Raw genomic sequence first — 288,358 nt, forward strand, 5'->3', positions numbered from 1 at the left:
TTTGTAGCCTTCAGTGGAGGCCTTGGCTGGCCAGGGTGTGTGGAAAGCTTGGCTTCCTCTATTGCCAGGGAAACCCAATCCTCTCAACTGATCTATGTGGCTGCAGCCATCTTGGTTGGGGTTAATTTGCATACTTGCTCTGATTGGCTGGTGGGCATGGCTAGTGGGCATGGCTTGAGCAGAGTGATGGTTAATTTGCATACTACTCTTTTATTATGTAGGATTATTGACTATATTTCCTATGCTAAACTTTACATCCCCATGACTATTTTGTAATTCAAATTTATACTTTTTAATCTCTTCACCTCTTTCACCCAGCCCTCAATCTCCCTCCCATCTGGCAACCCTCAGTTTGTTCTCTGTATCTTTGAGTCAGTTTCTATTGGTTTGCTCATTTAAATTTATCTTTAGATTCCACATATAAGCAAAATCATATGATATTTGTCTCTCTCTGTCTGACTTATTTTACATAGGATAATACCCTCTACGTCCATCCACGTTGTCACAGAAGACAAGATTTCATTCGTTTTTATAGTGGAATCATTCCATTGCATACATGTACCATGTCCTTATCCACTGTCTATTGATGGGCACTTGTGTTGCTTCTATATCATAACAATTGTAAATAATGCTGCAATTAACATAGGGATGCATATATCTTTTTGAATTAGTGTTTTTTATGTCATCAGATATATACCCAAAAGTGGAGTTGCTGGGTCATAAGGTACTTCTATATTCAATTTTTGAGGAACCTCTCTCCTCCACAATGGCTGTGCTAGTCTGCATCCCCACCAACAGTGTATGAGGGTTGCCTTTTCTCCACATTAGGGGTGTCGAACTCAATCAGAGAAGGGGCCAAAATCTAAAATCCAGCCTAAATCGCGAGCCGAATGGTTTACTGAACAGTCATAAACTGTCATTGTGATGGAAACGCAGCGGAGTGCAGTGATGACAGCGTGGTGCGGGCCACATTGCAAGGCCTGGCGGGACGGATTTGGCCCGCGGGCCTTGTGTTTGACACATGTGCTCCACATCCTCAGCAGAACTTGTAGTTTGTTGATTTATTGATGATAGCCATTCTAACAGGTGTGAGTTGATATCTCATTGTGATTTTAATTTGTATTTCATTGATCATTAATTATATTGAGCATCTTTTCATATGTCTATTGGAGATCTGTATGTCTTCTTTGAAGAAATTTCTATTCATGTCTTCAGCCAATTTTTTAATTAGATTGTTTCCATTTTATTTTATCATTCTCTGTGTTAATTTGTATGAGTTCTTTATAAATCTTGGATATGAACACCTTATGGGATGTATCATTGCTGAATATATTCTTTAATTCAGTAGGTTGACCTTCTATTTTGTTGATGGTTTACTTTGCTGTGCAAAAACATTTTCATTTTATGTAGTGCCATTTGTTTATTTTTTATTTTGTTTCCCTTGCTCAAGGAGATACATCAGAAAAAAATATTACTAAAAAGCAATGTCAAAGTTTATTGCCCATGTTTTCTTCTAGAAGGTTTACAGTTTTAGATCTTACATTTAATTTTTAAGCCTTTTTGAGTTTATTCTTGTATATGGTATAAAAAGTGGTCTAGTTTCTTTTTTTTTGCATCTGTCTGTTCAAATTTCTCTACACTGTTTACTGAACAGACTGTCTTTACCACATTGTATATTTTTGCATCATTTATCATAGATTAATTTGCCATACAGGTGTGGGTTTATTTCTGGGATCTCTACTCTGTTCCATTGATCTATGTATCTGTTTTAAATAATGCTGTGTTGTTTTGATTACCATAGCCTTGTAGTATATTTTGACATCAGGTAGCATGATAGCTCCACCTTTGTTCTTCTTTCTAAAGATTGCTATGGCTAATCTGATTCTTTTGTGGTTCCATATAAATTTTAGAATTATTTGTTTTAATTCTGTGGGAAAAAATGCCCTTGGTATTTTGATAGGGAATGCATTTAACGTACAAATTGCTTTGGATAGTATGAGCATATTAACAATGTTAATTCTACCTATCGATGAGTACAAAAAATGCTGCCATTTGTTTGTATCTTTTACAATTTCTTTTTTCAATGTCTTAAAAATTTCTGTGTACAGGTGGTTTAACTCCTTAGTTATATTTATTCTCAAGTTGTTGTTTTGTTTTTTGATACAATTGTAAATAGGATTATTTTCTTGATTTCTCTTTTTAATTATGCATTCTTTGTGTATAAAAATGCAACTGAATTCTGAATATTAACTTTGTATACTATTACTTAACTGAATTCATTTATTAGTGCTAGTAGCTTTATTTTGGGGAATATAATCTTTGGGGTTCTGTATATATAATATCATCTCATTACAACTAATGATAGTTTTACTTTTCCAATTTGGATGCCTTGTATTTGTTTTTTTTCTCTGATAGCTGTGGCTAGGACTTTTAACACTACTTTGAATAAAAGTAGTGAAAGTAGCTCTAGGTGATTTGGCTCAGTGGATAGAGCATTGGTCTTCAGATCAAAGGGACCTGGGTTTGATTCTGGTCAATGGCCTATACCTTGGTTGCAGGCTCCTCCCTGACCTGAACCCTGGTCGGGGCTCATGCAGGAGGAAACCAACTGATGTGTTTCTCTCACTTTGATGTTTCTCTCTGCCTTTCCCTTTCTCTTCTACTCATCCTAACAACGAATGAAAAAATATCCTCAGGTGAGGATTAATCAAATCAAAACAAAACAAAACAAACAAAACAAAACAAAACAAAAAAAGTAGTGAAAGTAGAAAACCTTGTCTTATTTTTAATAAAAGGAATATGCTTTCTGCTTTTCCCTTTGTGTGTGATGTTAGCTGAGGGTTTATTATATACCATTGCATTAATTCTTGCATGGGTGGGGTCCAGATGGCCTGCTCCAACCTGGGCTGATGTTGGGCCAGGCGGGCTGGGGGGAGGAGACATGGAAAGTTGGTGGTCAAGTCCTGTCTCTGATCAGGGTGGAGGAGCCGATTCAGAGTGGGGCCAGCCAGGAGACAGACTAAGGGGAGAGGCCATGGGTGGCTGGCTGGCTGTACCCACACATTACTCAAACTCCAGGTCAAACTCCTGGTAGAGGGGACAATTTGCATATTAGCCTTTTATTATAGAGGACTAGAGGCCAAGTGCATGAAATTTGTGCAGGGGTGGGGGGAGAAGGGAGGGTGTCCCTCAGCCCAGCCTGAACCCTCTCCAATCTGGGACCCCTCGAAGGATGTCCAACTTCTGGCAGTCGCACATCCCTCTCACAGTCCAGGACTGCTGGCTCCCAACTGCTCACCTGCTTGTCTTCCTGATTGCCCCTAACCGCTTTTGCATTGAGTCTGATCACCTCCTAACCACTCCCATGCCAGCCTGATTGATGTTTAACTGATCCCCTGCCAGCCTGTTTGCCCACAACTTCCCTCCTCTGCCAGCCTGGTCACCCTTAACTGCCCTCCCATGCAGGGTTGATCGCCTCCAGCAGCCCTTCCTTGCAGGCCTGATCCCTCTCAACTGCCCTCCCTTGTAGGCCTGGTGCCTCCCAACTGCCCTCCCTGCTGGCCATCTGTGGTGGTCATCTTGTGTCCACATAGGGGCAGCTATTGTGTGTTGGAGTGATGGTCAATCTGCATATTACTCTTTTATTCGATAGGATAGAGGCCTGGTGCATGGGTGGGGGCCAGCTGGTTTGCCCTGAAGGGTGTCTTGGATCAGGGTGGGGGTTCCCTTGGGGCATGGGGCTGCCTAAGCAAGGGCCTGTGGTGGTTTGCAGGCTGGCCATGCCCCCTGGTGACCCAACCAGAGGCCCTGGTATCTGGAATTCGTTTACCTTCTACAATTTAAACTTTGTAGCCTGGAGTGGAGGCTTAGGCCAGCAAGGGCAGGTGGAAAGCTTGGCTTCCTCCATTGCCTGGGGAACCCAAGCCTCCCTCCTGCTTTCTGTGGCTGTAGCCATTTGGTTGGGTTTATTTGCATACTCGCTCTGATTGGCTGGTGGGCACTCTGCATCCTTGTGGGGATAGCAGAGTGGTGGTTAATTTGCATATTACTCTTTTATTAGGTAGGGTAGCCTTTATTTATTTATTTTAAATATATTTTATTGACTTTCCACAGAGAGGAAGGAAGAGGGATAGAGAGCTAGAAACATCAATGAGAGAGAAACATCGACGTGTTGTCTCCTGCACACCCACTACAGGGGTTGTGCCGGCAACCAATGTACATGCCCTGTACTGGAATCAAACCTGGGACCTTTCATTCCATAGACCTATGCTCAATCCACTGAGCCAAACCTGTTTGGCAAGGGTAGCCTTTATTATGTTGAGGTCTGTTCCCTCTATTCCCACTTTGCTGTTAGTTTTTCTCATAAATAGATCCTGGATATTGTTGAATGCTTTTCTGCCTCTTGATATAATCATATGATTTTTGTCCTTTATCTTGTTTATGTAGTATATCACTGATTGATTTGTGGATAATAAACTAGCCTTGCATCTCAGGAATAAATCCTACTTGATCATGGGGTATTATTTTTTTAATGTATTGCTGAATTTGGTTACCTAATATTTTCTTGAGGATTTTTGCATCTATGTTCATCAAGGTTATTGGTCTATATTTTCTTTTATGTAATATATTTGTCTGGTTTTGGAATCCTGATAATGGTGGCTTTGGAAAATAAATTTGTGAGTCTTGCCACCTCTTGAATTTTTTGGAATAGTTTAAAAAGGATGTGCTAGTTCTTTGAATGTTTTGTAAAATTTACCTGTTTATTGGGAGGTTTTTTATTAGTGGTTTAATTTGATGGGTAGTAATAGGTCTGTTCATTTTCCATTTTTTTTCAATTCAGTCTTGGAATACTGTATGTTCCTAGGAATTTATTTCTTGCAGATTATCTGATTTGTGGACATATATTTGTTCCTAGTATTTTCTTTTTATAAATACATTTTTATTGCTTTTACAGTAGAGTGGGATGGAGAGGGAGAAAGAACAAGAGATAGATCAATGATGAAAGAGAATAATTGATTGACTGCCTCCTGCATGCCTCACAATGGGGTTTGAGCCTGGAACCTGGGTTTGTGCTCTGATGGTGAATTGAAATGTGACCTTACTATGATTGTGTTACTGTCAGTCTCTCCCTTTATGTCCACAAATATTTGCTTTATATATTTTGGTGTTCCCATGTTGAGTGCATAAATATTTAAAAGAGTTATATCCTTTTGTTAGATTAATCCATTTATCATTATATAATGTCCTTCTTTGTTTCTTATGATAGCCTTTGTTTTAAAATCTATTTTTGTCCCATATAAGTATTGCTATCCCAGCTATTTTTCATTCCCATTTGCATGATATAATCTTTTCTATCCCTCTACTTTCTGTCTTTGTGTATCTTTCAATCTGAAGTGAGTCTCTTGTAGACAACATATGTATGGGTCTTTTTTTTTTTTTTTTTTTTTTTGTCCTTTCAGTGAGCCTCTGTCTTTGACTGGAACATTTGATCCACTTACATGCAAAGTGATTATTCATAAATATGTAGTTATTGCCATTTTATTATTCATATTTATGTTTTTTGTCCTTCTCCATAAAGTCATATCTTTGTTATTTCTTATAATACTGGTTTGGTGATGATTAATTCTTTAGCTTTTAGGGAGGGGGTCTGGGAAGCTCCTTATCTCTCTTGCAATTTTAAATGATAACCTTTCTTTGTTCAGTAGTCTTGGTTGTAGCCCCTTACCTTTCATCACTTCAAATATTTTGTGCCAATCCATCTGGTCTGAAAATTTTCTGTTGGGAAATCAACTGACAGTCTTATGGGAGTTCTCTTGTAGGTAACTAACTTTTTCTCTTGCTGCTTTTAAGATTCTCTCTTTCCGATTAATAGATAGAGAGCAGGCAGACAGCTATGGTGTGGGGGTGATGTTTGGGGGGTGAAGAGATTGAGAAAAAAATATATGGACCATACTGTGGTGTTTGTGGGCGAGAAAAGTGTGGGTGGAGGTGGAAGAGGGTATAGAGGGAATAAATCGTGATGGGGAAAAAATAAAATAAAAAGATTGTGTGCTGTTACAAGAAACTTACTTCAAGTGTAATGATATAGGCAGGTTGAAAATACAAGAATGAAAAAGGTATACCATGTAAACATTAATTAAAGCAGAAATAGGTAAATCCATATAGACTAAAAGTAGATTAATGGTGGTTGCCAGGGGCTGCATGGAGCAAGAAATGACTGCTACTGGTTTCTTTTCTAGGGTGTGATGAGAATGTTTTAGAAATAGTAGTGATGGGCACACAACTTTGTGATATATTAAAAAAAACACACACACACTGAAATGGCATGTGAATTATATCTTAAAGAGAGAGAGAGAAAGAGAGAGAGAGAGAGAGAGAGAGAGAGAGAGAGAGAGAGAGAGAGAGAGAGAGAGAGAGAGAGAGAGAAATACCTCAATAAATTTGTGGGTTTCTTTAAGTACCTCAAAAAATATTCTTTCTTTATATTTAACATTTGCCATTGACATTATGATGCATTTTGGTGTAAGCTTCTTTGGGTTCATGTTGTTCATTACTCTAACTTCCTATTCTTGTATGTCTATTTCCTTCATCAGGTTAAGGAAGTTTTCTGTCATTTCTTCAAATAGATTCTCAATCCCATCTTCTCTCCTCCTTTTGTTACACTTATGTTGCAAATGTTGTTATGCTTGATAAGGTCCCAGAGGCATTTTAAGCTGTCATCAGTTTTTCTATTCTTTTTTTTTCTGTTCTGATTGTAGTGTTTCCTGCTACCTTCTCTTATAAATCCCTGATTTGATTCTCTGCTAACCTAATCTACTGTTGATTGCTTCTAATTCTTTCTTCACTTCTATTGTTTTTTTATGGTTTCTATGACCTATTTTAATGCTTACTATTTTTTATTTAGGTTCTCACTAAGTTCCTTGAGCATCCTTATAACCACTTTTTTTGAACTCTTTATCTGGTAGATTGCTTACATCCATTTCATTTAGTTCTTTTTCTGGGGATTTTTCCTGTTCATTCATTTGAGAGATGTTTCTTTGTCTCCTTATTTTGGCCTCCTCTCTGTTTTTGTTTCTATGTATTATATAGAACTCTTAGTTTTGGCAAGAAGGTTTTATGTAGTTGATGTCCTATGGGGCCCATTGGCACAGTCTTGTTTGTTACCTGATCCAAGTGCTCTAGGAGTGTCTCTTGTGTGGGTTGTGTTTTCCCTCCTGTTTTAGTTTAGTTTTGATTGCTGTTAGCACTTCAGTGGGTGGGATTGACCCTCAGACTGACTGGCTTTGAGGACTTGCCAGGACTACAACTATGAGCTGCTGTATGGAGGATTACCCTGAGGAGAGCGATTTATCCCATCAGAGTCGGGTGCCTGCCAAGACTACCCTTTGTTTGTGCTACTTGTGGAGCTAATCGGGTACTACTCTATTGTGTACTGAAGCTGGACACTGGGTGTGATGGTTGAGATGGGCTCTGGAACAAGCCAAGGTCAGATGCTGTCTGTGACCAGCCCAGGGATATCTGTTTGCTTTAAACCAATCCACAATTGGTAACTTTCTCTGCTGGGCTTGATTCCACGTAGCAGAGGCCATTCTGTGAACTGAGGCTCACTACCATGAGTACTGGACCTGGGGAAGGTCAGCATAAGGCACAAGGCACCTTGAGACCTGCTGCCACCTACCACCTGCGTATAAAGCTCTCAGCTAAAAGAGTCTCATGTTGTCTTTGAGTTGTGTGAGGCAATAACTCAGGGAGGGGCATGTAGTGTTCACCAGGTTAATTCAGATTCAGATTTGTGCTAGTGCTGAGCTTGAGGCCATTCAACAGAAGTCAGGGTACACCAAAACCAGCTGCCACCGATGTGGGGCCTGTAGACCAAACAATATCAAACTCATGGCCTGCAGGCCACAACAAATATTTTTGCAGCTCAGCCAATATAATGGCATGTAAGAAATATTTCAATAAAAATTTTGTAACTTAATATCCTGTTATACATAGTAATTATTAATAACAAACTATAACATTCACTAATGAGTGATTACTATAATCATGTTGCATTCATTTCCCTTACTCACCTTATGTGCAGGCACAACATTTCTCTCCACTAATACTAGCAGTGAAGATTTTAGCAGCCAATTGCCACATTATTAGTTTTAGGCTGACTTGTTTGGTGTGTGCAACAGGAAATAGTTCACTTTCGGAGAACAAGAAAAATAGGTTTATTGGAGTTATGCTTATTATTTTGTGCAGTTATTCAGTGTCTGCTAAGTTAATGTTCAAGAAAAAATGTTAATTTTTATTAGAATGTTCTATAATTTTATGTTAACTATTACTCATTTATTTCAGCCCTTTGTATTCAGCATGTCTCTTTCAAAATAAACCTACATTTTTATGAAAATTGAAGCTGTTGTGTTTTTTATTGCTGCCCACTTAAACTTAAATCTTGTTTATTTGGCCAATGTTAGCCTTTGAGTTTGACATGCTTGCTGTAGACCTTGGGAGTGGGGTGGGGCCTCCAGGTGTCATCAGGGTGGAGCTAGTGGAGTTTATCAGACTAACACAAATTCAGATTTGGCCATGAAAGGAGAGGGTTCAACAAAAGGAAAATGTTGGCCACCCTACCAGATTTCACCTTAAAGCCAAATTAGTTTCCTGTATTTACTGGAATTCATAGAGAGGTGTTTTGTTTTGTTTTGTCTTTTTTTGTGTGTGCTTGTTTGTTTGATTTTTAAAGACTGCAAGGCAAGCCCAGGCTAGCTGCCACCAAAATAGCTTAGAGTGCCCTGGTCAGTGTGGTTCAGTTGGTTTGGGCATCATCCCATACACAGAACAGTCATGAGTTTGATCCTCAGTCCAGCACATGCCTAGATTGGAAGTATGGTACCCAATTGGGACACCTGAAGGAGGCAACCAATCGATGCTACTCTCTCACATAGATCTCCTCTTTCTCTTTCTCCCTTCCTCTCTCTAAAATCAATATACATTCTGGAGGATTTAAAAAATAGTTTAGGGTGATGGGTGAGCTGGTTGGGGAAAGGTCTCAGAGAATTATCAGTGGAGTGAGTGAAGTTCATTCATCAGATTTAGATTTGACTGTGCTGGAGAAGGAGGGGATAGAGGAGTGCTCTACACAGGAAAGATGGAACTTGTGGGACATGTGGGAAGAGGGCTCAACATATGGACAATGACAGTCTCTTTCCAATACTCATCCTAAAGCCATACATCTCAGTTTCACCCTTTATGTTGCTGGCATCCCCTGAGCCAATGTCCTTCAGCCTAAGCCCAGGGTAAATGCCTTTGAGCAAGAGTTTTTGCATGGGCTCTTTAAGGAGATGCCTGGGTTTCCAGCAGCCTTCCACCTCACCCTGATGGTTAGAATCCCCTCTGCTTTTCATAGCCAGATGTTATGTGATATCCTCCCCTGGCACTGGTGTTCTGGGCTGCAAAGCCCTGCATGGGGCTGAGTCCCCTCACCCCACCACCTCGGAGACCTCTACAGCTGAGATATCCTGCCAGATTCTCAATTGCCACATGTAAGTGTGGTGCCAGATGTTTTCACATCTCCACCAGTCTCTATGTGGTTTCTTCTTTATAACCTTAGTTATAGTACCTCTGTTCATGTAGTCTTCCAGTGGCAATCACATTTATTGTTCTATTAGAGGCCCGGAACACAAAATTCATGCATGGGGGTATGAAGAGTCCCTCAGCCCGGCCTGCAACATGCAAGCATTTTACACACTGCCTGGCCAAAAGCTCTCTGTGCTGGGTGCAGAACCATTGCCTCATTGCTGGGGTGATGACACAAGCATTCACCTCCTTCCACAGCCACTCTATGCCTGCTGCACAGAAGCTCTCCATGGCTGGGGAGGAACACTTGCCTTATTGCCATGGGGGCAAAGCAAGTATTCTTCCAGGACATTCACACTGCCAACTCTCAGTGGCCACGCCCCCGGGGACAGGGGGACTGCAGCAAGGCTGAGCGGACTGGACGCTGCCATTTTGTGGCTATGGGTGCAGCCATCTTTGTGGCAGAGTGGTGGTCAATTTTCATATCCCCTTTATTAGATAGGATTATTTAATTGTATTTTGTTGTTGTTGTTGTTAATCCTCACCTGATGATGTTTTTCCATTGATCTTTTAGAGAAAGTGGAGAGAGTGGAAGAAAGAGGGTAAGACAGAGAGAAATATTGATGTGAGAGAAACACATCAAGTGTTTGCCTCCTGCACGTTCCTTGATCAGAGCCAGGCCAGGGAGGATCCAGCAACCAAAGTAGTGCTCTGGACAGGAATCAAACCTGGGACTCTTTGGTCCACAGGCCAACGTTCTATCCACTGAGCCAAAGCAGCTAGGGCTAGTTGTAATTTTGATGTGGTCATAGAAGAGGTGACTATAATGTCCACATACTCTGTGATTTGAATCAGAACCTATTTTTAATTTTTTTTAATTAGAGTTGACATGCAATGTTACTTTATGTGTATAGTATAGTGGGTAGACATTTATATAATTTAAGAAGTGATCCCTCCAGATAAGTCTACTACCCACCAGGCTTCATACATAGTTATTAAAATATTATTGACTATTTTTCCTATGGTATACTTTATTCTGAAATGGCAAAATTATAGACATGGGGAACACTTTAGCAATTGCCATGGAGTGAGAAGAGAGAGAGAAAAGATAGATATAAAAATAAGAATTAAGAGGTGGAAAACCAAGATGGTGGCCTAGTTAAGCACCTACGCGACCACTTTGCACAACAATTTCAAAACAACAACTAAAAAACAGAACAGACATTATCCAAAACCACAGGAAAGCAGGCTGAGTGAAAAAATCTACAACTATAAAGGAGAGAGGTTCACGGATCAGGGGAGCCACAGAGCGCCAAGGTAGGGAGACACTCGTGTGCAGAGAGGAAGGGCGGCTGAGTGCCTGGCTGGCAGGAGGGGAAAGGAAGCCTCTGACTACACTAAACTCCAGTTCTGGCTGCACTAAACCCCAACCCCTTCAGAAACCCCTTGGACCCAGGCTTATGCAGGTGGAGTCTGAACTGTAGAGAAAGGCACCTGGAGACTCAGAGACTGGGAGACTCGGGGGAGCTGGGAGCCGCAGCGGGCAGGGTCTACAGTTGCACGTGAGTGAGTGCACACAGAGAGGTCTGAACAAAGATTGCCTCAGCCACTCCATAGCTGAAGGAGTCAGAAGCTCCAGACTACAGAGACCCAACCCAATTCTGGGTGAGCCCCTGGGGCACCTATGCTCTTGCAGGGGGAATCTGGACTGTCAGGTGGAAACTCAGGGGAGCCATGGAAGGCAGAGGTCTGAGGCACATGCATACGGGCAGGACTGACTGGAAGCCAATACTGTCGGCTCAGCCCTGAGACTCCACCCAATCCAAGCTGAGCACTTTTACAATTTGGCAAGTCTGATCCTATAAGACTATCTCCTATACAGAAGGTATCCTGGAGTAGACACAGCTGATACTCACATCTAATTGGCCTGCAGGTCAATTCCTCCCAGTGATACCAACAACAATCAAGACTTAACTACAACAAGGCTGTACACACAGTACACAAAGGGGAACACCAAGAGTGTCTACCTCAGGTAACTGGGGAGGCTGACCCACCAGGCCATATAGGTCACCAAACACACAAAACCATCCTACCAACTCAGGGAAGCAGCGAAAATTCTGAGACAAAGGAAAAGATCTCAAACGAAAAAAATGGAGAACAAAAGACTGGATATAGTGTTCAAAACCACAGTTATAAGGTTTTTCAAGAATTTCCTAGAAAAGGCTGATAAATTTAATGAGACCCTCAAGGATATGAAAAAGGAAAAAGTAGAAATTAAACATACACTGACTGAAATTAATATATATATATATATATATATATATATATATATATATATATATATATATATATTATGTAGAGACCCTACAGCAGACTATAGGAACACAAGAATCAAGTCAAAGATTTGGAATACAAAGAGGCAAAGGACACTCCTCTGGAGAAACAAGAAGAGAAGAGAATCCAGAAAGTTTAAGATAGTGTAAGGAGCCTCTGGGACAACTTCAAGCGTACCAACATCAGAATTATGGGGGTGCCAGAAGAAGAGAGAAAGCAATATATTGAAAACCTATTTGAAGAAATAATGTCAGAAAAATTCCCCTACCTGGTGAAAGAAATAGATTTGCAAGTACAGGAAACACACAGAACTCCAAACAAAAGGAATCCAAAGAGGACCACACCAAGACACATCATAATTAAAATGCCAAGGGCAAAAGATAAAAAGAGACTCTTACAAGCAGCAAGAGGAAACAGTTAGGGAACACACATAAGACTATCAGCTGATTTCTCAACAGAAACTATGCAGGCCAGACCAGACGGGAGTGGCAAGAAATATTCAAAGTGATGAATAGCAAGAACCTACAACCAAAATTATTCTACCCAGCAAAGTTATCATTCAGAATTGAAGGGCAGATAAAGAGCTTCACAGATAAGAAAAAGCTAAAAGAACTCATCACCACCACACCAATATTATATGAAATGCTGAAAGGTATTCTTTAAGAAGTGGAAGAAGAAAAAAAGATAAAAATTATGATCAACAAATACATATACATCAACAAGTGAATCTAAAAATCAAGTGAATAAAAAATCTGAGGAACAGAATATACTGGTTAATATAATAGAATCAGGGGCAAAGAAAGGGAGTGGATTGATAATTATCAGAGGGAAAGGGATGTGGGGGATGCAGGAAGGGACTAGATTAAAATTGTACACCTATGAATGAGGATAGTTAGGGGGGGAGGTAAGGTCAGAGGGTGGGTTGGGAACCACGTGGAAGGGAGCTATTGGGGGAAAGGAGAAACAATTGTAATAATCTGAGCAATAAAGATTTATTAAATTTAACAAAAAATGAGAATTAAAGATTAACATTGTAAATCCTTAAGATGTTGGCATTGTTAAATACTTTGACTATAGTGGTCACATAAACCTACACATGTGATAAAATTTCATAGAATGATATACACAAGTAAATGGGTGTATGTAAAACTGGTGACATTGGAATAGGGTGGATAGATTGTATCTATGTCAGTTTTCTGTTTGTGATGTTGTACTATAGTTATGCATGATGTTACCATTGAGGGTGAAGGATATTTGGGATCCCTCTTAATTTTTCTTAATGGCATGTAAATACACAATTATCTTAATGCTAGGGGCCCATTGCATGAAATTCATGCAAGGGAGGGGTGCCCCTCAGCCCAGCTTTCCTGCTCTCACAGAGTGGGAACCTTCAGGGGATGTCCTACTGATGGCAGGCAACTTTCCCTCTGCGGGGGGCAAATTGGCTGATCAGGGGAAGGCGCCAGCCCCATCACCCCACTGCTGCAGCCACTGCCAGTCAGCATAGCCACCAAGGTGTTTTCATCAACATGGACTCTAGTTCCTTCACCATGAAAAAATGTCAACTTTCTTTAGGCATTTTCAAGATGTGTCTTTCATATGATATGACATTTCGTTATTTCTTTTTTTTTTTTTATCCTCACCTGAGGATATGTTTTCATTGACTTTTAGAAATTGTAGAAAAGAGAAGGAAAGCAGAGAGAAACATCAATGTGAGAAATATACTTTGATGGGTTGCCTCCTGCATGAGCCCTGACCTGAGCCCCAGCCAGGGAGGAGCCTGCAACCTAGGTACATGTCCAGAATTGAACCTGGACCCTGTGTTTGGCAGACCAAGTCATTATCCACTGAGTCAAACCAGCTAGAACAAGATATAACATTTCTTAGCCCTCCAGCAGTGGACCTTTTTTCCTCCATGAGTGTGGGAGAAAAACCCTAGATTACCTTTTTGGATTCTTATTACCCAATTTACCAAGAACATTACCAGTGGCTTGCAGGGAGCTTGGCCAATGAGTGGTCAGAAAAGGTGTTTCCTCTGCTGCTCATGTGCAAAGGCAGGACTGCTGGCAAGCCGAGGCTGGCACACCCTCCATCTCCAGGACTGCTCAACCCTTTGACACAGCTTGAGCAGGGACCCCGCTACACTCAAGCCTCCACCGTGGCTTGGGCAGGTCTCCCCGGCTCCACTCAGGCCCTCCTGAAGCCTCTGCTGTGGCTTGGGCAGAGCACCCTGGCTCTGCTCAGGCTCCACTCAAGCCTCCTCTGCAGCTTGGGCAGGGCCCCCACTCCACTAAAGCTTCTATTGCAGCTTGGGAAGGGCTCGCTGACTCTGATCAAGCCTCTGCCATGGCTTTGGCAGCCCCCCCCCCCCAGCTCTGCTCAGGCTCTGCTCAAGCCTCCGCTGTGGCTTAGGCAGAGCATCTCTGGCTCTCCTCAGGTCCTGCTCAAATCTCTGCGGCAGCTTGGGCAGGGCCCCCAGCTCCACTCCAGCCCTGCTCAAGCATCTGGCACCTTGCCACTGGCTGCTCAGCACCAAGGCCTATAGGCCAGGAGTGGACAGGGGCATTCTGGGACCCCAGCTGCTCAGGGCCTACACACGGGTCTACAGGCTCTGAGTGGCCTGGGTCCCCAGGATGTTCCTGGGACCAGGCCTGCTTATGCAAATTAAACCCCCATCTTTGTCAGGCTTATTTACATACTCACTCCTGATGGGCTGGCGGTGTCAGGGAGGTATGGTCAATTTGCATATTTGTTTTTTATTAATGTAGATATACAAAGCCAGGGGCCATCACAACCAAAACAACCAGGTGGACTACCAAACAGCAGGCTGCATAGAGTGACCAGGCCAGTGGGGAGGGGTAGTGAGGGATGACCAAACAACTATACAGCAGGCTGCGTGGGACAACCAGGTCAGCAGGGGTGTTAGTGAGAGATGACCAAATGACTAAACAGAAGGCTGCATGGGGCAACCAGGCTGGCAGAGGGGGCAGTTGAAAGTTACCAGAGGCAACCAGTTGGAGTCAACCAGGCTAGAAGTTGGGCAGTTGGAAGTTACCAGGCTAGTGGAGGGGGCTGTTGGGGGTGACCAGGCCAGCAGGGGTCAGTTAGAGGTGATCAAGCTGGCAGGCAGAAGAGGTTAGGGGTGATCAGGCTGGCAGAAGGGAAAGTTAGGGGAGATCAGGCAGGCAGGCAGCTGAGCAGTTAGGAGGCAGCAGTCCTGAATTGTGAGAGGGATGTCTGACTGCCAGTTTAGGCTCAGTTCCCAGGATTGGGCCCAAACTGGCTGTTGGACATCCCCCAAGTGGTTCTAGATTGGAGAGGGTGCAGGCTGGGCTGAGAGGATCCCCCACTACATGCACAAATTTTGTGCACTGGGCCTCTAGTCTTGAAATAAAAGCTTTTAAAATGAGTATGAAGTATATGCTCTAATGCCCATTAATAAATAGAATAAGGCATGGAGATAATTATCAGTTTAGTTTGAATAAGACCTAGTATGAAGTCGAGGTTAGGACTCACCCAAATTGGAGTTTCCAATTCAGAAATTAAGACTGGAACTAATACAAGGACCACCAGCACTTACACTAATGAAGAATGTTTCAGAGAATTCCAGCAGCCTCCTTACACAGTTGCCAAGTATATAAGAGATCCTGAGCAAAAACTGCCTGGTTGAAAAGAACCATTATTTGATCATCATAAGTAACTTTAAACTTTTAAGCAACTAGCTTTTGGGATGGTTTGCTATGCTATAATCAGAATACTACATTAAGCAAGAAAAGTGAGTGGTTGTAGCCAAATAGATGAGTCTACAGATTTCAAATAATAGGATCCATGTTTGTCCCAGGCTGGCCACTGAAACCCATTTTCCTGAATACTCGCTAAGCATGTCAGGAGTGATAACAAGGGTTGGGGGATGCAAACAAAAAGGACATTGAACAACCAGTCCTTGCCCTTGAAGAACTGTAGTGAGACGAAGCATCAGTGCATTAAATGGCATATGAACAGTTATAAGGCAAAAAATCAGCAAGCTCAAACTAATATACTACAGCACAAATTGAATGCATGTGGCAATGTATGGCTACCCAAGCAGCAGAATGAAGCTAGACATTTTCTGCCCTGAAGGCAACATTTCAGAAAGGGCCCCACTTTCTTTGTTAACAGTGAAATAAACATCTCCAGCAATGCAGGGGCTAGTTGGATGATAGTAACACTTTTGTAGAAAGAAAAAGGGAGGTTATTTCCTGGGACAATTATTCTTGCTTTAATTTTCCTTTGTTCTCTTTTCTTGATATGTGTATTTTTGGCAAGCCATAATTTCACTGAGCATCAATTTCCTTACCTATAGATTGGAAATAACAAACCAGAGAGTAGTGGGTTGAAAGTCAGGAAATATGTGTTGGAATCTCAAATTTATCATTTATCAGCTATATGACTTTGGATACATCACCTCCCCTGCCGCCCTCTCCCCCAACAATTTCCTCTACTGTGACATGAAAAGGTTAGGCTGAATGGGCCAGATGGTCCCCACTAACTCTAATATTTGAGGCCACAGGTAATCCATAGTTTGTTGTGAGAGTATAAAAAGTAAGGTGATCTATATGAAAGTATTCTATAAGTCATAAAATGGTACACCAATATTAGGGATATCAATATTATCCAGTTCCATGTTATAGAAAAAAGCCATGCAGCTCTCCTCCAAGTTTAGGGACTTAAAATATAAATGGATACTGTCATGGCAGCGCTTTTGGGGCTGGCTTAGAAGTTTCTAATTCTTTATAAATATTGCTTGCAGAATAAACAAATTTGGAATACTTTGTCTCAAGCTCACTAAGGCATCAGCAGTGCTATTGTAATTTCAGGGTTGAGTTCTTGGTCCAACTCAGAATCATAGGGATTACTAAAACAGTGGAGACAATGGGCCACTCCAAGTTTGCCTCAAGACCCTTAATGTTTATAGAGTTCCTTTCCTTGGGGATTTGGGAGCTCTCTTTGTGGGAGAAAACACATTTCTAAGTCATCCCCTCTCCCTCCACCTGCACCCCCATCTCCACTCTGCCTTTAACTACACCAATGCTTTATCACTTGATTAACTGCAATGGGGATTTGGGAAAGGCCCCAAAATGATAAGCATCTTGTTAGGGCATAATTCAGGAGGCCACTTCATCCTGTGCCTGGTGCAAAGGCTCAGGATCAGACCAGGTACATGCATCCAGAGAGGCTCTTGTGCCTGAGAAGATAAATGCAGGCTTCCAGTCAGGAAAAGTCAGAGGGTAGCTGGGATCTTCAAGGCTGGTGCAAGAGGTAGTGAGCTCCTTAGTGCATCCTGCTCTGAGGGGAAGAAGGGGAGGGAGGAGATGCGCGGTCCCTTTAAGACCCCAAAGCTTGCTTAGCCAGATGAGGGGGGGGGCGCGTGCAGGGGGGCGCTGCGTGATGGGGGAAAGTCGCCGGCTGAGCCTCACATTTTCTCCTACTTTCCTAACTTTCTAGTGTGGGGAGCAAGAATAAAGCCATAGTGCGGAGTGGAGAAGGGGTGCCTGCTGGCAGTGGCTGCACGCTTGCAGATTTCCCGCCTGCGCCTAGCGGCGGCCTCACATGCCAAGTGGGGAGCGGGAAGTGGGGAGCAGGGAGCAGGCGGCGGGCGGCGGTGGAGGGCGGGCGGGCGGACGGGCAGGTGGCCCCGAGCCGCTGGCGCCCGCGCCTTGGCTCAACCCCCAGAAGCCAAGTGAACCGCTGCTCCCTCGTGGTGTGAGGGCGGTGATGTTTTTTCTCCCACCCACTTTTGGGTCCCCCCGCCCTACTCGCGCGCACTCTAGCTCTCGCCACAACCTGAGAGCCACAGATCTCAGAGGAGCGCCAGGGAGAGCTTGGAGAGCCTGCACCAGTGGAAGACAGAGAAAGCCAGTGAACAGGTCAGTGAGCAGTGCCTGGAGTCTGCTTCCCTTACCGTCCTTTCCAGCCTTTGCACAGGTGGAGTATCTTCTGCTGGCCTGAGCCACTCCTGAAAGTTCCCAGAGGGCGCCCCAAACTCTCTTGATCTGTCACCCCCAACTCGAATTAGGTTCCAGCTGCCAGAGACCAGGGTGGAGGTGGGGCCCTGGGGCGCCTGACTGGAGGCAGGTTGGGGACTCTGAATTCGAACTCACCACTCTCCACTCCCTACTCAGCCTGCATATTTCCATGCTCTGGTGCTTCCGGAGAGGCCAAATGAGAGGCTACCCCTTAATTATCCCTTTGCCCAGAGCCTTTTTTCTCACTTGCTTCAAGTGCCCTGGACCAGTGGGAGATTAATACGTGCTAAAGTTAGTGAAACTAGGAAGGATAGGGGAGAGGCTCCTCTAGCCTCTGGACAGTTGCCTCATTTTCCAATCCAAACAACTGGGGTCAGAGTTTGAGAAGCTAGGATCAGGAAGCAATTCAGTATTGCCAGGGCCTGGAAAGCCTTCCTTCTAGTCCCTCTGGCCCTGCCACTACCTCTATGAAAATGGGCAATTGAGTTCTGTAGACTCAAATGTGCCTGAGATTATTGTGGGGAATAAAATGAAATTATAACAAGATGTTTTGCAAGCCGTGTTGTTTGTCAATAGTAAATAGCAATGAAGGCATTGACTTTGAAAAGAGTCACCTGGGCTAGAACTGACATTTTTCAGTGAACTGAGCTTTTCTTTTTGAGGTAGAGTGGGGAGAGGAGGTTAGTCATCGCAGTCTGAGACTGCAGTGTCTTCCTATTGTCAGGAAGAGAATTGCTTCCCCCCAGGGTGGTCCCACAGATGATAGTGAATGTGAGATTATAAGGTCTGTCAAACCTCTCAGTGAGGATTAAAGAAATGATGTGGGATGGGGCCTGAAGAACTGGCTGACATGTGCTCAGCCCTTTCTTCCTCTGAAAATGTCGCTGGTTCTGTTCTACACAGGAGACTTCTTTTGAAAATGGACAGACTCCTGACAACTTGATGGCTCAGACTGCCTTGCAGTTGTAGCTGGGCAAGGATATTTTGGGCCTTTTTCTTGATGCAAATGAACAATGCAAATGCTTGTTTCATGGCACCTTAATCTACACATTTCATTAGGTTCTGACATGTTTCTTTTTGTGTTATGAAGCCCAGTCTCCCTCTCCTCTCCCCCGTGTCAGTTGCAGGGTTTCATTTTCTTTGTTGTTTTCTTGCTGTGGCTTGGATCTCCCCAAAACATGTCAATGGCTACATTTCTAAGTAACCTGTAAAAGAACCAGTGCAAGTTCAATGGCATAGCCTGTGTAAAGCAGAGAGTTAATGTAGAAATAACTCCAGTTAACTGGGTCAAAGTATAATTTGAAAAATTAAGGACAGTTTGGCTCTTTGCAAGTGTAAGACTCAGCATGTTTGCTGAGCAATACTTACTTGTGTTTATTGCTACAGTCCCAACAAATTTCTTGCACCACCCTGCTCCCACAAAAGGAAAAAAAACAAAAAAACAAAATGGATAGAGAAATTGAATGGTGAGGAGGCCTGGGAGGAAACTCTTCTTAGTTTATATTTCTGCACAGAATACAAAGGCAGGACTGCAGGATCTTATAAATTAAAAGTTAAGATTTATAAAGCGATTAGTTTTATGATGTTTTACATCACAGCCTGGGAGGCCACACCGATGACAGGAACAGCAAAAGAGATTAATTGCTCTCTCGTCACCAGCTTTTCTATTTGCTCATAACATTAGTTGGGACCCAAGAAAAGCAAAAAAATTCTAAGAGCCGTTTTCTTGCCAGCATGAGTTATGAAGCAATGCTACTGTTCACTGAATCGCCCAACCATTGTACAAGAAAAATAACCCTGTTGGTTCTTGCATGGGGAGACCTGAAAACTGTGGTTTGAGAAACACTTCTGAGATCCATATGTGATTGTGATAAATTGGATTTCAGTGGTTTAAAATATATTTCTCATTTGGATATTTGGGGGATAAGCTTATTGAAGTAGACTCAGGAAAAATGTCCCAACTATTCATGCAAAAGATTTGCTTGAAGGGAACCTGGTAGCTCTTAAAAGACAGACATTCTGAATGATTGAAGGTGGACCACAAACTCACAAAGAGGACCAAGACATCAGAACCTATACCTTTGACATGCTAGGAATGTGTCCGAAGACAATTTAGTTCTTGTTTAAGGAGGTAGAGAAGGCAGAATGGTATGGGAAATCCTGGCTGATGGCACAAGTTATTCTCTATGATTAGTTATCCTTTCGTTATTATATGCATAAATGGATTTCCAAATATCTGGACAATTTCAGAGCATTTAAAGTAGGAGCTGTGGTATACAGATCACAGCCCAAAGACAGTTTACTTCTCCAGAATGATCATCTTGCATTTCTTCCAGCTCTTTATGCTAGGTATTTAGGTTAGATTTTCTGAAAAGATCAATAAGTTAAATTACCATGGATTAAGCCCAGATTGAAATATGGTGTTTTTAAGTATTTAAATATTTTCAAATAACCAATTGGAAGAGTTTTTCAAATTCTAAAGCCTATGGAAACGACCTGTGACTGGAAATGAGCTGTGTTTGAAGGCTAAAAAATTTAAGATTTCTACCCCTTAGATTGGAAATGTAAGTCTCCCATTTTTAAGAATTGTAGTTGCTTTATAATGTTCTTTTTGCTTGATGGTGTACTGTAACACATTACCTATTTAATTTTACCTAAATTCCCTGAAAAGTGGCCCATTTTAAATTTCCATTTCACAATATGCCTAAGCCTTTCAGGTATTTAATTGCATCCATTTGCTAATTACATCTATGTTTTCCAACATAAGTAAGCCAAACTGAAGAGCCTTATGGATCCAATGGAAGACATAGGAGAAACACTGATCTTTGTGCCTCATCCCTGAAGTATTAATAAAACAGAAATCTTGAACATAAGATTAGTTAATTTTTAAATCGTTTGGGTATCATGCCTATTATTTTTATCTAGTTTTCCAAAGTAGCTGTTTTGCAAACCCCAGTTTCTCTTTTCCCCCAAAGATAATCTCTTGAGAAATCAACTTTAATTCCCTTAAAAAGGAGGATTTTAAACTTTATTTTTATTGCTCTACAACTTGGCTTAGCATTGGATAGAGATACATGTTCATTGTCTTTGCAAGACAGGAGAGGCAGTTTCTATTTCTTACATAGGAAAACAATGCTTGCATTTATGTAAATTCTCCAAATTTATTTTTCCTAGCACATTAGAAACACTAAGCATCAGTGATCTCCATCACTTTGAGGATCTTTTTAAAGTCTTATTTCTGTTTTCTTCCCAACAGCTTGACTACACCAGACCCTGGAGGTTTTGAGTTGCCTTTCACAGTGGCCAAAATGAGAAATAAGTGGAAAATGGGAGGAATAACATACATCTTTACCTTGTTGCTATTCTTTCTTTTCCTAGAAGGAAGCAAAGCAGAGCAAGTAAAACGTAAGTGTCTTAAGTTTTAAAAACAGGATGCTTTCTTATAATTTCTTTGAAAATGTGGTTATAATTTGTGTTGAATGTGATGTAGCCCAAATGTGGCCATGACATTATTCTAACAGAAGTGAATGGTACTGGTTTATGCATGAATTGATAAAATAATAAGAGTTTTGAATCAGGCCAACTAAATTTGGGGCTGTTTTTCTGATTATCATATAGTTTTCATCTCATAGTACATGTGACACATTAGCCTATTTTCCTTTTCCTGTTTTAAACTGTACAAATCTCATTCCATTTTACGTAACTCTAGAAATATCTGACAGTTGAGCTGAATTTTTCTCAAGTTTCAGACTCTTCAGCACAGGTTTTCAGTTTATAAAAAAGAATAACAGGGGTAAAAAGAAAAAGTAAATCGGGCTCTGCCTATTCCCTTATGCAGAAAATAAAGAAGGAAAATGCCTTCACATGAGCTGGATTCAGATGAAAAATCCTTTGAGGAAATTGAGATTCCAGGGACCGTGAGCAAATTGGATGCCATTTATTGAAAGAATAATTCCCTGCAAAGCCAGGGAATATTTCTAGAAAGTCAGCGATCCGTGTGATGGGCTAACATGTTGGAGAGAGCAGAGTGGCAGGGAGTGGAGCTAATTAACCCTCATTGCCACCACATTTAGGAGACTTACGAGTAACCATTGACTTCTCTGCTCTTGTTAGGAGCTTTCTCCTGTCTTCACACAGTATGAGCCTCAGCTTCTTTGGACCAATTGCAACCACCTCTGAGCTGGATACTTGCTCCAAATTTGAGAGAAAAGCCATAGCTGTAGTTCCCTTTTTTGGCTACATCAAAAGAAGCACAAAGTGGAACTGGTCCAAGAAAGGCATTCTCTGCTCCACTGAACTTATTCATAAGAGGGAACTGTGAAAATATTATTGGTAGGCGCTAAAGTAGTATTCAAAGCCCATCATTTAAACATTTATCTCCTTTATTAGTATAAGTTTACATATATTAGGCATGTAGTTTGTTGACAAGGGGAACAGTGTCAAGCTTATTCCATTGTTTTTCCATGTTTCGGTACTGCTATAATTTTCAGAGTAAATTTAGCCCTCTTATTCGGAAAAATAGTGATTTGATTTGGTTTTTAAATATGAATGATGTATGGAGATATCTAATATATTGGGCCATCAGAGGAAATTTAGCAGGGCACGATCTTAATAAGGAAGCTTGGATCAACCTCTCCCCATGTATTCCTTAAAACTCCTTCCTCTTTCACTTCGATATACTCCATCAGATCCCTCCTTTTCTAGAATTTGTCCCCTTGATTTAAGGGAACTTAATAGAAAAGTTTTCTATCCGTTCTCAGCTCAGCCCACAATCAGCTGGGCTTAAAATCCTTTCTCTCTTAAGAAGAAACTTCCCTTATTGCCTGTTACTGATGGCATCATGGGGAAAACGAGCAATTCTTAGAAGACAATCTCTTCTGGGAAGCCTTCCATATTTATGAAGGATTGAGGAATATTGCCCATGTGATGGAGAGCTTAATTGACAAACCAAGGAAAAATGCAACTTAAAAACTATTTACAGACCAAAAACTATAACTTTTTAACGTTTCCTGCCACCTATGAATTTGTCCCAAGCCCTTTTGATATTCAGTTGGTGTCAAAATGATTATGTAACACATGGCCTAGGGCACCAGTTTTGGCCTGATGTTTGAGCCTTTTAATTAGAGAACGAAGGCAAGGTCATGGTCATTTCCTGAATGAGCCATTCAGCATCATTCTTTGTGGCCACATCAAGCTATCTCAAAGACATATGCAAAGTTATCTCTACTAAAGGGAAAATCTCAAAGCATATGCCTTATGTATGTTGCCCCCCCTCTTCACACACACACTGAATGCACAGAGCTTTACACCGCAGCTCTAACAGTGGAAATATCAATCCATCTATGAATGGACATTTTAATTAGTATCATGCATCCATTAAAATGTGTTTATTGAAAATTTGATAGTCATGGAAAATACTTATATTAACTTATTTTAATATTATAAAATTAGTAATACTTTACAAAACACTATGAAAGTATCTGAGCTTTGTAGAGAACATGTATCTCATAACTCCCATCCCAAGTCCCAGGGTTAGCCATTACTAATAGTTTGAGATCTGTTTTTCCAAACTCTTTTCTCTGTGTTATGAAAATAATCTTATATGTTTATAGACTGTTTTCTTTTACAAAAATGGGACATGCGTCTTTTTCTGTAACTTGCTTTTATTCAGCAATGTATCTAGGACATCCTTGCATGTCAGAACATTGTAATATAAAAGTACCATATTCATTCTAATGCCTTCAGTTTCCAGTTGTGTAAGTGTGCCATGGTTTATTTAACCAGTCCTTATTTGTAGATACTTAGGTTGTTTTCAGTTTGTTTGTTTTTTGTTTGTTTGTTTGTTTTGTATTACAAATAGGGCATTAATGAACATCTTCAGGCACTTAGGTAAGTACTTGTGAGGAATTATTAAGTCAAAGTGTATATGTTCAATTTTAATCTTCTAAGGACTGTCAAATTATCCTCCAAAATAGTTGTATTAATTTATACTCCCACAATCTTTATATGAGTTCCCATTTCTAATTATTTCACCAAAGTATTATTAATTTTGGATTTTAGGACAATTTTAATAGGGAAAACCACATTTCAGTTTTGCTGTGATATTTTTCTCTTACTGGAGCATCTTTTCAGTTATTTTTAATCCAATTGTATTTCTCCAGTGAATTGCATATTTTTCAGTTGGGTTGCTTGTCTTACTGGTTTGTAAAAGCTTACTTATTACCATTTTGTTATTTCAAATTTTGTGACTCACTTTTTGCATTTCAAATATAATTTTCCCCATCTGCCATTGGCTTTAAACTTTAACTTGTATTTTCTCACAAAAAATTTTAATTTTTGTGAAGCCAGAGCTGTCATTAATTTCCTATGGCTTCTGGATTCCTTTTTATTCCTAGGACTGTATTTTCAACTCCATATTCTTTTATATTCTTCTATAGCTTATATAAATTGAGGTTTATCCATAGTTCTTTATTCCATCTGAAATTTATATTCATGTATGGTGTATAATAGGGAACCTATTTTCTTTTATCTCTGGTAGTAGATTCATGAATATTATTTTTGTTCAACCTTGTGCTTCTAGTTGTTCCAAAGTTTTCATAATTGGCAAGAATTAGTTTTATATAGGAGAAAAACCCTTTAAAAGAATATCTCATTTCCCATGTATTCTATAGAAGGGTAGGTATGAGAGTGGAAGAAGGAAAAGGAGGTTTTTGTTGTTGTTGTTGTTTGTTTGTTTGTTTGTTTGTTTTTAACTTAGAAAAACTTCAGGAAACATGTGTGAGTGTAGCTCCTTGTCGCCAGGTAACCATTTTATGGAAGAAAGCCAAGGATTTTTACTGTTCACAGGATGGTTAGAATATAAGCTTCTACATCAAAGAAGGTGCTCTGTAGGATGTTTGCACTCTTATTTTGATTATCAAAATGGAATGAAGGGGGGGCACCATTGTGGCTAAAGATACTCATTCAGTTGGTGTAAAATCTGAAGAGGTCTGAAAAAAATGCTATATTTGAGGAAAACTATTTTCACAAGGAAATGTTGAAGTGGGTGCTGCCACTTGCTAGTAGTTAAGTAGACATCATTACAGTTGTGCTCATAGGAGGGAAGACGGGCTCAGGAACCCAGGAAATATTGATGGTGCATTGCAGTAGATGAATGAGCCATTTGTGGCTTATATAAAAGTTTGTTACTGTCCAGAATCAGCAAGGTTTGAAGTCTTTAACTGGGAAAATGTCTTTCTGTAGCTCCATTATTCTGTGTTGTTAAACTTCTAGTGACAGAGGCCAAGAATTCTTTTGAAGTTCAGAGGAGTGTAACATTTAGTGCATAATATTCATGCAAATATGGGACAAACAGGATGAAGAGTTTGCTATGAACTATTGATCAAAGTGATGTGGAAGAATTGAGTTGTTAGGAATATTCAATTATTTTGAATTGACCATCCTGTACCACATCTGGCACGTTTTAGGGAGAGGAATTTCTCATCTTCACAGAGTCCATTTTTATTTATTCTTTATTGTTGAAAGTATTATGTATGTCCCCTTTCCTTCTCATTGTCCTCTCCCAGTCTGACCCTGCCCCCCAACCCCAGCTTTCACCCCCCCATTGTCTGTGTCCATTGGCTATGCTTATATGCATACAAGTTCTTTAGTTGAACTCTTATCTCCCCTCCACCTCCCACCCTCTACAGCCTTCCCTCTGAAGTTAGACTTTCTGTTTGATGAGTCTGTGTCTCTGGATCTATTTTTGTTCATAAGTTTATGTTGTTCATAATATTCCACAAGTGAGTGCAATCATGTGATACTTATCTTTATCTGACTGGCTTATTTTGTTTAGCATAATACTCTACAGGTCCATCCATGCTGTTGCAAATGGTAAGAGTTCTTGCTATTTTGTAGCAGTGTAGTATTCCATCATGCAGATGTACCACAGTTTTTTAATCTACTCATCTGCTGATGGGCACTTAACTGTTTCCAAATCTTACCTATTGTAAATTGCACTGCTATGAACATGGCGGAGATGCATATATTCATCCTGAATGGTATTTCTGATTTCTTGGAATATATTCCTGGAAATGGGATTACTGGCTCAAGTGGGAGTTCCATTTTTTTATTTTTGAGGAAAGTCCATACTGTTTTTCATAGAGGCTGCACCAGTTTGCATTCCCACAACCAATGCACTAGGGTTCCTTTTCCTCCACATCCTCAAAAACACTTGTTGTTTGTTAATTTTGCACCTCATTTTTGTTTTGATTTGCATATCTCTAATGATTAGTTACTTTGAGCATTTTTTTCATATGTCTCCTGGCCTTCTGTATGTCCCTTTCCAAAAGTGTCTATATAGGTACTTTGTCCATTTTTTATTGGATTGTTTATCTTCTTTTTTGTTAAGTTGTATGAGTTTCCTATAAATTTCGGAGATTAAACCCTTATCATATGTCACATTCGAAAATATGTTCTCCCATGCAGTGGGTTTCCCTATTGTTTTGTTGATAGTTTCTTTTGGTGTGCAGAAGCTTTTATTTTGATGTCGTCCCATTTGTTTATTTTTCTCCTTCATTTCCACTATCCTAGGAGATGTGTCAGTAAACATATTGCTACAAGCTATATCTGATATTTTTCTGCCATTCTAGTCTAAGATTTATATGGTTTCCTCTCTTATGTTTAAGTATTTTGTCCATTTTGAGTGTATTTTTGTGTATGGTGTATGTTGGTGGTCAAGTTTTATTTTTATGCAACTATCTGTCCAATTTTCCCAACACCATTTATTGAAGATATTGTCTTAACTCCATTGCATGCTCTTGCATCCTTTGTCAAATATTAATCGAACATAATGGTTTGGGTCCATTTCAGTGTTCTGTGTTCTGTCTCATTGGTCTATGTGTCTGTTCTTGCACCAGTACCATGGTGTTTTGAGAACAGTGGCTTTGTAATATAACTTTATGTCTGGTATTATAATACCTCCAACTTTGAACTTTTTTCTCTGGATTGCTGTGGCTATTTTGGGTCTTTATGATTCTGTATAAATTTTTGGAGAATTTGTTCTATGTCTGTGAAATATGCCATTGGTATTTTAATGGGGATTGTGTTAAATCTATAGTTTTCTTTGGGTAGTGTGAACATTTTAATGATGTTGAGTCAACAATTCATGAACATGGTATATTCTCCCACTAGTTTATATCTTCCTCTATCTCTTTTTTCAATGTCCTATAGTTTTCTGAGTACAAGTCTTATACCTACTTAATTAAGTTTGTTCCTAGGTATCTTAACATTTTTTCTTGCAATGGTAAATGGGATTGTTTTTTTAGTTTCTTTTTCTGTGAGTTCATTATGGGTGTATAAAAATCCCATAAATTTCTGGGTGTTAATTTTCTATCCTGCTATGTTGCCAAATTCATTTATTAAATCAAGTAGTTTTTTTTCGTTGTTGTTTTTTTTTTTTTTTATGGAGTCTTTAGGGTTCTCTATATACAGTATCATATCATCAGCAAATAATGAAAGTTTTACTTCCTTTCCAGTTTGTATTTCTTTTATTCTTTCTTCTTGTCTGATCACTATGGCTAGCACTTCTAGTACTGTGTAGAATAGGAGTGGTAAAACTGGGCATCCCTGTTTGTTCCAGTTCTTAGAAGAAATTATTTCCGTTTTTGCCCATTGAGTATGATGTTGGCTGTAGGTTTGTCATATATGGCTTTTATTATTTTGAGGTATGTCCCTCTATTTCCACTTTGCTGAGAGTTTTTATCAAAAAAGGGTGGTGGAGCCTGAGCCAGTTTGGCTTAGTAGATAGAGAGTTGCCCTGTGGACTTAATGGTCCTGGGTTAGATTCTGGTCAAGGGCACATGCCTGGGTTGCAGGCTCGATCCCTAGTGGCATGCATGCAACAGGCAACTGACCAATCATTCTCTCTCTCTTTCTCCATTCCTCCCTGAAAGCATTATTATTATTTTTTTTTTTAAGAAAGGATGTTGGAATTTGTGAAATGCGTTTTCTGCATCAGTTTATATGATTGTGTGATTTTTGTCTCTTAATTTGTTTATGTGATGTATAATGTTTATTGATTTGTGGATATTGTATCAGCCTTGCATCCCCAGAATAAATCCCATTTGATCATGGTGTATGATCTTTCTAATGTAATGCTGGGTCCATTTTGCTAGAATTTTGTTGAGGATTTTAGTATCTATGTTCATCAGGGATATTGGCCTGTAATTCTCTTTCTTTTTTGTGTCTTTATCTGTTTTTTGGATTAAGGTAATGCTGGCTTCATAGAAAGAGTTTGGAAGTGTGCCTTCTTCTTGAGTTTTTTAGAATAGTTTGAGAACGATTGGTTTTAGTTTTTCTTTGAATGTTCGGTAAAATACTCATTTGAAGCTACCTGACCAGAGCTTTTGTTTCCTGGGAGTTTTATTATTATTATTATTATTATTATTATTACTGCTTCAATTTCCTCCATAGTTATTAGCCTATTCAGATTTTTTTATTCTTCCTGATTGAATTTTGGAAGATTGTATTTTTCTAAGTATATGTCCATTTCGTATAGGCTGTCCAATTTGTTGCAAAACAGTTGTTTGTAGTTTTTCTTTACAATTCTTTGTATGTTTGTAGTGTTGGTTGTTATTTCACCTCTTTCATTTCGGATTTTGTTTATTTGGGTCATCTCTCTTTGCTTCTTGATGTGCCTAGCTAGAAGCTCATTGATCTTATTTATCCTTTCAATGAATCAGTTCTTGGTTCTATTTATCTTTTGTGTTGTTTTGTTGTTGTTGTTTTTTTGTCTTTATGTCATTTATTAATAGCATGCTATTTAACCTGCAAGTGTTTGATTTTTTAATTGTAGTTGATTTCTAATTTTATGTCATTGTCATCTGAGAAGATGCTTTTTATGATTTCAATCTTCTTGAATTTGAAGAGACTTTGTCTGTCATAATATGTGGTTTATCTTTGAAAATATCCTATGTGCACTTGAGAAGAATGTGTATTGCATAGCTTTGGGATTTAATGTTCTGAAGATGTCAATTAGTTCCATCTGATCTAGTGAGTCATTTAGGATTGCTGTTTCTTTCTTTCTTTTTTTTTAAATATATTTTATTGATTTTGTACAGAGAGGAAGGGAGAGAGATAGAGAGTTAGAAACATCGATGAGAGAGAGTCATCGATCAGCTGCCTCTTGCACACCCCCTACTGGGGATATGCCCGCAACTAAGGTTCATGCCCTTGACCGGAATCGAACCCGGGACCTTTCAGTCCCCAAGCCGACGCTCTATCCATTGAGCCAAACCGGTTTTGGCTAGGATTGCTGTTTCTTTCTTGATTTTTTTTTTTTTTTTTTTTTTTGTCTGGAAGATTTATCCAGTGATGCCAGTAGTGTATTGAAGTACCCTACAGTGATTGTATTGCTTTCAATCTCACCCTTGATATCTTCTAGAAGATTTTTTTTTTTTTTTTTATGTATTTGGGTGTTCCTGCATTGGGTTCATAAATGTTTACCAGAGTTGTATCCTCTTGTTTTATCAACACCTTTAGAATTATGAAGTGGCCTTCCTTATCTCTTATTATGACCTTCACTTTAAGGTCTACTTTGTCAGATATAAGTATTGCTACCCCTGCTTTTATTTCATTTCCGTTTGCCTGAAAATTTGTTTCCATCCCTTCATTTTCAGTCTGCATGAGTTCTTTGTCCTGAGATGGGTATCTTGTAGACAACATATAGTAGTATATGGGTCATGTTTTCTTATTCATTCATCCCCCCTATGTCTTTTGATTAGAGCATATAATCCATTTATAATTGTCTATCATTGATAATTACACATTTGTAGACATTTTTATTCTTTATGCCTGCATTCCTTCTTTCCTTTCTTTTACTTCTTTTTACAATAGTTCCTTTAACATTTATTGCATTGCTGGATTGGTAGTAATAAACTGTTAGCCTTTTTTTTTGTCTCTGAAGTTTCTGATTTCCCCCTCAATTTTGAATGATAGCCTTGCTAAATAGAGTATTCTTGGAATCATTCACTTGCTTTAAATTACTTTGTATACCTTATTTCATTCTCTAATGGTATGATATGTTTCTATTGAGAAATAACTTGATAGTCTAATGCACATGTGTCAAACACAAGGCCCGCGGGCCAAATTCGTCCCGCCAGGCCTTGCAATGTGGCCCGCACCGCGCTGTCATCACTGCACTCCACTGCGTTTCCATCACAATGACAGTTTATGACTGTTCAGTAAACCATTCGGCCCACGATTTAGGCTGGATTTTAGATTTTGGCCCCTTCTCTGATTGAGTTCGACACCCCTAGTCTAATGGGAGATCCCTTGTAGGTAACGCTCTGTCTGTCTCTTGCAGCCCTTAAGATTCTCTCTTGTTAATGTTTGCCATTGTTATATGGCGTGTCTTAGTGAGGATATTTTTGGATTCATCCTTTTGGGACTCTCTGTGCTTGTGTCACTTTTTTCTTCACTAAGTCAGGGAAATTTCCTGCCATTATTTTTTCAAATAGCTTTTCTAATCCTTGCTCTTCCTCTTGTCCTTCTTGCCTTCTTGCACCCCTATTATATGGATGTTGCTTCATTTCTTGTTGTCTCCAAGTTCCCTGAAACTCTCCCTGTGCATTCCAAATTTTTTTATCTTGTGCTGATTTGGTCCTCAGCTTTTTTTATTCTACTTTTGAAACCTTCCGTAGTGTTCTTTATTGCAGCTATATCATTATTAATTCTCTCTTGATTTTTACCTATGCTGGTGAATTTATCATCCAGAAGGTTTAGCATCTTTATGACCATTATTGTAAATTGTTTCTCTGCACTATTGCTTGCCTCCATTTCATTTAGTTCATTTTATGGTGCTTCCTCCTTTTGTTTCCTTTGGGGGTTTTTTCTTTGTCTCCCCATTTACCTGTTTCTTTCTGGCTCAGGCACCCTACTTGGGGTCTGATAGATTGGATCCATGGTACAGGACTCACTAGCCCAAAGGCTGTGTCTCTTTTGAATTTCACACCTTTATTGTTTCTGCTCTGAGTTGTACCCCTTCTTCAACAGCTCTGGTTCCTCACTTGTCCACTTCAGATACTTGGTGTCAGCAGGGGCACATGCACAGTTTCTCTGGTATGAGTCTCCCAGTAAGGGCCCAGAACATGCAATTCACTGTGCAGCCCTGGCACCTAAGGCAGGATGACACCCTACATACCTTTGACAGAGCACTTGAAGTATGGTTCTGTGATTTGTGGCTGGGCACACTGGGTTGCACCAGCATCTCTGTCTTTGGGCCAGGGATGAAGTGTGTGCTGGACAACAACTCTGTTCTGGGGATGGAAAATGGGGTACCCCTGTCTTTCACTCACAGCATGGGGACCTGAAGTGCAGGACCGTGGAACACTGGGTCCAGGCTCTGGTGAGGAGGCACAGCTCAGGAGATCTCTCTGGCAGGTGCTCACTTCAAAAGTCTGAGAGCCCACAAGGTACTGAACCACCCACTGCTGGAGCATTGTGGTGGTCCCACATGAGTTATAGCTGTCAAGCATCTTCATGCACAGGTTTAGGGGTGGTGTCCAAGGTCAGTCTGAGTATTTGGTGTCACCGAAATCCTGGCCTCTGCTGTTCCCCTCTACAAGACAGAATGGACTCCTCACCAAAACCACAGCAGCCTGGGAGTGCCTGCCACAGTAGAAGGGGAACTCTGTCTAGGAGAGCCCGATCTGCCAGTCCCTTTGACACCTGTAATATCTAACTGTCCCTCACTCACCCATACACTCACCACACATGTCCACACATGAGCCTCTGACTCCTTTACTCTGTCACACTCTCACCCTCCCTACTATCCTGTTGTTTGTTATGTTTGTCTTCCCAGGGTTCATTTTTTATTTATAAGGTGAGTTAGCTGGATCTGTCAAGGGACTAGATTCTCATTCATTTAGCTCCTTGGGAGAAAATTTTTCAAAATTCACATTTAGCTGAAAATAAGCTTCTGGAGTTTTCAGGAAGGACCAGCCACCAAAAGATGTAAAGGAAGGGGAAATATACTTAGAAAATTTTCAGACATGTAAAACATGCCTTATGGAACCTACCAAAAGTCTCTCTGTCTATTGTTAAACCAATAAAACAGAGTTGATTTTTCTGTATCCATATTCTAACTTTGACATTTGAGGTGATTATTGGATAATAGCATAGACCTATGCCTGTCTCAGAAATTTAAATAGGTGGAAGTAGCATAAAGGAATAATACCTTAAACTTATAAAGCTTAATGCTTTTCAAAGTACATTCTTATTATTTTTATGTGTGTTGGAGAGCCATTGGGGTTGGGTATAGAGATAGGCTCTGAAGGTCACTTAGATCAAAAGCCCAACTCCATGGCCTTTTTGTTTTGGAAATGTCCCTTAATGTCTCCAGCTTCAATTTTCTTATCACTACAATGGGATAAATAATAGCATAATGACCATCAGCATGGACATTTGAAAAGTAAATGAGATTGTGGACACTAAGTTCCTTGGCACAGTGATTGACACATAGTTAGTTTTTAGTAAGTGTACTCTTTTTAAAGTCAAGTAATATAATCCCATTAATTTAGATGAGAACCTTGATAACCAATTAGGGCAGGTGACTTTGTACAAGGAAAGAAAACAAGTCTAAACTGTGACCAGAACTAAAACCCAGGTCTCCAAATTCAGTGTTCTGTTGACTAAAATTTTCCTCTAGCAATTATGTGAGGAAGCCAGTTTATTTTCTGAAATAGAAGTCTAGTATGTTGCACGTGGTAACCAGTTAACACATAAGAGATGATCCAAATTAATGAATAAAGAACTTTGTAACCAGAATTCCCAAAAAGGACAATATACCATGTGGGAATTAAATGACAGAGACTACAACTAAATATACTCATAAACTTATATAAGCTAAGTCAAAGGAAATTTGTGAGGAAGGTGTAAAATATGTGCCTTTATGTCCATGCTTCTTATATTTCCCTTACTTCTCGGTACGATTGGAATGTCCTCAGAGTTTAATGGAAAGAAGACTGTACTTTTAAGTCAGGAGACCTAGTTTTTTGTCAGTTCTCTTGCTTATTGTGAGGTATTGGTTGAGTCATGTATGATACCTGAACTAAAGATTCTCTACATATAAATGGAAAGGAATTCTTACTTTCTGGACAGCAAACTAAAGGATGCAAGAATAGGGGTTGGAGAGGTGAAACGAGGGAAGTGAAGGCTCTGACTTTAGGTACTTGGAGAACATCCGTACTTTGTCACAAGATCATTGCAATGAGTATTTTATTCATTTAAGATTTATAACCTAGCATGGTTCAGTGGTTAAGTGTCGACCTACGAACCAGGAAGTCATGATTCAATGCATGGTCAGGGCACATGCCTGGGTTGTGAGCTCTATCTCCAGGATGGGGCGGGTGGGAGGCAACCAATTGATAATTCGCTCTCATCATTGATGTTTCTATCTCCCTCTCCCTTCCTCTCTGAAATAAATAAAATATTCAAAAAATAATTATAACCTGTTTGCTTATACAAAGTTTTAGTTACAGGTTATATGTGAAATAATAATTGTAAGATAATGTTTTTTAAGATGACATAAAATAGAGGCCATCTGAAGAAAAGAGAAAGAGTAGATATTTTTTAACACCTGATTTGGTGCTTTATAGTATTAGCACTCTAATTTGACTTGTGCTTCCTGGAAGGGTAAAAAAAATCTCATACATCTATCATAGCAATAAGTTATAGATACATCTCCTAAGTTAAAGGATGAAAAAAGAAACTTTGTTGGAAAGAGAAAAGTGAAGTTTCACGCACAGAGATCTATTTCCTATTGCCCACCTACTCAATCTATATTGATCATGGAATGTTGGAATGAAGCACATTCTTGGCAGTATAAAGGCATAATCTGTAACCTTGTTTTCATAGAAGAAAAAATAATTTTAACTCAGTAAAGGTCTTTCTACAAATGCTAAGGAAATGTGGTCCAGGTACTTTACCTTTACATGATCTATGTTAATAAAAGGCTAGAACATGGAAAGGTTCAAGAACTGATGTTTAATATGTCTAGTACCCTGTTTCCCCAAAAATAAGACAGTGTCTTATATTAATTTTTGCTCCCAAAGATGTGCTAGGTCTTATTTTCAGGGGATGTCTTATTTTTCCATGAAGAAGAATATGGTAGTACACATTTATTGTTAAATGAAAATAAAGGAAATTTATTACCTGTATACGGTACAGTAGTACGGTAGTTGTCAACACAAACCAGACAAACTGTGAATCCTACAGTATCAAGAATTTACTCATTTATTCAATGACAATCATGTCATCATCCTCTGGAACATCATCATAACAATCCAATTCCTGAATTTCCCGGTGAATTTCTTGTGACTCCATTTCTTTCAGAATCAGTGGACCAAATCTCTCATGTTTAGCAATAGCACTGTCTTTAAATGAGTACTTCTTGTCAAGGTAGCCTGCTCACAGTGCATTTGCAATGCAACTGTCAGTGATATTCTCCCATGAATTATTCACCCAAGTCACAACTTCTTGCAGTTTAGGTTTCACAAAGTTTCCACGCTGATTTCTCTCCATTCTATTTTCAATGTAGCCATTAATTTCCATGCGCAAATTGCCTTTGAATGGCTTGTTCACTGCAATATCAAGAGTCTGGAGATAGGCCATCATTCCTGTGGGAATCATTATCTGATCTATTTTTCTTTCGTGAAGAAATGTCTTCATATCTTTAGCGCAATGAGTGCTGGCTGCATCCCAGACTAGCAGACCTCTTTGTCTCCCTCGCATAACAAGTGGCAGCATTAAACTTACCCACTTCCTTATAACTGCTTGTGTGGCCCAGGCTTTTTCAGTTTCAAGAATAAAAACACCCAAAACACGTTCAATCTTTTCCTTCTTGCCCTTAGAAATGATTAAAGGTGGGATTTTAGTGCCTTCCAGATGAATTACCAAAATACAGGAAACACGTGTACTTTTGTAAGCAGTGGAGGGAATGTACACTAAGGAGGCACCCCACTGTTCAATTGTTTGAGATGATTGACCCATAAACACTGCAGTTTCATCCATAGCAATCATGTTGGAAAGATTGTATTTAGAGAAGTCAGCATCATCAATAAAGGACTTGAATGCAAGTGCTCACTTAATAACTTGAGTATTTTCCAACCTAAACAACGTTGTACTGGTAGATCTTCTTAAAGACAGTTCACTTCGCTGAAGGAAATTATGCAGCCAGTGCTGTGATGGTTTGAAGTCTTCGGGGGCTATGTCAAACTGTGGTGCCATTGCAAGGGCAAATTCTTGAATCTGAGCCCTATTCACAAGCAAAGCCTTTGCTCTCCTGTCAACAACCCATTCACAGATCAGGTCTTTCAGCTCAGAAAATAATGGTTGCCGACCTGATCCACACTTGCACTTTTTAGCATTTCCCTGTCCACTTGTTCAATGAGGTTACCATACTCTGCTCACCATTTTCAGCCCAATCAGATACTCAACATCTTCTCTTTGCAGAAAGCAGTAAGATTTTGGCCCCAAGAGTCTTCCACGATTCCTTTCTTGTACTCCACAGAGTAGCATTTTCTTTTTGTGTTCATTTCTAGGGGTAAAAAAAAGGAATTGGGGTATCAAGGTGGGGAGAGGGGAATCACTCAAAATGGCACAGGAGAATCAGAGGGAAGATTACCATTTTAGTAACCCCTTTTGATCCTCCTGTGTCATTTTGATTTCCCCCTCTGATCTTCTGTGTCATTTTAAGTGATCCCCCTTCCCCCACCCCTGTGCCACTGAACACCTTCACAAGACATCCCCCCTACCCCTTTATCAGACATTTACCCCCTGGGGCCTGCCTGGGGACTGTCACTGGGCTTGCTGGGGCCTGGATCTGGGCTGGAGCAGGGTCTTCCACTGACTGAGAACCTTCAGTCATCATGAGGGCAGCCTCGAGCATCAGGTAGTGTCACCAGAGACAGACCAGCACTCACTATGTTCGCCAAGTCCAGTCCGCTCTAATCCTCCTTTTCTACAAGCATCTGCAAAAGTCTCCTCCTCTCTCCCGCCCTGGGCTCACCACTCACTTGGACCTCCACTCTGCCTCCACACAGCAGTGATGTCAGGACTCCGCGTAAAGTCACTGGTTTCTAGATGCCAGTTGGGGTGGCCCTAGCGACCAGTTTATGGTAAATTAATTTTCATTCTGAGACAGAGCCTAGGGGGGGCCTTATTTTCGGGGGGGATGCCTTATATTTCACTCAGAAGGAAACCTGTAAGTAGGACTTATTTTCAAAGGATGTTTTATTTTTGGGGAAACACAGTAGTAGAATGGATTTTCAATTATCAGATGCCTTAAACAAGCTTTATATTAACATATTTTTTACTGATTTTTAAAATAGATGTTCATTGTTAAACATTAAAAAGGTACATATCAGTATAAGAAAATAAAATTTATTTATAACTGCAACATGCAAGGATTTTGCACAAAATACTATGCCAGATGACTTGTAAGAGATGATTTTAGCCAGGGATATATTCAAGTGAGGTATTATCAGCCAAGCAGTTTTTCTGTAAAAGGATTCATGGACTCATACTAAAGACTAATAAGAATACCATCAGCTCCCAGTTATCCATGCTAATGGAAATAGGACAGTGCAAAGAATTGCAACTTAATGGAAATTCTTATCTTTGCCAATGGTGTCACCTTGTTTGACTGTCAAAGATCTTGGAAATATGCATTTTTTTTTTTCTCATTGAGTTTACCCACCTGCTAATAGAAAAATAAAATAGCCACAAGGCAGTAGTGGGATGGCCATGTTGTGCACAGGTGACTCAATATTTATATGAAGTTCAATTAATTTGGGGCAAATGATCCCAAAGAAAATTAACTCTTGGATAAAGAGGAATAAGCTCTATGGATATTTTGGCTTCTTGGCTTGCCTCATTCACTGGCTTCCACAGCCTGGAAATGAAGTCTTAAAGCCAGAGAAAATTTGACTTAAGAATAATTATTTATTGTTGAAAGCATTACATATGATCTCTTTCCCCCCATTCACCCCCTCCAGCTCACCCTCTTTCCTCTGCTCCCCGCCCCAGACCTTCAGCACCCTATTGTCTATGTCCATGGGTTATGCATTTAAAGCATTTGGTTGATTGCCTCCTACCCATGCACCTTCCTCAGCCTTCCCTCTGAGGTTCTTCACTGTGCTCCAGACTTCCATATCTCTGGATCTATTCCATTCATCAGTTTATTTTGTTAGTTAGATTCCACATAAGAGTCCAATCGTATGATACTTATCTTTCTTTGACTTATTTCACTTAATATGATACTCTCCAAGTCCCTCCATGCCATCTCAAAGAGTAAGAGCTTATTCTTTTTACTGCTACATAGTATTCCATGGTTTAAATATACCACAGCATTTTAATCCACTCATCTATTGATGGGGCACTTGGGCTGTTTCCAGATATTAGCTACTGTAAATTGTGCTGCTATGGACATATGGGTGCATACATTATTTCTCTTTGGTACTTCAGGTTTCTTAGGATATATTCCTAGAAATGAGATCACTGGTTCAAATGGCAGATCCATATTTAATTTTTTTGAGGAAAAAACATTCTGTTTTCCATAATGGTTGCACAAATCTGCATTCCACCACCAGTGCACTAGGGTTCCCTTTTCTCCACGTCCTTGCCAGCACTTGTCATCTGTTGTTTTGTTGATGGCAGCCATTCTGACAGCTGTGAGATGGTACCTCATTTTTGTTTTGATTTGCATCTCTCAGATGATTGGCGATTTTGAGCATTTTTTTATATGTCTCTTAGCCATCTATATGTCCTTTTATGGAGAAATGTCTATTTAGGTCCTTTGCACATTTTTTAATTGGGTTGTCTTCCTTTTGTTAAGTTGTATGAGTTACTTATATATTTTGGACACTAACCCTTTATCAGATGTATCATTGCCCAATATGTTCTCCCATACAGTGGACTCTCTTTTCATTTTGTTGATGGTTTCTTTTGCAATGCAGAATATTTTTATTTTGATGTAGTCCCATTTGTTTATTTTCTCCTTAGTTTCCTTTGACTTAGGAGATGTATCTATAACTTATTGCTGTGATAGATGTCTGAGATTTTGTTGCCTATGGTTTATTCTAGGAATTTTATGGTTTCCTGACTTACATTTAAGTCTTTTATTCATTTTGAGTTTATTCTTATGGTATAAGTTGGTGGTCTAGTTTCATTTTTCCCATGTATCTGTCCAATTTTTCCAACACCTTTTATTGAAGAGACTGTCTTGACTCCATTGTGTTCTCTTGCATCCTTTGTCAAATATTAATTGAACATAATTGTTTGGTTTGATATCTAGATTCTATATTCTGTTCCATTGATCTATATGCCTATTCTTGTGCCAGTATCAGGCTGTTTTGATTATATGGTCACTTTGTAGTATAACTTGAAATCTGGTATTGTGATTCCTCCAACTTTCTTTTTATTTCTCAAAATTGCTGCAGCGATTCCGAGGTGTTTTTTTTTTATTCCATATGAATTTTTTGAGTAGTAGTTCTAGCTCTGCAAAATATGCCATTGGTATTTTAATAGGAATTGCACTGAATCTGTAGATTGGCTTGTGTAGTATGGACATTTTAATGATGTTGATTCTAACAATCCATGAGCACAGTATATTCTTCCACTTGTATATATCTTCTCTCTCTTTTTTCAATGTCCTTTAGTTTTCTGAGTACAAGTCTACGATCTCCTTGTTTAGGTTTATTCCTAAGTATCTTAATTATTTTTTTTTTTTTTTGCAATGGTAAATGGGATTGTTTGTTTAGTTTCTTTTCATGAAAATTCATTATTGATGTATAAGAAAGCCATCAATTTTGGAGTGTTGGTTTTGTATCCTGTTGCATTGCCAAATTTATTTATTAAATCTAGTAGATTTATGGTGGAGTCTTTATGGTTTTTTATGTGCAATATTATGTTATCTGCAAATAATGAGAGTTTTACTTCCTCCTTTCCAATTTGGATGCCTTTTATCCTCTTCTTGACTGATTACTGTGGCTAGGACTTCCAGTACTATGTTGAATAACACATCCCTCTCTTATTCCTATTTTTAGTGGAAATGCTTTTAGTTTTTGCCCATTGAGTATGATGTTTACTATAAGTTCGTCATATATGTCCTTTATCATGTAGGCTTATCATATATGTCCTTTAGTTTTTGCCCATTGAGTATGATGTTGGCTGTAGGTTAGTCTTACATGTCCTTTGTCACGCCCTTTATTCTGACCTTGCTGAGAGTTTTTATCAAAAATGGGTGCTGGGTTTTGTCAAATGCTTTTTCTACATCTATTAATATGATCATGTGATTTTTTTTCTCTGAATTTGTTTCTGTGATGTATCATGTTTATTGATTTGCAAATATTGTATCAGTCTTACATCTCTGAAATAAATCCCGCTTGATCATGGTGCATGATCTTTTTAATACATTCCTGGATGTGATTTGCTAATATTTTGTTGAGGATTTTAGCATCTATGTTCATCAGAAGTATTGGCCTCTAATTCTCTTTCTTTGTAGTTTCTTTACCTGGTTTTGGAATTAGATTAATGCTGGCCTCATAAAAGGAATTTGGAAGTGTTCCTTCATGGATTTTCGGAAATAGTTTGAGAAGTACAGGTTTTAGATCTTCTTTGAAAAAACTCCCCTGTGAAGCCATCTGGACTTATGCTTTTGTTTCCTGTAAGGTTTTTTTGCTTGTTTGTTTGTTTGTTTGTTTACTGCTTCTATTTCAACAGTTTTTATTGACCTATTCAGATTTTCTGATTACTCCTGATTCAGTTTTGGGAGATTGAATTTTTCTAGGAATTTGTCCATTTCATCCACATTATTCAGTTTGTTGGCATATACTGTAGTTCTTCATAGTATTTTCTTACAATCCTTTGCATTTCTGTGGTGTTAGTGGTTACTTCTCCACTTTCAGTTCTGATTTTATTTATTTGGGTCTTCTCTCTCTTTTTTCTTGATGAGTCTGGCTAAAGGATTATCAATTTTGTTTATCCTTTCAAAGAACCAGCTCTTGGTTTCATTGTGTTTTTTGTTTTTGTTTTTGTTTGTATTTTTTTAAAAGTATCTATGTTATTTATTTCTGCTCTAATTTTTATTATTTCCTTCCTTCTACTTAATTCTGGTTTTCCTTGTTTTCCTCTTTCTAGTTCTTTATATTTTAGGTTAAATAGCTTATTGCAGATTTTTCTTGTTTTTTGAAATATGATTGTAGTGCTATGAACTTCTCTCTCATAACTGCTTTTGCTATGCCCCAGAGATTTGGTGTTATTGTGTGTTCATTTTCATTTGTTTCCAGTAAGTTTTTCAATTTTTTTTATTGTCTCATTGGTAACCCATTCATTGTTCAATAACATGCTATTTAGCCTCCATGTGTTCGAATGCTTTTGCGTGTTTTTACTGTAGTTAATTTCATTCCACTGTGGTCTGAGGAGATGCTTGATATGATTTCAATCTTGTTGAACTTGTAGAGGCTTGTTTTGTGTCCTAACATGTTATCTATCTTTGTGAATGATCCATGTGCACTTGAGAAGAATATATATTCTGCTACTTTGGGGTGAAATGTTCTATAAATGTCAATTAAATCCATCTGATCTAGTGTGTCCTTTAGAGTCATTGCTTCCTTGTTAAGTTTTTGTCTTCAAGATCTATCCAGTGAAGTTAGTGAGATCCTAAAGTATTGCTGTTGGTCTCTCTGTTAAAGTCCTCTGGAAGTATTTTATATATTTTGTTGCTCCTATATTGGGTGCATATTTATTTACCAAAGTTATATCCTCTTGTTTGATTGATTCTTTTAGTATTATGTAATGACCTTTTTTTTATCTCTTGTGACAACCTTCATTTTGAAGCATATTTTGTTAGATATGAGTATTGGTACTCCAGCTCTTTTTCTTTTCCACTTGCATGGGAAATTGTTTTCCATCCCTTCACTCTCATACTGTTTCTTTTGTTCTGAGGTGGGTCTCTTGTAGACAACATATAGTTGAGTCATATTTTTTGTACCCATTTAGCTACTTTATGTCTTTTGATTGGTGCATTTAATTCATTTACATTTAGAGTTATTATTTACTGGAGGCCAGTTGCACAAAATGCATGCACAGTAGGATTTCTAGGCCTGGCCAGCAGTCAGGATTGATCTGTGGGGCAACTGGAGGGGTGGTGGGGGGGGTGGGGGCTGCTGTTACTGCCTTGGCTGGCTTGTTACCACCCACTCATTGGCCCTGCCCTCTGCCCCCTGCCACAGCCCCGGGTCTGGGCCTGAGGGCTGGGGGGGGGGGGGGAGCTCCTTCATTGAGCTTCTGTCCCCTGGTGGTCAGTGCACACCATAGCAACCGATCATTCCACTGGTCATTCCTTCCACTGTTTAGTCTAATTGTGTATTAGGCTTTTATTATATAGGATAGATACTTATTTATTGCCGTTTTAATTTTGTGACTGGGTTTCTAACTCTGTTTCTTCTCATTACAGCATTCCCTTTAGCATTTCTTGTAATGCTGGCTTGGTGTTGATATGTTCCTTTAGTTGTTGTTGTTGTTGTTTTGTTTTGTTTTTTGTCTGGGAAGCTCTTTATTTGACCTTGTATTTCGAGATAGCCTTGCTGAATATAGTAATTTTGGTTTCAGATCCTTGCTTTCCATTACCTTGAATACTTTATGCCATTCCTTTTTGGCCTATAGAATTTCTGATGAGAAATCAAGTGTCAGCTTTATGGGACCTCCTTTGTATGTGACAGTTTGCTTTTCTCTTGTTGCCTTTAAGATTCTCTCTTTGTGTTTAATTTTTGGCATTATAATTATGATGTGTCTGGGTGTGGGCCTCTTTGGGTTCTTCTTGCTTGGGGTTCTCTGTGCCTCTGGAATTTGTGTGATTTCTTTCTTTACCAGGTTAGGGAAGTTTTCTGCCATTATTTCTTCAAACATATTCTCTATGCTTTTCTCCCTTATGCCTCCTCTGTCACACCTGCTATTCTAATATTGTTATGTTTCTTATTGTCCCACAGCTCCCTTAAGCTGCCCTATTTTTTTAATTGTTTTGTATTTTTGATTCTCTAATTTATATTTTCAACTCTGTCATCTAATTCACTGACTAGATCCTCAGGTTTGGCTAATCTGCTCTGTATTCCTTCTAATGTGCTTTTTTTATTTTATTGTGTTATGTCATTCTTTATTTCAGTCTATTCTTTTTTTAAAGTTACTGTATGTTTTTTCATGCTGTTGAGCATCTTTACCATCATTAGTCTGAGCTCTGATTCAGATAAATTTCTTATCTCTCCTTCATTTATCTCTTCTTCTAGAGAATTCTCTAGTTCTTTGATTTGGAAGTTGTTTCTTTATCTCCTCATTTTGGCTGTTCTGGTTTGTGACTATGTATTAGGTAGATCCCCTATGCCTCTCAATCTCTTCTGTAGGACAGTGTTAAACACTGTTTCTGACCAATTAGATAAAAGACTCAAAGCCTCCAGAGACCATCTCTGCCTACAGACTGATAGGAGTCTGATTCGAATTGCCCTAGGCAATCGTCCTTTGGTGTGGCAAGTTTGTTGTTGTTTTTTCAACAGAGTGCATCCATTGCTTTCTGCTTGGAGGAAAATTGTTATATTTAATCTCTTAAGTGGCCTCTGAGCAAGGTGTTTCCCAATAGGATGTGTCAACTGTATTCCCCTCACACAAGGCAAATGTCTATGTGGGAAAGATGTCCTCCACTGCATGTGGGAATGACTCATCCCTGGAAACGGGAGGTGTCTGGTTTATGAGGTTTAACCATTGAGTCCCAAGTCCTGGCTTCTGCTCACACAGCTACAGGCCACTCTGCCATCCCTCTACTGAAGCACAAGGTGGGTGACTCAACAAGACATTTTGTGCATTTTTCCTTTAAGAAGGTGCCTGAATTTTTAACCCTCACACCTAGGCAGATAGCAATCTTACTGCTCTTCACAGCCAGATGTAATGTGGGTACCCTTCTCAGTTGTGGTTCTCTCCTGTGAGTTTTCTGTTGATTATTCTGAAAGGTTTTCTGTATTTTCATTGTAATTCTAGTTTGCTCCCAGGAGCATGTACATGCATCATCCACTTACTTGCCACCATATTTAATCTGTGTGCCTCAGATGCCTGAAATATAAAATGGGACTAATGATGAAACCTACCTTATAGGGTTGTTGTCAAAGAATTTAGTGAATTCATTTATGTAAAACCTTGAGGACAGAGTCTGATTTATAGGAAGTGTTCAGCAAATATTAGTTGTTTCATTATTGTTATCACTATTCTTATCTAGCTCTATGTTATTCAGGACCTGTTTCCCTGGCTTCTGTCTACACTTATCATCTACCTTGTAGCCTTTGAGCTAAGTTTGGAGCCAGAAAATTCAGATCATTCACTTTTCATACTTTGTCTAAGACTCTTTAGATGTTGAATTTAAGGGAAAAGGGAAATCTGTTGGCTGAAACAAGTATTTGAATTATCTTTGGATAATGGTGAGTTCAGATAAATTGAAAGGATCCACTTAATATCACATATGAAATAATCTGCCTTAAGAATATTTCAGAGAAAAGATAGCAACTAAATTAAAAGAGATATAAAAAGAATACTTTCTTTGTGGCATCAGTATATACTATTCCTTTGGAAACAAACTTCCCTGCAAATTAGAACCTTTAACAACAATTTGTTTACTTTTATTTATTTTCATTTTTATTACAGTTTACATTTAATATTATTTTGTATTAGTTTCAGGTATATAGCATAGTAGCTAGACAATTATATACTTTACAAAGTGTTCCCTCAGATATTTCCAGTACCCACCTAGCTCAATACATAGTTATTACAATACTAGTGGCCCAATGCACGGATTTGTGCACATTGAAAGGAAATTAATTAGAATAAATATTTTAATATTGCTATTTGCCCTTTCTCTATAATAGGAGTGTTAACCAAATTCATGATCAACAATGACAGATTGAAACACATGTGAGTAATAGGTGCCAGCGAGAGCATATGTATTGTGCATTCACAAGTCAATGTTTATTTTTAAATTGCCAGTGCATGTCATATGTACTGGCTGGTTGGTCGGTAACTTAGTCTTTTATATATACAGATTTGTGCACATTAAAAGGAAATTAATTAGAAGAAAGAAGCATGCAGTAATTACGTTTCTGCAAAAAATTACATGTCAAAATAGTACATATAATATCCTATCTAATAAAGAGGGAATATGCTAATTGACCCTCACACAGTTGTAAAGATGGCATCACCCATAGCTAATAAGGAGGGAATATGCTAATTGACTTCCCTGCCTTCAAAGAAGGCGGCACCCACAGTCACAAGATGGCAGTGCCCAGTACACCCAGTCCCACTGGGGTTGCAGGTGTGCAGCAAGCCTGGGCCCGACCCAGGTGGGTCTGCCCACTCCAAATGCTTACTTCCAGAGTCTCCCAGTCCCCTCTGCCCCCCAGCCATACAGGGACAACCCTGAGGCACAGGCAAGCCTTGGATGGTGGCTGCCCAGCCCCCCCAGGGCCTCCCAAGGCTTATGTAACCTGAGCCAGACAAGGCTTGCACTGCTGGCAGTGGCAGCAGCAGAGGTGTGATGGGGCGACTCCTTCCCTTGATTGCCAGGTCACCTCCTGGCCCTGAGGGATCCCTGGGCTGGGGGACCACCCCTCCAGTGCATGAATTTTCATGCACCGGGCCTCTAGTAGTATTATAAAATTAAAACACTCTTGAGATTGGCGCTAGTGAGAGCTTTATATGTATTGCACATGCACAAGTCAACATTTTTTTTAAATTGCCAGTTCATGTCATATGTACTGGCCAGCCAGTCGGTTGGACATATGTATGGTTGATCACTTAGTCTTTTATATATATATTGTTGACAATATTCCCTATGCTATACTTTTTATATCTCCATGACTGTTTGGTAACTACCAATCTGTACTTCTCAATCCTTTCACCTTTTTATTCAATACCCAACACCCTCCCCTTCGGCAACCATCAGTCTATTATCTGTATCTATGAGTCTGTTTCTGTGGGATATGAGTTTTTAAAAATGTATAAATGAATTTGAAATCCACATTTCAGTATCTTGTTTTATTTTAGTGCTTGCTTAGTGTGTCAGAGGTTTTATCTTTTATCATCCCCCCATTTTTTCATCAAATATGAAAAGGGCAAATCATCCAACCAAGAAGAAGATTACATAGTTGATAACGAAAGCTCATCCAAGTTCATATTTAGACAGATCTGATGAGATAATCCAAGAAAGCAAAAGAATAAAATGCATAATACACAGGTTTTTATCTAACTCTGCAGGGTAATTTAAATAGACAAAGTAACTTCTAGCCTACCTCCATTAATGTATTAGTGGCTGAAGAACCATACAAGTAGAACTATTCATACTAACATAACAATGCTAATTAAATAGACCTCTTCATGGATTTGTTTCTAAAAGTATACTTAGGTTCTTTTTGAAATGTCTAGATGAGTTATATATGTGAATGCAAATCACTTAGGTGTTTGTGTGTGAGATTATAAATTGATTGTAGAGAAACTGTCACTCTCCTCTCACAAACATGTGGAAGGTAGCAAAAGGTGCCTCAAGTAGATGTTAATTTTCAGAAATTCATGATTATCTATCATCAGTTAAAGATGCTGAAATTATTAAAATATTTCTTACTTCATTCTGGAATATTGCAGAGCATCATAAGTCTAACTTGATTTTGTATCAAGAATATTATATTTTTAAAACTTGATTGAAAAACAAGACAACAGTTCAGTGCAGGGTTCTCCTTGAAGATTGGGAAAAATAAAAATAAAAATAGAAAAAAAGCCAATTCTTCATAAGAAGTAATTTGGTTTTGAGATTTTTCAATTAATAAATGGCTTTGCGCATATGCTTTTAGCCCAGAAATGTAGATTAATATAACAATGTTAACAATACTGGTAATGCCATAGAAGGAGAAATAAAAATACTTATTAAAATTAATATGTATTCAGCCTTTCTGATAAAAAATGAAATACCAGTTCCATTTTCTCCCCACCATATTGACAATTTTGTTGGCACAAGAAATGTTCAAATATGTAGAAAATTATTATGAATTTATTTGAGCCAAATTGAGGATATAAGCTGGAGAGCATATGTTGGGGAGCAATATCTCAAATGCTCCAGAGAATAACCATTTTGCAGCTTCTTTTATACATTTGAGATTAAGGAGGGAATGTAAGGAAGATTACACAGAGATGGAACAAACAAAATAGGGATTGGATTACAGGATAGTTAACAAGATTATGTGCTTTCTTGAGAATGGTTAAGGCTTATTTAAAAAGCTTGTTAACATATATGCACAAGATAAATGGACAGGACTGGCTTAAAACCTTTCACCAAATACATTATAGGCCTGAGAGATAGCTACTCACAATGACCTGTCTAGTTGGGAATTTATTATCAGATTACCCTGTGAGGTTATTTTCGATAAACCTCATTGTTAAATCCACATATTAAATAACTAAAATGTCTCATGATGGGCATCTTCTACTGCCAGTGAGAAGGTAAATTAGTGCAGCTTTTCTGAGGCACAGTTTGGCAATATAGTCAAGAATTTGAAAGCATTCAAAACCTTTGACCCAATAAATCTACTTCTAATAATTTATATTAAGAAAGTAATTACTATTGCATACAGAGGCATATTTTAAAAATATTTAGCATGTGTTTAAAAAAAAAAAGAAAAGGGAAAAAAAACCTAATACCTCCCAAAAGGGAATTAGTTAATGAATTATGGCTCAACTGTGTTGATATAGAGTCATGTCACTGGGCATGAAGTATGAGAGAAATATTTAATGTTCAAAAACATTCATGATATGTTCATTATAAGATGTGGTTTATTAAGTGTATATACTATATGCTATTAATTTTGTAATAAAACTTTCATACATATAATGTATATGAAAAAAAAGACTGGAAAGTGGTTCAAGTCTCGGGTAAGACATGTAAAAAGCTTATAAGTTGTCATTCCCATTGTCATAAGAAAAAGCAGAAGGAAGTTATTATGAACTCATTTTAAATCGATCAGAAAGTCAAGGTCACAGGACTAACTGCCCTGTGGTCTTTATTCTGAAAACTAAAAAGATAGGCAAATGCAATCACATCTGCTATATCCTAATAGGAGAACTTAAAGGATAATTGACTTATTTTTGGAAAAGGAAAAGGTATATTCTTAAAAATATACCATGTTCATGAATTGGTAGAATAAACATCATTAAAATGTCCATACTACTCAAAGCAATTTATATATTCAATGCAATCCCAATTAAAATACCAATAGCATATTTCATAGACCTACAACAAACTGTCCAAAATTTCATAAGGAATTAAAAAAAGACCCCAAATAGCTACAGCAATCCTGAGAAAGGAGAACAAAGCTGGAGGGATCACAATACCAGATATCAAACTATATTGCAAAGCTACTGTTTTCAAAATTGCCTGGTACTGTCACAAGAACAGACCAATGGAACTGAACAGATAACCCAGAAATCAAGCCAATCCATTATGCTTAATTAATATTTGACAAAGGAGGCAAGAGCATACAATGGAGTCAAGAAAGACTCTTCAATAAATGGTGTTGGGAAAATTGGTCAGATACATGCCAAAAAAATGAAATTAGACCACCAACTTACACTATTCACAAAACAAACTGAAAATGGATAAAGGACTTAAACGGAAGATGGGAAACAATAAAAATCTTAGAAGAATCCATAGACATATGTTGTAGCAATATTTTTACCAGTACAGGTCCTAGGGCAACGGAAACTAAGGAGAAAATAAACAAATGCGATGATATAAAAAATAAAAAACTTCAGCACAGCAAAAGAAACAATCAACAAAACAACAAGAAAGCCTACTGCATGGGAGAACATATTTGCCAATGTTATCTCCAATAAGGGTTTAATCTCCAAAATTTTCAGGGAACTCATACAACTTAACAAAAGAAAGATACATAACCCAATCAAAAAATGGGCAAAGGACCTAAATACACTTTTCGAAAGAGGACATAAGGCCAAGAGACATATGAAAACATGCTCAAAGTCACTAATCATTTGAGAGATGCAAATCAAAACCACAATGAGGTACCATTCACACCTGCCAGAATGGCTATCAGCAACAAATCAACAAAGTGCTGGCAAGGATGTGGAGAAAAAGAAACCCTCATGCACTGCTGGTGGGATTACAGAGTGGTGCAACCACTGTGAAAAACAGTATGGAGTGTCCTCAAAAAGTTATTCCCATTTGACCCAATAATCCCACTCTGAGGAATATATCCCAATAAATCAGAAATATCAATCAGAAAGGACATGTGCACCCTTTGTTCATAGCAGCACAATTTACAATAGCTAAGATTTGGAAACAGTCTAAGTGCCCATCAGCAGATGAGTGGATTAAAAAACAGGTACATCTACACAATGGAATACCGTGGTGCTATAAAAAAAGAAGTAACTTATACTATTTGCAACAACATGGATGGAACTGAAGAGCATTATACCAAACAAAATAAGACAGTTGGAAAAAGATAAATACCACATGATCTCACTCATTTGTGGAATATAATGAAGAACATAAACCGATGAACAAAAATAGATCCAGAGACAGGGAAACACCAATGGACCGTCAAATCTCAGAGGGAAGGCAGAGGAGGGCTGGTTAAGGGGTCAGAGATCAACCATAGGACTTATATGCATGCATATAAGCATAACCAATGGACACAGACACTAGGGGGGTGAGGGCATATGCTGGGGGTTCGGGGTGGCCAGGGAGAAAAAGGAGACATATGGAATACTTTAAACAATAAAAAGGAACAGGTACTTGCTTGAGAGATAAAAACTTTCTTGTGAATTTTACTTCCAGGAGACCTACCAGGTTCTTAGGGTGAAGATTAGATAAAAATTCCTTTCTGCTTCAGGTAGGGGAGAAAAAAAGTAAACATTCTGGAATAAGCCAGGAACTCCTTGGCCTGCCTTCCAGGGAAATCCTATATAATAAAAGCCCAATGTCCAACTTATCCCTAGACTGGGAGTTTGACAGAGAGTTCTACCACTCTCTATGATGTGCGCTGACTACCAGGGAGTGGTGTGGGACTTGGTAGGCATTGGTGATGTGGCACTGACATCAGGCAGCAGCTGAAGTGCTGCTGCCCCTGATGGGCCCCTACAAGAATGGGATTGCAGCAGAATGGTAGAGCAGGTGAGTGGGAAGCACCAGGCCAAGGTGGGTGTGAGTGGGGCTGGATTGCCCTGCTGATCACCCCACAGAAGGCAACCAGCAGTGACACAGAGGGGCAAGGCCACTGCCTGGCTCCCAAGTGCTGAGAGAGCTGGGTGGGGGCCCGATGACTCAGGTGGGGGGGCATGTGTGGGTCTCAGGGCCTAAGTGCTACCCAGGACCCAGAGGTCAACTGGGACCTGCCCTTCCACACCAGACACTCAAGCTTTGATCTTCTGCCAGGCCTAGAGACCAGATCCTTGCACAAATTTTGTGCACCAGGCCAGTGATTTTATAAGAGTCTAAGTGATTTGCACTTTAACAGAGCCTAACCAACATGGGAAAAGGGAAATACAGAACTCCCCTAGCCTTCCTGTCTAAACTATTCTGGCAATGGAAATATGGGGGGAGCAAGGCTAATAAAACTTTTGAAGGTCACAGCTCAGATACACAGGCTTACTAACAGAGCTAATTACGAGATTATAGAATGTTTCTCCTCCCTTCAAAATTTACAAGCACATCCATAGGACTCATGCATAATAACAGGAGATTATAGTTAAAAGAGTTGCAAGTCTCAGACACTATTTCAGAAGGAGTATCTAGGGAACCCAAAAAAGGACAGGACTGGAAATAAACAGAGACATGTGTCAGTGGTGGTCAAGGGGGTCTCTGTCTGGAGATTACCTCTGGCCAGAGACAGTACTCTGCATCCTAGTTCTCATCTTACTTTTAGGAATGAATTAAAACAAAAGACAACAAATGGCAGCAAAAGCAGGTGAGGATTTATTTGCAGAAAAGAAATACACTTAGATAAGACCTGAGAAAGCAGGTCATCTGACAAAGACCAAGTTGAGTGTCCTAATATTTGGAATGCACCTAGGCAAGGAATAAGTCATCCCCTCCCTCATGTCTCAAAAAAATGTATCTTTAATTATAAGGCTTATTCACCCAGGTGTTGCACCAGTTAGATCACATCCTGAAGGAGCTCTGAATCTTTCCTCCTTACATAGAGGCTTGCCTATCCATTGTATTTTCAGTTTATCACATCTCACAGATGTCTCTTTGTCAGAGGCAGCAGGAGCACTGCTCAGCACTGCTGCTCTGAGTTGTTCTGAGTCCAAATATTCTTCTAAATTATTCCTGACTATGCTAGGGTCTGTTATTCCTCTAACCATGCCCACTGTACTAACTGTTTGGAACTAATCCAACCTATACATATTACGGATCCTTGGGCCTCGGTTTCCCATCCTGTCGATAGTGCCAAGTGTCAGAGACACAGGTCAATTCTCGCAGGGTGGCAAATGGAGAAGACATGAGAAATTGTGGGTATATAAGAATGAGTTTTTATTGCAGAAGCCAGTGGCACAACAGTCCACCAGGCAGGCAACTGTATACCAGCTAGTGAATACATATCTTTCCCACAAAGCAGCATTAGTCTTTGTACCCACAGCTATTGCCTGAGCAGTTGCACACTGCTCCTTAGACTTAACGCTTCACACAATAGTGTCCCCTGAGCTCTCTGGTTCAGCAGCCTCTCTTGTCTCCCCCGATCAGCACACTGGCTGGCTAACATGGTAGCTATATCTGAGCTCTCTGTGAGCTCTAAGCCTTTCATTGTAGCAGTATCAGCTCTCATCTACAGCTGAGCTCTGCTCTATCCTGCACACATAGGAGCTACATTCTCTGTGCTTACCACCTCTGATTCTGAGCTCTCTATAGCCTCTCTGCTCTGCTCAGCTGCTCTCTCTCTCTCTCTCTCTCTCTCTCTCTCTCTCTCTCTCTCTCTCTCTCTCTCTCTCTCTCCCCTCTCCTCTCTTTAGCAAACTTCTTGGCTAGTAACCTATATATTACTCCAGAGACAAAGAAGTTTAGTTTGCAACAGTGACATAAGTCATATTGGCTACTGAAGGGCAGTGTACACTGCTGGTAGGAATGTAGACTGGTAAAGGACTATGGAAAAGAGTGTGCATTTTCCTCAAAATGTTAAAAATGGAGCTGTTATTTGACCTAGCAATTTTACTTCTAGGAATATATCCTAAGAAGCCTGAAACACCAACCAGAAAGAAAATATGCACTTCTGTGATCATAGCAGCATTATTTACAATAGACAAAATCTAGAAACAGCCCAAGTGCCCATCAGTATATGATGGATAAAAAGGTTATGTTACATTTACATAGTGGAATGCTGTGCAGCCCTTAAAAAGAAGAATCTCTTACCCTTTGAGACAACATGGAGGGACCTGAAGAGTATTATGTTAAGCAAAATAAGCCAGTCAGAGAAATACAAGTATCACATGATCTCATATTCAGAATCTAATGAACAAAAGAAACTGACAAAATAGATTCAGAAACATGAAAGCATGCAACAGACTTAAGATTTTCAGAGGGAAGGGGGCAGCAGGAAGAGAACATCTGAGAACTTATAAGCATATATGCATAACCCATGGACATAGACAATAGTGTGGTAAAGGTCTGGGGAGGAGTGGGAGTTGTGATCAGTGGGTCAATGAGGGGAAAAAGAGGACATTTATAATACTTTTGATAATAAATATACTTTTAAAAATACATCTGATTTCTCTTCAGAAACCATGCAAGCAGAAAGAGAATAGAAATACTTAAATTATTGAAAGAAAAATCCCACCAACCTAGAATTCTGTTATCCTATCCTTCAAAAGTGATTAAGAGATAGATTTTCTCAATCATAAGAAAGTTATCACCAGGCTTGCAAGAAAAAAGTACACACACACAAGAAATAAAAGTCAATGAAAAGAAAATAATTACAAACATGGTCAATATTAATTCAGCTGTATCAATAGTTACTTTAAAAGTATATTATATATACATACCAATTTAAGATAGTGTATCATGGTGGATTAAAAAACAAGACCTGACTATGAGAGACCAGGAGTTCAACTGCTCGCTATGACATGCGCTGACCTCCAGGGTGGGGTGAAGAACATGGTGGACTTTGGCTAAGTGGCACTGGTAGTGCTTGGCAGGGGGAGGTGCTGCCAGCCCAGAAGGGCCCAACAAGAGTTGGACTACAGTGGGATGGAGAAACAGGGGAGCGGGCAGCGCCAGGCCAAGGTGGGTGCAAACAGGGGCCCGATCACCCTTCTGATTGCCCTGCAGAGGGTGACCAGCAGCAACAGCAGGGACAAGGCTGCTATCCAGCTACCAGGCACTGATTGATCTCCCTGTAGGCTGGAGGGTAGAGTGGCTGATGGGGCATTGCCTGACCAATGCAGGTTGCCAGGAGGGGTTGCAGAGCTGTGAATCTAGGGGTGCAAGCTTAGGCTGCCAGGCATCGGTCACAAACTGGGGCCCAATCTCTGCAAGCCAATGAGAGGAACCCCACCTGTGCATGATTTTGTGCACTGGGTCTCTAGTTTTTAATATATTTTTATTGATTTCAGAGAGGAAGGGAGAGGGAGAGAGAAAGAGAGAAATATCAATGAGGAGAGAGAATCATAGACTGGATGCTTCCTGTACACCCCTTACTGGAGATAGAGTACACAACCCAGGTATGTGTCCTGATTGGGAATCAAACCAAGACTTCCTGTTCCATAAATCAACATGCAACCACAGAGCCACACCTGTCAGGCCACCTTATTTTACTTTATTTTTTTAAAATTATTTTTTGTTTAAAGTATTACATCTATTGCATATATTACATGTGTCCTTTTCCCTCCATTGATGTCTCCCTGGCCACCCCTACTCCCCAGTATATGCCCTCATCCCCCTAGTGTCTGTGTCCATTAGTTAGGCTTATGTGCATGCATACAAGTCCTTTGGCTTATCTTTTATCCCCCAATACACCCGCCACCTTCCCTCTGAGGTTTGATGGTCTGTTCCATGCTTCTCTGTCTCTGGATCTATTTTTATTCATCAGTTTATGTTGTTCATTATATTCCACAAATGAGTGAAATCATATGGTATTTATCTTTCTCTGACTGGCTTATTTAATTTATCATAAATATCTCCAGGTCCATCCATGCTGTTGCAAATGGTAAGAGTTCTTGCTGTTTTATAGCAGCATAGTATTCCATTGTGTAGATGTAACACTGTTTTTTAATCCACTCATCTGCTGATGGGCACTTAAGCTGTTTCCAAATCTTAGCTATTGTAAATTGTACTGCTATGAACATGGGGTTATATATGTTCTTTCTGATTGGTGTTTCTGATTTCTTGGGGTATATTACTTGGAGTGGGATTACTGGATAGAATGGGAGTTCCATTTTTAACTTTTTGAGGAAACTTTATACTGTTTTCCACAGTGGCTGCACCAGTCTGTAAGCCCACCAGCAGATCATGAGGTTTCTTTTTCTCCACCTCCTCACCAGCACTTGTTTGTTGATTTGTTGATGATAGCTATTCTGACAGGTTTGAGATGGTATCATTTTCATTTTGATTTAAATCTCTCAGATGATTAGTGACTTTGAGCATGTTTTCATATGTCTCTTGGCCTTATGTATGTCCAGTTTCAAAAGTGTCTAAGTCCTTTGCCCATTTTTATTGGATTGTTTAACTTTCTTTAGTTAAGTTTTATGAGTTCCCTATAAATTTTGGAGATTAGGCCCTTATTGGATATAACATTGGCAAATATGTTCTCCCATGCAGTGGACTTTCTTGTATTGTTGTTGGTTTCTTTTGCTGTGCAGAAACTTTTTATATTCATGTAGCACCATTTGTTTATTTTCTCCTTAGTTTCCATTGCTCTCTGAGCTGTATTAGTAAAGATATTGCTAAGACATATGTGTGATATTTTGCTCCCTAAGGATTCTTCTAAGGTTTTTATGGTTTCTCACCTTATGTTGAAGTCCTTTATCCATTTTGAGTTTATTTTTGTGTATGGTGTAAGTTGGTGGTCAAATTTAATTTTTAAAAATGTATCTGTCCAGTTTTCCAAACACCATTTATTGAAGAGTCTGTTTTGAATCCATTGTATGCTCTTGATTCCTTTTTCAAATATTAATTGAGCATAATGGTTTGGGTTGATTTCTAGGTTCTCTGTACTGTTACACTGGTCTATGTCTGTTCTTGTGCCAATAACAGTCAGTTTTGAGAACAGTGGCTTTGTAATATAGGTTGGTATCTGTTGTGATCCCTCCAACATTGTTTTTCTTTCTCAAGATTGTTGTGGCTATTAGGAGTCTTTTTTATTCCATATAAAATTTTGGAGAGTTTGTTCTAGGCTGTGAAATATGCCATGGGGATTGAACTAAATCTATAAATTGCTTTGGGTATTATGGACATTTTAATGATGCTGATTCTACCAATCCATGAACATGGTATATTCTTCCATTTATTTATGTCTTCCTCTATCTCTTTTTTCAATATCTGGTAGTTTTCCAAGTACAGGTCTTCAACTTCCTTTGTTAATTTTATTCTTAGGTATCTTAATTTTTTGGTGCAATGGTAAATGATATTTTTGTTGTTGTTTCTCTTTCTGCGAGTTCATTATTGATGTATAAAAAAGCCAAAGATTTCAGGGTGTTAATTTTGTATCCTGCTACATTGCCAAATTCATTTATTAGGTCAAGTAGTTTTTTTATGGAGTCTTTTAGGGTTTTCTATGTACAATATCATGTCATTGACAGTTTTATTTCTTCTTTTCCAATTTGGATATCTTTTATTTTTTTCTTCTTGTCTGATCACTATGGTTAGCATGTCCAGTACTATGTTGAACAGGAGTGGTGAAAGTGGGCATCCATGTCTCATTCTTGTTCTTAAGGGAAATAGTTTTAGCTTTTGCCCTTTGTGTATAATGTTGGCTGTAGGTTTGTCATATAACACTTTTATTATCTTGAGGTATGATCCTGCTAGTCCCACATAGCTGAGGGTTTTCATCAAGAAAATATGTTGGATTTTGTCAAATGCTTTTTCTGCATCAATTGATATGATTATGTGATTTTTATCTCTCAATATGTTTATGTGATGTATCATGTTTTTGATTTACAAATATTGCATTGTCCTTGCATCCCCAGAATAAATCCCACTTGGTCATGGTGTATGATCTTTCTAATGCAATGCTGGATTCAATTTGCTAGAATTTTGTTGAGGATTTTGGTGTCTATGATCATGAAGGATATTGGTCTGTAATTCTATATCTTTGTATTGTCTTTATCTGGTTTTGGTATTACAGTAATGCTGGCTTCATGGAAAAAGCTTGGAAGTGTTCCTTCCTTTTGAGTTTTTTGAAATAGTCTGAGGAGGCTAGGTTTTAGTTCTTCTTTGACTGGTAAAATTCCGCTGTGATGGGGCTGGGGATTTTGTTTGCTGGAAGTTTTTTCATTACCGCTTCAATTTCCTTTACAGTTATCAGCCTATTCAGATATTTTTATTCTTCCTGATCGAGTTTTGTAATGTTGTGTTTTCTAGGAATATATATATTTCCTCTAGTTTGTCAGTTTGTTGGAATATAGTTGTATTTTTTTTTACAATCCTTTGTATTTCTGTGGGTTCTGTTGTTATTTCTCCCCTTTCATTTCTGATTGTGTTCATTTGTGTGAAGCTCCTGATTTCACCTTTAGTTTTGATTATAGGCCTTGCTGGGTACAGTATTCTTGGATTCAGACCCTTCCTTTGCATGACTTTGTATTCCATTCCCTTCTGGCCTGGTATGTTTCTGTTGAGAAATCAGTTGCTAGACTGATTGGGAATCCTTTGTATATAACTTTCTGTCTCTCTCTAGCCACTTTTAAGATTCTTATTTTGTCTTTGGTATTTGCCAATTTAATTATAATGTGCCTTGGCTTCAGTTTTTTGGTGTTCATTTTGCTTGAGACTCTCTGAGCGTCTTGGATTTGTGTGGGTTTTTCCATATATCAGGAAAATTTTCTGTCATTTCTTCAAACAGGTTTTCTATTCCTTCCTCTGTTTCCTTTCAATCTGGAACCCCTATTATGTGAAGGTTGTTTTGTTTTGTGTTGTCCCAAAGTCCCTTAGGTTCTCCTCCTGTTTTTAATTTTTTTTTCTAGAAGTTGATCTACTTGGGTATTTTTTTCCATGTTATCTTCTAGCTCACTGATGCGGTATTCTACTCTTGATGCTTTCTATTGAGTTCTTTACAGCAGTGATCTCATTTTCATTTCTTCTTGGTTCTTCATTTCCTCTTGGTTCTTACTCATATTGTCAAATTTGTCTTCCATTCTTTTCAGCCACCTTATGACTATTTCTCTGAATTCTTGCTCTGATAGGTTGCTTGTCTCTAATTTGTTTACTTCCTTTTCTGGTGGTGCCTGCTTTTCTTTCATATGTGGGCTGTTTCTTTGTCTCTCCATGGTTTCTATTCTCAGTATGTCTGGTTATGTAATTCTCTCTCTCCTGTGTTGATTTAAAGGTATAAAATACAACACAACCAGGTACAACACACAAGGCACTGAACAGCAATGTATTCTTGATATTGATAACCTCCAATAAAGGTGACCATCAGACAAAGGCAAATGAGAAGGTAAGAGAGAAAAAAGAGTAAAAAGAAAGAAAAAAAAGGGGGTTCAAAATGAAATTGGGAAAAGGAGAAAAATAAATAAAAGAGACTAGAATGAGACTAAGAGAGAAAAGGGGAACAAGCTACGTATATGGGGAGGAAACTCCAATAGAACAACCATTAATCACAGCAAATGCCAGCAACAAGTACCTGGAGATTAATACAACCTACAACACTAACTAATATCAAGCAAGGAAAGGGAAAACACAAGTAAATAACAAACTAAAACACAGCAAACAAAAACATACAAACAATCAAATAAAAAGAATAAGCAAAACAACCTACAAAAAAGCCTAAAATTTTGATATAGTTAACATTCAAACAAACAACTACAAAAAGACAGAGAGAAAAACAATTTTTATTTTATTTTATTTATTTGTTTGTTTATTTATTTATTTATTTATTTATTTATTTATTTTAGTTAGGACAGCAAAAAGAGAGATGTTTATGGACTTGGAGCAGGGAATTGGAAATTATATATAAGTAGGGTAAAATTTTAGCAGGGGGTAAACAGAAAGAATAGTGACAATCTAGAGCGGGAAAGGATTAAGATAAACAGGACACCAAAAGGGGAAAGTTTAGGGAGGAAGTGATGACATAAAGGTAGAGTTGAGATAGAATAAAGCGATGGTGAAAAAAGGTGAAAATATACTGTAGAACACTAATTCCAAAGTAAAAGAAAGAGCAAATAAAATGACACTTTAAAAATAAATAAATTAAATTAAATTAAAAAGGTAAAATAGTAGTAGTAATGTTGATTACAAATAAATATGTAATAATTAAAAAGGTAAAATCAAGAGAGGAAAAAAGAAAAAAATAGTTTCTTAAGCAAATGATGCAAATAATGAAAATAAAAACAAAAATTTTAAAATTAAAAATTAAATAAAATGTGCATTAGTAAAGGTCATTCACTTCCTCTATCATTCTGTTTGGCACACCTGTTTCCCAGTCCAGACAGTATTGCAGTTCCCTGTGTTTCACTGCTCCTCAGTGTTGTAATCCAGTCCTGATTTTTAAGCAGGCGGTGTCTATTATACTAGAGTCAATTTGTCATTCAGTCTCTGGGTGGCAGAGTTTCTGGGTTGACTTCCAGGACTCTAAGGCCTCTTTAGCTTTTTTTCTCTGTGACACTCAACCAGTTTGTGGAGGCTGGCGGGCAAGTCCAAGCAGACTGCACACACCTGAAACTCGCAGGCTATCCCTCTGCGTCAGATCAAAATGGCATGCTCTTTAGAGATAGCCCTGTTAGCAGCTCTGAGGAACCCTTTCCACAATCACGGATCACACCAGCCCAACAGCCCGGGGCTTCTCCATGCAAACACCTCCCCAGTCATCCAGCTAGAGCCCTCACCCTATCCCTGTGAAACCTGAACTTTTCGTGGTGGAGTGGAGAGTTCCTTTGAGTCCAAGCGTTTGCACCACCTGGGACCAGTGTTCTGGGGATCACAGCTGCTCGGTGGTCGCTGCTGCTGTTGATATTCAGGCCTCTGACAATATCCACTTTTCCTTTCAAGACGGCGAGATTTCCCCATCCGAGCCAATAGCTCCGGGAGGGGACCCAGCCACCGTGAGTGCTTCCCTATCAGGGGAACCTTGTCTGGCAATCCAAATGATTTTTCTAATCCTTGCTCCTCTCATTGTCCTTCTGGCATCCCTATTATATGTATGTTACTTCATTTCATGTTGTGCCAAATCTCCCCTAGGCTCTCCTTCTGCTTTCGAATTTTTTTCTCCAATTGCTCTTCAGATTGGGTGTTGTTTATCAGTTTATTTTCTAACTCACTTGGTCCGCTGCTTCTTCGAGTCTACTGTTTTTTATTGCATTTTTATTGTAGTTATATCATCCCTTGTGTTTTTTATTGTAGCTATATCATTTTATATTTCCCTTGATTCTTACATAAGTTGTTGATGTTTTTATCCATCCAGTTTATGAATTGTATAACCCTTACTCTGAATTATTTTTCTGACATATTGCATGGCTTCATTTCATTTAGTTACCCTTCTGGTGATTTCTCCATTTTTTTAAATATATATTTTATTGATTTTTGTACAGAGAGGAAGGGAAAGAGATAGAGAGTTAGAAACATCAATGAGATAGAGTCATCAATCAGCTGCCTCTTGCACACCCCCTACTGGGGATATGCCCACAACCAAGGTACATGCCCTTGACCAGAATCGAACCCGGGGCCCTTCGGTCCCCAAGCCGACGCTCTATCCATTGAGCCAAACCAGTCCCTGCTGATTTCTCCATTTTTTACCCCTTGGGGGTTGTTTTCTTTGTCTCCCCATTTTGCTATCTCTGTCTGGCCCTGGGTTCCCTGCTTGGGGTTTAAGAGGTTGAAGACTCTATCAGGACAATGGTCTGGAATACATTAGTCCAGAGGCTGGGTATCATGCCTTTATTGTCTCTGCTCTGAGTTGTATCCCCTTTTCCATGGGCCTGGTCCCTCAGTTGTCTGCTTCAGTTTCTCAGGGTGGTGGGGGCAGATGCTTCAGTTTCTCAGGGTGGTGGTGGTGTGCTATTCCCTATGAAGGCTCAGAGCCTTCTGGCATGCAATTTTCTATGTGGCCCTGGCACCCATGGCAGGGTGGAACACTAGGTCCCTCTAGCAGTACACTTTCAGTGCAGTCCTGTGACCCCTGCCTGGGCACACTGGCTTTCTCTGGATTGCTCCTGCAGAACTGTCCCAAGGTCCAGGGAGAAGTGGGTGCAGGTTTCTATGGGTCACACAGTCCTTGCTTTCTCATAGCCTGAAGTGAGATGTGTTATTAATAAACAATAACAAAATGATATAAGAACAACAAAGAGATGATATAAAAATAGCAAAAACATCATAGGAAAATAGCAAAAATACAATATAAAAACAACATTGATGCAAACAATGACTAATAAAGTGGTTAAACTTATTCTAATATCTCCCTGTATACCACATTAAGAGTAAAAACACTTTCAGAGTGCTTGACTAATTTCCCTTGGAATGAAATATTTACAACTTTAACATCACATGCTCTTTGAACTCGAGAGAAAGCAACATATAACTGACCATATGCAAAAATGGTTTCAGGTATTAATATTCCTACTCTGTCTAGAGTTTGTCTTTGTGATTTATTAATTGTCATCGTAATTCCTGGCATCACGGGAAACTGTCGTCAAATTAATTTAAATGGGAGGCCAGTGTCAGATGAGACAAATCAATTCTTGGAATCAGAACAATGTCTCCCTCTGTAGATCCTGTTAATACTTCAGCTTCGATTATGTTAGGTCATAATCTTTTGATAATAAATCTGGTACCATTACAAAGACCCCATTTACTATTAAGATTTCTTAATAGCATGATGATTGTACCCACTTTCAATTTTAATTTATGACATAGCATTTCCAAATGAGTAATGCTATTAAGAAATTCAATGGGAATTTTTTTTCTTTTCAGCATCATTTGGTGAGTCAATGGAATCATCACTCAAATAAGTGTGAAAATCTCCATTAAATATATCCAAAATTTCTTTATTTAATTTTAAATGTGCTCATATTTTAGAGAAAGATTGCACATTTAGATATATTTTTAATATTACATACAGATATACTACTTCCATATGTATCTTTAATAATAGATCCGTTACAAATCATTTCACAGGGGATTTCAATAATATCCATTCCTAAATAAAAACTGCTATCAAGTTTGTCATCTCCAAGTTTTACTAACCATTCACTATAAGCAGAATCCTCTGATCTCATATTTGTTTTATGAGACAACTTTCTGAGACATCCCCAAACATCACGGTACTTTAAACTTGTTTGTATTATGGCTGATCACATAGCATGTGGCACAATACTGAGACATTGTTGAAAATCCCCTCTGAAAGGAGAACTTACCCACCAAATGCAACATTCAAATTCATAATTTCTCTTAGTAATCTGTCTATTGTGTTTATAGCATGATTGGATGCCATGGTGCATTCATCAATAATGAGAAGTTTGGCCTTTTTAATAGTTTTAGCAACTTCACTGTTTATATCAAGTCTAGAAATTGAATTTTCATTTGAAGGAATTGGCAATTTATATTGGGAATGAAAGGTTCTTCCACCAAGGAGTAAATTTTCAGCAATTCCTATAGATGCTATGGGTAAAGCAGTACCACCACGACCTCTAATAAAATGTATTAAAACTTTATATAGATATGTTTTTTTCACTACCACCTGGACCATCCAAGAATAGCATTTGGGTCGTACAGTTTGATCTTCATTGGCTGAAGTTATAGTCTGACAGGCTTCCAACTGTTCATCATTCAGAGAATTTATCAAAACCTCTGCCTGTTGTCGCTCGTACGATTCATGACATATATTTGCATTCATTAATAAAAGATAATCTGGAAATTTGAAATGTGAACATTTCATTCCATGCAATGTAAATACCTCTTGAATTTCATTAAGGTCAGGCATTTCACAGTTTACACAGGTACCTTCTCTTCGGTGTAATTTCCAACAGAAATCTTCAATAAAATAAGATTTATTCTCATCCCATAATTTGTCTGCAGCAACAGGACACCCAAACACACATATGAGGGCAAAAAGTTTCCATAGTTGTTTGGGCATATTAAAGATGATTGTATTATCAATTGTATCTTGCCAGATAGTGCCGTCAAGTAATAATCCTCAATGTTTAGCAGCTTCATGAAATGTATCATAAGTTACACCTCCTACAGTTTGAAAATCATCAAAACTTATCGCACTTTTTACATGCAAAAGCAAAAGTCTAAGGTAATATCATTCTGGTTCTCTATAGCTCACAGTGAACAGTCTACTTAATACCATATTCCCACCCTTTTGGCATTTTGTCCACAAAGAATTATTAAACACATAATGCTGTGGAATCTCCCAATAATAATAATTACATGTGTCAGAATCTTCTCTATTCAATAAGAACCAAGCTATTAAAGTTGAGTTATGCTTTTTAGCCCTATCTAAAACTTCAGCAAAATAATCAGTATGAAAATACAAATTTTGTTTATTTTGCAAATGAATAGCTAATCTCGTAATTGCATAAGATTGTTCATGCATTCACATTGCAAAAAGTCTCCAAACAGCCTCAGGAGCGCTCACATACCTGGAGTCAATGAAGTCCTGTACTTCATCATGGTTGATAATTTTTTTTTTCAGAAATTGGAATATTTGAACAATAGTGCCCTTTATAGCTGTTTTTAAATAAATATTGACACGTTTAATTGATGCACAAACTTCAATATTTATGTGAAAGTTATATTTAAGGCACAAATACAGGTTATAAGGGACAATTCAAGTGTTAGAAATGGTACTACCAGATATTCATTTGTATTTGGGATATCCATCAATATTTCCAATGGTCACATTTTGAAATTCTTTTGGATAGCCCTTTGAACATTTTATATTTTCCATACATGGACTATTTGTATTTTGTATTCCACATGGTCCATGCACCACATTTGATTTTACAATTTGAAAAAGTTGAGAATACTGGTCTTCATCTGGAATTTCTGCCTTAGCTATACAGTCAATGTAATCCTCTGTTCATAATTGGACTCACTATCTAATATCAATAATATGTGAGCATGAGGCAGTCCGCATTTCTCAAATTCAATGACATGAATTTTAGCTATCACTTTGCCAAATAAATGGAATTTACATATATCATTTAAAAGAGCATTCAGCTTAATATTAAAAACTCTGGCTACCAAGTCAGGTCTATTTTCAACTTTTTGCCAGCATTGTAAATTGTTTGTAATATCTGCCCATTTGGGGTTGCACGCCATGGTTATGAATAAATCAGGCTTGCCATACTTTATTACAATTGCCACAGTATTCTGATATCACTGCTGCATATTTCTGGGACTACCCTCAATAGAGGATGGAAATTTCATTTTACCAATCGACACATTGTCATTTTCAGATTTAGATTTAAGATAATCCAAGTAACTATATTTTTCAACTCTCAACTTAGATTGGTTTGCTTTAATGAAATTTATTCAATTGGCCTCCATTTTTTATTAATTTCTTTATTGATTAAGGTATCACATATTTGTCCTCAAACCCCCATTCCAATCCTCCAAAACCTCCCCCCCAACACTCATGCCCCCCCCCCCTATTGTCCTTGACCACTGGTTAGGCTCATATGTGTACACATAAGTCCTTTGGTTGATCTCTCCCTTTTATCCCCACCCTCCCTTTGGGGTCCAACATTCTGACCCATGGGCTCCTTATCTCTGGGTCTGTTCTTGTTCATCAGTCTATGTTGTTTACCATTTCCCCTAGATGAGTCAGATCATGTTCTACTGGAAATATACTTAAAAGAATAAAAAATGAGACAAGCAATAATCATTATGCTGAAAGTCATATGAATCAATCTGTAGTGAGCTTCTTTCTGGGCTAGCAGTTTTTCTGAGACCCAATTTCAGTGTCCACCAGTTCCTTATGTGTACATGTCAGCAATGATATTTCAGTTCTGGATGGTGGGCAAATGGTGGTAATGCAGTTCCAACTCTCTCTGGTTTGGTTCTGGACAACCTGCAGTGATACACAGCTGCTGACTGCTATTATGGTAAGTTGTCATCCACAATAAACTGCTGAGTTAACATTCCTGCATTTAAAATAGGATGGAATGTGTTCCGGACAGAAAGATGAAATCCATAATACTGCATTTGAGTGACTCGTATCCTTACATTTTGTCTAGTATTGTTGAGTACACTGTTGTCTCTGAGTCTGGATGCAATATCTGTCCCACAGTCTTTTTCACCATGTGGAAAAAGAATAGGATATGTCATTGCATCTAATGTAGGAAACAGGATACTGATTTGTTTCATTTTAGTGGCATTTGGATTATTGGGATCTGGATAACAATGATTGAGCAAGTCTCTTTCAAAAGGAGGTTCTCCATCTTCATTTCTGAATATGAAAGCAACCTCAGTTACATGGGGAGAATTATATCTACCTGGGTCACTATCACGATTGTATTTAATGCCATTGTTACTTCCATGGGAGCAATACCTTTTGCTGCTGCTTCAGATTGGGGCTCTTTTTCTACCTCATGTAGCATCTTATATGATTTTATTAATTCATTTATTTCATGCATAAGGTTGTTGATGTTGATCATGAATCATTCTGAGCAGCCCTGGTTTTCTGGTATTGCTAATCTTTTACTTGTCACTTCAGCTGTATCCAAAATATAGATATAAATATCCAAAATTGGAAAACTTCCAAGAAACACCATCTGAAGGATGTAAAGTTCCAGTACGGTGATAAACTTGTCCGTGTATCCTAAAACAGTATGGCCCATATACTTATGGTAATGCAATATTTGTACCCATGGAAGCAAATGCAAAAGAACTATTTATGGAACTAATATTTTCCATGAAATTTTTACTCAGAATCTTCGTTTGCCATCAATCTTTTTAAATATGCTGGGTTTTCTGGAAAATGTATATCATTTGGTTTCCTTGATCCCCGGCCAGGTGGACAGGCCTAGGTACTCCAGCAGCAGCATATGTAACCTCGCTGCTCAGCCCCTGAGGACCCTGGCCCAGTGGACAGGCCTGGACATTCCAGGGGAGGCAGAACAGCAAGGCTGTATCTGCTGCTGGAGTGGGCAGATACTCTAGGCTTGCCGTTTGGCCCTTGCTGCCCCTAGCCAAGTCGACAGGCTTGGACACTCCAGTGGTGGGACTGAGGGGACTGGGCACTGCCATCTTATGGCTATGGGCACCACTATCTTTGTTATAGAGTGATGGTTAATTTGCATATTACTCTTTTATTAGATAGGATATATATGTAATGTTTTGCTTGATCCCTTCACCTTCATTCACCCCTTCCCTCTGACTTCTGTCAGTCTGTTCCATGTACCCATGCCTCTGTTTCTAGTTTGTTCATCAGTTTATTTTGTTCGTTAGATTTGACATATAAGTGAGATCACACAGTATTTGTTTTTTCTCTGGCTGGTTTATTTCATGCAGCATAATAACATCCAGGTCCATCTATGATGTTGCAAAAGGTAAAATTTCCTTTCTTATGGCCAGCTAGTATTCAACTATGTAAATGTACCACAGCTTCTTTATCCACTCATCTACTGATGGGCACTTGGCTGTTTCCAGATCTTGTCTGTTTTAAATAGAATAGCAATGAACATAGAGATACATATATTCAGGTTTCTTTGAATATATTCCCAGAAGTGGGATTGCTAAGTCAAAAAGCAATTCCATTTTTAATTTCTTGAGAAAATTCAATACTATTTTCAGAAGTGGCTGTAACAGTCTGCGTTTCTACCACCAATGCAGGAAGTTTCCCTTTTCTCCACATCCTTACCAGCCCTTAATCTTTTTTTTTTTAATTTATTGATGTTAGCCATTCTGACAGGTGTGAAGTGATAAAACATTGTAGTTTTAATTTTCATCTTTCTGATGATTAGTGATGATGAACATTTTTCATATGTGTATTTGACACCTGTATGTCCTCTTTGGAGAAGTGTCACTTCAGGTACTTTGTACATTTTTTAATTGGGTTGATGTCTTCCTGTTGTTAAGTAGCATAATTTTTTTTTATATATTTTGGGAATTTACCACTTTATCAGATGTATCATTGGCAAATATGTTTTTCCATTTACTGGATTCCCTTTTCATTTTGTTTATGATTTATTTTTATGTGCAAAAGCTTTTTAGTTTGTAGTCCCATTTGTTTATGTGTTTGTTTGTTTTTTCTTTGTTTCCCTTGACCAAGGAGATATGTCAAAAATATTGATTGGAGAGATTTTTGTGATTTTACAGCCCATGTATTCTTTCAGGTTTTTTATGGTTTTGCCACTTACATTTAAGTTTTTTATCCATTTTAAGTTTGTTCTTGTGTATGGTATAAATTGGTATTCTAGTTTCTTTTTCTTTCTTTTTCTTTTTCTTTTTTTAAAAATATATTTTATTGATTTTTTACAGAGAGAAAGGGAGAGAGATAGAGAGATAGAAATGTCGATGAGAGAGAAACATTAACCAGCTGCCTCTTGCACACCCCCTACTGGGGATGTGCCCGCAACCAATGTACATGCCCCTGACCTGAATTGAACCTGGGACCTTTCAGTCCGCAGACGACAGATAACGCTCTACCACTGAGCCAAACTGGTTTCAGCTTTTTTTTTTTTACATTTACCTGTCCAGTTTTCCCAACACCATTTTAATGTATATATATTTTAATTAAGTCTTTATTGTTAACAGTATTACATTACTTCCTTTTATCCCCATTGACCCCTTCCCCCACCCCAGGCCTTCTTCCCACTCACCCACCCTCCCCTGCCTTCCCACTGAGATTCCAAAATCTGTTCTATGCTTCTTTGTCTCTGGGTCTATTTTTGTTCATCATTTTAATTTGTTCATTTGATTCCACATATGAGTGAGATCATGTGATACTTGTCTTTCTATGACTGGATTATTTCACTTAACATAATACTCTCCCGGTCCCTCCATGCTATCTCAAAGGGTAAGAGATCCTTCTTCTCCTTTTCTCCTCCTCCTCCTCCTCCTCCTCCTCCTCCTCCTCCTCCTCCTCCTCCTCCTCCTCCTCCTCCTCCTCCTTCTTCTTCTTCTTCTTCTTCTTCTTCTTCTTCTTCTTCTTCTTCTTTTTCTGCATAGTATTCTATGGTATAAATGTTTCACAGCTTTTATCCACTCATCTACTGATGGAAATTTGAGCTATTTCCAGATCTTAGCTATTATAAATTGTGCTGCTATGAACATAGGAGTGCATATATTCTTTCTGATTGGTGTTTTAAGATTTCTTAGGCTATATTTATACAAGTGGGATCACTGGGTCAAATGGCCATCCCATATTTAATTTTTTTTTTTTTTTTGGAAATTCCATGTTTTCCATAAGGGCTCTGCACCAGTCTGCATTCCCACCAGCATTGTACTAGGATTCCCTTTTCTCCACATCATCATATCACTTGTCATTTGTTGATTTGTTGATGGTAGCCATTCTGACAGGTGTGAGGTGATACCTAATTGTCATTTTAATTTGCATCTCTCTGATGATCAGGGAATTTCAGCATTTTTTCATATGTCTCTTGGCCATCTTTATGTCCACTTTGGAGAAGTGTCTAGTTATTTTGCCCATTTTTAAATTGGATTGCTTGTCTTCCTTTTGTTAAGGTGTATAAGTTCCTTATATATTTTGTATATTAACCGTTTATCACATGTATCATTGCCAAATATGGTCTCTAATATAGTTGTGATGGTTTCTTTTGCTGTGCAGAAGCTTTTTATTTTGATGTAATCCCATTTGTTTATTTTCTCTTTGGTTTCCTTTGACCTAGGACAGTGGTCAGCAAACTCAGTAAACAGAGCCAAATATCAACAGTAGAACGATTGAAATTTCTTTTGAGGGTGAACATTTTTAAACTTAAACTTCTTCTAACACCATTGTTCAAAATAAACTCTCCCAGGCTGTGGTATTTTGTGGAAGAGCCACACTTAAGGGCCAAAGAGCTGCATGTGGCTTTCGAGCTGTAGTTTGCCGACCACGGACCTAGGAGATGTATCCATAAACATATTACTATGAGAGATGTCTGAGATTTTGCTGCCTATAGTTTCTTCTAGGATTTTTATGGTTTCATAACTTACATTTAAGTCATTTATCCATTTTGAGTTTATTCTTGTGTATTGTTTAAGTTGGTGGTCTAGTTTTATCTATTTTTTTCATGTATCTGTCCAATTTTCCAAACAGCATTTATTGAAAAGGCTGTCTTGACTACATTGTATGCTCTTTCCTCCTTTGTCAAATATTAATTTATTTTAAAGGTGTGGGCTTATTTATGGTGTCTCTGTTCTGTTCCCCTGTTGTATATGCCTGTTTTTATGTCAATACCAGGCTGTTTTGATTACAATAACCATGTAGTATAGTTTGATACTGTCAGGAATTGTGATACCTTACATTTTTTCTTCTTTCTCGAGATGTTTGAGGAGATTCATATTTTTTGTGGTTCCATATAAATTTTTGCAATACTTGTTCTAGATCTCTGTGTGGAGAGTGGCTACAATGTTTGGACAGGTTCAAGCCTGGGACTAATAAGAGGGCATGGTCCTCTCATGGCAAAGACACTTGCAGGTCTCAGCACAATTATAACCAAAGACTATAGTTGTAAGCTTGATCTAATGGTCCAAACCTGTGGTCCCAAGTGGCTGAGTGATATAGGCTGTGGAAGGTGCAGCAACAAAGCTTGATCAGGTGCATGCAATTGAATAGATGCAAAACTCAGGAGAATGTTGTAAACATCTTGACCAAACCCTTACTTTGCCTTTTAGAATCTGGCTAGAAAATAATGACTAGGCTTGAAGGCCATGGCACTGTCACTAACTCTCCATCAGAAAGGACAGCGTCCCACCCAGACCCAGCTCTTTTCTCTTGTCTGTCTTTTCTCAGTCCTTCGCCATCCCCTCTCAGGCTCACCCTTGCTGGTGTGGCACATCTGTGAGATATAACATTGGTATTTAAATTGGAACTTAGTTGAATCTATAGATTGCTTTGAGTAGTATAGATATTTTAAAGATGTTAATTCTTCCAATCCATGAGCATGGTATATGCTTCCACTTGTTTGTGTGTTCCTTAGTTTCTTTCTTCAGTATCCTATACTTTTCTGAGTACAGGTCTTTTATCTTCTTGGTTAAATTTATTCCTAGGTACCGTATTTTCTTGTTGCAAGTCAATAGATTATTTTCTTAATTTCTCTTTCTGATAGTTCATTATTGGTGTATAAAAATGCCACTGAGTTCTGAATACTAAGTTTTTATCCTGCTCATTTGCCAAATTCATTTACTAGATCTAGCATTTTTTTGTAGAGTCTTTAGTGTTTTCTATTTACAATATCATGTTATTTTTGAATAATGCCAGTTTACTTCCATCTTTTCCATTTTGTTGATGCCTTTTATCTCTTCTTCTTGTCTGATTATTAGGGCCAGAACTTCTAGCATTGTGTTGAACAAGAGTAGCAAAAGCAGACATCCGTGTCTTGTTCCTGATCTTAAGGGAAAAACTATTAATTTTTGCCCATTCAGTATTATGTTGAATGTAGTATTTTCATATATGGCCTTTATTATGTTGAGGCATAATTTCTCTATTAGCATTTTGCTGAGAGTTTTATTATAAAGGAGTGTTGGATTTTATCAAATTTTTGTTCTGCATGTATTGAGATGATCATGTGCTTTTAATCTTTCATGTTGCTTATGTGATATATTACATTTATTGATTTGCAGATATTGTCCCAACTTTGCATCCTGGAATAAATCCCACTTGATCATGATTTCATATATATATATATATATATATATATATATATATATATATATAGTTGTTTTCAGAGAGAAGAAGATGAGGGAAAGAGAGATAGAAGCATCAATAATGAGAGAGAATCATTGATTGGCTGCCTCTTGCATGCCCCCTACTGAGGGCCAAACCCACAAACCAGGCATGTGCCCTTGACTGGAATTGAACCAGGAACCCTACAGTCCTCAGGATGATGCGCGATCCACTGAGCCAAACCAGCTAGGGCTGATCTTTTAAAATATATTACTGTATCCAATAAGCTAATATTTTGTTAAAGATTTTAGCATCAATGTTCACTGGGATATTAGCCTATAATTTTCTATGTAGTGTCTTTATCTGATTTTCAATTATGATAATGTGTGCCTCATTAGAAGAGCTTGAAAGTCTTTCCTTCTCTTGAATTTTTTGGAATAATTTGAGAAGTGTAAGTGTTAGTAAAATTCTGTGAAAAACCAGTGAAGCCATCTGGTCCATGACTTTTATTTGCTGGGAGTTTTTTGTTGTTCTTATTACTACTTCCATTTCATTAGTTGTTATCAGTCTATTCAGGTATTCTGATTCTTCCTGATTCACTTTTGAAAGATTGTATGTTTCTAGGAATTTATTTATTTTGCCTGGGTTGTCAATTTGTTCATAGTGTTTTCTTACAATCTTATGTATTTCTGTGGTATCATTTTTTAATTCTCCTCTTCCATTTCTGATTTCATTTATTTGGGTCCTCTGTTTTCTTAATGAGTTTGATTAAAGGCTCATCAAACTTATTTATCTTTTCAAAAAAACCAGATTTTGGTTTCATTAATCTTTTGTATTGATTTTTTTAGTCTCTATATTATCTATTTCTGCTCTGATTTTTATTATTTCTTTCCTTCTAGTTATTGTGAGCTTTGTTCTTTTTCTAGTTCTTTTAGATTTAGCATTAAGTTGTTCCATAGATTTTGGGATGTTGTGTGCTCATTTTCATTAGTTTCCAGGTAACTTTTGATTTATTTCCTGATCTCATTTTAACCCATTCATTATTTAATATGCTATTTAGCCTCCATGTGATTGAATGACTTTCAATTTTTTTTTATTGTAGATGATTTCTAGTTTTATACCATTGTTGTCAGAGATGGTGCTTGATGTGATTTTAATCTTCCTGAATTTATCTAGTCCCATTTTGTGTACTCACATGTGATCTACCTTAGAGGATGTTCCATGTGTAATTGAGAAGATGTATATTCTGTTGTTGTGGGATAAATTGTAATGCAAATATCCATTAAATCCATCCAATTGAGTGTATCATTTAAGATCATTGCAGCCTTGATTTTTTTAAAATTATCAATTGATGTCAGTGGAGTGATACAATTCCCCTTTATTACTGTATTGCCATCCATGTCTCCCTTAAAATCCATCAAGAGCTTTTTTTTTTTTTTTTTTTTAATATGCAGGATGTGTAGGCTGATTGCTCTAACCACTGAGAAACAACTAGCCAGAGCCTTCTTTGTCTCTTTTATGGTCTTTGTTTTGATATAAGTATTGCTATGCCAGATTTTTTTGTTGTTGTTTTTATTTGCTTGGGATATATTTTTCCTGATCCCTTTACTTTCTGTGTGTATCTTTTATTGTGATGTGGGTTTATTGTAGACATCATATATATATGGGCCATGTTTTCTTATCCTTTCAACTACCATATGTTCTTTAATTGAAACATTTAATCCATTTACATTTAAGGTTATTATTGACAGGAACATATTTATTGCTATTTTATTCTCTATACCTATGTTCCTTTCTCTCTATGTTTTATTTTTTTAACTCTCTCTCTATTCTTATTGGTTTGATGGTAATGAACTCTTTTAGCTTTGTTTTTTGTCTTGGAAGCTCTTTATTTCACCTTTAATTTTAAGTGATAGCCTTGCTGGATAAAGTAGTCTTGATTATAGGTTCTTGCTTTTCATCACTTTGAATATAACATGCCAATCCCTTCTGTTCTGAAGTGTACCTGTTAAAAAATCAGGTGATAGCCATTTGTGACCTCCTTTGTAGGTAACTGTCTTTCACTTGCTGCCTTTACAATTCTCTATTGTTAACTTTTGCCATTTTTATTATGATGTGTCTTAATGTGGTCCTTTTAGGGTTCATCTTGATTAGTACTTTCTGTGTTTTCAGAAGTTATGTCACTTTTTCCTTCACCAGGTTAAGAAAGTTTTCAGCCTTATTTCCTCAAGTTGTTTATCTTTTGCTCACTCTATTCTCCTTCTGATACCTCTATGCTGCAGATGTTGTTATGCTTTATGTTGTCACCCTTTGTGTTGTCCTAGGGATCTTGAACTTTCCTAATTTAAAAAAAATTATATCTTCTTTTTGATGCTCTACTTGCATGCTTATTGTTCTCTCAATTATCTCGTTCTCTCAATTACTGATTCATTCCTCTGCCTTATAAAACCTGTGTTGATTCATTTCAGATATTGTATTCTTCCTTTCTAGTTGGTTAATTTTTATAGTTTCTATGTGCTATTTAATGCTTACCATATTTTCATTTAAGTTTTCATTGATATCATCCATTCTTCTTCTAAGGTCCTTGAGCATTGTTGTAACCATTGTTTTAAACTCAGTATTTGATATCTCGGTTGCTTCCATTTCATTTAATTATTTTTCTGGGGATTTCTCTTGTTCTTTCATTTAGGGCATATTTTTGACTCCCTATTTTATCTATGAATGTTAGGTAGATCTGCTAGGATGCTCACACCTGTCATGATGGCGTTATGATGTTGGTGTCTTGTTGGGCTCAGTGGCACAATCTTCCAGATCACTTGAGCTGTGTTCCAAGAATGTTTTTTTGTGAGTTATGTTCACCCTCCTGTTGTATTAGGTCTAGTAATAATTAATGTCGTTGTCTAATACTTTTTTAAATCGAATTTATTTAAACAATACAACAAAATTTAATCAACAATATAGTTGCTGTTGTTTTCTACTACTTGTGCCCAACACTCAGGAAGCATTTTAATCCTTCTGTTGTAAAATTCTTGTGATTTTGATGCAAAAAATTCGGTCAATGCATTTTTGAGGCATTCTTCATTATTAAATTTTTTTCCAAGAAGAAAGTTTTGCAAAGAACGAAACAAATGGTAGTTGGAAGGGGCAATATCAGGAGAATATGCAAGTTGAGGGAGAACTTCCCATTCCAACTGGCGCAGTTTTTCAGCCGTGATTCTTGCAGTATGCGGTCATGCGTTATCATGGTGAAGAATTACGCCCTTCCGATTAATCAGCGCGGGTTCTTTTTCTCTTAAAGCTTGGGCTAACCTTTCCAATTGGGCACTATACACTGCACTTGTAATGGTTTGGGTAGATGGTAAAAGTTCATAATAAAGAATTCCTTTAAAATTCCACCAAACACACAACATCACTTTTTTCGCATGCAAGTCAGGTTTTGGCGTGGGCTGCGGTGCCTCATTTTTGTCCAACCATTGAGGCCGCCTTTTCAAATTAACATACAGCACACATTCTTCATCTCCGGTAACAATTTGCTCTAAAAACGGCAAACGGTTTTGATGAGAGAGGAGCGAACTGCAAATTGTGACTCTTTGATTACGGTTGTTGTCGGTTAACTCATGAGGAACCCATTTTCCAAACTTTTGTACTTTGCCAAGTGCACGCAATTGATTGGAAATTGTTTTTTATGAACAATTTAAAGTTGTCGCAAGCTCTTGTTGGGTAATTTGAGGATTTTGCACCAAAAGAGCTTGAAGAGCTTCTTGATCAAAATTGGACACACGGCCTCGACCACTCTTGTCATCTAACGAAAAATTTCCCTTGCGAAATTTCTCAAACCAACGCTGGCATTTTCTGGCGCTAACTGCATCTTGACCAAGAGCACTACAGATGTTTTTTGCAGCCTCACTTACTTTTCTTCCTAATTGGAACTCGTAAAGCATGCAGTGCCGAATATGTTCTTCATCCGCCATCTTCTTAGCCCTAGTTTTGCAACAAAAACCAAACCAAACACAAACTTTTTCAAGCAAAACTTGTTAATTGCACTTCACACGTTCTGTGATACCACGTTTGAAGGTTATGTCAATACAAGTCAACGCCAAGCAAGATTTTAAACGAATGTTTTAAAACGACATTAATTATTACTAGACCCGATAGTTGAGACTTGAATGCAGTTGTCCCTTTATTGGGTTGATTTATCACTTCATACTGGCTGACTATAAGGATAAACCTCGATCACCATGTATGAATCACTGTCCTGGGGCTTCCTCCTATATTAGAGTTGTTCCTAGTAGGTTCTGGTGCCTGCCAAAATTCAAATTTTGATGTGGCACTTGTGTGTCTACTTCAGTCAACCTCTTGTGTGGTCTGAAGCCCACCACTGGTTGTGTTGGTTCGGGGTCCACTTGGGCAGGGTTCAGCTACAATTCAATGTCAGACATTGTGTGTAATCAGACTGGGCTGCCTGTTTGGAGATACCATGTTATTCCCTGTTTGTGGCTGAGTCTCCTGAGCTTTGGTGTGTGGAGGAAGAGCCAATTTGTGTATTAAGGTCTGTTTAAGCTAGAGATGGAGGCAGATCTATAAAAGGACCTTTATCGCTCTGAGGTCCACCTCCTCCTGCCAGCTATTCTATCTCCCCTTGAGGTTGCATTGTCTTTCTCCATAGCCTTTTGAAGAAAGACTATAGAGTGGGCCCAGTTTGACAGTGACCCACAGACCCTTGCACAGTTTTCAAGCTTGGTAGTGCAGAGCAACTAGGGTGGGTAGGATGGGGCTAGTGGGTCTTCTACTTAGGAGCCACATAGTCAGGCACTCAATAAGGGGAAAGTGGTCCCTATTCCAGAGCCAAAACACTCATTATCTTCCCATGTCTCCAACTCTAGCTCCCTTAGGTGGAGCATGCCCTAGGTTCAGTTTGGGTGCAGCCAGCTGTCCTCTCTGCAGAAGCAAGCTCAATAGAGGAGAGCCTCTGGGGTAGGGGGGGGGGGTCAGATCAAGAGTTGAGGGTAGTGCCTGCCAAGCCTGCAGGAGGGTACCAAAAATTTCATCCCGGTCTCAGACAATAGTCTCCAAGGGATACACTTCAAATGTCCTGACTCTGAGCAGCCCTCCCTCCCCCCATGAAACGCAACTCAGCAGGACTGGAGGGGGGAAGATCCAAAGAGTCTTCCATTGGTGATAGTGCCAACAGGCCTGTAGAAGGGGGGTGGGCACTTTTTCCTTTTCCTGAGATAGCATGGACTGAGCTCACAGGGGAAATATTAGTACCCCCCTATGATGTAGGTAGACAACCCAGAACCTGCCCATCTGATTCCTGGACAAAAGCCTCTCTGGGATACAGTGATCTGAAAATCTCAGCTCTGCATGGCACTCTGAAACCTTCTTCATGACTGAACTCAACAGGGCAGGGCCACAGAATGAAAGGGCAGTCCAAGTGATTCAACAGGTATGGGGGCACACTGACTGTGCTCAAGGTGGGGAAGAATGTTTCCCTTTCCAAAGCTACAGAGTTCAGTCACTCTCTGTTTCTCTATGAAGAGCTTCTCTTAAAAAGAAAGAAAGAAAGAAAGAAAGAAAGAAAGAAAGAAAGAAAGAAAGAAAGAAAGAAAGAAAGAAAGAAAGAAAGAAAGATGCCGAAACTGGTTTGTCTCAGTGGATGGAGCATTGGCCTGCGGACTGAAAGGTCCTGGGTTTAATTCCGGTCAAAGGCATGTACCTTGGTTGTGGACACATCCCCGGTGGGGGTTGTGTAGGAGGCAACTGGTCGATGTTTCTCTCTCATTGATATTTCTGGCTCTCTATCCCTCTCCCTTCCTCTATGTAAAAAATTAATATAATATATATTTTTAAAAGATAACCCAAAGTTCCCTGCTGGGTGTAGCCATCACACCTGTTTGCAGGACCTGAGCATGGCATAGTGGTGTCGCAGGTAATTGGAAAACCAGGCATTGCACTCCCCGGGCTGGTGCTGTAACAACAATAGGAGTGCTCAACCCTGTTAAGATGGTATCTGGGTCTCTAGCAAACTCCCTTCTCTCCAAAGCAGACTGAATCCCCACTGATTTTCACCACAAGATATTGTGCGGGCTCCTCTTTCTGCCTTTGTTGCTCTGGGTTTGGATCCCTGAATGGGTTTGAGACCCATGCTCCTGGGGGTAAGGAGTTTTGCAGCTGAGATAGACCTCCAGTTTCTAAGCTGCCATATATGTGTGCAGGGCCAGCCCTTTCTATGTCTATGTGTGGCTTCTTCTGTAAATCCTTGGTTATAGAATTTCAATTCAGCTAGCCTCTAGTTGGTTATTCAGGTTGATTATTCTATAATTTATCTCTAAATCTGGTTTCATGCCAATAACAAGTAAGTGTAACTTCCATCTACTCTGCAGTCATCTTGGGATCTCAAGGCTAAAACAGTTTTAACTGAGAAGAGAAACAGATAAATAAATCCACTATTGTAGTTGGAGACTTTTATAGTCCTCTTTTAGTAATTAATCCAGAACACAAATCAGTAAGGATATAATTAAACTGAAAAGCATCATCAATCAATCAGATCTAATTGGTATTTATAAATTATTTCATCCAACAGCAGAATAAGCATTATTCTAAAGCTCTCATGTTCCTTGTATTCTACATTCATGTATCATAAAACACATCTTAAAAAATGTTAAGATAATAGAAATCATACAAAGTATGCTCTCAGACCACACGAATTAAACTAAAAATCAATAAGACAAATGCCTATGAAATCCCCAAATATTTAGAGATTAAATAATATACTTCTAAATGTCACATATGTCAAATAAATCTCAAGATAAATTTTAAATATTTTGAATTTGAAAATATAACATCAAAATTCATGGGGTGCAATGAAAACAGTACATAGGAGAAATTTAATACATAGATTAATACATTAGAAAAAAGTAATATTTGATGTCAACAAACTAAGCAGCACCTTAGGAATTAAAAAAAAGAAGAAATCAAATCCAAAGTAAGCAGAACAAAATAAATTTTTAAAAATTAAAGATGTGTTGTAGGGTGCAGTGTAACAGCCTTCTTGATCATCCATGATTGACACTCAAGGTTTACCCCTTGTGGGCTAAGAAGTTGAGCCTTGATTACTATTGGCACATCAATGGGAGGATTTACCCCAGGTGGTTCAGCTGCAATGACTTGCTGAAAGCACCAACCACAATCCTGATCACGATGGAGGATTAGCTTTGCAGAGGCCCAACTCACAGTGCACGACTTACATAAAGCCAGTCCACTGAGCCTGTGAGACATAGCAGCTCTTCCTAATACATAGAAACAAACACAAGGAGTCTGCCAAAACGAAAAGACAAAGTAACATGAAAGAATAAAAGAAAGAACAAAACTCCCGAAAAAGAACTAATGAAGATGAGACAAGCAATCTACTAGATATAGAGTTCAAAACACTGGTTATAAAGATGCCCAAGGAACTTGGTGGAAGAAGAGATAAACTTAGTGATAACTTCAACAAAAAGATAGGAAACATAAAAGCGGAACTAGAAAAAATAAAAGGAAACAGAAATGAAGAGGAGTATAAAAGTATCCAACTACAATAGTGGATTTATCTGTTTCTCCTTCCAATTAAAACTGTTTGAGACTCAGGATCCCAAGATGGCTGCAGAGTAAGTGGAAGCTATACTCACCTGCTCTTTGGTATCAAACCAGATTTACAACTAATATATTAACTGAAATAAAGAATGCTTTATAGGGAATCAACAGTGGAGTATGTGAAGCAGAGTATCAAATCAGAGATTTGGAATATAATGAAGCATAAAATACCCAATCAGAACAGCAAAAAACAAAAACAAAAAAAATTAAAAAATGAGGATAGTGTAAGGAGCCTCTGGGACAATTTCAAGCACACCAACATTCACATCATGGGGGTGCTAGAAGAAGAAGAGAGAGCAAGAAATTGAAAATAATGACAGAAAACATCCTTAAGTTGGTGAATGAAGTAGACATACAAGTCCAGGAAGTGCAGAGTCCCAAATAATATGAAGACAAAAATGCCCACACCAAGACACATTGTAATTAAAATGTAAAAGGTTAAAGAAGAAAAGAGAATTTTAAAACCAGCAAGAGAAAAGAAGTTAATTACCTACAAGGGAGTTTCCATAGGATGGTCAGTTGATTTCTCAAAAGAAATTTTGCAGGTGAGAAGGGATTGGCAATAAATATCCAAAGTGATGAAAAGTAAGGCCCTACACCCAAACCAAGACTAATCTACCCAGAAAATATAATATAAAGACAGCTTCCCAGAAAAGAGAAAGCTAAAGGACTTCATTACTACCAAACATATGAAATGTGAAAGAGTCTTCTTCATGAAGAAGAAAAAATGAAGATAAAAAATATGGACAACAAAAGTGCAAGAAATATACATCTATTAACAATTGAATCTAAAAAATAAAATGAACAGGTAGAACATAAACAGACTCATAGATACAGAGGACATTTTGACAGTTGCCAGATGGGATGGGGGTTGAGAAGATGGGTGAAAGGGGTGAAGGGATTAAGAAGTACAAATTGGTTTTTACAAAGTAGTCATAGGGCTGTGAAGTACAGCATAGGGAATATAGTCAAGAATATTCTATGAGAAATTTTAGAGGGGAGGGGGGAGGGGGGAGAAGAGGTTAACCAAAGAATGTATATGAATATATACATATCGCATGGACAGATAACAGTGTGGTGAAGTCCTGGAGAGGGGGCAAGGGTGGAGTAGAGTATATTAGTGGTGGGGGCAGGGAAATCTTTAATACTTTTAACAATAAAGATAAATTTTAGCTGAAACCAGTTTGGCTCAGTGGATAGAGCATTGGTCTGTGGACTCAAGTGTCCTGGGTTCAATTCCAGTCAAGGGCATGTACATTGGTTGCAGGCATATCCCCAGTAGAGGATGTGCAGGAGGCAGCTGATCGATGATCCTCTCTCATCAATGTTTCTAACTCTCTATCCCTCTCTCTTCCTCTCTGTAAAAAAATCAATAAAATATATTTTTAAAAAGATAAATTTTAATTAATAACCCTATCAAATAAAAAAGTAATATGCAAATTGACTATACCTCTGCTACACCCACAAGCCATGCCCATCATCCAATCAGGAGCAAATATGCAAGTAAACCTAAACAAGATGGCTGCAGCCCCAGAGAGCAGGAAGGAGGCTTGGGTTTCTGCCCTTGCCACTCAATGCTACAAAGTTACAATTATAGAAGGTAAATGAATCCAAACAAAAATGGCATCAGCCACTGAGCTGAAAGAGTGGGAGGCTAGGGTTGCCCCGGCCAATAGAGGAAGCCAAGCTTTCTGCACAGCTTAGGCCTACACTCCAGGCTACAAAGTTTCAGTTATAGAAGATACATAAATCCTAACAGAAATGGCTGCCACCACAGAGTGAGCAGAAGGCTTGGCTCTACTCCGGGCTACAAAGTTTCAATTGTAGAAAATAAATAAACCCCAGATTCCAGGGCCTCTGCTTGGGTTACTGGAGGGTGTGGCTGACCTGCAAACCACCACAGGCTCCTTGCCCAGGTCGCTTCAGGTCCCATTGGAATCCCCACCCTGATCCAGGACATCTTTCAAGACAAACCAGATGGCCCCCAACAATGCACCAGTCCTCCATCTTATCTAATAAAAGAGTAATATGCAGAGTGACCATCACTCCAATACACAAGATGACTGCCCCCATGTGGTCAAAGATCCTGTCCCCATGTTGCCACCACAAGATGGCTAACAGGGGATGGAAGTTGGGAGGGACCAGGCCTGCAAGGGAGGGCAGTTGGGGGCAATCAAGCCTGCAGGGGAGGGCAGTTAGGGGTGACCAGACTGGCAGAGGAGGGAAGTTGGGGGTGACTGGGCCTACAGGGAAGGGCAATTGGGAGGGACCCAGGCCTGCAGAAAAGAGCAGTTAGGGGTGACCAGGCCTAAACGGGAGGGCAGTTAGGGGCAAACAGGCTGGCAGGGGAGCAATGAGGCTTCAATCATGCTAGCAGGGGAGTGGTTATAGGGTGATCAGGTTGGCAGGCAGAAGCTGTTAGGGGCACTCAGGAAGGCAGGCAGGCAAGCAGTTGGGAGCCAGCAGTCCTGGATTGTGAGAGGGATTTCCAACTGCCAATTTAGGCCCGATCCCATTGGGCAGTCAGACATTCCTTGAGGGGTCCCAGATTGGAGAGAGTACAGACTAGGCTGAGGGACATATCCCCACCCTGTGCACCAATTTCGTGCACTGGGCCTCTAGTGTTCTAATAATTGTGTATGGTGTCAGATGGGTGTGAGATCTATCAGAATAATCATTTAGTAAGTTACATAATGTCTAACCACTGGGATGTACACCTGAAATTAATATAATAATGTTTGTCAAGCATAATTGAAAAAAAATTAAAAATATAAAACAAAATTTAAAGGAGAAAAAAATGAATGTAAAACTTGGAAAGTAATGTAAAAAAACACAATGAAACAAAAAAATATTGGTTCTTTAAAGAGATTAATAAAGTATATAAACTTCTAGTCTTCTTGACTAAGGAAAAAAGAGAGAAGATACAAATTACTAATATTGGAAATGAAAGAAAAGCCATCATTATTGATCCTGCGGACAACAAAAGGCTAATAAAGGCATATTATGAACAATTCGATGTCCACAAATTTGATAACTTAGAAAATAAATGGACCAAAACGTTAGAAGATGAACTTGCCACGTTTCACATAATAAAAATAGACAATCTTAACAAGTTCATATCTATTAAGTATTATAAATTGAATCAATAAGTAATCACTGTACAAGACAGAAAGCACTAGGCCTAGATAGTGATCTGGTGAATTTAAGGAAGAAATAATACCAATACTCTACAATCTGTTTCAGAAAATAGAAGCAGAAAGAATAGTCTCAAATTCATTCTATGAGACTAACATTACCTTAATACTAAAACAAGACAAAGACATTATAAGAAAAATCTTTAGAGAACAATATCTCTCATGCAAAAATTCTCAAAAAATATTAGCAAATGTAAAAAATCCAAAACCAAGGAGGGTTAATTCCAGGTATACAAAGCTGTTTAAACATTGAAAAATTAATGTAATTCATCACATCAATATGCTAAAGAAGAAAAATCACATGATTGTAGCACTAGATGTAGAAAAAGCATTTGACAGACTACAACACTATCCAGTAAAGTAATAATAAAAACTTATTTAACTTCATAAAGAATATCTACCACAATATACTGCTGACATCATACTTAATGGATAGAAACTAGATTATTAGCCCCTGAAATTGGGAACAAGGAAATCATGTCCCAGTAATTGAACATCATACTTGAAGTCCTAGCTAATATAATAAAATGGTAAATTGAAATAAAATATACATATTTTGAAGGAATAAATAAAACTGCCTTTGTTCACAGATAAGATGATTGCATATGTAAAATATTAAAAAAAATCAATTAAAAAACCCTCCTGAAATTATAAGTGATTATAGTAAGGGTGAAGGATAATGGTGATACATAAGTCAATCGTGTTCCTATATACCAGTAATGAACAATGGGAATTTGTAATTAAAAACATTATGCTATTTACATTAGCTCTTAAAGCCCTTAAAATATTTAGATATAAAAATGTTTAGATATAAATTTAGCAAAATGTGTACAAGGAATATTTGAGAAAAACTACAAAACTGTCAGGAAAGAGTTTAAATAAATGGAACGATGTAATGGATAGGAAGACCCAATATTGTTTAGATTCCAGTTCTTCCCAACTTGATCTATAGATTCAATAAAATCTTTTCTAATAGAAGAGTAATATGCAGAGTGACCATCACTCCAACACACAAAATAGCTGCCCCCATGTGGTCAAAGATCCTGCCCTCATGTGGACATAAGATGGCCACCATAAGATGGCCAGCAGGAGAGGGCAGTTGGGAGGGACTAGGCCTGCAAGGGAAGGCAGTTGGGGGCAATCAAGCCTGCAGGGGAGAGCAGTTGGGGAGGGGGGACCAGGCCTTCCTACCAAGATTGGGCCTAAGTGGGCAGTAGGACATCCCTCGAGAGGTCCCAGATTGGAAAGGGTGCAGGCTGGGCTGAGGGACACCCCCCCATGCATGAATTTCATGCACTGGGCCTCTAGTACTAAATAAAACTCCAGCAATTTACTTTGCATAAATCAACAAAGTAATTCTAAAATTATATGGAAAGTCAAAAGACCTAGAATTGCCAACACAGTATTAAAGATTAATAAAGTCAGCCAAAACCAGTTTGGCTCAGTCAATAGAGTGTTGGTCTGTGGACTGAGAGATCCCAGGTTAGATTCTAGTCAAGGGCATGTACATTGGTTGCGGGCACATCCCCAGGGGGGGGGGGGTGTGCAGGAGGAAGCTGGCCGATGTTTCTCTCTCATCGATGTTTCTAGCTCTCTGTCCCTCTTTTTCTTCCTCTCTGTAAAAAAAATCAATAAAATATATTAAAAATTAATAAAATCATAGGACTGGCACTATTCAACTTTAATACTTGCTAAAAAGCTACAGTAATCAAGACAGTGTGGTGGTATTGAAGGAATAGACAAATGGATTAGTGGAACAGTGCAGAGCTCACAAATAGACTATATATATATATATATATATATATATATATATATATATATATATTCAATTTATCCTTGACAACATCAGCAAAGATAACTAATTGGAAAAGGATAATCTTTTCAATAAATGATGCTGGAACAACTAGACATCCGCATGCAGAAGGAAAGGAGAGGAGAGGAGAGGAGAGGAGAGGAGAGGAGAGGAGAGGAGAGGAGAGGAGAGGAGAGGAGAGGAGAGGAGACACTGACCATAAAACTTTCACAGAAATAATTCAAAATGGATCAAAGATCTAAATGTAAACTGCAGAAGTATAAAAATTTTAGAATATAGTAAGAGAAAATCTACGTTATCTTGGATTTGATGATGAGTTTTTAGATTTAACATAAAAAGCATGACCCATGAAAAAAATGATAAATTTGACTTCATTTAAAGTAAAAAATTCTTTATTTGATAAAGGGCTTGTATCCAAAAAAAGCTCCTCTTAATCTCTTAAAGTTCCACAATTAGAAAATGAGCAACCCAATCAATAAATGGGCAGAAGAGCTAAAATGATATAAAGATATCAAATAAGCAAATGAAATTATGCTCAACATCATGTGTAATTAGGGAATTGCAAATTAAATTAACAAATGAAACACCAGTACACACTTATTACAATGGCTAATACTGAAAATATTTCACAAAACACCAAATACTGGTAAGGATGTGGAGAAACAGAAGCTTTCCTTCATTACTAGTGAGAATGCAAAATAGTATAGTTGCTTTGGAAGACAGTTTGGCAATTTCTTTCAAAGCTAAACATAGCCTTACTATTCAATCCACCAACTATACTCTTAGGTATTATCCAAATAAATTGAAAATTTCTGTCCACACAAATGTTTATAGAAACTTTATTCAAATTTTCCAATAATTTGAAGCAACCAAGATATTCTTCAATAGGTGAATTGATAAATAAGCTGTACAGCCATTCAATGGAATGTTTCTTGATGGTATGATAAATGAACTGTTAAGCCATGAAAAGACATGTAGGAATCTTAAATACATACTGCTAAGTGAAAGAAGCCAGTCTAAAAAGATTGCATGTCTTATATTTGGCATCTTGGACTCTATATGATATCTCGAAAACATAAAACTATAGACATAGTAAAAATATCAGTGTTTTTAAGTAGTTTGGGGAATGGAGGGGACAAGAGATGAATAAGCAGATTTCATGGATACTTAGGGCAGTGACAATATTTTTATACTATACTAGAGGCCTGCTGCACAAAATTCGTGCATGGGGCGGGGGAGTGTCCTTCAGACCAGCCTGCACCCTCTCCAATCTGGGACCCCTAAAGGGTTGTCTGACTGCCCAATGGGATCGAGCCTAAATGGGCAGTTGGAAATCCCTCTCACAATCCAGGACTGCTGGCTCCCAATTGCTCACCTGCCTGCCTTCCTGATTGCCACTAACCACTTCTGCCTGCCAGCCTGATCACCTCCTAACCACTCCCCTGCCAGCCTTATTGTTGCCTACCTGCTCCCCTACCAGCCTGTTTGCCTCTAATTTCCATCCCCTGCAGGCCTGGACCCCTCAACTGCTTTCCAATGCAGTCCTGGGTCCCCCCCATCTGCCCTTCCCTGAATGCCCAGTCACCTCCAAATTCCCCCTTCTGCTGGCCTGGTCCCTCCCAACTGCCTCCCCTGCTAGCCATCTTGTGGTTGCCATCTTGTGTCCACATCGGGGCAGGATCTTTGACCACATGGGGGCAGCCATCTTTTGTGTTGGAGTGATGGTCAATCTGCATATTACTCTTTTATTAGATAGGATAGTGGCCTGGTTGGGAGCTGGCTGGTTTTCCCTAAAAGATGTCCCTGATCAGGGTGGGGATTCCCTTGGGGCATGGGGTGGCCGGGGCAAGGGGCCTGTGGTGGTTTGCAGGCCAGCCATGCCCCCTGGCAACTCAAGCAGAGCCCCTGGTATCTGGGGTTTATTTATCTTCTACAATTTAAATTTTGTAGCCTGGAGTGGAGCCGAGCCTTCTGCTTGCTCCATGGCAGCAGCCATTTCTGTTGGAATTTATGTATCTTCTATAATTGAAATGCTGTAGCCTGGATTGAAGGACTGGGCCAGCCAGGATGTGCAGAAAGCTTGGCTTCCTCCCTTGCTGGGAGCAACCCTAGCCCCTGCTCTTCCAGCTCAGTGGCTGCCACCATTTCTGTTGGAATTTATTTACCTTCTATAATTGAAACTTTGTAGCCTTGAATGGAGGCCTAGGTCGGCAAGGGCAAGCAAAAAGCTTGGCTTCCTCCATTGCCAGGGAAACCCAAGCCTCTCTCCTGCTCTCTGTAGCTGTAGCCATCTTAGTTGGGTTTCTTTGCATATTTACTCTTGATTGGCTGGTGGGTATGGCTTGTGGGCATGGCTGATGGGTGTAGCAAAGTGATGGTTAATTTCCATATTACTCTTTTATTAGGTAGGATTAGTTAACATAAGACATAGGACTATAGGAAACAAAAAGTGGAATCATGTAAACTATGTGCTTTAGTCAATATGAATTCAGTATATAAATATTGGTTCATTAATTGTAACAAATGTACCATACTAATGGTAAGATGTTCATAATGGGAAAGTAGGGTTGGGTAAGGAGGGGAATATATGGGAACTCTTTTTACTCTCTGCTCATTTTTTGTGAACTTAAAACAGCCTTAAGAAAGAAAAAATAGACTAGAGACATTACTATATATTAAAAGTAGTTATCTTCTGTTAGTAGAATTATACGTAATTTTTCTTTTCTCTATATATTTCTTTTTCATATAATTAAGGTATGATTTACATGCAAGAAAATTCATCCTTTTTCTCAAGTACATTTTTGTGAGTTTTGGCAAATACAATAATTCTGTAGTGTAGGCACCACCGCAATCAAGATGTAAAATAACTCCATCAGCCCAAAATTTTACTCTGTGTCCCTTTGTAGTAAAATACTTCCCCCACCCAATCTTTGGCAACTATGAATCTATTTTCTATCCCTATAGTTTTGCTTTTTCCAGAAGGAAAATAATTGGTATATAGTTTGTAGACTTTGAGTCTGTTTTTTATTTAGCATAATGTCTTTATAATTCATCTTTGTGTATATCAATCTTTCATTTCTTTTTATGACTGACTGATATTCCATTGTTTGGATTTTTATAAATGTATCAGTTAAGGAACATTTCAATTGCTTCCAGGTTTTGCTGACTATTAATAGAGCCATTTTATACAAATACTAGAGGCCTGGTGCATGATATTCGTGTATGGGGCTGGCGGGGCTGGGGGGAGGTCCCTCAGCCCAGCCTGCACCCTCTTGCAATCCTGGGCCTCTGGATCCTAACTGCTCACTTGCCTGATTGCCCCTAACCCCCCTTCCTACCTGTCTGATAACCCCTAACTGCCTCTGCCTTGGCCCTGACACCAAGGCTTCCTCTGGAAGGATGTCCTGAAGGTCATTGGCTGTCTGGTCTAATTAACATTTATGCTTTTATTATTATAGATGTGCAGGTTTTTGTTTGAATATACATTTTTATTTCACTCAGAAAAATATTTAGAATTTGAATTTCTGAGTTGTATATTAAGTATTTCTTAACTTTAAAACTGGAAAGTTGTTTTCCAGAGTATATTTAATTTTGCATTTCCATCAACAAAGTATGAGGAGAGTTCCAATTGCTCATCAGCACTTACTACTTTCAGCTTTTGAGTTTAACCATTCTAACAGGTGAGGTGAGTAGTGATATCTCATCATGGTTTCAATATATATATATATTTCCCTGATGACTAATGATATGTTTGATATCTGTGTATCTTCTTAATTTAAGTGTCTATTCAAATTACATTTCCATTTTAAAGATGGTTGTTTGTTTTCTTATTCTTAAAATGTTAGGTTTATTTATATACTAGTGGCCCAGTGCATGAAATTCATACATGGGGGGGTGTATCTCTCAGCCTGGCCTGCACCCTCACCAGTCTGGGACTCTTTGGGGGATGTCCGACTGCCAGTTTAGTTCCATGCCACATCCCTCTCACAATCTGGGACCTCTGGCTCCTAACCACTCACCTGCCTACCTGCCTACCCCTAACCATTCTGCATACTAGCCTGATTGCCCCCAATTGCCCCCCTTCTGGACTGATCACCCCAACTGCCCCCCCTCCCAGCCTGCTCACAACTGCCCCTCCCCTGCTGACCTGGTCGCCCCCAACTGCCCAGGGGCACCCTTGCGGGTTCTAGGTGCTGATTAAGAGAGGAGGGCATGATTGTGTCTTGGTACTATAGCTATGGAAGCTTTGCAGAGGGTTCCGCAGGCCTCGGAGGGGCACACTCTGGCCAACAGCCTTGTAGCAGTGGTCATCCCTGGAGGTGCCGGTGGGAGGCAGGGAGATACAGGAGTCTAGGAGGCTGGCAAGGCTGAAGGGGGAGTAACTTTCAAACATTCCCACTTGGTGCCATTCTTTAAATTGTAGGTGGCTGTTTTCCAGTTGTACTGCTCAGGGTGGGGCTTCAATCTCCTGGAGCTGGGTGGGAGCTGGGCCAGGGTGGAGCCAGGTTGGAACCAAGCAGGCTAGGAGGGTAGTTTTAGCCGCACCCCCAGCGAGGTTCAGCTTGCTTCAGCTGCAGAGATTGCACTGTTGCTTTTTTTTTGGGGGGGGGGGGGAATCTGACCCTGGGAGGCCACTCAGGCCTGCCTCCACATGAGTCTTGAGTTGTAGGGAGAAGAGGCGTGCCTGACCCCAGTGGAGGGGGCCCAGCAATGGTAGGCTGTGGGCCCCAGGTGCCTTAGGGCTCTGGTGGGTGGTCACAGGTGTGCTATTGTTGTGGGTGCCCCTGGCAAGGGTGGCGGGGGAAGATACAGGGAGTCGGAGGTGGGGGCTGCAGCTACCCTGGAGGCTGGATCTTCTCCCTATCCAGTCAGCCTCGCCATCCCCTCAGGGTTACGGGGACTGCGGTAGGGTGTCCATGCAGGGAGATTGGAAGAGCTCTGCTTGGCCACTTCCTCTTCATTCTTTACATTCCAGGCTCCCATCAGGCACTCTCCTCCGCGCACCCCCCCCCCCCAGCCCTTTGGGAACTTGGCTCTGGCCACCTGCCACTGCTACTCCTGCATCAATATGCAAATTGGTCGTTACTGGGACACCTAATGGCAATTAGCATATTCCCTCTTTATATGTATAGATTCTAGATAATAGTTTTCAGAAATGTGATTTACAAAATATTTCTCCCAGTCTGTAGTTTTCCTTCTTTTCCATAACAGTCTTTCAAAAGCAGAAATTCTTAATTTTGATAAAATTCTATTTTATAATTTTTTTATGGATTATGCTTTTAGTGTCATATCTAAGAAATCTTTGCCTAACCAAAAACCACAAAGATAACCTCCAGTGTTTTCTTCTAGATATTTTAAAGTATTAGGGTTTACATTAAAGCCTATCTATGGGTCATCTTGAGTTAATTTTTGTATATGATATGAGATATGGATAAAAGTTCATTTTATTTTATGTTTTGCATAAGACTATTCAAATACTCCAGCAGCATTTGCTGAAAAGGTTTTTGTTTCTCCATGGAATGGTCTTTGTACTTTTGTTGAAGGTTAATTGACTATATAAGTGTGGGTTTATTATTTTACTTTACATCCTATTTTATTGATATATTTGTCTAACCTTTGTTTTTTTAAACAAAAAGTATATTTTTATTGATTTCAGATAGAAAGGGAGACAGAGAGAAATAGAAACATCAATGATGAGTGAGAATCATTGATTGGGTTCCTCCTGCACGCCCCTTACTGGGGATCCAGCCTGCAACCCTGGCATGTGCCCAAAGCAGGAATCGAACCATGACCTCCTGGTTCATAGGTCCACAGTCAACCACTGAGCAACATCAGCCTGGCTTGTCTAACCTTTTGCCAACACCACATTGTCTTCAAAACTATAGTTTTACAATAACTGTTGAAATCACAGAGTGTGTTTTTTACAACATCTTTCTTTTTCAAAAGTGTTTTGGCTATTCTACTTTCTTTGCCTTTCCATCTATTATTTTTAATTAGATTGCTAGTTTTTACAAAATAGGCTGCTCTTATTTGGATTTTTATTGCATTGAATTTATACATCACTTTAGGAAGAATTGACACCTTAACAATATTTTGTCTTCTAGTCCATGAACAATGTACAACTTTTCATTTTTTAGGCCTTCTTTGATTTCTTTTACAGCAGTAGATTTATACTTCAATATTCCATGTTTTGGGGGAGCTATTACAAATGGCAATTTTTCAAGTTTCAATTTCTAATTGTTCATTTGAGATTATATAAATGTGATTGGCTTTTTTATATTGGCCTTGTGTTCTTCATTCTTGCTAAATTCTCTTACTATTTTTAGTAACTTTTAAATAGATTCTTTTGGGATTTTTCTTTGTAGACAATTTGTATAATCTATAAATAAAAATAGTTTTATTTTCCAATATAAGTGCCTTTTACTTCATTTTCTTACCACATTTCACTGGTTAGTATCTCCAATAGTGTTGAAACACACATCCTGGAATAATTCCCAGTCTTAAGAAGAAAGCATTGTCTTTTGCCATTAAGTATGATGTCAGCTTTAGGGGGTTTTGTTTGTTTGTGTTTGTGTTTTTTTATTAATCCTCACCCAAGGATATTTTTCCATTGTCTTTAAATTTATTTTATTTTATTTTATTTTATTTTATTTTATTTTATTTTATTTTATTTTATTTTATTTTATTTTATTCTTTATTATTGAAAGTAGTACATGTCTCCTTTTCCCCCCATTGACCTTTCCCAGCCCATTCCTGCACAGGCCCTCATCCCCCTAGTGTCTATGTCTATTGGTTATGCTTATATGCATGCATACAAGTCCTTTGGTTGATCTCTTACTCCAACTTCCTTCTATCCTCCCTTGCCTTTCCTCTGACATTTGATGATCTGTTCCCTGCTTCTATGTCTCTAGATCTATTTTTGTTCATCAGTTTATGTTGTTCATTATATTTCACTAGTAAGTGAGATCAGGTTATACTTATCTTTCTCTGACAGACTTATTTCACTTAGCATAATGCTCTCCAGGTCCATCCATGCTGTTGCAAATCATAAAAGTTTCTTCTTTTTTACACCAGCATAGTATTTCATTGCGCAGATATACTACAGTTTTTAATCCACTTATTTGCTGATGGGCACTTAGACTGTTTCCAAATCTTAGCTGTTGCAAATTATGCTGCTATGAACATAGGTGCGCATATAATCTTTCTGCGTTGTTTCTGATTTCTTGGGATATATTCCTTAGAAGTGGGATTGCTGGGTCAAATGGCAGTTCCATTTTTAGTTTTTTGAGGAAACTCCATACTGTTCTCCACAGTGGCTGCACCAGTCTGCATTCCCACCAGCAGCATATGAGGGTTCATTTTTCTCCACATCCTGGCCAACAGTTATCATTTGTTGATTTATTGATGATAGCTATTCTGACAGGTATGAGATGGTATCTCATTGTCATTTTGATTTGCATCCATTGCCTTTTTTTTGAGAGAGAGAGAGAGAGAGAGAAAGAGAGAGAGAGAGAGAGGAAGGGAAGGAAGAGACACAGAGAGAAACATCAATGTGAGGGATACATATCACTTAGTTTAAAGTGACCAGATTTTAACATTAGTAAAGCAGAACACCATTGACCAGGGGGGGAGGGGGATCTTGATTAAAAATTTGATCTACATGGAGCAACAAAAATTTTCATAGAACGCAAAAATATAATAGTATTGTAATATATTTTTTAAAATTTCAACAGAAGTACAATTTACAAATATAATAAATAAAAAAATTATGTATAGTCGTGTCACTTTCAAGGCTGGCGCTAGACTTTTTGCCCCCACTATAAAATATAAATAATTCGAGTACTGTCTGCTAAATTCAAGAAAATTTATGTATTTATGAAATGAATAAATATATTACTTACCTAAATTATCTGAATAGCTGATTTGTAATGACATCACTTGTTTAACTAGCTTACTAGCACACAGGACAATGTGTATCATCTGAGAGACAGTTACAAAATGTTTTCGTCGTTACCAATCCCCAAAAATGCCATTGTTCATTAAGTCCAAACAGTGGTGGTTGAATTCTAACAACTGATCAACAATGCAAACTTTGATAAGCAGTTCTCAATAATCAGTTCTCAACAATTATTTGTTATTATTGAAGTTTAACATTATAAAATTAACAAAAATAATATAAAACTCATATCCTGGCTAAATAGCCACATGGCTGCCGAAAATCGTATATTCCTTTCCCGTTCTCCTGCCCTTCCCTAGCTTGTCTCGTATTCTTTCCAAAAATCAGGACTTTTTAAAAATGCTGTGGGGCGGGACGCGGGACAAATTGTTAAAAATCAGGACTGTCCTATGTCTGATCACCTTAACTTAGTTGCCTCTCACTTGTGCCCTCACCAGGGCAAGTGATTGACCCTACAACTGAGGTACATGCCATTGAAAAGAATTAAACCCAAAACCCTTCAGTCCTCAGGCTGATGCTATATATCCAATAAGCCAAACTGGCTTGGGGCTATAAATTTTTTATAGATGGCCTTTATCAGTTTGAGAAACGCCTTTTCTTAATTTGTTGAGAGTTTTTGTCCTGAATGGATGGTTCAAATGTTTGTTTGTTTTTTCTGTATCTTTTGCAATGATTACATATTTTTTATTAAGTTTGTTGATATGATAAATTATATTGATTGATTTGTGAATATTGAGTTAGCCTTTTATTTCCAGAATAAATTCCATTTGCTCATAAAGTATTATCCTTTTTACATATTGTAGAATTTAATTTGCTAAAATTTGAATAGTTTTGTATCTACGTTCATGAGGAATAATTATTTACTGTTAACAAGAATACATCCATTTCATCTAAGTTGTTGAATTACTCAATGTAATTCATAATATTACTTGGTTATTCATAATATTCTCTTTTTATCCATTTAATATTTGTTGGATTTATAATGCAGTCCTCTCTTTTACCCTAATATTGGTAATCTGCATCTTCTCTCTTTTTAACTTTGTTAATCTTGCTAAAAATTTAATGACTTTTATTGGTCTTCTTAAAGAACCAGGTTTTGGTTTCATTGATTTTTTTCTATTGATATTCTCTCTGTAATTTTATTGATTTCTGTTTTTTTAGTGATTCTTTCTTCTACTTCTTTTTGGTTTATTTTGTTCTGTTTTGTCTAGTTTCTTAAGACTTTTCTCCATTTCTAATATAAGTATTTAGTGATATAAATTCCTTTTAAGTACATCTTTTTGATATGTTGTGTTTTCATTTTCACTTAGTACAAAATGCTTTTCTAATTTACCTTTTCATTTATTTCTTCAACGCAGAAGCTATTTATAAGTTACTAGCATATTAAAAGTGTCTTCTCAGGCTGGATTTGGGTGTAATATTTCTTTATATAGTTTTATGCTTTTGTTTTATGCTTTTGTGTACTAGTATATGTCTTTCAATTTTCTACATTGAACATAATTTTTTTTTCTAATTAGAAAAGAATCAGTTAATATAAAATACATTTTGTAGCATTTTATAATTTAGTTTTATTAAATCTTTCAACATCTACATGAGAAACACATAATTCATTTTTCACAGATGTTGAAACCTGAGATTGAGAGAATTTAAATGACTTTCTCAATGCCATATAGCTAGAGTGAGTGAGGATTCACACCCAGATTTTTTATCCTAGTTCATCATTTGAAAGAAGCTATAAATAAAATTTGAAAATTAAATTGCAATTTATCGTGTGGATAGTTAAAATTATAGAGGGTCTTTGAAACAGTAAGAAACTTGAGACAATGATCTCTGTGTAGTTTTAATTTGAATCTCTGACTACTAGTGTGGTGAACATTTTTTCATGTTTATTTTCTGTTCTTCTAAATTCCTATTCCTATCCTCTACTAAGTTGAATGACAGCAAGGTCTGTGTTTGTTTGTTTGTTTGTCTGTTTTGTTAATCCTCACTTGGGGATATTTTTCCATTAATTTTTAGAGAGATTGGAAGGGAGGAAGAGAGGGGGAGAGAGAAAAACATCATTGTGAGAGAGACACACGTCCTCCCTCACATGCCCTGTCCCAACCAGGCCAGGGATGAGTTGCAACCCAGCTATTTATGCCCTTGACTAGGAATCGAGCCCACAACCTTTGTTGTGTGGGCCTATGCTTTAACCACTGAACAATACAGGCCAGGGCAAATGAACTGTGTGTATTTTGCTTACCATATGTCTAACACTTTGCATAGTGCCTGACAAAACTAAATGCTCAAATATTTGTTTAGTTATTTAATGATGTTAGAGTTTGTGGGGAAATCCATTTATAGGGACCTAACACAATTCATTTAGTCCAGCACTCCTATATCACCACAAAGCAACTCTGAGAATGTTCTGATAGATCACATTTTTATATATTAACTTGCTTTTACAAAGCAAGTGGAGCACAACCTTTTTCAAAAGGACACATGACATGCTTCTTTATATTGTCAGTATAACAGAGCAGGAGTTAAGATGTTGGCTTCACTGTCAAGGAAAGGTGGGTTTGAGTCTCATGTCAATTACTTACTGGTTATATGGCCCTGGATTTTCCTAATTTATAAAATGAGACTAATAGTGTTTACCTTACTGGGTCATTTTCGGATCAACTAAAGCATGTGAAACCTTGAGTCATAGTATATATTCTGTAAATATTACCTGTGTCTCTTTCCTTGATATACACTAAAACAGATGGAATCTGTTATTGCTTTTGGATTTGTGAATTGATTGTGCTTTCTAACAGACATTTTCTTTATCTCCTTCCTCATAGATTCAGATAAATATTGTATGTTTCAAGACAAGAAGTACAGAGTGGGTGAGAGATGGCATCCCTACCTGGAACCTTATGGCTTGGTTTACTGTGTGAACTGCATCTGTTCAGAGGTACAATCCTTCATGGTTTTGATTTTCAAGTTTGTTCCTCAACATGCAGAGGTGTTCAGTGCCCCAATGGGCAGGGAACATGGGTGTTAAAATCCTAACAGAAAATAAGAAACAGATCACAAGGAAAATTACACATCTCCTGTCTATTTTTTTAATTGATTATGATCTCACATAATTGTCCTTACACATAAGGAACTATCTGGCATTGAAATTGAGACACAAAAGAACTGTTGGCCCAGAAAAGAACTCACTGACTGATTCATTTGCCTCTCAGCATAACCATTATGGCTTGTTGCAGTTTAGGTTCTTACAAGGGTATTTCCTGTCTATTTTTTTAATTGCCTTTTGGGTTGACATTTCATGGCAGCTCAGAGTATTTGCTATGGACATATACTTATGGTCTCTTAGCCAAGTGATATAGGACATGAAAGGAAAAGGAAGAATAGCTTGACAGTGGGAGTCAAGGAAAAAGCTCCATGTAGTATCTGAATTGTAAGACAACGTTGTTATTTTGGAAATCATTTTTAGGGATGGACTTTAGAGAACAGGGCAGATGATACGTCGGTTCATTGGGAGACTGTATTTTACTAGTATGTTGTTTCAGTCAATAACTATAATTAGGATTGAGTTTGTGAAACCTTGGCCTGTACCTGATGAGGATTAGAGGGATTGGCTTGGCTTTGGCTCCTCACAAATCACTGAGAGGCTTTTTGATACCTTAAACACTATCTTTGCAATAGACAAAGTAGGTAGTACTACTTTCCATGGCCTTAATCCCAGACCATAAACATCTACCAGCATTTCCTAAACCAGGGTTTCTCAATCTTGGCACTAGTGACATTTGGGGATAGATAATTCTTAATTGTAGTAGTTGTTCTGTGCATTATAGGATGTCTAACAGCATCCCTGTCCTCTACCCACTAGACAACAGTAGCACTGAACCTAGAAGGAGTGGTTTCTGATGTGCTTTGATCTCACTTCAAGATGACACCACCTGTCTCTGAGGAGTGTGACACATAAGGGGGGCTCTGTGGTATTTCCAAATGCAATGCTAAAAAGATTTTTTCTATAAAGTACATAAAAAAGAAGGCGGTTTATGGAAAAGTGATTCAGATTTGGATATAGAAAGTCTGCCTCTTTAAATGATCATGGGAGCTATTGAATGAAGCATCTGGGGACTGTTTCACTACCTGGTATGGCATGATTGACTAACGTACTGGAAATGGACAGATAACCCTTGGAGGCTGAGGCTTTGCTATCTTCAGATAGTGAAAATGTTAATATGATTCTAATGCCAACAGCTCAAGTGCTAGACATTTTTTTTCTCCATTCTTCATCACTCCCCCCTCCCCCACAATAGCCTGACAGATACAAGTAATCTCTTCTACTGAATTATGGATGGAAAATGTTAATGAAAATTGATTTCCAAAGTCTTCCTTTGTTCTAACAATGGTTGAGAGTGGTCAGAGCTAAGGATCATGTCATTGTAAATCAGGCAAGGACTCAGTTGCCCTACCCATGCATACTAGCTATTCAGCTCAATTCCAAACTCTAGTTTAGTTCTCAGGGGAAATTTTTTTTTTTTTTTACTGAATAGGGAAATGAAGAGAGAAGGCACTCAACCTATTGCATCAAGACAGGGTTATATGGAATGTAGGATCTGAGTGCTAAGGATATCTCCTAACCCAGGGGTGGGTAGCCAGCTCCTCAAGGTACCCATGGCTCATTATCCCTTCCCTTCCATGCATTGAGCAGGTAAGTGTGAAGTCAGACAAGACTCTTGGAAAATATATGCACTTAGAGCTGGGGAATGGTAGAAACACTACAGAGTCAAGTGAGAAAAAAAAGGCTTTGAAAACTGGAGCAGTAGAGATCCCATCTTAGAAAAATATGCCAATAAGCTAACAACCAACCCAGCAGAGATGCTAATGATGAGAAAAGGAAAGAAAAATGCTGATTTCATTCCGCTTCTCAGGAATGCATTATTCACTGTCTGGGTGAGTGACTGTTTCCAAACTGTCATGATCCCAGTGACCTTTGAAAGACATTTGACTTTTTTTGTTGTTGTTGCCTCCTATCTTTCAGAATGGGAATGTGATTTGCAGCCGAGTCAGATGTCCAAGTCTTCATTGCCTCTCTCCCGTGCATATTCCTCATCTGTGCTGCCCTCGCTGCCCAGGTAAACTTGTTAGCTCTTTCTTTCTCTGCTGTGGTTCTCTTTTCTCCCTTTTCTACCCAACCCACTCCATTTCTCTAATTCCCCAGAAGGGAAACTTCCAGACAGAAATAACAATAGGACACTTTTAGGCAGCCCACACTTGCCCCTAAATACTGTTTATAGCCCAAGTGGAGCAAATTCTAGGCTCTAATAAGTTATTGGGTACCCAGTAACAGATTTTCATTGGGCTTTTAATCATTTGAAGGTGGATGTCAATTGGGGGAAGGGAATTGTGGCCCAGAGATTTTTTTGCCATAAACAGCTTCTTTCTGCCATGGGAAGTGGGCACCAGGAGAGTTGTAGCATGGTGGCACGTGTCCTGTGCAATTAGTGCTGGAATTGCATCTGAGCATAGCTTCTAAATGATGACTGGTTCGTCATAAATCAAAGGACCTGAAATAGCAAGGTTTATGACAATATAAAACTGCCTGCCTGCTGAATAGTCACCTCTTCCAGACTGCAGTTATTATGTACACATTGTTAAGAACAAATCTAAAGGGAAAGCGGGCAGAGACTGTTTCACAAGGCTGTTAGGATGTCTACTTTCACGGTTTGTAGCTAGGTATTTGTTTGAGGCAAGGGCTCCCTCAATGACACTTTGTTCAGATCTGGCTGGGACCTGGCTCCCAAACCAGAGGTGTGCAAATGTGGAATGATTCAGAGAATGTTTGTGGGTCCACCAGTAGTCCTAGGGAAAGCTAAGTGACAATTTTGGGATCTCGGTAGTAGAAACCTTATAATCCTCTAAGTCTTTTTTGTCTTCCTCTAGGAAGGATGTCCTGCAGTTGGGGTCCGTGGGTGAGCGTTATGGGGTCAAAGAGCCTTTTTAAATTGTTTGCAGTGCTTTGTGTAACTAAAAATCTGTGTAAATTCCCTTAGAGAGAATCCATAGCTTTATTGGTATTCCTAAAGGCACTGAACATGACACTAAAAACGTGAAGAACCATTAGTGTAAAACATTGATGGTAATTTTTTAAGAAGCAAAGGAAGAACAAGAGAGAAACCAAACGTGCTAGGACAAAAATTATAGGAATGGCACTAGGAATGAGGTTCAGTGAAAATTCTGTTCACTGAAATGTTGCTACAATGAGTTTTTGTTTAATGGAAAAGGAATTACCAACCCTTTTTGTCACCACCTCTATAGAGTGAACTTTCCTGCATCAGTAAATGCACTTTGATGAACACAAGCGATTCTTTACCAGGTGACAAAAGCTCATATCATGTTACAGATTTATTGTTCTGAGCATTGGTGATGATAATATATGCTCCAAGATGTAAGAGACTGGCCCATTATATGATCAACCTAAAAGTTGTTTTTTGGAATCAATCCATAAATGAATGAGGTTTATTATTTTTGTATACGTTTATTTGCTTTTTTTACTTTAACTGTATTTCAGGGGTGTGGTATATGAAGGATTTAGGTAGATTTGAGAAACATTTTTTATAAAGAGGTTAATCTGCAGAGCTTTTGCTTTTATCTGCCAAGTTTTTTATATAGCATTATACTAGTAAAAGCTGTTTTGTTTTTCCCCAGTAAACTCCAAAAGTGGTCTAAAGTCATAGGAATTGAACCTGCTATGTAGAGATTGTTCTTCCTTGGAAATGAGGTTAAGGCATGAGGCAAACATGGGGTATAAAAGCATGGAATGAAGTACGGCTATCATTTACCTCAGTTGCATAGCAGGAAGCAAGTATTGAGAAAAAAGTATAAGCTGGCAGTGTTTTGAAAGAAAAATAAAGTACTAAAAAACTGAGGTCATAAATCCAGGAAAAGAGAAAATTGAAAGAAATAAACACATTGTCTTGAAGACTTAAAAAACAAAAAAACATTTTATGGACTATACATAGAAACCAGCTGTTCCCCTTTTTTTTCTTTCTTGTTCTTGCAAGTCACTTTCTTGTGAGTTTATTTTTCTTCTTGTTAACAATAACCTTTAGCAGTTCTTCCTGTGGGTAGTGGTACTAAAGTTCCCTAATTATATATGCAAAAATATATTTATTTTGCCCTCATTTGAATAATACTTTGGCTGGGGTAAAATTATAGGTGAATATTTATATTCCCTTAGCACTTTGAAAATATTAATAACAAATAGTTTGTTGACTTCTTTTGTTTGTAATAAGAAATTTGCTTGTAGTTCATTTGTATGTAATCTATTTTTTCCTTCTAGCTTTTGATATTTTATCTTTTTTTTTGATGTTACACAACAATGTGTGTAGATGTGTGATTTATTTTTATTTAGCTTGATCAGCACATGATTTTTTCAGCCCAAAGGCTCAAATTTATTTTTATTCATTGTTTTAGTCATTAGCTTTGTGTAAGTTATCTCTTTCCCTTCTATCATTTTTTCCATTTTTAAAAAAACACCTTTATTGTTGAAAGTATTACATATGACTCTTTTTTCCTTCATTGACCTCCTATAGCCCCAGGCCTTTACCACCCTATAGTCTGTTTCCATGGGTTATGCATTCAGGTTCTTTGGTTGACCTCTTCCTACCCACTCCCACCTGGTGTATATTGTTGCTGTTTATTTAATTTATACTCTTTGTCTTTTTTAAAAAATATATTTTATTGATTTTTTACATAGAGGAAGAGAGAGGGATAGAGAGCTAGAAACATCGATGAGAGAGAATCATCAATCAGCTGCCTCTTGCACACCCCCCACTGGGGATGTGCCAGCAACCAAGGTACATGCCCTTGCCCGGAGAACCCGGGACTTTTCAGTCTGCAGGCTGACGCTCTATCCACTGAGCCAAACCAGTTTCGGCTACTCTTTGTCTTTTAATGTCACCTTTATTTTTTTTCCATTTTGTTATATTTTTTGTAATAATATATTACTTCAATTCTGTCCTCCAATTCATGAATTCTTCTCCAACCCTTTTTTTTCCTGACTATTATTTATGCCATCTATTGTTTTATTTGCGGATTTAATTTTAAAATATCTATATGTTGCTATTTTATAAAACCTTGGTCGATATTTCTTGGGATCTTATTCTCTTCTTTATTTGTTTAAGGCATTTAACTATTTAAACTCCATTTCATATTGTTCAAATATCTATATTTTTTTGAGTTTGAATTCTCACGTTTGTTAGGTTTCTTGAGAGCTTTTCTTAGTTCTGAATTTACCTTTTTTTCCTAAAAGTTTTATTTAAAAACTCATTATCTTTGGGGAGTTTTTCTCTTCCTTTCTTTCCTGGTGGAATTGCTGTTTCGGGACTTGTAGTTTACCCAGCTCTAAACCAGGTTGTATATTAGTGTTTCATTTTGGATTTCCTCATGCCTGGATGGTCTGTCTTTACCTGTGTTTTCTTATGCTAAACTAGTCGCTGATAATGATCTTAGACTGGGACCTAACTTGGTCAGTCAGATCATTTTAGCGGAAAACATGGGGTGGGCAGAGCGACATAAGTCCTTGTTTACATGTGAGGAGTATGACCTTAGTCCCCTGCAAATTGTACGCCATAGTTCCTGCTCAACTATCTGGCCCCAACTGTATGTATCCAATCCCAGCTGACAATGGACAATATGGTTTTGGCCCCAATTATTGCTGCACTTTGTTTCCATCTATGTTTTATTCCATAAGAGTCATTTTTCATTTCTGACTATGATTTTGAAATTTTAAAGTTTATTGATTTATTTTTAATTTTACATTTTATTCTCGCTCTTCTTTCGAAAAGAACAAGGACTTTTCTCATGTGCTCTCTCTGCCATATTGAACTGGAATGAAAACCAGCTATACTTTATATTGAAGATAAAAAAGAGTAAATGAGTTTAAACTATAGCATGGAAGAATGGAGTTTGATAAAAGGAAGAACTTTATGACATAATTGTCATTAAAACTTAGAATAACTGACTAAGAAGAATTTTAGTCTCTTTGCTTTATATTTCTGGAAATCAAAAGGTACACACCCACCTGAGATAGAGTTGACACAGTTCTGCTTTGAAATAGGGCAATGAATGCAATTACTCTTCTATATTTTATTCACCCCAGTGATTATTCAGCATAATTTGGAAGTTCATGACTTCAGGACCACAGGAATGTTTGGTCAAAGGAAGAGGATCTAGTTTTCTGTCTTAACCCAATGCAAGGCACTGTGATGAAAATATCCTGACTTAAACATAGAATATTTAAAGCTAAAATAATAATAAAAAAGTTCTATTAAAAAAGTGAAAACAAATAAGAAAACCATATACCCCATGGCTTTATTTTTACACATTATGCTATAGCAACAGTATCAACTTCATGGATTATTCACCTGGGTAGTGATGGATTTGATTGGTTAAGTCCTAGTAGGCATACCTATAGCTCATCTCCTATTAGAAAGGATAAAGAAACCACCATCCCCATTTGTTTGCGTTTCCCATGGCTCTTGCTTTCTACACTCCCCACTCCTGCAATTTCCAACACTCCTGCAATTTCCAAGGTTCTGACCTGTATTTGAGGTTATTACCTGGATCTCCTGCTGAACCTTGGAAATCAGAGTATGCAGACTGCTTTTCCAGAATTACAAGAGATGAATCTATACTGATTCCTGTGAATAGCAAATGATTTTTTTTTCCATCAACACTTCCCTAAGTTTCCATGACAGAGGTCAAGTCTTGGTCATATACCACAGGGCTCTACTAGGCCCAAAGAAGCTGTTGCTACATTGAGGCTAGAAGATACTTAATGAAAAAAGTCAATACTGCACAGAAGTCAAAGAGGTTATGAAATCCATCCCTGTCTCTAAGCAGGACTCTCTGTAGTCTCCAATAATGAGAAATTTGTAGGGTTCCAGGAAGCCAGCTCCTGGGATTGGCTGTCCCACCCCAGGTGGCATGTGTTGGGAAGAGCAGCATGGCAGGGCAGACACTTTCCAGCTCAGCACACACACACACCAGCTCCTCTTTGAAGTGACTCTCCTGATCTGAATGGCAATTTTTTTCTGTTTTTGGTGTTGGTTAAAAGGGAACACGAAACATTTAAATAAAAATTTCCAAATTAAAAAAGTTTTTTGTAGGAATGAAATTCCACTTCTCTTTTGGGGGAGTGAAATGGTAAAGTTAGAGGGGAAGAGAAAGATTATGACTTCTCTCCATTTGTTCTTTATATATAATTTTATCACCCAAAAATACTTTTATAACTATCAGGATCCTAAATCATGATATTATCTAAGTGTGTCTTTTTAATAGTCATTCCATTAAGAATTTACTATTCAGAATTAATGCATTTCAGTTCCCTTAAATTCCAACATTCTCAGGCCATTAAAGAGCTGTTATGCACTAGCCAGTTTGGCTCAGTGGATAGAGCATCAGGTCCTGGGTTCGATTCCTGTCAAGAGCACATTCCCAGGTTGCAGGCTTGATCCCCAGTAGGGGGCATGCAAGAGACAGTAGGTCATTATTATCTCTCATCATTGATGTTTCTATCTCTCCCTCTCCCTTCTTCTCTGAAATCAATAAAAATTTTTAAATTAAATATTTTTAAAAAGAGCTGTTATAAAATTGCCAAAATATCTTCTTTGATCTGTTACAAGAGACCTATCCATAGTGTTTTCTTTTGGCTATGTGTGAAAACGTTTAGCTCTGTGATATAGTTTTGTTTTTGTCTTTTTAAATATATTTTATTGATTTTTTACAGAGAGGAAGGGAGACAGATAGAGAGCCAGAAACATCGATAAGAGAGAATCATCAACCGTCCGCCTCCTGCACACCCCCTACAGGGAATGTGCCCGCAACCAACGTACATGCCCTTGACCGGAATCGAACCCGGGACCTTTCAGTCCGCAGACCGACGCTCTACCACTGAGCCAAACCGGTTTCGGCTGTGATATCATTTTAATATGGGCAGTAAATGTGTGCTTTTGCTCAGAGAGACACCCCTTACTCCAGCCTTTTAAATTCAAGGTAGGTTAAGGAAATTATTTTTTCAGTGATTCATTGGAGTCTGTGTATTCTGTAAGGAGAAACTAGAAGCCTAATGTCATTTCTCATTCAACAGGAGTTGGGTTGTGAGCTAGCTAGCAAATCCAAGTATATATATATATATATAAAGAGCCATGGGCCATCACATCCAAAACAACCAAACGGATGACCAAAGAGGCTGCATGGGCATGGGGTTAACAGGCTGGCAGGGTGGTTAGTGAAGGATGACCAAAGGACTGAACAGCAGGCTATATAGGGCGACTAGGCCAGCAGGGGGGTTAGTGAGGGGCGACCAAATAACTGAACCGCAGGCTTCATGGGGCAACCAGGCTGGCAAGGAGGTTAGTAAAAGGTGACCAGGCCAGCAAGGGGCAGAGTTGGTGGCAACCAGGCCGGCAGGGGGACAGTTGAGGCTGACCAGGCTGGCAGGGAGGGCATTGAAAGGTGACAAGGCTGGCAGAGGGTGGCAATGAGCAGCGACCAGGCTGATGGGGAAGAGGCAATTGGGGGTACCAGGTTAGGGGGGCAGTGAGGGCCAACCAGGCTGGCAGGGGGGCACTTGGGGCAACCAAGCTGGTGGGGGTGACCAGGCTGGTGCGGGGGCAGTTAGGGGCAACCAGGAAGGCAGAGGGGGCAGTAAGGTGTGACAATGCTGGCTGGTTGGGGGGAACAGTTAGGAGTGACCAGGCTGGCAGGGGGGCAGTTGGGGGTGACAAGGCTGGCAGGGGGGACAGTTAGGGGTGATCAGGTCAACAGGCAGAGGCAGTTAGGGGTGATCAACCTGGCGGGGGGGGCATTAAGGATAATCAGGCAGGCAGGTAGGCAGGTGAGCAGTTAGGAGCCAGCAGACCTGGATTATAAGAAGGATGTCCAACTGCCGGTTTAGGCCCGAACCCAAGGTGTCCCAGATTAGAGAGGGTGCAGGCTGGGCTGAGGGGCAGCCCCGTCTCGTCCTCCCCCCATGCATGAATTTTGTGCACCAGGTCTCTAGTTTCTACTATAATGTAATATGTGCATTTATGAAAAATTATCCCATTCTGCCAAACTATACACTAAAAAATTAACAAGGCTTAAGGAAAAAACAAGATTGGATAAAACAATTAGAAACTTATGCCACATCCACAGGGTATCTTGGGCGGGCAGCTTTGCCTGGGCCATAGCTGCAGGCACCTGGGACTGCAGGGCGGGTGGCTTGTCCCTCTCCTGGGCCACAGCCGCAGACCTGGTTCCCAGGACCACATTATGGGAAGCTTATCCCTCTTCTGGGCCATAAGCTCAGGAGCAGGTGTAGCCACTGGTTCCTGGGATCATGGGGTGGGTGGCTTGTTCCTCTCCCGGACCAGGCCATAGGCGCAGGCTCTGGCACAGCTGCTGGTGCCCAGGACTGCGGGATGTGTGGCTTGTCCCTCTCTTGAGGCTGGGCTGCAGGTGCAGGTGCAGCCACTGGTGCAGAGATACAACAGGGCATGTGGCTTGTCTCTCTCCCAGGCTGCAGGTGCAGCTGCTGGTACCTGAGACCATGGGGCAGGTGGCTTGTTCCTCTCCCAGGCCACAGGCCCAGCCACTGGCTCCCAGGACTATGGGGCAGGCAGCCTGTCCCTCTCTCAGGTTGCAGGCACAGGCAGAGCTGCTAAGACCCAGGACCTTGGGGTGAGTGGCTTGTCCCCATCTCAGGCCGCAGCCTGGCTAGTCCCCACTCCTCTCTCCCCAATGTTGAGTGTCTGAGCCTTGACTATGTGACGGCATGAGGGTATGATGACCATTTGCATATTAGCTCTTTATTACATAGGAAGACCTTTTGTATCTGGCTTCTTCCACTTAGCATAATGTTTTGTTTTTTTTTTAATTATTATCTGTGTACATATTTTAACATTGTCCCCCCCCCTCCCATACATACTCTCCTTCCCCAGAGTTTTGTGTCCATTGGTTGTACTTATATGCATTTATACAAGTCCTTTGGTTGATCTCTTATCTCGCCCAGATCTTCCTCCCCTCCCCGCTGTAATTTGACAGTCTGCTTGTTGTTTTACTGTCTTTATATCTTACTTTTGGTTCGTCAGTTTATAATGTTCTTTAATATCCATAAATGAGTGAGGTCATGTGGTATTTCTCTTTCATTGACTGGCTTATTTCACTCAGCATGATGTTCTCTACTTCTATCCAGGTTGCTGCAAATGATGAGAATGCCTTCTTTTTTATGGTAGCATAGTATTCCATTGTGTAGATGTACCATGGTTTTTTGATCCAATCATCTGCTGACAGGCACCTAGGCTGTTTCCAGATTCTAGCTATTGTAGATTGTGCTGCTATGAACATAGGGGTGCATATATCCTTTCTGGTTGGTGTTTCTAGTTTCTTGGGATATGTTCCTAGGAGTGGATTACTGGGACAAATGGGAGTTCCATTTTCAGTTTTTTGAGGAAACTCCACACTCTTCTCCACAGTGGTTGAACCAGTCTGCATTCCCACCAGCAGTGCATGAGGGTTCCTTTTTCTCCACAACCTCGCCAACACTTGTCATTTGTTGATTTGTTGATGTTGGCCATTCTGACAGGTGTGAGATGGTACTGCATTGTTGTTTTGATTTGCATCTCTTGGATAATTAGGGACTTTGAGCATGTTTTCATGTGTCTCTTGGCCTTCCTTCTGTCTTCTTTTGAAAATATTCTATTTAGGTCCATTGCCCATTTTTTAATTGGATCATTCATCTTCCTTTTATTTAGTTGTATAAGCTGTTTGTAGATGTTGGAGATTAAACCTTATCAGTGGTAACATTTGCAAATATGTTCTCCCACACCGTGGGCTTTCCTGTTGTTTTGTTGATGGTTTCTTTTGCTGTAAAAAAGCTTTTTACTTTGATGTAGTCCCATTTGTTTATTTTCTCTTTAGCTTCCATTACCCTAGGGACAGTATCAGTGAAGAAGTTCTTTTGGCATATGTCTGAGATTTTGTTGCCTGTGGATGCTCCTAGTATTTTTATGGTTTCCCATCTTATGTTTAAGTCCTGTATCCATTTTGAGTTTATTTTTGTGTATGGTGTAAGTTGGTAATCTAGTTTCATTCTTTTGCATGTATCTGTCCAATTTTCCCAACACCATTTATTGAAGAGACTGTCTTGACTCCATTGTACATTCGTGCCTCCTTTGTCAAATATTCATTGAGCATAGTGATTTGGGTTGATATCTGGGTTCTTGATTCTATTCCATTGATCTATATGTCTGTTCTTGTGCCAGTACCAGGCTGTTTTGAGAACAGTGGCTTTGTACTACAGCTTGAAGTCTGGTATTGAGATCCCTCCTACTTTACTCTTCTTTCTCAGGATTGCTGTGGCTATTCGGGGTCTTTTATTGTTCCAAATAAACTTTTGGAGAGTTCTTTCTAGGTCAGTGAAATATGCCGTTGGTATTTTAATAGGGAGTGCATTGAACCTATAGATTGCTTTAGGAAGTATGGACATTTTGATGATGTTGATTCTACCAATCCATGAACATGGTATGTTCTTCCATCTGTTTACATCTTCCTCTATCTCTTTTTTCAGTGTCGTGTAGTTTTCTGCGTATAGGTCCTTTACTTCCTTAGTTAAGTTTATTCCTAGGTATCTTAATTTTTTTGGTGCGATGGTAAATGGAATTGCTTTTTTAGTCTCTGTTTCTATAAGTTCACTGTTGGTGTATAGAAATGCCATAGATTTCTTGGCGTTAATTTTATATCCTGCTACATTGCCAAATTCATTTATTAAGTCAATTAGTTTTTTAATGGAGTCGTTTGGGTTTTTTATATACAATATCATGTCATCTGCAAATAAGGATAACTTTACTTCTTCTTTTCCAATTTGGATGCCTTTTATTTCCTCTTCTTGTCTAATTGTGATGGCTAGTATGGTGGAGATAAATTCCCTTAGTCTGTTTTTGTCTGTGAAGCTCCTGATTTCACCTTCACTTTTGATTGATAGCCTTGCTGGGTACAGTATTCTTGGATTCAGACCCTTCCTTTGCATGACTTTTTATATTTCATCCCATTCCCTTCTGGCCTTATAAGTTTCTGTGGAGAAATCAGTTGCTAGTCTGATGGGGGTTCCTTTGTATGTAACTTTCTGTCTCTCTCTGGCTGCTTTTAAAATTCTTTTTTTGTCGTTGGTGTTTGCCAGTTTAATTATAATGTGCCTTGGTGCTGGTCTTCTGGGTTCATTTTGCTTGGAACTCTGAGAGCATCTTGGATTTGTGTGGGTTTTTTCTTCTCTATCTCAGGAAAGTTTTCTTTCGTTATTTCTTGAAATACATTTTCCATGTCTTCCTCAGTTCCCTTTCCTTCTGGAACCCCTATTAAGCTAATATTGTTTTGTTTTATATTGTCCCAACGTTCCCTTAGACTTTCCTCCTGCTTTTTAATTTTTTTTTTCCAGAAGCTGTTCTAATTGGGTATTTTTTTCCATCTTGTCTTCTAGCTTGCTGATGCGGTCCTCTGCTTCTTCTAGTCTACTCTTGATGCTTTCTATTGAATTCTTTACAGTAGCGACGTCATTTTTCATTTCTTCTTGGTTCTTCTTCATTTCCTCTTGGTTCTTACTCATATTGTCAAATTTGTCTTCCCTTCTTTTTAGACATCTTATGATCATTACTCTGAATTCTTGCTCTCGTAGGTTGCTTGCCTCTATCTCATTTACTTCCTTTTCTGGTGAAGCCTGCTTTTCTTTCATATGCGGGCTGTTTCTTTGTCTCCCCATGATCTCTCTTTTTAGGATGTCTGGTTGTGTAGTTCTCTCTCCTGCTTTGATTTAAAACAACAAAATACAACACAACCAGGTACAACACACAAGGCACTGAATAGAAATGTATTTGCAATATTAATAACCACCAATAAAGGTGACTAGAACCCAGCTAACAAAAACATACAATCAAACAAAAAGAATAGGCAAATCAATCTTATAAAAAAAAAAGTATACAACTTCAGTATAGTTAACATTCAACATACAACTTCAAAGAGTTAGAGAGAAAGACAGTTTTTTTTGTTTTGTTTTGTTTTTAAGACAGCTGCGAGGGAGGTGCGAATGGGCTTGGAGCAGGGGGTTGGAAATTAGATATATACAAGTAGGGTGAAATTTTAGGAGGGGGTAGACAGAAGGAATGGGGAAAATCTAGAGCATGAAAGGGTTAAGATAAACAGGGTACCAAAGGAATAGGTCGGAAAGAGAGTGAAGACATAAAGGTAGGGTTGAGATAGAATAAAGCGTTGGAGAAGGAAAGATAGATAAAGACTGTAGAACAGTAATCCTGAAAAAATATATATATAATAAAGTAAAATAATAAAAATAATAAAAATAAACAAAAGAAAATAAGATAAAAAAGGTAAAATAGTAGTAGTAATAATGTTGATTACATATACAATGTAGTAATTATAAAGATAAAATCAAGTGAGGAAAAAGAAAAAATAGGTTCTTGAGTAAACGTTGCAAATAATGAAAACAAAAATAAAAAACAAAAATTAAAAAAATTTTAAAAAATAATAAAATTTAAAAAATTTAAATAAAATTTGCAGTAATGAAGATCATTCGCTTCCTCTATTGTTATGATCCAGTCCTGATTTTTAGGCAGGTTTTGCTTTGTTTTTATTACACTAGAGCACATGTGTCAAACACAAGGCCCGCGGGCCAAATCCGTCCCGCCAGGCCTTGCAATGTGGCCCGCACCACGCTGTCATCACTGTACTCCACTGCGTTTCCATCACAATGACAGTTTATGACTGTTCAGTAAACCATTCGGCCCGCGATTTAGGCTGGATTTTAGATTTTGGCCCCTTCTCTGATTGAGTTCGACACCCCTACACTAGAGTCAATTTGTGAATTAGCCTCTGGGTGGCAGTGTTTCTAGGTTGACTTCCCAGACTCTAGCCTCTCCAGCTCCCCCCCCCCCCCCCCCCCCCCCGCCATCTCTGCAGCAAGAATTATGGAGGGGGGAGGGGGCAAGTCCAAGCAACTGCAATCTCCTGCAACTCTCTGATATCCCTCCAATCCAGATCCAAATGTGTTGCTCTTTAGATATCTCCCCTGTTAGGAGCCCCATCCACTTTCACTGGTGACACCTGCCCAACAGCTGGGGCTTCTACTTGTAATCACTGCCCCTGTCCTCCAATTTCCGTGCTCTCTGTGCATGCAGGCTTTGTCTTCGCCACAAGCACTCAATACCCTCTCCCCAAGAAATCTGAACTTTTCGCCGTGCGGTGGGGCACTCCAGTGAGGCCAAGTGTTCGTGCCGCCTGGGATCCGTGTTATGGGGGTCACAGCTGCTTAGTGGTCACTGTGGCTGTGGATATTCAGGCCTCTGACACGCTCCAATCTTCCTCTCAAGATGGTGAAGTTTCCCATCCAAGCTGGTAGGTAGCTCTAGGAAGGGACGTAGCCCCACGTGGGTGCTTCCCTGTGAGGGGTACCTCTGTCAGCGGTCCCCCAACAGTTTCTTCTGGTGTTCACTGTCTCCCAGCTTGCTAATAAACACTCACAGCTCAAGACCATCAGCTGCTCTCTCTTTCTGCTTTTGGACAGGGCTCAGAATCCACCCATCTATTCTTCCACCATTTTGTCCTCCAGTATAATGTTTTTAAGATTAATACACAATGTAGCATGTCATTCTTTTTTGTGACTGAATAATATTCCATTGTATTCATACACCACATTTTGTTTATCCATTCATCACTTGATGGGCATTTGTGTTGTTTCCAGCTTTTTCTTTTGTAAATAATGCTACTAAGACAAGTACAAGTTTCCATGTACAAATTTTTGTATGGCTTATGTTTTAAATTATTTGGGGTATAATACCTAAAAGTGGGATTTCTGAGTCACATGGTAATCCTATGTGTAACTTATTGAGGAATCTCTCCCCGATTTTTAAAAAATATATTTTATTGATTTTTTACAGAGAGGAAGAGAGAGGGATAGAGAGCTAGAAACATTGATGAGAGAGAATCATTGCACACCCCCACTGGGGATATGCCCACAACCAATGTACATGCCCTTGACTGGAATTGAACCCGGGACCTTTCAGTCCCCAGGCCGGCACTCTATCCACTGAGCCAAACCGGTTTCGGCTCTCTCCCCAATTTTAAAGCCATCCCATCTTCTTTCTGTTTATTTCTTCGTGTTGGCTGCCTGCCATCCTCACAATTACTGCTGTTACCATTATCCATGTCTGATCTCCATAGTTCTCTCCTAACTTATTTTGTTCTTCTCTAAATTGTGTTTTCATTTGTTTCTTGGATTTTATTGGAAAAGGTCAATTACTTTTAAACAATAACAACCAATTAGCATACTGTTTTCCTCCAATAAGACAATTACAATAGCTATAGTATGCAAGATGATCAATTGAGGGGCCATTATTTTTTACCTGCAAAAAGACTAATGTATTAAAAAAACACACACACACAACTCTTTCTTGATTAGTAGCTATCCAAAATCCTGAACATTATGGAATGTTGGTCTCTGGATAGCAGAGATTTTACTTTATTGTTATTATTACCATTGTTAGTATTCTTAGACTGATTGTTGAGTTGTAGCCACAAAGATGTTCACTACCGATTATTAGATCACCTATAACCACACTGACTGTTTTCTTACCTCTTGAAGCCCTTTTACTATCTTCCATGTTTTATTTCTATTTTTTCTTCATATTCTTGGCCCTTGAACAATTACTACTGTGCAGTGTATGAAGGGTTAAATTCTTCTTCAGGAAAGTGGCACCAATCTGTCTTTTGCTAGATGAAATGATCATTATCACTGGTTGAATTCTAGGGATTTCATTGTTTTTTTAAAAAAAGAATATGATTTTCATTTATTATGCTTAAAGCCCTTATGTCATATAAGAACAGAACCTAGGAAAACTATGGTGTTCATTTCTTGCCAAAAACAAGTCATGAACAATGGGGTGGGGCTCAGGGGATGCTCCCCATGGAGAGTCCTTCTTTCTGGACATGAAAACCAGGGGCTCTGAATGTAGAAGATGGCAGAAAGAAAGTCTTTGGATGGGAGCTCCTGGAAAGCAGGGAGGTCAGTAAGATAAAACTGTGTACATGTTACAGAACTCTTCTATTTCTTTCCATGGACATTACCCAAAGCTGGCCCCACACAAAGGTGAGGAAGGTGGTGCTTCCTTTGGGGATAACAAATCTTCCATTGTCTTCCTACAATTAGGAAACCTCCACCTTAAATAATTATTCTGGGTGAAGACAGTGTTTCCCAAAGTTTGTAGCAAGGCACACAATTTTATGGCACGATATAGGTTTACTAGGGAAAACATATATATGGTCAAATAAACTCGAGAGAGTTGCTGTACTAGAGAAAGATTAAACAGGTTTCTTTTAATGCAGGACTTCTCATAGTCTTTAACATATTAATTCATATTGTGAATCTACATGAGAGATGTAAGATATGCATTTTTTTCCAAACTTATTTAACCATAGGACCAACTTTTTTATAGAACATTTTGTAGGATTAGTGTTCTTTAATCTTATATTATGCCATTGAATTTTCAGAAGTTATTCATATTATACTGTAGCAATAACCTATTGTATATATAGTATCTTAGTTTGGAGAAGTTTATTAAGGTAGTGGGCCACTTTAGAACAATACCTCACTAATGTTACTCAAACTTTAGTGTGCTTAAAGATAACCTTGTGATTGTTGAAAAGTGCAGACTCCCAGGCCCTACACTAAAAATGTATTCACATGGGTTCAATGGGTATTTTTTCCTTTAAACAAACACTTCAATTCTCATGAAATTGGACTGGGGACTGCAATATGGTAATAAGGCTCAGGGGAGATGTTAATAAAGGGCATCAAAAGTGTTGCCGAAAGAGAACAGTCTCAGTAAAGATCTTGAAGTAGAGGACCCTGTGCATCTGCAGAGGGTAGGGAGCAACATGACAACATTGTTTCTCTGGTGGGAACATACTTTGTGTGACACTGCCTCAGGACCAAGCCTGGAGCAACATGTACACAGTTTTATCTTACTGACCTCCCTGCTTTCCAGGAGCTCCCATCCAAAGACTTTCTTTCTGCCATCTTCTACATTCAGAGCCCCTGGTTTTCATGTCCAGAAAGAAGGACTCTCCATGGGGAGCATCCCCTGAGCCCCACCCCATTGTTCATGACTTGTTTTTGGCAAGAAATGAATGGCATTGCTCTGAATTAGCCCAGGAATTTCTGCTGATAAACAAATGAAACTCTCAAAGGGAAAGGCAATCAACATAGTTTGAAATAAAATTAGTGTTTTCAACTTAATCTGTTTTCAACTTATTTTGAAACGGAATCACATCTTGGTGTATGTTAAAGAAACCTTTAGTAAAAGGTTCTGTAGTGAGCTTTCTTTATGGTTTCATGGCTGGCTGTTAAACCAGGGCCTGCTCTCTGAATAAGTGGAACAGGTGAGTATTATCTTGATTTCCTGTGACTTTTCCTGCCAAGTTGCCTGAAACCTGAAATGCTATCATTATTACAGCTTCATCTTTTGAATTGAGGCTTTGACACCTGATAAACCCATCTATCCTTCAAAGGGTCACTTAACTCTTAAGTTAATCATTTTAATTTAATCTGTACAGAGGATCTAGAAAGTAGAATTTGATGGTAGAAGTGGGGGTGGGGTGGGAAATCCCAAAGCCCATGACTGGATACCTGGAAGAGTTATTGGATTGGATGGAGAGGGTAGCACTATAAGAAGAGACTAGGGAATCAGGTTTAAAACCTTCCCCATAATCCTGCAGAGTACCAACCCTCTCCATAATATCAATGGTAAATTCTTTGTTCATAGCAGAGGACACAGTGGTTTCTGGGAGGAGTTGCCCATTTTCAAGTTTTTCGCTTTGGATTTGTTAATTTAATTCAGTATGTTCCCGAAGTAACCAAATATATTCCCTATCTGTTGCCTAGAGAGAGCCAAAGGGTTTCACTTCAGGGTTTTGGATGCAAAACAACTATAACCCAAAAGGTTTACCAGATTATTTACAGCCACTAAAATAAATAACAGTCTTTATTGGAATGATTTTCATCTGATTTTTGTATTTGAATTTTTATACCATCAGCTCTTCCCTGAAAGTGATCTTAAAAACTGGCAGACTTAGGGTGTCAGTTATTAAAATCTCCAAAATGCACCTCATCACAGGACTCCATTTTTGGCTATCACAGTATTTTATTTTATAAATATCTTGATGTGTCATCCCTTTTCTTGGCTACATATAGGCTGAAACCAGAGAATGGGAACTAGTTTAGCAATAGATGGGTGGCTGCTGAAACAGATTTTTTTCTACTCCCTGAGTTGAAGAGACACTATGAAGTATATATATATATATATTGTATCGTTAAAGAATAGGATAAATTGCCCTGGCCTGTATGGCTCAGTTGATTGAAGTGTTATCCCATACACCAAAAGGCGGCAGATTTGATTCCTAGTCAGGGCACATACTCAGGTTGTGGGTTCGATCCCTGGTCAAGGAGTATTGATGTTTCTCTCTCTCAAATCATTTTTTTTAAAGGGGGAGGAAGAAGGAGATAAATCAAAGTTGTTTGCAGCAGGAGAAGAAGGTTGGTTGGATTTTTTTTATTTGGGGAGGAAGGGGAAGACATCAAACTTGGTAGTAGAGGTTACTTTTAAAACATAAAAATAAGCCAAGTGGCCTAGCCATTGTGGCTCAGTGGTTGAGCTTCCACCCAGGAACCAAGAGGTCTTGGAGATTCAATTACTGGTTAGGGCACATGCCCAGGTTTCAGGCTTCATCTCCAGTAGGGGGGGTGTAGGACGCAGCCAATAGGTAATGTTTCTCTCTTATCATTAACTAGAGGCCCCATGCACAAAATCCATGTAAGAGTACTGGTAGGCCTTTCTTCCCCAGGCTGCCAGCACCAACTTACCTCTGGAACCCGGGACCCAGGCTTCCCTAGCAGCCCCAGCTTTGTCTGGAAGATCTTCTGGAAGGATGTCCAGACTAATTAGCATATTACACTTTTATTATTATAGACTAGAGGCCCTGTGCATGGAATTTATTCACTGGGTGGGGGTGGGGTGTCCCTTAGCCAAGCCTGCACCCTTTCCAATATGGGACCCCTTGAGGGATGTCCACTGTAAGGCAGTCGGACATCCCTCTCACAATCCAGGATTGCTGGCTCCCAACTGCTCACCTGCCTGCCTTCCTGATTGCTCCTAACCACTTCTGCCTTCCAGCCTGATCACCCTCTAACCACTCTCATGCCAGTCTGATTGATGTTTAACTGCTCCCCTGCCAGCCTGTTTGCCCACAACTTCCCTTCTCTGCTGGCCTGGTCACCCCTAACTGCTCTCCCCTGCAGGATTGATCACCTCCAACTACCCTTCCTTGCAGGCCTGGTCCCTCTCAACTTCCCTCCCTTGTAGGCCTGGTGCCTCCCAACTGCCCTCCTTTGCTGGCCAGCTTGTGGTGGTCATCTTGTGTCCACATGGTGGCAGCCATCTTTGACCACATGGGGGCAGCTATTGTGTGTTGCAGTGATGTACAATCTGCATATTTCTCTTTTATTAGATAGGATAGAGTCCTGGTGCAAGGGTGGGGGCCAGCTGGTTTTCCCAGATCAGGGTGGGGGTTCCCTTGGGGCATGGGGTGCCCTGAGCAAGGGGCATGTGGTGGTTTGCAGGCCAGGCACAACCCATGGTGACGCAAGCAGAGGCCCTGGTATCTGGGACTTATTATCTTCTACAATTGAAACTTTGTAGCCTGGAGCAGAGCCAAGCCTTCTGCTTACTCTGTGGCTGGCAGCCATTTCTGTTTGGATTTGCTTACCTTCTATAATTGAAACTTTGTAGCCTTGAGTGGAGGTTTAGGCTGGCGAGGGCAGGTGGAAAGCCTCCCTCCTACTCTCTGTGGCTGTAGACATCTTGGTTGGGTTTATTTGCATACTCGCACTGATTGGCTGGTGGGCATGGCTGGTGGGCATGTATTGTAGCAGAGTGATGGTTAATTTGCATATTACTCTTTTATTAGGTAGGATGTTTCTGTCTCTCTATCCCTCTTCCTTCCTCTCTCTCTCTAAAAATTAGTAAGAACATATTTTAAAACATAAGGCAAGTGTCCCTGCAAGCTCTATGTTTTTTTCTTTAGCAAATTCATACAACTCTGATTTCTCTGCCTTTACAAGATCATGCTCCTAGGGATCTAAGGCCAAATCAGAGTCCACATTCACTGTCATATCTTTTATATGATGTGTTCCTTTATTATTTTAATAGAGAAATGGGACTGAGAAGGAGGAGTAGGCAAATTTGGCTTACTTTTTTCCTTGTTTTGTTTCTTGGCTTTCCTTCCTCCCTCTGACTTTGCTCCCTTCTTCCTTCCTTTATTTCTTTTTTTAAAATCTCTTTATATTTGCTTTTGAAAATATTGTAGTAAAATAAACATAAGATAAAATTCACCATTATAACCACTTCTAAGAATATAGCTCTGTGGCATTAAGTGCATTTACATTGTTGAGCAACCATCAACACCATCCATCTCCAGAATTTTTTCATCTTACCTAATTGAAATTCTGTATCCATTAAACAACTCTCATTTCCCCCTCTGCCAAAACTTTGCAACCTTTATTCTGCTTTCTTTCTCCTAATAGTTTTGACTAGATATCTCATATAAGTTGGATCACACAGTATACAGGGTTGGGCAAAAGTAGATTTATAGTTGTTCATATGGAAAATAATAACACAAGAATAAACTATTATATTTTGCATATTCACAACTGTAAAGCTACTCCTGCCACACTCTATATTTCCTCCTCTGACTGGTTTATTTCACTTAGCACAATGTTTTCAAGGTTCACCCATGTTGTAGTGTTTCTCTCTTTAAAAAAAAAAAAAAAAAAAAAAAAAAAAAAAAAAAAAAAAAAAAAAAGTGTCCAGGAGCACGGAAATAAAATTTGAGAAGAGGCGGGTAGTAGAGATCCTTGAGGATGTCAGGAGATAACCAAAGGGTCTTAAAAGAACCCGACAAATGTTGGTTTTCCTGAGCACATATTTCATAGGATGACGGGGATCCCAGAGACCACAGTGTCTTTAAGAATGACAACCATAACAAGCAGTAACTGTGTGAAATGCTGGGTTTTAAAAGACAAACACATTCCTTATTAACATTTCCCAGGAAACTTCAGAGAACATCATCTAGTAGGAACTGGTTTCCTGCAGGTTTTTCATCATTTGGAGAAATCCATAGGGATTGTATCCATATTTCCTTTTATTTGGAGAAGTACATTTCCAAAAGGGCCTCCTCTGAGATTGCTTTTTGAGGGAAATCATGCCTGGCACCATTAAGTATGGTTTCATTAGAAAGATTATTAAAGGATCAGAGTATCAAACTTACAAGGCAATGTTGTAGGAAAAGTATAATTACTGAGCCTGGTGAAAGAAAGACTGAAGGGACTTCAACAACCTTCGGAAAGAAAAAGAAAAAATGATCCTAGAAAAAGCTGACCAGCTTTCTCCTTTCGTTTCCAAAGTCGGCAGAAAAAAAAAAGAGAGAGAGCTTTAGATTTAAAAAAGTTAAGTACAAGGAAGTACTTCTAGACATGGATATGGGGAGCAGAAGTTCAGTTTTGGGGTTTTGTGACTGGGGTGGAGAGAGTAAATGGTGTAAATATGTAATATTTTCAACAATAAAATGTCAATATATTACAGCTCAAGCTTAATGTTGAGTAAAAACAAGACACATACACACATAAATACATACAATCTGATTCAATTAATATGAAGTTCCAAATAGGTGAAACAAAATTATATAGTTTAGAGAGTGGGTAAGTGTGATAAAACTATAATAAAAAACAAGGCAATGATTATTCCAAAATTCAGGATTGTGGTGATTTCTAGTCTGGAGGGTGGTGTCCTTTGGGCTTTTGGCAATGTTTTCTTGACCTATGTGGTAGTTACAGGGGTGTTTGTTTTACAATAATCAGTTCAACTGACATTTATATTTTAGTTAATATTTACCAGACTGTATTTTTAAATGAACCTACATTTTCATTTGTTTTAGATGGTTATGATTGGAAGCAAAAATGACCAGAAGGCTTTTAAATGTTACAAGCTATACTAATAAAAGAGTAATACGCTAATTAGACCAGGAGACCTTCCAGACAAAACTATGGTGGCAGGGCTGAGGCAGAGGTAGTTAGGGGCAATCAGGCCAGCAGGAGGTGGGGAGAGGAGGCAGTTGGGGGTGATCAGGCTGGCAGCGGGGGAGTTGAAGGCAATCAGGCCAACAGGGGCAGTTGAGGGCAATCAGGCTGATGGGGGGCATTTAGGGGCAATCAGGCCAATGGGGGTGGAAGTTGGGGGCAATCAGTCCAGCAGGAGCAGGCAGTTAGGGGTGATCAGGTCAGAGGGGGGGCAGTTGGGGTTGATCAGGCCAGCAGGTAAAGTGGTTAGGGGTGATCAGGCAGGCAGGTAAGCAGTTAGGAACAGTCCTGAATTGCAAGAGGGATCCCAGATTGGAAAGGGTGCAGGCTAGGTTGAGGGACACCCCTCCCCCATGCACGAATTTCGTGCCCTGGGCCACTAGTCAAGCATAAGATTGTATTGTGCATATGGCTGTTGGGGGGAGGAGGGAAGGTGCTGTCACTTTTGTTTAATTGTTTACATTATTTTGTTCAAGGTTTTGTTTGTTTGCTTTTTTGTTTTTTCCACAAAGCAGAACAGTATCAAAGCCTGGAAAAGGGTGTATTCTCTGTTTTCCAGGTATGTCCTTGGAATTAGTAAGGAGGCATTTGGAGCATTTGGAGTTTTGACCTCCAAGGTGCATTGTGTACAAATACTTTGGCGGCCCCATTTGGCTTCCCAAATCAGGACCACATTTGGGAAGGTGAGAGAGCTTTGTTTCTATAGTGTACACATTCCTTTCCCCAGGTGAGGCTATATTATGCTGACATACTGGAAGGAAGGCATGGGGCTAGTAAGGAGATGTATTCTAAACTTGCTCTCCCCACAATTCACTGTGGGACTTTTATCAAGCTGGCTAGCCTCTTTAGGTCTGCTTTCCCAGCTTGAAAACTGCGAGTTATAATTTCTGTCTTTCCTAAGATTTTCATTGACAGTGAAAACTAAGTTAATATGAGAAATTGCTTTGAAAGGTGTAAAAAGGTATATATAAACAAGGCCATGTGCAGAAATGGGGAAAATGATTTAAATCCTGAGCCCCTAGATTGCATCATTAAGAGAGAATGTTGGCAAAGCCTGAGTGAAAATGGCATTTTGATACTTGTTCTCATAGATCCCAATGACAACAGCCCCCATAACCAGGCACTGAAAATTATTGTCTCTAGCCTCAGGGAATATTTGTGGAGGGTATAAAGAAAACAGGTAACAGGTTAATGAGTGTCAGACAGAAGACATAAAATAAATGACATCACCTCTGCTTTATTTCTATTTCCTTCTGATTAGATTTCAGGGGTGCTCAGTGTGAGTATAATGCCTGATAATGCTGATGCTCTCAAAGAAGAGTGAGCCCTTAGCAGAAATATGGGGTAATGCTGAGAATGCACTCAGAGACAAGGTATCAATCTCTGGGCTGCCTTGAAAGCTGGATGGAGATTCTTTTTGTTTCTTGGCTGTTCCTGAACCCTTCCCCCACCCACAATCATAAAATTGTTGAGCAAGATTTCTTTCTCTGTACTGCTGTGTGCTGATTAGACTGCCATAATTCCTTTTAGCAGGCCAGAACTGCTTTAATAACTACTTTCTTATTAATTCACATTTTGACTGGAGCCTGTCATCCAGCACCTTGAGTGCATCCAGCATGACCCTACGGCAGGGGTCTTCTCAGTCCACCAGATGAGGGGGAAAGCCATTGCTGTAGTCCAACTTCCCAACCAGGGAGGATCAGTTCTCCCCCTTCTCCCAGGGCTTTGGAAATGTTGGAGAACTATTTTGGTTATCATAGTGATTTGGGGAATGTCCTTGGCATTTAGTGACCAGAAATTGGGATGTTAAATGTCCCACAATGAGTAGAAACACAATGAAGTGAAGGTAGTGTTCCACCCCAAATTCCAGTTGTGATCCTATTGAAAAACCCTGGATAATAGCCTTACCCAGGGAAGCCAAGGGAAGGGAGTTTCCTCTGAATGAGAAGTTGGTGGTAAACATCCATTCACTCATTCACTCGCTCATTAATTCCTTTCATGAATATTTACTGAGTGCAAACTTTAGAACAGGTTCCAAATATGGTGTTGGGTGTCAGAGTCCCTGCCTCAAGGAGCTCACAGTCTAGTGAGGGATACAGACATAACAAGATCATTAAGAAACCATGAGATGTGTACTCTGGTAGAGGTGTGCACAAGGTCAGAACAGTCATAGAGGGTATGGAGAGTGACATTCTACAATGACTCAAGAGCTCGGCTCCTCAGAGAAGGGTGGACATTCAAACTGGGTTCTGAGAGATGAATGGGACTTTGCCAGATGGAGAAGGGAGAGGGGTAAAGCAGGTGCAAAGGCGTGTGTGGGAACAAGACTGGGGTGGGTGTGATCTGTGTGGAAGGGAGGAAGCTTAAAAGGTCGGGTTGATGGAACCCAGACACAAAGGACTTCCTATGTCTTTTGGATAGACATTATTTTGTAGAGCAAGCCCACTGCAAACATCAAGATTAAGTAAAGTGTATCTTGGATGTTCCCATGCATCTTTTGCACTCAGTTCCTCTCTCATCTTCGCCTTTCTCCCAGCCACTCAGTTCCCAAATAGTCATTATCTGATGAAAATTAGGCTGACTGGGTTGTCTCTTTAGGGAGATTCATTCTTTAGCAGCAAAAAAGTCAATGCTTAACTAAAAGAATTCACTATAGATAGAATTCTAGATACTAGTGTAAAAACTATGTGGATGGAACCTTGAAGAAGTGACTACTGAGGAGACAGTGCAGAGTGCCTTCATTCACTTTACACACACTCAACATGAGTGCAAGTGTATGTGAGATGCATTTTTTAGTGGGTGAGAGTGTGTGTGTGTGTGTGTGTGTGTGTGTGTGTGTGTGTGATCAGCTATGTGAGGCGATAATAATTCCTGCCTCAGAGGACCATTGTGAGGCTGAGATGAATTAGTACATGTAAGGGGCTTAGCACTGAGCCTGGCCCATAGTCTTCCCTTGATAAATGAAGCTCTTTTTATTTTTTAAATCTTTATTGTTAAAAGTATTAGATATGTTCCCTTTTCCCTCCATTGATGTCTGCTAGCCTACCTCCACTCCCCACCCTAGGCCTACACCACCCTATTGTCTGTGTCCATGGGTTATGCATATATGCATATAAGTTGTTTGGTTGATCTCTTCCCACCCATCCACCCACCACAACCTTCCTCTTTTTATTATTTTAGAATGCAAGGGCCAGAGTTTGGTCTGGGGAAATGGGGACAAGCTGACCAGGAGGGAGATGGGGATTTTATGCTAAGATTTAAGTGGCTGTATCTGGCTGGTTTCAAATATGTGCCTAGGCCACATCCTACCATTGGACAATACAATTTTTCGGCATGTGGCTTAGAAAAATGTCAGTTTTTCAAGTGGAGTCATAACGTTAGTTTATTTACATTTGGGTTGCCTTTCTCATCTCCATTGAAACGTATGGCAGGTGGGAAGGTGTTGTTTTATAGACAATGCAAACTGCCTTGAAGCCCAGGTCCACAGATCTGTCCTCATGTGTGGAAACACAAAATAGAAGAACCACAGCACTTAGGGTGAGAGCCAGGGAGATGCATTAGAAATAAATTAACATGGGAGGGGCTGGATGAGTGAACAAAAGTCTTAGCTGGGAGAAGGAAGAAACAAAAGGGGAGAAAATGCTGGGAAGGATAGGATACAGACTATCATCCAGCTGCCCCCAAACTGAACTTACAATGTTTTCTGTGTTCACTTTGGAAGAGAAGTTGGCCTGTCCAGCATTCAATGGAAACTTGTTGATTGACACGGAGTTGGGCAAAGTTCAGTGTGAGTGCGCCTTTAGCTATTTATTTTATTTTTTAAAATTGCACCCTTTGCAGTGAGACTGTTTAGTTTCTCCTGGCGCCCTAGGGCAGTGAGTTTAGATTGTTAAAATAGCAGCCATTAACACTATCTGTGTTTGACACTTCCCTCCCTGCCCCTTCAAAGGAATTAAGCATGCAGTTGTTTGACAAAGTTAAATTCTCTTCTTCCCAGCAAGAGAAATGAAGAATCCTCCTCTGAGTCAGAGCACATTTTCCTAGCCCTCACACCAAAGCTTCCAAGTCTGTCCTCCTCCCCTAAAGTCCCCTCTGAAGCACACATGACTTTCACAGACACACTCTCCACCATACTCACTCTTAGATACATTTTCACACACTCACAGCCTACCCATTTCCTGAGTTAGAGGAACCCTGGGGAGGTCGTGCATCTGTCTTCCTGTTCTTTTGTTGCTTTCTTTTATTTGCTTTGTTTTGATTTGAAGTCAGTCTTTGGGATTAAATTGGATAACTTTTTTCATGTTATTAATAGTGCTGTGGAGGGAGCATGTAAGGACTTTCTCCTCAGTTCTGGCCATGCTTGCTTCTCCCAGCTAATAAATGAAATGCTGAGTTTCACTGATCAGTCAAACTGGTCTCTTAGACTTTGTACTAGAGGCCTGGTGCGCGAAATTAATGCATGAGAAAGGGGGGATGTGGCCCTCAAGGGTTGTCCGACTGCCCGGTTAGGCCCTAAATGGGCAGTCGGATATCCCTCTCACAATACAGGACTGCTGGCTCTCAACCACTCACCTGCTTGCCTGCCTGATTGCCCCTAACTGCTTCTGCCTACCAGCTTTATCACTCCCTAACCACTTCTCTGCCAGCCTGATCAATGCCTAAGGGCTCCCCTGTCAGCCTGGTCACCCCTAACTACCCTCCCTTACCAGCCTGGTTGCCCCTAACTGCCCTCTCCTGTAGGCCTGGTCTCCCCCAACTGCCCTCCCCTGCAGGCCTTGCTTGTCCCTCCCAACTGTCTTCCCATGCAGGCCTGGTCTCCCACAATTGCCCTCTCCTACAGGCCTTGTCCCTCCCAACTGCTCTCTCCTGCTGGCTTGGGTCCCTCCCAACTGTCCTCCCCTGCAGGTCTGGTCGCCCCCAACTGTCATCCTCTGCCAGCCCGGTCATCCCTAACTGCCCTCCCCTGAAGTCCTGATCACCCTAACGGCCCTCCATTTCAGGCCTGGTCCCTCCCAACTGCCCTTCCCTGCCAATCTGGTCACCCCCCAACCATTCTCCCCTGCCAATCTGGTCGTCCCCAAACATGCCACCCCAGCCAGCATGTTTACCCCTTACTTCCCCTCATGCCAGCCATCTGTGTCCACATGAGGGCAGCCATCTTTGACCATATGGGGGCAGTAAGTGGTGACCAGCCAGAGCCACCTTTCCATGCTGCCCAGAGGCCCAGAGCAGCTGGGGAGGTGTGGAATGCTTGCATTGTTGCCATGGTGACAATGCAAGCATCCCACACAGCCCCTGGCCACTTGTTGCCTCTATATGCAAATTAACTCTCCATCTTTGTTGTGTTAATTTGCATACTCCCTCCTGATTGGCTGGTGGGCATCATGGAGATACAGTCAATTTGCCTCTTGCTCTTTTATTAGTGTAGATTAGTTTAAATTATACCTCTGGGGAAAATAGCCCAGGGAGTTCTAAAAGATGCATGAATTAGTGGATTATCTAGGTTATTTGTAGTTTTGTTTAAAAGGGAATTTTTCATTAGAAGACTGGAATGCTGTGGCTTTCCCAAAGGCCCTGAGGAAAGATCAAAGAAGAGTCAGTGGAAGAAGAATGGAGTGGCTGAGCTCTCTGAGCAGGACAATAATGGTGTCCAAAATAGAGCCACACTGTCTAGAATAGGGGTGTCGAACTCAATCAGAGAAGGGGCCAAAATCTAAAATCCAGCCTAAATCGCGGGCCGAATGGTTTACTGAACAGTCATAAACTGTCATTGTGATGGAAACGCAGCGGAGTGCAGTGATGACAGCGCGGTGCAGGCCACATTGCAAGGCCTGGCGGGACGGATTTGGCCCGCGGGCCTTGTGTTTGACACATGTGGTCTAGAAGGTCAGCATTGGTTACAGCTTAACAACCCTAATTAGCTCAGGCCTAGAAGATACCAAGAAGTTCTGTATTCACTGCACATCTTTGAATATATATATTCAACAGAATTTTTCCAATTATGGAAATATTCTGTACTGTCCAATATGATAACCATTAGTACATGTGGCTGTTGGGTAATTGAAATGTGAGTGAAGAACTGACTGATGAATTGCATTTAATGTTAATTAGTTTAAATGTAGATAGACATAGGTGATTAGTGGCTGCTGTAGTGGATGGCAGGGCTCTATACCATTCACTGGATACTTTTTGCTAGGCTGAATTTAATTGTACTTTCCATTCATCTGTTCAGTGCCTTGCAAATAGATCATAAACTTCTTGAGGGCAGGAATAATATCTTCTGTAACCACAGAAATTATACCTAGAAGAAATTATTTGCCCAACCCTCTCTCCTCAAATGGGGAGACTGAGAAAGACTCTATAACTACCTTGAAGCCACCATGCTCATTATAACTAGCTGAACCTGGAAACCAAGTCTCCTTATCTCTTGGAATATGTTTCTGTCACATTACCCTTGCAGATAAGTTTCAAAAGAGTAAAGATCCTCCTCCTTTCCACTCTTTTCACTGCTTTTAACTGAGATTAATCTCCTAATATGAAAATAATTTGTAACCCAAGTATATTTATCTCCTCATGTGCCAAGGCACAATGTAGGCTCTGGACAAATATTTATGGAATGAAGAATCAACTCTCTAAGGCTTTACTATTGTCTATTATGTTTTATGTTATATATTTCAAGAAAATCTGGTTTTGTCTCACTCAATGTGTTTGAGTCAATCTCTGCTCAGTGGATGTGGCCATGACCTGTGTAGGTGTTCAGGTATAGACTAAAGAATCTTGGGAAGCTGCCTGGCAAGCTGATGAAAATGCTCTAGCACTTTGGGTTTCAGGCCCCATCTGCATTCTGAATTCTCTAGACTCGATTGTAACCAGAAACATCAGGCATAACTCCCTCTCTTCACTTTTTATCTGGCAAAACACATTCACCTAGAACTAAAGGTATCACAAGTAGTACTTGGGACCATATTTTACTAGTCACCTTAGAAATTGTGAGAAAACACCCAGTCCAGACTGATTTCAGTATCAACTGCTAAAAGGGAAAACAATTTAACTCAGAGGTCCAATTAAAATATCTTTTTACCTTCTTTCTCCTTTTTTTATTTTCCATCCCAGACCTTTAACCCCTCACCCAGAGTTAACCACTGATAAGTCAGCAATAGCTGAAATGAAGCAAAACCTATTATAGCCACTAAAGGCTGAGTTACAGCCAAGCACCTGGCTTCTCCAGGCAGCTCTGCCAAGAGCCAGACCAAAGCAAGGAAGCAAATGGCCTGCATCCCATTTGCAGTGGAATGGCTGGCTCATTTGTTGGTACCACCTAATGAAAGAGTGATCCGGTATTGAGATAGAAGGCTTCCAGGGACCCACCCAGCCCTAAAAATCTTAAGCCCAAGTATAGTCATTGAATGCCAAAGACACTGGAGAAAGTCTTTGGAGCATGTAGAACACCATGCCAGTTAGAGTGCCTGCTAAGCCAGCACAAGATTCCTAGCATTCCAGCTACACCATATATACCCCACCCCCAAAGGGCAGCCAGTGGCCACAGCAGAGGCAATGTCCAGTGGACTAAGACCCTCATCAGATCCTCCAAGAACCTGTTCCCTCACATAGGGCTTGCCTACTTGTCCTGGGCTCAGTTCAGGGAGGTGGACAAAGCATACTGCCCAGTTTAGCCTGAGAATCTCACTTGCCATGGAATCTCCAGGCAGTAAATCATTTTGAGCAAGCATTTAAGCAACTTTCCACTGACTCATCCTGAGGACTGTCAGGTTCACTAATCCTGACATATACTGTGTTTATCCTTTGTTCAAATCCTGTCCCCATCTTAATACTGGGGAAAGGGAGAGGTAGTAATCAACAGAACTTTAAAGATGTGCTTAATGGAAATAATTGTATGAGGGCTCCCTTCACCTCTCTATCTCCAAAAAGGCCTGAAGTGCTAATTAAAATCCTGCCAATACCAATGATTGATCTCTGTGTGCTGTTGGCAACATAGCTACCAAGATTATGTACTCTTTACTCTGAATGGTGGTGCATGTTGGATTTCTTTTCCAGATATTCCATGGATCTGTTTTTATTTGGTTTCTTCTACAACTGGGGTGGGAATTTATTCTAAGGGCCAGATAATATTTTAAGCTTTGCAGGCCATACAGTCTCTGTTGCAACAACTCTTCTACTGTGGTATGAAAATAACTATAGACAATATGGAAATAAATTGTCATGGTTGTGTTACAATGAAACTTCATTTACAAAAACAAATCTCAGGTCAGATTTGACCCACAAGCCCTGTTCTAGACACAATGGTCTCGGTCAAATTAGTAGGTGAGACCTGGTTTCTCCTGCAAGAGTGCCTATGAGTATTACTTTGTGTAAGGAATTACTTGAATCCTCAATTATTTGAAAAATATATAAAAATCATGGGAATATTATTCATCTTTTCCATTTTGAATATGAAAGTCTACTCTTCAAGTATCAGATACCCTATAACACAGAATAAGCTAAATTATGGTGTAGTCACAACCTATAAACAGTATTGTCTCTAAACAGCAAAGGTTTATTTCTTATACTGCATGTCTATTTCAGGTTGGCACATGTCATTCTCACTTGGGAATGCTGGCTGACAGATCCTTGCCATTTGGAATCAGTTCCAGTGGCATGGGACAGGAACTTAACAAATTATTCCCTGGCTCTTTTTAAAGACTTCTGTCAGAAATGACACAGATTACCTCTGTTCATATGTCATTGGCCAGAGCAAGTCATATGACCATGCTTTGACTTTACAGGGAAGTAGAGTGCTTCCATGTGTCTAGCGGGAGGAAAACTGAAATAATAGCCCTAATGACTACCACACTATCTAGGAACTTCTTTCCAGGTTTCCTCCTCACGTCCTTCCTTGCCTAGCCCTTATGTTAATCTAGACTAATTGTCCTTTATTGCCTGAACCTACCTGGTTTTCTTCAGTTCTATTGGTCATTGACATTGAAACATGAGTGAATAGCTTAGGAACTAAAGCATTGGGATAGTAATCATTCCCTAAAATGATGTGTAGACGAGTCATGAGCATAAAGTCAAGACCTTGAGCCAGGTCCCACATACCATCGTATCCAAGTGTTGATTGCCATTAGGCAGCAGGCCTGAGAACAATTGGACTTCACATGCCTCTGTGTTTAATTTCACGTTGGTTTGCTTTCAACGGGAATTTGAATCAGATTGGAAATTCTAAGCATATTAAATCTAAGAAATTCCTATTCTTAGTGCTATGGAGAGCAGTTGTTAAGATGGAAGAGGGAAGTAGAAATGAATGGTAGAAATTGTAGGTGATATTAATGCAGCATTATATGCTGAAGTGAAACTTCATAGCCCACAATTTTAGAGGAGGGAATATATATGTGAAGACAAAGGAATTAGGATTAGCCAAATGCTCTAATCCAACATCCCAGTGGCTAAACATATTGAGGGTAGGGCTAGAGGAATGGAGAGGTCTGCCCCATGCAATCATTCAGGGACCCAGGCCCCTTTCATTTTATGGCCCTTGGTCAGGGGGGAGGGAGGATAAGAAGAGTTTTATAGGAAGTTTTTGTTTTTTCAGGTCAAGTTTCAAAGATATATAAATTATTTATCACCATATTCCATTGACTGGAACTGATTAAAACAGCCCCACCTAACTGCAGGTGAGGCTATGAAATCTCATGTGGCTGGATGCTCAGGGCAGAGTGGAGGAGAGATAGAAAATGGTTTGATGAGCACACAGCACCACCATATACTTGTCTTAAACAAGGGTGATTTTTTTGTAGGAAGGGCTCAAATTGCTGGGTTTTAGCCTGAAGTTGTCACCAACATCCTGTCAATATTTAAATATTTGCTACTCATGGACATTGTAACCCTATGTGGAATAAGAGACTTGTCCTACCCTTAGATAATTTGTATTATAAATAAAGCTAAAAACAATTCCCTCAAACCTCACATTTTGTTTTGTACTTCACTTGGCCTTTTGACCCATAGGTAAGGGCAATTATATCCTTGTTAGTACAAAGGCTTGGGATGTGTGTCCTAGGTACAGAAAAGTGAAAGAAAGTTGAATTCAGTGTAATGATGATCAGTGACCCTGGATAAATCATTGTAAATCTTAAACTATTCATAAATTTCTCTTAGAAACCAAAAGGCAGCCACTAAAAGGGGAAATATATAACTAATCTTATTCCCCTTTCTGCTCTGGCCATCATTGAATTCAGAATTCTTTAATGCTCACATAAAATAATATGTTAACTTTATTGGATAGCATTTCTTATAGCTAATCCTTGGTTTAGATTTTTAATATTTTAATTTTTAATTATTTCATGGTATATGCCTTTTCTTGCAGAAAGGGAAAACTTAAGGTATGGTTTCTTTGTTTTATTAAATGCAAACTTGGAAAATTGGTATTTGTGAAAAATATTTTCTGTGTGTATTGTGAATTCCTGAGCAGTTGGTTTTACATGGTATAGTTTTAGAAAATAACTTGAGGTCAAAGAAAAGCTCAACTCTCTAGCCAAAGGAGTATACCACTCTTTTAAGGGAAGCTAAAGCTTTCATGTCCAACACATAGATGTTGATCAGAATGTAGCATGCCCTTTCAGGTTCCCTTTATTCAGAGCTGTATTTTTAATATTTGTCCAGGTTCACTGACCAGTAACACACTTATGCATTTGTGACAACCAAAAATGTCTTCAAACATTGTCAACTGTTCCTAGGGGCGAATTGATTTCACTGGGAACTACTGCTGTAGTCTTAACGCATGTAATTTTTGCATAGATACCCTCATTTCACCTTGATCTTGTTATTTAACTAAATATACTTTGTCATTTCTCAAAGATAGGAGTTGCAGACAAAATTATGAGTGACAAGGAACACAGTTCTAAGATTGCCTGCATTCATTCCCTCATGGGGCATAGATTGAGGTAGTGTGGAACAAATGCCACATGGGTATGCCCAGAACTGGGAGTAAAAAGCCTTTCCAATGTTCATTAAACTTTGAGTAGCTAATCCATTTCTAAGGCATTATTGGAGGGTCTCAGTAAGATAAGGTCTAGAACTAGAAGCCCTAAAATAGTACCTCTTAAACTTTAATGTGCCCACAAGTCAATGGGAATCTCATTGAAACACAGATGCTGATTCATAGGTTGGGGAGGGAGGAGCAGTCTGAGATTCTATATTTCTAACTAGCTCTCAGGTGACACTAATGCTGCAGGCCCCCTTACCACACATTGAGTATAAGGTTGGTGGTCTCTGATAAGAGGAGCTGGCCATCTGATGCTGTTTTCGGGTTCTGTAGCAGGACTTGTTCTAAGAGTATTTCATTGTTCCAGCAATTAATAAGGTAATCTGTAGTTTTAAATGCTTCCTCCTTCTACCACTCTCAGTAAGGCATAGCCCAAAAAGAGCCTGCCTCCCATTCCCTTTCTCTCACTCTCCCTAGCCATTTGAGGCTAATAAATAGGAGGTGAGATAGTTAAGTACTTCTTTTTGATGAGCTACCTTATATTTTTTAAATCTTCTATAGCAGGTCCTCTAATAATGCTATTTTCTTTTATATATATAATTTTTTACAGAGAGGAAGGGAGAGAGATGGAGAGTTAGAAACATCAATCAGCTGCCTCCTGCACACCCCCTACTGGGGATGTGCCCGCAACCAAGGTACATGCTCTTGACCAGAATTGAACCTGGGAACTTTCAGTCCACAGGCTGACACTATCCACTGAGCCAAACCGGTTAGGGATTTATTTTTTTTTATTTTTTTTTTATTGCTGCTTCAACTTCATAGAAAGCCTATTCAGGTTTTCTGGTTCTTCCTGATTGAGTTTTGAAAGATTGTATTTTTCTAAGGATATGTCCATTTCATCCTGGTTGTCCAGTTTGTCAGAATATAGTCATTCATAGCCTTTGTATTTCTGTGGAGTCAGTTGTTACTTCACCTCTTTTGTTTCTGATTTTGTTTATTTGTATTTTCTCTCTTTGTTTCTTAATGAGCCTGACTAGAGGTTCATTAATCTTGCTTATTTTTTCAAAGAACCAGCTCTTGGTTTTATTGTTTGTATTGTGTTTCTAGTCTCTATGTAATTTATTTCCACTCTGATCTTTATTATTTCCTTTCTTCTACTTATTCTAGGCTTTTCTTGTTGTTCTCTTTCCAATTCATTAAGTTGTAGGATTAGGTAGTTTACTAGAAGGGTTTCTTGTTTTTTGAGGTAGGCCTGTCATGCTATGAACTTCCCTTCATAGGACTGCTTTCACTGTGGCCCATATATTTGGGGTTGTTGTGTGTTCATTTTTATTTATTTCCTGATTTTTATTTATTTATTGTTTGATCTCTTTGATAATCCATTTATTGTTTAATCACATGTTATTTAGCCTCTGTGTTTGGATGTTTTTGAGTGTTTTATTGAAGTTGATTTCTAATTTCATACCATTGTGATCTGAGAAGCTATTTGGTATGATTTGAATATTTTTGAACTTGTAGAGACTTAGCTTGTGTCCTAACATGTGGTCTATCTTTGAAATGTCCCAGGTGCACTTGAGAAGAATATATATTTTGTAGCTTTGAGGTGAAATGTTCTAAAAATATCAATTAATACCACCTGATCTAGTGTGTTATTTAGGATAACTGTTTCCTTGTTGATTTTTCTGTCTAGCAGATCTATCCAGTGATGTCAGTGGCGTGTTAAAGTTCCCTACTATGCTTATATTGCTGTCAATCTCTCCCTTAAAATCCTCCAGAAGTTTTTTGTTGTTGTTGTTTGTTTGTTTGGGGGTGTTTTATTTAATATATTTGGGTGCTCCTATATTGGATACATACATGTTTATCAGAGTTATAGTCTCATGTATTAAAATGAATTAGGAAGAAAAGAAATAAAAAGAAAAGAAAACAATTAGAAAGGAAAATGAAAGAGAAAGCAGATAGACCTAAAATAAGAAAAAGAAAAAAGATGAGAAAGCAGGAGAAAAAGAGAGAAAGAAAAGAGGAAAAAAAATTGAATAGAAAAAGGAAAGAGGAAAATTAAACATGAACAAAACAACAGAGACTAGAATAATAACCAATCAATAAATCAGATAAAAAAAATAAATTGTAAAAGGAAAAAAAGTAACAAAAGAGATATAATTTTAAAAAATAAAAGAAAAAAGTAAAGTGGCAATTGCTTCAACAGAATTTAGTGCCCCATGGATCCTACTCTTCTGTTCTGTCTGCCAATTCTGAGCTTACTGTGAGGTATAATACTTAGATGCTAATCACTGTCCTGAATTGTTCTCCTTTGGCTTTTCGCAACCTGCTTGAAGTTCCAAGGGATCCACTGATCCACCATTTGTGTCTGTCTCCACAGGACTTGGTTGCAAGCAGGAGGGGCCAATTTGCCCTCTAAAGTAGGTTTGTTCGTATCATGGGCCCAGGCTTGGTCAGGAAACTTCATTCCCTGGGCTTCTCCTCTGCTTGCCTTTGCCTGCTGGCCAACTATCAATATTAATCACTCAAAGTCTATTTCTGAAAGGGTATAAGGTGGGGGAGGTGCTATTTAACTTTCATGGAATGTGGTGGGTGTGTTTCCTGTCCCAGAGCTACTCCTCTGCTAGTGGCCCAAAATACTACTCCACCCCTGGTTGGACAGAGATCCTTGTTTGGAAACCAGTGGAGTCTGCTGGAGACCTGGAGTTTTTATCAGCTTTTCCCTGCAGGGAAATTACTGGTCTGGTTCCCAGGATAGTAGGGCAGAAGGTCCTTCCCCAATCCAGTCACGGAGGACTCCAGAGACTGTTCAAACCCCTAGGTTTGGCCTCTGCTTTTGTTTCCTCAGAAAAGCTCAAAATAAAGGGTGTGGCATGCAGGGCTTCTGAGGTAGTACAGACTGTATAACCTAAAGTGAGATGTTTTTCTTTTCTTGACTTACAGCTACTGGGAGTGGCTAGCTCCTCTCAGGAAAATGACCATTTCAGTCTGGGGGCCTACAATCACATACTCATGGCTGCTGCTTTTCCATGTGTCCCTGCAATGCTTCCCATCTCAGCCTCTCCTTAGGCACCTTGAGCGCATGTCTCCCTCCCTGAACCAAAGCCTTGGTTTTAGTAGCTGCAAATGAAAACTCCTGTGCTCTGGGTTAAAAGAAAGACAAACACAAAATGAAACTGTGACTTTCTCTTTCACCAGCTCCACCAGCTCCATATTCTACCGCCTTTCATAGCTGGAAGTTACATGGGTCATGGGGAATGGCTCTGGTGCTCTAGGCTGTGAAGCCCAGTCTGGGTTCAGGGCCTCTATCTTCTGAAGGCACAGACCCTTCTGTAGTCCAGCATTACCTCCTGTCTCGGCATTCTGGCCTGCAGCTCCTGGAAGTTGGGTCAGCTCTTCTCACAACCTAACCCTTCCTATGGTCTCCAGGTGTTTTCTGTCCTTCCTTGATATAAGTCTCATCCTCAGCTGGACCTCAGTTGTTAATTCCAGTTGAATGATCTCCAATTTAGTTGTATTTCCAGTCTGGCCCTGGGATGAGATACATGACAAGTCTACCTATTTGGCCACCTTTTTTTCTCCTCCTCATGATCACTCTATTACATGCCATTTCACTTAAAGTTGCAGAACCTATCAATAACATCAAAAGAGGACTTAGTGTATATGCATATGTGTGAAAGAGAGAGTGTGTGTTTTCCCTTTTAGAGGAAACAGTGAGGAGAACAAAAAAAGCAATTAGAGTGACAGAAAGGATTTTGTGTATGTGTGTGGCTATGTTAAACCAGCTACAGTTTCATAATGCAACCTAAATCTTGAGAGCAATATACTATAGCTCCACTTCTGGGCTCAGAGATGGTTCTGGTTTTTATTACTTCCTAACATTGGTTTCCCCATGTGTGAAGGGAGATGGTAACAATACGTACTCATTGCCAAAACCGGTTTGGCTCAGTGGACTGTGGCCTGTGGACTGAAGGGTCCCAGGTTCGATTCCAGTCAAGGGCATGTACCTTGGTTGCGGGCACATCCTTAGTAGGGGGTGTGCAAGAGGCAGCTAATCAATGTTTCTCTCTCATCGATGTTTCTGACTCTCTGTCCCTCTCTCTTTTTCTCTGTAAAAAAATCAATAAAATAAATTTTTAAAAAAATGTACTCATAGCATGACCTTAGAGAGAACAGAGATAATAGAGATAAATATATGGTACTTAGCACAGAGCCTGTAAGCACAAGTCAGTAAATATCAGTTGCTAATGTTACTGATGCTGTCACAGTAAGTATTGAAATTATGCTTCTAAAATTGTCTGTCTATGCCACACTTCCAGCAGAGACATTCACATTATTATGCTCAGTGACTCCCAATCAGTGATGGCCTGATGTATGAAGCTTGAAACTGCTCCCACCAGAGACCACGGTCTGCTAAAGAATGAAGAAGTCCCCCTTTGAGAATAACTGATCCAAAGCAAAAATTGAGCTTCATACTGCTTTTCCAGTCTTGCTGAATCCAAATATTTAACCTTATTTACTTGCTTAATCTGATCCTTAAAATCATCTTTCACCCTAACAACTTTACAATGAGAGGTGAGCTATTACATGAACATCTGACTGCTGAAAGAAGAATCTTAATTTTAGACTGGAAATTTGCATTAATCTTTAATATTTCTTTACTATTCATGTTTTCATTTCCTAAGCATTACTTGCTATCCTATGGCAATCAGTGGTAGATTTCTTTTTAATTCTAGATTACCTGATACTTCCTTCCCATCCTCTGTATTGTTTAGTCTTACCTATGTTACTCTTCCCAGCAGGGACTTTGGCTCTTCAGTTCTTAAAGGATTTCCTAGGAGGAGAAATATATTTTTCTTTTATTCTAGTAATTCTGTGACATGGCAGATGAGCTGCCTTCTCTGGTCTCCAGAAGGGGGTGGACTGCCTTTTCTTAATAGCTTTCTGACTGCTCCAACAGCCTGAAGCTCTTGTCTGCCACCGCCTTTGCTTCAGTCTCTGCCAATGGCCTCCAGGGACCAATTTCTGAATCCTGCTGCTAACACTTTTCCAAACACCACAAAACTCAAGTTTGGGGATAAGTTTTCTCAATTAATCCTCAAGTACTGAATGCTCCTTTTCTTCCTTTATTATGTAATGTGATAGCAATGGCCTCTTTCACTAGCCTCCTGACAGGTCTTGCCTCCAACTTCATGGTCTCTCCTCCAGTCACCCCAGAACAGTCTCTCATAAATGCAAATCACGTCAAATAACTTCACTGCTGAAATCACTTCACTTACTTCTCATCATATACAGGAAATATCAAAACTCCTGGTCTTGAATTCTTTATATTGCTAGTGTCTAATATCATTGGGTTGTTGCTGCAAGTGCCAAACTGTATGGTTCAGTTTAATGACACTGTACAGTATTTCACAGGAGGGTGTTTTCTCTTGGTTCACAAGGCTTCCTAATAAAATAAAAGATGATATGCAATACCTAGGAGAAATATGTTAGGACTTAGATGAAGGATGAGTAACTGGGAGTGACAGTGGGGTCCTGAAAGGCATAGTGTCCATGACATGGCAAACATCCAGATCCTCAAAATATCTCATTATTACATGTGGTGCCAGGTAGTGCTTCCCAATATTATAGTCTTATCTGACTGGAATACTCATAAATGTTACATAGATGGGGGAGGGGGAGTCTGGTGATTCAGTAAAGCTAGAAATAGAAGATGCTGGGTTGTTCTTAAACAGGTTTCTTTACTATGGGACCTCTGAGATCTTTTAATATGCTCAAAGGGATATTGTAAGCATAGAATATGGACCTTTACCCAACTTTATTTGAAGCACAGAATTTTGTTTTCACAAAGCATCTTATGGACTACGAGTGCTCTGCAGAGCTGACTTTAGTAAATGCTAGTGTAGGCAATACAAAAGAATGCTTGACTGCACTCCCCACTGCCTGGGCCAGATGCCTTACATTGCTTCTGTAAATGGTGCTTTAGGGTAGTGATTAATTTGTCCATTTTAAAAGGTCATTGACCTTAAAAAAAAACAACACCTGGTTTCTAAAGTGAGAACTAACCAAGTAATAGCAGAACTCATTCTTAATTTATTTACAGAAAAGAGGAAGGCTGTGAGTGACATATGCTACTACAAAACCTGTCATTAACAATTGGGAGTCATGCAGAATATTTGAGTAAACATCTTCATTACAACTACTAATACATTTATTACACCATTGAGTAATTTGAAAATTTAAAAACCCATAGTATAGTAGCAAAGGAATAAGATAAATCTATCAAATCCATTGCAGAAGGAGTTCTTTTGTTGGGCTACATAATCTAAATTCAGATGAAGACTCAGATTCGGGCATTGACCCCTGAAAACAGAGGGATTTGTGTTTTGTCTTCTTCCCCAGGTGTTGGACTGAATTTTAGTGGGTTTTTCTAGCCCTCATTTTTTGTGGTTCTAGGTAAAATAGAGACCTAAGTTTAAATCCTTGCTTTGGAACTAAATAATGGTGTCCACTTGATAGCTCTGGGCCTCATTTCTATCTGTCAGGAAAGGAAGACATTCCCAGTTCCCTCTTGGTGGTACATATGGGAAACTCTACAAGACTTATGTAATGCGATTGGAATGGTCTATGAGCTGAATAATAGACTTGATAATAAACCTGTTCAGTAAAGTGGAAGAAGACATTTTGACAGGACAGAACATTGAGGTTCCCTCTGAAGACTGGATTATAGGAAGCATTCACCAGTAAGTGCTTTTAATACACAGAAAGTTGAAACTGAGCAGAGATAACCTTAAAACCCTAGATACTAGACTGACTTGACTGCAGAGCTCCTTGCCTGCTGAGATGAAACTCACAGGCTGCTCATTTTGTATTGACATAGTGGGGACACTTCTTTTGGGTCATGAAACATTTTGAGACTATGATAGAACCCATAGACTCTATACCCAGAAAAAAATTCTTGTATCCTCATACACTAAAAAATGTGTAACTCACTTTAGGATCTCTTTTGAATGTCATACTTATTTCTCACCAGCTCTCTGAGACTTTAGTGAACAATCACTTGCCTCTCATTGACTACATTTACATCTTAACAGAATTCATAATAGACTTAACAACATTTGAGCATCTATCCCTATTTGAATGTCTATTCTTCCTTTCCAGTGATAGAATTAGGAGGAGATAGAGAAGTCAAAACAAGCCATACCTCCCTTGCACTTATTGATCCCTTATCAAGCAGTAGACCTATTATCAAGTGCTGGACTGCAGGCTAGAGACAGGCAGACCATTAGAGTATGTTTGACAGGTGGTGGGGTCTGCGAAGGATATGGTCTTATGCTCTACAGCAGCAGTTCTCAACCTGTGGGTCTAAGGCCATAGGAAAACACAGATATTTACACTACAGTAGCAAAATTACAGTTATGAAGTAGCAACAAAAATAATTTTATGGTTGGGGGTCACCACAACATGAGGGACTGTAATTAAAGGGCTGAAGCATTAGAAAGGTTGAGAGCCACTGAGGTAGGGTCAGCTACTGACTGACAGCAGCTGAAACATTAAGGGAAGTGGGATGAAAAATAGCCCACAGATGAGTTCTGGATGAAGAGGGGAAGAAATGGGATTACACCAGGGTGTGAGCTTTCAGCACCCTCTTCCACTCTCTTCTGGCCAGCTGGACCAGCACATGACTGTTTCCTCTCACTCGGCACCTTCTTAGTTGGGACAGAGTGTTGTGTCTGTGGGTTGAGCTGCAGAGTGATCCGATAAATCTGCTGCAAGAATTTCCTGGCCTGAGACCCCCTGGGGGTTGGGCCAGAGGTGGGTGTAAGATCACTAGTCTTGCTAAAGGTGTGGGCCCACACATAGGCTCCTATTAAGATTCCAAGCAGGAAAATTCTCAACCTTGCTGGTCTCCTTTAACTCAGCTATCTGGCCTGACCTACCCCATCTCCCAAGCCAGGTAACCCATAGCACAGCCTGGGGGCACAGAAAAAATTATTACTTGGGATTGACTCCTTTGTGCCTCTTCCTTTCTTTTTTATTTACATTTCCCTTTTTTACGTGCCTCCCTGTCATCAGAATACACAACACCTTAGTAATTTCACCCCCGTCTGTCCCACTCTGATACTCAGCCTTCGGTCTGTATTATAGGATGCTTAGCAGTTTACTTTTTTTGATAAGAGCTTTATTGAGATACTAAAGGCCCATTGCATGGATTCGTGCATGGGTGAGGGTCTCTTTGAATGACCTGCAGGGATCAAGCCCCAGCTCACATTCCCCAGCTTTGCAGACCTGCCTGGCACCCCAGTGGCCTGGCACTGCCCCCTCACCTGCTCCACCTTCCTGCCTGCAGGTGATCAATAGGGGCCAGGGCCTCCGCCTGGCTCCCTTGGAGTCTGGAAATTGGGTGCCCGCCCCCCCATTGCCACTGGTCGCCATCTGTGGGCTATTAGCAGGGTAATTGGGGCCCTGCTCACACTTGCCTTGGCCTTGCTCCGCCTGCTCACCTGCTCCACAATTCTGCCCCGGTCCAGCTCTTGTCCATTGAGGTCTGCTCTTGTCCATTGGCAGCACCAGGTTCCTGACAACTGCCATTTTATGCACTTCCCCCTTGTGGTCAGTGCACATCATAGCGAGCGGTCGAACTCCTGGTTGAATGACCCCCAAGGGGACAATTTACATATTAGGCTTTTTTTTAATTTTAATTTTTATTTATTTTTTAACATTTTTTATTAAATTATTATTATATAGGATAATTCACATACTGTTTACCCTTTTAAGGTTTGTGTATATACACATTATTCAATAATCACCACTATCTAATTTGAGAATATTTCATCATCCCAAAAAGAATCCCTATACCCAATAGCAGTACTTCTCCATTCTTCTCTCACCACAGCTTCTGGCAACCATTGATCTACTTTCTGTCTATGGATTAGTGTATTTTGGACATTTAATATGGAATCATATAATATGTGGCTTTTTGTGTCTAGCTTCTTTCACTTGGCATAATGTTTTCAAAGGTTATCCATTATACATGAATAATATTACTTTTTATGGATGTATGTTTTATTTATCTATTCATCTGTTGATGGATACTTGGATTGTTTCCACCCTTCAATTATTGTGAATAATGCTGTTAATGAATATTCATGTACAGTTTCTATTTGAGTTTTTTTTAATCCTCTTGTGTGCATACCTAGCAGTGGAATATAGTAACTGTTTAATTTTTTGAGCAACATCCAAATTGTTTTCCAAAGCAATTATACTATTTTATATTTTTACATTTCCACTAGCAGTGTATGAAGGATCTAATTTCTCTGCATCATTGTCAACACTTGACATTATTGTTTTATTTATTAAAGCCATCCTAGTGGGTGTGAATCGGCATCTCACTGTAACTCTTTGTCTCCCACCCACAAGGTTTTGCTGTTTATTGAGGCACACTGTTCCAGTCTTTGGTACTCATTACTGAGAAGTTATTAAATATCTGGGAAAGGCAAAGCCCTTTTCTAACTAATGCTTGAACCTAGGACCATGTCAGGTATTTTGGCAGTGCAAAGAGGAAGATAATTTAGGGACAGGATGAACTTGCCACCTTTAGAAACTGCTGTAGAAGGAGCAGTCAGCTCTACCAATCAGCTGAGAACAAATACATAAAAGGGCTTCTTAGTGAACATGATGGCTCAAAAGTGATGCTTTCCTCATCACTCAGAATCTGGCAATATTTGATAAGTTCTACAGGGCAGTGAAAAACAGTCAGTTTGGGCTGCTATAACGAAAATACTATAGACCAAGTGGCTTAAACAATAAACATTGACTTTTCACAGATCTCAAGGCTGTGCCTGCAGATTTGGTGTCCAGTAAGAGCCCACTTATTGGTTTATAAACAGCCACCTTTATTCTGTGCTCTTACATGTCTAGAGCATAGATGGTCTCCCTCTTGCCTCTTCTTTAAAAAGACTAATCCCATCGGGGTTTTGTACGTAGCAGAGCAGCTCCCTCGCTGCGATCTATTGAAAGTCAGCCCTCGACACAAGGGTTTGTAAAAAATAAAAAATAAATAAAAAAGGAAAAAGATAAAAAGACTAATCCCATTAATGAGTGTTCTGCCATTATGTCCTAATCACATCTCAATAACCCCACCTCAAAGTACCATCACATTGGAGATTAGATTTTCAACATGAATTGGGGAAGGACACAAATATTTGGTCTATTGCAGGTACTCTATATATCTTTCCTAACCAGCCTGCTTTCTGCCTTCCATAAATACTGTCATTTATAGCAAATCATATGCCAATAACAGCATTTCTTAAGCATTAATTTGCATCCAGTACTATGCCACACACACCTTTGATCCTCACAACTACTTATGAGGTAGGTATTATTATCAGCCCACTTTTATAGGTGGGGACACTGAGGTTCAGAAATGTAAAGTGATCTGCTCAGCTAGTAAGTGGTAACTAATTAATATTGCAGTTGGAATTTGGATCCCAGTGGGCCACACTGAAGTCAGACCTTCCTTCTCACTAGGTCAGATCTTGGAGGCTGTATTTTCCATAAATTCCCATACATATGCTCTAAATTCTGGAAAGTTTCACACTCTGTGCCCTGTTGCTCTATAGCTTTATTCTGAATAAAGCAGCAAAGTTCCATGTTATAATTTAATTATCTAAAAAAGTAATCTGTTTTCAAGCATTGTCTTCTATTTGTACCTTAGTATAAAGTAGTTAATGATATTAGTCCTAAGTTTCCCTAGGACATCAATGTGATGGGTCACAGGAGAGTTACTTTTTTATGGCAGAGGAGAATCTGGAAACCATAGGTCTCTGCCCAAGTAAAGCAGATCTAGTTAAGTCAGAACTTTGAGAGGTCCAGGGCAAAAAGCAATGATAGTGGTTGGATTGCTGGAAGGAAGAAATATAAATGATAGGTATCATTGGTTCAGCTGATGTACTTATTTAAAGTAGTACCTTTACTTTTAGTGACCATCACAAAGAAAAACTCATCTGAACCCCCATGGCCTCAGAGGCTGAGCACTGTTCCATTTTGGAAGGGGACTAAAGATATCCATAGTTTGGGATGCAGTCATTCTGCAAGATGTGTCATATACTTGCTGTATGCTCTGACCTAACCTGACCAAGACTCAGTCCTCAGCTGTCCCTCCCTTCACTATAGGTGCTCTGCTCAGAGGAGCACAAGTGTTTTCCCACTAGCTTCCTTATTTGTCTGCTTTCTTTCCAGCTGGACCAAGGCCTAACAACCAGCTCAAATTTACACATTTTGAAACAATGTGTTTTAGAAAGCAATGTAATAGTCCCCACTTTCTCCAAAGGTGCTAAACAGCACTAGTAGGAGAGAACAATCTCACTGCAGTCAGACTGGGACCACAGAATCTATCCCAGGTAAGATACTAGTATAGTTACTATGACCAGCTTTATAGGACTGATTTTTCTATGGTTGGGAGATACCCATAATGGTCACCTAGGCCAGCCCCTGGTCTTTAAGTAGAAAATTTTTTTCAAACATAAACTCTCCAAATTTAATTTTTAAATGAAAAATGCAGCTGGAAATGCTCCACGAAGCCTAGTCGTTTGTGTTGTAGCATTTTCTTGAGGAACCCTAAAGCCAACTTTGCTTTGGACTGATTTTCTGTCGGTTTTCAGCCAGGAACAATGTGTTTTAAGGACAGTTGGTTAGAAGTTCAGCCACCTTGGAAAATCTGGGATAGAAGAGGGTAGAGTACAAGGTGGATTTTCTTTCTTCTGTAATTCCTTGCATTCTGTGTTGGCCTTCTAAAAATGCTAGGGGAGATTTGAGTCCTGCATCTCACTATTAGAAAAGTTTAAGCCCAATGAGACGAAGTGGCTTGTGTAAGGATATATCAGAGCTTGGGTTATAACTCAGTGATCCTGCCCCAAGTTTGTTTGTGTGGGGTTTTTTTTAATTCTTTAGTAAAATTTGTATATATTTAAGGTGTAAAACATGATTATTTGATATGAATATGCATATTGAAAAGATTACTACACTCGCCCTGGCTGATGTGACTCAGAGTGTTTGTCGTTGTCTCATGCACCAAAAGGTTGCCGGTTCAACTCCCAAACAGGGCACATGCCCAGAGGCAGGGTCAAAGGCTATTTTAAAGTATAAAAGCTATTTTTCTGAGTTGCCTCTCCTAATAAATAGCTATGTAATGTGGCCTAAACTTTTAGGACAGTAGAAGGGTGTGCAGGAGGCAGCCTATCAATGTTTCTCTCCCACATCAATGTTTCTCTCCCTCTTTCTCCCTTTACCTTCCTGTCTCTAAAAATTAATTTAAAAATCTTTTAAAAATTGCTACACTCAATCTAATTAACATCATCTATTCACATTGTCACTATTTATTTTGTGGTGAGAGCACCTGAAATCTATCCTAACTGCAACTTTGTACCCCTTGACAAACATCTCCCAATTTTTCCCACCCCCTGCCCATAGTAACCACTGTTCTATTATGTGCTTCTATGTATTCAACTTTCAAAAAATTTTACATATAAGTGAGATCATGCAGGTATTTTTTCTTTTCATATCTGGTTTGTTTTAATTAGCATAACATCCTTCAGGTTCATCCATATTGTTGCAAATGACAGGGCCTCTACCCACCCCCCCCCCCCCCCCCCACCCCCGCCTTGCAATCACCACACTATTATCCAGGTTCATGAGTTCTCTCTCTCTCTCTTTTGACCAACCCCTACAACATCCCCCTACCAGAGCTATCTGCCTGCTCTCTATCCTTAATTCTGCAGGACCTCTTTCTTTTTTTTTCCAACCTCACCTGAGGATATTTTCCCACTGATTTTTAGAGAATGGAAGAGAAGGAAGAAGAAAGAGAGAGAGAGAGAGAGAGAGAGAGAGAGAGAGAGAGAGAGAGAGAGAGAGAGAGAGAGAGAGAGAGAGAGAGAGAGAGAGAGAGAGAGAGAGAGAGAGAGAGAGAGAGATGTGAGAGAGACACAATACATTGATTTGTTGCCTCCCACATATGCACTCCACCCACCGGGGCCAGGACTGAACCTGCAACCCAAGTATGTGCTCTTGACCAGGAATTCAACCTGTAACCAGGCCAATGATCTAACCACTTATCAACACAGACCAGGGCTGCAGGGCCTCTTTTTTTTAAATCTTTATTGTTGAAAATATTGCATATGTCCCCCTTATCCCCCCATTGTCCTCTTCTAGTCTGCCTCCACCCCTGCCCTGGGCATTCACCACTATGCTGTCTTCGTCCATGGGTTATGCATACTGTATATGCATGCAAGTTCTTTGGTTAATCTCTTCCCACCCATCCACCCTTTCTCACCTTTCCTCTAAAATTCTGCAGTCTATTCTATGCTTCTATGTCTCTGGATCTATTTTGTTCATCAGTTTATTTTGATTATTAGATTCCACATATCAGTGAGATTTAGTGCTATTTACATCTTTTCTGGCTTATTTCACTTAGCACATTACTCTCTACGACCCTCCATACTATCTCAAAGGGTAAGAGATTCTTCTTTTTTACTGATGCATAGTATTCCATCGTGTAAGTATATGACAGCTTTTTTATCCATTCATCTACTGATGGGCACTTGGACTGTTTCCAGATCTTAGCTATTGTAAATTGTGCTGCTATGAACATAAGGATGTATACATTCTTTCTGATTAGTATTTTAGGTTTCTTAGGATATATTCCTAGATGTTGGATCACTGGGTCAAATGGCAGTGCCATATTGAATTTTTTGAGGAAACTTCATACTCTTTTATATAATTACTGCACCAGCCTACATTCCCTCCAGTAGTGTATTAGGGTTCCCATTTCCCCACATCCTTGCCAGCATTTGCCATTTGTTGGTTTGTTGATGATAGCCATTCTGATAGTTGTGAAATGATACCTCATTGTCATTTTAATTTACATCTCTCAGATGATTAGTGACTTTGAGCATTTTTTATATGTCTCTTGGCCATCTGTATGTCCACTTTGGAAAAGTATCTGTTTAGGTATTTGCCCATTTTTAACTGGATTGTTTCTCTTACTTTTTTTTTAAATATATTTTATTGATTTTGTACAGAGAGGAAGGGAGAGAGATAGAGAGTTAGAAACATCGATGTGAGAGAGTCATCGATCAGCTGCCTCCTGCACACCCCCTACTGGGGATATGCCCTCAACCAAGGTACATGCCCTTGATCGGAATCGAACCCGGGGCCCTTCAGTCCCCAAGCCGACACTCTATCCATTGAGCCAAACCGGTTTCGGCTGTTTCTCTTACTTTTGTTAAGTTGTATGGTTTCCCTATATATTTTGAATATTAAACCTTTACATCACCAAATATGTTCTCCCATACAGTGGGCTCCCTTTTTATTTTGTTAATGTTTCTTTCACTGTGCAGAAGCTTCCTATTTTAATGTAGTCCCATTTGTTTATTTTATTGATATAATTAGTTTCCTTTGCCCACAGGGCCTCTTTTTAAAGGATGAATAATATTCATATATGGGTCATAATTTCTTTATCCATTTATTCATCAATGGACACTTGTATCACATATATATCTTGGTTATTATGGAAAATGCTGCAGTAAACATGAGAGCACAGTTATTTTTCCAGGTACCAATTTTATTTCTTTTCTGCCCCTAGTTTTAACATAAGTAGCACACATTTTGAAGTACAAAAGCTATTTTTCTGAATTGCCTCTTCTAATAAATAACTATGTAACATGGCCTAAACTTTTGGGACATTAGTAGCTTCATTTTCATTATCCCCACCCCCCATCTCATTAGGGACAGTAGAAAATGAAATAAGAATAAATGGGAAGATGTTAGATTTATTGTGTAAAACTAGTATTAAACATTAAATAAGTGGTTTCTTTTTTTATTGTTCTATCTTCCTCTCTTTTGCTTTTCCCCCATCTCCTATTGAGTAGAGTAATTGACTCCAATGTCAGGTTACTGGGAAGACTACTGTAAGAAAGACTCTCAAGGCCATGCTTCCACTGGAAAACCTCCCCCTGAGGTTGCCTTGCCTTTGATCCCTTTATGAGGGCCTAATTTAAAACTCAATTCACATTCTTTTGATACAAAGTAATTGAAAACTGATTTTTCATTTGGTATTGCAAAGATTCACCAGCCCCTGTAAGAATAATGGCAAATATTATTTTGTAGGTCATCTAGATTTTTTTCATCAAAAAATACCTATATTTTATATAATTAGATCCCAGGAGACAAATCGTCCTGCTTCTTTCCTTTCCCCAGGGGATTTTATTCAGTCCTCTCTACTAGCTGTAGCTGTCTGCTTGTGTGTATTTGGAGCAGGAGCAGGACTCATAGACCAGACCAGAGGTCAATTAGTATGAGTAAAATTCTTTGAGTTAAGGCAGCTCCTTTTTAAGGCAAAATTAAGAAATTTCCTTTATAGACTGTAAGGAGTCATTAATAAAGTAGTTAACATCCAAGGGGTGAGTGACTCGGAAACTGAAGCTAGATAAATTTATATAGCAAAGTGTATAATTAAGTTACCAGAGTCACTGAAGCCAAAGAAAGTGCTATACCAGTTTTCTGGGTATTTTAGGCAAAAACATTCTAGAAGGAAAGACAGCCTTTATGTTCTATTGGTTTTTGTTTTTTAATTGAATGGTCCCTTCCTTGTTATGGGTTTGATATGATTGGCATCCACCTTGTTAGTGGCTAGAAGGGAAGATAATAGAATCAGTCAAACATCAGTTTAGATCATGTTATTACCACTTACAACTTGTATGACCTGGGGCAAGTCAATTAATTTCTTAAGCCTTAGTTTCCTCGTCGCAAAAATTATATAATAATAGTATCTAGATGACAATATTATTAGTAAGAGCCAATAAAATAATGTATAGAAAACCACTCACCATGGTGCCTGGAATGTTAATTAAAACTCTATAAGTGCTAGCTATTGAATTATTATTTTAATTACCCTTTATCATTTTTACCTCCATCCTGAGCATGATTCAATTTTATATAGTTTAAACAGTTGTATAATTTACCTATAATATGGACTCATTTTCATTATAATTTTGACTAATGGGAAAAGAAGGAGGTTCTAATTCTCAAAACCTTTTATTAATGAAACACAACTTCCCTGATTTATATTATTCCATATCCTGAAGCAGGCATTTTTCCAAGCTCTGCTTGTGTCTATTATTAATTTGTACATCAATGATTAATTTATCAGCCTAACCAATGGACACAGACGACAAGGGGTGAGGGCATGAGTGTGGGTTTGAGGGGTGTAATGGGGGGATAAGGACACATATGTAATACCTTAATCGATAAATAAATTAAAAAATGATTAGTTTAATCTGGGGGCTTGTTCGCTGTTTTTTGGTGTGTGTGTGTGTGTGTTTGCATGCACATGCACCATGCACCATGCACTTTGGGGAAGTTCAGTGAAAAGACTTTTGAGATCACTCACTTAGAGTCAACTCATCAATTGCATTGACTTTTTGCTACAATCCTACACTAGACTCTATGGAGAAAAGAGTTATATAAGGCACAGTTCCAGTCTTCAAAAATAATACATACACATGTATACATGTGCTGTTAGAAAGAAAAATGGAATTTAGAATCAGGAAATCAGATTTCCATTCCTTTTTTTCCATCACTCACTAGTTTGGTGACTTCAGATAAGACTTTCAACCTTGGAAACTTGTTGCCCTCAAATGAAAAATGAAGATAAAAATCTGCCTTATTAGATTGACAAGGTCATTATGAGGCTCTATTCTAATAATGTATGTGAAATCTCTTTGTAAATTGTTAGCTATATGACTGTAATTTACAAATATGAGTTATAGTTATATTCAAATGCCAAAATGTGTGCTTCAGACATCAGATGCCTTGAAAGATCCAGTTTGGGGCTGGAGCTATTAGGGAATGTTTCCTATAGGAAAAGGAACTTTTACTGAGCCTTCAAAATTAGATAGGACTTCAATAGGTGGAAAAGAGTGGAAGGGAGGGTGTAATCTTGGTGGAGAAATTACAAATAACCAAAGATTCTAGAGGCTAGAATAAGCATTCAAGCATATACCAAGTGATACAGTAAAATATGGGAGAGGATACAGTTACCAGGGTAATTATAATAGACTAGAGGCCCAGTGCACAAATTTGTGCACATTGAATAGAAATTAATTAGAAGAAATATTTTAATATTGCTATTCGCCCTTTATTAAGTTTCAACCAATGGACAATGACAGATGGAAACACATGTGTGTGATTAGCGCCAGCAAGAGCTTTATATATATATATAACCTTGCTTAATTAGACCCGTTTTCTGATTTAGCTAAACATTTTACAGCCCAGTAAAGCACCCCAACTTCTCTTTCAGATAATTGTGAGCATCACAGCAGTAGATATCAGCACAAAGTATATTATTATTGTAGATCACACAGGGAGAACAAAGGGTAAAATATTTAACTGCAGCAGTGTTTGAATATATTCTGTTCAGTGAGAAAACCTGAAGTCATTTTCAAGATCCACCATTTCTTACTTCTTTTCAGTCTGGTCAAGTTTTTAAGCTTTCTAAATATCCATTTTCCAGCTAATGAAAAGAAAACAGGATTCCACTGAGGCTCCTATATACTACTCCAGGACTTCTGTGAGGATCAAATGATAGGAGGCACAGGAACATGCTTCACAGATATTTGGTTGAAGTGTCAATGTTTCCACCTGGCTATAAAGCAAGTCATGTTCCTGGGCTGAAGATAACTGCAAGGAGACTAGTCGTCGCTAGGGAAAGGAAGTCAGGCATTGCTATGTAAAGTCATTACCCTGCGACCACAGAGACCATTTTGAGGCTGGGCTGAGCTGTGGGCTGCAGGCTGCATTTTACGCCATGGGGTCTTGGCAGCATTGGCTATGATTTGGTGGGGTGTCACTCCAGGGTGGTGGCGGGGCCTGTGGCCCTTGGGGGAAGCCAAGTGTTGCTTTGTGGGTTCCAGGTCTGAGGTGCCATTTATCTGTAAATGGCCTGTGCACATCACGGCAGCTCCTGAGTTGAGCATCTGCCCTCTGGTGGTCAGTGCGCATCATAGCAACCAGTTGGATGGTTGGACATTTAGCATATTAGCCTTTTTTATATACACTGAGTGGCCAGATTATTATGATCTCTGAATGCATAGTAATCTGGCCACTCATTGTATGTTCTATATAATAAAAGGCTAATATGCAAATTGTCCCCTCGACCAGTAGTTTGACCAGCAGGCAGGCCGGCCAACCTCCCATGTCCCCTCCCCCTAGCCAGGCTGGCCAGACCCCACCCATGCATGAATTCATGCAATATATATATATATATATATATATATATATATATTTTTTTTTTTTTTTTGAATGGCCAGATTATTATGGATTCAGAGATCATAATAATCTGGCCACTCAATATATATAGGTTTTTCTTCTGACAGGACTCCCTCCTTCTAGGCAAGTTAATACCTTATTTTTATAGATCTATTAGCTCCATCAATGCAAGATCCTCGTCCTTCTGGTCTCTCTCTAACTCCTATCACAGAGAGCAGTTGTTCAATAAATGCTCAGCAAATGAGAAAAAATGATGATGGTCATGTCAGTTGCTATTCTTGTCTGGCTGCTTTAATATAAGCATATCTCAGAGATACCATGGGATTTGTTCCAGCCCACTTTAATAAAGCAAGTATCACAATAAAGCAAGCTGTAATATTTTTGTGGGTGGAGGCTCATGCCTTCAATTTATATATATAAAAACACACTTATGGAGTGTATTAAAGTGAAGCACAATAAAGCGAGGCATGTCTGTATTTTTTCATCAGCAGCCACTGAATTAAGGACTATCTTTTAACTCCCTCAGTATGGTACAGCCCCATCTACTGTTGGGATTTATGAAATTTTTGCAATGATGCCAATATTTGGTATGTTTGTTTTTTCTCCACCCTGTCCCAGAAGACTCCTTACTCCCAGCGAACAATAAGGTAACCAGCAAGTCATGTGAGTACAATGGGACCACTTACCAACATGGTGAGCTGTTCATGGCTGAAGGACTCTTTCAGAACCGGCAACCCAATCAGTGCACCCAGTGCAGCTGTTCAGTAAGTCCCTGCATCTTAATGTTCCTGCTAGTCCCTAACCAAATAAGAAAGCTTCCTCTGTACTAATACGTTTAGTTTGAGCTTGCATTGTAGGGTGTTTGAATGGAAGATGAATTTCATTTAAATCATAGCATTCCTGTCAATCGAGACTCCCTGATTTCATCCACCCTGAATAACTGTTGAAGAGGTCAGACCCAGTCATATTCTGGTCTTAAAGCTTTGGTACTGCTTAATGGACAGTGATGAATTGATGGTCTTGATATGTACTTTAAAAAAACACACAGTAGTTACACAATTAAAGCCTTCATTTGAAGCTGTAGGGTTAAATACTATGGGTAGAAAAGTCACTGGCAACATCTAGGGCCATTCAGTGAAATTCATAAGAAAATAGGCAGTCTCTTAGTTTCATCTCTGAAGTATTCCATTAACCAGTTCATCCCTGGTTCCCTGCAATGAGAACTCTCTTGACAAAGCATGATTAAACCTATGACATTACTTGTCAAAAGAATGTATATACTTAAGCAATGAAGTATACTGATTATATCTTCATCTAATTGTGCAGTCCAGAGGATGAAACAGAACCAGAAAATGGAGTTAAATGAGTATTTAAACTGAAGTGTTAGGGAATGAAGTTAAATGTAGAAACAACTGTTTTCCCTCTAAAGGGAATTTAATGCTGGATTTCCAAGAGTGATTATAATTCACAAACATGAGTTACAGTAATTTTCAAGTTTGAGATTGTATGCTTCAGATATCAGATGCCTTGAAAGATCCAGATCCATAGGGGTTTTTAGTAAAAATATAGTATCTCAGTAGTTTGGAATAATTTGATTTGGCCGTGCCTTCCTAGCCTTTCAGAAATCTTTCTAGCCCCAGAATTATATGCTTCTAAGAACTAAGAACAAGGCTTAAGAAATAATGTTTGGAACATAGAACTTTAGTGAATGGAGATTGTGCAAAAAACAGATATAACAGCATGTAAATTTGATCCTCTCCTTTGCCTTGTGCTGGACTGAGCTGTCAATTCAGAACATTTGTATAGTTTTGTATTACCCCAGAGAGCTTGTATCCTGGGTTTGGAAGAGAGACTAGTGAGAGTTACAAAAGGTGGCTATTATGCAAATCCACATTCCCTGAATCTCCAACATCCAGCTGAGGTATGATGAGGACCAAGGGATACAATGAACAGAGGACAGAGGAACAAGACTGTATTTGGTGATTTGGAGGCCTATGGCAGTTCTTCCACAGACCACTTTGTGACGTCTTAGACCAGGATGCACAATGAGGATTGATAATTCTTCTGTGTCTTAATCTCTGGTGTGGTAAAATAGTAAATAGAACAAAATAATACCTAGTAAATTTTAGGAAGTACCTAGAACTGTCTGTGGGAGACCAGTGGGGAAGAACATGCCATGTTTTGAGCCTCTTATCATCCCCGGTACCTCTTTAAGCCACCTTGTGACCTTAATTCTATTTCTTCTTGGCAGGAGGGAAATGTGTACTGTGGTCTCAAGACTTGCCCCAAATTAAGCTGTGCATTCCCTATCTCTGTTCCAGATTCCTGCTGCCGAGTATGCAGAGGTAGGTATCCCATTCATATCTCAAGACCCAATGTGCTGCCAATATGAGTAGAAAGAGTTAGAAGAGAGGAAAATATCTGCCCAGTGTCCTAGGGAAAGTGAATTTTCTGTTGTAGCTTTAGTTTGTAGGGATGTTTTCCTACAGAAAAGGGAAAAAAATAAAAGCACTGATTTTAAGGGCCTCCAGTTGACAGAAACCACAGGAGTGTGGCAAGAGAGGCAGGGTGGGAATCATCTAGTGTGAAAGTGCATGTCTTATTCTCTCTTTCCTTAATCCCTTCTAGTTTGGGATTCCCATATTATTGTATTGTAAAACACAGGCTATTTCCATGCACAGCCTTAAAAGACAGAATGGGCCTTGCAAAGCATTGACATGACCATTTTGAAGACTGTGCAGGGCAAATTTATGTCCTATAAAATAAAAGGGTAATATGCAAATTGACTGAACAGTGGAATGACTGGTTGTTATGACGCACATTGAGCAGGCAGGCAGGCTAGTGGTTAGGGGAGATCAGGCAGGCATGCAGGTATAGCAGTTAGGGGAGATCAGGCAGTCAGGCATAGTAGTTAGGAGTGATCAGGCAGGAAGTCAGGCAGAGCAGTTAAGGGTGATCAGGCAGTCAGGTAGAAGGGTTAGGGGCAATCAGGCAGACAGGCAGAGCAGTTATGAGTGATCAGGCAGGCAGGTGAGTGGTTAGGGGCAATCAGGCAGGCAGGCAGTTAGGGGTGATCAGGCAGGCAAGCAGAGCAGTTAGGGGCAATCAGGCAGGCAAGCAAGTGGTTAGGAGCCAAAGATCCCAGATTGGGAGAGGGATGTCTACCTGCTGGTATAGGCCTGATCCCTGGGTGGTCAGGGCCTAAACCAGCAGTCAGACATCCCTCAAGGGATCCCAGATTGTAAGAATGTGCAGGCCCGGCTGAGGGACCCACCTCCACCACCCCCCACCCGCAAGAATTTTGTGCACTGGGCCTCTAGTATATTCATAAAATACTATGGCTATATTGTGACAAACTCAATAAAAGCAATATGTAAAGCATCATTTTCTCAAATTATATCTAAAATGGGATAGTAATTTCCTCAAGCCAGTTTTTTCTTCTTTGACTTCCATTTATTTAATATTGAATGACACCACTTTTTTTTCCTAGGCTTCTAAGAGCAAACATAACCACCATTAATTTCCCCTTTATTGCATTTTCTCAAATTACTAAATCTATTAGCAGTTATGTATCACTTCCTTTTCCCATTTTCCCTATGGCAATATCTAATTTTGTCTTCTTTTCTTCCATCCAATCAACATATTTATGCTCAGCACTTTGCTAGAAGCTGAATACATATTGTTGAATATAGTACACACACAGGGCACCTCCAAGACTCTATAGCATCTATATGTGAATTACAAAAGGGATCCCCTTAAGATATTTTGCTGCCATTTGCCAGAAAATCCTTGTGAATACACCACCTTAGCTGTGGCACCCTTGTGTGAATACACCACCTTAGCTGTGGCACCTTTGTGAAGTGCACAACCTATAAAACCATATTTGGCATATGGAGCAACAAAGGTATGTTATTTGCTCTTGTGGAACTTACATCTTACCAGAGAAGACAAATAATATACAAAAAGTAAACAAGTATCTAAATATCAACAGTTTAATTTCACTTGGTTCTCCATATCCATGTGGTATGCATCTGCAGGTTCAATCAACTAGATTGAGGTGGTATATAGGCATACCCTGGTGTAACCTATATGTACTAGGTGTACTGGTTAATAATGTGGATTTCTTTCAATAGATGAAGTTACACATATGTTGGTTGATATATATGCGATTTGATATGTTTGCTATTTTGTTGTATTAACAGCAAGCTTCAAAACTTCGTATGTCAAATTTCCTGAAGCTGTTAACATAAATATTTTTACACTTAAAAATTTTCATGCAACTAATAGAGCATTTTCAGGAAGTTTTAATTCATTACTTTATTTTGAAGAAAAGTGCTGCTGAATACTTCAGGAAGCTTATGGTGAACATGATCCATCTCAAGATACATGTGAACGCTGGCTTAAAGGCTTTAAAAGGATGATTTTGATGTGAAAGACAAAGAATGTCCAGGTCAAGCAAAACAATTTGAAGACAATTACAAGCATTATTGGATGAAGATGCCTGTCAAACTCAAAAACAACTTGCAGAAAGATTAAGTGTTGCTCAGCAAACAATTTCTGATAGTTTACAAACAATGGGAAAGATTTTAAAGGAAGGAAAATGGGTGCCACATCAACTGAACAAAAGACAAATGGAAGACCAAAAAGTCATCAGTAAAATGTTGCTTCAGTGGCACGAAAGAAAGTCTTTTTTGCATTGAATTGTGACTGGTGGGGAAAAAGGGGGGAGGGGTATTTTGAGAATCCCAAATGCACAAAATCATGGGTTGATCCAGGTAAAATATCAACATCAACTGCAAGACCAAATCACTTCAGAAAGTAGGCAATGCTCTGCATTTAGCAGAATCAGGAAGGTGTAGTGTATTATGAGCTTCTAAAACCAGGTGAAACCATTAATACTGATCGCTATGGACAACAAATAATCTATCAATTTGAAACATGCTTTGATCTTATTAGTAAAATGACCAGAATGTTCCAGAAGACATGACAAAGTAATTTTGCTTCATGATGACACACCATCATACACTTCAAAACCAGCTAAAGACACGTTAAATGATCTTCCTGGGAAGTATTAACCCACCCACCATATTCACCAGACCTTGCTCCTTCAGATTACCATTTGTTCTGATCTATGGCACACGCACTTTCTGAGCAGCACTTCAAAACGTAGGAAGAAGTAGAAAATTGGGTCTCTGAATGGTCTGCCTCAAAACAAGAAAAATTCTATTGGGACATTATCCACAAATTATCTGAAAGATAGGGAAATGTGTAGCTAGCAATGGACATTAGTTTGAATAAAGCACTTTTGATGTTTCTCTTGATATTATCGTGTTTTCTTTGACTACAAAATCGGCATTGTTAACCAGTACAGCTAATACATATGGGTTATATGCAAATACACATTTCATATGAGAGACTTGAGCATTCTCACATATTGGTAGCCATTGGGGGACCCTGAAGCAATCTTCAAGGGATTCTGAGGGACAACGATACTATGAAGGAAATCAACAAAGAACTGATATGGAAAATAAGAGGTGAGGGCATTTAGATTGAATGATTGGGAAGGTCTTTTTGAGATAACTTTTAAGCTCAGACTTGAAAGATGAAAAGGAGCCATCCATACAAATATACTGTGGGTAGATTATTCTAAGTAGAAAGAAAAACAAGAAGTTTAGAGCCCTTGGGCAGAGAAGAACTTAAAGTGTTCAAGGAATATAAGGATCAGTGTAGCTGAAATATACACTGATATATAGTATTTATGGTCAAAATTGGAAGATGAGGCTTGAGAAGTGAACAAACCATCCAGGATACTCAAGGGCATAAAGAGTTTGGATTTCAGTTTTTAAGTGCATTGGGAAGCCATTGGAAAGTTGTACACAGGGGCATGACATGATGCTGTTATGACTTTAAAGATCTCACCAGCTATTGTGTCCAAATTAGATTTGAGGGAGGCAATAAAGCAAGTGGAAAGACCAGAGAAAAGGTGAGTCTAATATGGGAGTGTGCACTGGTCTAAGGGCACAGCGCAAAGTAGTGGTTCAAATGAAGCTTCTGGAGCCAGGCTACCTTGGCTCTCATCCCAGCCCTGCTACTTTCTACCTAGGTGATTATGAGTACCGTATTTTCCGGCGTATAAGATGACTTTTGAAATGAAAAAAGTCAACCGAAAATCAGGGACAAAAGACCAAAATTGCACAAAAATTACCTGCAGATCATGACGGCAAAGTAAGTCTTTTCTTTGAAGTGGGGGGTAGTCTTATACAGCGAATATAGGCCTAAACCTATGTATTAACTGTAAAATTAGCGGGTCGTCTTATACGCCGGAAAATACGGGTAATGTATTCAAGCTCTCTAACAATATTTAAGTTAAGGATAAATTTAATACCTACCTCCAAATAGTTGCTAGGTCCAAATGAGATAATGCAGGAAGAGGACCTAGCATAGTGGACTTATTCAAGAGAGGACCTACAAATCCTCTCTTGCATATAGAGAGGATTTGGTAACCAAAAAATGGACAAATTTGAAGTATATTTAGAGCATTGGTTCTCAATCATATCTACATATTGGAATTACATTGATATATTCATGTCCAGGCCTGGGGGTGGGTGTGACAGAGGTAATTCCAGTGTGCAGCCAAGGTTGAGAACCACTGAGAAGGAAAAATTATTGGATTTTCTGGTAGGGAATGAATATACATTACTGCCAGCTTAATTTTTCCAGAAGATAGCTTTATCCATGATACACCCCTGTTCAAAAGTCTTTATGCTGCCACATATATTTAACTATATTCCAGCCACAATTCTAAGCACTTTACAAATATTAACTCATTTAATCCCATGATCCCTATTTTATAGATCAGTGTTTCCCAAACTTTTGACAAATGTGTACCCTTTCTATAATTTTCATAATGCTGAGTATCCCTCGTACTCACTCATGAGAACGTAGAATTAGGTGCAGCTAAGCATGGTGCAGTGCATACCCCCACCAAACTCTTCCCGTATTCCTGGGGGTATGCTTACCACACTTTGGGAAACACTTTATAGATGATGAAACTGAAGCAGGAAGAGGTTAAAATCTTGTCCAAGGTCCCGTATGTAGTTATTATAATATTATTGACTATATTCCCTATGCTGTACTTTACATTCCCATGACTATTTTGTAGCTACCAATTTGTACTTATTAATCCCTTCACCTTTTTTTTTTTTTTTTTTTTTTTTACTATGTGTGGTGCCAGGAAGATACTGGAAATATTGGGGGGGAGGGGACATTTTGTAAACTATGTGATTGTCTAACCACTATGCTGTACACCGGAAACAAATATAAAATAATGTTGAATGTAAACTATAATGGAAAATCAAAATCGGAAGGGAAAAAAAAAAAACTTATCCAAGGTCGTGTAGCTAGTGAATCAAGAAGCTAAGAATTAAACCCTGACAGTCTGGCTCTAGATTTTAGGTTCTTAACCAAGCTACTGTGACACTGAAAGGAACAGTTAACTCCCTATTGCCATTAAAATGCATGTCAATCCCCTGACTCTGAAAGTGAAGGCCTTCCAAGCTCTACCCTCAACTTACTTTTATAGACGCACATTTTTTCATTCATGCACCTCAGGTTCCACTCACATAGTTTCTGTACATGTGTATGTTGGCTTTTGCCTGTGCCCCTCAATATGTCTCAAACCTCAGTGTGATTCATTACTACCTGAAGAACTTGTTGAGATTCAGATCCTTGAACCATAATTATAGAGATTCTGATTCAGAGGACTTGGAGTGAGGTCCTAGGGTGTGTATTTTTAATATATTTTTATTGATTTCAGAGAGGAAAGGAAAGAGAGATAGAGCTAGAAACATCAGTAATAAAAGAGAATCATGGATCAGCTGCCTCCTAAATGCCCCTGACCAGGAATTGAACCCTGACCTCCTAGTTTTTAAGTTGAAATTCAACCACTGAGCCACTATAGCCAGGCTAAGATATGCATTTTAAGAGTCTCCATCGTCCATTCTGATGCAGGTAGTCTACAGACCATTGCTTTGAGAAACCAGTCCTAAGACCTTGTAGATGACTAGGGGTGGCCTGAAATAATGGTTTGAATTTTGGTTTACTGCATTTAAATTGTGACTATTAGAAGTCTGAGTAAGCCAATACAAAAGTAACCACTGGCAGGCTCTGACTAGTTAGAGCATCTAGTTCCAAACATATGGCAAGTAACTTGGGGGTGAATGAGAGGAGGCTATTTTATGAAGAGGAGCTGGGAGGGAAAGAAGACAAAATGGTTACCTAGGTAACAACAGTAAGGGTTGGAAGAAGGAGTGCTTTATCTTTCTGGAAAACCCTCTTTCCACCCCTGCTTGTGAAAATCCTGCCAGTTCCTCTAGCCCTACTTCAAATGCAGCCTCCTCAGATTCTAACACAAGTAATGGGCTATATTTTGATAAATACCAGCTGGAAGGTCTTTCTCCTTTCTCTGCCTTCCCAGCTCCATCCCTAATTTCTCCATCCCTAAATCCCACTTATCCTTAAAAGGCAAGCCTAAATACCACCTCCTCCATGAACCTTTAAAAATTTTTTTTTTATTATAGTTGTTACTTTCAAGTCTACAACATAGTGATTGAACATTTATCTAATTACGATGTGATCACCATGATAAGTCTAGTAACTATCAGTCACTGTGCAAAATTATTACAATATGATTGACTACATTATCTCTGCTATATTCCATATACCCATGGTTTATTTATTTTATAACTGGAAATTACTAGTTTAGTAATTTAAGAGTAAAACTCCCTTCTCTCTAGGACACCTCGTACTTTATATGTGCTTCTCCAGCAGCATTTATTTCCTTGTCATATTTTGCTTTTATTATTTGTGCTCATGTCTTATCATCCCTACCAATATGTAAGCTTATTAACTGAGAAATTATTTCTGGTTTATCTATTTCTTTTCTCCCACTGTACTAGGCATGAAGTAGGTGCTCTTTGAATGAATGCACAGTAGCTGGGAAATATTGTCAGAAAGTTAGTCAAAGTTTGAATTAGATGCTATTAAATACGATTGTATTTTCTTCCTCTGAATTGACTGTGGTAGATTGTACATTGGTTCATCCTCAATAAGAAATTACCTGGTATTATTTATGATCCCCATGTGTTTGTTTTTTTTCTCCTCATCTCACTTAAGGACTCAATAGTTAATATTTCTTTTAATAAGAAATGACCTTATTCTGCCGAAGCCGGTTTGGCTCAGTGGTAGAGCATTGGTCTGCGGACTGAAAGGTCCCAGGGTCGATTCCGGTCAAGGGCATGTACCTTGGTTGTGGGCACATCCCCAGTAGGGGGTATGCAGGAGGCAGCTGGCCGATGTTTCTCTCTCATCGATGTTTCTAGCTCTCTATCTCTCTCCCTTCCTCTCTGTTAAAAATCAGTAAAATATATTTTTTTAAAAAGAAATGACCTTATTCTGAGTATCAGTATATGTTCATCCATTTTAATATGTTCTTTGTACCAACCCTCACAAGTCAATATGGATTTATTTGTAGCCTAATTTGGTTTATGCTTTAATAAAGCCCTGGATATTTATAACCTGTTTCTAAAGTGTGTGTGTATTGTACTTCAGTACAAATATTACATTTCAGCCAGGAAATCTAGGTATTTTGCTCCTCACCTCTTTTTTCCCATCTTGCCTCAACTTAATTTTAATCTGCTCCAAAGAGAAGAGGGTCCATACTGAGCAGAGGTATATACGTGGTTGCTTATGTAACCAGCTAGTTGTTAGGCTGAGATTTTTTTTAAAAAAAAGGATGTGAAATTTAAACTGAAGAACAATTAACAAAAGAATGGAAACTGCAAAAATACATATTACTGTATCTGAGAGGTAATGTACTACAAACCACATAGCTCAGAAGCCAGACATAGATTTGACATAGCAGAGCTACCACCCACTAGAGATGTTATCTTGGGCTAGCTACTTTACCACTCAGAACCTTAGTGTCCTCAGCTAAGCAAATGGAGATTGTAATATCTATGACCCATGGAAAGGTTGTAAAAATTAACTGAGATGACATAGACTGTTAATAAAAGGTCTAGCATTATTGCTTAATAAGTGATAATTATTCTATGAAAAGAATATGTACTTATTATATTTAATATAAATTTATATATTTAAATATATTTACTATATTTAATACCCTGGAGTTAAGTAGAATTGCACCTTATTTAATTCCAATAGTCTTGCCTTTTCATTTACTTAATTTCCATAAACAGAACTTTATTTCTAGTCCTTCTTGTGTAACAGATCCTAGAACTAACCATTTTCTCAACAGTTCTCTTGTCACAATTTAAATTTCTTTTATCATGTTATCAGAATCAACAGATAAAAGCTAGTAATTAATGATTATGTATTGCCCTTTCACGTGGTTGACAGTCCATTAAATCCTTTCTTTGCCATCTCTTTTCCAGCCCAAAAAAAAGCAGTATCTTGTATCTTTCCCTATAAAAACTAAATCCTACATTTTGTAAAATTGATGATTTTTCTCTGCCTTTAATTTCTTTGCCTTTTTCAGTTGTATATGATGTGATTTAATCTCCCTGGAAGTTTTAATTTTTGAAGCACTTGGGTTTTTTCTGTTGAAATTATGTTTTTACAAAGGTATATTTTTTATACGCATATTCATCATATGGCAGTGAATCCAGACATACTTCTCCCATATGCTGATCACCCTAATTGCAGGCAAAATACTACAGAAGAAGTAACTTTTTGAATGCTGAAATTGCAAACCTTTAATATAAAGGGCCCCATTGAAACCAGCCCTCTGCCCTATCACCAAACACTAATGTATGCCTTTCTTCTTGGGTCAGACAGCAATATTAGCCACAAATTGAATCTCAGCTCCAGTTGTTTAAACACATCTTAGAGGCTAGGGCAGTCAGCATAGTGTTGGCAGGGTTCATGTCATTGCTGGCACTTCAGCAAACCTCATCTGGACTAAAAATGTAGCACAAACAGTCACTGGAACCTTAAGGAAAACTTTATCAGAAGAAAACATCTCTTCAGAGATTGTATTGCTGCCACATTCTGGGCAGGCAGATCTCAAATCCAAACCAATACCCAATTTCCCTCTACCATTTATCATTTCTGTTTCCTGTCTCCTGCCTATCTTGCCAAAGCAAAGTGAAAGGCTATGTACTTGGACTCTAGACAAGAGAGAGGTATTTGGGGTAAGCTATCAACTGTATTGAGAGGCAAACTTGCATTTGCTGGGTGGTATATATATGTAGCATTTACTATGTTACGTATAGCAGTTGAAGGATTTAGATGTATAATAGCTCATTTGATCCTTACAATAAAGTAGGAACAATTATTATCCACATATTACAGATGAGGAAACTGAGACAGAGATGTTAAGTGATTTGCCTAAGGATACATGGTAGTAAGTGGCAGAGCCAGAATTTAAAACTTTTTGGCCTGGTTCTAGAGTCCCAAATTCTTATACTAATTGGTAGCAGCCATTCATAGGAGTGTGACGAGGGCCTCTCCTAGTGAATAGAAGTGAAGGGAGAGAGAGGACATGTGTGGCACACTGGCATAGGCAGATAATTATAAGACCACTGTATTCATCTTTCCCATCAAAGCCTTAACCTGCCATCTCCCAACTATAGTGGAACACCTTTGTCCCACCTTTCTCATTTTCTAGGCTTAAAGATGCCTGAATGTAAATATCTATTTTCATTCAGTGAACATTTGTCAAGCAAGCACTAAGCAATGAAATAACTGGTGGCTGTCTTATCATCCCAGGATCTCTGACTTCTGATTACACCATGAAACCAGCCACCTCATCCTGTAAGAGTGTCCATACTGTTCTTCCTTCATTGTACATGCCGTATAATACCCTAGGGTTTTCTTAAAGAACTACTTGATCATGTCAAACTCAAAGTCTAACACAGGCCAAATAAGGTTTAAGTTTATGTGGGCTGCAAAAAAAAAAAAAAGCTTCAATTTTCACAGAAATGTAGGTTTATTTCAATAGAGACATGCTGAATACAAAGAGATGAAATAAATGGGTAATCATTAACATAAGATAATAGAACATTTTAATAAAAATTAATATTTTTCTTGAACATTAACTTATCCAACACTAAATAATTGCACCAATAAGCACAACACAAATAAACCTATTTTTCTTATTCTCTGAAAGCAAAATATTTTCTGTTGCACACACCAGACAAGTCAGTCCAAGACTAATGATATGGCAATTGGCTGCTAAAATATTCGCTGTTAGTATTAGTGGAGAGAAATGGTGCACCTGCACATAAGGCATGTAAGAGGAATGAATGCAACATGATTATAGTAATCAGTAATTAGCAAACATTATAGTTAGTTATTGATAATTATGTATAACAGGATATTGTAAAAATTGAGTTATGAAATTTTTATTAAGATATTTCTTATATACTGTTATATTGGCTGGGCTTCGAAAATATTCATTGTGGGCCACACGCAAGCCGTGGGCCTCAAGTTTGACATGCTTGACCTAGAGGGTATTATTATAAGTGAAATAAGTCTTCAGTTTGTTTCTAAAGGCCCTCTGTAAAACAATCTGACACTTTGCCCTTGCCAGTTTGGCTCAGTGGATAAAGAGTCAGCCTGTGGACTGAAGGGTTCCAGGTTTGATTCTGGCCAAAGGCACATGCCTGGGTTGCAGGCTCAATGATCCCCAGTAGGGAACATGCAGGAAGCAGCTGATCAATGATTCTCTCTCATCATTGATGTTTCTATCTCTCTTTCACTCTTCCTTCCTCTCTGAAATCAATAAAGAAATATGTGTGTTTAAAAAAAAAAAAAACACAACATAATCTGACACTCCTTCACCTACTACTCATCCTCAGGTCTCTAATACAACACACACATCTTTTCCTCTGGGCTGGTGATTCTTTCTGTTCTATAATATCATAAGTTCCTTCCTCCTTCACTCCTGTTATGTGCCTGTCTTAACTCTTACTCCCCACAAGCTTGAACAAGCTTCTCTCTTCTCTTTTCCAATTAGGATCCTACCCACTTTTCAAGAGCATAGGTTAAGTCACACCTCTTCTAAATAGTCTTGCCTGATTAATCTAGTTCTCATTGGTCTCCTTCTTTGTCTACTTTTGGTGTTTAGTCTGGTTAGTAGCATTTTAAAATATTTTTCATCTTGTTCATTGTTTCATGGGACTTGGCTTCTCAACTGGGAGCCTCTATAAGGAAAGGAGTGTCTTCATTTTCCTCTGTTCCCTTTATGGTATTAAGCATATCTTTTGTAATGTATTTATCAAAAAAGAGTCACAGTTATAAATCCTCTTTACAGTGCTACAAGTACAGTCCTGGTTTGGGAGGCAGGAGAAATGACTGAACTTACAACTTACTCAATGCAAGCTGATTTATCCAACACATGTCTAATGAACACATTGAATCTATTTTATGAAATTGAGATATTATGCTAACTCATTCAAGGTAACCTAAACTAGAAGCAATTATTTAAATCAATTTGTCATTGTTCATAACAATTTTCACTTTATCTAAGACTCATGATTTATCTTTTAAAGAGCACCAAAGTGCCCTAGCTGGTTTGGCTAAGTGGATAGAACATCGGCTTGCAGACTGAAGGGTCCTGGGTTTGATTCTGGTCAAGAGCATATGCTCAGGTTGCAGGCTAGATCCCCAGTAGGGGGCATGCAGGAAGCAGCTGATCAATGATTCTCATCATGGATGTTTCTACCTCTTTCTCCCTCTCCCTTTCTCTCTGAAATCAATAAAAAAATATATTTTTAAAAAGCAGCAAAGTTTCATATCAGATGCCATCTTGACTGGGACCCAAAGATATCAATGGAAATGGTCAATGAGATATTTCCTCTTTTTACATCATAAAAAATTTATCAAGGTTTTCAAATTTTCTCAAAATCAAAGAAAACTGGATAAAATAACAGCAACTTCAAATATAGATCCTCACATATCAATGTAGAATTGTTTTGTTCTTGCTCACATTTTCTTTAGAAAACAGTATTATTGCTTGAGCATAATGATAGGAAGAAAACAATAAGAAACATCACTTTAAAAATTGACTTAATTTTTGAGATAGTATGCTTTCAGCTAAACTTCAAAATGTATTGAAACACTGTGATCTTTTCATAGCTACTAAAGAGTCTGACAACCAATAGTAACCCCTTTTCAAAAGTTAGTGAAGATGGGAGCATCTGAGAGATTCCATCCTTACCTACTTTTCTTAGTCAGGTTGTTTTTGTTTTCTCTCCACCTCTTGCATTCAAAATTCAGCTTCACATTCTTGCTAAATTTCCCAGGACTCACACCCCTCTAAAGTCATTATGTTCCTTCTTGGCATGTCTCTTATGTCTAGAATTTTTCTTCTTCAGACAGTACATGAGATAGCATTGACTTTTATACTGAGCTTAACAAATTAATAGTGATGGCTCCTAATTAGCCATCTGGGATATCCTGTCAAGGTCAATAATGCCCCACCTTATTATGGGGTTGGAGGGTTTTTTATGTGTATCTGAGTCTGGTTCTACGTTAAAAATAATGAATTATTAGTGGGGCATTTCAGAGCAATTATTTCTTCACGGGTGGTTAAAGCCACTACTTCTTACTACTTCAAGAGATGCTATAATTGACCAGAAACACACCACTGGATATGCACATTATTCTCATTATAATAGTCTTCCTGAGCATAGAGTCCCAACATTTACAAAAATTAATCTGATTTGTTGACTGATAGTATAAACAGAGGAAAAGAAACATGAGAAAGAGGACCTATGTCAGGCAGAGGAATCACATTTGAATATTACCTACACTACAACTGTAAGAATTTACAAATTCCAGGTCTCCATATTATAGGCAAAGTGGGCAGTTGATACAATTATTAAGTCAATTCAATCAAGTTGCTGGAATGACTATATCTATTTTTTCTTTGGCTATTAAGACCAGACCTAGGTCTCCTACTCTCACCAAATAGTCCAGTCTTCTTTGTACAGGGCCAAGAAACCAAAGTGGTGTTTATGGAAACAAGAAGGACCTTTAACTGACTGAATTTCATTCCCAAGTTGACCAGACAGTAAACACCAGTAGATTATTGAGTTTCCCTTCTCTATTCTGCTTGTTCTTTCCCGTTAATGGATATGATAGCACAGGACTCTACCTTATTTGGGTACTTGGAATTTTACCACTCCATTTTATGACTATGTAAATTGTACTGCCTCCCAATGAAACAGATATCTGTCCTCTTAAGGCTCAGTTTAAGCCAAGAGAGAAAAGGATTTTAATTAAAATGTAAACTTCTTTTCTAAAAGAATGAAAATAAGAAGAGTACTAGCATTATTATGAGATAATCTAAGGCAGTTCTGAAGTATGAGCTGAAGGAATCTCTGCAAACATTTATTTTGTATCTTCAGGACTCTGGCTTCTAATGATTTAGAAATGAAATCAATCCCTTTTTATATGGAGATATACATTTTCCTTTTTGACTAGGCTTTGTTTGTTTGTTTGTTTAATCTAGACCCTTTCCTAGGCTTTGTTTGTTTGTTTGTTTGTTTAATCTAGACTCTTTCCTTTGTTAAATACTTAGCCCACTGGTGGGAATCCCTTAAGTTGGGTTTTCCCCATGTGCAAGCTACTCTTGAAGAGGAAGAAGAAGTTGAGAGAAAGGATTGAAAGAAGAGGAAGAGGTAATAATGGGCTGACACTTATATGACACTCACCATGTGTCAGGCACTGTTCTAATCTTTTTGCTTATACTAATTAATTTCATAACCCTATAGGGTTGGTATTATTGTCTTCGTTTTAGTTTTAGAAATAAGGAAATTTAAGCACAATGAAGTTAATTCACTTTTCCAAAGTGACAGAGGAAAGAAGGGGGAAGAGTCACAATTTGGAACCAGGCAGTCCGGCTCTGGGCTATTCTCTTAGCCATTATACTATACTGCCTCTCAACTTGGGGATGTGAAAGAACTTTGGGAATTCTGTTAACTGAGAGGAATAGTTTGTGATGACTCTGCTCTCAGGGGCAGATATGGTACACTTCCAGCTCTTTTCTTTGGGACTACCATGGGATGTAAATACCCCATTTCTAACTATAAACTTGCATCTATTTAGTCACATCTCCACTGAAAAAGCAGCATGGGTCATGAGCATGATCTAGTTAATATTGAATAGTTTCTTTATCCCCTCTCCCCTGCTCTTTTACTGCAAACACACACACTCTCACAATGCATTTTAAGTACATATTTCTAATTTTTCTGGATAAATACTTTTGTACTCTTCTTCAAATTTGGCTTGCTACTGTTGGCAGGAACTTCTCCTTTATCTGTGTCTTAGTATTTCTCAAGCAGATATTATGCTAAAAATAATAAGACAGCCCAAACAAAAACTAAATGTCCTTGCAATACCTCATTATTGGAGCTCAAATGTCTACCAATGGAGAATCCTCATAGTAATGTTTTTTAGAGCATTCCTTGGATTTCACCTTACTTGTCTCCCTTTTAACAGAATTTGTAGAATTAAATGTTTCACGGAGCCCCCCAACAGAAAGCTTTTAATTTTCTCTTTAATCTCCAGCTTGGGTACTGAGAACTAGCTATAACATGGCCCACCACAGAACCTGGTGGAGATTTTGTGATCAATTTCTTTCTCTGTGCTCTCTCTAAATTTCCCTCAAAAGCCCTTTAACCATTTGCCCCAATTCTGCTAATTTCAATGTGTTTCTCTAAAAATACAGAGATTATTTTCCCTTGTAACAGAGATCACCTCCCCATCTCTGGGATTCACTTAGTTTTATTTGCTTTATGATTAGTGTGACCATATAATTTATCATCCAAACAAAGACACCTTTGAAATTGGAAGAGTTAATCCTAATAATTATGCCTACAAAAAAATGGATAAGACTAGATTCTCCCAAATATATTGGGATCTATTGGTGGCACCCTGTTAATGATGTTGTGTGTGGTTCAGAAGAGGCCACATGCCAGCATAGTTTTGCTGTCTGAAGATTATTTTCATGAGTATCTCAAAATCTCATTGTCTTTTTGAGAGGACAGAGTTTACTTCTGTGATCTGCCCAAGCTACCCAAAGAGTAATGAAAGCAATGGGAGTTATAAAGTCTTAATTTTAGCCTAACTTTTGACCATTTTCAAATACTTGTTCTTCTATTACCAGAAAGCCAAGCCAGTTCCATAGGGTACCACTCAGAGTATAATTGAGGTTCAAATAAACAACATATGTGGCTTTTAAGGTTAAATGAATATTGTTTGACATACAGTACAATAGAGTTGTTTTTTCATTTTGGTTTAAAAACTGGTTAAAATCACATCTTGTTGCTTCTTGGAATTAACTGAAATTCATCTGACTACATTAGAATCATTATGGGGGTTTTTTAAACCTTGGTTGAAAAAAGAGGCTCTCTCTCTCTCACTCTAGATAATTTGTCTAGTGAATCAGGAAAAATAATGCAAAGGAAACAGTGTTTTAGAGATTCAGTGACTACTTTTTTTTTCTTTTATATATTTGTCTCTTAAATGTATAATAGATATAAACACTGAAGATTCTAAATGGACAAATTTATTTTCAGCTTCCAACAGAACCTGCCCAGGTCTAGAGAACTACTTATAGTTGCACAAAAGGTGAACATCTAAGAAGATAATTTCATTTTAAGTATGGTTCATATTAAATAGGACAACTAAACTGCTGAAACCTTTAGCAGCCACTTATAGAACATTCCAGCTTAAAGAATGACTTCAGTAGTTTTTAACAAAGTGAAATTTTTCAATTTAGGTAGACATACCTGTCTGCAAAAACTTAAGTTATTGTGACACATTCATCTGAACTTATGTTACAGGGTATTAATAGTTGATTCCCATGCCTGTTACGCACTTACCTCATTGTTTTTGCCATGATACCTCATTTAACAGAGACTATATGCTTATATATTGTTTTGAGATTCTGACTGATTATAAGTACGGTGGACCTGGAGAGTATTATGCTAAGTGAAATAAGCCATTTAGAAAAACACGAAAATCACATGATCTCACTTATATTTGGAATCTAATGAAAAAAATAAACTCATGAACAAAATAGGTCCAGAAGTATAGATTCATGGAATAGAATACCAGATCTCAGTTGGGGATGGGAGGGGGCAGGAAGAGATTAACCAAAGAACATATATGCATACTAGAGGCCCAGTGCACAAAATCCATACACTGGAGGGGTGTCCCTCAACCCAGCCTGCACCCTCTCCAATCTGGGACCCTTGGGAGATATCCAACTGCCAGTTTAGGCCTTATCCCTGCAGGATTGAGCCTAAACCAGCAGTCAAACATCCCTCTCAGAATCTAGAACTGCTGGCTCCTAACCGCTTGCCTGCCTGCCTGTCTGCCTGCCTGATTGCCCCTATCTGCTTCTGCCTGCCAACTTGATCACCCCCTAATTGCTCCCCTGCTGGCCTTATTGGCAACTATCAGCTTCGCTGCTGGCCTGATCACCCCCAACTGCCCTCCCCTGCCAGCCCAGTTGCCCCTAACTGCCTTTTCCTGCAGGCCCAGTCACACCCAACTGCCCTTCCCTGCTGGCCTGGTAGCCCCCAACTGCCCTCCCCTGCTTGCCTGTTCACCTGCAACTGCCCTACCTGCTAGCCTGATCACCCACAACTGCCCTCCCCTGCCGGCCATCTTGTGGTGGTCATCTTGTGATGACATGAGGAGAAATGTCACCCAAGCTTTTATTAGTATAGACTGGAGGCCCAGTACACAAAATTTGTGCATGGAGGGTGGTCCCCTCAGCCCAGTCTGCACCCTCTTAATTCAAAACCCCTTGGGAGATGTCCAACTGTCGGTTTAGTCCCACTCACAATTGTGGACCACTGGCTCCTAATCGCTCACCTGCCTTCCTGCCTGGTTGCCCCTAACTGCCCCCACACCAGCCCGATTGCCCCTCACAGTCCTCCTCCCCCTGCTGGCCTGGTCACCCCTAACTGCCTCCTTCTGACAGCCTGGTTGCCCCCAAATGCCCACCCTGTCAGTCTAGTTGCCACTCACTGCTCCCCTGCCAACCTAATCGCCCCCAACTGCCCCCCTATGCTGGCCTGGTAGCCCCTAACTGCCTCCCCTGCCAGCCTGGTCACCCCCAACTGCCCTCCCTGCCAGTCTGATCACCCCCAACTTCCCTCCCCTGCTGGCCTGTTTGCCTCCAACTGCACTCCCTGCTGACATGATCGCCCACAACTGCCCTCTCCTGCTGGCCATCTTGTGGTAGCCATCTTGTGATGATGTGGGGGCAGCCATTTTGTGACAACATGGGGGCAGCCATCTCATGATGATGATGCAAGGGTGAGATGCCACCTAGGCTTTTATTAGTATAGACTAGAGACCCAGTGCACAAAATTCATGCATGGAGGGGAGGTCCCCTCAGTCCAGCCTGCTCTCCAATTCAGGACCCCTTGGGGGATGTCTGATTGTAGGTTTAGTCCCTCTCACAATCCTAGACTGCTGGCTCCTAATCATTCACCTGCCTTCCTGCCTGTTTGCCCCTCACTAACCCCCTGCCAGCCTAATCGCCCCCAACTGTCCAGCTCTGCCAGCCTGATTGCCCCTAATTTCCCCCTTGCTGGCCTGGTGACCCCCAACTGCCTCCCTGCTGGCCTGATCACCCCTCATGGCCTCCCCCCACCAGCTTGGTTGTCTCATGCAGCCTGCTGTTCAGTTGTTTGGTCGTCCCTCACTAACCCCCCAGCCAGCCCAGTCGTAGGCAGCCATCTTGTGAGGGCATGAGAGTTAATTTGCATATTACCTCTTTATTATATATGATATGCATAAGCCATGGACACAGTCAATAATATGGGTAAAGCTCGGGGTGGGGCAAGTGTTGGGTGGAGGGGGACAAAAAGGGAGAAAATGGGAGACATCTGTAATACTGTCAATAATAAAAAATAAGTAAAAAATGTATTAAAGACTACTTAAAAGCCTGTTGAGACTGTAGGGTCTAAATGGAGTAAACTGAATTTCTTAGAAGGCCATGCTGAGTAAATATTTCATGTCAATATCAATAATTAAATCTATATTTTTAAAAGGGCATTTGATGAAGAGAGCTTTTTTATCATTTTTATTTTGTAATTTGTTCTCTTTTGGATACTTAGATTAGTCTTGAAATAATATCCTATGGCTTTTACATATTGCTTTGACATTTGCCAGTGAACTTTGTATGGCTTCAAGTCTTCTCTCTAGACCCATATTTTTATTTGGCTCAGAACATAGCTTAGAGCCACCACTGCCAGCTACAGCAGAACAAGTACACTGAGTGGCCAGATTATTATGATCTCTGTGATCTCTGAATGCATAATAATCTGGCCACTATATATATTCTGGTGCATGAATTTGTGCATGGGTGGAGTCCATCCAGCCTGGCCAGGGGGAGGGGACATGGGTGGTTGGCCAACCTGCCTGCTGGTCCAACTCCTGGTTGAGGGGACAATTTGCATATTAGCCTTTTATTATATAGGACATACACTGAATGGCCAGATTACTATGCATTCAGAGATCATAATAACCTGGCTACTCACTGTATATCGGTATTCACACCACTCAGTCACTGTCAAAGACAGTGACTGTCAAAGACAATGCCATTTCCCAATTCTCCAGATTTGCAACCCTAGAATTATTTTATAGTTTTTTCTCCTCCATTAGCAAATCTTCCATTGGGTTATTTTCATTTTCTTTTAAACTGTAGCCGTGTGATTTAACCCTTCTTTTCCATTATTTTATAGATTCTCATGACCTATCACATATTGTTAAAACTGCCTCTTGGTTGGTCTCCATGATTCCAGTAGCTTCTTAACTAGTTAGTGCTCAGTGCCAAGATTCACTTCCACAAATACTTTTTTTTTAATATATTTTATTGATTTTTTACAGAGAGGAAGGGAGAGAGATAGAGAGCTAGAAACGTCAATGAGAGAGAAACATTGACCAGCTGCCTCCTGCACACCCCCCAGCGGGGATGTGCCCGCAACCAATGTACATGCCCTTGACCGGAATCGAACCCGGGACCCTTCAGTCCGCAGACCGACGCTCTATCACTGAGCCAAACCAGTTTCGGCCACAAATACCTTTTTTAATCATAGGAACCTTTGCATAAAAATTGGTAATGGGATCAAATATGAATTCTTAAGCCTCTTTTTTAAAGTTCTTGCAACAATTTTTGACCACTAATATTTATCTTAACAACCTGTCCTTCTCCCTTCCTCTCTTCTTTTCTCCTTCTTTCATCCTCTTTCTCCCTGTTTCTCTTTCCACCAGCCCCATTTCTCTGGTTTCATTAGAAGTTTCTATTTAAACCACAATTTGCTTGCCATTACCAGTGTCTGACTTGCAATTTTAAAGCTCTGGTCCTTTGCAAATGCCATTTCTTTAGGTTGATATAACCTCGGCCCATATAACTGACTTAAAAATTCTTTAGGGAAGCTTCCTGTTATTGCACCTGACTGCTCACTTCACTCATTAAATATTTACTAAGCACATACATTCCATTTGTATATTCAGTTGTTACTCTGTGTGTATGTTTTAGGCTATTTTCTATATTGATTTCCTGTCACCTCCAAATAGATTGTAAATATATTGAGGGTAATGCCTAAGTCTGATTTCTCTCCTCTTTCTGCCTTATTATGAGGCTCTCCACCCATATGAGGCTCTCCACCCAGTAAGCTTTCAATGCATATGAACTGACTTTGGGCATTATTTTCTAGACATAAACAAAGGTGAAATCATCACCACTGTTACAGGTTCAGTCAATGTTTCCACATAGTTTGCATGTAGACTTTGTCTATCATCTTTACTCAGATATGGAATAACAAGAAAGAGGTGAGTATACTATTGGTCAAGCACTTAGTTCTGTATTTGTAACTGCAGTTCAGTTCAGTACATAAATAGTACATGATGGATACCCAGGAAAATGTTAAGTGTCCAGCCCAGTTATTCTCAAATTCTTGAATGCATCATAATCCTCAGATGTGCTTGTCAAAACCCAGATCACCACAGAGTTTCTGACTTTGTAGTTCTTGGATGGGTTCCACAATTTTGCATCTCTAACAGATACCCAGGTAATGTTGGTGCTGCTAGTCCAGATACCACACTTGGAGAACTAGTGATCTAGGCAGTACACAGAGGGGTCTAAGACATGGTCTCTGGTTTCAAGGAATTTATAGTCTTTTCAGGGTTACAAGCCAGGTGAAGGAAACATTTTACAGCAGAAAATATTATAGAATATTTTAGTATTATTCATTCAAGAAATATTGAATGAGTACTAACTACGTGCCCAGCATTGTTCCAGGTAATGGAGTTATATCAGTGAACATGATAAATAAAAATCTTTATTCTCATTTGAAGCCTTAGCTCATAGGATAATTCTAGTGAGAGAAAGCAGACAATAAATAAAATACATAAAATGTAAGATAATTTAAGTGCTAAGATCAAAAAGCAAAAGAAAGAGGATAAGAAATATCAGAGGGTTTTGAAATTTTAGGTGGTCAGAGAAGGCCTTCCAATTCCATTATTTGACAGGTATTTATTGAGTGAACATTGTGTCAGGCATTGCTATAGATGATGGTGATATAACCATAAATAACACAAATAATAGCAGACTTATTTGAGAGCCAGAAAATTTGGGGTTTTGGTGTTAATTTTTATGAACTAATTATGTGACTGAATGGCTGATACTTCTCCTTTCTAATCATTGGTTTCTCCATCTGTTAAATGGAACAATTAGACAAAGTTATGCTTGAACTCCTATACATCTCATAGGGTATAGGATGCTAAGTACTGGAAATATATAAGAGTGCTTGAAGAAGACTTTGTAGAGGAAGAAAAAATGGTTTCCATAGGCACAGGGGAGCAATAGTGTTTGTGTGGTGAGAAGAAAATTTCAGAAAAAGAATAACATGAGCAAAGCATAGAAGTAAGAATGGGAGCTACATGTTCAACAAAAAACAAGGAGGTCAAAGGGTAGCTTAGATAGTTGGGTGGGAGGTGAGTGCTCAGTAAAGATGAGGTCCTGGCTAATTATAAAGCATTTTGGATGGGAGCCCACTGTGGGTTTTGATCTGGAAATGTTACAATTATATAGTCAAAGTGAGTGTTTCAGGAAGATTAAAATAACCTCCATTTAATGTTCAAAATTCATAATTTTTCCATAAGATGATCTCAGAATCATGAAAATTTAAAGTCATAATTTGTTATATCACTTATTATATTGCTATAAAACTAATTTTAATGTCTTTTTCAAGCCCTAAAATCCAATAATCTTATTTCTTTTTTTTTTTTTTAGAATACTACCATATGCTTAAACGAGAAACATATTACTATTTAGACTTAGGATTTGAAAGCTTAAGGGATGAATTGAAATAGAAAATTCTTACTGTTTATATTATTTTGTATTTTTGTTATCACATGATATGTATGGTTGATTTGTTATTGGATTTGTCCTCAGCCAGATATATAGATAGATAAATCTGTATATATTAATCTATACACACACACACACACACACACACATAAATAGTACTCACTGAGTGGTGCAAATATTTCTAAGACCAAGCTTCTCCCATCTGCTTGCTTGGTCATAGGTAGCACGGGTAATATTCTTGGGAATTGTCTTCTAGTTTTTTATCTTTAATCAGCTGAGGAATATCAATATCTGTTGTACGTTTGTTGCTTTCCAGGCTAAAAGTAAAATCGTACTCTTAGAGACAGTTACTCTGGAAGACAGCAATGATAAGGGTTAGCTGTTTAAAGAGTTGATATAGAGACTTAGAGAAAGTTGTTTCAGGCAAAAACAAAAAAGTAGAAAAGGATATCTTGGATATTGGTTATATAAACATTCCAACCTTACCTTCACTTTCAGATCATATCATAACTTCTCAGAGATACAAAGGTGAATTTAACAAATCAAGGCAGACCAAATACTCAAAGCTCTCATTTATTAAGGGTAGTTTAAACACAAGTTACGTATGACCTCCAAAATACTTAATTGTCCCTGGAATAAGGTAAGCAAAGGTGACAATGATTATTATATTAAAATGGAAAGGGATTATTTTCCCTTTTATCTTCAAAATTGTGAGTAATAATGCTTCATGATCCATTTTGCAAAGTACTAACTTTCTTCAGAGTTATTTTGACAAATGAGGCACACCCAGAGATATGTTGCTTTGTGAAGAATAGCTAAAATGTCTGGAGAATTTTGGGATTGTAGAACCAAAAATGTTACTGGGTCACAAAGGTGATATTTTTCCCTTCTATGTATGCATGATTCTTTTGTATTTCTTTCTAATAAACAGGGGAAGGAGAATTGTCATGGGAACATTCTGATGGTGATATCTTCCGGCAACCTGCCAACAGAGAAGCAGTAAGTGTGAATAGCTCAAATAATTCAATATTTCACAGCATCAGGTCAAACTTTCCTCTCCCCATGGCTACTCTCCCAGCAACTCCATAAAAGGGTCTATGTCTAAAACCATATTTCTTCCCTTTCCTGAAAAAATTAAATGGCATCATCACCAACCTATAACCATTTTAGTACACTGTGTAATTGGTAACCAGGGCCAGGACATGAATGCAAAGAAATCATAGCCTCAAACATTAGAAAGCCTTCATCTAGAGTAGAACATGGTTCCCTTTCAGGATGACTTGCCAAATATTTGTCTTCTCTAAGGAAGGAAGGCTACTGCTCCTATTCTCAACAGTGAAGACATTCTGTGAATTGTAAAGTAGGCCAACCCATTCTATTGGCAAAGGTACTTTGGAAATGTCCAAACAAACCCTCCCCTACCTGTGGAAGAGAGGCAAGGTAGCAGGATAAATTTTTCCTTCTCATTCTGAAACATCTTCTCATTTCCATTCTTGGTTTTAATCTCAGCTTTATGAGTAGGCATCTCTCTACATATAGTAATAGCATCTCTTGTTGCTTTATATTGTTAGATAATTAACAAAATAGAATCTCTCTTTAAAAAAATATTTTAATTGATTTTTTACAGAGAGGAAGGGAGAGGGATAGAAAGTTAGAAACATCAATGAGAGAGAATCATCGATCAGCTGCCTCCTGCACCACCCCTACTGGGGATGTGCCCGCAACCAAGGTACATGCCCTTAACCGGAATCGAACCCGGGACCTTTCAGTCCGCAGGCCGACGCTCTATCCACTGAGCCAAACTGGTTTCTGCTAAAAATATATATGTTTAAGTACAGCAACACTTCAAACATTTTAAAATAGTAAAAGAATTTGTTCCAGTTCAAAGGATTTATATTAAAAGTCTTATAAATGTGTACAAAATGTAGAAAGACATTCATTGTACATACATGAGTATTTATCACACTCTTGTACAAAAAAAGTGTACAGGGGTATTCAATGCAGAATTATTTTCATAAGAGTAAAACAGAGACAACCCAAGTGTCTATTAGCTGAGGCATGGTAAAACACCTTATCTATGGGGTCCTGTGCAAGTCTTAATAATAATGTAGTACAGCCGAAGCCGGTTTGGCTCAGTGGTAGAGCGTCGATCTGCGGACTGAAAGGTCCCAGGTTCGATTCCGGTCAAGGGCATGTACGTTGGTTGCGGGCACATCCCTGGTAGGGGGTGTGCAAGAGGCAGCTGGTCGATGTTTCACTCTCATCGACGTTTCTAGCTCTCTGTCTCTCCCTTTCTCTCTGTTAAAAATCAATAAAATATATTTTAAAAAATAATAATAATGTAGTACATAGAAATGTAGTAAAGTGAAGAATATCAAAATTATATTATGGAAACAAAACTAGGTACAGGATACAATTTATACTATCATATCTTTATGTAAAAATTATGTGTTTTCATGTATGTAAATGAATATGAAAAGATTTAGAAGGTCACATACCAACATATTAGAGTGGTGATCTCAGAGGAGTTGGAATTGGGCAGAAGGATAGGTCGACTTAGACTTTTTAGTTTATATCTTTTGTATTATTTGATGTTTTACAATGAGTATGAATTAGTTTTTAATAAATAAAATTTAAAGGATTTTCTAAATCCCTGGGAATTAGTTCTCAACATGCAACGGACACAAGGCAAGAGTCTAGGTAGTGATACGGCAGACCTATAGTGAGGGTGTAAGATGTTAGTAGAAGACATAATAAAATGACAAATCTTATATGATAATCCTATATAATAAATAGGTAATATTCTAATTAACCCTCACACAGTCACCTAGAGTGGAAGCTGGGTTCCCATAACACAAGATGGCTGCACCCACAGCAGAGGCAGGGTTCCCATAGTGATCAGCAGTGACCTGAGGCTGCATGGTGCTGGGCTAAGATGGGGGACCCGAGGCTGCACCCTCACCCAGTGGGGCTTAACTGGGAACCTCAGGCTGTGTCCCCCACCCCGGCACAGGGCTGGGGGACATCAGGCCACACACTCTGCTCTGCAGGCCCTGACGGAAGACCTCAGGCTGCACCTCTCTACCCAGCGGGACTTGGTGGGGACCTCAAGGTGCGTTCCCCACCCCAGTGTTGAGGCCAGGGACTTCAGGCCATGCCCCTTCCCTGGTGCCAAGTGAAGAGTCCTAAGGGTGTGCCAGGGAACTTGAGGCTGTGTCCTCCCTGGCATGCACCAGGGGACTGGAGGCTGCACCCTCCACCCAGTGTGATTTAATGAGGGACCTGAGGCTGTGCCCCCTGCCTGGTGGGGCTTGATGAGGGCAGAGCCAGCTGGTCTGGATCTCACCCAATGTGGGTGGAGCTGGCCAGGTCTGGGTCTCACATGATTTTGAGGCATGTGCAGGTGGGCGGGGACTTGACTCTGTGTCCCATGGTGCACCCCAGACTCTAACAGGGGGAAGATTTTCATATACATTTACTAATTTTTTTCAACTCTGACACTTCTATTACAGAGAAAGGGCAAACAGCAATATTAAAATATTTTCTCTAATTCCCTTTAAATGTGCACAAATTTCATGCACTGGGCCACTAGTACAAACATAACAGGGCATCTTAGGTCATGCTTCCCAATTGTCACATGTGCCCTTTCTGACTTACATGCCCCCAGCTTGCCAACACCCTCAGCTTCCATTTTCTGTGTTGTGAATTTTCTCTTTTTCTCAGCCCCAAGTTTTGGTTGTTGTAGGAAGCTGAGAGTGGCTAAATTAGTGGCTGTCAACCAGATGCCATTCTAAACCATATTTAAATTTCAGTCACCTTGAGCTGTATGCCTTAATCTGGGTGCCTTGGTTCAGAGCCATTACTGATAAGGGCATTAATTAGCCTTTCTTCTTGACTTCTTCTTATGCTGTCCCCAACTCAATCTTTTGTCTTTCAGCCTCCTTGTTCTTCCTAAACCGCTGGTAATAGGCCTGGACTTAATCCAGTACTTTCTGTAGCAAAAGAGGTCAGGTACAGTATGCAGGGCCTTGAAATAGTTATTCACTTTCAAAGGAGTTCAAGACTTAACTCTAGAAACACATTTGGGCCTGGTAGACCAAAATGTCCAGATAGTTACACTTTATTATAAATAAACTAGAGACCTGATGCATGGATTCATTCACTGGTGGGGCCCCTCAGCCTGGCCTGTGCCCTCTCGCAATCCAGGACCCTTTAGGAGATATCAGGCTATAGGGATTAGACCAAAACTGGCATTCCAACATTCCCTGAGGGATGTAGTAGTACATGAAGTGGCAGGGGGAGCCCGAGCCCAGACCAGGCATCATGCTATTTCCTCTCATCCTGGCCTTACAGCACCTGCCTCTGCCACAGCTCAGTAGTGCTGCTGCAGAGGCAGGAGAGGCTCACACTGCTACAGTGCTGCCACAGCTGTGAACTGGACAGCTGTGAGCCCAGTGTCTGGCACCCGGAGTCAGGCTGCAGTGTGCTCCCACTGTAGGAGTGCACTGACCACCAGGGGCAGCTCCTGCATTAGCATCTGCCCCCTGGTGGTCAGTGTGTATCATAGCAGCCAATCAAATGGTCAACTGGTTGCTTAGGGTTTAATATATAGAGATATTTTCCTTTGTTCTAAAAGATATAAATATTTGCAATATTATTTGAATAATAAATAGCATCTGTAATAATGGAAAATTATTTACATAGCACATAGTAGCCACCCAATAAATATCAGTTAAATCAATGGGTGTGAAAGATGGAGTGAAATGAGAGTGTGTTAGGGAAGAGGAAAACTTTTTTTTAAACCTGAGGATGTGTTTATTGATTTTAGAGAGAGAGGCAGGCGGGGGAGAGACACAGAGAAACATCGGTGTGAGAGAAAAACATCATTTGGCATCCCATACATGCCCCAATGGAAATCAAACCCACAACCTAGCTTTGTGCCCCGACTGGAAATTGAACCTGCAATTTTTTTGTTGCTTGGGACACTGCAACCAATTCAGCCACCAAAAAAGGTCAGAGGGGAATTTTATATTAATGCACAGAAATTTGTCCCAAATCAGAGAGAAATTCTTTAAATGTGTTTGTTCTTTACTAGTTAAAAATTAGAAGGTTAGAGAATCCCTTCTGAATATCTTTTGCAGTTTCACTTTCTACATGAGAGGGGGGAAAGGGAGCCTTATCAACACAGTTCTGATTTATTAGATTGTCCCATTTAGTGTGAACCCTCAAAACCTCAGTTCAACAGAAACACAGCTAATTAGTTTATTTTGCGAGTTGGGTAAAAAACATCAGTTTACCAAGTTTTACAAAGTGCACAGGAAAGAGAAGTGTTTTAATTGTGACTCCTTTGTAAGAACCTGAAATAGTTTGTGTTTGATTTCTGGATCATAATTTCATATTAACTGGTCCCATTTCCATGGGGAAATTGTGTGTGTGTGGGGGGGGGGGGCCGCAAAGGTAGGTGCAGGGTGGAAAGCCAAAACATGAAAACAAGCATAATTTTGTTTTAGACAACAGCCAAACTCTGATTTGCCACCAATATATTACTTATAGATTTACCATTAGAAAAGTGTAAGAGTTTGGGATAGAAACAATATGAAATGTAAAAATCCATGTCTCATTCACATTGTCAGAACAATGGTTTAGGAAGGAAACTGGCCTAAGTGTCTCTCAAACAAGAATAGTCCTAGTTACTAGTGATGAGAGATATAATGTGTGGATTATAATACTTTCTGAAGGCATTTTAAAAGTAAACGTTTGATTTTGCCAAAACTCTAGATTCACTTGCAATTGTAAGAGATAATACAGAGTTATTTACCCAGTTTCCACCAATGGTAACATCTTGCAAAACTTTAGTACAGGATCATAACCATAAAGGCATTTTTCCTTCCTGAACTCTTAGAACTTTTGTGTCTTCACCAATAAAACCCTATAGAAAATTTGTGATCTATACAATTTATATATAACCTTCATTATTGTAAATTTAGGGGAAAATGCATCACATCATTATTACAATCATTTTGTACCAGTGAAAATAAAGTTGCTATTAACAAAATAAAAATCACTGCTATATCTTAGACCTTAGAACAAATAAGGTGGAAATTCCTGGGGAACTGCTACATTGATGGGGATTTTCCAACACTGGAAAAGAACTGTTGTCCTGGCCAGGTGGCTCAATTGGTTGGAGCATCATCCCATACACCAAAAGGTTGTGGGTTTGATTCCCAGTCAGGGCATATACCTAGTGCGGGTTTGATTCCTTGTTGGGACATGTACAGGAGGCAACCGATGGATCCTTCACTCTCACTTTGATGTCTCTCTCTCTCTCCCTTCCTCTCTTTAAACATACCCTCAAGTGAGGATTAAGAAAAAAAGAAAATAATTGTTCAAGAGCTATCTCAAAAACCTAATATATCAGTCCTTTAAGTCATTAAATCAAATATTGAGCAGACTACAACAAAACGTAGCAAATCTGAAACCCAATACAAAATAATATTGAAAGTAAATAATAGTTGAAAAAATTTTTTAATTAAAAGTGATTTTGAAAAAAAGCTTACCTATATGGTCATTTCTATCTAACTAGTTTTTTAACTTATTTTTTATTGAGGTAATATTACTAAATAGCATTATATAAATTTCAGGTGTACATTATAATTTGATACATGTATGCATTATAACATGCTCACAACTAAAAGTCTAGCTTCCATCCATTACCTATATTTGACTACATTTCACCCTCCCCCCCCCTTCCTTTCCTCTCTAGTAGCCACCATTTTGTCATCTGTATGACTTTGTTTTTGTTTTGTTTGTAACTGTTTTGTTCTATATTCCGCATATGAATGAAATCGTTTGGTTTTTGTTCATTTTGTCCTCTTTCAAGCAGCCTACTCATAGTTGGTTTTTAAGATGTTTCAATTTTACTTACAACTCTAAGGCATTAATACTTTTTTCTTATTTGCTATAAGATACAAGATTAGGGCAATAACTCTAAAAGAGCCATTACTCTTAAATAAAAATCACACATGACCACCCCCACTCCCAGCCTAAAACAGAAGATCCTTTATGTCAGTAATTCTCAAACTTGGTTTCAAATTAGAGTCCAATGGGTTAAGGGATATACCCCAGACCAATTCCAATCAACTCCCTGGGGTTGGGATTCAGGCATCAGTAATTTTACAGCTCCCTAGGTGATTCTGTGTGCAGCCAAAGTGGAAACGAGTGGTATGTGTAGTTGTAAACATTTCTATATTGGAAAGAACTTTTCTTCAGATGAGTTTTTATCATATTTGTGGAACACTGAGCTTGACCAGACACTATCTCACCCACCTTCTACTCATCTTCCTCTTCCTCCTCCTGTACTTCTTCTTTCTCTTTCTCCTCACTCACACTCTCCTGCCAGCAATAAAACTTAAACCTTCATTGTCACCTTGAATAAAATCCCTCTACTCAATGGCCTGTTTCTTTGTCTGTAAAACACAAGACTTACATAAGATGAAGTGGGTGGGGTAGTGGTGGTTCACTGGTTTCTGAACTTTTGTTTTGTCTTGAATCATTTTTCTACCCTTAGCATATGTCTAAGTTCTAAGTCCCTGGTACTAAAGAACAGCTTTTCATTTTGTGCTCACCCTCATGAATCAGAGAACTTCTTGTGCTTATAGCTTATCCTGGGTCAGTGACCTTCCCTCTCAAATTCTAGTCCTGTCAACCTCCCTCCTTTTAGCATCAGTAGGACATCCAAAATTAAAAGTCCAAAACGTTGCCAAACTCCAAAAAGGACAGAACAATCTGTAATGGCCTTTGTGAAATCTGTAATGGCCTTTGTGAATTATGGCAGAAAAAGACGTATGAGCCATTGTGGAGATAAAAAATATTTACACTGAGAATCCCATCTGTGTGAATGATAATAAATGGATACAAATTCTTATTTGTGTGCATTTTTACAGCAATGCACCAGGATGGGCTCTTCTTAGAGGGAATAAAGTTCTCTTTCTCTAACTCCAGCTCCTGTTCACTCCCCCCCCTTCTCTCACTTAAAGCCCCCTCCAAAAGAGTGATAATAATTCCCAAAGATGAATTTGCAAGATGTGTGCTTATGGAACATAACTGTATTAAATATTTTATGGAATGGCAGGATCACAGGACTCCATAACTATTTTCTCAAAGTTCCCTGTTATTTATACCACTTCATACAAGGATCTTCTTTTTCAATGCCTACAAAACCTTTTAATGGGTTTCTCCTCCTTTATCCCTAATAATTGTCTCTAAAACACTGTTATTCTTCATTCAAATCATCCTCCATCATCCTCTACCTCTTCATTCATGGCATCCTCCTCCATCCTCTACCTCAGGACAGAGGTGGGTAGCAAGGTAGTGGGTTCATCATGTGTCTTTACCCCTTACTGAAAGAGCAATGATGGCATTATCTGTGCTACAAGACTCTAAGCTTTCATTCATTCATTCATTCATTCATTCAAGTTTTTCTTATGAGCACCTTCTAGATGTTAGGCACTATTTTAGGGATGGAAAATATAGCAGTTAAGAAAGTCCTTGCCTCTGCAGAGCTTAATTATATTACCGGCATGCACTGTCAGTTCACTACCTATAAAATATCTACACTATCTGTGCACTGATCTATGATCTCATGCCATTACCTATGTTTAATCTCTATACATTTATCTGGCCTGTACTTGACTCCCATCGCTTCCTCCTATTAAGTTCACCTTTATGCATTTTCAGGGTTCAATGCTTGGAAACTCAGTTTTAATTATTACTCTATTTTTAAAAATATCCCTCAAAAGCTTCTATATGATCACCTCTGTTGCCTACCCCTTAGCCTGTCATTTAAAGTTTAAATTTCTCCATGATCTGGTGCCAACCCACTTTCAGGATTTTATCTTTCAACTGTTCCCTTTTATGGACTCTATGTTCTCTGCTGCACCTTGTCAACTTGGAAACCTCTGCCTGCAATACTCCTCACCAACTCTGCCTAAAAGAAGTTTATCCACTTTTCATGACCCAGCTCACAAAGCCTCCCCAAAGAGAAGCTTTCTCTCGTGTCATAATCTTCACAGTATTTTATACTTGTCTTATGGCTTCTGTCACATCATTCTTACCGGTGAATGTTGCAGGCTTAACTCTTAAACCCAAATGTGTACGTTTTATGAGCAGGAAGAATTCTTCACCCTTTTTAGCTATTTGCTCCCTCATGAGTTTGTAGGTGAATCAAGTACAATCCTACCTAATAAAAAAGTAATATGCAAATTGGCCACACCTTTGCTACACCCAAGCCAAGCCCACCAGCCAATCAGGGTGAGTATGCAAATCAACTCAGCCAAGATGGCGGTTAATTTGCATATCAAGACAGCATGGAAAGAAGCCCAGCGCTGCACAAGGGAGCAAAGCTGTGGGGAAGCAAGCCAGCTGGGCAGGGGAGAAGGAAGGGAAGCAGGTGGGGCTGGGAGAAGGAAGAGAAGCAGGTGGGGCGGGGGAGAGTGCAGCGGAAGCCCTATTGCAGGAATCTTCCTGCAACAGGCTACTAGTTTTCTATAAGAAGAGAGAAAAGCCCAGGCTGGTGTCCCTCAGTTGGTTGGAGCATTGTCTTGTACACCAAAAGGTTGCGGGTTTAATTCCTGGTAAGGGCACATACCTAAGTTGTGTGTATGGGAGGCAACAAATTAATGTTTCCTTCTCTCTCTCTCTCTCTCTCTCTCTCTCTCTCTCTCTCTCTCTCTCTCTCCTTTTACCTAATATCAATAAACATGTATTTGGGTGAGGATGAGAGAAAGAGAGAGAGAGAGACAGAGAAAGAGAGAGAGAGAGAGAGAGAGAGAGAGAGATCTCAGTATGCTGCCAGTGCTGATTTACTTTATGTCCCTATTTTTCTCTTGATATGGGTAGATGTGCAGTTTATTTTTCTTAAGGATTGAATATATATATATATATATATATATATATATATATATATATGCCTAATATGTTAAGTGTCCAACTGTTTAACCAGTCGCTATGGCATGCACTGACCACCAGGGGGGGCAGATACCCCAACTGGTAGGTTAGCTGGGGTTCAGCCAATCAGGATTGGGCAAGATGAGCCAGGTATGCCCTGGAACTCTCCTGTGGTCCCTCCCTGACCCCTATCATGCATTGGTGGGTCCCTCAGCCTGGCTTATGCCCTCTTGCAATCTAGGGCTCCTTGGAAGATATTGGAGAGTTGGTTTTGGCCTAATACCTATAGGCCAGGCTGAGGTACCTCTCTGGTGCATAAATCAATATTTTTATTGATTTCAGAGAGGATGGGAGAGGGAATGAGAGAAACATCAATGATGAGAGAGAATCATTGACCGGCTGCTCCTGCATACCCCCTGACCCCCACTTGGGATCAAGCCCACAACTGTGTGACCTGCTGATTCATAGATTGACATTCAACTTCTAAGCTACACTGGCCAGGCAGATGTACAGTTTAGAGCAGAGCTCATCACTACAAAATGATTAAATGCACTCTAATATATGTAAAGCTACTTCTGCCTTTTCGTTGGTGGATTTGAGGAACTGAATTTGTCCTTGTCATTTTACAGAGACATTCTTACCACCGTTCTCACTATGACCCTCCACCAAGCAGGCAGGCTGGAGGTCTTTCCCGCTTTCCTGGGGCCAGAAGTCACCGAGGAGCTCTTATGGATTCCCAGCAAGCCTCTGGTACTATTGTGCAGATTGTCATCAATAACAAGCACAAGCATGGACAAGGTAAGGGGCATGTTCATTTTGCAACACATCTACATTAGGGCTTCAGCAGCCCTGGTCTTTGGAGGGCTCAAGCTGGAAAGGGCCTTTTCTCCCATGCATATGATACATTCTCATGTGGATCATTCACTATCAAGTCTACAAGTTGAGTATGGACAAGTAACTCCAGAGGACACTTAGGATTTCCCTAAATACAGCCCAAAGAGTATAGCTAATATTTTAGGTGTATCTGTCATTATTTAGAACAAAAGTTGAGAAAGCAATGAACCTAATGCAGCTTACAGCATTACTCAGTTGCCCCTGGGAAAGTTCATTGTATCTTTAGCAAAATGAGAATTTGTTCATTCTCTAGTAGGGGACCCACTATTCAAAGGTAGCAAGTGCCAAATGCTTTTGAAGCTCTTTTCCATACCTTAGAAATAGCAAATATCATACCTCAATGCAACCCAGAGTCTCCTGAGGCTCTTGTGAAAGATAAATTTCCCAGGATCCATGCTTATAAATTCTACCTTATATGAAGAGATTGTCCTTAAGAATGAGTAATCCACTGAGAAAAATCCAGAAACCTCCTGGCTTAGGACCAGGAGGACTGATCAGATTCACACTAACATGCAGCCCACTCAGCCAGCCAGCTGGCTACAGCAGGCATCCATACACATCCAAAGCCCATTCCTTCCTACACAAAGTTCTCCTGCCTCCACACCCCCAGTAAGGGGTGTGGGGAGAGGAGAAATTCAAACAATTGACTTCTCTTTACTTTTTAGGCGTTGTGTCAACCAGCTCTTCTGAGCAAGCGCTCAGCTGGTTCCTTTTTATGAAACCATAAACATGTTTTGTTTCCTTTAAAGGAAAAAACAAATCAAAGACAATTCTCTGAATGGGTTAAAAGTAATAAATTATTAAAACAAATGATTGAATAACATGAGTGAAAAACAATATGTTACAAAGAAATCCTACTATAAATCTCAAAAAAGCTGGTCAAGCCAGAGCTAGTTGATCACATCTGTTACTAGTTAGATATGAATTTCAGATTATAGATAAAAAAAATTAAATTGCTTTTGAAACTAAGAAGTTTAAAAGAAGAATCTGCAAAATAAAACTCAACTAAAAATGGTGATGTATTAGAAGAATTGGAAATATTTACAATCGATTAGGGTTTGGTTTGAAATATATTATTTTTAAATCCTAAGTAATTCTGATATGAATTTCTGAAATGAGGATGAGTTAGGTAAAGATGCAGTTTGATTCTTAATACTAAATTGCCTCTGGTAAGTTTCATTTGCTCTGAACATATTTCAAAACCTTAAAAAAACATGGGGGGAAATGGACTTTGAAAATCCTAAATCCCATAATTTCTATAGGCCTCTTCATTTTCAGGCTCACCCCTTGATTTTCTTCATGTCCTACAAAAGCCCCAGCTGGTTTATATTTATTCATTGCCCTCCCCCGCCTCAATTGATTTGGTTGCAGCAGTACTTTCCTGACATTTCTATTATAGTTAACTGTAGAATTACTTGTCTCCCCCACCCCCAACTCCCAAAGCCCCAGATGGATACATTCAAAATTATCTTGAGAATTTTTTGGCAAGGAGAAGGTAGTGTTTCCCTCTAGAGAATTAACCCCGCCCTGTTGCACTTCAGAGTGTAGGCTCTCATCCAGTCTAGATTGCTTCCTTAGTCCAAATGTTTAAGGGAAAGGGAACAACACTGGAAGTCCTGCCTGCACTTTTTATTTTTTAGCTCTCCTGTTAACTACGTGCTCCTCTGAGATACATAGCAGTTTATTTGATCCCTTGGTAAAGTCAAAGAAAAGAAGTGACAGGAAGGACTCCATCATCTTGAATGTAAGTCCATTCCTAAATTTTCTTAAAGCAGACAATGTACCTACTGGATTGCATTGTCTAGAATGGAGTATCACTGTCTAGGGAGGAGAGAGAATAACACAGCTTTCCTGTCTTGTCATGTGATTCTATCTACAGCCCAGAGCCTTAGGGTTCAGATTTCAGGTCCCTATTTTATCTTACTGTAAGGTTGGGAATTTCTCTGGTTTAGGTTTTTAGGTACTTGGAAATATTTACATAGATTGACCTGTTGGAGTGCCTAGTACTCTAGCAACTCTTACAAAGGATGGGAAAAGACAACCGACATCAACCATATTTCCTAATGTGACCCAGTGGACTTGATGAGAGAGAAATAGCCCAATGATTCATTCTTCTGAGGCCACTGTCTTCCAGCCAAATCAGTCAATTCCTAGAAACGCCCCAAGTGGGGTTATTTCTCCCACCCTAGCCCCTCCTTAAGTGATACAACCCATCCTGTTGTTGATTGGGATGCTGAAAGGTCTCCCTGGGTATGATGAGGTGATGGTAAGAATGAGAAACACACCCAATCCCAGCCATGGCTTGAAATCTCCAAAATGTCTCAGTACTCTCAAAAAGGGAGACAACACATTCTCAGACCTTTCCACTTACAGCCCTGTGTAGTTCTCATCCTGGATCCTAGTTCCATGCCTCACATTAAGAGCTGGATATGTTTTGGTTGTATTGCATTGAAGGATGTTCCTGTGATCCCTTACCATCATAGGCCCCTCAACCTACAGCCCAGAAGCTTGCTTTTGCAAGGCCCCTCAGAAAACATGGACCCAGTAACTTCACTTCCCAGTCAACAAATGTGATACCACCAAGGATATATCAGGGCAGGCAGTGATTCACTCTAGCCTAATCTCTACAGCCACTATGAGATGAGGGACAGAGGACACTGCCTGAAGTTTACAGGCAAAAAAGGGCTACATTTCACCACTTATCTGGTTAGTGTGGGTCCTTTCCCTCCCAATCTTGTCTTAGCACCTTCCTTCCATGGCCAGTAACATTAGGCTCTGTAGATATTTGTGTTGGTGGGTTGGACTCATAGCATTTGTTATTGTGAATGGATTTGCTTCAGTATTGGGAGGGGGAAATGGCCCATTGGAAAGAGCAGTAGTGTTTGCATCTAGCTTCCCTAGATGGTAAATCTCTGTGGGAAATTTTCATGCGAAGAAGCACATGCACTTGGGCCATATTATCTATGGAACTGTAGCCATTAAAACTATATTCTACTAGAGGTTCCTTATCAGATACCCAGAATAGATAGAACTTTGCTTTCATTCATTCCTGCACTTAAAAAAATACATTTACTTATGGAGAGCCAGACACTTATGAGCATCCAAAGGCTACTGCTGAAGAATCCGTATAGTTGCTGATGATAGAACAAGACCCATACTGTATTTATTTGGAAGAGGCTGCCCTGTAAATGTATCTCCATGGCCATGTAAAGAACTAAAAATGCTTGATCTTAAAGGGTTCAGGGTTTGGGTTCTGAGCACAGGGGCCCATTTCAGTTCCCTAGCCTTTAATTTCCAGTATTGTGTTCTCTTCCAGTATGTGTTTCCAATGGAAAGACCTATTCTCATGGTGAATCCTGGCACCCTAACCTCCGGGCATTTGGCATTGTGGAGTGTGTGTTGTGTACTTGTAATGTCACCAAACAAGAATGTAAGAAAATTCACTGCCCCAACCGATACCCCTGCAAGTACCCTCAAAAAATAGATGGAAAGTGCTGCAAGGTGTGTCCAGGTAAAAAGGCCAAAGGTACGTTGATTGGAACCCCTGTCTTTGATTAACAAAGATCCCCACATAGTCATTCTCAATGTTCTGTGAACAGAAACATAATCAACCTGCCATATTATTGTAATGATAACAGTTCTACTAATAATTAACTGCATTCTCCTCTCTTTTAAAGGGCTGTTAAGACTGTTGCTTGGAAGAAATGACCTACTAAGTATTTGTTTCTATCAACCCTACCTTTGATTCCATGTAGCCCTAAATGTCAAACTTTAGCCTTGGTTTTATAAATAGTAGAGAAATTGGCTTATGATGAGAATTAGGAAGAACAATAACAGCTTTCATTTATATTACTATTTAACTCATCAAGGCATGATCACATCCAATACCCTTTTGAGATAGGATAAGAGACAGGTGAGGTATAGTGGAAAGAGATTGGGTTTTGGTTCTAATCTAAGTTTCTGTGCGACCTTGGAAATGTGCCCTATCTGCTCTGCGCCTAATCAGCCTCATCTGTATAATGAAAAGCTTAAAACAGTTGACCTACAAGCCCCCTTTCAAGACTAAAATCCTATCATGATATTATTATTTCTTTGTAAATTATAAGAAAACTGAGGTGCACAATTAGTGATTTGTCCAGAGCCACACAAATAGATAATAAAACCAAAGCCTGGAAGCCATGTCACTTACAGCCCATTGTCTTTTCCAGAACAGTAGAAAATGTAAACTGATTTAAAAATGCCAGATTAATTATTGAAATAGTGCTTTTAACACATGAGCTAGATAAAAATATTGTTTGTAGTATTGGTTTTTACAGAGTATGGAATTGGTAACCAAGTATTCTAGCCCTGACTCTGCCGCTGATTTACTGTGTGTCCTAGTTCAAATCACTTCATCTCTCTGAGCTTCGATTTTCTTCTCTGCAAAATGCAGGGTTAGAATAGATTATTTCTTAGGTTCCTTCTACCTTCAACATTCTAAGAGTGAATAAATTAATTACTTTCAAGGATATGAATTTATCATTTCTTATGCCTATATACAAAGCATTTTTATAAACACAGTTGAAAAAAACAAACATTTTTAAATGCAGGCAAAGAGCTAAAGTATTTATTTCTTCAATTTGGGTGATTTCTCATGAGTGGCAGGTAACCATGATTTTATTCAATGTACATTTTTTGAGCACCATCATGTGGGTCAGTGGTTCCCAAGTTTGTCTACACACTAGAATTCCACAGAGATCTTCTAAAATTACCTGTGTCCCATCCTTAGAGATCATGATATAATTGCTATGAGGTGTGGCCTGCACTTTGGAATTTTTAAAGATCCTCAGATGATATTAATCTGCAGACAAGTTTGGGAACCCTGGCTGTAGGCCCAGGGTGGTTTATGGTCTTGCTACTCAAAGTGTGTTTTGTGGACCAGAAATACCTGAAAGCTTTTTAGAGATAGAGATTCTCAGATTTTCCACAGGCCAACTGCATAGAATCTGCATTTCAACAAGACTCGTGGGTTGATTCCAATGCACATTAAAGTTTGAAAAGCATTTATTAATGGCATAAACAAAATCTCTCTTAATGTAATGACCCTCATCTTCCAAAGTAAACAGGGGCAGGGTGTAAATAAGAAGGACCAGAGCTATCTGATCTGGAGTAGATAATTGGGCCATTAAAATTGGTGAGGAAATGTACTCACTAGGGGTAGGGAGAGAGAACATTCTGATGTTGAAATGGATGGGGGGCCACCCAGCCATGATGGCTTATTATGACTTTCAAGTATGTGATCTCACTGGATCCTCAAATATTTTAGTGTCACTTAGGGGTAATTCCACCAATACAGTTTTCTCTTTGGTCAAAGGTCTATCACCTATAGTCATATAAGTAATACAACATGATAATTTCAGATTAAATTAATAGCTACCTAAAATACACCAGGTAAGATAAATCCTCCTACTGTGTAATATTACAATTTGAATCTCGGATCTTTCAAATAAAAAGTTAAATAGGTAAAACCTTGTGAGAACAGAACACAGAACAGGCATTGCTTTAAAATAATTGGCCTCTCTTAAAAACATTACTTTCTATACTCTTTGACTAAACCATTTCACTCCTAGAAATCCTGTGTATGTAGTAAGATACATACACAGATATATAAACAAGGATTTTTGCTGCAGTGCTATTAACAATAGTGAAAAACTAGCAATATGAGGATAGTTAAATAAATGATGGTGCATTTATACTATGGCATAGCACATAGCCATTAACAAAATAAACTGAAAAACAAAATAGAATCAGAGGCATGAATACATGGAACAGACTGACAGAGGTCAGAGGGGAGGAGGTAGGGAAGGACTGGGTAAAATAAAGTGAAGGTATTAGCCAAAGAATGTATATGAATAGCCTATGAACACAGACAATAGTGTGGTGAAGGCCAGATGAGGATGGCAGGGATGGAAATGTAGGGCATTTATAACAGTGTCAACAATAAAAAAAAAAGTGGCCCACAGCAAAATAATAACCCTCCTTTCCCAAATAATCATCTAGACCAAGATTTAATGGCATAGAAAGATGTTTGCAATATATTTAAGCTACAAAACAATATGTATAATATGATCCCATTTATGTGTTAAAAAGAAAGTGCCTATAATAGACAAAAAAAATACTGTAAGGGTATATAGCAGAATATTAACAGTGTCTATCTTTAGGTGACTGAATTATGGGTAATTTTTCTTTTCTTTTTTTATCTCTATTTTTCAAAGTATATTATGTTTGTAATTAGAAAAGAAATAATATATTATTTTTAAAACTGCCCTCCAAAATTCTAATTGGCAATATATTGAAGAGTCTAATTGACTCAACCAGTTTCTATAAAAAAGCTGTTTTCCCATCTACTGAGATGTGTGGAAATAATGGACTTATTATTTTGTTTATTTGTTCACTTTACTTTATCTCTGTGGGTTGTTGGGTTTTTGTTTTTTTTTACATTTTAATGAATTTATTGGGGGTGACACTGGTTAACAAATTATACAGGTTCCAGGTGCATGATTCCATAAGAAATAGAAGACTAATTAGCAACATGGAAGTGAGAGTGTCTGTACTAATGTCTGTACTGAGACAGACGTTAGTGTCTGCATATTGAATGAGTCCTGATAATCATATTGCCTAACAAGAGTACCTATCTAGAGGTCGAGCACCAGCTGCAGGTATTCAGCAAATTCACAGCATCAAAGGGCATGCACTTGATTATACATTCAATATTGAAATACATATTATGTGCCTACAGATTATGAGATACTACTATAGGTACTGAAAATTGAGAAATGAACAAGACAAAGGCTACTTGCTGGCATGCTTGTTACATTCTAGTGGGGGGGGGGGGGAAGACAGTGAACACAAACCAATAAGGTAATTTTAGGTTGTGATGAGTACTGTGAAGAAAATATAAATAGAATTAGATGATAGTAAATGGCTGGTGACACTTTCAAAAGAGTGGTCAGGGAAGGCTTCTCTGAAGAGATATTTGAGTAGAGTTCTGAATGATGTGAAGGAGTGAGAAATGGGAAGATCATGACATCACTGTCTTCTTAGAAAATAAATATGACAGAGGAAAAAGAACAAAGGATTGAGGAGAGAAAAAAATGATGGGGAAAAAAGGAAGAGTAAATTTAGTTATTCATGTTGAAAGGGGAAAAGAGACAAAATTTGTTATAACAAATTATTGCAGTCTCCTTTAGTAACAAACTACGACCAAAATAAAGGCTGTGAGTTTTGTCTTTCCCTCTTGATTGTTCTCTGGTAGAGGCTGCCTTACCTGACATCAGGATTGTGTAGGACTTCCACTTTCTGATAGTTCCCCAACTCCCCGCTCACCCCACTATGCCATCCTGATACCAGGAATTCCCATAATTACACTTCCTTAGGGATTAAAACATAAAAAGTTCCTATTAAGACTTAAAAGTTTCCTGGGCTGGGCTAAAACATCTTCATCAGTCATCACCACTTCCATAAGGAAATAGTTTCTTAATTTCTTAGTTCTGGAGGGCTCAGAGCAGGAGCATTCCCCTGAGAAGTGGGAGTCGCCAAAAAATGACTTCAAGCATGGCATGCTTCCCTGGAAGGAAATGAAAGTAAATGAACATGAGTGATCAGAAAGCACCTTGAGGTGGAGGGTGTAGAATGAGGAGAATGTTCCTGAGTAAGTAGTTCGAAATACACTTTGTTTTACACTTAACATTTCCAAGTGCCAATAAAAAAAGGGGGGAGGGGGTGTTGCTTGTAGATCCCTTCTGATGAGTGATTTAAGCTCTTGAAGGGGAAGGAGTGTTGGTGAAGGATGACTCTTCAGGACACTGTGAGAATATTTAGAATATTGTAGGTTCTTCCAGTACCATCATGGATTTCATATGACAGTTATGACCATAACCAGTATTAAGCTAGTGAACAAACTAACAAATGAACTTAGCTCATACATTAAGGTGATAATTACGTATATAAGAGTTCCTGTGCATTTAGTGATCTCCCCATCTTCACCCACTTGAAAACTGCTAGCACACCCCTTATATCTAACATATCACCTTTTTTAGACTGATCCTCCTGGGAATTAAATAACTAAAAAGAAGGTCTAAAGGAGAAAGGAAGTTTCATTTTAGGATAATCTAAAAATTGAGTAATCCAACCTGGAATCATCAAGGGAAGATTTGGTTTTGTCCTCACTGTGTCAATCAGATGGTGGGGATGGAAAATCTAATCAGGTCAGCAAGAGTCATCAATAGCAATTTGATTACAACCTCTTGTATAAATATGCCTCATTTTTTAACAGTGATCTTCCTAATTAGAGTCAGCAAATGCAAAGCACTTAATATTCAATGCTTTTAATATCTACACTAATAAAAGAGAAACATGCAAATTGACCATCACTCCTCTATGCCCACCAGCCAATCAGGAGTGAGTATGCAAATTAACCCAACAAAGATGATGGCAGCCATAGAGCTCGAACAAGCAGGAGGCTTGGGTTGCCCCCAGCGACAGAGGAAGCCAAGCATCCAATCTGCCCTGGCCTCCACTCAAGGACAGTCTGGGAGCTTGATTCACTGGGGGGTGTGGAAAGCCTGAAAACAGCCTTCAGCTACTTACCCAGGCTAGCTACACACCCATGGAATGAGGGTCCCCACTGGGGGCTTGGCCAGCCTGCAAACAGCCATCAGCCCCTCACCCAGGCTGGCCAGGCAACCCCCCACCCTGAAGGGGATGTGGCCAGCTTGAAAACAGCCCTCAGCCCCTCACCCAGGCTGGCCAGGCACCCCAGCAGGGATTCCCACCCTGAATGGGGTGTAGCCAGCTTTGAAACAGCCTTCAGCCCCTCACCCAGGCTGGCCACACACACACACCTCAGCAGGGACCCTCACCCCATGGAGGCATAGCCGGCCTCTTGCCCAGGCTGCCCCATGCCCCAAGGGAACCCCCACCTTGATCCTGGACACCCTTCAGGGCAAACAAGCCAGCCCCCACCTGTACACCAGACCTCTATCTATACTAATAAAAGGGTAATATGCTAATTAGACTGGGAGACCTTCCAGGAGACCTTCTGGACATTCTTCTGGACAAAGCCATGGTGGTGGGGCCAAGATAGAGGAGGTTAGAGGCCATGAGGGAGGGAAGTTGTGGGTGATCAGGCCAGGATGGGACAGCAGTTGTGGGTGATCAGGCCAGTGAGGGGGGCCATTGGGGTTGATCAAGCCAGTGGGGGGAGGGGGGGGCAGTTGGTGGTGAGAAGACCAGCAGAGGTCCCAGTTGAGGGTGAGAAGGCCATCAGTGGGGGTCAGTTGGGGTGATCATGACAGCAGGGGGGCAGTTACGGGCAAGCAAGTCAGTCAGGAGGGAAGGTAAAGGTGAGCAGGCCAGCTGGGGGGATGTTGGGGGCAAGCACATTGGCACAGACAGATGGGGGTGATCAGGCTGGCAGGGGTCATTTGGGGGTGAGCAGGCTGGTGGCAGGGAAAGTTGGGGGCAAGCAAACTGGCAGGCAGAGTGGTTAGGGGCAATCAGGCAGACAGGCAGGTGAGCAGTTAAAGCCAGGAGTCCCAGATTGTGAGAGGGATGTCTGATTGCCAGTTTAGCCCAATCCCTGCAAACCTGCAGTCAGATATCCTTAGAGGGGTCCCAGATTAGAGAGGGAGCAGGACAGGCTGAAGGACACCCCTCCTCCCTCCCATGCACCGGGCCACTAGTCTTACAAAATAAAGAGGTAATATGCAAATTGATCTTGCATAAGATGGCCACCCTCATGTGGTCACAAGATGACCACCACAAGATGACCAGAAGGGGAGGGCAGTTGTGGGTGATCAGGCCAGCAGTTAGGGGTTACCAGACCTGCAAGGGAGGGCAGTTGGGAGGGGAGGGTAGTGCGGGGAGGGGGGGTGGACTACCAGGCTCACAGGGGAGGCAAGTTGGGGCGATCAGGCCAGCAGGGCAGCAGTTAGGCATTGATCAGGCTGGCAGGGGAGTCAGGGGAGTGGTTAGGGAGTGATCAGACTGGCCGGCAGAAGCAGTTAGGGGCAATCAGGCAGGAAGGCAGGTGAGCAGTTGGGCGCCAGCAGTTGCAGATTGTGAGAGGGATGTCCCAGATTGGAGATGATGCAGGCTGGGCTGAGGGACACTCTCAAATTTTGTGCACTGGGCCTCTAATACATATATAAAGAGCCAGGGTCTGTAATGTCCAAAATAACTGAAGGGACGACAGAATGCCAGACTGTGCACACAGCAGGCTCGGGTGGGCGGGGACTCATGGGCAGACTGAACTGCTGACCTCTCAGAGAGAGCGAGGTGGGGCTGATCAGTCCTTGCCCCCCCCCTCTCTTTCTCTCTCTCTCTCTCTGGACCTTGCCAGCAGCTGAGTCTCTCTCTCTATCCAAGAGGTCAGCAGTTCAGCCCACTCACCAGCAGTCTGGGCTAGGTGCTGATCAGCCCCAGTTCTATGATCAGGCCTGGAAATAGGCCTGGAGACACTGACTGGCATAGAAACTGACCAATCAGAACCTAATCTGGGTGAACTGCAAAGGCAGAACCTAAGGTGGGGGCTGAAGAGGGTTTTAAGGGCAACAGCTGTTTGGTGTAAGGTATAAGAAAGTGCTTCAATTTTTTAATGACTGGATTGGCAGTATAGTACATATAGCTGGCTATCAGTCCAGATATAGGGATTATGTATTTTTGTCTGCCAAGAACATCTCCTCCTGATGAAAAAGACTCCTCCCCATTTAAGCAATCCTATCTTATATAATCAATCTATACTAATAAAAGGGTAATATGCTAATTAGACCAGGTCAACTGGCCATCTTCCAGATGTCCGGCTTCCTTCCAGACAGAGCCATGGTGGTGGGGGCCAAGGCAGAGGCAGTTAGGGGTGATTAGGCCAGCAGGGGTTCAGGGACAATCAGGCTGGCAGGGAAGGGCAGTTGGGGGGGAGATTAGGCCTTCAGGGGAGGACAGTTGGAAGCAAGATCAGGCCAGCAGGGGAGGGTAGTTAGGGGTGATCGGGCAGGCAGGAAGAAAGGTTAGAGTCCCCAGTCAGAGAGGGTGGAGGCTGGGCTGAGGGAACCCCCCCTACCCCATTCACAAATTTTGTGCCCTGGGTCACTAGTGTATATATATATTGATTTCAGAAAGGAAGGGAGAGATAGAGATAAAAACATCAAAAATGAGGGAATCATTGATTGACTGACTCCTGCATGCCCCACACTGGGGTGGAGCCTGCAACTTGAGCATGTGCCTGACTGAAGCCATACTGTCTGGGCGAAAATATATATATTGAGAGAGTGAGAAAAGGAGGAGGAGGAAGAGGAGGAGGAGGAGGAGGAGGAGGAGGAGGAGGAGTAAACTGTACAATCTAAATATAATCTAGATATATGTACCCTGACTGGGAATCAAACCCATAATGTTTCAATGTAAGGGACAATGCTCCAACCAACTGAGCACACCAATGTTCGGTGCTCTTAACAGATACTTTCACAGATGGTTTCTGCCCTTATTCAAAGTTTTCAGAGTGTCCATGGCTTCTCTTTGTTGTTCCTGATTTGAGTGTACACTTTGCTAGTAAGTATACATCTGAAGAGGGTGCCCAGGGGCCAGCAGAAAAAACACTTAACTCACAGATAGTCAGCCAAGAGAAACCTTTCTTGATAGGGAAGTGAGGAATAGGAAGGGTGAAGTGGAATAGGGAATATCAGGAGGTGGTATCTTTATTCCTGGAAGCTGAAATCCAAGTTTAGATTATACTTTAAATGATCCGTAGTTGAGGGAGTTGACCAGTTTTTTGTGTGTCTCCCAACCATCCATTTGGCACAGCATGCATTATGACTAAGCTGACATCTAGCTGTTGGCACTGATATTGATTTGGTATTATCTTTCCCCTTATAAACAAATCAAAGAGCATTCAGAAATGTCAAACTAATTTGGATAGATTAGTATTGGGTCGGCAACTACGTAATTGCGGATTTTTTAAAGAAAATCAAAGACATTTTTTTCATGGAACTAAATAACTTTATTCTGTAATGTATTGCCCATTTTGATCAATGACCTTTTGCCATCTTTCAGGCAGCATCATAATCCCACGTTCAAAAAACTTCTGGTTTTTATTAGCAAAAAACTGAATCAGGTACGATTTGACATCATCATCATTATTGAAATTTTTACCATTCAAGGAGTTTTGTAAAGATCGAAACAAAAAGTAATCAGATGGTGCAAGGTCAGGACTATATGGTGGATGTGGCAAATCATCCCAACCAAGCTCCATTAATTTTTGCCGAGTGACCAAAGATGTGTGTGGCCTTGCATTGTCATGATGGAATACAACACCTTTTCGATTTGTCAATTCGGGCCGCTTTTCTTCAACTGCATTGTTTAATTTCGTTAGTTGTTCAATGATCGTTCGGTTGGGTGGTAAGAGTTCAAAGTAGACAATTCCTTTGTAATCCCACCAAACTGATAACAAAACCTTCTTTTGATGAATATCAGCTTTTGATGTTGTTTGAGTTGGTTCACCTGGCCTGCTCCACGATCTTTTCCGCTTGATATTGTTGTAAACAACCCATTTTTCATCACCAGTAATCAGTCGTTTTAAAAATGGATCATTTTCATTACATTTCTTTAGCAAATCGCAGCTGCTAATGCGTTGCGTTAACTGTGATTCTTTCAGTTCGTGAGGAACCCATGTATCGAGTTTTTGAACATAGCCAAGTTGTTTTAAGTGATTTTCAGTGCATGTATGTGACACATGAAGCTTCTCTGCAATCTCACGTGTTGTACTGTGACAGTCCGAATTGATTATTGCTTTGATTAGGGCGTCATCAACTTCAACTGGACGACCAGAGCGTTTTTCATCTTTGAGTGAAAAATCACCAGAACGAAATTTGGCAAACCAATTTTGACACTGCCGTTCTTTTAAGGCTTCGTCACCATAAACAGCACATAACTTTTTATGAGCTTGCGATGCGTTTTTCCCTTTGCGGAAATAAAAAAGCAAAATATGACGAAAATGTTCCTTTTGATTTTCCATTTTTCAACGAACGCCAAACGAAAACTACAAAACAGATAAAAAAAACTTTTTTTACTGATTAACAGCTGAATAGCCAACTATCAAATAACAAAATGTGTTTTACATTTGTACTACGTCTGCAAACCTAAAAATTCAACTGAAGCCATATATGTGTAAAACCCGCAATTACTTAGCTGCCGACCCAATATAAGCACATAAATGAGTATCCTAGATGTTTTCTAAGTATAAGTGATATCAGGGACATTAACCAAGGTCCTCTTTCAGCCCATTCCCTAGGCGTCTATTGGTAAGACTGAGTTAGATAGACCATGATCCTGATCCAGCAGAAAAAACTGTTCCCTTAATTGCCTAAGAGATTCATATCTGTCAAAGTTCTTTCTTCTCATGAAGGTCCACTTCTCATGTAGTGCTGGATGGATCCACTTTAGTTTGTGGGTCAGTATTTTACAGAACTATGGATTCTGTCATCTTGTGGACTTAAATTAAAGGCCATGTGCTCCTTTGTGATTTGGTGGCTGTTATAGAGGCAGCCTAAGCTGATGCATTGAAACATGGGTATAACTCCTATCTCTGTAATAATATTCTTGTTGATTTTCCAATTTTGATGAGTATATGTGTTATAAACAGATAGATAAATGCATAAGTTCTAAATGTGAAAGCCAGTGACAGAATTCTACTTGCTTCCTGATTCTAGAAGAACTTCCAGGCCAAAGCTTTGATAGCAAAGGCTACTTTTGTGGAGAAGAAATGATGCCCGTGTATGAGTCTGTGTTCATGGAGGATGGGGAAACTACCAGAAAAATAGCATTGGAGACAGAGAGACCACCTCAGGTAGAGGTACATGTTTGGACAATTCAAAAGGGTGAGCAAAACAACATTAATTTTTCTTTGTTTTTTGGTGGTTGTGTGTGTGTGTGTGTGTGTGTGTGTGTGTGTGTGTGTGTTTTGTAAAGGGGCTACACGGAATGAGGGGAAGGCACACCATAATTGTGCTTCAACCTGTTTATCCATTTGGGACAGAAGATTTCCTGATTGCTTAGAAACTAGCACATGACTAATACAGTTGTTATTATTATGGCCTTTAACTTTAACTTTAACTTTAGCGTGGGCTAAAAAATAAAAAGTAAGTATTTAATTTTTTTAGGGGTTTGTTGTCTTTCTCTTACAACAAGGCTAGAGGAGTGTTTCTCAACCCTGGCTGCACGTCAGAATAATCTGGGAGAAAAAAATGTTAAAATACCAAATGCCTGGGCCTACCTCCAGAGATTCTGACTAAGTATTTGGGAATGGGGCCTAAGCTTAAGTGCTTTATAAAGCTCCACAGGTTATTCTAGTGTATAGTTAAGGTTCCAAACTATCAAACTATAGTCTATGGTTCTTTCCAACATGAAGTTCCACAAACATGAAAATCCATTCATTTGGTAAGAAGCAAAGTCTCTTGAATCATGCTATGTACTCTGTGGTAAGACAAATTTAAAACGTGATCTCTGCTCTCAAGATTATAGTTTCACTGAAGGAACAATCCCAGTCATGATGTCCAATTTCTTTTTTAATTATTCACATTACCATAGCAAGCCACATTGTGCTCACTGTAATTCAGATTATCGCATAGGTAAAAGATAAATGCTGATCTAGTCTGTTCAAGTTTTCTAGGAATCTCAAGGTAGAGGTGAGATTTAAATTGGAAAATTATAAACATCTCCCCCCCGCCCCCTTACTGGCACCTGCATAAGTCTCAATAGCACTCAAACTTTAGTATGTTTCAGTATCATGCAAGGTGGTTTATAACGCAGCTTCCTGGCCCCATCCATGAAATACTACTTTAGTAGCTTCTAAAATTTTGAATTTTTAAGCAATAGGTTGGTGATTCTAATGCAGATGGGTACTTGGACCATACTTGGAGAAATAACTGTTCTAGTATTTGTGGGGCTTTTTCTCTCCCTTTTCATAACCACCTTTCTTTCTTGAAAGAAAGAGTTCCTCCCTACCCCTTAAATATATGCTAGAACACACATATGTTTTTTGTCTATGTTTATTTTTGCTCTATACCTAGGAATGTTGATTTTCATTCTCTTAACTCCATAGCACTGCTGTAGCTGGCCACCAAGGACTAAGCACTGTTCTGTTGGATTCTAAGCAGTGGGCCCACTCTTTGTCAGGCAACATCTCACACTCCACAGAGCTGTATGGATGTTCTTCAACTTGCTAGTGTAGCATTTGAATAACCCTGTTTCATAGTCGGGTAATCAAGGTGTGTGCATGGTAGGCAGAGAAATACCCAGGCTTCATTTCCATGTTGCTCCTTAACTTCATGGTAATTTTCAATAGTTTACATGTTATTTTGATAAAAGCAATTCAGTCAATGTTGATATTTGGAACCCCCTTATTTTAACTCTCCCCATTTTTATAAGAGAAAGCTAAAGGAACTGTAAATATTCCCCAAAGAAAAATATGCTTTTTGGTGAGTTGAACATCAGGAATGGCTTCTCCATTTACACAAACAACATGTTTGCAACCCCACTGCTGGCTGTCATGGCTTAGCCAAGAGGGCATCCCAGTGGTCTTTTACCCAGACTTGGGGCAAGGACAAAATTTCTAATACTGCCCATGTTTGATTCCATGTGGCTTTCCCTGGGATGGTGTCCCATGATCAAAAGCACTATTTCCCGTATTTCCATCCTCTAGACTAGCTGTTGGCAAACTCATTAGTCAACAGAGCCAAATATCAATAGTACAATGACTGAAATTTCTTTTGAGAGCTAAATTTTTTAAACTTAAACTATATAGGTTGGTACATTGTTATTAACTTAATTAGGGTACTCCTACGCTGGCCTTTGCTAAAAGTTCAAGGGGCCAAAGAGCCGTATGTGGCTCGCGAGCCGCAGTTTGCTGACCACTGCTCTAGAGCAGTGTTTCCCAACCTTCTCTCATGATGAGAATCACCTGGTGGAGTTGTTAAAACACAGATTCCTGAATCCCAACTAAGAAGTGCTAAACTAGAATTTTTGAGAACATATAGGTAAAATTGCATACCTAACTTAGTGCTCTGTATATAAAATCTGTCTTAGAGCACTAGTTAAGTATACAATTTTACCTATATGTTCCCAAAAATTCTAGTTTAGCACTTCTTATTTGGGATCCGGGAATCTGTGTTTTAACAACTCCACCAGGTGATTCTCATCATGAGAGAAGGTTGGGAAACACTGCTCTAGAGAACCAGGAGGAAGCCAGTGAAACAAGGAAACAAATAGGGTTAATTATAACCCTTGAGCAACCCAAGTTCTGGTTAAGCACATTACACAGCAGAGCTCAATATTCCTAAGCCCCAGTAATGAGATTATATGCTTAGCCCAAGCAGAAAAAGGGGCTGGTGGTTCCAGATAGAGAAGACTGATCACCTGTCCAATTTTTTTGCTTGGCTCCAGGCATCCTCCAGCATTTCCATATTGAGAAGATCTCCAAGAGGATGTTTGAGGAACTCCATCATTTCAAGCTTGTGACCAGGACAACCCTGAGTAAGTGGTACCTCTCTTTCTTTACCCCTCCCTGGAAAACACATCCAGTTTTCAATGAAGCACAGCTCCAAATAAAGTCCTTCTGCATTCTTAATGAGCATTAGTAATGCTCACTATCAGCATCAGAGAATGTTTTATCTCTCCTCTGGGTAAATTAGCAGGGAAAAGGGTGTCTGGATGTGAATGAACTGAAGTTATTGGACCTTGTGAATACAAATCAAGATGTATTAATCGAGGTTTTATGAACATCTTTAATGAAACTGATAAACCCAGAGTTTAAAGATGACTAAAGAACTCTCACAAGATTCCAGATCTGATGTATTTGTCGAGACTTCACATCTAAAAGGGTGCGTCCTCTTGTGTTAGGGATGAGTGACAGAGAAAATTATTCCTGTATTGTTTCAAAGATGTATTTGGCTCTTTTGAATTGCCCCTAGGTGTTAATGTTTCTTTAAAAGTATTCAGGTGCTGAGGCATACTTGTAGCTCTCCCAATTTCTACGCTAGATGGAGCCTAGGGACTAGATACTGTTAGGCTCTGGGGCGGGGGGCAGGAGGGGGTGGGGAAGCACTTCTGAAGGAATAAAAGACAAAATTTCTATCCACAGGGAATTCTAATAGGCGAGACAGAACATGAAAATACTTTCACTATGAATTAGTATACTTCTGAGGAGTTAAATACCTAAGTGCTCAGGGAAACCTGCAAGGAACAATGATATGAGAGCCAGGTGGGCTTAACTGAGGAAGGCTTCAGGAAAAGGTGTGTTTTGAAAGAAGGGTGTGACTGGGCAACAGGTCAGGGAATCAGTCCAGGAATAGAGTGCAGCCAAAGAGAAGACTCAGACAGCAGCAAACAAGACGTGTGGGTGTGGGTGGGTGGGTGTGAGTCAGGAACAATTACAAAGACCATATATGGTGCACAGAAATATGAGAAGAGTTGGAGATAGGAAGTAGTCAGAGGACCTAAAGGAAACCAGTGAGAAGGTCATATATAATGCAAGTATCACTGGCAGATGCTCTATATTTATAAATAGTATAATGATATCAAAATGGTGTTTTGGAAGGATGATTCTTGGCTTTCATATGAATTTACTAAGCACCTACTTGAATAAGGCCAGATTATGTAGAGCCCAATATGCCATGCTAAGAAGTTGGACTTGATCTCCAGACCAGAGTACCCCAGTGAGGGTTTTTAAGCAAGTAACGGATCTAATATGTTTTATAGAGAGAAGCAGTTATTGTATGGAGTGAAAGTTGGACTGTTAGTGAAAGAGATGGTGATAGTCTTAATTATAAAGTGATTTTACAGTATTAAATACTAGAGGACCAGTGCATGAAATTTGTGCACAGGGGGGTTGTGTCCCTCAGCCCAGGCTGCACCCTCTCCAATCTGGGACACCCCCCCCCCCAAATTGCCCTTCCCTGCAGGCCTGGTTGCCCACCACTTCCCTCTTCTGCCAGCCTGGTCACCCCTAACTGCCCTCCCCTGCAGGTTTGATCGCTCCCAGCTGACCTCCTTTGCAAGCCTGGTCCCTCCCAACTGTCCTCTCCTCTGGCCATCTTGTAGCAGCCATCTTGTGTCCACATGGGGGCAGCCATCTTTGATCACATGGAGGCAGCTATCTTGTGTGTTGGAGTGACAGTCAATTTGAATTTTACTGTTTTATTAGCTAGGATGTTAGACAGAGGAACAGAGGTCACTGTGATAGGCAGTTCTGAGATTAAATAATCAAGAACAGTATCAAAGAGAGAAATGAGTGTGGAAAGACCCCAATATTAACTTTATAGAATGGGTGAATTAGTAATACCATTCACTGATGAGAACCTCTAAAAATATTAATTTGGTGGAAAGAAATGAGTTTCACTTGGAACATCTTTGGCTTAAGATGCTTAAGAGCCATCTGATTAGAGTTATCCAATAAGCCACTGGAAATAGGGTTAATGAAATCAGTTGTCTGTACTTCAGGACACTGATAGACAATGAACTGGGCAGTAGGAGAATTAAAATGGAAAAATTGGGTTTTCTTATTTGTGAGTAAGAAATAAAGGACCCATAGTCTAGGATCTCATGATCAATTATGTGACTTTTGAAATATCAATTAATTTCAAAGAACATGTTTCTGTTCATACTGTGAACAAGACACTGTGCTATGCACTAGAGATCTTGAAAGGTTATTTAAACTTTCCGCTAATAACAGTTAGGATTTGACGTGTGTAATAGATGTGGATGGTGTGTGCTTCAGACTCTGTGCAACTGAGGGAAGTGAGGAATGAGAGGATCCTGTAGAGTCATCTGGGGACAATGAAGAACAAACCTGGCCCCTTTATATAATGTGTGTCTCAGATCCTGGCACATAGTAAGGCTTCAGTAAAAGCTAGTTACCTGCCCAAACCTTCTCATTTTCCCTTCTACCTTGCCATTGAGTTGGATAAAATAGGTACATAGTAGCAGAGAAACTGAGTCTGCAAAGAAGGGGGGTCATGTTTTTTATTGTGGCTAGTGGAAAAAAAAAGAGGTTCAACAAAGCTTCGGAATTAAAAGGAGTTTGCTAACTTTGGACTAGGAGTTCTCCAGGTGTGACACCATGAGTGGAGGAATAAAAAGAAAACTGAAGAGGGTATTCGAGTTGGTATGTATGCTATTGGACAGGGCAAGAAGATAACAGGAAAAGGAAGATCTTGTCACTCTCAAGGACCAGGAAAGTTAGAAAAGAAATGAGCCAGAGATCTGAGGTAGTTTCCAGTTTTCAGCACAGAGTGTGCACTCAAAAATGTTTGTTCAGCATGACAGAATGAGGAATAGATAAATTGGCAAGGACACTTTGGAAGTGTGGACAGTTCTATGAAGAGGAGAAAACAGGGAATACAGACATGTTTACCTGGAGCAGAATGGGATCACATGTGGGATGTGAAAATGGAGCTCTATAAGGACCCATAGGAGGTAATTGAGGGGTGCTTAAAGAGGGGGTAAGGACAGGATGCAAGCATAGCAGAAAGATTTTAGAGAGAGAGGCAGTTATGTGGAGTTAAAAAAATTAGCTACACAGACACACACACGCACACACACACACACGTGTGTGTGTGTGTGTGTGTGTGTGTGTGTGTGCGCGCGTGCACATATGTACACAGAGTTTGAACAAAGGATAACAGGAATAAAGAAAATGGCAGTAAATAACCCAAACCAACATATGGGCCCCCCCAAAGTAAGCAAAACCCCAATTATGTGACAGGAAGTATTTTCCAAACTTTGACCTGGTGCCAAGTGAATCACCTAAATAGTAACAACCTGATAGTGAGGCATTTTGCAAATGCTAAATACACTGTAAAAATTCCAAGAATAATACTTAAATTTTACTCTTGAGGAGGCAGTTATATATTATTTGTAGGATTCTTACAAATGCTGTGTGGCAAATGAAAATTCCATGGTCGACTTTCCATATCTGCCCTCAGAAAAGTGTTTTGGGAGCTACTTTGCAGAAACCACTTGACTGTATTCCCTGGTAGGTTAATGTATGAGTGGGGAAGGAAGGGGAATATTGGTTATACACCTAATTAGCTCTGCTCATGTATTATATATCCAAGCTACTTTGTGTTTGTCTTTTAGGCCAGTGGAAGATATTCACCGAAGGAGAAGCTCAGATCAGCCAAATGTGTTCAAGTCGTGTGTGCAGAACAGAGCTTGAAGATTTGGTCAAGGTTTTGTACCTGGAAAGGTCTGAAAAGGGCCACTGTTAGACAAGACAGTATTGGATAGGATAAAGCAAGGAAACTCCAGCTGCAGCTGGACTGCAGGCTTATTTTGCTTAAGTCATCAGTGCTCTAAAATACAAACTCAAATGCAGTTAATTATTCACGCTATGCACAGCATAACTTACTCCTTTATGTGGAGTGGTGTGTCACCCCTTAACCATCTTTTCCAAAGAGACTGGAAGAGTCTTGATTTATTTGTAGGAAGAAGAGAGATGGAACACCATATCTCTGTTCTAGTTTCTGGGAGAATCACATTTCTTTACAGGTTAAAGAGTAAACAAAACTCCAGGGTTTTTACTAGGTAGTAAGAAAGTTATTCAATGAAAGAAAGAGAAGGCAATCACTGCTTAGTATGGGTTTCTATAATACAGAGAAAATATTTGTATGAAATTATACTCTTCGAATTTTAGAATGTCTTGTGTGTTGTTGTTTTTTTTAAAAAAAATTAATCACACACACACACACACTAAACTACAGTCTTTATTCTGAGGCAAGACCAGCATAGACTCTCTCCTCCTTTTCTTGGTCTGGCTTCCAAGTAGCTTGGCAATTGTTAGAACCCAGAAGGATAAATAAGGAACTGTGAGCAAAAGGCTATGCCCTTGGCCTATGGTAAGTTTTTTGAAGTTGCCAACTATGGCAGCAGGTTGCAAAATAAGAATACCATGTCATGGTTGCATGCACTTTGAAGTGGTAAATAACTTTTCCCTAATGAAACCACTTCCCTTTTCTCCCTGAATGTACTGGGCCTTTATAAAGAAGTTGTAATTATGTACCCTTTTCAGAAACTGAATCCGTATAAGACAAGTAATAAAGGAGTTGACAGGCGTCAATAAGGCCATCTCTGTGTTTTCAAGTCAGTAAATAATAGTGCAATACTCATTAATTTTCTTGAGACCATAGTTTTCTAATTCAAAAATGTAGGTGAAATCATTAAATTCTAGAAACTCCTTAAAAAGGCAGTTTTTCTATTATCCAATTACAGGAGTTGATTTTTACTTTACAAAGGGGCTCAATCTTCATGAGCTTATGAGTGTCAGCTCTTTAGTTAGGAGAATTATGGCTTATTTGGGGAGATGGTAATTCTAAACAGATCTTTTCCTAAACCTTCCGGCCATTCAAATCTCGTCCATCAAGTATGGATTTGAATCAGGGATCAGAGAGAAGGCTGGTCCAAAAATGTCTATTTGCAGCCCAATACAAGAGCATAAGTTATCCATTTTGAGGCCTGGCATTAGAAATTATTTTTGTGGGAAACTATAAATTCTCCACAGTAAGGATGCCAAGCCTGCCTTTTAGATTTATCTCCTCTGACAAGCATGAATGAATTCTAGTGACTATTTAAAAATATTAAGGACCCAGAAATCCAATATTTCTCATTATATAATCATAGATGAGAGCAATATTTTTTCTTAGAATGTTTGATACCAATAAGGAAAAATGAAAAGTTCAGTCTTTATGGCAACTTGCACTAGGAGTCTGTCCTCATAAAAGAGACAGGTGTTTCGTGGCCAGGCTTTCATGGGATATCTTCTCACCAGTCCCTTATGCAGATTCTCCTCAGGAAAGGGGGGGGGGGGGTGCTGAAAGGCATGGAGCCTTATTGGAGAGAGGGTTAAATTGCTGCTATCTCCCTCCCAGAGGTGGCAGTATTCCCATAGTGTGGAAAGAAGTAACTGATCCTGAAGCAAAGTGGTGATTTCCCCTTCTTGATGACTCACCCCAAAGCCTTTCCACCCAGGTGTTCTCTGAAAGTTCAACCTTCAGAGAACACCCAGAGAGCTTCCCTAGATAGACTCCTACCCCCAGGTGATAGGGCACACCTTTACAAAATGCTGTGTGAAGCAGGAACTAGGGAACTGTGCTGGGCCAACATAGAAACCCTCCAATGTTTGATGTTGTATAGGGAGTAGGACATAGGAAGAAGAGGCCAAATGCCTGTAGTTAGTAGAGAGGAATGGATGTGGTTCTTATTGTGTATTTATTTGTATTATAAACACTTGTTACAACCAAGACCATAAGTACTATTTAGCAGTTGTATTCATTTTATAATTAACTCGTGTAAACAATTAAGAATAACATAACAATATTATCCTTTGACTCTTCTCATAGGACATGTACCTAAATATGGTACTTATTTATGTAGTCACTGTGTTTCTGGATTTTTAAGTTAATAAAAGAGTTAATTTTGAAAAATCATGTGTGATAATGCTGTGTAAGTGATTGACGCTCTGGATAATGCTGATTTTAGACTGGGTAATAGGTGATGGGTACGTGAGCCAGGCTGTTTCTCATTCAGGTTCAGACACACACACACACACACACACACACACACACACACACATTATATCATAATGGCTAAGAGAAGAAACTTTGTAATCAGACTACCTGAATTTTTAATCCCAGCTCTGCATTTACCAGCTGTGTTTGTCAATTTCCCCAACTATAAAATTGGGGATAATAGTGGTGTCATTCCTTTTGCCTGCAATCTTACAGTGAGGTTTAAGTTAGTTAATGCATGTAAAGTGAATAGAATGGTGTCTAGTGCACAGTGAGCATTCATTTTTGACCATGAATGTTCAAAATGGCATGGCACTGAAAATGCCCATTGGTTTCTGGCTTCCCTTTAGGCCAAGACATTTAAGATTGGGGACAGAAGGCCATTGACTTGGATTTCAAGAGAGCCTCAATTTTGGTCTGCTCCTCAGTGGCAGATTTGTATAGGGAGCAGGATAAGAGTTTTATCACATATGTTGATTCAAACTGTATTCCCTCAAACCCCTAATACCAACTAAATTTGTGCTATCACAGAAACCAAGAGATTAAAAAGCTGAAATGTCAGATAACATAAAGACAGTAAAATATGCATTGGTATTAGCAACACAGAAGTCATTAGTGGTGGAATTTGGGCAGTGTTTCTCAGTTAATCCTCACCACAGCCATGTATGGTAGGTCCCATTATTGAACCTATTTTAGAGATGGGAATCTTGAAAGCATTCACTTTTACTTGTCATTAAATGTAAAAATATGAAGTACCATATTTTTCGGACCATAAGACGCACTTTTTTCCCCCCAGAAGTGGGGGGAAAAAGTCCCTGAGTCTTATGGTCCAAATATAGCCTACACATATACTTTAAAAAAAAAAGTTTTTTTACTTGCCCGGCTCTGTGTGGTCTCTGTGTGCTTGCCCGGCTCTAAAATGGTTCTAAATGCTGCTGTTTAATTTACAGGGTTGATTACATGTGTTTATGACTGTGATGTTGGGTTTTAATGCACATAAAATATTTTAGGACACTATTTGTTTCAGAATCTTTTTTTCTTCATTTCCCTTCTCTAAAAACTGGTGCGTCTTATGGTCCAGTGCGTCTTATGGTCCGAAAAATACGGTATTTGCTCAGCCACAGTATTTCCAACTAGACTGGAGAGCTCCAAGATCGCAGGGACCCAGTTCTTAGCACTTCCAGACATTCAATAAATATTTGCCAAGTGAATAGTCAATCTGATAAGATTTTCTCTAGTTGGGGAAGAAAGCAGTCCAAAAATTACTTAAATACCCAGGGTCAGTAAATTGTTCAGGATATTTTCTCTTTACCTCACTCTAAGGAAAGCTAATACAATCTGGATTAACAAATCCAAAAGAAAAAGTGCTTTGTTTGAATTGCAAAACAATTTGCCATAAGATATCTTTTAAAATAAGTATTGAGTTTACACATAGTTGCTTTGGTGGGGGCATTTTTAGTGATTAAATCAAAATATCCCTGCATTTGTGGCAAGGCCACACAACTGTGAAGGATTCTTGCTAAGATCTCAATATTGTGCATGATAAGTAGTATCTATATTTCTACATATGCTATCTATATGTTATAATGTAGCATTTATAATAGCTATGTGTAAATATTTCTCTCTTTTCCATGTCCAACGCAGCTAGAGAGCAGTCCAGTTCCTGAGTGGGGGTGGTCAGGGATTGAGAAAATGAAAGAAAGAGACAGACACAGAGATAGAAAGAAAAAGCTGGGGCTAGGTGGGACCACTGTCCTCTGAACATGGACAGGGACAGGAACAGTGACCCAGAGCCATATAGCATGTTTATTTTGTACCCCAAATACCAGAAAGTTTTACTAAAAGTCAAGACAAAGGAGATTATTTGCATTCTTGGGTGGGCCCAAGTGGTATTCATTTCTGGTGCTTGGCTGGATTTACATAATAAAACCCACTCCCCAGCATCTAGGCAGAAATGAAGGTCAAGCTGAGAACACTTCTTCCTTTTGGCAGAATGTGTTTCCAGCACGTGGTTTTGCCTACTGCCCTGGATTCAGCTAACAATAATTTAAGAAATGCCCTTGTGCCTTCTGTTAATGAAAAAAAACAACAACATTGAAACCTGTAAAGAATTTTTGTGAGTTTATTTGAGCTAAACTTTCGACATATGCAGAGAAACAGAACCTCAACGAATTGAGATAATGCTCAAAGAATAGCGGGTTACAGTTCTCTATTTATACACTGAAATCAAAGTAGGGACATAGGTGGGTTACATGAAATTCATTGGTGATGGAGTAAGGAGGCGGGAGAAAGCAAAGTGGTGGGAGACTCCTGGAATGGGTAAAAAGTAAAATGATGGACTTGTACTCAGGTGAGTGCAGGAACAATTAACATGATAACAAAGGAATTTGAGGCATCTGTCCTGGCGCTCACCACATTTGGTTGTGCCCCAGGGGATCCGGAAAAAGGGAAGCCACAAGTTACCCAGACATTTCATAGATATGTTATCTTAGAGGCAAAAAGGCAAATGGTCTCAGTAAAAAGATCAAAGTTGATCTTTGGGAAAATATCTGGGACATGACTACCTACTATAACCTATTAGATATCTAATTTTCAAAACATCTTTTGTGGTTATCTTAGATCTCTGGGTTTGCAAGACTGCCACTCAGGCCTTCCCTGAGCTTGTCAGATTAGCATGTGGCTCTTTTCTTTCACACTTCCCAGGTGCTCTCTACAGCTATGGTACGTCTTACAATAATTTTTATCTATTCATGAGTGTGTGTGTGTGTGTGTGTGTGTGTGTGTGTGTGTGAGAGAGAGAGAGAGAGAGAGAGAGAGAGAGAGAGAGAGAGAGAATAATTAGACTCCAACATGGTGTGTGTATGGTGCCTTCACAAAGTGGACAATACAATAGAATTGAGGTCTGGATTCAAGGCAATGTAGATAAGAGGAGTTCTGAGTTGCCTCAAAGTATAAGGAGTCCCTGGTCTAGGAATGAAGTATTGGCCAAATAAAATTGAGCATGCATTTTCTTATAGAAACATCATTATATCTGATGCTCAGATTCCCAGGCCAAGTTATAGTGTTTATCAGTACTTACTTAAATTCAGATCTGGGGGCAAGAGCAGGGTGTGAGGAGAGAGGAGTGAGCAGTGAGTTTCCTTTCACTTTTCTGGGTGGGATGGGTGGGAGGGGATCAGGAGCAGGCTTTTGGCAAAATGTCAAAGAAGACAAAGTTTGAACTTGACAGCTTCTTCTCTCCATTTCATCATGCACTCTTCTGATCCCTCGTACTGTCATTCCACCCTTTACATCCAGCTATTCCAGACCCAGGCCTGCCTTACTCCACAAAGAACCTCAGACTCTGCCATTAATGACCTCACTCAACAATCAGAAACTGAATCCCTTCAGGGCAGCTGTCTGGGGCTTAGAAGGAAGCAAGTTTAGTGAAGTAAATGAGAGTTGCTTAACCCTCAGATACCTTTTCACATTTAAACACGTTATTACTCTTTATTACCCTCAAAATGAACTTCCCAGTTACAAAATTACAATTGAGTGAAAACCTTCTGGCAATGAAGGCAATAGGAGGGAATTGTGCAGATGTTGGGGTGGGGGTGAAGTTTGATATTTGTGGGGATGGAGAAAGTAGGCTGCCCCAAGTACCGTATTTTTCGGACCATAAGACACACTTTTTTCCCCCCAGAAGTGGGGGGAAAAAGTCCCTGCGTCTTATGGTCCAAATATAGCCTACACATATACTTTAAAAAAAAAGTTTTTTTACTTGCCCAGCTCTGTGTGGTCTCTGTGTGCTTGCCTGGCTCTAAAATGGTTCTAAATGCTGCTGTTTACTTTACAGGGTTGATTACATGTGTTTATGACTGTGATGTTGGGTTTTAATGCACATAAAATATTTTAGGACACTATTTGTTTCAGAATCTTTTTTTCTTCATTTCCCTTCTCTAAAAACTGGTGCGTCTTATGGTCCAGTGCATCTTATGGTCCGAAAAATACGGTAATCAAGCCATACCTATCTTTCCTGCCTGAGTATCTACAGTCACTACTTCCACAACTTATAAATAGCCCTAATGCCCTGCTTTTCCAGGTTTTTTCTCCTCCTACTTCTGAACCTGGTATTTCTATAAAATGTGCAGTTTTGGGTTTGTTTATAGGAGGGATTAGCAGCTCCCATGACAGCAGAGGCCTTGTGAAGGGGGTGAGGCTACTTGTCTACTGGTGTTGTGGAGAGGTATCTGTGCAGCTGTCCATTGGCACTCACTTGGCCTTGGCCCTGGCCCTGTGCCAGCCATAGAGGGGGCACTCAGAAACAAATTTGAAAACTCAAGAATGTATTCATGTAAGTAGATGGTTTCATCAGGAGGTAATGACAAAGAAAAGAAACACTAAAGAAGGGTTTTAGCTATTTTCAGCCCTGCAATCAGCACCAAAATTGATAATAAGAAATTGGCAATCAAACCTAATGATGAGTCCACTCTCATCAGGAAACCAGAAAACAAGGAGTTAATACTTGTAAACAATTCACACGTATTTTCCTTTCTTCCTATTTCCTTCATCTCTTAATTTCCTTATCTGCAGAGTGGAGATAAGAATAGTCCCTACCTCACAGGGTTCCTGTAAGACTTAAATGATATAATACAATATAAAGTGATAATGATGGTGGCCCATAACAAGTACACAGTAAATCCAATTTTTTAAATTAGGTGAATCATTTGTTCTGGAACTTTAGTAATTCAAAGTAAGGGGAAGGCATGCTTTGGTTATTTCAGGCACAAAATGCAACCTGAGCCTGGTTTTGGAGGAAGTGCCATCCTAACATAGCTAAAAAGGAGAAAACTTTTGGGGTCCTGATATAGAAAAGAACAAGGGATGTCCCACAGAACTTCAGCCAGGATTAGCAAGAACAAAATTTATATGTCAAGGAAATTATGAATGAAACTACCCACTAGAAGCTAGAAGTTGTGGCCAGTGCATTTAGTTTTAAAATGTAATCACATGGCTGACCACATTTTTTATTCTGGGAAACAATCAGAGTATTGTTGTTTACCATTATTTTAATAAAAGTCCACAATGTGAAATGTTCCAGGGCTATTTCCAATGTTCATTTACTTATAGCTATAGTAACAGGAATGCTTCCATTCATTCTTTCATTTATGGAACACCTACCTACACAGGGCCACATACCATGTGTGTTTGGTTTTCTAATTCCAATGATAAACAGATAGACCTGGTATCTGCTTACACAGAGGTAATTGTTATGCCCAGATTTCATGATCTCCAAGGACCACCAGGGGGCCAAGTCCGATGCAATAGCAGAAAGCCTGTTCCATGCTAGCATGGGCAATGTCCCACTTACACCAACATTGGCGTGGCAGAAGAGCACGAGTTTCAACAGATCAAGGGGCTTTATAGGGGTGGTGATGTCACTGCTTTGGCTGACCCTGATTGGTTGGGTGAGGGCTAGGGTCCAGTTACAAAACAGAGGATAGCTCCGCCCTGCCCCACAGTGCAAAATGGAGTCAGGAGTTAGCCCTGCCCGACCCTGCCCTCTTATTCCCCCCTTGTCTTATGTGCATGAGTCAAATCATTGACACAACCCACTTCCTTTAAGGGCATTCGCTATTCTGTTATCTAGCCTTACTTAGCCCTGGACTTTTTCACTGGCTAGTAAAAACGTTCTTACAGTTACCAAGACCCTTAATACCATAGTTCCCATCAGTATTGTCCTCACTGAAGTCTAGTTCCCCTCCTGCAGGCATTCCTCTTGGCCTGCGTGGAGCCCAGGCTGGGGATCTCACAGGTGAGGCCACTAGTTGCCAGGATCCAGGCCATGCAGGAGCTGGGAGTCATGTAGTCAGGTCTGAGTGTGCTCATGATAACAGTGTAGCTTCCCTTGGAGACCTTGGGCAGTGAATTTCTTTACCCACACTGAGTTCCCGGGCTACAGGGTCTGCGGTGGGCACTGGCAGTGCATCTGGAACAAGCAAACTGCAGAGCCTTTAAGGACTTAAGCAAGAGAATGATTATGAATTCCAGCTTTCAGTTTCTCCTTGACCCTAGGAAGAATAGAGGGAGGTCTACCATATATTATCTCAAACGGGGGGAACCATCCCAGTAGGGGGTACACCTAGCCCATAAGAGGGCTAAGGGCAGGGGGTTGGTCCAATTTTCACCGGTTCAAGGACACATTTAGTTAAACTCCTTTTCAGAGTCCTGCTCATGCCTGTCCTAAGACTTGAACTATACTTGAACTATACTTTGAGATGCCTTGGCTACAAAGGTGGGTCTGTTATCTGATCCTATGACTACTGGCAGCCTGAATCTAAGTATAATCTCCTGGAGTAATCTCTTGACTACTATAGAGGCAGTTTCTGTCCTGGGGGGTATATACTTCAACCTAATCAGAAGTGTCTACAAAAACTAAACCTTAATGCCCGTGGCTTAATCTCTGAAATCCACCTACCAATGCTCTCCTGGGGAAGTTCCCTAGGACCCGAATTCCCAGGGGGACCCCCTTACCTGGCTTCTAAGGGGGTCTTCACAGAAGTTCAGAAGTCTTGGTAACACCTAAGTAGGTAACCTGGTGTCACTGGGCAACTAAAATCTGACCTAGAGCCTCTGGGACCAACACTCTGTCATCTGGAGGGTCCACCAACCATCTGGTCCTTTGATGGCTTGCTTCTGTTTAGTCAATTCCTCCTTTCTGGCTGCAGTTGATAACCCTCTTTCCCTCATCTAGTGATGATGGCAGCACTGCATCACCTCCATGCAGCCACAAATGGGCTCCTCTGGACCATTATCCGGAAGCAGGCCCACAGGGCTGATGGCCAGTGTAGCTCCTGGCCCAGAGTCTGCTTATCTGCCTCCTTCATGAGCAATGCTGTGGTGGCCACTGCCCAGAGGCATGCTGGCCACCCTGATGCCGCGGGATATAATCTCTTAGATAGGCAACAGGTCTCTTCCAGGGACCTAGAATTTGAGTGAAAATCTCTTTGGCAATGCCCCTTACCTCACTTACGGAAGGGCTTCACAACGTCTGGCAAGGCTAGGGCAGGTGCTGAGATAAGAGCCTTCTTTAGCTCCTCAAAGGCCCATTGTTCCAGTTCAGCAGCTGCATTCCCCAGTACGTGTTCCTTCCAAGGTCTACAGTCCTTCTTGATGTCCAAGGAAAACAGTCAGTTTGTCTGGTGGCTCCTTGGACTGATGTACGACTCCCATCAGCTCTGTCAAGACTGAATAGGCTGCCCCAGTGTCCACCAGGAAACTAACAGGTTTGCCTCTCACTTGTAAGGTTACCCTAGGGGCTTAATGGAAAGGAGCACCAGTCCTGTCAGTTCTTTTCTCCAGCTAACATGCCAGGATATTTTCTCTTTCTCTGTTCTCCTTTTTCATCACATGTACAACCTTTACAAAAATATTTAAAATGCCATATTTCTCCTACATATACAAATATCAGTTTCTGATAAGCCTGAAAAGGGGAATGGGGGAATTTCTAACTGTGCCTCTAAGCCCCCTACCAGAACTCGGTGAAAAGTGTCCAAGCAGTCACAGGGGGTTCTTGGGTCTCATTGGGGAACAGGGGGGTCACAAGGAAATTTCTCTCCTTGTCCCTGCCACCGCTACTCAAAACAACCCCTGGAAGGGATGGATGTCGGGTTCTCCCACCGAGGTGTTTTTCCAATGGGAGTCCACTCCCTGTTCCCACTGGGAAAGGAGCTTGCCTCCTGCTAGTAGGGGAACTGGTGACTCCTACATTGCAATCAGACTCCATGAATTTTCTGAAAAGCCCCTCTGCTTGAGGGTATTTCCATTAATATCATTAATCACATCAAACTTAAATGGCCAATTGAGACAAACAATAGTTAACTTTAGAATTTGGTCCCTGCTTTTAACCTTTTGGACCACAATTGTTACAACTTCATACCTTCAAATTAATTCAGAGCACTTAGCCTTAAACAAATTAAAGGTTTCTTTCTTTCTTTTTTAAATCATACTGAACAAGTAATATATTTGAATTCTTAAGTATTTACTCTAGGCATTTAGTTACCACAATTATATAACTTCTCCAAATTTAATTTATACAATACTTTGAACTTTTAAAGCTGGCAAGTCAAATATATTTTGCATGTCCTAGATGAATAACACTTTACATTTCTAAGAAAAATACAAGACATAATCAATTAAGAGCTTCAAATCTGTCCTCTAGATTTTTTATGAGGCAAATTTAAAATTTACCTTTTTACTTATATAAGCAAACTTTAAAGAAATTTTTTTTGCCTCAGGAGTCTGGAGGAAGTTTGCAGCCATTCAAATGCAAATTACTACATACCTTAGCTTACTGGGAGAGTGGTCTTCCATATTGGATTGCCCCAGGTCTCTCCCTTCCCCCACATCCTGCTTACTTTGGGAGAAGTTTCAGCAACAGATTTGGCCACACATGTTTTTCATGCTTAATAAATAAAGACAGATCTCAATTTTTTTTTCTTTTTTGCTTTCTGAATAACTAGCATCCAATTTGGCCAAGATAACACCCAATTTGCTAGTTCTTTTATGATTTTTAAACAAAGCATTGAGTAATCTCATTGTGGGAGAGCAGATAGACTTGCCTTCTCCTGCCACCTTTAAATTTCTCTGCACCAGAGGTGGTTTTAGCAGTGGAGTTTCACTTCTTATTACAGATTTTAAATTTCAAATAGAAACTAAGATTTTAATTTGAACAAGAAACCACATTCTTTAAGCATATCCAAATCCCAAAACCTTCAGAGCTCGCAAGTCAAACATCCAGCAACTACCCATTAATAAACCTTTATATTTTCAAGAACAAATTCCAAAATCCAACAATTAACTTTAAACCACGTTTTTTCTCTGCTGGGGAAACTGGGAAGCAAACTTGTAGCTATTCACATGTAAACCTGTCCCTTGGCTAGCAGAGGTATAGCCATTCAAATGCTAATGAACACATTCTTTAAAGATAGCTGAAGGCGGAACTTGCCTACCCTAAGCTGGGGGGAATCAAGGGGCAAACTCTCAGCCATTCATATGTAAACTTGCTACCTACTTCCTGCTGGTTACTTGCCTCAGGGCGGGAAATTTCAAAAGAACTTCTTGGGAAACTAGCTTTAATTTATCTCCCAGTTCATCTCCACCATTCTTAAAGCTAAAAAACAGTTTAGGGTTTTATTCTGTACACAGAAAAGAGTTAAGCCCAGCTCAAAACTATGCGCATTCGTTTTGAACTGGCCTTTCAGCCTCATGTGAGTACAGAAATCACTGATGCATAAAAGATGGCAAGTATGAGGCCTCTCTCCCCTCCCCCACCTCCTGCCTGCTCTGGGAAGAAAAAGTCAGCAATACAAACAAGAGGAAACTGAAACCCTTACTTATACAAACATACAAACAGGGAACACAGAAACAGACAGCGGGCCCCTAAGATCAGTCTTCAAACTCTGTGGAAGCAAAACCAAATGAAGGACTCACTCCAATGGGTGGCCCTCCGACATTGAAAGCTGGCCACTCACTAGAACAACAAGTCCGCCATCGGCCCTTCCGGACTTCCACAACACAGAAAATCACAACAACCATCAAGAAGGGGGTGCCCAACATCAACATTTCAACTTAAAACCAGACCTGGGAGAGGATTCCACGTCTCTCCTGCCTGTAAATCAGACATCAGCCTCACGCCAATCGCCTCATCCTGGGAAAGATTTCCACATCTTTCCTGCCTGTGAGGGGCCCTCCTGGAAGGTCGGAACATCTTCCAAATCCTCTGGCCCATGGTCTTCCAGCAGTGTGTCCACCTAGACCTCTTTGGGCACTACCAACATGAGGGGTTTCTATGTTCCTCCAGAGCGCTCACACAAGCACACAGACATACACACACTTACCACAGCTAGTCAGGCTCTCTAGATCAGGGTCCCTCAGGGTCTTGGAGATCCCGGACAAGCCCCCAAATGTTATTCCCAGATTTCGTGATCCTCAATGACCACCAGGGAGCCGAGTCTGATGCAATAGCAGAAAGCCTGTTCCATGCTAGCATGGGCTCTGTCCCATTTACACCAACACTGACATGGCGAAAGAGCATGAGCTTCAACAGATCAAGGGGTTTTATAGGGGTGGTGATGTCACTGCTTTGGCTGACCCTGATTCGTTGGGTGAGGGCTAAGGTCCAGTTACAAAATGGAGGATAGCTCCACCCTGCCCCACAGTACAAAATGGAGTCAGGAGTTAAGCCCTGCCCCACCCTGCCCTTTCAGTAATAATCTAACAAGGAATACAGATACTGAACAAAGTAATTTCAAGTTTGATAGGTACTATTAAAGGGCAAGTCCACGATGCTATGAAAGTGTAGATCATAAGAGTGTGTCCTCATCAGAAAATGACAAGGAAGATTACCCTGAGGAAATGACATTGGAGAAGAGGCTTAAAGGAGACTTAGAAGTTAAGGTCCCACACATATTTTGTTTGAAAATAGTTTCACTGCTATAAAAGAGTTTGAATAAATGTTGGTCTAAAGAACTGATTCTTTTTGTGACTTCTGTTACAATTACAGATGCTCCTGATAGGAAGAGCTGGGTACCCACTGTAAGTCTCCCTTAATAACAAAATTCCACCAAAGAAAATACAGAGGAGAGCCCTATAGCTATGGAATACACTACAGAGAAATTTTTATGAAGGAAATTTTGATGAGGTATTTTTCTGAAGTATAACTCTCTAAAGGAGATGAAGGAACCACTTAGGTGCTGGAGTAGGGGCAGTAGCTTACCAAAATGTATTTTATCACTAACATTGCTTAGAAATGCCAGAATATAATGGTGATAAATATTTTATTAAATTTTATTCTTTTCTATTATAGTTTTGAAATTATCTGCAGACAATGCACCTAGTTATTGATTACACCCTGTATACTTCTCCCACCTTCTACCCATCCCCCATCTCCCCCACCCCCACCCACATGCCACTAGGTAGCAGGTAGACAGAGGTTGGAAAAAGACACAGAAGTTTTCAGCCCATTTATCTTGAGCCTTTACTCTGCAATTCTAAGAAAAGCATCTATCTGGAATACCTCTTGAGATATGGCCTCTTCTCAAACAACTAAAGTCATTGTACATTTTCCTTGTTAGTTACAAGGAAAGTAGCCACTTATTTCCCTGAGGTTATATCAGGCAGAGAGAGGAATTGAGGCAATCAGCTGGTTGTCAGGCAACTTCTGCTGGGACTGGCCATTTTTTCCCCCCTCAAATGTCTTTTTTGCTTTGGCTAATGAAGACCTAATTTAAGTATAACTATCCTCCTGTATCTGTAACAAATACACAATCACATGAGGTGGGATTGGGAAGAACCATATATTAACCCCAAGCCATGGTCAAGGGGATACCTGGAGGAAGACACAAGATTAAGAAGGTTCTGATGCAATATAATGAGAAGGAGGAGGGTATTTGGTTTAAAGGAAAAGGTCTTTGTGCATTTGAAGTCAGAACCGTGGCCTATGGGATGATCTGAAGTTTTGGAAACTGAAGACAAGCTCCAAGAATATTGAGACATTCTGGCAACTTTTGAGAGAGAACCCCTCCAGAAAAACACAAGAAAACGTAAGCTGATTTAATGGCTTTGGAAAGAAAGTGGGACACTGGGTTATATAGAATAGTAAAGATTTGTATAAGTAAGTATAAGAGAAGAAGGTTCTGAGAAAGAAAAAAAAAACAAGGGAGAAATTCAAAAGGAAAGGAAGTCTAATGTAGTCTGCTAAAAGTTTGGGGTAGACATTACTATATCTTTGCCCTCCCAACAAAGAATTATGCAAATTTGATCTTGGCCACATATTTGGAAGCCCTTCCTTTTAGTCTCTACCCCTGGTGCTCAGCAACCTTTTGAGTGTCTTCCAACATTGGAAGAAGCTGGAGAGCATTGAGGGTTTGACTTTTTGAAGTGGTACCAACCAAACAATAAGTCATCAAAGTTTGACCACAGTCATAAACACATAAAGAATCCATTTCCACAAGCACAAATGACACCCCAAAATTTGACCCCTCTAGTCCACTAGACCTGCTTGGGGCCATGTTTGATTCCCTCTCTGCTTTTAGGATAGAATTGTGCAATAGCCTATCTTAGATCAATCCAATTAATTTCAACTATTGTGTTAATGACTGCTGATAAGTTGATGCCCTAGCAAGTGACTTCTTTTGTCAATCAAAATTTTCTCTGATTATCTTATGATAGTAGTTGTATTTTTCATATCTGCTGATTGAGAAAATATAGAATGAAAAAATGTTTTATAAATCTAGTACAAGTTAAAACATTTTGTGCTTTATTAATCATAACAGCCATCAATATTTTAGGAATATTAATAATATATGTGTAGTATATATTTATTCAAAATAAAGACAATACCTCATTCACAGGCAAATTTGCAGGTCCCTTACAACAACTTCCTGGTTAACCTGAGGGTTGTAGCCTCAGAGTAAGAAACACTGTCTTAACCTCAAGAAATGACTGAAATAGAAAGGTTAATGTATTTGAAAGTTTCATACTTGTTTCAATTATGTTTTAATTAGTTGATAATTTATTTAGATTTAGTGGGATAAATGTATTAGTAATAATGGTTTATTTTCTGGTATTTCAATGTTTAGATAGTTGAATTGAACCACAATATATGATATATAAGATAGAATTAATATGTAATTATAATTTTAGTGGGTTTTAGGTTTTAATAAAGGCCACCTGGCAATGCATACTGAAGGACAGATGGTAAAAACAAAGACAGGTAGGTGACCACAGTTGGTTCAGGCTCACACAGCAGAGCAAATTAAGGGCTTGTCTCTCAGAGCGATGTGGAGTCCTCCTCTTATTGGGCAGGAGACCTCAAATGAAGATGGTCTCTACAGCAGCAGGTCTCAATCTGTGTGTCAGGACCCACAGGTTGAGAACCGCTAGCAGGGTTGCCAAAGACCATCTGAAAACACAGATATTTACATTATAATTCAAAAAAGTAGTAAAATTGCAGTTATGAGGTAGCAACAAAAATAATTTTATGATTGGAGGTCACCACAACATGAGGAAATGTATTAAAGGGTTGCAGCATTAGAAAGGTTGAGAACCACTGCTTTAGAGCATACTCTGGAACCAGCCTCCTGGGTTTGAGTCCTGGCTCTGTCATTTATTAATTTTATAAGCTTGGGCAAGCTACTCTGTATTTCTGGGTCTATTTCCTCCTTATATATATGTGGGAATAATAATACCTCATGGAGTTGCTATGAGAATTAAATGAGATAATGTTTATAAACTGCTGAGAAAATTGCCTGACATATGGTAAAAGTTATATATATGCTTGATAAACAACAAAGAGTTAGACCATCTCTTCCTTCAAGGTACTTAGAGTCTAGCAGGAGACTGACTTTAATCTAAAAAGCACATAAGTAAATGTAAAATGCAAGTGTAGTCAGTACTACAAAGATTTACATGGAACTATGAGAGTTTTTATTATAGGGATTTGACCAGAGACAGTATCTCTGAGGAAGTGCTATTTGAGCTGAAGATAAGTAGGAGTAAATTAAGCAAAAACAATGTCTTCGGAAGAAATATGATGAGTGACTCTATATTTCCTGTTTCTGAACTAAGCACTCTTTGAATGACGGCATGATCCAAATCTCAAACTTCTGTATTCTTCATCATGCCCCATAAGTAGGATAGATGTCCTGGACAAATTTAATAATACTTGTGACAAGAAAGTGTTGCCATTCTGGAAGCTTATTCTTTTATCCTCCTGTCTGGCTACCCCACATCTAAGAAAGCAACTGTACAAAGAATGCTTGGGAAAGTTGAAGCACTCAGTCTACAAGGCAAGGCCACTAAAGGGAAGCAGCAATTGGATGATGAATGTAACTCTCTCTGTTAGCATTTTGACTGCTATATCATTTCAAAAGCATTTGCTCCACAGATTCATGCTTGGGAATCTAAGAAGCTGTGCTGAGCAGAGGACACTGTGGGCTAAAGTTCCTCATGCTTTCTTGTGGTGTTCAATTCTGAAGCCCACAATTCTCTGGAAGGGCATTCTTTATAAACCAAAGACTCTATTTCATCACATGTGGCCAAAGAATTGGAAGTATTAGGCACCTGCAACAATTTTATTTCCAGGATTCTTTCTCTTGTCAACTATAGATCAGGAAACAAATGTATGAAAGAAGATATCTTTTGTCCTCATTCAATGTAGGAGCAGCTGAGATCATTTGCAGTATGGAATTGCTGAAAACCTTGAACAATCCATTTCAGGACACTTTCTAGAGAACATTTCCATCTGGTGTAGAGTACCAATCCATCCTCAAAACCCACCCATTTTCTTACAGCTTTGCTGTATTTTAAGAGGTTTCATGCACATTTGTGAGAAACCAGTAAACATAAACAATACATCAGTTTGGTTAGTATATTTTGTTTGCAAGGCACTGAAAATCTAATTTAAATAATCTTGACCCCTTTAAAAATAACTTATTGTCCAATGTAACTGTATGGTTCAATGGCAGACCCAGTTTCTGGTGAGTTTATTCTACTCAGCCAATCTCTTGCTCTTTCTCTCGTTTTTGAGGTCCACTTCTTTGGTGAGGGCTTCGTTTTTACATAGAATCTTCCTTCTTGGTCTAAAGAGGGACCAGGCCACATTTTACCCCATTCATGTCAAATGAAAAGAAACCCTTTCTCTCCTGCACTCCTCCCCTACCCCAGTATTCCTGCTATAGTCTGAATATTTGGTCTGATTTGAACAGCTTGAAATATGTGTCCACCCCAAACCAATCACTGTGGCAAGGGGATGAAATGAGTGACTGGCTTATCCCAGGCCATGTGTTTTGACCCGTGTTCCCAAATAGGAATCAGGTTTGTTGGGAAGGGATAAAGTGGAAAGCAAACAACAAAGACCCACTCTACACAATAATAGTAGTAATTGTTGCTTATCCTCTCTAATAAAAGAGAAACATGCAAATTGACCGTACTATCACTACACCCACCAGCCACACCCACCAGCCAATCAGAGCAAGTATGCAAATTAACCAAAACAAGATGGCAGTTACTTTGTATATTCATGCCAGAGTGAAGACTGAAAACAGAGTAGAAAGAAGACTGCAGAAGGGAGCAAAGCTGCAGAGAAGCAAGCAAGTTGGGCTGTGGAAAAGGAAGGGAAGCAGGTGGGATTGGGGAGAAGGGAGGGAAGCAGGTGGGGTAGCGGTGACTGCAGCAAAAAGCCCTATTGCAGGAATCTTCCTGCAAGGGGCCTCTAGTATTAAATAAATGCTTTTGCTTTAAACTTGTCTAAGTCCTTTCCTAAGTCCTTTCCTGTTTATTAGCACATTAGAGCTTTATAACAACCCTGAAAGTTGGCTAAGACTGGAAATATTGTTCCTAAACTAGTATATCTGAGAAAACTGAAGTCCAGTTAAGTCAAGTGAATAGAATGAGGCTACACTGTTGCATATTGTTAGTCACTTGACTCACAGAATGTATAAATCGGGATTCTCTAAACACCAAATTCGTATACTGTATTGGGTTGTGCTCATTTGTATCTTACTTTTTAATCCCATAACCCATTCCCATTCCTCTCTTTATTCCCATGCCCATACCCATTCTAATAGGTTTCACATGTAGCTTTTGTGTTTCAATATAATGGTGCTGTGTTATATATCCATTCTGTCTCTTACTTTTTTATTCAGCATTAAGTTTGAAGTCAGTTCATAATGCTGTATGTATATTTTATCTGATACTTCCAATTGTTGCATAATACTCCACAGCATGCATTCACCATATTTTACCTATCCACTCTTCAGTAAAGGGTTCTCACTGGTATTCTGCTAACCTTCCACCACCACAAATAACACATCCACAGACATCTTTATACTTGCCCACCAAGGGCTTGTGGAAAATACACACACACAAGCCCTTGGGCAAGTATGAAGAATTGCTAGGTAATAGGATAAGTGTATATTTAATGTAACTAAATTATCAATATGACCCTTAAGCCAGTGAGGCCTGCCTGGTCACTATTTCTTCAACTTTAACCACATGTTACATGTTATATCTCCCTTTCCTGCTTTAACTTTTTCTTAGCACTTATACCTATCTAATAAATTAAGTAATTGATCATCTTCATTATCTTATTATAATAAGTAGTTATTATAATAACAATTTAACAGATTTTTGTTTGCTTTCTTCACTGCTTTTATCCCAAGCATTTAAAATAGCACTTAACACGTGGATGGTGCTCAATACATTTTTTTGAGTAAATAAGGTAAAGCCAAATTGTTCTCCAGAATAGCTAAACCAGTTTACATTATGCAGACCATAAAGGTTTTTATATCCCCACCAGAGGCCAGGTGCACGAAATTTGTGCACAGGGCAGGGGGGAGGTGTCCCTCAGCCCAGCCTGAACCCTCTCCAATCGGGACCCCTTGAGGGATGTTCGACTGCCCGGTGGGATCAGGCCTAAACAGGCAGTTGGACATCCTTCTCACAATCAAGGACTGCTGGTTCCCAACTGCTCACCTGCCTCTGCCTGATTGCTCCTAACTGCTTCTGCTTACCAGGCTGATCACCCTCTAACCACTCCACTGCCAGCCTGATCGACACCTAAATGCTCCCTGGCTGGCATGATGGCCCCTAACTGCCCTCCCTTGCTGGTCCTGTCACCCCTAACTGCCCTCCCCTGCTAGCCTGGTCACTCCTAACTGTACTTCCCTGCTAGCATGGTCACTCCTAACTGCCCTCCCCTGCAGGCCTGGTCCCCCCAACTGTCCTCCCCTGCAGGCCTGGTCCCACCAATTGTCCTCCTCTGCAGGCCTGGTCCCCCCACAACTGCCCTACTCTGCTGGCCTGGTCTCCCCCAAGTGCCCTCTTCTGCTGGCCCGGTCACCCCTAACTGCCCTCCCTGCTGACCTGATCACTCACAACTGTCCTTCCCTGCAAACCTGGTCTCCCCCAACTGCCCACCTCTGCCGGCCCAGTCACGTCTAACTGCCCTCCCCTGCATGCCTGGTCCCCTGCAACTGTCCTCCCCTGTAGGTCTGGTCCCTCCCCCAGCTGCCCTCACCTATAGGCCTGATCTCCCCAACTGTCATCCCCTGCAGGCCTGGTTCTCCCCAACTGCCCTCCCTTGCTGACCTGGTCACCCCCAACTGCCCTCCCCTGCCAGCCATCTTGTGGTGGCTATCTTGTGTCCACATGGGGGCAGCCATCTTGTGTCACGGAGTGATGGTCAATTTGCATATTACTCTTTTATAAGATAGGATACCCTTATAAGCATATGATCAGAATTTTAATTTTTACAGTCTAAGAGCTGCTTAGTTAAATTTATGTTTTTCTAACTACTAATTGAACTGCATCCAGCAAGGCCAGTGGTGAACCTGAGGGGGGTGGGTGGTGAAGGATTAAAGAATATAGACAAGAGAATATAGCTGGGTCCAGTGACACTACCTGTAAGCCTAGTCTTTATTTTATAGGCAGCAAAAAAGGGAGTGTTCAAGATGTTTACAATGTTCTTGCTAGTTTTAAATCTACTTAATTAGATCCACCTAAGAACTCTATCAAGCTTTACTTGCTGCACCTACCACAGCCCACATGCCTTAGTTACCTAGGACTACAAGGTCAGACCATAAGGTCAAGCTTACAACCATAACCTTTGTTGTATGTGGGACTTGTATGTGGCTTTGCCACAAGAGTACTGGGCCTGAACCTGTCCAAATGCTGTAGCTGCTCTCCACACTAATCAGTTCAAGCACCTCTTCATAGATGCCATTTTATTTCAGTGCTGCTCTTGGAGGTTTGTTACTAAAGAGGCAAATAAAGTCATAGTAAAGATTCACAAACAAATGTGTTGAGCTGTGCATCCATATCCCTAGTTAACCGCAAGCACAGTAAGGATGTCTAATACCCAATTTGAGAAGAAAATTCTAAAACAAGAGTTCATATCGGTTTCAAATTTACCTCCCAAATCATATATCTTTTGCCTGCTAGAAACTCCTTAATAGAGCCTATGGGAGAGTCTGAATTCTATGGTATTCTTCACTTAGTGATTATAAAAATTGTCCTAATAGGCATTTCTTCCTCATTAGCCCCAGTTAACACACCCAAGGAAGTATGTGTCTCAGGGTTAGCTCATAAATGAGGTTCAAGTTTCAAATGCCATACCCACCTTTTTCAGACCTGTTCCAGATCCTCTCACTCACAGTGGGAAGCAGATTTCAGTTTCATCTCCTTCAGTCTAGGCAGCATGGTATGCTAAAAGGGCAATGATTAGAACCAAGGAGATAAAGCTCTAAATATTCATTCATACAACCATTATTGAGAACCTGCAATGTGCCAGAAAGCCCTCGAGGCTTTGAGGATATAGGTCTTGACATGAGGCAATGTACAACCTTCTGGATTAAGAAGCATATTGTATGAGCAATTATATTCAGAGACTCAGGTAAGAGTTTTGCTAGAAGGGAGCACAGAGTGTTGGAAAGTACAAGGGAGGGGCACTTGACCTGATAAGGGAGAATTGGGAACAGATGAGACAGAAGGTTCCTCATAGGTGTATTTCTTTTACTAAAGCTGGAAGATTGAGTAGAAACCTATCAAATGTAAGATTTTTATGTGAGAAAGTTCTATGTAAATTCTAAAATGTTAAATAAATGGTAATCATGAACATTTTTATGAGGAACAAAATAGATGTAGAGAAGAGAGGAGATTTGTCAAGAGACTCTCAGGAATCCCTTGGCCAGCAAAGAACTACAGAGCTCTGTCTCATTAATGGGATATTCCAGTCTCTGGGAAAATTATATCTACAAAGAAATTACTTCCAGTAGCTTGGTGTCATGGCGATTTAACTGATTTGGGCCAGGGTTGGGGGATTTGGAGAAATGCAGCCTAATCCTTGCTAGTGGGAAATTGGGATAGGGCCAATGTAAATGTGGCAGGCTGGGAAAGATTATTGCAGAGAGAAAACAATTTTGGATTTGTTTTTTATTGAGGAGAAATATGTATAACTTAAATTTTACAATTTTAAGCATTTTTAGTGTACAAATCAATGGCATTAAGCGCATTTCCTTTGCTGTGCAACCAGTATTCATTTTCAATATTCATCACCAATATCCATCTATAGAAATTTTTCATCATCCTAAACTATTCTATATCCATTAACTAATAACTCCCCACTACCCTCTCCCCAGCCCCTGGCAGTCACTATTCTACTTTCTGTCTCTATAGATTTGACCATCCTATGTATTTCATGTAAGTGGAATCATATAATTGTCCTTTTTGTCTGGTTTATTTCACTTAGCATACTGTCTTCAAGGTTATTCCATGATGTAGCATTATCACACCTTCATTCTTTTTAAAGGCTGAATAATATACCATTGTATGAATGTACCACATTTCATTTATTTATTCATCCATTGATGGATACTTGGGTGGCATCCACTTTTTGGCTATTGTGAATAATGCTGCTATGAATATTGATGTAAAAATATTCATTTGAGTCCTTTCTTTTAAATGTTTTGAGTATATACCTACAAGTGGAATTGCTGAATCAGATGGTAATTCTATGTTTACTGTTTTTGAAAAACTACTGTATTATTTTCCACAATGGCTGCACCATTTTACATTTTCACCTGCAATGCACAATAGTTCCAATTTCTCCACATCATTTACAACATTTGTCATTTTCTGTTTGTTTTTAAATCGCTATCTTAATGGGTATGAAGTGGAATCTCATTGTGATTTGGATTTCATTACTGTAATTATTGGCAATGTTGATAATTTTCCATGTGCTCATTGATGATTAGTATAACTTTTTTAGAGAAATACCTATTGAAATCCTTTGCCCATTTTTAAATTGGGTTGGTAGTTTTTTGTTAAGTTGTAGAATATTTTTAATATATATTCTGGATATTGATCCCTTATCATAGATATGATTCACAAATATTTTCTCTGATTTCATGATTTGCATTTTTACTCTATTGCTGGTGTTTTGGTAGCATAAATGTTTTAATTTTCATGAAATCCAACTTATCTATTTTTTGTTGTTGCCTGTGCTTTCGCAGTTATACACTGAAATAATTGCCATATCCAATAACATGACCCTTTTTCTTTGTTTTCTTCTGAGAGTTTTATAATCCTAGCTCTTATGTTCAGGTCTTCAAAGCATTTTAAGTTAATTTTTGTACATGGTGTAAAGTAAGACTCTATCTTCATTCTTTTGCATATGGGTATCCAGTTTTCCCAGCACTATTGATTGAAGATACTGTCTTGTTTCCATTAAATGGTCTTGGAACCCTTGTCAAAAATCATTTGACCATATATACTGTGGTTTATTCCTGGACTATCTATTATATGCTATTGGTCTATAGATCTGTCCTGTGCCAGTAACATATTGTTTTGATTACCATAGCTTTGTAGTTATTTTTAAATCAGGTAGTACTAGATCCCCAAATTTGTTTTTCTTTTTCAAGATTATTTAGGCTATTTGGAGTTTCATGAAATTTCATATGGATTTTAGAATGGGTTTTTCTGTCTGCTAAAGCACACGTTGAAATTGCATTGAATCGTAGAATACTTTAGATGGAATTATTTTTTATTGTTTAAGGTATTACAAATAGTAATATATATGTCTCCTTTTTCTCCCCATTGACCTCCCCTACCCCCAAGTACTTGCCCTCACCGCCCCCCCAGTGTCTTGCATCTGTTGGTTGTGCTTATATGCATGCATATAAGTCCTTCAGTTGACTTCTTACCCTCCACAACCCTCCCCTACCTTCCCACTTTATTTTGACAGTCTGTTCAATGCTTCTTTGCCTCTATTATTTTTGCTCAACAGTTTATAAAGTTTTTTATATTCCACAAATGAGTGAGATCATGTGGTATTTATCTTGCATTGACTGACTTATCTCACTTAGCATAATGCTCTTCAGTTCCATCCATGCTGTTGCAAATGGTAAGAATTCATTTGTTTTTACAACAGTGTAGTATTGCATTGTGTAGATGTATTACAGTTTTCTAACCCATTCGTCTGCTGATGGGCATTTAGGTTGTTTCCGAATCTTAGCTATTGTAAATTGTGCTGCTTTGAAAGTAGGGGTTTATATATATTTTCTGATTGGTGTTTCTGGTTTCTTGGGATATGGTCCTGAAAGTGGTATTACTGGGTCAAATGGCGGTTCCATTTTTAATTTTTTGAGGAAACACCATACTGTTTTCCACAATGGCTGCACCAGTCTGCATTCCCACCAGCAGTGCACCTTTTTCTAGGAATCATCTCCAGCACTTGACTTTGGTGATTTGTTGATGATAGCCATTCTGGCAGATGTGAGATGGTATCTCATTGTTGTTTTGATTTGCATCTCTTAGAAGATTAGTGACTTTGAGCATGTTTTCATGTCTCTTGGCCTTCTATATGTCCTCTTTCAAAAAGTGTCTGTTTAGGTCCTTTGCCCATTCTTTTTATTAGATTATTTATTATCCTTTTGTTAAGTTGTATGAGTTCCCTGTAAATGTTGGAGATTAAACCCTTATCAGAGATAACATTGGCAAATATGTTCTCCCATGCAGTGGGCTTTCTTATAATTTTGTTGATGGTTTCTTTTGCTATGCAGAAGCCTTTTATTTTGATGTAGTTCCATTTATTTATTTTCTCTTTAGTTTCCATTTCCCTAGGAGCTATATTAGTAAAGATATTGCTACAACAAATGTCTGCTATTTTGCTGCCTATAGCTTCTTCTAAGACTTTTATGGTTTCCCATATGATGTTTAAGTCCTTTATCCATTTTGAGTTTATTTTTGTGTATGGTGTAAGTTGGTGGTCTAATTTCATTCCTTTGCAAGTATCTGTCCAGTTTTCCAACATCATTTATTGAAGAAACTGTCTTGTCTCCATTGTATGCTCTTTTCTCCTTTGTCAAATATTAATTGAGCATACTGGCTTGTGTTGATTTCTGGGTTCTCTGTTCTGATCCACTGGTCTATATGTCTGTTCTTGTGCCAGTACAAGGTTGTTTTGAGAACAGTGGCTTTGTAGTATAGTTTAATATCTGGTATTGTGATCCCTCCAACATCATTCTTCTTTCTCAAGATTTCTGTAGCTATTTGGGGTCTTTTTCTTATTTCAGATACATTTTTGGAGAATTTGTACCCTGTTTCCCCCAAAATAAGACAGTGTCTTATATTATTTTTTTTCTCCCAAAGTTGCGCTAGGCCTCATTTTCAGGGGATGTCTTATCTTTCCATGCGCTAGGTCTTATTTTCGGAGGATGTCTTATTTTCGGGGAAACACGGTATTAGGTCTTTGAAGTATGCCATTGGTATTTTAATGAGAATTGTGTTGAATTTATAGTTTGATTTGAGTTGTAGGGACATTTTAATGATGTTGAATCTACCAATCCATGAACATGGTATATTCTTCCATTTGTTCATGTCTTCCTCTATCTTTTATTTTAGCATCCTGAAATTTTCTGAATACAGGTCCTATATCCTTGGTTAAGTTTATTCATATGTATCTTTAATTTTTTTTTTTTTGTAATAGTAAATGGGGTTGCTTTTTAAATTTCTCTTTCTATGAGTTCATTATTGATGTATAGAAAAGCCACATACTTCTGGGTGTTAAATTTGTATCCTGCTACATTGTCAAATTCATTTATTAAGTCTAGTAGTTTTTGATGAAGTCTTTGGAGGTTTCTATGTACAATATTATGTCATCTGCAAAAAAGGACAATTTTACTTCTTCTTTTCCAATTTGGATGCCTTTTATTTCTTTTTCTTGTCTCATCTCAATGGCTAGTACTTCCAATACTATGTCAAATAGGAGTGGTAAAAGTGGGAATCCCTGTTTTTTTCTTGTTCTTAGGGAAAATAGTTTTAGTTTTAGCCCATTGAGTATGATGTTGGCTGTGGGTTTGTCATATATGTCTTTTATTATGTTGAGGTATGATCCTTCTATTCCCACCTTGCTGAGAGTTTTTATCAAGAAAGGGTGTTGGATTTTGTTAAATGCTTTTTCTTCATCAATAGATATGATCATATGTTTTTTATCTCTCAGTTTCTTTATGTGGAGTATCACATTTATTGATTTGCGGATATTGTACCATCCTTGCATTCCTGGAATAAATCCCACTTGGTCATGTTGTATGATCTTTCTAAGGTACTGCTGGATCCCATTTGCTAGAATTTTGAGGATTTCAGCGTCTATGATCATGAGAGATGTTGGCTTATAATTGTTTCATTGTAATGTCTTTATCTGGTTTTATGATTAGGGTAATTCTGGCTTCATAGAAAGAGCTTAAAAGTGCTCCTTCCTCTTGAATTTATGGAATAGACTGAAGAAGATAGGTTTTATTTCTTCTTTTAATGTTTGATAAAACTTCCCTGTGAAGCCATCTGGTCCAGGGCTTTAGTTTGTTGGAAGTTTTTTTTAATTTTTTTATTATTACTGCTTCAATTTCCTCCATAGTTATAGGTCTATTCAGATTTTTTTATTCCTCCAGGTTAAGTTTTAAAAGGTCGTATTTTTCTAGGAATATGTCCATTTCTTCTAGGTTGACCAGTTTGTTGGAGTAGAGTTGCTCAAAGTGTATGTGTGTGTATATATATATATATATATATATATATATATATATATATATATATATGATTCTTCATATTTCTGTGGGGTCAGTTGTTATTTTACCTCTTTTTTTTCTGATTTTGTTTATTTGGGTCCTTTCTCCTTGTTTCTTGGTGAGCCTGGATAGACGTTCTTCAATCTTGTTTATCCTTTCAAAGAACTAGCTCTTAGTTTCATTGATCTTTTGCGTGTGTGTGTGTGTGTGTGTGTGTGTGTGTTTTGTTTTTTGTCTCTATGTCATTTATTTCTGCTCTGATCATTATTATTTCCTTCCTTCTGCTCACTCTGGGCTTTCCTTCTTGTTCTCTTTCTAATTCTTCAATTAGAAGAATTATATTTTTGAGAGTTATATTTTTTATTACCATTTTTTGTTTGTTTGTTTGTTTGTTTGTTTGTTTTTGGAGGTAGGCATGTAACGCTATGAACTTCCCTCTCAAGATTGCTTCCACTGTGTCCCAAAAATTTTGGATTGTTGTGTTTTCATTGTCATTTGTTTCCAGAATGTTTTTTGTTTGTTTTTTTTATTTGTTTGATCTCGTCTGTAACCCACTCATTATTTAATAGTATGCTATTCATGCCTCCAAGTGTTTGAATTTATCTTATTGTTTTTACTCTAGTTGATTTCTAATTCTATGCCATTTTGACCTAAGAAGATATAGGCCTATTATGATTTCAATCCTCTTGAATTTGGAGAGACTTTGCATGTGTTCCAATATGTGGTCTGTATTTGAAAATGGCCCATTTGTGCTTGAGTATAATGTATATTCTGTAGTTTGGGGTGGAATGTTCTAAAGATGTCAACTAAGTCCATTTGATCTAGTGAGTAATTTAGGATTGCTATTTCTTTGCTAATTTTTCGTATAGAGGATTTATCCAGTGATATTAATGTGATATTGAAGTCTCTTGCTGTCAACCTCTCCCCTGATATCTTCCAAAAGTTTTTTTCATGAATTTGGATGCTATGGATTTAGGTGCATAAATGTTTACCAGAGTTTTATCTTCTTGTTGGATTGCTCTCTTTAGTATTATGAAGTGGCCTTTCTTGTCTCTTGTTATGGTATTCCCATTGAGATCTAATTTGTCAGATATAAGTATTGCTACCCCAGCTTTTTTTTTCTTTTTTTTTCTTTTTTTTCATTTTCACTCACCTGAAAAACCTTTTTCAGTCCTTTCACAATAGGTATGTGTGAGTCCTTTATTCTAAGGTGGATTTCCTGTAGATAGTATATATATATATTGATATATATGGGTCATGTTTTCTTATCCATCCAGTCACTCAATGTCTTTTGTTTGGAGCATTTAATCCATTTACATTTAATGTTATTATTGATAGGTACTTATTTGTAACCATTTATGTACTTTATGCCTGTGTTCCTTCCTTCCTTTCTATTTCTTTCTTTCTTTTCTTTTTTTTTTTTTTTTATAGCATTCCCTTTAGCATTTCTTGAATTGCTGGCTTGGTAGTTATAAACTCTCATAGTCTTTTTTCTTTTTTCTTTCTCTACGAAGCTCCTGATTTCCCCTTCAATCTTGATTGATAGTCTTGCTGGATAGAATATTCTTGGATTCAGTCCCTTGCTTTGCATCACTTTGTATATTTCCTTTCATTTCCTTCTAGCTGATGTGTTTCTGTTTAGAAATCATTAGATAATCTGGTGGAGGATCCTTTATAGCACATGTGTCAAACACAAGGCCTGCGGGCCAAATCCGTCCCGCCAGGCCTTGCAATGTGGCCCGCACCGCGCTGTCATCACTGCACTCCGCTGCGTTTCCATCACAATGACAGTTTATGACTGTTCAGTAAACCATTCAGCCCGCAATTTAGGCTGGATTTTAGATTTTGGCCCCTTCTCTGATTGAGTTCGACACCCCTACTTTATAGGTAACTCTCTGTCTCTCTCTTGCAGCCTTTAAGATTCTCTCTTTGTACTTAACATTTTCCATTGTAATTATGATGTGTCGTGGTGTCTGTCTTTTGGTATTCATCTTGAGTGGGACTGTCTATACTTGTGTAACTTTTTTTCTTCCCTATATCAGGGAAGTTTTCTATCATTATTTCTTCAAATAGATTTTCTAATCCCTGCTGCTCTTCTTTTCCTTCTGACAGCCATATTATATGTATCTTACTTTGTTTCACGTTAGTCCAAATCTCCATTAAGCTCTACTCTGCTTTTTATTTTTATTTTCAGTTGCTGTTCAGATTGGGTTTGTTTCTCTACCTTGTCTTCTCATTCACTAATTCAGTCCTCTGCTCCTTCTAGTCTACTGTTGATTGTAGCTATATCACTTTTGACTTATTTCTGATTTTTGCATTGGTTGTTGATTTTCTCATCAATCTGGTTTATGAACTGTATGACCAGTACTCTGAATTATTTTTCTGTCATGTTGAATATCTCCTTTTCACTTATTTCCTTTCTTGGTGATTTTTCTTTTTCTTTCTTCTGGGATTGTTTTGTTGTCTCCCCATTCTGTCACCAGAAGGTACAAATGTTGAGTTGCAGGGGCCTGGAAGTGTGTAATGAGAGCTTCACATTGGTGAAGAACTCCAACACTAAGACATGTGGCTTCCATGGGTTGGTGGGAGCCAAGCTCGCCCAGAATCAGAGTCACTGGTGCTACATGCAGCCTCTTGTGAGTCACTAGAATCAGGGATGCTGCCTGTGCCATGCTGAAAACAAGAACCACTTGCATGTGACAAAAATTAGAAACCCCTAGTACCTGCCAGGAGTCAGAATCTCCCTGTCCCTACAACAAGAATCGAGTATCAGCCAGAACCAGCTTGGCTCAGTGGATAGAGCATCGGTCTGTGGACTGAAAGGTCCCAGGTTCGATTCCGGTCAAGGGCATGTATTATACCTTGGTTGTGGGCACATCCCCATAGAGGGTGTGCAAGAGGCAGCTGGTCAATGATTCTCTCTCATCGATGTTTCTAACTCTCTATCCCTCTCTCTTTTTCTCTGTAAAAAAAATCAATAAAATATATTTTAAAAAAGAAGAAAAAGAATGGAGTATCAGAGTCTCTGTTGCTTAGTGCAGCATTACAGAAAGAATAAGGGTCTCTGGGTGCACATGTGCCAATAATTGGAGTCACTGGTTCTTAGTGTGTATGCACTGGGAATCAGGGGTCCCAGGCACAAGCCAAGTGGTCATACTGTGGTTACTGGTGCTCAGTATTGCCTCTCATATGGAGACTCAGGGTCCCCAGTCAGCTTGGGGGACCGGTTTGCACAGCCACCCTATGTCAGCAGGAGATCCACTCCTATGCTGTGGAAAACAGACTTCCATGTGCGCTTGCCCAGAATCAAAGTCAGGTGGCACTGCTGCCCTGTGTGGGTGTGGGATCTGGTCAAGCAAGTGTGTGCTGTGAAAAACAGCCTTCCAGTGTCTGTGCCCAGGTTCAAATTCAAGTAGCTGACCAGCCCTTTGTGGGCAGGAGGCCTGCTTGCGTGGGGTGGGTCTAGCAGTTCCTATTGCAATGCAACAAACCTATGGGGAAGGGGATGGATTCTGTGACTCACAGAAATCTGCAGCTGGGATGTCTGGATTCTTGGTGTTCCTAGATCTGCAGCTGTGGTCACAGATCTTTGTCCCTAGTGGCAGTAGGGTCCCAGTTTGTGTCTGAGACAAGATTGGGGGATGGTGAGGCTAGGATCCTACTATCAAGTTTTTCAAGATGGTGTAGTCTTTGCCCGCGCTGGCCACCTTCTGAATATCTGCAGTGGCAGCGGGGTTTTGACCTCTAAGACTACCCAATTTGGCAGCACCTTGGAATATCTGTAGGATCTAACTGTCTCTAGCTAACACACACACACACACACACACACACACACACAGGCACTCGCACACATTACCACATGTCCACACACTCCTCTATCACTCCCTTACTCTCTCACACACTCTCCCTCACTACCTTCTTGATGGTCGCCATCTTTGTTAAGCTGGAAATATTTTTTTAAAAATATATTTTATTGATTTTATACAGAGAGGAAGGGAGAGAGATAGAAAGTTAGAAACATCAATGAGAGAGAGAGTCATCGATCAGCTGCCTCTTGCACACCCCCTACTGGGGATATGCCCACAACCAAGGTACATGCCCTTGACTGGAATCCAACCCCGGTCCCTTCAGTCCCCAAGCCGAAGCTCTATCCATTGAGCCAAACCGGTTTCCTGCTGGAAATATTTTTTAAAAGTAAATTTCAACTTTTGCCATTTTGAGTTTGTTTTTGTGTGTGGTAAAAGTTGGTGATCTAGTTTCATTTTTTTAATGTAAGCAATAAAAATCCTAAAACACTCCATAGGCAGCAAAATAGCAGACATTTGTAGTAACAATATCTTTATTGACACAACTCCTAGGGCAATAGAGGCTAAGGAGAAAATAAACAAATGAGACTATATAAAAATAAAAACTTCTGCACATCAAAAGAAACCATCAACAAAACAACAAGAAAGCCCCCTGCATGGGAGAATATATTTGCAAATGTTATCTCCGATAAGGGTTTAATCTCCAAAATTTATACGAAACTCATACAACTTAACAAAAGGAAGATAAACTATCCAATCAAAATATGGTCAAAGGACCTAAATAGACACTTTTTAAAAGAGGACATATAGAAGACCGAGAGACATGTGAAAACATGCTCAAGTCACTAATCATCCAAAACTGCAAATCAAAACAATGAGATATGATCTTACACCTGTCAGAATGGCTATCATCAACAAATCAACAAATAAGGTGTGCTGGCAAGGATGTGGAGAAAAAAGGAACCCTTGTGCACTACTGGTGGGACTGCAGACTGGTATAACCACTGTGGAGAACAGTATAGAGTTTCCTCAAAAAGTTAAAAATGGAATTTCCATTTGACCCAGTGATCCCACTTTTAGGACTCTATGCCAAGAAACCAGAAACACAAATAAAAAAGCATATATACAGCCCTATGTTCATAGCACCACAATTTACAATAACTAATATTTGGACACAGCCTAAGTGCCCATCAGCAGATGAGTGAATTAAAATACTGTAGTACATATACATAATGGAATACTATGCCATTTGCAACAGGATGGATTGACCTGGAAAGAATTATGCTAAGTGAAATAAGCCAATCAGAGAAAAATAAATATCACGTGATCTCACTCATATGTAGGATATAATGATCAACATAATTTGATAAACAAGAATAGATCTAGAGAAAAATGTCAAGGGGGGTTTGTTAGAGAGTAACCAAAGGACTTGTATGCATGCATATTAGCATAACCAATGGACACAGACACTGGGGCAGTGGGGACTTGCCTGGGGTGGGAATGGAGAGGAGAGGGGGTCAACTGGAAGAAAAGGTGACATATGTAAAACTTTATTTAGAATAAAATAAATAAATAATTTTTACAAGTGATTTTCTTCTATTTTTTTAATTTAATAAATATTTATCGTTCTGATTATTACAATTGTTCCTCTTTTTCCCCCCATAGCTTTCCTCCACCCAGTTCCCACCCCACTCTCTGCCCTTCCTTTCCCTTCACCATCTTCATACATAGGTGTATGATTTTTGTCCAGTCTCTTCCCACACACCCCATACCCCTTTCCCCCCAAGAATTGTCAGCCCACTCGCTTTCTATGCCCCTGATTCTGTTATATTCACCAGTTTATTCTGTCCATCATATTTTTTTATTCACTTGATTTTTAGATTCACTTTTTGATAGATATGTATTTGTTGTTCACAATTTTTATCTTTACGTTTTGCGTCTTCTTCCTCTTCTTAAAGAATATCTTTCGGCATTTTATATAATCCTGGTTTGGTGGTGATGAACTTTTTTAGCTTTTTCTTATCTGTGAAGCTCTTTATCTGCCCTTCAATTCTGAATGGTAGCTTTACTGGATAGAGTAATCTTGGTGGTAGGTTCTTTCTATTCATCACTTTGAATATTTCTTGCCACTCCCATCTGACCTGCATAGTTTTTGTTGAGAAATCAGCTGACAATCATATGGGTGCTCTCTTGTAGGTAACTAACTGTCTTTCTCTTGCTGTTTTTAATATTCTCTCTTTGTCTTTTGCCCTTGGCATTTTAATTATGATGTGTCTTGGTGTGGTCCTCTTTGGATTTCTTTTGCTTGGGGTTCTCTGTGTTTCCTGGACTTGTAAGTCTATTTCTTTCACCAGGTGGGGGAAGGTTTTGGTCATTATTTCTTCAAATAGGTTTTCTCTCTTCTTGTGACACCCCCACAATTCTGATGTTGGTACTCTTGAAGTTGTCCCAGAGGCTCCTTATACTATCTTTATATTTTTGGATTCTTATTTCATTTTGCATTTCTGGTTGAGTGTTTTTTGCTTCTTTGTATTTCAAATCTTTGACTTGATTCTTGCCATCCTCTAGTCTGCTTTTAGACCTCTATGTAATAATTTTTTTATTTCAGTCAGTGTATGTTTAATTTCTAGTTGGTCCTTTTCATATCTTGAGAGTCTTCCTAAATTTATCAGCCTTTTCTAGAAAAATCTTGAAAAACCTTATAACAGTGGTTTTGAACTCTATATCCAGTCATTTGATTTCCTCCATTTCTTTCATTTGTGATCTGATTTTTTGCCTCCTCATCTTGGCTGCTTCCCTGAGTTGACAGAGTGGCTTTGTGTGCTAGGTGTCTTATAGGGCCCAGTGGCTTAGCCTCCCAGTTACCTGACGTGGACACTCTTGCTGCATCTCTTTGTGGGCTGTGTGGACAGTCTTGTTGTAGTTAAGCCTTGTTGTTGTTGGTATCACTGGGAGTAATTGACCTCCAGGTCAATTGGTTGTGAGGATCAGTTGTGTCTATGCTGGGAGAACTTCTGTGCTGGAGACACCCTTATGAGACAAGACCTGCAAAAGACTGTGCTCAGCTTAGATAGGGAGGAGTCTCAGGGCAGAGAAGATAGCATTGGTTTCCCAGCAGCCCTGCCCTAATAGGCCCCTGTGTCTCAGTGTCCCATGGTAATCACTGTAAGCATCTCTGAGAGAAAGCCGCCCTCAAGTTCCAACCACTTCCAGACAGTCCAGTTTCTCTCCGAATGAGTCTGGGTACCCAGAGTCTCACCCAGAACTGGAGTTCCGTGCAATCAGGAGCATTTGTCTCCCACCCCCTTGAGAGAGCCAGCCACACACTCAGTTGTCAGTCCTCTTCACCCACGCACCTCAGTTTCCCTGCCTGCTGCAGCTCCTGAGTCTGTGTGCTTTTATCTTTCCTTCTAGTGTATAATTTCCACTCAGCCAGCCTACCTGTGGTTCTGAATGATGTCTGTTTTGTCTTTTAGTTGTAGTTCTGAAATTGTTGTGCATGGCAGCAGTTAGGTGTTTACATATGCTGCCATCTTGGTTTCTCCCTCACAAGTGATTTTGTATTGTTAAACTAACCCTTTTATTTTGCATTAGAGGCCCGGTGAATGAAATTTGTGCACAGGGGCTGGGGGGCGAGGAGGGGTGGTGGTGTCCCTCAGCCCAGCCTGTACCCTCTCTAATCTGGGACCCCTCTCACAATCCAGGACTGCTGGCTCCAAATGGCTCGTCTGCTTGCCTTCCTGAGTGCCCCTAACCACTTCTGCCTGCCAGCCTGAGTACCACATAACCACTCCCATGCCAGCCTGATTGATGTCTACTGCTCCCCTGCCAGCCTGTTTGCCCCCAACTTCCCTCCTCTGATAGCCTGGTCACCCCTAACTGCCCTCACCTGCAGGCTTAATCACCTCCAACTGCCTCCCTTGCAGGCCTGGTGCTTCTCAACTGCCTTCCCCTGCTGGCCATCTTGTGGTGGCCATCTTGTATCCACATGGGGGCAGCCATCTTTGACCACATGGTGGCAACTATCTTGTGTGTTGGAGTGATGGTCAATCTGCATATTACTCTTTTATTAGATAGGATAGATGCCTGTTGCACAAGTGGGGCCAGCTGGTTTGCCCTGAAGGGTGTTCCGGATCAGGGTGGGGGTTCACTTGGAGTGTGGGGTGGCCTGGGCAAGGGTCCTGTGGTGGATTGCAGGCCAGCCATGACCCCAGGTGACCCATGCGGAAGCCCTGGTATCTGCAATTTATTTACCTTCTACAATTGAAACTTTTTGCCTGGAGCTGAGCTAAGCCTTCTGATTGCTCCATGGCTGCTGCCCTTTCTGCTTGTATTTGTTTACCTTCTATAATTGAAACTTTGTAACCTTGAGTGGAGGTTTAGGCTGGCAAGGGCAGGTGGAAAACTTGGGTTCTTCCTTTGCCTGGGAAACCCACGCCTCCCACCTGCTCTCTGTGGCTGATGCCATCTTGGTTGGGGTTAATTTGCATATTTGCTCTGATTGGCTGGTGGGCATGACTTGTGGGTATAGCCGATTTATGGTCAATTTTCATATTACTCTTTTATTAGATAAGATGCTTATATAAAATACACTCTAAAGTAAAGAATTTAGAATAAGCAAAGATAATGATAATGATAAAAATCTGAATAGCAATGTTCTGGATGGGAAGTCAGATGGGCTCCACAATATGTTTATAGAGTTCATTTTCAGGTCATTTGCATATACTATGACTTGGTTTGCATCTGCTCTGTGACTCCAAAGACTTTTGATTACCCTCAAAATGGCCTAAAAACCATCAGAAATTTTTATATTAGATGTAAATTTATCGGGCTATAGAAAGAGACTTAATAGGAAAGCTTATTAATGGCTCATAATCTTGGAAATCAATCACTATTTAATTGAAGCCAAAGGAAATATAATGACCACATATTTATTGACATGATGATATGTCTGCCTTATCTGATGAAACCATCTGCAAAGTCTTGAGGACTGTCTGGAAGGATAGTTTGGAAGGCTGCAAAGAACTTTGGAACAATGTACTGCCTCCACAATCTAACTCATCCATTGCAAAGTTCCCGTGATTGGATAAGCTATCTCCTCTTGACCATATTACTTCCTAATGACACTATGAACATTTATGACCTAACCTAAAGTTAAGTGGAACCAGAAGTCAGATGATACCTCCATCCTACTATAAGACAGTACTATAACCTTAATTCTACAGTATTTCATATTAGCCTACTAGAGGCCCAATGCAGGAAATCATACAAGAGTAGGCCCTTCTTCCCCCGGCTTCCAGCACTGGCTTCCCTCTGGCACCCAGGACCTTGGCTTCTCTCCAGCCGCTGGCAGGCACCTAGGTCCCTGGCTTCCCTTGCAACCCAGGCTTTATCCGGAAGGTCATCCGGAAGGACGTCTGGAAGGATGTCCAGTCTAATTAGCATATTATGCTTTTGTTATAGATAAGTCCTTGCCTGTGCACCTGCTGTATCAGTTATTGTTACTTAACAAGTGGCTACAAACAGTAAACAATAATTGCCTCACAATTTCTGGGGTTCGGGAATCTAGGAGAAACTTTTCTGGGTGGTTCTGCTTCAGGGTTTCTCATGAGGTGCTAGCAAGGATTATTTTCACCCCCAAGCTCAACTGGAAGAGAGTGTGCTTTCATGCTCACTTTATTATAGGATTGCCATCCAGTAATCCTTTGGTTAAGATGTTCACACATAGACCAATGGAATGGAATCAAGAGTCCAGAAATAAACCCATGCATATACAGTCAATTAATATTTGAAAAGGAAGTTGATAATATTAAACAGAAAAAAGACAATCTCTTCTTAATAAATTGTGTTGAGAAAATAGGATATACACATGCCAAAGAAAGAAACTAGACCCCTATCTTACATTACTTACAAAATTAACCTGAAATGGACTAGACTTAAATGTAAGCTGAAACTATAAAACTTCTGGAAGGAAACTAGTGAAAGCTCCTTGACATTATTCTTGGCAATTTTTTTGGATTTGACATGTAAAACACAAACAAGATAAGCAAAAAGAAACAAGTAGGATAATATCAAACTAAATGTTTCTACACAGCAAGGAAAACCATCAACAAAGTGAAAAAGTCAACCTACAGAATGGGAGAAAATATTTTTAAATCACCTATCTGCTAAAGGGTTAATACCCAAAATATATAAGGAACATATACCACTAAGTAGCAAAAACAAAAACAAAAATCCAATTTTAAAATGGAAAAAGAACCTGAATAGACTTTTTTCCAAATAAAAAGATATTCAAAGGGCCAATAGGTATATAAAAGGGTTCTCAACATCACTATATATCATCAGGAAAATGCAAATGGAAGTTGCAATGAGATATCACCTCACACCTGTTAGGATGACTATTATTAAATAGATAAGAGAACCTGGTCTGTGAGGCTCAGTGGTTGAACATCAACCAATGTACCAGGAGGTCACCAGTTTGATTCCCAGTCAGGGCACATGCCCATGTTGTGAACTTGATCCCCAGTAGGGGGTATGCAGAAGTCAACCTATTGCTGTTTCTATCTCTCTATCCATCCCCCTTCCTCTCTCTCTCTCTCTCTCTCTCTCTCTCTCTCTCTCTCTCTCTCTCTCTCTCTCTCTCTCTCAAATCTATAAAAACATATTTAAAAAAGGAAGAAAAAACTTTAAAAAAAAGACAAGAGATAACAAGTGCTAGTGAGGACGTGCAGAAAAAGGAACCCTTGTACATTATTGATGGGAATGTAAATTGGTACAGCCATTATGCAAAACAATATGAACTTTACTCAAAAAAATTAAAAATAAAAGTACTATATGAACTAGTGATTTTGCTTCTGGGTTTATAGCCAAAGAAAATGAAATCACTATCTTGTGCTTGTTTCAACAGTACATACACTAAAATTGGAACAATACAGAGAAGATTAGCATGGCCCCTGTGCAAGGATGACACCTAAATACATAAAGTGTTCCATATTTAAAAAAAATGAAATGTCAGGAGCCTAAGTCCAAAATACTCCCCCATTTGCCCCAGGTAATATTACCATACATCTGATGATTGCTAGAATGGCTAGAAAGGCGTTCTCAGGCATTCTTGGGTTTCTGGTTACCTCACAATTTCTTCCCTGAGGTTATACGTTCTGATTGGCATTTCTCTGTCTCTGGATATATATATTTCCCCATCATTTTATGTTGTTCATTATATTCCACAAATCAGTGAGATTATGTGATATTTATCGTTCTCTGCCTGCTTATTTCACTATGCTCCTGACATTTCACAGGTAAGACCCCTTACATGGGCTGACCCTTGCCTAATGTAGTCACCAATAATACCAAACACCTTGGTCAGCCAGGATGACCATGGGAGGGGCAAGAAAGTATAATTATACAGGGATCTCCACCCAGCTTCCCTTTTGTATGACACAAAATCAAACTACTACTCCTTTTTGTGAAAAATTAAAGAGAGATTTCTGGCTTGTGTGGACACCAAAGAAAGGGTGTCACTACTATAACTACTAGCTCCTTAGAGAGGTGCAGAAAATGTAATTAAGACCTGGTCTATAGAAAAAGAAATGGACTGCCAGTATGAAATGGAATTGCCATGGCCTAGAATAAAGAATACCCTTACATGATATTATTCTACAATGTCATTAAATTTTTTCCCCATATTTTTGTTACCCCCATTACCTATAATAGTACCTCATACCCTTGGGGATCAATAAAAAAATCATATTTTTTGTGCTTGGAGACAAAGGTAACACATCTCTTGATATTCTAGAATTACAATAGAACAATATACAATTATCCCAAGCAAACTTACAAATAGCTCTTTGAATGTCTGACAGAAATGTAAAAAGGACATGAAAGGATTTGATCCATTCCATTGTGTAGAGAGCCTCCTGGGAAGGCACCTGAGCATTCTATATGGGTCTCTCTGGCTCTTTTGGCCAAGAGGGACACTCTTCTCACAATCCAATTGCCCACAGCAGCTGCCTGAGCTTTCTGTTCTTGTGGAGGTTAAAGCCTCATGATGACTGGTACCATGGATCTGTCTCTCACCCAGTGGGGCAAGCTGGGCCCTCCCTGGAGAAGAAACCTGGGTTCCCCAAGGTATGTGATCAGTGCTGGGGCCCTGCCAGCAGGTGAGGAGATCCTAAGGCAGGAACTGGATGTGGAGGCCTTGGGGGCATAGGATGCCAGGGAGACAAAACTGAACCTCACATCACCCTGCTTGGCCCCAGAGGATGGCTGGTTAGCCAGAGACAGGTAAGATTTCTCAGGGAAGAAACAACCTAAGACAGGCACAGTCAAAGAGGGGCCATCAGGAGAGAACTTGGGGGTCAACTGAGGTGGGGCAAAGACCCTTACCCCCCAACTGTGCAGGAGCCTGAACCCTCACCCCTGCTGAGGGAGTCTCCTGCCCCCAGGAATGCTTAACTTCTTATGCCCAGCTCAAATCGGGACCCGGGTAAAAGACAGAGACTTGGCTGACAGCAGCTGCCCTCTCACTACAATAAGATTTGTTTGAGTGGTCTTGTACCCATAGTGTGGTGAAGTGGGTTTTTGATATCTAAATCTAGCCTACCACCAGGAATGCTCAGGGCCTACTCAAGAAGGCAAATAATCCTTTCTACTAATATTTACATGGTAAAATAAAATTGTTTTAGAATAATAAATATGACAGTAAAATAGTAGACAAGTTTTCAGGCTAATTTAAATTGGCTAATTGAAATAAGCAAATATTCTAGAAAAATTAATTGCACTGGACAAAAAGCTGTTCCTAAAGTGTTAACTAAAATTGTTATTGGTAGTTCATCTCAAGATAAAATCTCACAACAGGAAATGAACCTAAAGCAGTCATATTATTGTGCAAAAAATTAATATTTAAAAACTATCAAAACTACATTATAAAATTTTCAAAAGCCTCCTAATATTTAAATAAAAAAGGGGGGAAAGTAGAAGAATATCATGTAAGGAAAAATATCCTATAAGTAAATCACATCTAGAAAATTTGTACTTTAGAAAATTAATTGTCATGCTAACAGCAAAACACTCATGAAAAACACACATGGTGTCAAAACATGCCAGAGGAAAATCATTTGGGCAAAAAATGAAAAAGGATCCCAAGTCAAATTTATAGAAAATATTCCTTTATCAACTTTGGTCTAGAATATGTTTGCATATTTTCAGAAAACAACTCTGAGACCATGTGGAGTCCAGCAACAGAGAAGAATTGACAGGACTACTCCAACCATGAAGACAGAACAGAAGCAGTCCACAGATGAAAGATACTGACAACGCCTTGGCAGAATAGCAGTCAGCAGCTATGTATCACTGCAGGTTGCCCAGAACCAAACCAGAGAGGGTTGGACCTGCATTACCACCATTTGTCCACCATCCAGAACTGAAATATCATTGCTAACATGTACACATAAGGAACTGTTTGACATTGAAATTGGGTCTCAAAAGAACTGATGGCCCAGAAAGAAACTCACTACAGACTGATTCATTTGCCTTTCAGCATAACAATTATTGCTTGTCTCATTTTTCATTCTTATAAGTATATTTCCAGTAGGACATGATCTCACTCATTTAGGAGAAATGGTGAACAACATAGACTGATAAACAAGAACAGACCCAGAGATAAAGAGCCATGGGTCAGACTGTTGGGCCTCAAAGGGAGGGTGGGGATAAAAGGGAGAGATCAACCAAAGGACTTGTGTGCATACATATGAGCCTAACCAGTGGTCAAGGACAATAGGGGTGTGGGGGTATGAATGGGGAGGGGTGGGGGATTGGAATGGGAGGTTGAGGACAAATATGTGATACCTTAATTAATAAAGAAATTTAAAAATAAAGTAAAAAATAAATAAAAATTAAAAAATGAAATTGCTATCTTGAACTGATATCTTCACCTTCATGTTCATTGCAGCATTATTTACAATAGACAAGACATGGAAACAACCTAAGTATCCACTGATGGATGAATGAATTTTTAAAAATGTGAGGTGTATATTATAGTATACTATTAAACCACAAAAAAATGAAATGTTGCCATTTATAATAGCATGGATGAATCCTGATAGCATTGTGTTAAGTGAAATAACTCTGAAAGAGGAAAACAAGTACTATATGATCTCACTTATATGAAGAATCTAAAGAAACTGAAATAGTAGAGCAGAGAACAGATTGATGGTTTCCAGAGGCAGCGGGTGGAAGGTGAGAATAATAGGTGAAGATGATCAAAGGGTACAAACTTTCAGTTATATGTTGTGGGAATGTAATGTATGGCATGATGACTACAGTTAGTACTGTACTGCATATTTGAAAGTTGCTAAGAGAGTAGATTTCTAAAGTTTTCATTACAGGAAAAGTATTATAATTAAATAAGATGACAAATGTTAACTAAACTTAAAGTTGTAATCATTTTGCAATATATACGTATATCACATAATTATGATGTACTCCTTAAATTTATGTAATGTTACATGTAAATTACATGTCAATCTAACTGAATTAAATAAGAAATAAATTGTAAATTCCTTTGGAAAATATTTTCAAATGCTTGAAAGTGACTTTATACATGACTTTATTAGAGAAGAGTGGACAGTGGAGTTATCAGCCTTACCTAATGGTCTTGAAAATTTTCTTGGAGGGAAGCACCATTTTTATTCTCAACACAGGGGTAAGAGCAGGCTATAAATCACTATTGCAAAAAAGCTTTTTAAAAATTATTTTACTAAATAAAAGATTTTCTTGCCCATCTGGCTTGTCTTAGTCTAGAAGCAGGAAAATGGTCACAATAGCATCTTGATATCTTATCTGGTTCCCAGGGTTCTAAGAGATCAGTATCCTTAACCAATCTCTTAGGCAAGTGGTGGGATGAGCTTAGGGTTAGAAAACCTCAGCTAGGGAGAGACCCAGTGCCTCTGCAGCATCTCATGAGCAGAATCTGTAACATTTTAAATCAATCATTCATGAAGGGCAAAGCCAGCTCTAAGGTAGAAAAGATCGAGTCAACTCTTTGGGCCCACCTGGCTTATTCATTCTCAGAGGAGCCTTTTAAAGGAAGGAACTAGTGAAAGGGTACATTTGCCACAACATAATTATTCAGGCTGATAAGAAGAACAAAGAGACCACTGTTGGTGGTGTTGGCAATTGACAAGTGGGGTTTAGAGCTGGATTTTCTCTAGTGTCTCAGGGCTGCTGAAAGATTGAATCATTAAGAGTTTATGGCCTCATGCATTATTTTAAACCTATTCTATCACTTGATACTGGCTTCAAATTCAAGCTACCATAGTTTCTTTTTTCCACCAGGAACTGTGGTTTGGGCAGAACAAAAGGGAGTCAGCTCCTTTGGAGGGAGGAGGACCTGAGGCTGAAAGATGGGGTTGCAGGAAAAAGGGTTTGTTAGACCTAATGAGCTGCCTGTGGCGCTGCTGTCACTACCATTGTCACCACATCTGCTCATATGCTGTTCCTTTTCTCTGGCCACTGACTGGATGAGGCATACACACATGAAATAAAAAAGAAAGTAACTGTCCTGCTTTCTCTGAATAAGGCATAGTGGTAACAAGTAAGAAATGAGTAGCCGAAACCAGTTTGGCTCAGCAGTAGAGAGTCGGTCTGTGGATTGAAAGGTCCCAGGTTCGATTCCTGTCAAGGGCATGTACATTGGTTGCTGGCACATCCCCGGTGGGGGGTGTGCAAGAGGCAGCTTGTCAATGTTTCTCTCTCATTGACGTTTCTAGCTCTCTATCTCCCTCCCTTCCTCTCTGTAAAAAAATCAATAAAATATATTTTTTTAAATGAAAGAAAAAGAAAAAAAAAAAAAAAGAAATGAGTCCTAATCTCCCTGTTTGGATGGAAGGAGACTGAAGAGTGAGGAGAATAGGGCCCCTGAAGGAACTAATTGGTCTTTCAGAAGCAAAACTATGAGTCACCTTTGACCTGAGGAGTCTAATGTCAGACCACCATGCCTGAGATCCAGAAACCTAATGTATTGGGCCTTATTTTAAAGGTATGTGGAACAGGCATCTATCTTGGAAAAATATATAGTAATTAAGTAACTGAATCCCAGAATTGTTAAAGCCCACGTGTCCCTACTAGAAAATCACTCAACAATTTTTTGAATGCCCACTATCTGCCAGAACTGTCTTAAGCCAATTGAATATAACGTTGAACAAAGCAAACAAATATATCTATCCTCATGGAGCTTATACCCTAATGGGGGATGAAAAACCACAGATAAGATAATTTATTAAATAAATATTGTGCCAAATGATAATAAATGCTATAAATAACAGAAAAGCAGAGTTGGGAAGGACCAAGCTTGGCAATAAAAGTGCATGATTTCATACAGGCCGGGGAAGATCTCATGGAGAATGTAATTTTGAGCAGAGAGTTGAGGGAAGCGAGGGGGAGAGTCATGTCATGTGAATATCTGTGGGGGGAAAAAAAGTTCAATTCAGAGAGAAGATCATGTGCTAAGATCTGACATCATTAAAGAACATCCATTAGGCTAGTGCAGTTTGACATGATTTAAAGGAGGAGTACAGTGGTAGGAATTGAGGTTGAAGAAGTAACAGGCCAAATGGTAAAGTGAAAACTAAGGATTTCAATTTTATTATGGGTGAGGTGGGAAGCTATTGGAAGGTTTTCAATAAAACAGTAATATAAACTTAATTAGGTTTCAAAAGAGTCATTCTAGTCAAGAGAGTAAGGTGATTTGGGTTAATGAGGTAGCAGTGAAAAGATGAGAGGTGCTCAGATACTGATATATTTGGAAAGTAAGATGACTGAATTTGCTGATGGATTGGATATAGATGATGTAAAGAAGGAAAGTTAAGAGGTCAAGAATTACTGCAAGGATTTTGGCTTAAGCAATTGGAATGATCAAATTGCCAGGAACTAAGATGGGGAAGACAAGTAGAGGAGCAGATTTGAGGTGTGAGAGGAGATCAGAGATTGACAGTTAGTAGATTTGGATTGGCTCAGTTTGAAAGATACTAGGGGAAAAAATGTAGCAGCTGTGGCTGCACTGGATGGGTCATGGAGAAAAATGGATCAGAACAACTTCAGTATAAAGCTGGAGATAGATCTGGTTGGTGCTGGTTTGAGGAAATGGACCCAGTTAGACCTGACTCTGGATCTCCCTTCTGCGTTGAACTTAGTGTCTGTATTGTGCAATTCAGTTCCACCCTGATTGGTCATTCCCTAATATCTAGTCTAGGAATTGATAAACTTTCTGTAAAGATCCAGGTAATATATTGATACATATATATTTTAGGTCTCTATTGTAGTTACTTAACTCTGCCACTGTAATAGTTTTTTTAAAAAAGTCATAGACAATATACAAATTAATGAGCATGTGTGTTCCATTAAAGCACTGTTTTCAAAATAGACCATGACCTGTTTGGTTCATGAGCTGTAGTTTCCATGTCCTGCACTAGACCTGTGATGGGCTACCTACAGAAACATGGGTTACCTACTCATAGCCAACCAACTTTGTAGAACACTTACAACCTAATTTCAAAATGATATATTAGAAAGGCATCTCTGGGTAACTATACCTCAAATATGGTATATATTAATGTTTTAGTGCAGAACCAATGGTTTCATTAGCATCCATTTAGTCTATGAAGTGAATAATCAAAATTGGAACTAAATAAATATTTTTCATTTAAAATAAAGAGAAACAAAGGTGGCCCTTGAGTGTTTTATTTTTTTCTGAATTTTCCCCTTTTCATAATTTATTTTTTTGTTTAAAAATTTTAAATATTGAATATAGAAACCCCTAAAGACTCCACCAAAAAAACTACTAAATCAAATAAATGAATTCAGCAAAGTTGTGGGATACGGAATCAATACTCAGAAATCCATGGCATTTTTATAGACCAATAATGAACTCTCCAAAAGAGATAATAAGAAAGCAACCCCATTTACTATTGCAACAAAAAATAAGGTACCTAAGAATAAATTTAACTAAAAAGAAAAAAGGCCTGTACTCAGAGGACTATTCAACATGGAAGAAGGAAATTAAAGAAAATACTTACAAGTGGAAACATACCGTGTTTCCCTGAAAATAAGACATCCTCCGAACATAAGACCTAGGGCATGGAAAGATAAGACATCCCCTGAAAATAAGACCTAGCACAACTTTGGGAGAAAAAAATTAATATAAGACACTGTCTTATTTTTGGGGAAACAGGGTATATGATGTTCATGGATTGGAAGAATTAACATAATTGAAATGTCCATACTATCCAAAGGAATCTATAGATTCAATGCAATTCCTATTAAAATATCAATGGCATATTTCATAGAATTAGAAAAAGTATTCCAAAAAGTTATATGGAATTACAAAGGATCCAAAATAACCACAGGCAATCTTGACAGAATAAAGTTGGAGGTATCAAAATATCATGTGTTGAATTATACTACAAGACCATTGTTATCAAAACAGCCTGGAACTTGCATAAGAACAAGAATATAGACCAATGAGATGCAACAAATCAACCCTAGAAATCAATTAATACTTGACAAAAGAGGCAAGAGCACATAATAGAGTAAAGTCAGTCTCTTCAATAAATGGTGTTGGGAAAATTGAACAGGTACATGCAAACAAAAATGACATTAAACAACCAATTTATACCATACACAAGAATGAACACAAAATGGGTAAAATATTTAAATGTAAGTCACAAAACTATAATCCTAGAAGAAAGATAGGCAGTAAAATATATGACATTTCTCAGCAATATTTTTGCTGATATGTCTCCAAGAGCAAGGGAAACTCTGGAAAAGATAAACAGGATAGCATCAAAATAAAAAGCTTCTACACAGCAAAAGAAACCATCACCAAAATTAAAAGAGAACCCATTGTATGGGAAAAATTTTTCACCAATTATACATCTGATAAGGGGTTAATTTCCAAAATATATGAAGAACATACAATTCAGTACCTGAAAGATAAACGATCCAATAAAAATTGGGCAAAGAACCTGAACAGACACTTCTGCAAAGAGGACATATATGTAGATGGCCAATGTATACATTAAAAAACAAACAAACAAACAAAAAACCAACAACAACAGTCAAGATCACTATCACAGAGATGCAAATAAAAACTGCAATGAGTATCACCTCACACTTGCCAGAATGGTTACTATTAGTAAATCAACAAACAACAAGTTCTAGTAAGGATGTGGAGAAAAGGATACCCTATACTCTAGGGCACATGTGTCAAACACAAGGCCCGCGGGCCAAATCCGTCCCGCCAGGCCTTGCAATGTGGCCCGCACCGCGCTGTCATCACTGCACTCCACTGCGTTTCCATCACAATGACAGTTTATGACTGTTCAGTAAACCATTCGGCCCGCGATTTAGGCTGGACTTTAGATTTTGACCCCTTCTCTGATTGAGTTCGACACCCCTAGCCTAGAGCAATGCTGGTGATAATGCAGACTAATGTAGCTATTATAAAAAACAGTATAAAGTATAAAGTTTCCTCAAAAAAAAAAATGTAACTGCCTTTTGACCCAGCAATACCACATCTGAGAATATACTCTAAGAAGCCTGAAACACCAATCAGAAATAATATATGCACCCCTATCTTCATAGCAGCACAATTTACAATAGCTAAGATCTGGAAACAGCCAAAGTGCCCATCAGTAATGAGTGGATAAAAAATATGTGGTACATTTACACAATGGAATACTATGCAGCTGTAAAAAAGAAGGATGTGTTGTCTTTCGGAACAGCATGGATGTACCTGGATATTATTATGCTAAGTGAAATAATCCATTCAGAGAAAGACAATCATCATATGATCTCATTAATATGTGGAATCTAATAAACAAAATAAACTAATAAACAAATAGGTCCAGAGACATAGAAGCATACAACAGTCTGACAGATCTCAAAGGGAAGGGGAGTGGGCAGGAAGAGATTAATCAAAGAACTTATAGGTATATATGCATAGCCCATGGATACTGACAATAGTGTGGTGAAGGCCATGGGTGGGGTGAGACCTGGGTGGAGATATGACAAAATCACATGTGATATTTATAACCTAAGTTGTAAACTGGACATATAGGTGGCCAATATATAGATGATTTATATCATGGGGGTGACAGAAGGAGAAGCAAGAGAGCAAGAAATTAAAAACATATTTCAAAAACTAATGACAGAAAACTTACCTAATTTGGTGAAAGAGACATGCAAGTTCTAGAATTTAAGAGTCCCAAATGAGATGAACCCAAACCAAGACACATCATAATTAAAATGCAAAAGGTTAAAACCAAAGAGAGAATCTTAAAAGCAGCAAGAGAAGAGCAGTCCTACAAGGAATCTCCCATAAGACTGTCTGAACAGCTACATGCAAACAAAAATCGGAAAATTGAACATGCAAACAAAAATGGAAAATTTGTTTTTTCATTTTGGATATAACAAAATATATGTTCTTCATATATTTTGGAAAATAACCACTTATTAGCCCCTTAAGGAGGGGGAATGGGGCACATCTAAAAAATAAAAATACATTTTAACAAATTTTTAATGAAAATAAATATCATTTTCAATTACAGTTGATATACAATATATTAGTTTCAGGTGTACACCCCAGTGATTAGACATTATATAACTTAATAAGTCATCATCCAATAAATCTAGTACCCATCTGACACTATACATAGTTATGAAATTATTGACTATGTTCTGTATGCTGTACTTTACATCTCCATGACTATTCTGTAATTGCCAATTTGTACTTCTTAATCCCTTACCTTTTCCAGCCATCTCTTAATCTCTCTCCCATCTGGCAACTACCAAAATGTTCTCTGTATCTATGGTTCTGTTTCTGTTTTGCTTCTTCATTTGTTTTTGTTTTCTAACATTTGTTTGTTGATATATATATGTATTTATTGTCATTTGATGCTGGAAACCAATCATTGTCTCACTAATAGAAAAAGGCTGGTCAACCTTGAAGCTCTGAAAGGTCAGAGCCAACCACACCCTATCTAATTGAGACAATAGTAACTGAAGCAACTTCCCCATCTTGTAATCATGTAAATCCTTACTGATATGTTAATCCACTTATTACCTGCCTAAGGGCTATGGGTGTTTTCCAAAGCTGCTTAAGGGTAATGAGTGTATCCCATAGTAGCCTCAATAAAAGGGATAGCAAGGCCAGAGCCAAGAGAGTCTTCCCACTAGTGGTTGACTCCCGCCTGGCCCCTCATTTGTCCCAAATTAACTCTTTTCTAGTTTCTCCCTTCATTTTAGTGTGTGGCCTCCTCCAGAAACTAGACCCTGAGTGGGCCCTAATCATGCAGGTCATGTTAAGGGTTCCCACAATTTATTGTTCATATTTTTTAATCTTTTTAAAAATATTCTTCTTAAATAAGACCCTTTAACATTTCATGTTAGTGATGGTTTGGTGGTGATGAACTCCTTTAGCTTTTCCTTGTCTGGGAAGCTCTTTATATGTCCTTCAATTCTAAATGATAGCTTTAAAGAGTAGAGTAAACTTGGTTGTAGGTCCCTGTTTTCATCACTTTGAATTTTTTTTGCCACTTCTTCTGGCCTGCAAAGTTTCTGTTGAGAAATCAGCTGACAGTCTTATGGGAGTTCCCTTATAGGTAACTGACTGCTTTTCTCTTGCTGCTTTTAAGATTCTCTCTTTGTCTTTACCTTTTGCATTTTAATTATGATGTGTCTTGGTGTGGATCTTTTTGGGTTCATCTCATTTGGGACTCTTAAATTCTAGAACTTGCATGTCTCTTTCACCAAATTAGGTAAGTTTTCTTCCATTATTTTTTGAAATATGTTTTTAATTTCTTGCTCTCTTGCTTCTCCTTCTAGTACCCCCATGATGTGAATGTTGGTATGCTTAAATTTGTTCCAGAGGCTCTTTACACTATCCTCATTTTTTATATTATTTTTTTCCTTTTGCTATTTTGATTGGTGTTTATTGCTTGCTTATATTACAAATCACTGATTTTATTCTTGACTTAATCTACTTTACTATCAATTCCCTGTAAATTATTCTTTATTTCAGTTAGTGTATCCTTAATTTCTGACTGTTTCTTTTTTATGCACTTGTGGTTCTCACTATGCTCTTTGAACATCCTTATAACCAGCGTTTGGAACTCAGCCTCTAGTAGATTGCTTGTCTCCATTTCATTTAGTTCTTTTTCTGGGTTTTATTTTGTTCTTTCATTTGGGACATGTTTCTTTGTCTCTTCATATTGGCAGCCTCTCTAGGTCTGTTTCTCTGTATTAAGTAGAGCTGCTATGTCTTCTGAAATTGGTAGAGTGTCTTATTGTAGCGAACATCTTCAAGGGTCCAATGGCAAAGCCTCCTTGATCACCCAAGCTGGTTACTACAGTTGTGTTCCCCACTCATGTAGACTGTGTACACCTTCCTGTTGTAGTTGAGCCTTGATTGCTGTTGGCATAGCAATGGGAGGGATTTACCTCCCCAGGCCGATCTGTTGCAAGGATTAGCTTCCTACACTGACAAACAAGGAGGATTAGCTGTCAGAAGCCCATGTCTTGGAGCAGAACTTTCTTCAGCAGTGCTCTGGTGCCCACTGTGTGCCCCTTGAGTGTGTAGCTGTGGAGGTTGTTAGGTGGTATTTTAATGTCATCTGAAGCTGTCCACCAGGTGCACTGGCTCTGAGGCCTCTTGGGAGGTGCAGGCTGACCAACTTCACAGAACAAAGAAATTGGCCCTAATTTTTTTAATTACTGGCCATTTCTCTAGAACTGCCTCTGTTCTCCCCAAGCCAACCAACATATCCCAAGTACTGTCCTCCACAGGACCCTGTGAGGTGATTGTCCAATCCAGTTATAAATTGGTAATGGCTTTCACTTCCCAGAAATTTTACAATTAAAAGACTGCTTTTGAGTATTTGGTACCAAATGCCCTATATTTTCTGCATCAGCACAAGTTTGTTGGCATAATTTTCCAGCTACAATTCTATAGAACATTTCAGCATATAATTGAAACTTGGTGGATCTCTGTCAGATGGGCTGTTGTAGTGAGTATATTTGAATAATGCTTTTTATTTATGAAAAATCTTAGATATAATGAAAGATATAGATAAAGTGTAATTAATACCTATATACTCACTGCCCATTTTAACAAGTAAAATATTATATAGTCAAAGTCCTTTGTGTACTCCTCCCTGATCATATTTTTCTCCCTTTCTCCCCATAAGTAGCATCTATCTTGAAGATGATTGTATCCTTTTTACTTTTACTACATATAAATGTATACATAAGAATGTATCCCTAAGCAATATTTAGCATTAATCTGCATGTTGATAACCTTTGTATCAATGATATAATAATATAAATGTGATTTCAAGTAGGATCTATAATAGATACATGTACTTATTCATTTGCAGTATTTTATATTCTTCCATTGTAGGAATTACCACTCTGTATTTATTCATTCACCCATCAATAATTTCTTAGGTTTATTCCAATTTTACACTACTTCAAATAATACTGCAATGAACATTTTGGTTTAGTCTCATGGTGTCATATATGAGAGGTCATATATTGCTATTTTAGTGAGCTTCTCAATCAATGTTCATGGAACTCGATTCTCTATAAGTGTGGCACATGTGGCAAGAAAAAACCCTATACTGGAGGACTAGTAACCAAAACATTCAAAGGTCTTCAGAATTCTTTTTTTTTTTATATTTTATTGATTTTTTTTATAGAGAGGAGGACAGAGGGATAGAGAGCTAGAAATGTCGATGAGAGAGAAACATCGACCAGCTGCCTCTTGCACACCCCCTACCGGTAATGTGCCTGCAACCAATGTACATGCCCTTGACCGAAATCGAACCTGGGACCTTTCAGTCCGCAGACCGACACTCTACCACTGAGCCAAACCGGTTTCGGCCAAAATTCTTTTTTCTCATTGTGATTGGGCAAATAGTTTTGACATAAATTAAAGACCAAGCCAGGAAAAGAAGAAATGACAAGGAGTAGGTCACTGCATTTTCAGAGTAAAAAGAAAATATGTTTGTTTGGTCACAAATTCTTTTTTGCCTGGCCCAATGGATTCAAATGCATTAGTGATGGAAGGAAACTTATATAGTCAATAATAATTGGGTTGCTATATCACTTTTTCAAGAACCATATGTGACAGAAGATTTCCAGATGTTCGATATCTTGCAATTCAAAGATAGAAGGTAAAATAGTTAGCTAATCCCTGGATTTCGAAGTTGTTCTCCAGTTGTTTCCTGGTGTTGTTCTTTGTAGTACTGGGTAAAAGAGCATCATCTTATGTTCATGAAATTCTACTGAGGAAGATTCATGCTCTAAGTCAGTGAGAAACTCAACCACTTGGACATTAATGTGGACTGATTTTTTTGTCTCACTTAGGACCCTTCCTCAAGATTTTCTGTTCCTCCATGTGTCCACATTTTCCCATTTATAGATCTGCCCCTGGAGTCAGTCGGTTGTCAGGGTCTGCCAGAAACAAGGAAAAAAAGTTTTGAGGCATCAGTGGATATTATCATTTCAATCAAGTTATAATAGAGATATTTTCTATCTTTTCACCTCTACTTATTACATTCTTTATTTCAAAAATGTCTGAATCCACTGTCCTTAAAATACTCAAAGAACTAATGGAACTCTTTTATTTATAGGTGTAATCTCTACATTGTATCCTATCTGAAAAAAACTACAGTTTAAATTCTTACAGATATTTTTAATTTCTTAGATTAAATTCTTTACTACTACCACATACCTTCTCTGTGAATTCCTATGTAGCCTAGTAGGCATCTTCAATTTTGCTAACAACTCTCATGCCCCATTCCATACACAAAATCTGTTTCCCACTCCATACTTCTGTTCTTTCAGGAAAAATTTGAAATAAGAAAATAAGGCTGTTTGTATGTGATACTAAATAAAGATTTACATTAGAGTAATTATGTATTATTTTTATAAATCACCGCACAATAATATGAAAATATAGGGTTTGGCATCCATTATTCTATTAATTTCAGGTGTACAACATAGTGATTAACCATTTATACAACTTATGATGTGATCACCACACTATGTCTAATAATTTGTCACTGTGAAAATTTATCCCAATATCATTGACTGTATTTTCCTTCACTTTTTTCACCCATCCTCCCAGCCTTGTGCCCTCTGATAACCATCAGTTTGATCTCTGTTTCAATTACTCTGCAAATTACTTTTTTTATCCTTCAAATTCTTTTTTGCATTTTAATTTCTTTATTGATTAAGGTATTACATATGTGTCCTCACCCCCCCCCCATTACATTTCCAACACTCCACTCATGCCCTCATCCCACTGATGGCTGTGTCCATTGGTTAGGCTTATATGCATGAATACAAGTCCTCTGGTTGATCTCTCCCATTTATCCTCACCCTTCCCTACCGTCCCTTTGAGGTTTGACAGTTTGATCGATGTTTCCCTGTCTCTGGATCTGTTTTTGTTCATTAGTTTATGTTGTTCATTATTTCCCATAGATGAGTGAGATCATATGATATTTATCTTTATCTGACTAAGGTAAAACTTAGCATAATGCTCTCCAGTTCCATGCATGCTATTGCAAATGGTAGGAGTTCCCTTCTCTTTTACTGCACCATATTATTCCATTGTGTAAATGTACCACAGTATTTTAAGCCACTCATCTGCTGATGGGCACTTAGAGGCTGTTTCCAAATCTTACCTATGGTAAATTATGCTGCTAGGCACATATATCCTTTCTGATTGGTGTTTCTAGCTTCTTGGAATATATTCCTAGAAGTGGAATCATGGGGTCAAATTGAATTCCGTTTTTAGTTTTTTGAAGAAACTCCATACTGTTCTCCACAATGGCTGCACCAGTCTGCATTCCTACCAGCAATTCATGAGGGTTCCTTTATCTCTGCATTCTCATCAGCATTTGTCATTTGTTGATTTGTTGATGGTAGCCACTCTGACAGGTGTGAGATGGTATGGCATTGTCTTTTTTATTTGTTTCTTTCAGATAATTAGTGACTTTGAGCATATTTTCATATGTTTCTTGATTTCCCTTCTATCTTCTTTTGAAAAGTTTCTATTTAGGACTGTTGCCAATTTTTTTCATTAGATTGTTAAATTGTATGAGTTCCCTGTAAATGTTGGAGATTAAAGCATTATTGGTAATAACATTGGCACATATGTTCTCCCATGTAGGGGGCTTTCTTGTTGTTTTGTTGACAGTTTCCTTTGCTAAGCAAAAGCTTTTTATTTTGATGTAATCCCATTTGTTTGTTTTCTCTTTAGTTTCCATTGTTCTAGGAGCAGTATCACTGAAGAAATTGCTTTTGCATATGTCTAAGATTTTGCTGCCTGTGGATTCCTCTTGTATTTCTATGGTTTCCCATCTTATGTTTAAGTCCTTTATCATATTTTGAGTTTACATTTGTGTATGATGTAAGTTGGTGGTCTAGTTTCATTTTTTTTTCCTGTACCTGTCCAATTTTCCCAACAATCTTTATTGAAGAGACTGCCTTGACTCCATTGTATGTTCATGCCTCCTTTGTCAAATATTAATTGAGCATAGTGGTTTGGGTTGATTTCTGGGTTCTCTATTTTATTCCATTGGTCTATATGTCTGTTCTTGTGCCAGTCCTATGCTGTTTTGAGAACAGTGGCTTTGTAATACAGCTTGATATCTGGTATTGAGATCCCACCTAATTTGTTCTCCTTTCTCAGCATGGCTGCAGCTATTCAGGGTCTTTTTTAAATTATTTTTCCAGATGAATTTTTGGAAAGTTCATTCTAGGTCTGTAAAATATGCCATATGTGTTTTAATTGGGATTTTATTTAATCTATAGGTTGATTTGTGTAGGATGGACATTTTGATAATGTTGAGTTGATTATACCAATCCATGAACATGGTATGTTCTTCCATCAGTTTATGTCTTCCTCTATCTCTTTTTTCAGTGTCCTGCAGTTTTTCACATATAGGTCTTTTACTTCCTTAGTTAAGTTTATTCCCAGGTATCTTACTTTTTTTGGTGCTATGGTAAATGTGATTGCTTTTTTAGTATCTATTTCTATAAGTTCGTTATTGATGTATTGAAATGCCATAGATTTCCTGGCATTAATTTTACATCCTGCTATATAACCAAATTCATTTATTAAGTCTAATAATTTTTTTGTTGATTCTTTGGGATTTTCTACGTACAGTATCATGTCATCTGGGAATAAGGACAGTTTTACTTCTTCCTTTCCAATTTGCATGCCATTTATTTCTTCTTGTTGTCTGATAGCAATGACTAGTATTTCCAGTACTACGTCAAACAGGAGTGGTGAGAGTTGTCATCCCTGTCTTGTTCTTGTTCTTTGGGAAAATGATTTTAGTTTTTGTCCATTGAGTGTGAAGCTGGCTGTGGGTTTGTCATAAATGGTTTTTATTATGTTGAGGTATGATTCTTCTATTCCCACCTTGCTGAGAGTTTTTATCAAGAAAGGGTGTTGGATTTTGTTAAATGATTTTTCTGTATCAATTGATATGACTATGTGATTTTTATCTCTCAATTTTTTATGTGATTGATCACATTTATTGATTTGCAGATATTTTACCATCCTTGTATCCTGGGATAAATCCTGCTTGGTCATGGTGTATGATCTTTCTGATGTACTGTTGGATACAATTTCCTAGAAATTTGTTGAGGATTCTGGCATCTATGTTCATGAGGGATATTGGCCTGCAATTCTCTTTCATTGTGTTATCTTTATCGGTTTTGGTATTAGGGTGATGTTGGCTTCATAGAATGAGCTTGAAAGTGTTCCTTCCTCTTGAATTTTTTTCAATATTCTGATGAAGCTAGGTTTTAGTTCTTCCTTGAATGTTTGGTATAACTTTCCTGTGAAGCCGTCTGGCCTCGGGGTTTTGTTTGCTGAAAGCTTTTGGATGACTGCTTCAATTTCTTCCATAGTTATTGGCTTATTGAGATTTTTTAATCTTCCTGATTGAGTTTTGGAAGGTTGTATTTTTTTAGGAATATATTCATTTCCTCCAGGTTGTCTAATTTGTTGGAACAGAGTTGTTCATAGTATCTTTTAAACAATCTTTGTATTTCTTTGAGATCTGTTGTTATTTCACCTCTATCATTTCTGATTTTGTTTATTTGGGTCCTCTCTTTGTTTCTTGGTGAGCCTGGCTAGAGGTTCATCAATATTGTTTATCTTTTCAAAGAACCAGTTCTTGCTTTCAATGGTCTTTTGTATTTTTGTTTTGTTTGTGTTCTCTATGTTATTTATTTCTGCTCAGATCTTTATTATCTCCTTCCTTCTGCTCACTCTGAGCTTTTCTTGTTGCTCTCTTTCTAATTCTCTGAGTTGTAGTGTTAGATTATATACTACCTGTTTTATTTCTGTTTTGTTTTGGTTTTTTTAGGTAGGCCTGTAAAGCTATAGAATTCCCTCTCAGGATTGCTTACATTGTGTCCCATAGATTTTGGATTGTTGTGTTTTTATTGTCATTAGTTTCCAGGATGTTTTAAATTTCTTCTTTGATCTCATTGGTAGCCCAATAAATATTTAATATAATCAATATTCTGCTTTCAAATGTTTGTGTGTTATGGATGTTTTTATTGTAGTTTATGTCTAATATTACGCCATTGTGGTCTGAGAAGATGATTGGTACTATTTCAATCTTCTTAAAGTTGAGAAGACATTGCTTGTGACCCAATATGTGGTCTATTTTTGAAAATGTCCCATGTGCACTTGTGAAGAACATATATTCTGTGGCTTTGGGGTATAATGTTATGCATAAATTAATTTAGTCCATCTGATCTAGTGAGTCATTTAGGATTGCTGTTTCTTTGCTGATTTTTTTTTTTTTTTTTTTGTCTAGAGGATTTATCCAGTGATTTCAGTGGTGTATTAAAGTCCACTATGATTATATTATTGTTAATCTCTCCCTTGGTATCTTACAGAAGGTTTTTTATTTTTTTATTTTTTGAGTGATCCTGCTTTGGGTGCATATATGTTTATCAAGGTTATATCCTCTTGTTGTATGGATCCCTTTAGAATTATGAAGTTGATTTCCTTATCTCTTGTTATGGCCTTCACTTTAAAGTCTATTTTGTCAGATATAAGCATTACTATCCCAGCTGTGTTTTTTTGTTTTGTTTTGTTTTGTTTTTGTTTTGTTTTTCATTTCCATTTTCCTAAAAGATATCTTTCCATCCCTTTACTTTCAGTCTGTGTGAGTCCCTTATTCAGGGGTGGGTCTCTTATAGTCAGCATATATATGGGTCCTATTTTTTATCCATTCTGCCACTTTATGTCTTTTCATTGGAGCATTTAGTCTGTTTATGTTTAAAATTGTTATTGAAAGGTACTTGTTTGTAACCATTTTTATTTTTGTGCTTGTGTTCCTCCTTACTTTTTTACTTATTTTTTTTACAACATTCCCTTTAGCATTTCTTGCATTGCTGGCTTGAAAGTGATAAACTCCCTTAACCTTTTTTGTCTGTGAAGCTCCTGATTTTCCCTTCAATTTTGACTGATAGTATTGCTGGATAGAGTATTCTTGGATTCAGTCCCTTGCTTTGCATCACTTTGTATCGATATATCGCTTTTCATTCCCTTCTAGCTTGATGGGTTTATGTTGAGAAATCATTTGATAATCTGATGGAGGATCCTTTGTAGGTAACTCTCTGCCACTCTCTTGCAGCCTTTAAAATTCTCTCTTTGTCGTTCATATTTGCCATTGTAATTATGTGTCTGGGTGTGGGTCTTTTGGGATTCATATTGCTTGGGACTCTGTACTTGTGAAACTTTTTTCTTTTCCATATCAGGGAAGTTTTCTGTCATTATTTCTTCAAATAAATTTTCTGATCCTTTCTGCTCTTCTTATCCTTCTGGCAGCCCTATTATATCTTTATTAGTTTGTTTTGCATTGTCCCAAAACTCTCTTAAGTTCTCCTCCTGCTTTTTAACTTTTTTCTCCAGTTGTTGTTCAGATTGGGCTTGTTTCTGTACTTTATCTTCTAACACACTAATTCGGTCCTCTGCTTCTTCTAGCCTACTTTTGAAGCCTTCCATGGTGTTTTTTTTCTTAGCTATATCATTTTCCTTTTCTTCCTGATTTTTGCATAGGTTGTTCATTTTCTCTTCCATCTGGTGTATGAACTGTATGACAATTACTCTGAATTATTTTTCTGTCTTGTTGCAGGCTTCTGTATCACTTATTTCATTTCTAGGTGATTCCTCTTTTCTTTCCTCTGGAGATTGTTTCATTTTCTCTCCGTTATGACTATCACCATGAGGTTCAAGTGTCAAGTTGCAGGGGCCTGAGCCTTATGCAGTGGGAGTTTTCACCTCCTAATTGTCACTGAAGAGCTCTGAAACCAAGACGTGCATCTGCTGTGGGTTGGTTGGAGCCACACTCTCCCTGGGTTTGAGTCACAGGAGCTTAGTGTGGCCTCATGTGCACACCTAAAATCAGGGACCCTGCCTGTGCCACACTGAAACAGAGAATCTGCTGGCATGTGCCAAAAATCAAAGTTCCCTAGAGCATATCAGGAGTCAGAGGTTCCCTGTGCTTGCACTGAGAATCAAGTATCAGAGTCTCTGCTGCTTGGTGCGGCCTCACTCCAAGTATCAGGGTCCCAGTGCAGGCATGTACCAAGAATTGGAGTCGCTAGCTCTTAGTGTGAATGTACTGGGAATCAGGGATCCCAGGCTCACACAATGAGAAATAGAGTTTAGTCACGGTGCTCATTGTGGGCTCTTGCATGAAGATTCAGGGTCCCCAATCTGCTTGGGAGACTGGGTTGTACAGTCATACTCTGTTGGCAGGCGGTCGACTCCTGCCCTGCAAAAAACAGCCTTATTGTGTGCACTTTCCCTGAATCAAAGTCAGGTGGCACAGCCTCCCAGTGTGGCTGTGGGGTCTGGTCACAAGGGTGTGCACTGAGGGCCAAAAACTCCCCATGTCCATGTACCCAGACTCAAATTCTGTCCTGCCCCCTGTGTGAACATGAGGTCTTATCATGGAAAACAAACTCCCCAAGTTTGCACATTCAGGTTCAGATTCAGCATAGCCTCCCTGCTTGGGTGCAGTATCTGGTCATGGGAAACAAACTCCCCAGGTTGGCTCCCCAGGTTCAAATTCAGCACTGTCTCCCCGCATTGGCATGAGATCTGGTCATGGAAAACAATCTCCCCAAGGTCACACACCTAGGCTTAAATTCAGCACAGCCTCCCTGCCTGGGCACAGGGCCTGATCATGGGAAACAAACTTCCCATGTCCACACACCAAGGCTCAAATTTAGGTAGAGCTGCTGCTGCTGCTGTTTCTGTGTGTGGGCAGAAAGCCTGATTGCGCAACTGGGGTCTGGCAGTTATGTCACTGCAATGGGGCTGGCGGGAAGGGGAATTGGCTTTGTGACTCACAGAAATCTACAGCCAAGGTGCCTGGAGTCTTGGTGTCCCTGGGTTTGTGGCTGTGGTAGCAGGTCTTTTACTCAAGTGGCTATAGGGTACCAGTTTGCTACTGAGACCAGACTGGGTGGTGGAGAAACTAGGATCTTAGTCTCATACAGTTCTGTTCTTCAAGATGGCATGGTCTCTGTGCCACCAGTGTCCTCTCCAGAGTGTTTGCAGTGGCAGTGGTATTTTGCCGTCTAAAACTGCCTGGATTGGCAGCCCCTTAGAAAACCTACACGATCCAACTGTCCCTATTTCACTCACACACACACCCACACACATCCACACAATCCTTTATTGCTCCCTGACTCTCTCACACACTCTCCTTCCCTACCTTCTTGCCAGTCGCCATCTTAAAAATAAAACAAAATAAAACAAAAACTTCAAGTTACTTTTTAAAAAATGTGTGTATCCTAATGTCACCCAATAAATTCAATAAAAAGTGCAAAAAATCTGTTTTTAACTTATTTTATAAAAATATAACTATTATATCAGAGCAATTATTTTCAGAAATATTATTGCTTAGGATGAAGCCACATTTTTTAAAAAAGTGAGTCAACTTGATAAAAATTTTTAAATGATAGGACAGATAGTTAATGGATATGACAAAAAATAGTAAATATGATATGTAAATGAGTGATGCTTGGAAAATACTTATCAAATAATGTTTATTTTTTTTCTAAGTATTCTAAAGAAATGTCCCAGAAGTTCTGAAATCAAGTTGAATATCATCTATAATAATAAAAACATAATATATTAATTAGACCAGACAGCTGAATGACCTTCCAGACGACCTTTCCGACAAACCTGGGGCTGCAAGAACTGAGGCCAAGCCCCTTGCAGCAATTTCATGCATCTGGCCTCTAGTTTAAAGATATTTGTAAAGAGCTCACATTCTGTAACTAAAATATCTATACAACTAAAAACAATGCATGCATTAAAAAAAGATTATATATGCCAAATTTTAACAGGTTGAAGACCAGTAGTGCATTAACTTGAGCTAATTAGTAGATTCAATTTTTTGTGCAGAACTCAAAATGAATTTCATTTTTCATTCAGTTTAATCAAAGAATATACTGTAATTTACAGTGTGCTGTTATTGAATGAGAGAATGAAAACTATTACCCTTTGCAAATACTTATCATGTGGGTCAAAATATGGTCATTAATGTGTAATCAAAAGCAAATTACAGACTGGCCACCAGTGGGGTTCAATTTGGTTGGATGACATCCCCTACACACCTAATAGTTGCCATTTTGATTTGAGGTCAGGGCATATGCCTAGGTTGCCGGCTCTATCTGAGATACAGGGCATGTAGGAGGCAGATGATTGATGTTTCATTCTCAACTTCTCTCTCTCTCTCTCTTTCTCTCTCTCTCTCTCTCAAACAAAAAACAAACAAAAAACCTAATTGCAGAAATGGACTGATATAACTGCATCAGAACTCCTAACTTTCAAATGTTTGTGTTTTTCAAAACAGTTGTATATGTATTAATTTTATTCATAATAAGTAAATGTGTCTTTGGATTAACAAATTACATTAATAGATTACTACTTATAAGTTTTATATATAGAACTTTATTTGAAAAGTGTGCTTCATTCATAAATACGCTTGAAAACTATTATAATAGTGGAAATGAAACAGACAATTGATTTACTAAATTTCTCACTATCAAAATGTATTGGGATTTCATGTAAAATGAGAGAGAGGGAGATCATTCTTGATAATGAGTTAACACTTTCTTTATCAGTCAAAACAGGTGATTTTATGTTGCAATAACAAATAATCCCAAAGTCTCAGTTGTGAACTACTATGGGTTATTTCTCACTCAAGCTGCATGTCCATCCTAACTTGGTTGAACCTCTGTTTCATGTTATTTTCACTCCAGAACCCAGGCTTAAATATCAGCTTCCATCTGGAATACTGCAGCTGAACATAGCAAATGGAAAGGGGGACATGGCAAAGCATACACTGTCTGTTAAAGCCTCTGCCTGTATGTGACACATGCCATTTTGCTCATATTTCATTGGTCAAACCACATTGCATGACCATGTTTGAGTGCAAAAGGGAAGATATTTGTAATCATTCCACAGTGAGGGACACTGCAAAGGGCACAGAAAAAAGTAAACAGTGCTAGTCTACCACCCTTATTATGTGCCAAGCCCTTTTCACTTATGCTTTATAACAATCGTATCAGGAGGCACTATAATTACCCTATTCTAGGCATGAAGTAATAGAGAATCAGAGAGTTTCATGGCTTGTTGCACAATAGTACCCAATTGTTAATTAGAATCTAACCAGTCTGACTCCTGAGCCTGTGTTCTGATTACAGAGCACCATCCTTTAGTGCTTAGGTTGAGTTTCCCACCAAATTCATGGGTACTGTTCTTCAGCCCTAGCCCACAGATGGTATTTTATTTTATTTTTTAACATATCTTATTGATATTTTTTACAGAGAGGAAGGGAGAGGAATAGAGAGCTAGAAACATCAATGAGAAAGAAACATCGACCAGCTGCCTTCTGCACACCCCCTACTGGGGATGTAGCCGAAACCAACGTACAAGCCCTTGACCAGAATCAAACCTGGGACCTTTCAGTCAGCAGACCCGACCCTCTATTTACTGAGCCAAACCATTTCCGGCCACAGATGGTATTCTAAATATGTTGTGAGATTATACAAAAGGCTGTGACTCCAATCAGTGTAATTCCATAGCCTATTTAATGTGCTAATGTATGAATTCCGCAAAAACAACAGTTGTAGTCATCTTAAAACAAAAGTTAAATGCATTCAAAATAGTGATTGTTTATTTAAGCTTTGTTTTTAGAACTAAAAAGATACATCTGCATATTTATGAAAATCTCTGTCAATCTAATGAATGAAATAAACTTATGATCAAAAATAGGCCCAGAGACACAGAAGTATGAACAGACTGTTTAACCTGAGAGGAAAAGCAGAGGAGGGTGGATAGGAAGAGATCAACTAATGAACTTGTATGAATGTATGCATAACTGTTGGACACAGACCATGGGGTGCTGAGAGTCTGGATGGGGAAGCAGGCTGGAAGAAGTTAATGGGGGGGAAAGGAGGACCTATGTGATACTTTCAACAATAGAATGATTTTTTAAAAAAGAACTCTGTCAACCTTGATATTAAGCACAGCTTGTAATCTAATTTTCACCTTTTCTAGGATATAAATAGCTACCAAAAGTTTGGACTTACCTAAACCTGCCTTCAGGGTTTTTCCTAATTTATATATAAGAAAAAAAAGTGACTCCAAAAAAAGGATACTCATTGGAAAGACTGACTAAAGGAGGACCTATGGGCCTTAGGGCCAAGGGATCCCTATTCTAGGGGAAAATACCACTAATGTTGCAGATTCTAGGTATAGCCAGGATCTGAGATTTTGTATAGACATGAGGCCTCTAGAATCAATGTTAATCAGGAAATAAACAGCTAACTGGCCTGAATGTTGTCAGTGCAAAGGCAGCTGATGTTGTGAAAATCAGAACCCTTAACAAATTCCTGGCCTCAGATTGACCAGATTCTCAAGTTGAAGTCTACAGCCAAATTCCTATGGATAGATTTCATAGCCATGTTAACAATCTCTGGACCTCTCCTACCTTACTTCCTAATATTCATATCTTTTCCTAGAACATTTATAAACTTTTAAGAAGGTACTTAAGTAGAAAAAAAATCTGCTTTTAACATAAAATCTGCAAAATATTTCAGTTGAGCATAACTTGGCTTTAACTCATTTTGTTTTATTAACAACCCCATGAGGAAGCTACTCAGATTAAACTGACTTTTTAAATGAATAAACTAAAACTTACAAAGTTATGATAATTATTCATGCTCTGAGAAGGCAGACAGTATCTGTGTCTGTTTCTCTGTATGTCCAGCACCTCACATAGTACCTAACACATAGTTGATGTTCAAGAAATAGTTGAAAAAATGAATAAATAAGCAAGCAATTGTTTCTTTTTACACTATGAGCAAGCCATTGTGCTGCACTCTTACTATGTTTTCACCCATCTCATCCCTCACCACTCAGACTGGGCCACCATTATTGTTTGTCCTTTTCTAAGGCTTACAGTGGGATGGCAGTGGAATAGGTGGTTGCTTAGCCAATCAAATTCAAATGCTTTATTCCCACATTTGCCTTTAGGAAGCAAGCAAAGTAATGCAATCTCTTGGAGAAAATGTTTTCCCACAATGTGCCTGATATGTTTCCAAACATAGTCTCCACAGACCCCATTTTTTTTTTCTAATGCAATTTGCACTGCCCATCTAAACAAGGTCGTCTAAAAAGGGCACCATTCTGTATTAAATTTTTTGGTCTTGATTTTCAGCCATCAATGGAATAAGCCACATTTTGGCCTTAGAGAATTTGCATTCCTAATTCTCCTGCCATATCACTTATAAAGACAGAAAGGGAAGTGGGGTGCCAGGGAGAAGGCATCAGCTTGGCATCTGTGGCATGGCCACTTGAGAAATTCCATTCTCTGAAAAATCCACATCTCCTTCTTGTAGGTCCCTTGGATAGGGCCCACATCTAGGGACAGAGGCCACACAGCTGCTCTCCCTTTAGACCTATTCCCTACCCTTATGAAAGACAGAAATGTTCTACTGCCCAGATATCCAAATAGACAATATTTTTTTCTTCTAGTATTTCCTTCCATGAAGACTCAATGTCTTGAGGATGAAAAATACTTTTCTTTGTTTGGACTAAATTATGAACATACGATCTCTTCCTCTGCCATTTAAAGGAGATGGTTTTTGCTAAGTGTCATTTGACGTGGTCTTCAACTAGGGGAGTTGTTTCCAAGTATTTCTTAGCTATGAAATTCTAAAAATGAAACTCAATATAAAATAGACAAAAATATAGCTTTTCTGGATAGAGTAGGAAAAAGGACCTAGACCTCTGACAGTTTTGTCTCCTTATATCAGCTTTGAAGAATCTCCATGTCTCAAGGGAGTGCAGAACACAATTCAAAGGTCACTGCCCTTCACTATAAGTTCCAAGATGGAAGATTGTGGACCATGTCTGGTTTATATTCCTCCCCTACCCGCCCCTCAGCTCTGTGTTCTAAGCCCAGCACATAGCAGGAACACCAAAATCATGTATTGAATAAATAAGTGTTTTATGGCAGGTCTTGTTGGTTAAGCAACTTTTATATTTTGATAACTGTAAGTCAATGCAATTGGTTTCCTTTATTATTTCACAGTAAAGTGTGTGTGTGTGTGTGTGTGTGTGTGTGTGTGTGTGTGTGTGTGTGTTTTAAAGGGAAAGTAACTAAAACTGAGGGATAAGTGCATTGTTGTTGAGTGATCAAGTCTTTGATGGTGAATTTGCAACAGTTAGAATATAAAGAGTTGCTGAACAGTGAATGGCTCAGCAAACTGCTAGGTCCTGCAAAATTGCCAGCAAAGCTGGTTAGTCTGTTCCTTCATTTGTTAAGTAGTAATTACCAATTTTATATCATGTGTCAGGTTAGCTCCTAAGAGACAAAGATGCCTAAAACACAGTCCCTGCTCTCAGGTAGCTTATGATCTAGTGGAGGAGATTCATATGAAAACAAACCATTACCAATAAAATATTGTAACAACTATAATCATGTTAAAACTCTTACACTGACATATCTTCCATTCTCTATAAGTCTTGATGCCCTAGGATTCACCAAATTTTTTCAAAGGAGAGTGAATACTAGCCAGAACAAGTCAATGCTTAGCTCTGTGAGTTAGATTTATATTTTTTAGTCTATAGATGAGTTTTATTTTTGAACATGAGATCCACAGTTAAAGAAAACACACAAAGAACAAAGTGTATCTTAATTTTCCCTAATCTCTCACCCAAAATTAACATTTACTTTCATTATAAATATAGATAGCAAACCACAGTAATATTCATACCTGTGACTTTGTCATCAATAGAAATCACATTTTCATATCACATTAAATGCTGCAGCTATCTCAAAATATTACTTACCCTTATTTGTACCTCAGAATTATTGTGATTACTAAGCCTGCCACTAGATTTTATCATTTAATGCATTAATAAAAGAGCACATATATTATTCTATCATAAATTTTACATTTTGATAATATTTCAATATAATTGGTTTCCTTTGTAATTCTATGTACTTTATTTTCTCTGTGTAAAGAAAATAAAGTACATATTATTATGAGAAGCAATTCATAGACACCATCACACTGCTAAAAGGATGCCACCAAGTCACAAAGTGGTTTAGAATCCCTGTTAGATAATAGTCTTAAGAGTGAGGTTTTATCAAGGAAAATAATACTTTTCAAATACCAGAAGCTCCCTTTGTGTATTCGAAGAAAAACATGGATCTTATTACAAGTCATGAGTTAAGAGAAAAGAGGCTAGGGTGTAAAGGAAATCACCACTTACCTGAGGAGTAAAAAACACTTCTGAGATTAGATGTGTGGAGCTGTGCAAGAAAAAAGAGAGGAAGTAGTGGACAGACATCAGAGGGCCTAGTAGAAACCACCAAAGCAGTAAGGAATGTTCATTACCTGGAACAAACTGTGAAGCCTCTTTAGAGAAAACCCAAATTCACCTTAATGCTAGAACAATTTGGCATCCAAGTGGTAGGACAGCAATAGGGGAGGGAGAACTCAAAGCACGTGGGCCAGATGTGGCACTTCTGTTTCTTCATAGCCTATGCCTGGCATGCAGAAAATCCAAAATTTAAAGGAGTAGAGAGGACCAGTGTGCCAACAGAGGCCTATGTTTAGAATAAAATGGTTAGAAAATTGAGGGAGGGGGGCGGGCTTTGTAACCACAAAGAAATAGCCATGACTATGAATTTCAACAGCAGTTACAACTAATGAAGTCCTTAATATACCAAAGGGATCCACTTCATTTCAGCAAACATCAGCACAGGAATGTAAGGATTATTCCAGACCAGCCATTCTATTATATAACAGATAGAATGAGCATAGATCCAAGTCTCTATTCTCCTTAATCCCACTGCAGCAAGACACAATGTTTTGTAAGAGGAGAAAAATAAAGTTAAAGTATGCAAGACTCAGCATTTATCCAAAGTGGATGATTCTTTTCATTGACACAGTGAATTGTGTGTCTGCACTTCCTCCCCAATAGCCAACAGCATGTAAAATTCCTGTAGTAATTCAATTCTAGAGAATATTTTTGCACATCTGAGTTGCTGCATGTACATTCCCCCCTCCTGTATGTGTTTTGGCATGATATAGAAGTCAGTTCAGAGTCAAGAAGAGGACAAAAGGAGAAATGCTAAGATCCATGAGGATGTGGATGGTGAGATAGATGTGTCAGGAATGGCTATGCTGAAGAGGAAACACTTGAGTTGTGCCTTGAAAGATGAGTACGTTTTCCAGGAGTACTTCACTTGAAAAATAAACCTTCTTGGTCAAAAAAAGTAAACTACACAGTTTGAAGAGTATCAGAAAGGACCTCTAAGGTCCCCCAAACAGCTCCCAGAATACTACCATTAATGATCTAATTTTTCTTTTAAATGTCTTCTATACCATTGCTTCTCAAACTATAATGTGTATATGATCACAAGTTAATCTTATTAAGCTACAGATTCTGATGTGGCAGGTTTATAGTGGGTCCTGAGATACTGCATTTCTAACATGCTCCCATGGATCCTGATATTGCTGGTCCATGGACCACACTTTTGGTAGCAAGGCTCAAAAATGCCTTAATAAATGTAGCTAATAATAGCTAGCATTTACCATGTCATTATTACATGGCAGGCATCGTACAAAGTCCTTTATATGTGATCATGCTGCATTTGCTCCTTATGATAACTTTATGAGGTAACTAAGAATTTCCAGTAATTTGAGAATTACTGAAATCTCAAATTCAGAGAATTTTCAGTAATTTTCTCAAGGCTGCTGCTGTGATGAAACTAGGATTGAACGCAGGTTACCTCATCCTGCACCCTGACACTTAGCTATTAGACTCTATTGTCTCTTGAAAGTAGTAACACCTGCCAAAACTGGTTTGGCTCAGTGCTAGAGCGTTGGTCTGTGGACTGAAAGGTCCTGGGTTCGATTCCAGTCAAGGGCATGTACCTTGGTTGTGGGCACATCCCCGGTAGGGGGTGTGCAAGAGGCAGCTGGTCAATGTTGCTCTCTCATTGACGTTTCTGGCTCTCTATCTCTCTCCCTTCCTCTCTGTAAAAAATTAATAAAATATATTTTTAAAAAAGTAGTAACACCTTAAGGTGACAGTTTTAGTTTTGCTTTTATATGTGTGTGTTTTCTAAGACACTAGAGACTTTTTTTTATAGCAGTTATGTATAGTAGATACAAGATAATTTATCTGTTTCATGGGGTTGGAGACCTGAAAGCCCACTTACTCAGCCAATTCCACTGATTTCCCACAGTACCCTCCAAACAGGACCCTGGGGCTCCAGGATATTCAGTTAACAGCCCAGTGCTTAGAGATGTTTAGAGTTACCCTTTGGGAGGACATTAGTAGACAGGTAATTAACAAACTCATAGTCTGGAATGAGGCTAAATCAGGGGTGCTGGAAACAGAGACGGGGCATCAGAAGGAAAAGATGAGAGGTTAAAACTCAACTGCTGCTGACATCTTTGTTTGCTCAGAGTTAGTTCTATCTTGTTACTGTCTTCTCTAAAGACTGGGCTTGCCTGATTTCTCTTCCTTTCTACTCATTGTTGGCTTGCATCCCTGTATCAAAGAGCAAAAATGGCATTCTGGCTGGCTCCTTCCAGCCTCTCAGCCAAATACTACCTCAATGCCCTGAAAACCAGGGAAGTGCCTTCTTGGAACAGGACTTTAAAGCATCTAGTCCCATGGTTTTCAAAGTTTGCTCTGAGGACTCTGGAGCTCCTACAGCCCCTTCAGTCACCCTCCTGGATTGATGGAGTGAAAATATGGAGGAAGTATAGAGTAGGTTAGTAGGGCAAGTGACTTTTCTATCATAGAAGGAGAGAGCCTCAGTGCTTAAGGAGTTGAGAGTTCCAACTGCTGATTTCTGGTTGATACAGAACATCTTGATATGGGCATTTTGAGTCTTCCTCTGTTAACTGTGTTCTGACTAATGCTATGACTCTGATTCTAATATAGGCTTACCACTGCTTGCCTGAACCTGGTCATTTTTCCTTCTGGAGTCATGGTAAACTTTCTGTCCTGAGTCTCAACAAATTCTGAAAATAAATACTAAATAACTACTTAAAACACATTTCAACTCTAGGATTATGCTCAAGTCTTTTCCATTTAACTATCTGCCCAAATGTCACCTCTTCAGAGAAGACTTCTCTGACCATCCCATCTAAAGAAGTACTCCCATATCGTGTTTTCTTCGTAGACCTTATAATTTACCTGACTTTATATTATTTGTGTATTATCTCTGTTTCCACTAGAATGTAATCTGCAGCTCATTATCATTATACTAGTGGCCCAGAGGATGAATTTGTGCACCTTAAAATGAACTGTAGGCTGTGAGGTTGTGGTAGGCACAGGGGCGGGTCTCAGACCATCCTCCAAGTCTCTAGCTGGTGCCTCCTGCTGCGGCCTCTGGTCCCCTGTCTGCTGCTGGCAGCTCCACTCCTGCTGCGCCACTCCCAAACGCTGAAGGTGCCGGCCCCATTTGCACCCGCTGACAGTGTAGAGCAATTGGGGCCAGTGCCAGCAGCAGGCGGGAGTGGCAGCTGCTGTCCTGATCACCCCTCAGGAGCAGGGGGAGGTAGAGAAGCCCTCAAGGGCAATCAGGGCCAGCAGCCGCTGATGGCATCAAGTAATCTAAACTGGCACCTGGCACCAGCAGTGGAAGCAAGTGGGGCCAGCACCAGCAGCAGGTGTGAGTGCTGGGCAGGACCACTGCATACAGGAGCAAATAATTTTCAGTAACCATCAGAGGCTCGCTCCAATGACAGCAACCAGCACCCCGCCTTGGTCTGGCACCCCTGCTCACCTGCTCCACCATCCCAGGATGGCCAATGCCTGCCATGTTCCACACACGCCTTCTTGTGGTCAGTGCATGTCATAGCGACTGGTTTTTTGGTTGTTTCGGTTGTTCTGCCATTCGGTCTATTTGCATATTAGTCTTATTATATAGGATCATTCATTACCTGCATAACCTAAAGCATCACCTGGGATGTAATGGGTGTTCGACACATACAGAGTAGGACAAAAGTATGTTTACAGTTGTGAGAATTCAAAATACATAGTTTATTTTAAAAAATATATATATTTTATTGATTTTTCACAGAGAGGAAGGAGACATCGATGAGACAGCAGGACAGAGAGTCAGAAACATCAATAAGAGAGAAACATCGATCAGCTGCTTCCTACACACTCCCCACCGGGGATGTGCCCGCAACCAAGGTACATGTCTGTGACTGGAATCAAACCTGGGACCCTTAAGTCTGCAGGCCGATGCTCTATCCACTGATCCAAACCTATTAGGGTCATAGTTTATTCCTGTATTATTAATTAATTATTGTATTATTTTTCATATGAACAACTGTAAGTCTACTTTTGCCCCACCCTATATTCAATGTATAGGAGGATGGATAGATCAAATTCACATGGAGCCATAGACTACTTCATTAGATCCATGGAGAGTCTCTTTTCACAAGAGAACATATACCATGGTTTTTCATGTTCCCTGTAACATGGTAGTGACTCAATAATGAACTGAATTTAAGAGACAGATGGCTAGTGAGTGGGAGGATTAGCTTAGACTAATGCTTCTTATAATGTAGAGCACTGTGGACTTCCACCACCACCCCAGGGTAGAATATCAAATCAGAAACTTTTTTAAAAAGCACTTTTAACATAACAAATACAGGGTTCAAATTTAAATTTTTATTTACAAAATTTTTAAAATTACAAAGAGAAAATTAAAAAAAATAACAACTGTATTCATGATACAAAATATAGAAAGGACATGAACTTTTTCTTTCTTAAAAGGTCAGCATGGACTTTAATGGTTCCAGGGAATACTGGACTGGCAGTCCCTAGGGCACTTCTCTGTTGAAAATTCTGTGATTCCAAGCCTGCACACATCCCAGAGCATGTGATCTGCTGTGCAACATCTATTTCCTAAGGAGTGCCTCTCACGAAAGAAAATTATGTTCAAATAGTTTTCCCTCTTGTAAAAAAGAAATCCATGGAAATTACCAAACCACAACTGAGCTGAGGTCAAAATAGTCTTGAATGAGCATTAACAAGAAGAGGATGCTATGAAACAAAGGCAAATTTTTTCTCCTTTCCCTCCCCCATGGTGACCACATTCCATTTTTCAAGGCAATGGCAGCTATCCAGCAGGCATTTGATTTATGTAAATCTGCAGCAGCTTATAGGTGGAACTGACACAGCGAGGGGCTGCAGAAATCAGACCTTGATGTTCTAATTGAGATTCTGTTCCCAGAGGGCTATGGAGAATGTAAAGTGCCTCATCTATAATCTGGGTTGCATCATTAATGTCCAGACCAGCTGCTAGGTGAGGTGTATCAGATAGCGGCAGGTTTTGATATTTTAAAATGATTTTAAAAATGAATAAATAATATCTGTTCATTAAAAAAAAAAATAGTAGAATATAAATAGCTAGGAGAGCATAAAAAAAGACCAATAACCCAGGGATAGCTAATAGTAATATATTGATATTCCAGACAGTTATGAAATATCCTATATAATAAGCATGTATGTACATATTTTTAAAACAATGGATTAGAATGTATTATTTTATGACCTAATATTTTTTCACACAGAAATGCGTTGTAAGGATTATTCCTTGTCAAGGCTTACTTTATTAATTGATGGTTTCCACTTTTTTACTATGTAAACATGGTTACAGTGAACATACTTATAAGACAATATAGATTTTTTTTTCCTTTAAAATAATTATCTGAAAGTGGCATTTCGGAGTATACATTTTAAGATTTATATTATGGCTTCATTGAAAACATCTGGTATTACCATACACTAGTAATAGTTATTACTACTATTGATATTATACAAGCAGCAAATATTTAGATCTTACTATATTCCAGAAACTCTTCTAAGCATTTTATAATTATTATCCCATTTAATCCTCCCATAATTCTATGTGTTAAGTACTATGATTCCCATTTTACAGATGGAAAAACCAAGGTAGAGAGCTAGCAAGTGGCCTAGTCACTTTATCTATAACATGAAGGAGAAAATACAGCTTCTAATTTATTGACATTTTGTGAGATGAAGTGAAAAAATGATTATAAAACATTTAGAATGTGAGCTATTATCATTAGGCAATGTTATTTATTTGTAAAAAAAAAAGTACAAATTTTGTATTCAAACTTCTCAGATTCAAATATTGGCAGTGAGAGCTTTTAGATATGTGAACTTTGCCAATTTACTTATCTTCTCTGTGCCTCAATAGCCTCATCTGAAACAACACTAACTATGTCATACTGTTCCCATGAAGCTTCAGTGAGTTAATTTATGTAAACTATTTAGAGTGTATCTGACACAAAGTAATTCTTTGCTATTAATGATAATAATAATGATAAAGATAATTAAAGTGCTATGAGATCTATTTTTTTTAAAGGCTTTAAAATGTAGGTAAGGATGTGGAGAAACTGGAAATTACATTGCTAATGGGAGTGTAAAATGGTGCAGCCTCTGTGGAAAAGGTTTAATGCCTCCATGTTTTAAGCATAAAATTACCATCAAACCCAACAATTCAGTCCTAGGTATATATTCAAAGGAATTGAAAATGTATGTCCAAATAAAATTTATACACAAGTGTTCATAGCAATATTATTTATAATAGGTGAAAATAACCCAAATGTCAATCAGCTGATAAATGAACAAATAAAACATAGTATACCCATACAATGGAATTTTATTTGGCTATAAAACAGATTAAGTACTGACCTAGCTGATTTGGATCTATGGATAGAGTGTCTGCCTGTGGACTGAAGGGTCCTTGGTTTGATTCCAGTGAAGGGCATATGCCAGGGTTGGAGGCAGCTGATCAACCATTGATATTTCTATCTCTCTCCTTCTCTTTTCCTCTCTGAAATCAATAAAAATAAATAAATAAATAAACAAACAAATAAATAAATAAATAAAAACAGATAAAGTACTGATAAAGTTACATGAACAAATCTTGAAAATTTTATGCTAAGCAAAAGAAGCCAGTCACAAAGCATCATATATTACACTAGAGGCCAGTGCACAAAATTCGTGTGGCGGGGGAGGTGGGGGGGGGGGGAGTCCCTCAGCCCAGCCTGCACTCTTTCCAATCTGGGCTCCCTCTCACAATCCAGTACTGCTCCCTCTCACAATCCAACTGTTCTTTTGCCTGCCAGCCTGATCACCCCCTAACCAATCCCCTGCCAGCCTGATTGATGCCTAATTGCTCCCCTGCCAGCCTGTTTGCCCCTAACTGCTCTCCCCCACAGGCCTTGTCTCCCCTAACTGCCCTCCCCTGCATGCCTGGGTCGCTCCCAACAGCCCTTCCCTGCAGGCATTGTTGCCCCCAACTTCTCTTCTCTGCTGGCTTGGTCAACCCTAACTGCTCTCCCCTGCTGGCTTGATCACCCCAAACTACCCTCCCTTGCAGGTCTGGTCCCTCCCAACTGCCCTCCCCTGCCGACCATCTTGTGGTAGCCATCTTGTGTCCACATGGAGGCAGGATCTTTGACCACATGGGGGCATCCATCTTGTGTGTTGGAGTGATGGTCAATCTGCATATTACTCTTTTATTACAATAGATAGGATAGAGGCCTGGTACATAGGTGGGGGCCAGCTGGTCTGACCTGAAGGGTGTCCTGGATCAGGGTGGGGGTTCCCTTGGGATGTGGGGTGGCCTGGGTGAGGGGCCTGTGGTGGTTTGCAGGCCAGCCATGCCCCATGGCGACTCAAGTGAGGCCCTGGTATCTGGGGTTTATTTATCTTCTACAATTGAAACTTTGTAACCTGAAGCAGAGCCAAGCCTTTGCCTGCTCCATGGAAGCAGCCATTTCTGCTGGGATTTATGTATCTTCTATAATTGAAAGTTTGTAGCCTTAAGTGGAGGCCTGGGCCAGCCAAGGTGTGCAGAAAGGTTGGCTTCCTCCATCTCCAGGGCAACCGTAGCCTCCTGCTCTTTCCAGCTCCATGGCTGCAGCCATTTCTATTTGGATTTATGTATCTTCTATCACTGAAACTTTGTAGCCTTGAGTGGAAGCCTAGGCTGGCAAGGGCAGGTGCAAAGCTTGGCTTCCTTCATTGCCTGAGAAACCCAAGCCTCTCTCCTGCTCTCTGTGTCCATACCCATCTTGGTTGGGTTTATTTGCATATTCGCTCCTGATTGGCTTGTGGGCATGGCTTGTGGTTGTAGCAGGGCGATTATTAATTTGCATATTACTCTTTTATTAGATAGGATAATTTCATTTATTTAAAATGTCCAAAATAGGCAAATCCATAGAGACAGAAAGTAGCTGTTTCCTTGGACTAGAACAGAGAGGGAGGAAAATCAGGAATGGGAAATGACTGCTAATGATTGTGATTTCTTTTTGAGATAATGGAACTGTTCTAAAATTAAATTATAATTACAGTTGTGAAGCTATGTAAATGTGCTAAAAAAACACAAAAATATTGGATTACATACTTTAAATGGTTGAATTTTATGGTATTTGTATACCTTAAGAAAGTTTCTGTTTTTAGAGATTTATATACAAAAGAAGGGTTAAGTTCTTTTATATTACTTTGACCATCGGTTTTGGTTAAAAAAAAAAAAAGTATTATTGGAGTCCTAGTAAGAGGATGATTAGATCAATGATTGGTCCAAACTTGACCAACGTTAACCAGATTTCACTATGGTCCTCCACACTTTTTTAAATCAAGTTATCTGTTTTGAATATTACTGTAGTCATGGCAATGTTCATTGTCCTGTGGTTTACCATATTCAGAATAAATTTGTGCTGTAAATTAAACATTATGAAGAACAAGGACTTTGCCTTATTGACCATTTTATCCACAGTACGTATATGGCACATAGTAGGTGCTAAATAAATATATGAATGAATAAATTGAGGGATAGATAACAGGCAATATGAGCTGTGAAAAGACTTTGAAACCAGAACTTGGATTTCAATTGATCTCCACTACTTAGTCAATATGCAGCACTTAGCAAGTCAATTAAATGATCTCAAACTCAATTTCTTATAAAATGGAGAAAATAGCACCTGCTTCACAGGAAGTTTTAACTTTTAATAAGAATTAGTTGCCTTCTCTTTTATTCCACCAATTGTAAAAATTCTGAGATGTTGAAGAGATATCTACTGAAAAATAGGTGTCTATTAAGTCCTATTGTAGCAATAAACATGAGCATTGACACTTTCCTAAGCACAAACTTAATGTCATTATATCTGTCCACATTCATGGAATCTGGCAATGAAATTTGAGCCCATAAAATGCCATAAATGGGAGGGTTCTTAATAAGAAGTTATCTAGTCTAATGCCTATACTTGTTAGGGAATCCTCCAGTGCCACAACATTTGTGTCCCATTTGGAGACTCTGGCTTAATAAAAAAGAGTGGCCAAAGAAATAATTGACAAGGTGGATAGCACACATCTGGGGGATCATTGTGAGAAATTCCAAGAGTGATTTATTGTCCTCACCCCTGAAAAACTTTCCTGTGATATTTGACATCTTAATCACCATGTGTGTATTTATACAGGGTGAAGCAAAGGTCACTGTATTAGAGAGATCCACTAGGAACAGGTGTTGATCTTCAATCTTCTAAATATATTAGCCAAAGCAGAATGTCTGCAGCAGGAAAAAAAAAAAACCCAGCATATCTATATAGGATTCTGCTTACACATCAATTCTAAAGACCAAATTTTACTTTCTTCATTAAACTTTAGGCCTTGCTTTTCCTAAGAAATAACTATCTGAATTTGGCACCCTGGTATACAATGAAAGGTGGTACACAACTAAAATAGGCAAACTATGTCTTCCTTTCTTAAGGTCCTGAATTAAAAAAAAGAACAACAACAAAAAAAAAACCTGCTGATTTCTTGAGACAGTCAAACCACAGAGGGAAGGCAGAGGAGGGGAAGGGAGGGAATAGATCAACCAAAGGACACACCTTACAAACACACATTCCAAATAAATAGAAATTCCAGAATTTATGAAAGGAAGAAAGGAAATCTCCAGGTGCCAGAAATAAAGAAAATACCCAAAATGGTGTGAGTGGGATTTGAAAAATTGTGGCTCAAAGGTATAAGTCAACCAGATATAGTACTTAGGATCTAGAATTTTAATGCTTTAATGAAAATAGAAGTCAGTGTTGTAAGTTCTGTGTTTGGCAGAGTTAGAACTGGTGTACCTGGAGGAAAGGAAAAACAGAGAAATGAAAAGGGTATCTTTAAAAAAAAAAATCTAACTGCTGGCCGAAGGACAATTACGTGGTCCCTGCCCCAAATCATAGGTGAAAACAAAGTCAACCTGAAAATAATTAATGCTCCTAGACAATTTGCCATAAAAAGAGCATGGTATCAGAAAACACAAAACAATATATCAGTAGTCACAATAAATGGTAAATTAATTAGAAACACATTGCAAGACAGTCATTCAGATTAAATACATAAAATCCAGCTATGTGTTATCTATAAGACACATACCTAAAGCATCATGAGTCAGAAATATTAAAAAATGGGACAATGGAAAAATGCAGAACAGGCAAAATGGAATTTAAGGTGAAAAGCATTAATAAAGAGAAAGACATACATCAAATAATTATTAACAAATAGCCCTTTGCTAAAAATGGATATATAATTTTCTTCATCATAGCTCCAAAATCTATAAAGTGAAAGCTGACAAATTTAAAATAAGAAATAACCAAATCCATAATCAGAGTGACAGATTTTAACAAATATCTTTTAGTAACTGATAGACAAAGTAAACAAAAGTTATGATTGAGAGTAGACAAAATGGCAGTAGAATAGATGAACATGTCCAGGGATTTGTCCTAGAGCATATAGAATGAGTAGCTGAAACGAATAACATCCAACCCGAATTAACAAAGGAGACTCAGCTGGTGAGACAGTTTGCAGCAGGGAAGGGCAGAGGATCCCTGGAGAAAGGTAAAACTGAGGATCTGGGAAGGAGAGTCTGCCAGACCTCTGAGCCAGGGGGTCAGAGGGAATCTGCACAGCACCAGGCCATGTCCCTGGGGACAGACACAGCATCTGACTGTGAAAAGAAGGTCCACAGGACTGCTGGACTGCAGGGGATTCTAGATCTGGGTCCACAGCCAAAAAAGGCTGAACCCAGAGGGGGCAGCCTAAAGGGCTGACAAGACAGCACAGCACAGGCAGGCGAGAAGCACGCAAAGGTGCCATCTTTCCTCTCTCTGTGACCTGAGCATTTCTTCACTAAACCTAGTTCATAGGACCTTTAGGATACAGACACTTATCTGTGGCTGAGGTGCAGGAAAAGGTGCAGACTTTTGAAATCTGGGGAGAGAAGGGGGTCCAGAAGAAGTGGCAGCAAGCCCAGGACCTGGGCAGCCATTTTGTCTTGAAGAGATAGCCCCTCCTTTCAACCAATACAGCTATACCCAGATCCCACCCTGAATGGTGCAAAGGATTATAAAAAATCTAAATAGTCCCTGAGAGTCCAAAAGTACTAACCTATTGCAGTCCCAGCAATAGGAAACTGAGAATCAGTACAGTACAGAAGATTGGAATCTTCGGCTAGCCAAATGAAGGACACTTCACTTTTTATTTTTTATTATTTTATTGTTATTTTGTTATCTCTTTTTCTTCTTTTATTTTTGTTTTCTTGTTTTTGTTTGTTGCTTTATTTTCTATTTCTTTTCACATTATTTTTCCATTACTCTATTTTATTTTATTTTTATTTACTATTTTTATTTTTATATCATTTTTAAAAATCAATTTTTATAAATTTATTATTATTATTATTATTATTATTATTATTATCTCATTCTCTTTCTTCTTATCCACCCATCTCCTTTCTACTTCCTCTATACTGAACTGTGGTCCTCCACATATTCATCCTATTCTTAACCTTATTTTCTGTATATAAGCTCAGCCTCTACAGATTCTGCCCTCACTCTCTTTATGGGGTGTTTTTATTTTTATTTTTTGTTTATCTATTGGTTATGTGGATATATATATATATATATATATATATATATATATATAGTGTGTGTATATATATATATATATATATATATATATATATATATATATAATTTCTTTTTCTTACATTTTATTTTCTCTCTTATCTTTTTCTCTCTCTTTGACATCATTTGTGCTCTCTTTTTTATCCACTAATTATCTTTTCTCAGGTGGTCACTTATTGTGGAGTTCTTGGTATCGTGAGTACATTTGTTGCCTTTGTGTTGTGTCTTGTCGAGGTGAATTTTATCCTGTCTGGCCAGGTGCTAGAAAGCAAGCCACATAAGACACTTGGAGAGTAAACTCCATCCACGAATGAGTCAATAACATCCAAGACCCAACTACAGAGGCATAAAGAAGGTGGCCGTGAGGGATAGAGTGTGAGTGAGTGAGTGAGGGAGGGAGGGAGGGAGCAAAAGAGAAGAGTGTGATCATGTGGAGTGTGTGTGTAGGTGTGTATGAGTGAGGCACAGTTAGATCCTGCAGAACTTTCGAGGGCAGACCAACCAGGCTCACCTAACTAGGCAGCCTCTACTACCGCTGTAAACAGTACCTAGATGCTGGGTCATCCTCAGCCTTTTTGAAGAGAAGAGCAGCTATAACTGGGAACCCAGTTTCAACTGCATCCAGATAACACCAAGGATTCTGAAGCCCTGCCAGGGACCCGCTACCTCAGCTGTGGTCCCATGGTCAATAAGTGTCCAGCTACCCCGGGCGCAGGATCATGTGAGTTTTGAAGCTCACTACCCTCTGACCAGCTCAATGCATTATCCCAGGGCACTGCAACCATGTGAGCAGCATACACATGAGCAGCCCACTCCTGTCCAAGGAGTGAGCAGCCTGCCCTAGGCATAAGAGCAACAACCTCACATGGCATGCCCCTGTGCAAGGAGCAGCAGCCACATGAACAGCCTTCCCCCATCCAAGGAGTGGCAGCTCTGCACAGCCCACACTTCTCTGAGGAGCAGCAGCCACATGCTGCCTGTACCTATCCAACAAGCAGCAGATGGGTGTGCACCCCACCCCAATCTGAGAAACAGCAGCTGCACATGCAGCTAACTGCTGCCCAAGGAGCAGCAGCCATGCAAGCAGCCCATCCCCCATCCAAAGAGCAGCATCTGTACAAGCAGCCCACACCTGTATGAGGAGCAGCAGACCTGCAAGCAACCTGCCCCTGTCCCAGAAGTGACAGCCTCACAAGCAGCCTGCCCCATCTGAGGAAAGCAGCAGAGTGCAGCTATCCTTGATTCAAGGAGAAGCAGCCACATGAGCAGTCTGTTTTCATCCGAGGATCAGCAGGAATAAGATCAGCCCACCCCCATCCAAGGAACAGCAGCTTTGCATGCAGCCTTCCCCACTGGCCAGAGAAGATACCATTGCTAGGAACAGTGCCCACCATAGGAGCTGCTGCCAACTGAGAAACAGCCGTATCCATGACCACCTGAGGAGCAACCACAACCTGAGGAACCTCTGCCACCCAAGGAGCAGCCCCTCCACAACTCAACATAGAGATCAGTCAGTGAGACCAAAAATGGGCAGAAAAAGAAACCCCCAAAGGAAAGCAAAGGATGAATCTCCAAAAAAGTTGTTAAGTGAAACAGAGGCATGCAATATGTCAGAAAAAGAATTCAGAATAAGGGTCATAAATTCATAAACTAGATGAAGAAAAAAATCAACAACTTAAGTAAGAATCAAGAAATGAAGCTGCAATAAAAATAAAAAATAAAAAACACTATGGAAAGTTTCTACACTAAACTAGGAGAAGCGGATGACCAAATTAGTGACTTAGAGGACAGGGAAGCAAAACACAACCAAACTGAACTGCAATGGGAGAGAAAAATTAAAAGACAGGAGAGCATAAGGGAGATATGGGACAATATGAAACGAAGCAACATATGAATAATAGGGGTGCCCGAACAACAGGAAGAGGAACAAGGGTCAGAAAACCTATTTAAAGAAATAATGTCAGAAAACTTCCCTGATGTAGGGAAGAAAAAAATCACTCAAGCACAGAGAGTCCCAAACAAGAAGACCCCAAAAAGACCCACACAAAGACACATCATAATAATGATGGCAAATGTGCAAGGCAAAGAGAGAATCTTAAAAGGCTGCAAGAGATATACAAAGTTACATTCAAGGGATCTCCCATTAGATTATCAAATGAATACTCAACATAAACACATCAGGCCAGAAAAGACTGGAAAAAAATTTACAAAGTGATGCAAAGCAAGGGACATAATCCAAGAATACTCTAACGAGCAACAATATCAATCAAAATTGAAGGAGAAATCAGGAACTTCACCTACCAAAAAAGACTAAAGGAGCTTATCATCAAGAAGAAATGCTAAAGGACTGGTGTAAAAAGAAGAAATAAAAAGGTAAGAAAGAACAAAGGCACAAAAAATAAAAATCGCTACAAACCAGTACCTTTCAATAAGAACTTTAAATGTAAACAGACTAAATGCTGCAATCAAAAGGCATTGAGTGGAGGAGAAACCAAGATGGCAGAGTGGGTGAGCAGCTGGTGTGCTACTCCCACAACAATTTGAAAATTGAAACTAGTATGAGGGACATCTATCACAATTAACATGATGGTGGGAGCAGGGAGGGACCGATGGGGCTCTTGGAATGTGACCAGCTGGAGAAATTGAAGAATGCAGGCCTGGAGGGTCCAGGCCCAGAGCAGCAGCAACCAGGCCCAGAGCAGCCAGACCCGGAGGAGCCGCAGCCAGGCCCGGAACAGCAGCATCCAGGCCAGGAGCAGCCAGGCCCAGAGAAGCCAGGCTGGGAGCAGCAGCAGCCAGGCTAAGAGCAGCAAGGCCCAGAGCAGCAGCCAGGCCCTGAGTGTTGTGGGGTCCAACCCTGGGTTCAAAATGAAAGGAAAGAAGGAACAATGCAACCAATTCGGGTACCAGAGTGTTAGGTCCGTCATCACAATGGACTCAGAGAAGCTCCTGTGTCCCTTCACCCAAAAGGACTGAGAGTTGCCCAGATGACAGCAAAGTGGGAGAAGAAAACTGAAGGCTACGCAAGTGACTGAGGTGCCAACATGGAGTCATCTGAAGAAATTAAAGACTGAAATGGAAGCTACTTCTTTAATCATGTTCCTGCTCATGCTAGCATCTGTTAGCTTCCAGTCTTCTGGAAAGTCTTGTGCAGCAAATCCAAGGAATCTGAGTAAATCTACACCAGCAACAAAAGAGACTCATTTATTAGCTAAAAATAATAATATGTCCATAATTCTGATTTCTCATTTTGTTCTTTTGCATTGGCATTGTTGTTATTATTTAATAGCCAGAGTTCTGTTCTTGAAATTCAAGTTTTGAAAATAACATGTATGTGGTTTAGTTTTTGCATTGGGGGGAAAAAAAGGCATTGAGTGGCTCAAAAAACTGACCCATATATTTGCTGTCTACAGGAGACACACCTCAGAAGAAGGGACTCAAACAGAGTAAAAGTGAAGGGGTGGAAAAAATATGTATCAGGAACATGGAAATAAAAAAAAAAAAAAAAAAAAAGCAGGGGTGCCGAAACCAGTTTGGCTCAGTGGATAGAGCATCGGTCTGTAGACTGGAAGGTCCCAGGCTTGATTCTGGTCAAGGGCATGGTTGTGGGCACATTCCCAGTAGGGGTGTGCAAGAGGCAGCTGATCAATGTTTCTCTATCATCAATGTTTCTAGCTTTCTATCCCTCTCTCTCCCTCTCTGTAAAAACTCAATAAAATATTAAAAAGTGGGGGTATAAATACCTATATCTGACAAAATAGACTTCAAAGTGAAGGCCATAACAAGAGATAAGGAAGTCAACTTCATAATACTGAAAGGATCCATACAGCAAGAGGATATAACCCTGAAAGACATATATGCATCCAATGCAGGAGCAACCAAATTCATAAAAAAAACTCCTGGAAGATATCAAGGAAGAGATCGACAACAATACAATCATAGTAGTGGACTTTAATACACCACTGGCATCACTGGATAAATCCTCTAGACAAAATTCATTAAAAAATAGCAATTCTAAATGACTCACTAGATGAGATGGACCTAACTGACACCTTTAGAATATTTAACCCCAAAGCCATGGAGTACAAGTTCTTCTCAAGTGCACATGGGACATTTTCAAAAATAGACTACATATTGAGTCACAAGCAATGTCTCCACAAATTCAAGAAGATTGATATAATATCAAGCATTTTCTCAATTCACAAAGACAAAAAAATATAAACTACAATAAAAACAATCCAAAAAATTCAAGCACTTAGAAGCTGAAGAGCATGCTATTAAACAATTATTGGGTTCCCAAAGAGATCAAAGAAGAAATTAAAAACATCCCAGAAAATAATGATAAAAAACAAACAAAACAAAACACAACAATCCAAAATCTATGGGAAACAATGAAAGCAGACCTGAAATGGAAGTTTATACCTCTACAGGCCTACCTTAAAAAAATAAGAAAAAAATTATAATAAATCATCTAACTCTGCCACTCACATAATTAGAAAGAGAACAAGAAGAAAATCCCAGAGTGAGCAGAAAGAAGGAGATAATAAAGATCTGAGCAGAAATGAATGATATAGAGACCAAAAACACCAATGCAAAATATCAATGAAACAAAGAGCTGGTTCTTTGAGAGGATAAACAAGATTGATGAACCTCTAGCCAGGCTCAACAAGAAGCAAAGAGAGAGGACCCAAATAAACAAAATCTGAAATAAAAGGGACAAAATAACAACATACCTCACAAAAATACAAAGGATTGTTAAAAAAAAATACTATGAACTACTCTATTCTAACAAACTAGACAACATGGAGGAAATTGCCATATTCCTAGAAAAATATGACCTTCCAAAACTCAATCAGGAAAATTCTAAAAATCTCAATAGGCTGATAACTATGGAAGATACTGAAGCAATCATCAAAAAACTTCTAGGAAACAAAAACCTAGGGCCAGATGGCTTCACAGAGGAATTTTACCAAATATTCAAGGAAGAATTAAACCTATCCTCCTTAGACTATTCCAAAAAAATTCAAGAGGAACACTTCCTAGCTCATTCTATGAAGCCAGTATCATCCTAAAACCAAAACCAGATAAAGAAAACACAATGAAAGAGAATTGCAGGCCAATATCTCTCATGAACAGATGCCAAAATCCTCAACAAAATTCTAGCAAATCGGATCCAGTAGTACATCAGAAAGATCATAAACCATGACCAAGTAGGATTTATCCAAGTGATGCAAGGATGGTAAAATATCTGCAAATCAATAAATGAGATATATCACGTAAAGAAATCAAGAGATAAAAATCACATAGTCATATCAATTGATGCAGAAAAAGCATTTGACAAAATCCAATACCCTTTCTTGATAAAAACTCTCAGCAAGGTGGGAATAGAAGGATCATATCTCAACAAAATAAAAGTCATTTATGACAAACCCACAGACAACATGATACTCAATGGGCAAAAACTAAAAACATTTCCACTAAGAACAGGAAAAGACAGGGATGCCCACTCTCACAACTCCTATTCTACATAGTGCTGGAAGTACTAGCCATTTGATCAGACAAGTAGAAATAAATGGCATCCAAATTGGAAAAGAAGTAAAACTGTCCTTATTTGCGGAAGACATGATACTATACATAGAAAATCCTAAAGACTTCATCAGAAAATTATCAGACTTAATAAATGAATTCAGCAGTGTAGCAGGACACAAAATTAATACCAAGAAATCTATGTCATCTCTATACACCAATAATGAACTTACAGAAAGAAAGACTAAAAGAGCAATCCCATTTACAATCGCAACAACAAAAAAATCAAGATACCTGGGAATAAACTTAACTAAGAAAGTAAAAGACCTATACACATAAAACTTCTGGACACTGAAAACAGGGATAGAGGAAGACATAAATAGATGGAAGAACATACCATGTACATGGATTGGTAGAATCGACATCATCAAAATGTCCATACTACCCAAAGCAATCTATATATTCAATGAACTCCCCATTAAAATAGTAACAGCATATTTCAAAAACTTAGAAAGAACATTCCAAAAATTCATCTGAATTAAAAAAAGACCCTGCAGCAATTCTGAAAAGGAAGGACAAAATAGGAGGGATCTCAATACCAGATATCAAACTATATTACAAAGCCACTGTTCTCAAAACAGCCTGGCACTGCCAGAAGAACTGACATATAGACCAATGGAACGGAATAGAGGAATCCAGAAATCTACCCAAACAACTATGCTCAATTAATATTTGATAAAGGAGGCATTAATATACAACGGAGTCAAGACAATCTCTTCAATAAATGGTATTGGTAAAATATGATAGATACATGCAAAAAACGAAACTAGATCACCAACTTACACCATGCACAACAATGAACTCAAAATGGATACAGGTCTTAAACATAAGACAGGAAACCATAAAAAAAATAGTTGAGGAATCCACAGGCAGAGAAATCTCAGATATATGCCGAAGCAATTTCTTCACCGATACTGCTTCTAGGGCTAAAGAGAAAATAAGCAAATGGGACTACATCAAAATAAAAAACTTATTCACAGCAAAAGAAACCATCAACAAAACAAGAAAGCCCACTGTATGGGAGAACATATTTGCAAATGTTATCACTGATAAAGGTTTAATCTCCAACATTTACATGCAACTTATAAAACTTAATAAAAGGAAGATAAATGATCCAATTTTAAAAAATGGTCAACAGACCTAAATAGATACATTTTGGAAGAAGACAGAAAGGAAGGCCTAGAGACATATAAAAAAGATGCTCAAAGTCACTAATTATCCAAGAGGTGCAAATAAAAATGACAATGTGGAACCATCTACACCTGTCAGAATGGCAGCCATCAACAAATCAACAAATGACAAGTGCTGGCGAGGATGTGGAACCCTCTTGCACTGTTGGTGGGAATGCAGATTGGTGCAGCCACTGTGGAGAACAGGATGGAGTTTCCTCAAACAACTGAAAATGGAGTTCCCATTTGACCCAGTAATCCCACTTCTTATAATATATCCCAAGAAATTAGACAGACCAATCAGAAAGGATATATGCACTCTTATGGTCATAACAGCACAATTCACCATAGCTAAGATTTGGAAATAGCCTAAGTGCCCATTAGCAGATGAGTGGATTAGAAAACTATGGTACATCTACATCAGTGTTTCCCAACCTTCTCTCATGATGAGAATCACCTGGTGGAGTTGTTAAAACACAGATTCCCGGATCCCAACTAAGAAGTGCTAAACTAGAATTTTTGGGAACATATAGGTAAAATTGTATACTTAACTAGTGCTCTAAGACAGATTTTATATACAGAGCACTAAGTTAGGTATGCAATTTTACCTATATGTTCTCAAAAATTCTAGTTTAGCACTTCTTAGTTGGGATTCAGGAATCTGTGTTTTAACAACTCCACCAGGTGATTCTCATCATGAGAGAAGGTTGGGAAACACTGATCTACACAATGGAATACTATGCTGCAACAAAAAAGAAGGAATTCTTACCATTCACAGCAGCATGGATGAACCTGGAGAGCATTATGTTAAGTGAAATAAGCCAGGCAGTGAAAGAAAAATACCACATTGTCTCACTCATTTATGGAAAATAAATAACATTATAACTTAATGAATAAAAAGATAGATACAGAGGCAGTAAAGCACCGAACAGACTGTCAAATTATAGCAAGAAGGCTGGGGAGTGTTGGGGAGGGAGGGAAATAGATCAACCAAAGAACTTGTATGCATGCATATAACCACACCAATGGACATAAGACACTGTGGGAGTGGGATGATGGATATGCAACAGGGGGTAGGGAAGTCTGGGGGAAGTTCAATGGGAAATAAAAACTAGATATATTTACTAATATATGTAATATTTTAAACATTAAAAAAATACAAAAAATGCAAAAAATAAAGTATCTAATAAAAGAGAAAGATGCAAATTGTACCTTTGCGACTCCCACCCTCCAATCAGGAGTGACTATGCAAATTAACCCAACAAAGATGGTGGGTTAATTTGCATACACAAGTGCCGAGCAGTTGGGGGTGGGACACTTGTGTCATCGCCATGGCGACAAAGCAGAAATTCTGCAACACCCCAGCTACTCAGGGCATCTGGACAGCATGGGAAGGTGGGGCTAGTACAGAGAGAGTTGGCTCAGGGGGTGGGAGTCGGGGGGAAGAGAAGCCAGAGTGATAAGAGGTGGCTCTGGGGCCCAGAGTGGAAAGGCAGTGCCAGCAGCCTAGTAAAGGAAGGCCCATTCTTGCACGAATCTTTGTGCATTGGGCTTCTTGTAAATAAATAGGTCACAATATGTACATAATCAGTATGCAGAATCTTATAAAATTTTTGAAGGACAGAAAAGAAGACCTAAATAAATCAAGGACTACACCATGACAGTTCTATCAAAACTCATCCATAAGTATAAACCAATTCCAAATAATATCCCAATAGTTCTTTTTGGTACATCGTGACAAATTGATAATGAAATTTGTACTATAAAGTAAATGTCCAAAAATAGCCAAAAAAATCTAGTCTGCCTCTAAAAAACTGGAGGCTCAAAAGCATAAGACAAGCCATAGACTTGGAAAAATTATTTCCAAAATGCTTATCTCATGAAGTACTCATACCCAAAGTGTACAAATAATCCTTAAAATTCAACAATAAGACAACAATTCTACTTTAAAAACTGACAAAATATCTAAACAGATATCTTAACAAAGAAGATATAGAGATGGTGAATTAGCATATGAGAAGATGCTCCACATCATATGACAATATGGAACTGAAAATCAAAACAACAATAGTGACTTGGGGTGAGGAACACATAATACAATATACAAATGATGTATTATAAAATTATACACCTGAAACCTATATGATTTTATTAACCAATGTCACCCCAGTGAATTCAATAAAGAAGAAAAATAACAATGAGATATCACTACACACCTATTAGAGTAGCTAAAATTCAAAACACTGACAATACTAAATGCTGGGAACAATGTGGATCAACAGGAACTCTCATTCATTGCTTGTAGGAATGCAAAGTGGTACAGCTCTTTTGGAAGACAGTTTGGCAATTTATTACAAAACAATACACACTCTTACTATTTGATCCAGCCATTACTCTACTTAATATGTACCCAAATGACTTGAAAGTTTCACACAAAAACCTATACACAGATTTAGGAAGCAACTAAGATGTTCTTCATTAAGTGAGTGGATTAATAAACTGTCTATAACCAGAAGATGGAATATTATTCAGCACTACAAAAAGACCTATCAACTTTTTATGAGGCCAACATTATCCTAATTCCAAAACCAGATAAAGACACTACAAAGAAAGAGAATTGTAGGCCAATATCCCTGATGAACATAAATGTTAAAATCTTTAATAAACTATTAGCAAATGGGATCCAGTAATATATTAAAAAGATCATATATCATGACCAAGTGGGATTAATTCTAGGGATTCAAAGCTGGTATAATATCCTCAAATCAAAAAACATGATACGTCACATAAACAAATTAAAAGACAAAAATCACATGATCATATCAATTGATGCAAAAAAATTATTTGACAAAATCCAATACCTATCCTATATAATAAAGGGGTAATAGGCAAATTGACCATTAAGGCAGAATAACCAGAACGACCACTCAACCAGTCACTGTGAGGCACACTGACCAACTCTTGGTCCCTTTCACTTGCTGGCAGGCTCCAATGGTTAATGTGGAACTGGAGGTGGATAGTGGGGGATGAAGGTGGCGACAGGCCAAGGCCCCAGCCCCACCAGTCACCCCACACACAGAAAGCAATCCATGGCAAAGGTGGGGCCAGTGAGTGGGTGTAATGGCCAACCTCTCGGTTCCTCCCCCGAGCCAGCAGGCCCTGATCACTGGATGGTAAACAGGGAAATGGGAGTGGGTGGTGGCAGGGGGTGGGGCCAGCTGCAGGCAGCCTGGGAAGACAGCCCTGATCACAGACCAGGCCCAGGGACCATACCTGCACATGAATTTCATGTGCCAGGCCTCTAGTTTTTTATAAAACTTTCAGCAAAGTGGGAATAGAGGGATCATATCTCAACATAAAGGCCATATATGGCAAACCTACAGAGAACATCATACTCAATGGGCAAAAACTAAAACCATTTTTCTAAGAACAGAAACAAGACAGGGATGTTCTCTTTTACCACTCTTATTCAACACTAGAGGTCAGGTATACAAAATTCATGCATGGGGGGAGGATCCCCTTAGCTTAGCCTGCAACCTCTCAAATTGGAACCCTTGGGGGATGTCCGACTGCCAGTTCACAATCCTGGATCACTGGCTCCTAACCACTCACCTACCTGCTTGCCTGGTCACCCCTAACTACCTCCCCTGACAGCTGATCACCCCTAACTGACCCCCACTGCTGGCCTGGTCAATCCTAACAGACTCCCACACCAACCTGATCATCCCCAACTGCCTCCCCTCCTGGCCTGGTCACCTGTAACTGCTCCCCACTGGCCTGGTAACCCCTTACTAAACCCTTGTCAGCCTGGTTACCCCTTACTGCTTCCCCTACCAGCCTGGTCACCCCCAACTTCTCTGCCCTGCCTTCCTGATTGTCCCTAACTCTCCCTACTGGCCTGGTCACCCACAAATGCCCCCCTGCTGGCCTGGTCATCTCTAACTGACCTCTTCTGCTGGCCTGGTTGCCCCTTACTGCTCCCTACCCCTAACCTGGTAACCCCTTACTGACCCCTCCTGCCGGTCTGGTTTCCCCCAACTAACCCTCCTGTCAGCCTGGTCACCACCAACTTCCCCTTTACTGGCTTAGTCTCCTCCAACTGCCCCCCCCTGCTGGCCTGGTCTCCCCACACATACTGCTGTTTGGTCATTTGGTCACCCCTTACTACCCACCCTTCCAGCCTGGTCGCCCCATGCAGCCTGCTGTTCAGTCATTTGGTCATCCCTCACTAACCACCCTGCCAGCCTGATTGCCCCAAGTAGCCTGTTCAGTTATCCATCCAATTGCTTTGGTCTTGATGACTCCTGACTTTTTATATATATGGATAGTACTGGAAGTCCTTGCCAGGGAGCTCAGACAAGAAGAAATAATAGTCATCCAAATGGGAAAGGAGGAAGTAAAACTCTAATCATTTGCAGATAATATGATATTCTACATAGAAAACCCTGAAGACTCCATGACAAAACTACTAGAATTAATCAATGAATTGGGCAATGTAACAGGATACAAACTTAACACCCAGAAATCAATGGTATTTTTATACACCAATAATAAATTCTCAGAAAGAGAAGCTAAGCAATCAATTCCATTTACCATTGCAACAAAAAATTTAAGATATTTAGGAATAAAGTTAACCAATGAGGTGAAAGACTTGCATTCAGAAAACTACAATATGTTAAAAAAAAAATAGAGGAAGATATAAACCAGTGGAAGAATATATCATGTTCATGGATTGGAAGAAGTAACATCAGCAAAATGTTCATACTACCTAAAGCAATCTACAGATTCAATGCAATCTTTAAAAAATACCAGCATCATATTTCATAGATCTAGAACAAATACTCCAAAGATTTATATGGAACCAAAAATGACCCTGAATATCCACAACAATCCTGATAAAGAAGAACAAACATTTGAGGAATCACAATACCAGATATCAGGTTATACTACAAAGCCACAATACCAGATATCAAGCTATACTATCCAATACAAAGCCACCAAAGGCACAAGATCAGTCATATAGATCAATGGAACAGAACAGAGACCTCAGAAATCGAACCAAGCCATCACACTCAATTAATATTTGACAAAGGAGGAAAGAACATACAATAAGAGTCAAGACAGTCTTTTCAATATTTGGTGTTGGGAAAATTGGACAGATACATAAAAAAGGGGGGAAAAAAGAAATTACACCACCAACTTACCTCATACATAAGAATAAATACAAAATGGGGGGGGGGGGAATTAAATGTAAGTCATGAAACCACAAAAATCCTAGAAGGAAACCATAAGAGGCAAAATCTCAGACATCTCTCATAGCAATGTGTTTATGAATATATCTCCTACGGCAAAGTAAACAAAGGAAAATTAACAAATAGAACTACATCAAAATAAAAAGCTTCTGCACAGCAAGAGAAACCATTAACAAAATAAAAAGGGAGCCCACTGTATGGGAGAATATATTTGCCAATGATACATTTGATAAAGGGTTAATATCCAAAACATATAAGGAACTCATACAACTTAACAAAAGGAAGACAAACAACCCAATTTAAAAAATGGGCAAAGGCTGAAACCGGTTTGGCTCAGTGGATAGAGCGTCAGCCTGCAGACTGAAAGGTAACAGGTTAGATTCCAGTTAAGGGCATGTTCCTTGGTTGCAGGCACATCCCCAGTGGGGGGTGTGCAAGAGGCAGCTGATTGATGATTCTCTCTCATCAATGTTTCTAACTCTCTATCCCTCTCTCTTCCTCTCTGTGAAAAATCAATAAAATATACTTTTTTTTAAAAAATGGGCAAAGGACCTAAACAGACACTTCTCCAACTTCTTCAGTTGGCCAAGAGATGTGAAAAAAATGCTCAAAGTCACTGATTATCAGAGAAATGCTAATTAAAATGACAACGAGTTATCACCTCACACCTGTCAGAATGTCTACCATCAACAAATCAACAAATGATAAGTGCTAGCAAGGATGTGGAGAAAAGGGAACCCTAGTATACTGCTGATGGAAATGCAGACTAGTGCAGTCTTTATGGAAAACAGTTTGGAGTTATCTCAAAAAAATTAAATATGGAAGTGCCATTTGATCCAGTGATCTCACTTCTGGGAATATATCCTAAGAAACCTGAAACATCAATCGGAAAGAATGTATGCATCCCTATGTTCATAGCAGCACAATTTACAATAGCTAAGATCTGTAGACAGCCCAAGTGCAGATGAGTGGATAAAAAAGCTATGGTACATTTATATCATGGAATACTATGCAGCAGTGGGAAGGAAGGATCTCTTACCCTTTGAGACAGCATGGAGGGACCTGCAGAGCATTATACTTACTAAAATAAACCCATCAGAGAAAGACAATGATCTCACTTATATATATGGAGCCAAATGAACAAATAAACTAATGAATAAATTGATACAGAGACATAGAACAGATTGCAGAATCTCATAAGGAAGCCTGGAGGGTGGTTGGGTAGGAATAGATCAACCAATGAACTTGTATGCACACATGCATAATCCATGGACACAGACAATAGGGTGCTGATGGCCTGGAAGGGGGTGGGCAAGACTAGAAGGGTAGATGGGGGGAAAGGGAGAACATATGCAATACTTTCAACAATAAAGATTTTAAAAAACAAATAAATAAAAATAAATTAAAAAGTGCTATCAAGCCATGAAAAGACATGAGTAACCTTAAGTGAATAGTATTAATTGAAAGAAGCCAATCTGAAAAGGCTACATATTATATGATTCCAATTATATGACATTCTTCAAAAGGTAAAACTATGAAAACAATGAAAGATTTATGGTTACCAGTGGTCGTAGGTATGGAGGAATGAATCTGTGGAACACAGAGTATTTTTAGGGCAGTAAAACTATTATGTACAATACTGTAAGGGTGAGTTTATAGCATTATACTTTTGTCCAAACCCATAGAATGTACAACACAGAGTGAACCCTAATGTATACTATGTACTTTGGGAGATAATGATGGTCAATGTAGGGTCATCAACTGTAAAAAAATATATATATATCTGTGGTGAAAGATGCTGATACTGGAAGAGGTTCTGTGTATGTGAGGGAAGGGGATATATGGAGATTCTCTATACTTAATATTCAATTTTGATGAGAACCTAAAACTGCTCTAAAAAATAAAGTTGAGGAGGAACCCAAGATGGCTGCACAGGTAAACACCTAGCCGCAGCCGCACACAATTGCAATAAAATACAACTAAAATATAAAATGGACATTACCCAGAGCTACAGGAAAGTCTACTGACTGGAAATTCTACAATGAGAAACAAGGAAAAAACCAGAAGGAAGAGCGGAGGAGCTGTAAAAGCCTAAGGTACGGAGACACGCGGCGAGCTCGGAGAGGACAGAACTGGAGAGGAGGGGTGGCTGAGTGCCTGGCTGGCGTTCCCTAGCGGGAAGAAGATAAAAGCTCCGACTGTGCTGAACCCCAAACCCGACAGCACTGAATCCCAGTTCTAGGCCAGACCTTGGGGACCCAGGCTCAAACAGAGGGAGCCTGGGCTGTGAGGCGGAACGCCGGGGGAGTGGCGAAAGGCAGAGCCCCAGGAGGCACGCACATTGAGCTCAGAGGACGAACTGTTGACTCTGCTGCCAGATTGCCCTAGC

General features: G+C 39.2%; 1 protein-coding gene and 1 non-coding gene across 6 annotated transcripts; both read left to right on the top strand.

The window, feature by feature from the left end:
- The first annotated feature begins 17,552 nt into the window (after positions 1-17,552).
- Positions 17,553-200,827, top strand: CHRDL1 (chordin like 1). Of its 5 annotated transcripts, none has more exons than XM_036454463.2 (12): positions 17,553-17,804; positions 21,160-21,308; positions 92,372-92,484; positions 94,570-94,663; positions 144,683-144,828; positions 146,316-146,409; positions 168,415-168,482; positions 178,058-178,226; positions 181,639-181,833; positions 192,062-192,229; positions 194,793-194,882; positions 198,486-200,827. In XM_036454463.2, the coding sequence occupies exons 1-12, from the start codon at positions 17,653-17,655 to the stop codon at positions 198,614-198,616; spliced, it is 1,569 nt and encodes a 522-aa protein (XP_036310356.1). In that variant the 5' UTR covers positions 17,553-17,652; the 3' UTR covers positions 198,617-200,827. The 5 variants fall into 5 exon arrangements, with proteins under 5 accessions (XP_036310356.1, XP_036310357.1, XP_036310354.1 ...); XM_036454464.2 differs by having other exon boundaries at positions 144,686-144,828; XM_036454461.2 differs by having other exon boundaries at positions 17,555-17,804; positions 181,639-181,848.
- Positions 200,828-235,205: 34,378 nt separating this feature from the next.
- On the top strand, positions 235,206-235,312 carry LOC118728222. Its single transcript, XR_004990831.1, has one exon. It is a non-coding gene; the product is annotated as a U6 spliceosomal RNA (small nuclear RNA).
- The last annotated feature ends 53,046 nt before the right edge of the window (positions 235,313-288,358 follow it).

The sequence above is a fragment of the Pipistrellus kuhlii genome, unplaced genomic scaffold (assembly GCF_014108245.1).
Source record: "Pipistrellus kuhlii isolate mPipKuh1 unplaced genomic scaffold, mPipKuh1.p scaffold_m20_p_29, whole genome shotgun sequence".
NCBI classification, from domain to species: domain Eukaryota; kingdom Metazoa; phylum Chordata; class Mammalia; order Chiroptera; family Vespertilionidae; genus Pipistrellus; species Pipistrellus kuhlii.

Bases quoted from the DNA above. Each gene is read 5' to 3' on its own strand.
- CHRDL1 (XM_036454461.2), top strand. From the start codon at position 17,653: ATGTTTTTTCTCCCACCCACTTTTGGGTCCCCCCGCCCTACTCGCGCG. The intron at 94,664-144,682 runs GTAAACTTGTTA...ACCCTGTCCCAG, and splicing joins GTGCTGCCCTCGCTGCCCAG to AAGACTCCTTACTCCCAGCG. The intron at 178,227-181,638 runs GTAAGGGGCATG...GTTCTCTTCCAG, and splicing joins CAAGCACAAGCATGGACAAG to TATGTGTTTCCAATGGAAAG.